This window comes from Spea bombifrons, chromosome 7 (assembly GCF_027358695.1).
Source record: "Spea bombifrons isolate aSpeBom1 chromosome 7, aSpeBom1.2.pri, whole genome shotgun sequence".
NCBI classification, from domain to species: Eukaryota; Metazoa; Chordata; class Amphibia; order Anura; family Pelobatidae; genus Spea; species Spea bombifrons.
Window position 1 is genome coordinate 37,842,836 of NC_071093.1, and position 268,287 is coordinate 38,111,122.

Genomic DNA, 268,287 nt, shown 5'->3' on the forward strand with positions numbered 1-268,287 from the left:
GCTGCATCACGTGTTCATTAAGAAGTCGAACTGTCGGCACAAAAAAAAAAGAAGGGAAAAAGGAAAAAAAAAAAAAAAAAAAAAGGTGAATTATGTTGTCATTGAAAAAAAAAACTTCAATTAAATTGCACATTGAAATGTCTGGTTGAAAGAAAAAAAAAAAAAAAAGGTTAATTTGAGGGCTGCTACTAACAATGAGGTAAACTGAAGACTTTTCACTAAACAGCCTTCAGGGAAATGGCTTTTTTTTTCTTCTACTGAGTTCCAGTTTGCACGCCACAGTGATTTCGCTAGCAAAGCATTTGCATTCTCGTCCGGCTTGTATATACACTGTATACTGCGTCAGCAAAAAAAATATATATATATGTATTTATATAAATATAAATGAACAGATCACCCCCGCCCCAGCATGTTAGCGTTGTGTGTTTTTTTTTTCAATCCCATCTACAGAAACCTCATTGAAGGAATAGACATTCTACGGTATTTTGTTTTGTTCATTTGCTTTAAGGATTGGAAGATTCCCTTTCAATTTAAAAAAGCACCTTTGTAACATTGCAGAGTAAGCGTTCCCCTTTGGTACCGACAGGAACCCCATGACCGGTAGAACACTTTGGGTTCCTTCTCTCCGTCTCTCAATGGATCAAGCCAAGGGGCGTTAAGATGACTTCGTCAGGAGCAGCCCTAAACGGTACGAAACCGGAATACTGTGCCGTCTGGCAATACCAAACTAGACAGGCTTTGATCTCTTGGCTCCTTTGTGCATTTGAATGGTTGCGGTGCCAAGAATCCCTCTCCCGTGTGTCGTTGGCATCTTCATTTCTCTAGTCAGCGAGGCCAGCCTCACTCTGCCTTGAAATGCTGCTGGGTCATAGGCAAAGTTCATAAATACTCAACGTTTTGGGTCATCGACTCCTGTTGCGAAGGATTAAAAACAGGCGCCGGGTACAGTAATAAAGGTCAATTTGCTTGTCAGTGTAAAGCGTTCTTCGCAAGTCCCCGTCACAGTGCAGACCTGACGGCATGTATATGCTCAGGAGCTCAGTCAATGATATTTGTATTTGGTTATGGAAAGAAAAAGGACTCTCCACTTGATCCAAAGTGCATAGTGAGAAGTCAATATCTTTTCTTCTTCTCGGTTCTCTTGTCCGTTTGAGACATTCTCCTGAGAAGGCAGTGTCCTCAGGGGTCTTCGGACAACCCCCAGTCCCGTTCCCCGCCCCCCCCCAAAAGAAATTACAATATTCATTCCGTTAAAAAGTCATCATATATAGATCTTCTTCACATCAGCCGGGTAAACATACTTTGCCTGCAAATAATAGTCCCACTATTGTAAAGAAAATTGATAAGACAAACAGTACATAGGATGACCCAACGACAGTATTGTTGGGCAGTTTGTAAGGTTGGCCCCCAACTTCATTGATGTAAAATCCTATTGGGAAGATTAATGCTGCCATACAGAAGAGGATCACTGCAGAAGAAAGGGGACACAAAGATTAGAATTTTCATCTATGCAAAGCTTTTATTTAAGAAAACATTTGCTAAAAGTCTAAGGTCTGACAAACGGCATGGATGACAATAAGGAGGTGGCATCTCACAGCGGCTCAGCATACTTACTGCCGGTAAAGGCTATCCAGCGGGCGTATTTAGTCGCTTCTCTCCTCCAGTGAGACGCCACTAATAAACCACAAGTAACAGTCAATGATATGATTCCCATGATGATGAAGAAGAGTGTGGTCACCCATTCCGGAGGGAGCCGCGGAGGGATACACGTTCTGTCACGTCCGTGTATGGTTTGACATTGTCTAACCAGGCCGACTGTCAGAGCACCTGGAAATTAGAGAGAGAGTGTTAGTATGACTGTGTGTGAGATGTCTAATATATTTATAAATAATTATACACACACACAAATATATATATATATCCCCCCAAAGAGGTCTCTATCCTTATTAAAAACAGTGCTAAGAAGAAGAAAAAAAAAACATTTTTTACATTGCTCCGACATCCTTTTTCTCTAGCACTACAAGAAAAAAAACACAAACACTATATGGTAATATGTAAGGTAAGCCTGTTAGTTCCATCGGCACGTTAATAAGAATGTTCTGGGGTCTGCTCTTTTAATCTCATTAGGGGCTACGCCGGGGACAACACAGCTCATCATTCACTCCTCCTGAGTAGTGGTAGCGTTACGCAGAACGCACAGCATCAAAGGGCTTTCAGAGGTTAAAGGTTAATGAATTAACATTACGATGTCATCAGGCGCGTCCTTAGTTCATGAGATAAGAGGGAAACAAGTCCGCACTTGCCCTTGCAATTGCCCGGGCCTCAATCCAGACGGTGAAGGCGATCTCATGAACCGTATCTAATGAATAGTTAAAACCTTGTTTTTAAACATGCTGAAAACGTGCAAAACCCCCACTCCTATATGGACTTGGAGATATATATATATATATATATATACCGTATTTGCTCGATTATAAGACGACCCTGATTATAAGACGACCCCCCAAAATCTGAATATTAACTTAGGAAAAAAAGAAAAAGCCTGAATATAAGACGACCCTAAAGGAAAAAAGTTTTACCAGTAAATGTTAATTCATGTAAACTATTTTTTTTAATAAAAGCTATGATTGAGAAAAATATTTTTTTTTTGTTTTTATTTCTTGTATTTTCCAACCTGTCCCCCAGTTACGCACATCTGCCCCCAGGCTTGCCACTCCAATATGGCACTGTGGCCCATGATATGCCTTTTAACCCTCTATATGCCACTGTGCCCCATGGTATGCCTTTTGACCCCCTATGTGCCACTCTGCCTCCAGAAATGCCTTATACCCCTATATCCCATTCTGGCATTTAGGGGGTTAAAATGCATATTATGGGGCAGAGTGGCATATAGGGAGGTATAAGGCATTCCAGGAGGCAGAGTGGCATTAAGGGAGTTAAAAGGCATTATATAGAGCACTCTGCCTCCAGAAATGCCTTATACCCCTATATGCCACTCTGGCATTTAGGGGGTTAAAAGGCATATTATGGGGCAGAGTGGCATATAGGGAGGTATAAGGCATTTCAGGAGGCAGAGTGCACTATTAAATGCCCCCTTAACGCCACTCTGCCTCCTGAAATGCCTTATACCTCCCTATATGCCACTCTGCCCCATAATATGCCTTTTAACCCCCTAAGTGCCAGAGTGGCATATAGGGGTGTAAGGCATTCCAGAAATGCCCTACACACACACACACACACACACACCGGTGCTTCCAATTTCCTGCTGTATTGCCGGGGCAGCGGGTTGACGTCTCATTCCACGGCAGCCGGAAGGAGGTGGAGTTGGCAGCGGGGGTTTGTATGCGTCCGTCGCAAATACCTTCCCCGGCTGCCAGAGATCAGGAACTCTTGAACTCTGATCTCTGACAGTCGGGGAAGGTATTTGCGACGGACGCATACAAACCCCCGCTGCCAACTTCACCTCCGGAAGCACCGGTAAGTGTGTGTGTGTGTGTGGGGGGGGGGCGACGACAGGAGGATCCAGGTCCCCTGCAGCGGTGCGGGGGATCTGGATCTTAGTCTCCTAATCAGACCTCTATTTGAGGTCTGATTAGAAGACGACCCCGATTATAAGACGAGGGGTATTTTTCAGAGCATTTGCTCTGAAAAAAACCTCGTCTTATAATCGAGCAAATACGGTATATATATATATATAGATTGCGCTCATCCTAACCAAAGAAAAGGTTCACTACGCGAGTGAGACATGCCATCGAGCGGGTATTCCCTGAAGGAATTAGGTTTTAAAGAATATTTAAGTTGATTAGGTCTACGCCGGGGTCAGGAGGCAGAAAGGTCGTTACAGGGCAGATCTTTGCCATCATTGTTAAATCGCTTTGCTCTGTGGCTTCAGGGCACGGTAATTATTAATATGCCGCCTCTGCCAAAAGTCATTGCTTTGTTGGCGTAGGCGAAGCGGAAACATGCGATCGTTTCATCGCTCCCAGCAGACTGGAAAGATATGACAAATATACCACTTCCAAGAACGCGGAATCCACAACCAGACGCTTACAGGGAACGTAGGGAATTCTGGCGTTAATGAAAGAGTAATGGTGGGTATTACCAATCTATAATTATATATATATATATATATATATAAAGGTTTTCTTCTTATTAAAAGTCATGTGTTTTCATGGGGTCCATTTTTTTTTTTTTGGACAATTTCATGTTTTATTCTAGAAGCAGAAAAAGCCTCCAAAACGTCATTTTATTGACTGAAAACAATGAAAGGCACAGTCGGTAACAGAGATGTTAAAACAGACCGTGGGTTCCAAAAGCAACTAACCTCATTACTCGGGCGTCCTAATGTCATAAGATCTCCTATAAGAGACTGGAAGGAGAGCCTCGGAGCCGCGCAGGTGCCCGGGACTATTCCCATGAACCTGCCCGAGCACCATGTGGCCCGCAGTCCCAAGCAACTATTCGCCGAGACGGACCATCTCTGCAAAGGAGGCGCTGCCGAGTAATGAGCATACCCGGGTTTCTGCCCCAATCTCAAGATGAAGGGGTAGACTCTAGTCTACACTCCTGCGATCATACAAAAGACTCCCGATTGGTGTTTTTTTGCTACCAGTATGTTATGGTTGATATCCCTGCTTGAATACAGGTGACTCAATTCAATGCATCTTTAAATAATGACAAGTCATTTGGGTAACAAATAGACTCTTCATGATGCATACAGGGGTTTAAATACAGCCCCCAGCCGGTCAGAATATCACATGCGCAGAGATGTGCTCGTCGTGCACATTGAATCGCATGGGGTGAGGAAAGGGGTAAACGTGTGTGGGGGGATTGTGCAGAATGCCCCCCATGCGTTTATGAGGGGGACACCGTGAGAACGTAAAAGGAACACTTTAAGAAGAGGCGCAGTCTCATACCCCATAGAAGAAGAGCAACGGCCCTGAGCGCAATCATCTCTTGCTCCAAGGCGGGCCGTCGCGGACTGCCCCGTTTAGCCCGGCTTGTGTACTGAAAGCCTGGACCGAGCGACGCTAAAAGAACAAAGCGGACACTGTCTGGAGCGTAAAATACCAGGAGGAGCCGAGTGCGCGCAGGAGAAGCCGGCTCTGTCATCTCCAAACACTAAGGAGAATGAAAGGTACAAAGAGACCCATTCTTCCCACCCGGCCCGCGAAATAAAGAGACAAAAACCGTTAACACTTTCACTGCCGGCAACGGCACGGAGATTAGTCGGTGGTCCATGTATGTGCAGCCTTGCGCATGTTCACGCAAACTATTCTTTACATCTGAACACACTCATACTCACAGCCGGTATACCAGCCAGCTGCCCCGCACCTCCAAGTAAAGGAACGTACGGCGATGGCAACAGCTGGACTGCCACCTTTACAAAACGGAGCATTCCTCCCCAGCCATAGATATATCGCTTTCTCTTGAATAGCGTTACATAGACTTAGTGTACAGAACCGTAAAGCCATAGGTCTTAAAACCTTAACCAGCCGTTGGTCTCGTCTTAGATTCACGAGTCATATGCATGTTTTAATACTAGACTTTAACACCTCTGCCGAGAGGCTGCCCAACTTTACCGAGATGGTAGTAGATATGTACTGCAGGGCAAACGAGGAACACGCATAGGAAAGTGATCGATCTGCTTTAAATATAGCCATTTAAGAACAGCCAATAGTGATCACTATGGAAGAGAAAAAAAAATTAAAACATTTAAAAAAGCCAAAGGTAGTTGACCTGATCTAGAGTGCATTTTAAAGGGACAGCATCACCTTATTCATTAAAAATAAATAAATATATATATATATCACTTTCGGGGGACGTTACTGGGGTGCTGTGTCATTTTCCTATACTATTTGTTTCTTATTATAAAAATGTTCAAAAGTAAAATAAATCAGATGATATCCCCCCCATTTGCTGTTAATCCGCTCTTATCTACTGCTCCGTGACTTTCATTTCTTTAGGAAAATGTCTCTTTAAAGCGAATCCCTCGGATCAGGTAGGTGACACGAAGCACGAACGCGACAGCCATAAAACCAGAAGCCCCGAACATGCGTTGTAAAGCGCCGCGCTCAGTGCCACAGAGACGTGCAGGGAAATAATTAGCAAGAGCCAGCCGCACGGCGGGGAAAAGGCTTCCGCGGAAAGCTCGCGCAGGACGCTCTTTTGGTCGTCACGTTCGAGGCCTGGAGGGATACAAATGCGATTTCTTTTCAATTAGGCTAAGCAGCGCATGCATAAATTAATCATACGAATCTAAAAGGAAGTCTATGCAAATCAGGCTCACACATTTGCTCTGGAAATAAACAAACCTCCTCGCCGTTTAGCCATCATCAAGGCAAATCTTTGGGGTGTACCGAAGTAAAAAGAGCTTGCCGGTGGCCGACCTCACGTCTAGACAAACCAGCGCGGCTCGATTTGGAACCGTGCGGCAGAAGGGGAGCATGAAGGAACCGAGCATGCGCAGTACACTAGTGGCACTACCCGCCAGGAGCGGGGCAGGTAAAGGTGGTAAGGAAAAAGAGTGCCTGGGGGGACACCATGCGATTCACTGGAAGATGGGCAACGGCAAGGCAAACACCATGCCTCCCAACTCTCCTGCTATGTAGTAGTGCATACCTTTCAAGCTCCGCCCCCCTGTGTTCGGATTCGCCGGGGGAGAAAGTTGGGAGGTATGAAACACTTAACTTCAGTTATATCCGGGGAATAGACAGTTAATAAAGAACACATCGAGTGTCCGCCATGTCAATAAATGATACGTTGAATGAAGAAGAGCCTCCACTACATAATAGTTCCCCCACCCCCCGCCTGAACGCCACATGCCCGTTAACACGAATGCTACATACATGCTACCGAGCTGGCCCAAGAGGATTTCTGTGCCGCGTCACACACATGTAGCGGTGCAGAAATGCTTCTCTTTCTCCACGGATCTATCTGCAATACTCTGGCTTCTTGGAATACTTCTACAAAAGGGCGGAGCCAAAGCGCTACCATGGGGACAGCCTCTCCCCGGCTCCTCCAATCAGGGGAAAGGGTGTTCATAGAGACTCCGCCCTTTTGCGCAACACCTGGCTAATGGAACGGATACCAGGGAGAAGAGGACGAAGAAAGAAGACAGGAGAAAAAGGAGACGGGAACATGGAAGCGATCAGCAGAGAACGTAGGCAGAAATTGAGAGCGGGTCAGACCGCGAGAGCAAAGAAAGCAAGAACAGCGGTTTTGGGTTTTTTTTCTCGCCAATAGGGTCGTCTTATAATTAGGCCTTTAGTTTTTTCTTTCATCAAGATCCAAAATTTGGGTGGGGGGTAGTCTTATAATCCAGTATATATATATAAAAAAATGTTGCCCTCGCACAAGTGGCACCTTGTGATCTGTGTGAACGATCGAAGCTTCTTCTTCAAACTGCAGATTGTGATGAATGTTTAATTTCTATTTATTAATAATTCACATTTCGTTCGATGTGGGACGGGACTTCAATATTTTGCTTCGCTGGAAACACATAGTCGGATGCCAAGTAAAGCTCCATGAAATTAAATAAACTGCCATTTAATGCGCCGATCCTAAATAAACATTCACGGGGGGGGGGGACGACAGCGCATTAGAAAGCAATCTAAGAAAAGAGAAGCGCGCACAGAGATTTGATTAGGTTTTAAACGAATCGGATTTAAGGGAAATTATCTTTGTGCCGGAAAGCATGTTCCTCGAGGACGTCTCGCCCGGTACGGGGAACCTTAAGGTAGCCGTTGTTTACAACAAGGCCGTGTTAAAAAATTACCCCTGAGGTTTTTCCCATTAAACGCGATTAGATTGTCATTGATAAATCTGGCAGACGTTCGGCTCGAACACGAAATTGTTTAAAGCCGGCGCACGTTATTCCCGAGGGGGGCTTTGCCTTCGCTGGCAGCTTTCGGAGAAGCTCTCTCATAAATGATATTCTAGGAAGCAGCCGGCGGCTCCTGAAGAAGAGCGCGATAGAAACAGGATAAGAGTAATTCAATCAGACCTATTAGCCAGCATCTATTCAGCTGGAAGAACACAATTATATATTATATATATAATATTATATTAGTTCTAATAATCCCAGTTCTACACATGACGGGCCCCTAAGCATGCGCTCTCAAGGGCTTCCGTTTAAGCTTTTAGCTCGAGTGGATGTCAGCTTCGCCTCTTGGGTAACCCGTTTATTCGGACAATCTTTTATTTCATGCGTATGTGATATATAATGTGACGTAAATGATAAATGTTAATACAGGGAGGAAAATCTCACAAGGTTTGTCAATAAGAACCTGAACTAAGAAAAAATATAATAAAAGATAAAATCACGGAGATACCCAGGGAAATTCTGGTAATGGGATTCCTCACAGAAAGAACATTTTTATCTGTATATATTGCAGAGGAAAATGTGCAAATAGTTTTATGTTCCAACATAGAATTGGCAGCAAATTATTTTGTCTAAGAGCAAAAAAATATATATATATATTTTTTAATAAAATCAGACTTAATCTAGGCCTTGGCAATAAAGGAAAAATAATTTAAAATGTCATAAAAAATGATATATATGTCATTCGACTACGATCAAGTCGAGCTGGGACAGAATTTTCTCTTGTTTTTATCCGTTTCCTTCATGTAAATGAGAATGTTCTCGGCCCATAACGTAGCGCGCTGACTAGTAAACATTTCTCTTGGCTAGCGATGTATGATTTTACGCTGCATGTGCACACATGCACACGTCTGATGCTGCAGTCCCACTACACAGCCGCTTGCACCATCAGCAATGTGTGAAGTCAGCTTCCCTGCGACGAGGCGAACGTGAAACCGTTTAGACGGCAAATCCTGACTTACTGCAGGATTTGCATTATTTTTAAGGCTAGAGACACGCGGCGGCTGTAAAGCGCCAGCTCTTCATTCTCAGACGGTTACAATGCGGCTGTCCGTTATTAGAACGGAAAGATAGAGATGTAGAACGCAGAGGAGACGGCTCAGTGTGACAGCGCGGCGACTTCAACGAAACCAAGAACGTTCATATTACCAGCGGAGGAACCCATGTCTGCCACACGCGCACGCGTCACCCACCGGATCACGCATGGCTGCCTATCCTGGCACGTTCGCGCAAAGTAACTGAACCATGCGGAAGAGCAAATACTTATTTACTATCTGATCTGTGCTTTTAACCATTTGAGCACCAGAGGCGAGTGTCCATATAACTTAACGGGCCATTCTACAGCCATCTAACTTTCCCTGCTGACTTCATAACGTTTAACCCCTTGTAATATTGGGGTATCTTGCTTTTCCTAGCTTACAACCCCCCCAACAAATATATTCTTAAAGGGGCTATTGATGTTTGCCTCGCTCACCCCGTCTCACAGTGAAACGCGAAGGGTCTTACTTTCTTTGCAGCTGCATCGACCGCCATAGAAACATCTAAATACATAAAGGGATTCAACAAAGTACAGGAGGGAAGTTTATTTCAAAGGAGGAGAAATGTTACAAGAGGCCAGAATCTAAAGTCACAGGCTTAGACGTAACGTAAGGAATGATGGTAGGTGAACTGCCACCCAGCAGAAGTGGTAGCAGCTAGTACAGTGAGCCAATTTAAACATGCATGGAATAGGCTCCTAAATCTAAGACGAGACCGAGGACTGATGAAGGTCTGAGTGTTTACAGCGTTTAAATGGGCAGACAGGACGGGCTTAATGGTAGCGATCTGCCGTCACGTTCTGTTTCCAAAAGGCGGCAGGGCTCAGGATTTAACCCCCTCTTGACCCGTCCTTGCCACGGGCATTTTTGTCAGCTGTGGCATCAACAGAAAGTTGCTGGAGCGGATAGCTCTGCAGAGCGTTGCACAGGGTGACACTCCGCGGATCAGAGGCTTGGGTTTAGGACTGAAACCTTCAACTCCTCCGTGCCACCGACGCGACGGCCGCCAGACAGAAAAACGCGCCATCTATTCAATCAGAATAGGAGAACGGAGCGGGTCTGCAGAGAGCTTCACGTGGGAAGGACGCCGATTATTATATATTTCAGTAAAAGGGACAGAAATGCCCAATGACGTTACTGTCCCCCCCGAAAACATTTCCGAAGCATCACCATGTTTCAGGCTAATCGAGCTCTCGTAGGAACTGACGCCATCGCACGATCCAGACCGCTACGATCACTAACACAATCTACGCCTGCTCGTACCAAGTTATCACGCTAAAAAAAAAGTGCGAATTCTGTACAAATTGTAAACCACAACAAACTGAATAAGCCAACAGCTCTAGCGTTTATTATATTCTTGCGTAACAATTGAGTGCTTCTAGGAATTACAATCCAAGCTACGTTTAATGTACGGTAACCGCTTAGACACGGATCAAGTACTAGACTAGATTGTAAGCTCACAAGGGCAGAGCCCTCACCTCCTTTGGAATCAGTTAATGTGCGTGACCCACTGATTGTAACAGAGCTATGGACACTGCAGGCGCTATATAAATAAATGTAATACTTGCTCACCGATTATTAGATCTGCAGGCAACGGAGGCTAGTAACTCAAGAACCAACTCACTTGGAAGGTAGCCACGCAAGGAGGACTTCTGTTTGCAAAGGAGCTTGCATTTTAATTCCTGAAAGTGTTCTATAAACACACATACAAGGTACCCGGAACGCCCAAATATTTTAAGGACAATTTAACAAAATACAGGTATTTTCTTATGAAACAAGGTTTTTGTAGAACGACCCGGTTCCAACGGATTTACAAAGGTTGGGTCCTCGCTTATTCGCTTACAAAATCAGCAACATCCTTAACGAAAAGATAAACGACGACCGAAGACGCAGAAAGGATAAAAGATGCCGCGATCTCCTACTTTGCTCGACATGGAGCGGAATCACCGTTAGTGAATAGATCTGTGGACGGGGCGGACAGATATACGAAGAGGCTCGGATTATTCACAAAGACACGATATGCGAAGATCAGCCAAGAAATGTGCAAAATTCTTCATCATTGTTAACCCTTTCAATCCTGCTCTGAGAGCCACAAATACATATAGGAAGCCCCCAATAAATAATAAAAGTTAAGGCAGTAACACGCCTGGCTAAAGGGGTATTTTAATCCTATAAATAAAAGCTCTATGTTAAAGTGATCACTGGTAAAGGGTTAATATGCAGTAACCCATGGCTTCAGCTCACATCTGTGCCAGAGGTGCAGGCTTTTAATTCTCCTCCTCTCACCCCACATCCCTGCCTGTCTGTGGCATCTCTGCCTATGCAGCAACCCCTATCACGGCCATCCATCCCGAGCCTGCTGAGGGTTAGACCTCAGAGCAGGTGGATTCATAGAGATTGGCTGGCTCTGTAGGATCCTTCTCCTCCATTCCTTCCTTGGATCGTGCCCTTCACTGACTCCTTCTCACCCCCCCTCTCCATTAGCTCCCCCATCACCGCCACGCTCTGCTGCCCCCCACCCTGCCCCCGTCTCCCCATTCTCACCTGCAGACTCCCCGGTGTTTATCCAGTCCGGGTTAGCGATACTGGCGATCGCAAAAATATCGGCGGCCAGAAACAGACATCCTGAAATGATGGTCAGTTTATCCATATCTTCCCCCCCGCCGCCGCCGGGGCTCCGGGTTCCCGCTCCCCTCTCAGACGGAGGGGGGGAGATCCCTCGGTGAATAACACGAACCCAGCGCTGAGACCGGGCCGTACACTGACCCGGAACTCAAACCTCTTCTCCCCACAGATCTCCGGAAGTCAACGAAACACCAGTCCGCCTCCAACACTCTATCGGGATTACTCCGCCCACTTCTTGTTGCTACGGAAGCTGTCACGGGCCGAATCTCCCTAGCAACTGCCTGTGCTGAGGGATTCTAAGTTGCGTGATGCTTCCTTATAAACTCTTCTGTCTCTTTTTCCTCCCCTGAGGGCCCTCAGAATGTTTGCTGCTTCTAGTATGTTTATTAATAAAGTTAATGAACTCATGTGATTGTGGCAGAGTCTATGATACGAATTACACCTTTGCTGTATAAGTATTATTATTTATTGTTTTATATAGCGGCATCAATTTCCATAGCACTGTATTAGTATGTACATTATTTGACAATATGATTGGTTATTCAGTTGCCGGATGGACCGTTAGGTTCCGTTTGGCAGCTGTCTTCACGTTCATTATTCTACGGTATTTGGGTCTAATGTGTGATATATTGTTGCTAACAAGCCTGGATTTGCCACGCCATTCCTGACAGCAGCATTATAATACCTGTCGTCATGGAAACTTTGACTTGTCATTATCTAAAGATATATGTAATTGTCGCCTTTATTCAAGCAGGGATATCAGCCATAACATATTGATAGCAAAAGCAACTGGGAGTCTTAAATATATATATATATATATATATATAATCACAGCAGCTCCAGGCTGAGAATCGGCCCCTTCACCCTGAGATTTGGGGAAAGACCCTGAGACTCTGGGCAAACCCTGGGTATGTTGGTAGCTTTGGGGGTCCTGATCGGACACCGTCCATCTATAAGAGACAGGGATGGGATGCTGAATTGCATCGGACCACTACCCTCCATAACGTGCAGAGGGAGGCATTGCGCGGGTGGCGTGCTGAACTATAATGGTAAGTAATAAAACACGCTTACTGCACACATGCTACCCAGCATTTTGATTCATCATAGCAAGAGTAGTACCCGCCAAATGCCAGATTCTCTGGACAAGTCCCGCCACCCTGCAGAATCTAAGACGTTTAGCGACATTCATTGAGCGAGTGACGCTGCTTGTAATAAAGCGAGTGAAGATGGCAGCTCTCACGTAATTCGCCCCCAGGCATCGGCAGCAAAAGATTAGAAATGTTTAGATGCAAAGGGTTTGTAGTAAAAATGTGAATCTGGTATTTTCATGGAGAAAGTGGGGGGCAAAGCTATATCTAATATCTGTAGAGCTAATTCATTTCTCATCTTGATTTTCACTCCCTTCTCCAGCTTCAAAATCTGCAGGGACTGAATTCGTTCTAAATCCAACATGCATGGCCAGCAACATGTGAAACATATATGTCATATGTAGCCAATAAACAGCTCATTCAAATGAACAAAACGAGTCGCTTGTTTTAGGGGGAGTGGTTGGAGGCATGGTTTGGGGGCGGGGCTTTACTATACCCCTCAAATTGCATGTTATCTCATTCACAGCTTTCATGAGGTGAAGCCGGGTACAGAAATAGAAGGACCTCAGAGGAGGGAGGCTTCTACTTCAAAGTTCTTTAACACCCATTTTCTTCAGTGGGACTGTCTGAGAATCAGGCCTGCTAGGCGGAGGAGCTCAAACGGCTCCCAGCAGGGGCTCACTGTATGGTGGGATAGATGGGGATGGATCAGGGTCACGGTACGTCACGTGACCCTGTGGTGAAACCGAGGCTGCCCACACATATGGAGAGAAAGCTGCAGGAGCGGTGAGCAGGTGGGATGTATGTATATGTGTTTTTATACATGTATGTATGTGAGCATGGATGTGTGTGCGCGTCGGCATGAGTGTGTGTAATTTGTGTTTCCATACATGTGCCAGAGTGCATGTTGGAAGGGGGGGGAGGCACAGACCAGCTGTTAAAGTTGGGGGGGGCTTGTGGTTTTTAGCTACACCCCTTCCAGGAACATTTAATGTGACGCTAACACAGTTACTGATAGGTTGTTACTATAGTAATCATGGTTGGATTAGCAGCGGAGCACTTGCTCCTGTGCCCCAGCATTCTGGGGGCCCCGGCCTTCCAATGGATCCACACATCTCAACTGCCCCACAAAGCAGCGATCTGATTGGGTCCTGAAATGCGCAAGCAACCATCCTCACTTACAGACACTGTGTGCCCCGAAACGACATTAATTTGCAGGACATGCAGCGGCAGTGATGGATGATGATTGCCCCACAGCAAGGGAGCTACAGGCCACAAGATGTACAGGAGCTTAGTGGAGGATGCAGTAACTCCTGTATGTGCGTGCATTTGTAGATGTGATATTTGAATACGCTGTAAAGAACGCTTTGAAAAATAGACATGTTCATGTTTTATCATAACGCAAAGTCAACAGAAGAAAAATCTAAAATCAAACCGCGTGTGTACAGAACAGAAAGGATGAAAAACGTAGAAGGCAGGAAAATGGATAGGATAAAATAAATTGGCAAAGAGGGAGGAAAGGGTAGAACAGAAGAAGGGGGGGGAATCCAGGGGGGGGGGGCTTCCTGCGTAATTGCTTCAGGCTCAAAGCTCCTTAATATGGCCGTGATCATTAAATCATCTTAAAAGTTTGCATTTTTTTGTGATTTAGGGGCAGCTTCGCGTCCCTGACACCGCAATGTATATTAACATACTCTGTGAGTAACCCTCTTTAATATGCATTCTTCTGACTTTGCAATACAATTGTTGAGTGAGCACAGAGGAAATTATTCCGTGAGTCTAGCAACATCAGTTTGAGGCGCCGTACTCAGAAGGCAGGAACAACTATTTACGTGGAGTTGCTATACTCCATGGTAGCAACATCTGCTTCTGTTTTTAATTATGGCATTTCGAATACTTACCTGACCACCATTAATAGCTGCAAAGTATTTGGCAGATTAAATAAGTAGCGATGTTACCATATAAGGAAATACGATCCTGAATAAAGCATAAAACATACTTTAACATGTCACAATAAACAGACAGAATTCAATACCAGTAGAAATATCAATCTTTATTTGTATGTTCCAGGCCTTCAAGGAACAGACAGCAGACACAAGCCAAGTTCTTCCCTGGTTTAGAATCACTTTCCCGCTTCAATGTTAGGCTATAACCCAGACAGTCTGACATGATAAATAACGCATTATGACATCACAGGCTTGGAACAACGTAAAGGCAATCAATTTGATTTTACAATGTACCAAGAAGATATAATGTTGAAGCAGTATTACAGATCTTCCACAAATGGAGTGTTCTCCAAATTTCCAGATGCTGCCAATGATTTCTTTCCAGAAGCAAACTTCTTTGCCGCCTAAAAACCCAAAGACAAAAAACAAAAACAAATCAAGATAGGCTATCAAAGCAACCAGAATTCTGACGCATGCAAAAATTTTAGTTTGACGCATCTTTTATAAAAACATGAGAAAAAGACAATTTTCTTTGGAAACATTAACATTCTAAATGTTTGAATTACTCACACTTATAACACTGGCACTGGTTACAGAGTCGATCTGTTGAATAGCATCAGCTGGCGATGTGTAGGTGCCAGTGGCCAGTGCTTGGGTACCAATTTCACTCAGTAGCCCATTTGAGTTTTCAACAGAGAATAGATAGTGAGTCTTCAGCTGGGCCCTGAAATATCAAACAATAGCTTTTGTTCAGTTTCACTGCCACAAGGACACAGGGTACAAGGATTTCAGGCAGTCTCTGTATATGTTATCATTCATTCATTGAGTGATCAACGCCTACCCTACTAACATGAACTCCAAGCCAAAACACTGGAACAAAAATCAAGGCAGCAGCAAGTAAATTAAATATTCTATTTATTCAAATTATTTCAGTTAATTGCAATTTTAGTATGATAATATTTTGTCAGCTTATACACAGACCCTCAAATGTATAATACTTTTTTTGGTAATTAAAGTTACGTTTTATCGCTAAATGTATTCACTTGTGACAAGTTTTTTGATTTTCACTACATATTCTATTAAAAGGTCTGAATATTTAAGCAGTGAAACATTCTTCAGATTGTTTTTCTAATTATCCAACATACTAAAATCTGCACACAGAAAAAAAGATGAAACATGCTGGAACCAGAGTATACCTAATTACTCCATCGGATTTGTTTTCATGGCATTTGACCATCTTTATAAAAAAAAATCATTTACTTGTCTATATTGGTTCCCCTCTACGGCTGGGGTACAAATTGATTTACAGAGCAGGGATATCAGGACTGAAATGTTTTTAGCCTTAACTGCTTAAGTGGTTTACATTTTTCAGACTTCTGTCTGTTTCTAAAAGAGCATTTAGGTCAATAGTAATTGGAAGCAGTACTCACTTTGCCCTTGTTACATCAGCTTCGGTCACATTGCCCTGAGCAATGGCCTTCACCTGGTTGACAGCAGCCTTAATAACCTAAGATAAATGTGCACATTAATAGCAGGCCTTACATGATTCCATATGAGCTCCCCAGGCACAGACAAACAAAACAAGATACAAAGCTCCTGCAAACACTTTAATGACTACTTATGCCATCACACCTGGGGATGACTGGGAATAAATGCTTGTATACACCCCCTCAGTGAAATTATTTTTTCAGGGGCACATTCACACCTATGTACATTGCATATCAGACAGAAATGCTACATGTTTATCACAGAAAGCGCTAAGATACAAGGGAGGGGTGGAATACTAAAAGCAACATGCCAACTCCTATGTGGAAAGGAACAGACAGAATCGCTGCAAAGAGATGCAGTGATGCGGATATATATACCAGAGGTTGTCATTCCCATTTCAGTAGCACAAACCCTCTCTCTGAGCCCCAATTTAGTTTAGGGGAGTAGGCTAAAATAACAGATAGAAAATATTCATGACTAAAGTGCAGATGTCTTTATATATTGTGTAAATTGAAACTTAAAATTCAAGGTGTTACTAGTATCAGATAACTTGTAGACAAAAATTACTAAAATGGACTTATAACTTGCACTGTGGCCTCTTATTGCTTCTGAAACACTATTCAATGCTAGCTATTAAAGAGTTGATTTGAACGTGCAACAATCAGTTACTAGAAGGCTTGGTTATTATAACATGAAAAAAATTAAATCTTACATCATCCACTGCAGTTGCTTGAGAGATTGTGTAGACTCCAAAAAGTCCAGAATCTGAATAATTGACATTGAATGCAGAAGCCTTAAAAGGAATAAATAAGTGTAAACGTTTGAAGTCTTAAAAAGATAACCTTGCGTTCTACATTAAGGTAAGCCCTGCACAAACATACAGCGAATGGTTGATTAGTTGCTCTGCCGGCAGCTTGCGACAGTTTGCTGCTGATGTTGCTTCCCCTCTTGATGTAGGGTCCTGCTCCCAGAATCTGCTGCAGGACACTGAATGCATTTGCCTCAGGGCTCCCGGCAGACGCTCCTTCAGCAACAACAGCGGCATGAACAAGGCTATCACTGTTCTGCACTCTGATCTCACCTGCAAGGAATGAACGAATACTGCTTAGAACAATGGGGGGGGGGTGCTAAAGCCAGCGCTGAATAAAACAAACCAGGATTTGAGGTACTGCCACGTAACAGCTATTCTTAACTGGCTGGCAATCTGCGGAGCGCAGCTGGCATCCCCTGATCTGCATTAAAGTGTATACGACAGCTAAACACTTACAGCGTTAAACATGAATCAAGCTGGTGATGAGCACTATTAAAATAGTGGGATAGTTTAAAGTAAAGAACATTCTAACCAATATACACTGGCCAACAAAAATATAAGCACTCTTAAAACAAAGACTGTAAAAATAATAATCCGGCACGTACCTCCACGATATTGGGCTTTCACACCAGCAGAGCCAGCGCCACTCCTGATGTTCAGAAATTGTTCTCCAACTTGTTTAAGTACAGAATGGCTCACTCCTAAATAAATAAAAAAAAGATACAATGGGGTTAATAAAAACTATGGATTACGTGTTCTATATATCTATATCTATCTATCTTTATATATATATATGCTATACACTTTTTTTTTAAAAAAACACACGTATCTGAAATTATAGCAATATTTTTAACAAACGTGAACTAAACTGCAAAAAGTGTGTAAATGCCAAAAATAAACTCGTTAATAAGCTGAAACAATGGTACTTGATTGTAAGCTCTTTTGAGCAGAGCCCTCCTAACTTGTTTCTGTAAAATATTTATGTTATATACTTCATGTTACAATGATAGTGCTATTAAAAAAAAAAAAAAATTTTTAAAAAATGTACAAACTGCTATTGGGCCCGGTATTTTGAGGAATCTCATCACAGAGTTCAAAGACATTAAGTTTGGGCAGTATATATATATATATATATATATATATATATATATATATATATATATATATATATATATATATATATATATATATATATATATATATATATATATATATATTTAAACTTCAGATAGAACATACCTAATCCAACCAGGGCCATTCTTGCACTTGTGAAATGGTTCTGTACAAACTGCTGCAACTGAGGGGAAAGTAAATTGTCACACCACTGAGTAATAAAACTGTGCCAATTTAGAGACAAGTTACTTTGTAAAAAATACACGAGAACACCAGATTCTCAGATGCGTTCACTTTAAAAAAGCATTTGACAACGCAATAGTTCTGGTAGGAGTTTAACTGACTGCCTTAGGAATCAACCTGAAAAGTTTGCCTGTACTGCTCACAGATATACAAAAACAATTTGAAATCATAAGAGCCAGTTAGGCAACAGTGATCCATTCTAAAAACAAGGTTGTGTCTTTCTTCCCAAAGATATTTAAAGTAATTGTCAGATATATATATATATCTATATCTATATACACACACACATATATTATATATATATATATATATATATATATATATATATATATATATATATATATATATATATATAGATATATCTATCTATATATAATTGTTAACAGCAATCCGACTCCTATCATGCCCAGGCACCCAGTACATGCTAGAACCTGGGCATGATAGGTGCTATTATTCTGGGATGCTTGGGCATGATAAAAGTGTGATTGCGGTTAACACACACATATATATATTATATGTTATTTAATTTTTAGGCCAATTTTGGTGTGTTACTTTTTTTTGTTTTTTCTTTATACGTAAAAGGTCATTTTTGGTTTTGGCCAAGTGAATCCTGAATTTTCAGTTTCGCGCATCCCTAGTTTAGACATTTCTAACAATTACTTTAAATATCTTAGTTGGGAAGAAAAGGACACACGTATATCTCCTTGAGAACATTTTACTGCAGTGTATATAAGAATATAATAGATACGAGCTTCAGAATTCAAAAGCAATCAAGGGATATCTGTTGTCTATCCACACTATACACATGCAGCACATTGTGAACCTTCATACACTTTACATTAAATATGCACTAGTATGTGTTTCTACCTCATCTGATGTCACTTTTCCAATTCTGTAGTCAGGACAGAACAATGAGTTAGCAAGTGTGTTTCTGTAAGATGCAGCATGAAGGTTTTCCAAAACACCTATTAAAAGGAAAAACACAAAATGAAGATTCATACATTAAATATTGAAAGAAAGGCATGTAAGCAACATCACTACATGCGGCTGAGAATCAGATTTATATGTTCAGTTCCTTTTGACTAAACATAAAACAAGGTCCAATTTTGCAAGTAAATGGGGACGACTCACCAACTTGTGGATTTTGACAGGCAAAAGCTTTATCAAGCTTCACACTTTGCTGTAGGTCAGATACCTCCCATCTTCTGAACTCTGGTGCTGTGGTCACATTGATGAGATACTCCATAACAGTGTCTCTAAAGAAAGGATGAATACCAGCTTTATATTGTCTAGATAACAAGCACTATTGCAAGTTAAACCCAAACTCAAAATGTTTTCCTTTAACTTAAATCATTAATATCCTAGGCAAAATGCAAAAATGAATATTGATGGAACAAACCTTCTACACAGGAGATGCCATGGTGTAAGTCACAGCTGAAGAAACAAGTCAATGATGTTTTAGGATATGGTGCTTATACTTACACATAGTCTCGCAGACATTCAACGGAATACAACATATTTTCTCTTGTAGAGGTCACACTAGAGAGGTTAAGCAAAGAAACAAATGTTATATTAGGTACAAATGATTTGTTTGCAGGGATATTTACAGATGCTAAACTATACATAAAGTGAAATGAACATTAAAAGATAAAAGCCATAACTGAATCCTGTAACAAGGTCAACTGTAATCAGTGGCATTATATTTAATGATTTTGTTAAATATTAATATACTTCCCTAATTTAAGTATAAAGTATGGCACTTCATGCAATTTGTCAATAAGATTATGAAGACTCCCAGGAAATCTCATGCACGCTAATGAGGGGAGTCAAGAACAGATGTATTTGGGAAATTCTTGTGAACCCCTCCATGCAAACAGAAGTTAAAGGCAAAGCTCAACAGTCCCGTGCATTAAAGTACATTTAAAAAAAAATCTGGATCGCCTTTATAACAGGTGATTGTTTAATACTCCGCAGTTATACTTAAAAGCCGTTATCTAAGGTGCTTAATCAGTCTAAAGTCATTAAAGAATTATGAAAAATACATTTGCATACCTCAATCCACCACCAACAGACTCAATCCCACGTGTTATTTTAAAAGTTGATGCTCCCTTGGTAGTCTAAAAGAAAAACAGTTCAATGACATAATTTAGAGGCCTGTCAAACACTTCAAGATTCACTCGATGTAACAGTGATGAAGGTGCATCTATTTTTTTTTACTGGAAATGTCCTTGACTCAGAGTACTTGGGCAGACAGGGTAGTAAGACACCAAAAATTACCCAAGACATTTTGATATAAACAATAAGGATCAACGAGTAGGAAAAGAAATATGGATATACAGAGGGATTAACCTGGTTCACCTCCCTCCGAGCGCCAGCGGAGGAGCACTGTAACTAGGGGAAGATGCACAGTTCGGGCACACATTGGATATGAACATTCACGAGCTCCCAAATTCATTTGCCCCTGATGACAGGGGTCAGGATTGGGCACTATGAAGCACAATGACATCCTAGCTAGGGCGAATATGCAATTAAGTTCTAATGGATTGAGCCTGCAAAATTCATTTAAATCTGTGGTATGAATCACAGCGGAAAGAAACATGTTTAAAATACCGCAGTCTGCAAGATTTAGAGAGGAGAAACAAAAGAAAACTTACCAAGTTGGCAGCAAGACGTAAGACGTGATTCACTCCCAAATTGTTGGCATTTTCATATCTACTCCCAGCCTTGACAAAGACTCCTATCTTGGATACAGGAGAATAGTTCTCCAAAGATGCCACCACTAAACCATTGGGCAATTTTGTGATCTAAAACATAAATGCAAAATAAGAGAGGAAGTTGAATACAAATCGATTTAATGTTCAACAAAATGCATAGGGTCTACAATTATGTTTGCTTCAATATACATTAATTATTGGCAATCTCAGCAGCCTAATACATGCTTTAGTCAACCCATGTTGGTGACTAAAACTTCAGGGAGATTAGGCATATTTAATATGTACACACTGATCAACGCTCTACCAAACCAATCCCCCAGATCCAAATGATCACCTCAATGTCCTCAGGGAGAAGGCGAGCGTGTCCTGCTGCTTCAGATGACACAGCTGCTTTTGCCGAATACAGCCTCCTCTGAAACAGAATAAAATGCGTCACTAAAGCATACAACTTTATGACTTTAATTGTCCCATTGAAATTAAGTCAACAAACTCATGCTGCAGATGATAGTAACGGTCAAAACTGGCCTGCCATTATTATTATTATTAGCATATATTTAGCACCAACAATGTACGCAGATCGTTTAGTTTGCAGGTTCTAGTAGGTTTGCGATATATCACATAATAAAGCAGACCGGCATCAAAATAATTTAAGAACAGCCTATGTGATACCTGCAATATAACTATGTTATTGCAAATTATGATAAATCGATAAAAAAAAAGAAATCATGTAAACGTGCAAAGCATATTCATTCGATATACAGTCAGAAAAATATCACCAGAAGTATGAAAATATATTAGAGAGATATATGTAATTATTATATTATATATTTCTACAACAGAGACAAAAAAAAAAGTTTTGTGCGTAAATTAATATCTATAAAAAAAATTCTTAAACCATGTTGACGTCCAGGAGCTGACATATAAAAATAATGGGTTTTACATAAAGTTTAAGTTTGATTCAAACATGTTTATTGTCATTACCCCCCATTTACAGCATAGAGATAAACTGATATTCATACAGCAATCCAGCATTGCCCATCCAGGCATCTGGGGTACGTTATTTCAATATGTTGCAGGGTCTTTTGGCGAAGAAATACTTAAAATAATAATGGGTTTGGGGCGCTGACTGACATCAAGTACATTCAACAACACACCACTTCCATGTATGCATTAAACATGTAGGAGGAACGATAGACCCGTCCACAGAATATAATCAAAACTAATTAAACATTTAATAAAACGTATGAACAGGGCGACCGCCTAAACATATTGACAAGCGATGCCTATGGAAAGGTAAGGTGTCAGAATTCTGACTGGATGCACCGAGGTCTCAGGCAGGGCAATGGGGTGACCTTCAAGGTATAGAGCGCATATAACTGCACCGGGAGATCAGACACCCCTAAACCCACCCTGACAGAGAGCCCCACACAGGTCTCTCAGCACGGGGTGGCAGTGAAGGTTACACGGGATAGGAAGAGAAATGCGAAGGGTAACCGAGGGGTTACCGGACTGCAGGCCTGGCAAGGTATTGGGAAGCCCTCCGTTACTGCATAAAAAAAAAATACAGCGCATAGTACCCCGTCTGGGGCAACAATAAAGGGTGAGAATAACAACGGCGACTTAAATTACGTCAAAACTGCCTTACAGAGAGGTACCGTGCGCTTGTGACGAGCTTCATGGCCGCGCTCTCTCCTTCAGCCGGTGACAGGAAGACAATATGGCGGCGTCCGCTTACCCAGCATGCACAGCGCCAGCCCTCTACAGGTTAACCCTTTCGCTGTCGGGAGAGGCACGTGACGTGAATTCCGTGTCGGCGGGGTGAAAAGTCACAAATGCGAATTCCGAAGTATCTACCTATTCCTTTTCATATAATGATATATAAATGAGCAAAACTTTACCATCTATGCAGCATATGCCCCCCCAATCATTCTTTAACCTCTTCATGACCAAGGCTACCTAGGCTATTTTGGGAAAAGCTTTTTTTTTGTATTTTTACTATATATTTCTAAAGTGATAATTTGCCTCATTCTAGTTTTTTGTACCAACACATAAACATTTCTTTTTTAAGGACAGTAAGACATAAACATAGATGGGAACTCTCAGTCTCAAGACCAATCTCAGGGTAAAGGGGCAGATTCTCAGGGTCACACAGTATGGCGCTTACTCCTTCCTATTCCACACAGCAAGGAATTATATATGACTCCCGATCGGTGTTTTTACTTCCAGTATGTTATGGTTGATATTCCTGCTTGAATGCAGGTGACTCAATTAAGTGTATCTTTGAATAATTACGAATCAAGGGATCGGTATTAGAACCGTTAGGATAATACATTGGGCGAGCCACTACATAGAATCTTCATGATTGGCTATTAAAGGGTTAATATTAAAGCGTCTCAGTCTCATTTAGAAAGTTCCCTGGTATGGGCATAAAGTATTTCTATCTTTTTACACTATATATAATATATAGTATAAGAATAATATATCTATACCGTATATAAGAATTATTTATTCTGAATAAAACATAAAAAGATGAAGAAAATGTCTAGTTATTACCCCAAAATATACCGTCTGTTTGTTTAACGATATCACAGGATTTCTATCTGTTTTTGGGGGCACATCATTTTCGTGAAGCTGTAAGGTTACATCAGATAAGGTACGCTGGCGCTGGAAATTAAAGAGTGTCCGCGGATAAATATATAGTATATAGAGCATGTGGGCCATACTGCGGAAGACCCGGGTCCTGATAGCGCTGGAGATTGTTTCGTACAGAAACCTTTTACGGCGAGCTGGGAGGGACATTCCAAGAAAATCATTTTAGCACGCCTGTGCCTTGTAACGTATGGCATCTGTACTAGTCTATAAGAAATAGAAAAATATTAATGCTAGTGCTAACAGGCCACAGATTCTATAGGTTTAGTTTTATCACTTAAAGGGACCGAGCCTCAAATAAATGGATATTAAAGCGCTTTGTATGTGAAATAATGCAATCACCACCCCAAACAATGACATGTTCTTACTGACTGCTTAAACCTCACCCCTTTACACCAGAAATGCCCTTTGCATCCATAACCCCTATATACCTTGCAGACATCACATGTACCATAGAAAGTATAGAATAGATAGAATTAAAGGTGCTGTTCCACTTCAGCTGTCCAGCTTTATGCAAACAAACCTTAATAGATATATTTGAATTTTTCATGTTAAAGGTTAATTATATAAAATTAAAACAGGAGCATTTAATATATTTTTCTGTTTCTATGGAAATAACCTATTGGCGCCTGCCCTTATGTCACATCACAATTAAGCATGCCTTGAAAAATAATACGCAAGGCATGATTTTCCATGATTAATTATTTCTGGGAAAGGTTTGTGCACCCACAAGCACTAGGAATGGTGCACAAGAGCTTACAACACTAAATGGAAAACAATGGCGCTTTGATTTATTATTCAATGACGGTTCGTGTTAAATGCGACCTTAGAAAAGCTACTTTATTTACTTGCGTCAGAGAGGCTAAAAACCGCAAAGAAAAAAAATGCATTATGTGACTATCATTGTCTGCAAAACACTTATATACTATTGATTATATGCTACTTCACCATATAAAAGGTACTCGAGACACCTAGGGAACAAAGTCTCTATTGAATGAAGTCATTATATATGAGATGTGTGTATCTAATGTAATATTATATGCGGACTTTGCTTTTTTTGTGACCATTAATAGTAAGAAGACGGTGGGTGTTCTAGTGTAGGTCGATGCCGAGTCAGAAACAATTAGTGCCATGGCCAGGAGAAGCGAGAGTCCTCTGCCGTTTACAGATGAATAGACTGAATATGAACAGCAGGCAGGCCGGCTTCCCACGCTAACGTGCCAAAATAACTCAATGATGCTACGTGCGGTCGGCCTTAATTAAGAAGGAATGGCTCCACAATAACGCTAAAAGGAATGCGTTAAGCTTTTAACAGTTCGCATTATTATGAAAAGGAGTAAGCGTGACCTGGTGGGTTCTCACCTGTCTTTCTCCGCTACCTAAAGCGCCTTTGAACCGTCTGTAAGATGCTCCGCAGTCTCATCGTCAAAGTGATCATGTTGTGTAGGACTTTGTAAGGATGCTAGAATGTGGATGTGCATTTATCTGGTAATCACAGCGTTTCTTAAAGTTTACCTATTATTGAACAATAGAATGTAGGTTCTATTGTTCAGAATAGAAACCAAAGAATAGAATAGAAACAATAAAATTCCTCTTGTATCTGTATGTTCATTGCTTGTCATTTTGTACTTGTCTGTAAAATTTTTACCTTGTACAGCGCTGCGGAATCTGTTGGCGCTTTATAAATAAAGTATAATAATAATCAATAATAACAATATCACCTGGAAAGGGGGATATGTTTCCATCACGCTCAAAATACTTTTGAATTTAACAACATTTGTATTGATTGATTATTCCAGCAGTGTTGTTTTTTTTTTCTTCAGCTTTTCTACCAGATCAGGTTGGATTGGCCCTTTATTTTTTTTTTCTGGCTACAGTTCCATCAGTTATAAAACTTTATTTTTATTTTATTAGGCTTGATATTTTTCTTTATTATAATACCTTTCCTTACGGAGCGAAGTTTTAACTCAAATCCACGCTCACCCGTAAGGTGACAAAGTCCCTTTGAATGAATAGAGAATGTTTTGGCCAAAGGAATTAGTGCTAGGCTAACAAAGGGGTTAAACTCCATCTGTGACGATCGAACCAGCCGACGGGGGGGAGTGTCTGTGAAAGGAGGCGACATGGAAACTTGGGTCACGTTTAACGGTTCATCAGAGAAAACCTCCAGCCGGCAGATTCCCGCAGCCTGCTGAGAAAAAGTGAAATCGTACGGTTAAATACCCGATATTCGGAAACCTCACCATGGGCGATCAGCCGGTGTTTATAGGAGAGCGTCAAGTTGAAAAGTATTTAGATTTTCCTACTTTGATCCCTCTTTTGGAGAGGGCGCTGATTAACTTCTCCAGCGGCAGCGACGGTGGTGTCGTTCAGCCAATCCGGACCATATTGCCGGTGTCTAAGTACCACGGGTAAGACCGCGCTCGCTGTGTTACATTCATTCTGATAGACACTAATACTTCGTAATAAAATGTGGAAATACTGATGACTATTAAACAGAGTTTGAAAGATAATTTGCCTTCTGAAATAACCTTAAAAACTCCCTTTAACGTATTTTCATAAGATTTCTAACATACCGTTACTGTAAATCAACATTTATTTAACAAAAGGAGAAATGTTAGAATGAAAGGTCATAAACTAAAACTAGAGTCAGAGGTTTAGATGCAATGTAAGGAAGTTTCATTTTTCTGAAAAGGTGGTAGATAAGTGGAACAGCCTTTCAGAAGAAGTGTCAAATGTTAATACAGTGTGGGAATTTAAACATTGGATAGGCATAAAGCTATCCTGAATCTAAGATGAGACCAAAGATTGATTAAGGTCAAGTTTTACATCAAAACTAGATAGGCTGAATGGTTGTTACCGGCCGTCAAGTTTCTATATGCTGATATACCTGTTTTCAATTACCCCCCCCCCAAGTGTTCCTGGGAAATCTCTGAGTTTGACCTGGAGTCTCTGGGTGAAGCAATGTTTCTCCAGGTCTCGGGGTCACTTGCAGCTTTCTCTAGGCAGGGAAGTGGTAATTGACCACGCCCACTCCCCACCCATGTTCTGAGTACTCCTGCCTCCCCCTGCTCCTCCCCCAGCTTCCCCCCCACTAAATGATGTCTGGGGCTAGCCATCCCTATGCACAGCTAGCCCTGCCTCTCACAAAGCCACTCCAGCAGAATAGGGAGAGCTCCTGGTAGTCTGCCCTGGGAAGTTCTCAGATTTAGTAAATGTGATAAGAGCGTTATAGGGGGTCTCCAGGGTTAATGTAGGAACATTCCAGGAATATGATAGAACTTCCCACTTGGACCCACAGTAGAGAGATCATGGGTGTTAGAGATCCGCGATAGATGGTTCTAAGTGCTTGAATTAAATCATATGTTCTTCTTATGAATGACACTTCCCTTTAATTAGTCCGATGTCACCCATTCCACACTGGTAGCCATATCAGCCTTCATCACGTTCCAGGGCAGTTCCATCCCCAGGAGGGGACAGAGACAATAGTTCTCCCAGGTGTAAGTATTTTCGGCATGTGTTTCATATTGAAATATGTTTTCTTGTTGCCTCCAGGTTTTTAGGCGTTATGCCTGCTTACAGTTCAGTGGACGATGCCTTAACCACCAAGTTGGTAACGTTCTACGAGAAGAAAACCTCAAGTGAATTACCCTCGCATCAAGCTACTGTCCTCTTATTTGAGCCAACAAATGGAACCCTAAAGGCTGTAAGTGATCTAACAATAATCTTTGTACATAACAAGCTGTAGTGGCAGATCGGAGGCGAATGCAGTGATGTTGGCCAGCAGCCCAGTGGTGTGCCAGAGAGCCTGGTATTTGCCCCAGAGTCCCTGCTCATGTAATATGATGGAGGTCTGTGCAGCCACCAGCACAAATGTCTACAATGTTGATTCCGCCTTCATGGTCTGTGTGCAAGCGATTGCTAGTGGGATTTGTGCCGGTGGCTGCACAGACCCCTATCGCTCCATGTGGACCTTTGTCGTTCCTTGTAGACTTCAACCTCCAGAATTCTGGATTGGGGAGAGTTTCTCCTTTCTTGATGAGTAATTCACATAATCTGTGTCACGCTCGTGGTGCTCTATTTCTATACATAACAATTCCATCTCTGTGGAATGACTGAAGATGTAGGTACAAAAGCACGTGGGATAACTGTTAAAAGGTCCATGTACACGTGCGCTGTAATTCCTGAAGCTTACTTTAGATGGCGCTCTAGTCATTCTGCTAATTGACAGGAGTGTATTGCGCTACTTCAAGACGGTGTAGAAATCCTTTTGGCTTTTAATTTAACATTCATATATTATTTTAGGGTTATACAGTAATTAAAATCATAAAGCACTGTGTATAATGAAGTACAAGTTGGTCACCGATATAGTATCAAGGATATGGTTTAGTCTAGTTCTGACATCACTTCTATTCTGCAATAAAGTTGTTACATCACTCTCTTTCTCTAATAAGGTTATTATAGTCCGGAGATTGCTAATAGTCTGCAATAGGGTTACCATAGATTGGTTCTGATATACCTAGACTGTACATTAAGGCTAATGCTGTCATATTATGATGTCATCATTGTTCCAAAATAAAACTTAGAGTCATATCACATATCATATAACATTGCTACTGTTCTGCTTGCCATTTCTCAGTGCATTTACTATTCTATAGTTAATACCACCTAGTCCTGACATCATCATTATTCCAAGAAAGTTTATGGTTTGTAATAAAGATTAGGGTTTTATATTAAGACAGGATACGTCCTAGAGGGTGGCATGCATTTATACCGAATATATAGTGGACATGTATTCGGGGGTTCTGGGGTTAAACAACTGCCCCAGTTTATGAATTAAGTGTAACAGGGCTTTAATTGCTTAAAGCCTGGTGTTAGCCAGTGGCCACCATTGATTTACGCTGCACTTATCTTACCGCTGCATGATGCAGCGAATACCAGCATATGACATCATAATCCGGTCCACTGCTTCAAAGTGTTGTCATGAGGCCACAGGGGGGATGCTGTCATCTCCCTAACAGGAATAAGTGGGGCAGTTTGGCAAAACAAAGCCCAAGAGCCACAATCCTCACAGCTAGACTCTGTCATTTGATGGGTGGCTGGCAAAAGACAGCTGAGCATGATGGGAGTTATTGGAGTCAGTACCACATTGACAGAAAATACTTTTTACTGGTTGTCTGCCACTAAGCAGCTTTACACGCCCCGCAGTTTGATGGTATTTTCCGCATTCAAATTCATAAAACCCCAGAGAGATGTAGAATGTGCTATTAATTATTGAGGTTTTTGGTGCAGCGCTGACATGATGGATGTTTCCTAAATCACGGCGGATTTGCAGAGAATACTCCAAGAATACTGACACCTCCGTTAACCAAGCCGACAGATAACGCGCTGTTTGTAGAGCAACAGAATGTGAAGGGCCGAAAGGGGCCAAAGAGAATCTCTCAGCTCAGCAGCATGACGAAATATAATACGAATTACCGTACTTACATTTCGCACAGCCGGCAGGTATTGGGCTTTCCTGAAAATATATATATATATTTTAATTACAATTTGTAAATAAAACTCACTACTTATACATACCTCCGAACTTGAGTGTCACTCACACTGAGAGTGCTAGTAGGCATGCACACAATTCTGAGCATGCGCGGTATGATTTTTCTGGTGTTCTGGACACCGGAGAATGAAATCGGGATCTCCTCCAGTTTGTTATATTTGTAACATAAAGTTAAATAAATGTATTTTTTAACCGGCTTCGGGCACTTTGAGCACTCTTCCGGATCTTTCCTCTGTCTTCGTTTTGACTCCAGTTGTAAAGGATCTGCCGGTAAGGAGGGGGAGGCCAATTTCATGGATTATGAGACGGCGCTGCTTTAAATTGGTGAATTGATTTATTCTCACTTGATAAGATCTGTAATTTTGTTATTTAGGTAATCGATGGCAAAGTGATAACAGATAAGAGGACGGCTGCAGTGTCAGTGATCGCAACAAAGGTATTTACAAAACCAAAAAAGTATAGCATCTATCTGTCCCTATTCAGGAGGGACAGTCACTCTATTAAAGTCCCAAATCCCTCCTTCCCTGTGGGCATGGTCGGACTTGAAATCCGGTGGCCGCCTATGATGCTCATGCATTGTGTAGCCATGTATATCCACTCCAGTGACAGATCCCGGAGCCGTGTCGGCCAACGGCCAGTCCGTTTTATATAGCACCATCATATTCCGTAACGCTGTACAATGGGTAGGCAGGACATAACAAGGCGAATATAACATAACAGGAAGACCCTGCTCAAACGAGCTTACAATCTAGGGATTGTAAAGATCTATTTAAAGATTCACTTAATTGAATCACCTACATTCAAGCAGGAATATCAACCATAACATACTGATAGCAAGCCTACAATCTAGAGGTAACATCAGCAAAAGATCCGAAAAGACTGAAACATATAAAGTAACGGCAGATAGGAGCCATTCGGGTCATCTAGTCCTGGCCAAGAAACCCAAGACAAATATCACCTTTCATTCATTAATGCTAATTTAATGTTTTTAATATGTATTTTGTGAATAATATACAATCATTTTTAATTTAAGAATTATTTTCAGAAAACCAGCGCAGAGCATACATTGTTTTAATTGACTACAAGTTTACGCTTTTGAAAGATGCAGTCTGAATGTAAATGACTTAATAAATCATTAGTACATTTGTGAGCATCCTAGCCAATAAATAAGTAAATGAATGAGCGTAATTGATGCTCTCGCTCTGATCTGCGTTCCTTCCAGCTGCTGAAGCCCGCGCATGTTGAAGTGCTGTGCATTCTGGGCACCGGAGCTCAAGCACGTAGCCATTTTGAGGCATTCACACAACAGTTTGCGTTCAAGGAGGTAAATAATTATTATTACGGGCTGAAGGGGTTGGATTGATGCCTCTCGTTTTCTGTAGGCTGAGTTGCTCATGTTGCTGTGCGCCGCTATAAAGAAATAATTAAAATGTTCCCTCCGGCGGGCAATGTTCCCGGTGATATTGCATCAATGTTGTAAATATATATTAAAGTGTTACAACCGTAATTTACTTTCCTTTTAAGGCTGTAAAAATTGCTGATGGTGTTATGTTCACCTTAGGGGGGTAATTAACCGCTGTGGGCAAATAGTTTTTTCCATGTAATACATGGACATGGGCAAAATACATGCAAGGCCTTTCATTTTTAAATCTCCTAACGTAGGCAGCCATTTTGTTCCAGTAAGCTCCGCCCTTACGCTTTCTCTCACTGCAGCTGTGAGCTTTGTGGGCAAAAGACAATCAACAGTCCTACTAAAAACCACTTTTCTATGGATTTCCGCCCCGTTTTTCCCTGTGTAGAGACTCGGCCCTTAATCAGTGCTTGGTCGTGTCTTGGATTTAGGAGCCGTATGCAAATCCCATGCAAGTTATCTTGATGTATTAAAAATGCTTCAGGGATTTAAGTGTCATTCTTGCGCAGGATCACCTGCAGCTGTCACCTTCCATCTGGTACAATGGCGGGCTTGCCTGCTGTGCTGTCATCAACCGCCAATTGCTTTTTATTTAAAATAGCTTTCCAGCATAATTTTAACGATTAGATCCATATTGGAGTCCGCTTTCCTGCGTGGAGCTGAACTCTCTTTAAAGTGAATGGGAGTAGCAGCAGCCGGGGGGGGTACTACTGAGCATGCGCCATATGATACGATCATAGACCAGCTCCATCCAATATTGAAATGTGCTATCGGGCATCAATTAGGTAATTAAGACTTACGAGACTTTATCTCATTACGGTTATTCAGCAGGGTATTCTTTGGGTCCCCCCGCCGTACAGTTTGCTCATGCATGTTCCCCTGGTGCATTGTCCTGCTATCATGCGGCAGTATGGATGTAATTATAATTTTAAAATGATTGAAATGTAATAATCCCTAACATTCAGTCAGTTTCACGCCCGATTAATACCAGATATTTTTAAGAAACACATCTATCTACCTCGGGGATGCGAGTATTACATGAAAATGCCTCGAACAGTGGGCCTTCTTCTAATCCTAATGTCGGATCGCCCCATCCTCGCAAAGTTATTTCATCTTCTTTTAGAAACCCTACGGGACATGGATTATTATGTTTCGCAAAACCATATGAGGCGGCGAGTACAATGCGGGCTTCCTAACACGCACATAACGCATGTTTATTACCTTCTGCTCTGATGCTTGTGCTCTCATCTCGCCGCGAAGGTTAGGATTTGGAGTCGCACCAGGGAAAATTCGGAGAGATTTGCTGTGGCTGTGGGGGGAAAGGTGTCGGTGTGTTCAACCCCACAGGAAGCAGTCACTGGTGCTGATGTCATTATAACAGCTACGATGTCAACAAGACCTGTGCTGTTTGGAGACTGGGTCAAGCCAGGCGCCCACGTAAACGGTAAAACCCAAAGAGAATATATATCCGCCGACAAAAAAAATAAGTAAAATGAAGCACTAAATCTGGAGTGTTGCATCTGTAATTGAAATATTTATTTACAAAGCGCCCCCCCAGTGCACCACTGTATTTGTGGAATTATTAAGATAAAGTTGTCTTTTAGCCATAGGAGCTTGCCGTCCTGATTGGAGGGAGCTGGACGATACGCTCATGAAGAATTGTGTGCTGTACGTGGACTCGAGGGAGGCAGCTGCAAAAGAATCCGGAGACATTGTTATATCACAGGTAAGACTGCTGTAGGGTACGCGCAAGGTCGTCGTACCCAGATATTGTGTTTCATTAAGGCTTCCTGGTGTGTTGTGTTTACCACGTGAGCCCTGACAGCCGAGGAAGACAAAGCGCATTGAAGAGACACACACAGGAGAGATTAGGACAAGGCAGGAAAATGTTTCAGGAAGAACTTGGCCAAACCAAAGAGACGACAGCGAAGGAAGTCAATGAAGGGTGTGGACATACTCTGTCTTACTCGTACGGTTGCCCAGGTTTCAGATGTCTTCAGGGTCCTGTCCACAGAAGAAGAGACTGCTGAGGTCCTAAACTCTTATGTTACACTTTTTTCTATGTTGGCCCAAAAAAGTATCACCTTTGACTAAAGATTCCAATCAACAAACCAACCTGACACTAAAGTGGATATAATGCACATAATGGTATCTAGTTTATGGGAAGAATGGATTAAAGTATTTATAGAAAGAGACAGAGTAGATGTGGAGCATAGAATGGATAATTCTTAGGCAGGTGCCAGAAAGATGGAGTAAGAAGTTTGATTCATGGTAAAATGTGAGTATTGGGGGTGCAGTATGGAGTCATTATCAAACATGCCTATGATGGAAGAAATAATATACATTTTCTAGAGATCTTTTGATCTTGCTATGTATGCTTCTCTCTGTTCTAGGCAGACATTTATGCTGAAATCGGGGAAGTGCTGAAGGGGACAAAGCATGCTTCTCCTGAGAAAACAACAGTTTTTAAGTCAGTAGGTGAGTGTGGAGCTGGCTCTCGGGTTTCTGTGTACAATGTGATTCTTCGCTGCACCATGCGCCATGGTAGGTCACTTGATACCCTTCACCAGCTCATGCTTGAGGTGGCCATTTATCTTGGACGGCTTGAGTCTGGGTAAGTGACCATGAGTGGCTGCCTTCATGTACCCAACCACTATAATGGCGTTGGGCATGGTTGCAAAATTGTGCCACGAGCTGGAGCCAACCTGCAGGTTGAATTTAACCATAAGCCTGGATTGCTATGACATTTGTAAATTCCACCTTATAGTCTTTGTTTGATAAAGTCTCTCAAGGATAACCTAAGAAGCAGGGAACTGTAAGGATCTCCTTGCTTGATCCGGTTTGTAGGCATGGAATTGCACCAAAGAAATGTTCATTCCTCGTACTTGAGGAACATCCTTCATGCCCCACCACCCATTTGGTTCCAGGACTTTATTTACCCAGTGAGTTGTACGTGAGTAGCCGTTAAATTAGTCATTTCGTCTCAATTTCCCCAAACAAGCAGTCCTTTGAAATAATTGGGTCCCAGGGTTCATGTTGGATAGTGACTGTAATGAGATGGGATTTTTCATCTTCCAGCAAATCACCTACAATTTACTGGGAAATTAGCCCCATAAAACTCTGTCCCTATCGCTATTATTGCCATCGTTCTCCTCGCTAAGAGCCTGCTAAAAAGCGTCCGTATCCCAGCTCCACTTACACCCAGGACACTGATGGCAGAGTAAACCGGCAATCCCATTAAAGGCTTATAATGTATAAAATAGTGATTCTTTTGGTAAATCCGCGGTTTATTAAAATAATAATGCTAGTGCCTTGAAATCAATATTCAGTCGTAAAATACACATGATCGCTTTATTTTCTAGAGGCTCTGGAATCTGAAATCATACTGAGAAATGTGCCCTGTCACTGGCAAGAATATTTGGGCTGTGCGCTTATTTAATTACACACATATTTTACCAGCCGCTCTCCTTAGTTTTTATTCCATGGAGGGATGTTTCATATGTTAGAGCTAAAGGTACAAAGTACATGTTTAAGCAATAATCTGTTGGACGCTGCATTTCAAACATATGTTTTCCAGAATATTACATTTTGCCGTTCAGTACACTAAATAAACCCATTTAATGGGTCTTCCAAATGAAAAAAATAAATAAATGTATGATTATTCCTCCCCTTTGAACGATCTCACGCGTGTTGTTAAAGCAGATCCTTCATTTTTCCCAAACTCTACCGTTTTTTACACTCGAGTCTAGACTGGCCATCTGGCAAACCGGGTAATGCCCGGCGGTCCGGGGTGAGATGGTGCGCCCAGATCTCAGAGGTTAATGTGTAAACGGAGTATCTCTAAAGCAATTGCACTGACTACTAAACAAAAGCGAGACAAGATATAGGTCGTTTAGTTAATGAATTCAGATGGTAATAGCTTTGATGGCAAAGGTCCATGTTTAAGGTACAATCGCTATAAGGTGGTTGCTGATTTATTTTCTCTCTCTCTCTCTCTCGTTCTCTCTTTCGTTTTCTCTCTCTCTTATTATCTCTCTCGTTCTCTCTCTCTCTCTCTTGCTCTCTCTCTCGTTCTCTTTCTCTCTCGTTCTATTTCTCGTTTTCTCACTCTCGTTCTCTTTCTCTTTCTCTCTCTCGTTCTCTCCCTGCTCTCTCTCATTGTCTCTCTCGTTCTCTCTCCCGTTCTCTTGTTGTTTCGTTCTCTCTCTCTCGTTCTTTCTCGTTCTCTCTCCCGTTCTCTCGCTCGTTCTCTCTCCCGTTCTCTTGTTATTTTGTTCTCTCTCGCTCCCCCTCTCTCGTGTTCTCTCTCATGTTCTCTCTCTCTTGTTCTCTCTCTCGTTCTCTCTCTTGTTCTCTCTCCCGTTCTCTTGTTCTCTCTCTCTCTCTCTCTCTCTGTCTCTCTCTCTCTCTTTCTCTATCGTTCTCTCTCTGTGGCTCTCTCGTTCTCTCTCTCTCTCTCTCTCTTGCTTTATAATTGTTATTTCTCCTTTTTTTGTTTTTAATATTTTAGGTATGGCAATTGAAGATACTGTTTCTGCAAAACTTGTATACGATTCTTGGACAATAAATAAGGAAACTGATTGAATGGAGGATCTCCAATCGTAGTTAAGAAATTTACAGTAAACATCGAACAAATGGCTTTCTTTAAAGTTGAATATTCTTTTCATTTTATTATTAGCGGAGAAGAATAATTTCATAGACTTTCTTTGTTACTTTGTTAGTCTGATATTAGAATGATTTTATTAGAATTCAGGTACACTGTGTGTTTTCTCTTTTATTAAGTAAATACTATTAAATACTTTTGTGGGTCAGCTATATGCGTCTATAAATATATGTATTAAGCGTCTGGTGGGAATGTCCCCGAACCCCGTTCCACTTCAAAAAGCGTCTGCACCATTATTTTTAAACGTTAACTCAAAACTTATGATCACACAGTTTTGACCTGACTCCTTCCTACACCGCTATCAAAGGATACCAGTTGGTGGTTTAACTACCAGTATGTTGTGGTTGATATCCCTTCTTGAAAGCAGGTGACTCAATTAAATGAATCTTTAAATAGGTCTTTACAACCCCTAGATTGTAATATTGTTTAAGCAGGGCCCTCCCCACCTGTAAGTTAAATTGTTATGTTATATACAACTTGTTATGTCCCGTCTACCCATTGTACAGCTCTACGGAATATGGTGGCGCTATATAAAACAATAAATAATAATAAACAATGAAAAGTCAAGGTTTCAAAGGAGACAGATATTAAAGCCATTTGGTTAACAGATTTGGCGAGTCACTTCATAGAATCCTAATGATGGACTATTAAAGTGTTTGTATGATTGGACTGGACTGTTATACGGCGTTGTCCAAGCCTCTAAGGTAAGAGGTCTGCCCTTTGGATTTTGGATCTGGGTGAAGTTCCATTGCCTAATTATTACACTGGAGCTGTTGCTATAGAGATGAGACCTATCTTCCAATGTTGCACCGGTATCACTTTATGTATGTAAATATGTATGTATGTGTATATATATATATATATACTATGTTTCCTTTCCCTCCGGACAGCAGATCTGTGTTCCTTCCTTTTATCCAAAGGCTCTGGAAATCAGAGCTGATTACGCGGCCTCCGGGTCAAAGTGTTTAATGTCTGGGCAGAGGAGTGACGTTTGTAGAAAGCATTGAAGGTTGATTTGATATTAACAGGATGGAATTGTAACAGCAACTTTCATTTCTAACTCCAGCGCCTTAATGCTCAGTGCCTGAAAGCCATTCTAAAACACATCATCTTCATACCGACGTTAGGGTTGCCTACTTTACAGCCGATAATGCAGACATAGAATTCTTTTAGTGTGATTTGCTCTAAATCACTCTGATATTAGTGATTTTCTTGTAGATTTCAGTATTGCCTTTTTCCGTCTCCCCTTATTTCCAACACAAAATGTTAAACTGGTCTGTCACTTTTCACAGCTCCTATATGTAGCTGTAGCTCTATGCATTATGCTATATGTTACCGTATATCCCTATGCATTATGCTATATGTTACATCCCTGTGCATTATGCTATATGTTACATCCCTGTGCATTATGCTATATGTTACATCCCTGTGCATTATGCTATATGTTACATCCCTGTGCATTATGCTATATGTTACATCCCTGTGCATTATGCTATATGTTACATCCCTATGCATTATGCTATATGTTACACCCCTGTGCATTATGCTATATGTTACATCCCTGTGCATTATGCTAGATGTTGCATCCCTATGCATTATGCTAGATGTTACATCCCTATGCATTATGCTATATGTTACTCATTATGTTGTGCTGATTGGTTTAGGGGGTCATTTTGCGAGTTTTGGGTGAGCATTTTGTCATTCAAAGTTTTCCCCTTTGACGCATATCAGAGTGTCCCTATAGTTTGTTATAATAAGTCAATGTGATTATGGTAAACATCGTTATGGTAAAAGTTAGCGGTTCACTTTGAAATGGATTTTGTTCATATTTATTTGATACATATAATCGATTTTATGAAAAGAGATATTTTAATAATCAGCAAAAAACAGTAATGATACATGCAGCAATAGACATAACGAACATTAGTCCTCTACGTGTTGATTCATAAGAAAACTTTCAAAGTAAACTAAAATAGAAATACAATTATTGTGCATAAACACCTTAATATGACTGCTTATAATTGACACACGCTAACGTACAATAAAGCTGTGCTTTTAAGTTAAATCTCCTGTATTTAGGTTACTCTATGTGAGTAGGAAAAATCTATTTTTTTCAGGGAGGTCGAATGGTATTCTACGTTCTCTAGAACAACCCAAGCAACTGCATTCTTTTGGCAGAATAGGGATGACAACTCTAATGGCCTTCAAAAACTAGATAGATAAAAGCATGAAGAAGAAGAGATATAATATGAGGATTATCTGTGTTAAATGTACATTATATCAACACTGCCGGCACCTATGATGTGACATAAGGGTTGGTGGACAACATACAATTAAAAATAGGATATATTGAGGCTGTGTTTTCTGATAGAGCAAAAGACTGAAAGTTTTAATGTATCAAGAAACTTAATGAGCTATATATCATACAAAACCTCAAATGCCAGCAATCAGCAGTTCCTTTAAACCAACCTGTCGAAGGTTACAGTAGAAAAACATAACTGTCTTTCCATCCAACCCAAAATGATGCATGTTCCTCAACCACTATCTGACCCTAGTCCCATTATCTATCTATCTATCTATCTATCTATCTATCTATCTATCTATCTATCTATCTATCTATCTATCTATCAATCTATTTTAGAAATGAATATAACTAATTACATGGTTATAATTTAGTATCAATGATCTTGCCTGGTTGTTCCAGAACTTGCTTTCTTTTATCTGTTGCATTGAGGAGCTTCTTTCTCGGTCCAAGCTGTATGTTAATGCTTTGCAAATCTTCATTGTTACATAGCATCAGTGACTCTAGGTCAATTTTGTCCCTTGTAAGTGTGCCAAACAGTTCAAGTAAACCATTGGATGCCAAGAAGACCTGGAGAGGAGAGCTTTCGCCTTCTTCATCTGACTCCACCTCATCTTCATTCCAAGGCACATTGTATTCATTATTGGCATCTGAATTATTAGCATCCTCTACCTCCTCTTTAAACAACTCATCTGAAATGTTGAACCCAACATCAAAATTGGAATTAACGGCTGCTGCGAGATTCTTTCGGAAAACTATATTCCCAAGCCCAGGGCGATTGAAAATGGATTCTCTTTTATCTGGAGAGCTGTCTTCATCTTTTTGGTTATCTTCGTCGTTTTCACTAAAGACATCCATGACTTTAGTTCGATGACCAATGTTACTTTCATCCTTTTCAAAGATCACATTGCTTGCTGTTCCTTTGTCGTTTGTATTTTTATCTTTCTTTTTCAATTTCAACTGCAATGTGTCTTTCAAACCCTTGGTCAAAGTGGATATTGTTGATGGAGTTGAAACACCAGCGCCTGTAGAACTTGAAAATGTTCCCGTGGAAGATTTAAAAGTATTGGAATTTTGTTTGTTGTAACTTTTGTTCATTTGATTTTGATGCCGGTCCTGCAGCTTCTCACATTCCTTAATCTTCTTCTCTGCGTCTTTAGTGGCTTGCTCCTTCAATCGGGCTACTTTCTTAGGATTTAAGGATATCTGTTTATTTGCTGCTCCATCTAGGATATGGACACAATCTGTACGTTCTTTAATGGCAGCCACGTCCAGTGGAGTACGGAATTGATTATCCACGGCAAATATATTGGCTCCAAAGTTAACCAGGAACGCCACACAATTAGCATGACCATTATTGGCCGCATGGTGAAGAGGGGTATTTCCCCAGATATCACTTTTATCCGGATCTCCGCTGAAAGACAAATACAAAGTGACTACGGTCATTGTCAATAACATAATATATGGATATACACAGCTATATATACAATTTTCAGATCTTAGTCTTTTAAACACTCTTTAGATATTATAAGAGGTCTTCTAATGAACCTTCTCTGATTTGAATGAGGATCTAACTCGAGTTGGACATTTCCACTCCCTGGTATCATTGTCAAGGGCAAACCCTAGGGAGCTTCTCTTGGTCCCAGGACTAAGCTGCCCCCCGTAGAACGCATAACTAAACCAGTGATGAGCGTTTTAAGAACTCCGCCATGCCACCTATACGTTGTGTGGAGCCAATTGAGCCCTGTTTCAAGAGAAGGGGTCAACCCCTTATAATATATATATTGAAATGTTCCACTTCTACAAATTCCATCTTTAGTGAATAGACCGCAACCTACCAGCAATAAAAAAAAAATGAATTAACAATAATCGTGTGCTGATTATAGGAGTATATGTAACACCTACTGTATATGCATACCCTGTATACTATGCTAAGCTTCTGTACACATGCATATATGGCGTTGGGTATACAGGTAATTTGAAATAATGATATATTACATTACGGAATGTGACATGGGAGTAATTTAAAGGTAATGTATGCAATCTCCTTCAAGCAAATTGTCCTTGTGCAATCTGTTGCTGTCATTCATTCCATAAAAGTTAGAGGCTGAAGTCATTTATTAATGCAAAGTGCAAAACAGATCACATTTATGGCAGTATATGCAGCCGCGGGCTGGGGAGGGCTGGCAAGGGGACAAGGGTTCAGCTGCCTGTTTACTTCTAACTCCACGTTTATCCACCAGGGCTTCTATAGAGTAACAAAGGGCTTTAGGCAGAATTTTCATCCAAGCGTCATCATTTCTGTGCTGTATATATAGATTTTATGTGCAGCCCGTACTGATTTTGTCAGTGAAACAAATCAAATATGTTTTACTCTGTTAGTCTGCGTGAGATCTGAGCAGCGTTGCTGTAAGAAATGTTGCCCAGTTACCACCAGAAGTAGGACAACTGTCTGTACAAAGACACCAGCGTCTGTCACAAGGCTTGTTGAAATCATTAGTAAATATGTCCACCAAAAAGCATCTCGCTGCCTACTCTTACTTTGGGACCCCAATCCCTCTGCCCCTCTTTCCTCCTCTTATGTCAATCTTTTCTATGTGCTCAGAATGTTTGCTGGTTATAAATGTGTCATAGGATAAGAAATGTTAGAACAAGAGGTCATAAACAAGAGGATCAGATGCTTATACTGCATGTAATTTAAAGAAGTAAACTGTCTATCCTGACATCTTGAAATATCTGACTGTCTTTGGCCGTACCACGTCTACTAAGCAACTGTTCCACGCTGTTTTATGTACATTTTCAATTAAGTTAAAGGGATAACATGGCAGGGGTTGTCCAGATACCTGAGGCGGGATTCTAAAGTGAGGTGCCAAGGGCTGATGTGTTGGGAAGGGGATAATAGATATTACATAACTACTGGCAGGAGACTTCTCAAATGCGCTATGGAACTACATAAAAAGTGACCCTGGAAATGTCCCAATGAGGTCTGTTCTCTAAAGGGAGAATTGGCAGCAGAGTTGTGGTGTCTGCTCTTTGACTTGAAGGTCCTAACCCAACGAATGTCTGCCGTAGGCAAAGCTTGGCTGGCTCTTTATGATGTATAGTTAATTAAGTGAGATTTCTTCATAGTCTCCTGCGCATTGAATTATCCATGAAATTGGGCCATCTCAGCTATTCCTGCTGGAGAAACCTGCCAGGATTGGCCCTTCACTACGAATGGTGAAACGAGAGAGTTCAAACTATAACTCTCTTGCCAACTCTACTTGTAGTAAAAAAAACCCAGTTTGTCAGCAGGTAAGATCCATTCAGCCCATCTAGTCAACCTATTTTTCCTGATGTAAAGACTCAAACCTTAATCTGTCCTTGCTCTTGTCTTACATTGAGGAGCCATATGCCCGCCCCATGCATGTTTAAATTCCCTTACCGTATTAAACACTATTACCTCTGCCCAGCCCGCTGTCCCCAGCCTAAGTTGAGGTTGGGGGATGGTATCATCGGTACCAAACTGTTATCTTTTGAGTGACAAGTTTGAAATCAACAACATGTAAATGATCCGCATTGTATTAAAATACTATCATTAGCGATACAATATGCGAGAAGAAATTCAATAGAATCCATTTTCTGTTCATATGGGGAAAACATATTATATATATCACATTCATTGCCATTCATCATTTTTTTTCCATCACAAAAGGATGCCAATATAATAGGACAAAGATGAATAACAATTTTAATCGTTTTTTGAAAATTGGTTGAAAGAGCCAATATTCTTCTACTTTCCAGGGAAATATGCTGGTGCTAAATTACATCAATAACATGCTTGGAATGATGGCCAGCAAAAGAGATCATTTAGTAGACTCTCTGAGCTCCATAAAACTGTTATCATAAGGTGTTCAGCCAGAGGATTAATAGCACATCTGGCTACATCGCATTCTATGGCACAAGTGATACAATCCCTGAGCGCTCAAGTGACCAAAGCAGTGTGGATTGTGGTGTGGCTCGATGTCTTGGCTTACCAAGACCTGCGATAGCGATTAATGTAACTGAGTAGGGCGATTACTCATATGAGTATGAGATTTGGGCATGCCTACCTAGATTCTGCCCCTTTTACATCTATTTGGGGCTAATGCCCCTTCCATCTATGTTCCTGCCTCCTAAAATTACATAGTAAATAAGGTTGAAGAAAGTCCATCAAGTTCAACCATTCTACCTAACCTTCATCCAGCCCTTCCTACTCTTCATCCAAAAGAATGCAAAAAACCCTAATTAAGCTACTCCGAATTCCGCCATCAGGGGGGAAAAAAAGTCTTCTTCACTCCAAAAGTCAATCGGATTTCTCCTTGGATCAAGAAGCTCTAAAATATTAATGTTATTCTATTTGTAGCCCTGTATGTCAGCCCTAGAAGGAGAGCTCTGAGGATCAGTCCTGAAAAGGTCTAGAGAAGGTATGGGTAGGGATAAGAATTAGTTACACTGTGCCCACGGCCTGATCGGGGTTAAAATTCAGATCTGGGATTAAGTTTTGTGGCCGATAAATGATGTACATTTGGACGCCTGCCAGATTTATGATATACTTGGCCACTTGTATCCACCTGGTTTCCACACACTGAAGGATGGACAGTTTACCAGATTGTTGTACAGCTACAAAAATCCAAAGGCATCTAACATACTCTTGATCTTTAAAACAAAAACTGTTACATAAAGTCCCTATAAACTTTAAATACCAGAAACTTTCAGGAAACGTATGCAGCAATTACTAAATTAAATGTTACAGGGAAATCTATATATTTTTCAGGCGGTCGGAGCTTGTGAGAAATCATGCCTCGGCTAAATTGGACTCTTCGGCATCCATCTACACAACCCTGTTACAAATCAAGGTCTTATCATGATTATTGGATGCAGCGTCAGTGAGCTTCATTTATGAGACTCAATTACGGCTGCAAAAGCTATGTGCGGCGTTATTCAGTGCCGGCGGCTAAAACAGTATTTTCCCTGTCACTTTTTTTTTTTTTTTAATATTCGTTCTGGAAACTTAGAGCTTTATGTCAGCTTGAAAAATATATGCATTTAATTTGCAATACGACCAACACAGATTCTATCATGCTGCGGCTGGATTTTGCATTACTGCAGATAGTTAAGAGCCTAATATCTATGTATTTCATTCAACAGCGGAATTCTGCATGGTATGGAAAGGGTGACGGAAATGGATAATCATCAGTTATTATGACTGTATATATATATATATATATATATATATATATATATATATATATATAATGTGATATGTTCTTCTAGCAGAAGTTATACATATTAAAAATGATTTTGTAGTAGAAGTCTAGCCAAAGCCCGACCCTGTTATTTCTGATAGGGGTTCGGTGTGGCCAATAAACCATCATTTTAGGCTGTAATTGGTGTTCAGGTTGTAGAAAAAGGAAAATGATTAGGTTTAGAGGGTATATTACTAATTGTTACATACGTTGTACGGTAAATGTACGGTAAAGTTCCATTTGTGCTGTATTTATAAATAGCAATTAGGATTTTTATGAGCCCTAAATGAAGTACAGAAGAAGACAGGTGGACCTCGAAACACCATGCGTGAAGAAGCCCGTCCGGAGCACTAAAAATAATTAGCCACTCTGTTAGTGTCATTATAGAATCTTCTAATCCAAATGAGATGTGGAATATATGCTGGGGAAATACAAAAGGTATCCTATTACTGCCACCACACCTTTGTTGCACTACCTACCCTCGGTTGCACACCAACTCAAGTACCTCCAGATGTCCGTGGTAAGCAGCCAGCAGAGTCGGGGTCATTCCATCTGCGTCTGAATTATTAATATCCTTTTTAGTAGCTTCTTTTAAGATGTCTTGATAACCATCAATGGCAGCTTGGTGGTACCTGGTAGACATTTTCTTTCTGGTCTTTTGCTCGGGTGTTATGGAATCGCTCCAAGGTTATAAGGAAATTCTTTACTTAACCATCATAAAACTGGTTAATTAATAATTACAAGCCCAAACGTCACATTTAGACACACAGGGTACAAAGTCCTTGTAAATTACTTTAACGCATGTGAGCGAGCCTTGGCAACTGCAGTGTCGCCATTAAACCATCACACTTCTGATAAAACACAAGACTGCGGCGTTCCACACGATCAGCTACCCCACGTTAAACATTTTAATAATATAACGGTTCATGTAAGCCGAATATGTAAATGTTATTATCAACTGGATACATTTTCTTTATCAATTCCAGTGTTATCAGTTTTCTCTAGAATTTGGGGAATATCACCATGTATATCATTCTTGTTATCTGCTGTGCAGCCAGGGGACGAAAGAGGGACAGGGCGATTTGGGACTAAAAGAGGGACTGCCCCCCCCGGTTAGCCCCCCCCATATTAAGAATTTTAACAAAAGATCACTCAATTTGTTAGATCAACTGTTTTTTTTCCGTTAGATCTACTCTAAAATATGCAATATTAACAATCTTTTTCAGGGGGGACTAACCCGTAGATGGACTGTTTTTTTCGTTAGATCTATCACGCAGGAGGCGGTATTCACAATCCTATTTTGTATGCGGCGGATGGGAATACATACGTGTAATGGTCAGGTGTCCCAATACTTTTGTCCGTATAGTGTGTATATATATATATATATATCTTCCTCTATCGTTTATAATTAATTAATATGCTTAATTAAACATGGAAATTGGAAATGCCTTTCTTGCTGCTTTGTTTTCTCCTTATTATTTACTTTTTCTTCGGATAGATTTATGGGATTAGTAAATTAGTAAATCCTTTGTCCGCATCTAAGGAGTTTTTTCCCCCCGTTAATGGTAATTACTAATGTGGCATTTTAAACAATTATGTGGGAAATGTACCAAGTTTGTTATTGTGTGCAATTAAAAGGCCAGTGCATCCCCCCTTGGGAATTCCCCCTAGCAAGTTCTTCTAATTAATAAGATTATCTGTAATTTACCAGTAAATAGACCTTTGGGTGAATCGTGATTGACGTAACTGGCATTGGTAAAGTATTTAGCAGGAAAAAAAAATAAGGGTTGATCGTGGCCAAAAACCTTCACGTGAGCTTTAACCGGCCCAGTGTAATGACCACACTTTCTTACATTAAGCCCGCTTTAGTTTCCCACCTCCTTCTACCTTTCCTCTACAATTCACCTTACACTCTACATTCACCTTACAAATGCCCTCCTTTCCTCTTTCACTCCCTCTCATTAAACCTTCTCTTACCTCATATCCCTTGCTTTACCCTCTAAACGCCTCTTTTTTTTTCGGTCTCTCTCAATTCCCCATTTTTAATCTTTTAGTCCCTTCCCATAATCCATTTACAGCATCTCTTCCTCCTTATGTATTACCCCAAACACTTACATTACCTTCAATGATTCTTTCCTGACATTTCTCATTTATAGACGTAGGGAAGTTGGCAGAACAAATCAAGGATTTGAACCTTTGATTCAAAGATTCTAGACTAATGCCACAAGCTTTCTTCTCTTTTGTTGCATATTTAATTACAGCAGGACACTTGGAGGGTATGGAACTATGTAAATATTCAGATATAAATGAATCTCTCGCCTGTTGTTTCTGTAAGTTAAATTATGTTATATACTACTTGTTATGTCCTTCTTTATCCATAGCACTGCACGGTGGAATATGATGGCGCTATATAAAAAATAAACAATAATAATGGTATAGATGTTGAGCAGCATGTGCTACAATAGATGGAATCCCATTTCTGGGTGGATTCAGGAGACTCCAGCACCATGTATAGTGATGTCAGCCATGGATGCATGGGGGGCTTACCAAAAACAACCAGTGCACCCAGTTGAACACCTCGCTGTACCTGCTCTGGAAAATGAGTTGGGGGCCCAGTCTGGGCCAACACTGCTCCGGGATCAAGGTGTGGGGCAACTGGTCATGGGAAATATCCACTCATGATGTAAATGCTACCAAAACTCCCTGGTACATTAAACACCCTAGAGGTTTCATATGGAATTACAACAAATAAAACCATGCTATATACCAGGGGCGTCCAACCTGCGCCCCTCCAGCTGCTGCAGGACTACATCTCCCATCCTCCTCAGCCAGCCCCTTAGCTGAAAGAGCATTATGGGAGATGTAGTCCTGCAGCAGCTGGAGGGCCGCAGGTTGGACACCCCTGCTATATACAGTATTTATATATATTTATATATAAATACTGTATATAGCAGGGGTGTATAGTATTTATATATATTTATATATATGTATATATACATATATATATATATACACACACATACATACTGTATATACATTTTATATATATAGTTTATACATCTTTCATAGTATGGGGTAAAAAATATAAAAACTAGGGCAGTCCAATGGAAACCAGTAGCGATAGAAGTGTTAAAAGCAGTGACAAAGCCAATAACTTACAAACATGAGAGTTATGGAGAAAAATATGATGGGTCAAATATACTGTATTTATATGGAATCTGAGCAGCCCTTTGCGTCCTGTAGAATATAATTTGAATGAGTGCATTAAACAATAAAGTTAAGATTCATTTTGAACAAACACAGAAAAATACCCATTATTTTTGGGAATAAATGTGTCCTGTTTTTATAAAAATCCATTTTTGCTTGGATGAGTCCCTTCCAGGGCACTGGAAATCCATGATATTAGGCATTAATTAGCAGAAGGAGCCAAACACAGGACACACCTGTGACCATGTGAGAAGAAACAGAAACAAACTCCTTAGAATTTTGGGGCAGATAAGAACAATTTGGCCAATGTGGTCTTCTTGGTTTCTCTGGTACTTGTTGGGAGGAAGGTGGTAGGAACTCCTAAACCGGAGTAAAGAAACTAAACACAAACTATATTTGTAAATAATGCTGTTTCTTTAACAGTCAAATGGTTAATCTGATTATCTGAAATCCAATTACTGGCTAATTGGCTCACTCATTACCGGCTGCCTCTATATATATGTAGACCCCCAGAGATGGTATTATTGTGTCACATTTGGTGTGCTGGTTGTGTATGTTGTGCTGCCTCGTGACCTGGTGTGCGGTCATAGGTTTGGGTTTTACAGATGGTTTGTGTCACCCCTGGCACTACGGTGCCTTTATTGCAATGTTTTCAATTTGCCAGGTACTGCTTTATGGTTATAATTTTTTTGTTCTCTCTACTTTGGTTTGATGGCTTCTAACTGCACTTTCTGTGACTCCTTTTTAAGGCTCTTCATTCTTGGCTGGTCTTTGATTATGGTTTCTGAAGCTGCAGGAACATTGGATTTTCCAGGTAATCTGATGTTGGAGTGTTATCATGCAGGGTGTAACATAGTGAGGGAGGTTAAACCTGCGTGGGATAGGCGTTTCACTATCCTGACTCTAATCAGAGACCAAGGACTGATTAAGGTCTTGGTCTCTACATCAGGAAAATGGGCAGATCAGGAGACCGTGGCTCTTATCTGATGTTAAATTCTATGTTTATTATCCTTGGATAAGAGAAATGTGGCTGTCCTATTACTCATACATGTGTAACCTGGAAGGATAAGGTGCATGCCTATTTGGAGGTGTTCTAATGTATTTGACATGGTCTCCTTGACCATAGTGCAGTAAGTGAGATGAAATCCCCCCCCCCTCCAAGATCTTTAGTACAATGAAGGGGGGTAACTGAGTGATATCTTCATGCCTTCCAAGGTAAAAGGGCCTGTGATGTTGGATCAATTTCTAGGGTGAACATGTTTGCTGTTTGCATGGCTACCACGTTGTATCTATGACTGGCTGATTACAAATAAAAGCTCTTCCAGTAGCAATACTATAGGCCATGTACCTCTAGGGCTGGTATTGAGCCGATGGCTGCATTACTTGGCTGCGCTTTTAGAATGCATTCTCTAGCATGAGGCTTACTCGGTGCATGTTTTGTGACTCCCTGTGCCAGAAATTGAAAGTATGCATATAAACTGGTTACCTGGCTTGTAGAGATCTGACTGGTGTAGTCTCCTAGTTCTTGGCAGTGCGCCCTTTACCAAACTAACCAGTGAATATGCTTCTTGATATGTCTCTAAACACAGCTCCAGGCTAATGTGGCCTTGCTATAAAGCGGCCTCTCCTCCTAACAAATACATTCTTCTAGGGACTGTTTCTTGCCTTGATGATGGTCTTCAAGTAAGAAAACCAAAGGGTCTTCGCTCGGCCTCCTGGAATACCCTGCAAGTTGTAGGTAGGCTACATTATCTACAATAGTCTCAGTAATGTAACCTGAAGCTGTCAGACTTCCTTCACGTTACATTGTGGTTCATGAACTGGACAGTTACTTCTGCGCATGTTATCTTTGCTGGTAATTGGTACTCCAATAATGAGCACTAACTACTCTGTATATTGCTGCCATATTGCTGATCCTTCAGCCTGGTGTCTTACTATAAAATGTGGTACAAGCTTCACCTGGTAATGAACACAAGACTTCACGGCATATAGAAGACAGGAGACCTTTCCTATGTGGGATAGCCGGATAACTTTATTTCATGGCTAGAATAACTTTTCAATGACTTCATTCCTCCTTATCCAATATGAATCATTCTGATTTGTATCAATTTTTTTTTTCTCCCAAGATTCAAATGGAATTCCAGTGAAAGGTTGTAGTGATCTAGTAGAGGGGAAAACTGCTAATATTCCTGCTCGCTGCATTAAAAATGAGGTATGTAGTATTTCTACCCCTTCTCATAGAAATAGGAGCCTACTATAAGACGGTTTGGGTTGTCTTCAGAGATAAGTCTACTCCCTAACCGAGCTGGATAGAATTTACAACGCTGAGACTGTGATGTGGAAAAGCTGACGCTAACATTAATTCAAAGTGTTGGACTGCTGAGTGATTTGATAAACTTTATATCTTCGTAGATGGGAACGCGCCTTGTGCTCATGAAACTTGATGGCCGTGCAGGACTGGAGAGTTCGATATACAGGGCAGTCTGCAATGACATGCAGGCAGATGACGCAGACGATGCTGCGAGAGGGACGGTGGTAAATTGCGCACAGAACTTCATGATGGTAGGTTATGTATATATTGTATTGCAGTAACTCTTATCAGCAAAGTATTCAACTTCTGCTATTTCTTCCTTAGATAAAATTCCCAAGAAGGCTTTCACCTATTGATGATGAGGTATGTAATGAGGGTATGGAAGATGCTTCGATGTATTCAAATCTGTCTGCATTAACTACAGTCTTGAGTAGGTTTGGCTGCGCTACCATTCCTGTTGAGGAACCTTGGAAACTCATCTTTAGGATTGTAACACAATGCCACTTCATCTCTAAGCCATTCAGTGGGCACGCATCATACGATTTATCTTGAAGTTGGCTTCTTCATAAAATTCCATCGCTACATGGAAAGTATGACCATCAATTACATACCGTTCATGATATATCTGATCTTTCACAGATTATGATTGCTGCTGTCCGGCCACCTTTCTGGAACGTACAGATACATGACGGACAGAGCTTTCAGACGGTCTCTGTGAGCCGGGCCAGAGCAATGGGCTATATACTGACTTCTGATCCAGAGTTCATGACGATCCAAGCTTCTTTTGATGCTGTTGGTGTTAAAAACTACACGGTAAGACATTTGTCTTCTACTGATTTTGCCTCTGCAGATAGTGTAGACAAGAGTAACACTAGTCTAACACTTGTTTCTTCTAGCTTGAAAACCAGAACTTGTATGTTGGTGCAGTTCGGCTGACTTCACAGGCTGGTGCTCCCAGAATTACTGTTGATATACCAATGATCTGTTCCGCAGGTAAATTATTAGTAATGGCTTCACCGCCTGCTAAGTAACTTTTTTTTTTTATTTTTTTTTTCATGGCTTCTATTTCTGTTTTTAAATTAGGTTATCGTATTTGCAATGGGACGCACATGTCCATCTACATTCCGTCATTTGGTGGGGACCTGCAGAGTATTACTGTAAATGAAGTAACCACTCCATTAAATAATGCTGCACTTCAACAAAGGGGAATTACACTTGACAGAAGGAATGGTCTCGCTTTACATTTTAGCGCAAGATATCTAGAGGTAAAAAAACTGTTAAACCTAAAACACACTGAGAAATGCATTTGCCTCCAGTGGGTGACTTGGTATAAAATTCCCTGTAAGGCTGCCATTTGTAATATCAGGGTCTGGTGCCAGATGGGCTAACGAAAGATGCAAAATGTACCCCTCTCCTGGTACAAACTTTAGAGCGTTAGAACCCATACTGGTGGCTCTTCACTGTGCATGGCTTATATGTTCTGCTTGGTAAATCCAATTCTCTTCTGATGAGTAATGCAAATGTCCAGAAATCGGAATGAATATAGCTCTTATTTTATTGGCCTTTCAGTAGTTTTGCAAGCTTGTTTCACAAATTCCTGATTGTATTGCCTTATGTTACACAGAAAACAACAAGCGGTTTCTACCTGCCATCTCTTATCTTAACCTTTATGATGAACGATATAACTGTACCAATGCTGCTATCTCCAAGCTGTGGTCCGGGTGACCCTACGAGTAAGTCTTGCTGTAATTATCATAAATGCGCACTGACTTTGATGGATATTAACTCTTATTTGTTTCCTTCTCTAGATGCAGTTTGTTCATCCTCAGGATTCATGATGTTTGAGATACTTGACACGCTCACCCTGCCAAAGCTGGACTTGAACACTGTTATTTTTGGAGATGGAACCTGTCTGCCCACCAATCGATTGACAAACAAGCTCTCGTACAATGTATCACTACTGAGCTGTGGCACTAGAACTAGGGTAAGCTTCTTATAGTGCAGCTGTAATGGCTAAATGACCTAACTGGCACTATTGATACCCCACTTCTGCAATGTAATGCTTCATTGCTCTAAACGGGCCATAACAGTAAGAAATCCCCCATGGTTACCGGCCTATATGTGCTTTGAGGTAGACTATTACCTGACACCAACTAATATTATTATGCTTCAGTTTGTAAATGGCAGGTTAACTTATGAAAATGAAGCTAGAGCACTGAGGAAGGATTTTGGACGAGGAAGAATATCTCGAGATAGCGAGCTAAGGTATGGCGATCTATAATCTGTGTGGGATCTACCTGCTACCAAATCTATCTTTCAGTGTGACGTATGCAATAAGGAAAATGGTGCCAGTGAAGTTTATGCAACTAAATGTGATCACTATCTATCTGGTGATATGATCAAATCACTTGGCATGGATGGGGAAAGGTATATAAAGCTTCTTTACCCCACTTACTGTGACTTGGGTCCAGGTGTGATCATGGGCATGTATTTGGCAGCGTGGCAATGATATCCCAAATCTGTATGTGGGTGTTCTTTACTGGTGCCAAGGCAAGCAGGCATCCTAAATCCAGCATGAGTCTCTCTATTTTAAGATGAATAATCTACACTCTGGCCACACCGAAATGGCACAATTCTTGTATAAGAACAACCTTTGTTTAATACTGCAGAATAACTGTCCGGTGCTACTACAGCGACAGCGGCTACTCCCCACTGAACTTGACCGTTGTAACTGTTCCACCTCCTGTATCTTCGAGAAGCGATGGTCCTCTCTCCCTTAAACTGGATCTATTCCCGGGTAGGTGTTTTTTCTTTTTGGTTTCATGCTGATTTGTTGGGAAAACTCTCAAACTAATGCAAAACTGCAATCTACAGATGATGCGTACAGAAGTGCCTATACAGACAGCCAGTACCCAGTTGTGAAGACCTTGCAAGAACCCATCTTTCTTGAAGTACGGGTCTTGAATCGTGATGACCCAAACATTGAACTAGTGCTGGATGACTGCTGGGCAACAATGTCCCGCGATCCTACAGCTGTGCCTCAATGGAATATTGTTGTAGATGGGTAAGTGTTGTGTTCTTGCTGAACCTGTGGTTGTGATATAGTTATCTGGGGCATAAAGAAACAAAGCATTGGCTTGGTATAAATCCAGCATATAAGTCTTCCTTGGGGAGGATCAAGTGGTATGGCTAGTGGCGTTTAGCACATAAAACACAGTGCAAGCTTTCTTGGTGTCTCTGGATACTCTATACCAAGGAAGCAAACGGCATCAAGAATGGCCTGTGCAGGGCATACAGTTACATGGGGTTAAATGACAAGCAGTTGGCCTAATAAAAGGCAGCAAAACTAGCAGGGAGGTTTATATAAACTTAATGTTATACACATACGTGCCATCAATAACTGCTTGAAGACCAAGTAAAATATATAGGGCTGTGTTCTGCAGACTGTCTATCTTAAAGCATGTGGGTATGGTTGGATATTGCATAAATTATATCATGGAATAGATAGATAACAGTGATATGAATGACATGTGAACTGTCTCTGAATCCCTTAGTTGTCAAGAAACGAGAGATGACAGGATGACAATATTTCATGCTGTGGGTCTTGATGTGCCATACCCTACTCACCATAAACGCTTTGAAGTAAAGGCCTTTGCTTTTATGTCTGGTGGTGAAGCCTCCACAAACCTGGTAAACCTCTACACTTTTAATGTCTTTTGAAAAGGTCACTTAAGCTCAGTGGCAAACAAATGCAGACTGGTTAAGTTAGTCTGGGTAAAGGCATGCTGGAATGAACTCAAAATGCCATGACCTGATTGGGGGGGGGGGGTGTATTGATTATGTGAGGCAGCTAGAAGCAATACTATGAGGGTGTTCTATAAACCAACCTTGGATAGAGTGTTGAATAGAAATGTGGTGTAATTTGCAGGTTCTAGAATGTCTCCTCTTTATCCTATAGATTTATATTCACTGCAGTGCAACAATATGCAATAAGATGACACCAGACTTTCCACTCTGTACAAAGACCTGTCTGGCATCCAGGCCAAGGAGAGGTATGAATGCAGGACTGTCTACACCTACTTAAAGGGACACATGCCCCAGGGAGCCCCTAAAACATGCACATGGAAGTATTTTAATAGTGTTTCTTTCTAGCTATGGATTGTCTGCTTTAAACAGCACTTGGGTTTTGGTTACTTTTCATATATAATCTTGATGACAGGACTGCCCTCTATTTGCACCAATAGACCTAAACGTTGGAGCCTTCACCCAACAACCACTTTATGCTTAACAGTTTCCATGACTATGCCTCACGTATTTATAAGAATGGGTATTATGGACTGACTCCTACGTCACTGGAGCGGGGTGTATAAGACATCCTAATGACGGTAACCTTTTCTCTCAGACTCGGATGGCCTGCAGATGCACAAAGGCTCTCTGGTTAGCTTGCCTGGCCCAGTCTTGATGATGGCAGCAGAATCCTCTGTGCGGTCTCAAGGTATATTTCCAGAACCTGGCTCTGAGGTTTGTGTGGCTATATGATTGTATATTTAACGCTGTCTCCTCTTCCTCAGATGAAACGAGTGTTCTTGGACAAGTGACCATTGGTCTCCTGCCTGCCTTTGCTCTGATTGCTGTGACTCTGTCTGGTGTTGGTTTAGTCTCTGTTTTTAAGGCAAAAAATGCCGCTAAATGAACATTTTTGTAATAAAGAACTGGTCTGAGAAATTGGATATTGTGTGGATTCTTGTGTGCCCTCCCCGGGCTATTAGGTATTCTACCACCTGCATATATCTGCTCCTAAAGGTCTAGCAGTAACTTCTGCCCCAACCCAATATTCATGGGTGTTAAAGATAGATCAGCAATGAGCCAGAGACATGGGTGTATTGCAGCTGAGTGAAGCTACATGAAATGATGAGCGATGGTGATATCCTAAAACATTAACGTGAAAATGTGCCATGCCAACTTATATTTAGTTTTATTAAACTTCCTGAATAACTTTTCATGGCTTTTGGGTCGCCAAATGAATATTTAAGGGAATTGGGATGTGCTTCAATAGACGGAATCCCCTTTCAGAGCGGTATACTGGTTGGCAAGTAATGATACTCACTTAGGACAGAGGTAACGACTAGCCATAAGAAGTCCGCAGACCAAGGAGAAGGTATTGTCAGGAGTACGGCCAATAGCGAGGCAGGATACTATCCAAAGTCAATACTAAAAAATTAGCCAAACAAGCCAAGGTCAAAACTGGAATCTCCAGAAGCTTCAAATCCAAAGGGGCATTTAGAAGCAAGGTCGCTGTGAGGCCAAGAGTCTCATTATGCGGCCATGGATTGAAATTGACCAATAGGAAAACTGTTACATTTAATAGACAGTGAGCTAGCAGAGTGTGGTCTTTTCTTCAGGAGACTCCAGCACCATGTATAGTGATGTCATGGATGCATATGGGGCTTAACAAAAACAACCAGTTCTCCCAGTTGAACACCTCGCTGTACCTGCTCTGGAAGATGAGTTGTGCTACTAGTCTGGGCCAGTGCTGCTCTGGGAAACTTTCTGTGTTCATTGATATTTATGACCAATCCCTTTTAATGAATATGCCCCAAATGTGTGTGCATTCAGCAGCTTACGGTTGATACCAATAGTGCTATCTGCCAGGAGGAAAATGCACACATTTACGTAGACTGCCCTAGACCTCAACCAGGGCAGCACCTCCAGTCTTACCATACTATGGGGCTCCCATTGGCTTCTTTTTTGAGCTGCGTCCCACCTTAGGTGGCACACAGAATGATGTAGGCCTCGACTGATCTGCACCACGGAGAGAGACCAATTGCCCAAAAGAGTAATCATCCCTAGTAAAGTAGACCATGGTCTGCTGCTCCCCCCAATCTGCCGCTCTAGGCAAATGCCTAATTGGCCTCCGACAGACTACATCAGTGCCTCTACATGAAAGAAAGATGTTAGTGGGACAAAGACTGCATGTTCCTTTAACTTTGTATCATGTGACGTACTCTTCATATGGCTCCATATAATACATAGCCAAGACCAGTGCTGATATTTACATTCATTGCAACTACCATGTGGTCACCTTGCAGTGCAGCAGAGCGCCACAAGGTGGCTCCTCAGGTAAGGCGGGCAGGTGGCCGTGCAACAAATGTACAGAAAGGGAATGTACACAAAATCCATAAAAATGGTCATGGAAAATATCCACTCATGATGTAAATGCTACCTAAACTCCCTGTTACATTAGACACCCTAGAAGTTTCATCTAGAATTACAAGAAATAAAACTATACTATATACAGTATATATATCTATATAGTTTATACATCGTTCATAGTGTGGGGGTAACACTTTATAAAACATGAAAACTAGGGCAGTCCCATGAAAACCAATAGAGACAGAAGCGTTTAAAACAGTATCAAAGCCAATAATTTATAAACATGAATTTTATGGAGAAAAATATGGGTCAAATAAACTGTATTTATACGGAATCTGAGCAGCCCTTTGCGTCCTGTAGAACATATAATTTGAATGAGTGCATTAAACAATAAAGTCAAGATTCATCTTGAACAAACACAGGAAAATGGTCATTGTTTTTGGGAATAAATGTGTCCTCTTTATAGAAAAAACATTTTTGCTTGGATGAGTCCCTTCCAGGGCACTGGAAATCCATGATATTACGCATTAATTAGCAGAAGGAGCCAAACACAGGACACACCTGGGACCATGTGAGAAGAAACAGAAACAAACTACTTAGAATTATAAAATTTTGCGGCAGATAAGAACAATTTGGCCAATGTGGTCTTCCTGGTTTCTCTGGTACTTGTTGGGAGGAAGGTGGGAGGAACTCCTAAACCGGAGTAAAGAAACTAAACACAAACTATATTTGTAAATGATGCTGTTTTTTTAACAACATGTTGCACATCATTGAGTCAAATGGTTAATCTAATTATCTGAAATCCAATTACTGGCTAATTGGCTCACTCATTACCGGCTGCCTCTATATACACGTAGACTCCCAGAGATGGTGTTATTGCTTCACATTTGGTGTGCTGGTTGTGTATGTTGTACTGCTGCGTGACCTGGTGTGCGGTCATAGGTTTGGGTTTTACAGATGGTTTGTGTCACCCCTGGCACTATGGTGCCTTTCTTGCAATGTTTTAAATTGGCCAGGTACTGCTTTATGGTTATAAATTTAATTTTTTTTTTCTACTTTGGTTTGATGGCTTCTAACTGCACTTTCTGGGATTCCTTTAAGGCTTTTCCTTCTCGGATGGTCTCTGATTGCAGTTTCTGAAACTGCAGGAACGTTGGATTTTCCAGGTAATCTGACTTTAGAGTGTTAACAAGCAGGGTGTAATATAGCAAGGGAAGTCAAACATACAAGGGATAGGCATTTCACTATCCTGACTCTAATTGGAGACCAAGGACTGATTAAGGTCTTAGTCTCTACATCAGGACAAATGGGCAAATTAGGAGACCGTGGCTCTTATCTGATGTTAAATTCTATGTTCATTATCCTTGGATAAGAGAAATGCGGCCGGCCTGTTACTCCATACGTGTGTAACCTGGAAGTGTAAGGTGTATGCCTATTTGGAGGCTTTCTAGTGTATTTGACGTGGTCAAATGGTTGTATTACCTGGCTGCGCTTTTAAAATGCATTCTGTAGCATGAAGTTTACTTAGCGCTGTACTGCATGTTTTGTGACACCCTGTGCCACAGGAACCATTAATTCTAGAAATTTAAAGTATGCATATAAATTGGATACCTGACTTGTAGAGATCTGACTGGTGTAGTCTCCTGGTTCCAGATTGGGTATCATCTTGGCAGTGCTCCCTTTACCAAACTAACCAGTGAATATGCTTCTTGATATGTCTCTAAACACGGATCCAGGCTAATGTGGTCTTAATATAAAGTGGCCTCTCCTGAATCTGTAAGAACCCTGACAAATACATTCTTCTAGGGGCTGTTTCCTGCCTTGATGATGGTCTTCAAGTAAGAAAACCAAAGGGTCTCCGCTTGGCCTCCTGGAATACCCTGCAAGTTATAGGTAGGCTACATTATCTACAATAGTCTCAGTGATGAAACCTGTAACTTCTTTAAACGGATGTTCCAAAGCCATGTAGCATGAAGCTGTCACGGACTTCATGAACCACAATGTAATGTGAAGGAACTGGACAGTTACTTCTGCGCATGTTATCTTTGCTGGTAATTGGTACTCCAGTAATGAGCATTAACTACTCTGTAAGCTGCCATATTGCTGATCCTTCAGCCTGGTGTCTTACTCTAAACTTTACGGTAACTGCAATAATGCAAACTGTCTAACGCAAGACGTCACGGCATCTAGAAGACAGGAGAGCTTTCCTATGTGGGGTACATACAAAATCCTAGCCGGATAATCTTGTATGGTGGCTAGAACAATTTATCGATTTAATTCCTTTTTATCCAATGTAACTTTTTTTTTTTTTTCTTCTCTCCCCAGATTCAGCTGGAATTCCAGTGAAAGGTTGTAGTGATCTAGTAGAGGGGAAAACTGCTAATATTCCTGCTCGCTGCATTAAAAATGAGGTATGTAGTATTTCTACCCCTTCTCATAAAATAGGATCCTACTATAAGAGCTGCTTATATGGGGGGGGCACTTTGTCTTCGGAGATAAGTCTACTGCCCAAACCTAGCTGGAGAGACTTGTCACAGACCAGACCGTGGCGGGGAAACCGCTGACTCTAACCTTCATCCAGAGCATTGGACTGCTGCGTAATTTGATAAACTTTATATCTTCGTAGATGGGAACGCGCCTTGTGCTCATGAAACTTGACGGACGTGCAGGACTGGAGAGTTCGATATACAGGGCAGTCTGCAGTGACATGCAGGCAGATGACGCAGACGATGCTGCGAGAGGGACGGTGGTAAATTGCGCGCAGGACTTCATGATGGTAGGTTATGTATAGATTGTATTGCAGTAACTCTTATCAGCAAAGTATTCAACTTCTGCTATTTCTTCCTTAGATAAAATTCCCAAGAAGGCTTTCACCTTTTGATGATGAGGTATGGAAGATGCTTCGACGTATTCAAATCTGTCTGCATTAACTACAGTCTTGAGTAGGTTTGGCTGCGCTACCATTCCTGTCAAGGAACCTTGTAAATTCATATTTAGAACTGTAATAAACGCCATGCTATATGCCACGTCATCTTTAAGCCATTCAGTGGGCATGCATCCTACTATTACGACCCATCAATTTACATACCATTCATGACATATCTGATCTATCGCAGATAGCAGCTGTCCGGCCACCTTTCTGGAGCGTACAGATACATGACGGACAGAGCTTTCAGACGGTCTCTGTGAGCCAGGCCAGAGCAATGGGCTATATACTGACTTCTGATCCCGACTTCATGACAATCCAAGCGTCTTTTGACGCTGTTGGATTTAAAGAATACACGGTAAGACATTTAGTTGTCTTCTACTGATTTTACTGCTGACTGCAGATAGACCAGGGTCCCTCTTGTATACACCAACACTTGTATCTTCTAGCTTGAAAACCAGAAGTTCTATGTTGGTGCAGTTCGGATGACTTCACAGGCTGGTGCTCCCAGAATTACTGTTGATATACCAATGATCTGTTCCAGAGGTAAATCATTAGTGAGCAATGGTTTCACCCCCCCCCTCCCAATTAATAACTTTTATTTTTTTCATGGGTTTTTCTTTTTATTAGGTCCTCATATTTGCAATGGGACGCACATGTCCATCTACATTCCGTCATTTGGTGGGGACCTGTGGAGTATTACTGTAAATGGAGTAACCACTCCATTAAATAATGCTGCACTTCAACAAAGGGGAATTACACTTGACAGAAGGAATGGTCTCGCTTTACATTTTAGCGCAAGATATCTAGAGGTAAAAAAAACTGTTAAACCTAAAACACACTGAGAAATGCATTTGCCTCCAGTGGGTGACTTGGTATAAAATTCCCTGTAAGGCTGCCATTTCTAATATCAGGGTCTGGTGCCAGATGGGCTAACGAAAGATGCAAAATGTACCCCACTCCTGGTAAAAACTATGAATTCTTGTACAGCTGCAGTAATATTGCAGTCTTCGCTGTGAGGAATAAATGCTATATGTAAAGGGGCATGTAGATGTATGGCTGTATTGGTGATTGTGTATGTGGGGGATATATATATAAATTAACATGCTGGCGGAGTAACAGATTCTATTTCAATGGAGCGTTAGAACCCATACTGGTGGCTCTTCTCTGTGCATGGCTTATATGTTCTGCTGGTAAATCCAATTCTCTTCTGATGAGTAATGCAAATGTCTTGAGACAGAAATCGGTATGGCTATAGCTTGTATTTTATTGGCCTTTTTAAGCAGGGGGGGCTGTCTGCAAACTTGTGTTCCACAAATCCCTGATTGTATTACCTTGTTATAGGGAACAACAAGCGGTTTCTACCTGCCATCTCTTATCTTAACCTTTCTGATGAACGATATAACTGTACCAATGCTGCTATCTCCAAGCTGTGGTCCGGGTGACCCTACAAGTAAGTCTTGCTGTAATTATCATAAATGCGCACTGACTTTGATGGATATTAACTCTTTATTTTATTCCTTCTCCTCTAGATGCAGTTTGTTCATCCTCAGGATTCATGACGTTTGAGATACTTGACACGCACACCCTGCCAAAGCTGAACTTGAACACTGTTATTTTTGGAGATGGAACCTGTCTGCCCACCAATCGATTGACAAACAAGCTCTCGTACAATGTATCACTACTGAGTTGTGGCACTAGAACTAGGGTAAGCTTCTTATAGTGCAGCTGTAATGGCTAAATGACCTAACTGGCACTATTGATGCCCCACTTCTGCAATGTAATGCTTCATTACTCTAAACTGGCCATAACAGTAAAGAATCCCTCCCCCCCGTTATGGGCCTATATGTGCTTTGAGGTAGACTATTACTTGCCACCAACTAATATTATTATATCTCAGTTTGTAAATGGCAGGTTAACTTATGAAAACGAAGCTAGAGCACTCAGGAAGGATTTTGGACGAGGAAGAATCTCTCGAGATAGTGAGTTAAGGTATGGCTGCGTCTAATCCCCTAACCCCCCCCCCCCAAAAAAAAAAAAAAAAATAAAACAAAAAAAAAATTGGACCTGCTAACAAATATCTAGTAATCGTTCAGCTTGTTGATATATGCAATAAGAATAATGGCGCTTGTGAAGTTTATGCAACTAAATACCCCATAGTAAGATGTATTCCATCAGATGTGAAATGTCAAATGTGGGTGGGAAAGGTGTATAAATACTAAATCCAGCATGCGTCTATCTTAAAATGAATAATCTACAGTTTGGCCACACCGAAATGGCACAATTCCTGTATAAGAACAACCTTTATGTTTTAATACTGCAGAATAACTGTCCGGTGCTACTACAGCGACAGCGGCTACTCCCCACTGAACTTGACCGTTGTAACTGTTCCACCTCCTGTATCTTCGAGAAGCGATGGTCCTCTCTCCCTTAAACTGGATCTATTCCCGGGTAGGTGTTCGTCGTTTTGGTTTCATGCTGATTTTGTTGGGAAAACTCTCAAACTAATGCAAAACTGCAATCTACAGATGATGCGTACAGAAGTGCCTATACAGACAGCCAGTACCCAGTTGTGAAGACCTTGCGAGAACCCATCTTTCTTGAAGTACGGGTCTTGAATCGTGATGACCCAAACATTGAACTAGTGCTGGATGACTGCTGGGCAACAATGTCCCGCGATCCTACAGCTGTGCCTCAATGGAATATTGTTGTAGATGGGTAAGTGTTGTGTTCTTGCTGAACCTGCGGTCGTGGTTATCTGGGGCATATAGAAACAACATTAACTTTGTATAAACTCAGCATACAAGTATTCATTGGGAAGGATCAAGTGGTATTCTTAAAGGGTCACTTAGCAGATAAAACACAGTGCAAGCTTTCTTGGTGTCTCTGGATCCTGCCTAGGACACGGATGTGATTTAAGTTGTCATAACGCTACACTTTCTACTGTAATTGGGTGATGTAATCTATACGAAGGAAGCAAACGGCACAAGTCGCTCATTAGAAATGTCCTGTGCAGTGCATAAATTTACATGGGATTAAATTATTCAGTTAGTCAAATAGAAGGCAGCAAACTTAATGTGTTGCATCCATACGTGCCATCAGTAACTGCTTGAGAACCAAGTAAAAATATAGGGCTGTGTTCTGCTGACTTTGTCTATTTTAAAGCATGTGGTTATGGCTGGCTATTACATACATTATATCATGGAGAATGTGTAGAGAAGAAACTGTGACTTTGGTGAAATACATGACAATGGTCTCTGAATCCCTTAGTTGTCAAGAAGCGAGAGATGACAGGATGACAATATTTCATGCTGTCGGTCTTGATGTGCCATACCCTACTCACCATAAACGCTTTGAAGTAAAGGCCTTTGCTTTTATGTCTGGTGGTGAAGCCTCCACAAACCTGGTAAACCTCTACACTTCTAATGTCTTTTGAAAAATTTCAAGATCAACGGCAAAACTTCTGAATGATTAACTCTTAAATGTTCAAAATGCCATGATTTGATTAGAAGGGTAATTGACCATGTGAGGTGGTTTGAAGAAGCAATACTATGATGGTATTTTATAAACCATCAACCTTGGATAGAGTGTTGAATAGAAATGTGGTGTAATTTGCAGATTCTAGAATGTCTCCTCTTTATCCTATAGATTTATATTCACTGCAGTGCAACAATATGCAATAAGATGACACCAGATTTTCCACTCTGTACAAAGACCTGTCCGGCATCCAGGCCAAGGAGAGGTATGAATGCAGGACTGTCTACACCTACTTAAAGGGACACATGCCCCAGGGAGCCCCTAAAACATGCACGTGGAAGTATTTAAATAGTGTGGTGGGAGAAGCTTCATGGTGAGGGGTCATCTTCCTAGAACCTTAAATAGCACTTTGGTTAATGAGTATATGTGATACACTCTAAACTATTTGATGCAATAGACCTAAACGTTGGAGCCTTCACCCCTAACAACTCCCTTTAAGCGGAACAGTTTCCATGACTATGCCTCACATATTTATAAGAATGGGTATTATGGACTGACTCCTACGTCACTGGAGCGGGGTGTATAAGACATCTTAATGATGGTAACCTCTTCTCTCAGACTTGGATGGCCTGCAGATGCACAAAGGCTCTCTGGTTAGCTTGCCTGGCCCAGTCTTGATGATGGCAGCGGAATCCTCTGTGCGGTCTCAAGGTATATTTCCGGAACCTGGCTCTGAGGTTTGTGTGGCTATATGATTGTATATTTAACGCTGTCTCCGCTTCCTCAGATGAAACGAGTGCTCTTGGACAAGTGACCATTGGACTCCTGCCTGCCTTTGCTCTGATTGCTGTGACTCTGTCTGGTGTTGGTTTAGTCTCTGTTTTTAAGGCAAAAAATGCTGCTAAATGAACATTTTTGTAATAAAGAACTGGTCTGAGAAACTGGATATTGTGTGAATTCTTATTAACCACCCCAGGGCTGTCTTCATGTTTTCTGCCACTTGCGTATTTCAAATGACTAGTGCAATATTTGGAAAGGGGCCTCCTTGCAATAACCCCCAACAGTATGGTCCTACTCATCGGGGCATTCCATTAGCAGCTATGGTGATAAGAAGAACAGTCTGTGCACCATATCTTTTTATAGATGACGCCCAATGAATCCAGCAGGTAAGGGAGTTTAAATCTTGGATTTCAAATAAGAAATTTGAACAAACTCATTTAGAAAAGCTGTGGGGTGGCACAAATCACAATGGTGTTAATATCCAACGTATATTTAGAACCATCTCTTAAAGAGAACTCTTTAAAACCTGCTTTCTCAACATTAATATTATTGTGCTCTGTTAACCTGGCTTTTACGTAGACATCGCATCTTTAATTTAAGATTGCTGCTTGTGTAGTCTCTCTTTGCTGGGAAATAAATAGAATACACAGAATTGTGGCTACCATTGTGTTTTTTTTTTTTTTTTTTTTTTTATACATTTGAGCCATGGGAGAGGAACGTGGTTTGCCCAAAAGCAAGCAGATTTGCATGTAGAATCATGAATGATGCATTGAGTCCCTTAACGATTTAAAAACAAACCAAACAAAAACCTGCTTCAGTACACGTGTTAAAAGTATGGTATAGACATACCTCCCCAATACCCCACTTTAGGAAAGACAGTCCCTCCTTGAGACTAATTTATCAATTTTTTTTTTTTTCCAACTCTGCTGTTCCTCTGTCTTTGTTGTAATATCATATTCTACAGCCCAAAAAGTCACAAGGAAGGGGTGTATAGACAGCAGAAAACATTTTTAAATAAAATACGTTTTACTCAATTAGTAAAACCCAGAAAATACAACTGTATCCATGCGCCCCTCCCATCCTCTACACTTGGGGGGCCATGGATATATTTTAGCCCAAAGCTAAGCTGGAAAGGAAAAAAGGTTGAGAGGACAATCCTGGGGACTGCACTCTGAAAACAGGGGTTTCCTACCCAAAACTCAATAGCCTATTCATAGTTTCTTGGTTCTGAATAATTTTTTTTTTTTTTTTTTTTTTTTTTTGGATTTATCAACATACAGTATATAAAATGGTCCAGTGTTTTGGGTTCAATAATGCTTGTTTTTTGATGAAACAGGACTATTGAGCCCATGGCAAGATGCTTTGCATGAAAGTTATAGAGGAATTGTTTATGGAGATGAGCTGTCTTGTTAAAGTGCTTTATTTCCCAAGGCACACATTGTTTAGCAAAATTTCTGACATCTCAACGCTCTTTGTGCCTTGAGCCAAACCAACCAAGTGATTTTACGCCTTTCCCACCTACACACCCAATACAAAACATCTCGCTCCGGTGGCCGTGACGGCCTACGTGGAATTGTTTATGCATATTGCATAATAAGGGATAACAATGTACACAGTACAATGGGAAATTCAGCTTGAGGGGTACGACCTACTGATTAGTGGAAAAAAAAGACCCTTTATAATAGACTATATAATATTTAGTATGTATGTTTTGTTAGCTACTTCAATGTGCCACCTGCCCAGTGTATTATAGTCTACACATTTTAGACTTTTCCCCATTTTATTGTTACAATCATGAAATAAAGGGGATTTTTTTTCACTAAATCTACAGTTTTTATTCCCGGTAGGAATGGAGTCTCATGAAGAAGCTCTAGTGCAACCAACATCTGAGATTTTAAATACCATATTTGCCCGCATATAGGCTGCACCCCCACCATTTTAAGTCTTTAAATTGGGGGTGCGGCCTATAATCGGGGTTTAGCACTGGAATGCACAATTCGTATCACCCGACGCCCGGGACATGCAGTTTCGGGCGCCGGGCAGGCAGCAGGGTTAGGATCCAGATCCCCCGCAGCGCTGCAGTGGAACTGGATCCTACTCTCTGGCCAGGCATATCCAACCTCTGGACACACGCTACAGCATCCAATCCGTCACTGGAGCAGAAGATCGCGTGAGCATGACGTGATGTCGGCCAGCGATCCAGTGGCTTGTCAAGGCCTGGCAGTGCGACTTTTATCACTTTGAGCATGCCTTCTTAAATGCCCACGCCAGCTCTCTTTTCATGTTAATCACATTTTGCATGTGCATGCAATGCATTTTATAGTAAATTAGAAAAAAATTGACTTCTGTCGCATTTAGCTCCTCCCTATCGGACTCTAAATAAATCTGTCAGTACACTTCTTGCGCATGCTCACTAGCACTCCCTTTAAGTCAATTGGAAATTCAGCTGTCAAGCTAGTTGAACGCTGATATTCTGGTAGCACACGTGCGATTGGCTCCCGATTTCAATGGGAGTGACACTGAGCATGCCCAGTATGCTTCCTGCTTACACTTGCTGGTTTCAGTGGAGGCAGCTGGAGGAGTAGTGGTTACGTTTTCTAAACACTTTCAATAACTGTGCATGCAGTAAAATGCTTTGGACTCGAAGGATGTTAATTTAAGAACAGAAAAATAAGTGTGAGGCTTTACAAAAGTACTAGCGGGGTTATGGAGGAGAGTCAGTAATTTAAAAAGGGAGAAGATATATTTGACGTATGTATGTGTAATGATGTAACAAACCCTATGATGTCACTTATTTCATCACGAATTCAATGCACTTTTGGTTCTAAATGGCTGATGTATAATTGCATATAGACTAATGGAAACAGCAGATTATATGCATCATACATGTACCCTATGACACCATCATTATTCAGTTCCTTTCCGAGATTTCCACTCATAAAGGTTGACTGTGATGTCATCGGAAGCATGGAGTGGTGACCTGTGAGCAATTCTGTTTGGACACCAAGGAGGGGCTCCTGGTAGCCGGAGCCTAAAAGTTCCCAGGTTTACATCTCAGGAATGACCAATGCGAAATCCGAGTAATACGATGACCCAAGAACACCACTCAAATGATACAGAGTATAGTGACAAAATTCCGGGCAGCATTCCGAGTTTGACTCAGCATCTCCTCTTTGACCCAGCAAGGAAGTGGCGTGTGACCAAGGCCACTCCCTTCCCACATTTGGATTACTCCCCCAAACGCTTTGCCCCGTACCCCACCCATAGCCCCGTGTGCAGCTAGACATGTCCAAAGTTCCTCATTCCAATCCACCATAAGATATATTTTGACGCTGGATTGTTGGACATTTTATTAGTGGCTATTTTTTCTATTATTGATTTCTGCCTTCAAGATCTGAAGCTTTTCTCATAGGACTTTCCAACCAAAAATTCTTTACAAAGGTATAACTGTTTAAAAAAGAATCAGTGAAAGACCGTATTCAGTTTTACCACCAAAATCACTTATTTTATATACAAAACCAAGTAGAAAAATAATACAAGGGGATTTATAGTAATTAAAATCTGACCGCTTTATTTATACATTCTATTTTTTATAGCATATTATTGTCTACCTAGTAATTTTCATTTTGCTTTTCAGCATCAATTGTTTTTGGTTTATTTTAACAAGAAAAGCCATTGTATCTCTTACATGCTTATATTTTTCAGAAACTATATCATTTAGTCACTCGGAAGTAAATGCTCTAAGGCATGGGAATTATGTCTGTAGCCTAGTAAAAATATAAAAATAAAATAACCCATTAATTCTGTACGAGCAGCTGGCTGTGATAATACAACTTCCATAGAAAAATGCAGATAGCATGTCGCATTCCGAGGGCAATACTAAACAGAGAATTTGAATAGATTATATATTATATATATATATTTTTTTTAACCCTGTAGTATGTACAATGCAAATGGGATATTGAATGTAACTGGAAACTTTAAATACATAAAGGACTGGAATAAAAACACAATGGGTCATAAAAATGCAAATAATCAATTAGCTTTTTCAAAAAACATAGCCTTTCATAGAAAGGATTGTGGTTCTATGGAACAACCAACCAGCACAGTTGGCTATAACTAATAAAATATGAGAATCTGTGGGATTATTCGTGTTTTTGTATTGCAGGGGCATGTTGAGTGTTAGAATGGTCAGTTTTAAAACCATTACTTGTTGGAAAGTACAGATATTATGAATTGTCATATATTTTCAAGTAAACAGTTCAATTATAATTGACCCAAGACCAGACCCAGGTCACACCAGTTCGCCACTAGGTGAAGAGTGCAATCTGAAGTAAAGCTGACAAAAATGTCTCCTGCACTTCCACCTTTGGATATGTGTGATGACTTTCCATATTTAGCGGGTGAGTCTTAAGGAGTTAAAGTGAATTTTGAGTTCAGACTCTGGTTTAACCCTAGGCCAGCTCGCAAAGAATGCCCAGCTGGCCAACCCACTTCTAAGTACAGCTGTGATGTACAAGTTAGAAAAGCACCGGTATACCTCCAAGGCTAACCCCGAGTCTCCGAGTGAAGCCCTATTTCTCCAGGGCTCTGGGTCTGTTTCTTTGTCAGGGGGTGGTGTTTGGCTGTGCTCAGTCTGACCTATTAAAGGCTGTATGAGCCTAGCCCCACCCCTAACAAAACCACACCCTCCATAAGAGGGAGAGCTCACCGCAGCCTGCTCTGGGACGGGACGTTCCCATGTACTCCAATTGGGATGCTCAGAAAATACAGCAGATTCGGCTTCAGGTTGTGTGACCCTAAGATCAGAGTGAAAAAAAATACTTTGCTCTAAAACAGGGCCGTCCAACCTGTGACCCTCCAACTGCTGCAGGACTACATCTCCCATAATGCTCTTTCAGCTAAGGGGCTGGCTGAGGAGTATGGGAGATGTAGTTCTACAGCAGCTGGAGGGCCGCAGGTTGGACGCCCCTGCTCTAAAAAATACATCATTCGCTAAAAGGTCTTACAACTTCCTAAGGACACCATCTTCTCTGGAAACAACGCGGCAATCATCAAGTTTCATATACAAAAAAAACAAACAGATGAAGCTGCCTGAATCGTTTTTACTTACTCCACGGATTATCGGCGATAAACTGGCAGGTGATTCATCAGCATCTCTACTGACCTTCGTGGTTTTAATAAGCATTTATTTGGATGTGTGTTCACACCGTGTTAACCTGTAATAGATCTTCGTTTACTGCTGTCACTGTGTAATAAACATACCTTTTATATAATAATACGGGCAGACTAGATGGGCTGAAAGATTCTTATCTGCCATCAAATTCACCGCGGGCTTCTGTGTTCACGTTATGTGTACTGCTAGCCTAATTCTACGGTCGCGCCTAAATTCAGAAATCCATAGAATAAAAGGCTTCTGTCCAGCAACACACAACGCTATCCGAGGACCCTAGCATGTTTGGCAACAACACTAATGCGGCAGTGCGATAATATTCTCGGACACAATCTCGCATGACATCGGGCTACATTTGTTGGTCATATTTCCGCAATCCTATAGTGGCATTTATATAGAAAAAGGCATTTCTGTTGCCAAAGGGTATGCCTACCGCAACATTTCAGAAAATGGGGCATTTGGGATTTATGGTTATGTCATGTAGTTCCCATAGCAACCAGTGCAATGTTCATGGTGATTTCTCCACCAATTTCCACCAAGAGCACCCTATAAACAAAAAAAACTGTTTCTAACACTATATTTTTAGTTACAAAAGTTCCAAACATGGCACCTTATGTATCACACTTTACCTTTCAGGAGGATTCTGGATATTTTAGTAAAATAACAGATTATTTATTACTAGTTTATATAAATCAAAAATATAGGCCTAATATGGGAAAAAGTTCTAATGAAGTCCATAATGGTGCAAGTTCAGGTAACTTATGGAGGAAACACCTGCTTGAAAACAGATAGAAAAACAAGGAAGTAGTGAAATCCTCTTATTGGTTTACAACTGGTCTGAGATCAATTAGTGAAATAAAATGTTGACATCGGGAGTGCGGGGTACAATAATGAGTATTCAAAAAAAAGAAGCATTTCTCGCGATTCCTATAATTTGCAGAATCGCAACATTCTGGGCAGTATCAAGGTCGTTTTACTCTTATAGATGTCTAGATGGATGGGGACATCGCCCTCTTTGCCCGACTACTAACTCCTCTGCCGTGATGTACATAACACTATTACTATAACAGGACAAATACTCAGTAATAACGTCACAGGTCGTTAAACTTCTAACAACCTTGCATTTTAATTAAAACTCTGTGCGACAGACATTTCATAACAAACAGAGGATGTTCAATGAATATCATAACATTATGCACATTTAACCTTTCAAATACCAGCACGACACATATCTCATTATTATCCGTTATTATTTATTGTTTTATATATCGCCATCATATTCTGTAGCGCTGTACAATGGCAATCTGTTACTGTACCAAGTCAATGGATCTATGGAGATTAAAGCCCAAGTACTTCTCTGCGTAATTTAGAAAGATCTGCATAGAGTAAGTGATTTATATACATTCAGTGCATGCGACGGAGTTATCTCTACAGGATACCCTATAGGTGCCAATTATTATCTGGCCAGTCCGGGCAGTTCGTTTTTTTACGTCAGTTTTCTGATAGAATAATAGCGTACGTTTTGTAAACGTAATTTCCATGAAATATTTAGAAGAAGAGAACATTAATCAGAAATATTTCTTCCTGGGGTGTTTTATCGGCACGTAATGGGATAATAAGAATTCAAGACATGCATTTCTCTAGCATGGATTAATCAGTGGAAGGGGGTAGGCGAAGGATTAAAGATTACAGATGTTTTGTTAAATTCGTGAACTTGTATTTGAGTTCATACCTCCTAAGTGTCCATCTTTATGAAAGAAAGTCCCTTTTCCGACCCAACTCCCCTGTGTCTCTTTCCTTTACCAACGTCCCCCTTTTCTAGGAACTCTGAATGTGTGTCGCTTAACTAAGATCTTAAAATCACCTAAAAAAAACCCCCTGGAATTATAAGACTGCATGCAATATTTTGCTAAAGCAAACAGAGTATATTATTAAATTTCATTAAAAAACATTAATAAACAGAAAGGTTTGATCTCAGCTCAACTGAGAATTGATAGCAAATTACGGTAAGAGGCTGCCCTATAGTTCATTCCTGCTGTGAAATGTCTCTCAAGTTTAACTAATTCCTGCCATTACAGAATAAAAAATCACCATCAGTATACCAGTCCAATCTTGCAAACAAGGGCAGTACAGAACCAACACACGGGGCTAATTCCCCCTGCACAACGGACCCAACAGCCCCAGACATAAGGTTTGGTCTCCATTGGCTTCAACGGTGGTGTGAAGTTGATATCTCTCTAGTCACAGATGAGCAAGGAGGTCCATGTCAACCCAACCCAACTGTGAGCCAAATGTCCTCTGTAAAAGGCTATCAAGTGGCTGTCTGTTCTAAGTTGAGCTGTTCTCAAAGATTTTCTGTTTGCAATTTCAACCCAAGGGGATCTCTTGGGGCTCATCACAAGTGTAATGGTGGCTCGAGATGTGGTCCTCCTTGCTTACTTGTGCCTAGAGGGATACCAACTGTATGTCTGGAGTTGTCTTTTCCCTTATGGAGGGGAAATTGGCCTTGAATTTTGGATCTGGGTTTGCTGTAGAATTCAGAATGTTATTGCAGATTGCACCTGAGATGCTCATACGTGGGGACGCAGCGTAAGACAGGCTGCTAAGTGTCTGTTTTGAGTTGAAACTTTTTTATTTGTTCTTTTTATGTAATGAAGAACTATGGTAACTGTAGTAATTTGCTTATCAGGCGTTTTGGATATGGTATATAAATTATAGATCTGTGTGCATATTTCAGGAGACAGAACAGAACATTAGGAAACAATGTGTAACCATAATCTATGCCAAACGCCTTATTACATTTTAATCATTTCACAGGAAAACTATTAACTATTGAGTGAGGCTTAAGACATCGTAAAAGAAACAGTCTTAATTTAATGATAGAATATAACACGATTTGGACAAAAATACTATATACACTGTCATTCAAAAGGGGTCTCTAAGAAAAGGCCGGTGGTAGGGCTGGACCTTCTGGAACTGTCATCTGAGAGAGGGGGCGACCTCTTAAAAAGGAAATTTCACATATGCCCAATGCATAAAAAGTGCAAAATCTACCATAAATAATGTTCATGGCTGTAGAACACGTCGATACAGTCATACAAAGCAAACATTCTGAGCTTCCCTTACATCAGCAGAGGTAGGAGGGTATCAGATGTTCTGTGATTTATATATTCTACCATAAACAGGGGCTTATAATAATATATAATATATACTAATACCAAAATACCTTATCCTTCCCATCCACACCACCTAACTCCAAATGAATGTAGTGCTATAGGTAGATTGTAACTAGTCCAATCTGTGTCGATCGGTTTGCTGGAGGAACATCCAGATAATGAGTAATGTGTTTTTCACAGAAGTATTTTATCTCTTGGTTCTGATTTCCATAGCTTTGTATCTTGGCGGTGGGAATTGGCAGCAGCTACTGAATCGGGGCTTTCTAGCGAGCGGTGATTTTCTGCCTGCCTGCCTTACGGTAGTATAATAAGTTTCTGTTTCTTTCATTCTCAGCCTTTTGCTAATCTGGGACTGGTCCCTTATGTGGTCTGTGTTCTGAAGTCACAGAAAATACTGTTCAAACCTAAACCATCAAACTAATTGCTGCGTATTTCGACAAGTAGGAATTGTTCAGAGTTTATCTCCTTGGGGATTAGTGTCAGTTTGTCAGCGTAATGCACTGCATGTTTGGCTATTCCTGCGTAAGCAAAAACTATAAAAAAAAAGCCGGAGGAAGCGGGTGAAAATAAGGTCTGACACAAAGCGAGCTTTTGGATGCCGCAACATACAATGCTGGAGGCAGCACATCCACAACCTTTAAATGTTCTGAATATAGCATACTGCAATCTATTCACAGTTAAAAGCAGAGGGAATTATTCTTGTTTTCTGTAAAAATACCATTGTTTCATAGCTTATTATACAGTTTGAATTATTATTTTTTCCCAAACAGTAAGGCATTGGAATGTTTCTGGTCCAAACCGATGGAGGTTTGTGCTGATGCAGCCCGGACCTCCACTGCAGCTCCCACGTGGCTAGCTTTATGTGACTCTGCAGCAGAGGCGGCTCTTCCTGTAAAGGAGGTGGATGGCCACTTCCTGACTCCACGCCTCTTTCTGGGGCTGCCACACCTTTCCCGTCTTATTATTATAATTATTAATATTTGTATTTCTTGTTACAATAATAGTAATACAGATTTGCCAAATGTGTGTAAATATATAAAACAGCAAATCAAATACCCAAGGCACCTACAACTCATCTATAGCCAGCAGGCCTAGACTGGCCATTTGGCATACGGGGTTAATGCCTGGTGGCCCACTGCCCAGCATTACTCCATACGCACCCAATCTATTGCTCCAGCTGTGTGGCCACCGGCTAGATATGCCCAACCGCATGCTGCGTTAACATGAAAACATAGCGTGTGACCTGTCATATCTAGACATCGCCTGGGTTCCTGTCAATAGGCAGCCCAGGTCCGGCCCTGGCCAATGAGGCTGCTGTCTCACACACAGCATATACAACCTCCCGGTACTCCTCTGTAGCGGTGGATGGAGGGACAACTGGAGATCTGTGATGTGCTCCCGCCATGAATGACACCAAGCTTTTCAGCCCAAGTTGCCCTTTTCTTAAACTTTTATTGAGAAAAGGAGGCACGCCATGGACTTTTGCTAAATAACGGGCTGAAGAGTTTCGCCAGAGAAAATTATGACTTACACTGTAGCTAAAATGTTTTACAAGATCAATAAGTAACGCTATACCGCATGGGGGCTTCCTTTTTAAACATACAGCAAATGTCTTCCCTGCTGTACAATTAAAGATTAAAAGCATGGTATAGAAAAGGCTGCATAACTCACGGAAGCTCACATCAAAGTTTATAGCACAACACGGAAATTCACCGCAGAACCTGAACACAAAAAGACATAAAACATATTCAACTCTGTGGCTGAACGAGGAGAGAAATCAGAGCAATTACGTGGCATATTCCTGAAATTTGTTTCACTGCGAGATAAAAGCATCATATAAAATAAAGGCGACGCTCTCCGGCGTGCAGTCACGCTCATCAGCATCATTTAAGAGTAGCCGTATAGGAAAATCTTTGTAATGATTAGTGAAGTCGCCATAAACCGCTGTCAATGCAATAGGGAACAAGCCTCCATTCGTGGGTTAGAAATGCAACTTTAATGCATATATTAGCTGAGCGGTCCCCATGCAAGTACATGGGGGGGGGTCTGTTGAATCTCCCCATATGCGCTTTGGATTTTCCCGATCTATTTGGGTGATATAGCTCTAGATCTTCAGCTTCTACAAGAAAAAATAAGTGATTTTTTCTTTTTTGGAAGTTGACAAGAATGCATATGAAAGTGTTCACAAAGTACTTTAACCCCTTAATGACCATCGAGGTGCCCGGCACGTCACAGTAAAACAAGCAGTTAAGGACTATTGATGTGCCTGGCACGTCATGGGGTTAAATAAGTTTAGGAAGCAATCAACAGTGCTGCTGCAATGCCTCAGTATCGAAAAAGGTAGCAAGATGGTCTGGCTAGATTACAGGCTGATCACAGGTACCACAACTTTTTTATTCTCTAGATAAGATCGACATGTGGTGTGATTTCCCTTGTGCATTGTGATATCCCTTATACTGTTCTTTTCCTTTCTGTATTTCCCCCTTTGAAAAGCTGAATACATTTTAGGTTACAAAAATACAATGAAATATTTAAAGAATAAAATAAAAAGGTAATAGAATGTAAAAAATTAAAGATTCCAATTCCAAGAAAATGTTCAAAAAATGTAAAATAAAAATTATAATTTTTAAAAAAAACTTAAAATAGATACCCAAACACCGTATGCTCCTCTTGCTAAAACAAATTTCCAATTTTGAGGGGTCGTCTTATAATCAAGCAGATATGATATACATTGTAATACATTAGATGTATTGAGAGCAAGTTAAATGATATTATGCAGCTAAACAAAATCCTTATTTATTAATGTGTGTAAGAAATGCCAGCAGAGGGGTTAGCAGCTGCATATAAGAGGAATTGTTTAACTACTTAGATTTTCAGGGGTTTAGGGACGCAGGATTGAGAACAGCGGAATCTAAAATTGTGTATTCCATTCTGTACCAGATACATGATTAAGAAACGCAGACAGATGTATGGGAGAGGAGGTTAGCTGGTGACAGTAACAGCCTTCGTTATACTGTCTGAAGCACGTAAGCTCATTCTGATGAGTACATAAGTGTCATGAGACCTTAGCCAACAAACCCAAGGGACATATTGGATTGTGAAATATAGAATTTAGGTCATTCACTCTAGGAAAACTGTACATTTATCACCTTCCTTTGGCCTCTACATTGACACGTTGGTAATTTTTTAAAATAAGGGTGCCAGTCTTCCTGTCAATGTCTTCTTTGGCTTATGTTTGCTTACTGGTACCCCATGTGTAGAGAGGCTTGAGGCTTGCTTATAAATAAAGAAATCTATATACACTAGCATTCAAACATTTGGGGTCACTTAGAAATGGCCTTGTTTTTGAGAGAAACTAAAGTTTTATCCATTAAAATAATATGAAATGGATCAGAAATATGGTGCAAATGTTGAAAATGACTATTGTAGCCAGAAACGGCTGATTTTTAATAGAATATCTTCATAGGCGTACAGAGATCCTTCTCCAAGTCTGACCCGGAGTCTTCAGATGAAGCCCTACTTCCCTGGGTCTCCTGGTCCCTTTTCGCTTTCTTCAGGCATTGAGAGAGGAGTTAAATCCCACCCACTCCCCGCCCACTTCCACTCCTACTCAAGACAACACAACCATCTAGCCCCTCCCCAGAAGAGGGATTGCTCTGGATACCCTGCCTTGGTGGCATTCCCAGGTCTGCATAAAATCTATGAGTGATTACAATACTGCAAACTGAATCATAATTAGAGACAAAAAACACATCCCGGCTTTAGAATGCATTAAAGTCACTGAGGATATTAAAACTGGCCCCCGTTTTCTCACTATTAAGGGGGCTGTATAGATAATGGACTGTATGAGTTTGCAAGAAATAGGCAGGGGAGTGTAATATTATTTCATGCCCTACTTCTTTTAAATAGAACTGCTTTCCTCCGTTAGCTATTATAATGCCTCTGTTTTCTGGCTGGAAATATTACCTGTCAAAGCAGACTGTCAAATCCAGTGTTGGGTTCTGCACAATTTCCTTTCGCATTTCATATTCTGTGTTTCTTTGATCTTTTTTCATGCATAACCCAAAGATTGTGAGCAACACATTTAAACATTAGAGAATGCAATTAAATCAACTTTCCCCAAACCCAGCTAAATATGGCGGTATACGTATGCGTCTTATAGGGGAACTGTAACGTTCCATATAGTACTTAATACCACTTCTTACCCAATACAACTAAGTAATGCAATTAATCCTTTTTCTTCTTTTATTAAGTTATTTTTATTGGGCTAAACATGATAGCTGCGGTCGTGTTCAGCGGTGTTTTTATGTTGGGGCTGCGCTCGTCTTCTATCCATTGTCCATTCCATCGAGTGCAGCATCCGGTACAGCACGCTATAGATGCCAGGCCAGTCCTCCATAGTCTACATGGACCGAAAGGGAAATGATCAGAGAACTACTGCGTAACCACTGATCAGGCGGAGCTGCTATGACATCATAAGGCATGAGCACAGATTACATCAAAAGAAATGAAATCAACTCCACCGAGCAACCAAAAACATTCCAAGGCAATCGCCTCTCGTAGATCATGGGAACCGAAATTTTCATTGAACTCTTTGTCTTTCTCTTTGGCGGATGAAATAAACGGAAAATACAAATACGAACATTAAATAAAAATAATAATAAAGTGATAGATGGCTTTCAGTCATGGATTTAATTATAGTTTTCTCTTAGATGTTGACAGTTCTTCTTCCTAAACTCTAATTAACTACCTTAGGACAGAGCAAGGTTGCTACCTACAATCAATTATAACTTGGTGAAAGCTATTAGCTCATGCTGTGTTAGTAATCACATAGCTCCTACAAAAAATAAAAAAGGGAAAACACTGACTGTTTATTTTAATTGTTCGATCTTTCTGAGCATTTATAGTGCAGAGTTTTAAGGTGCTGTCCCATCTACACAGCTGAATGTAGCACATTAGCTAGGAATGGGGAATGCATTATTAGAAGCATCGTTCATACTTCTGCCGAATGCCCCAAACCCATGCCTCACTCATAATTTTTCCCAGGAACACTTACTTTTCATGAGACTTTGGTTGGTTGTTGCCGTATGAACTGACATTTTAAATGTGAGAGTTCTGCTAGAAGGCAACATATTTTTTAAGTGGAACATCTCCTTTAAAGAGAAAAAGAGAATACCGTCCATTATGCAACAAGTTGGCCGGTCTTTACTCCTAGATGATAATACTTCGCTAACTCTGCGTAGTGCAGATAATGACATAGAGACGCCACTTGTGAGTTTTCTATTTCAGCTCTTTGAAAGCCATTAAGCAATTTGAATTCATTTTTATTAACAGACTGCTCTGGGGCTCATGACGGAAAGACACAGAAATGACACGCGTCTTTTATTTAATAAACGCAAAGTAACTATAGAAGTTATGGACGTGACAAATGTATATTGGGAAAAATATATACAAATATATAGGAGACACTTCCTAACCACTGCAGAAGGGCTTCATTAGACCTCTATCATATGATGTATCCCTCTCTATCCCTATGAGACATTTCTATGGTATGGAAGTCAAAGACTCTGGATTTAAAGAAACATTGTAAAGGCTGGATAGCATAGAGCTTATATTAGAATTAAATATATGGACATCATGATGAACACTTTCCCAGTATCCTCCAGCAGCCACTTTTACAGTATGTTATCTGACGGTCATACCTGGGACTTCTAGCCTCTGGCTACCTGGAGCCCTCCACCTTCAGGAGGGGTGGCTTTGAGCAGCGGGGATAGTCATGTGAGGGGTAGGGGCTAGCCAGAAGGGACTAGATTGTAAGCTCACAAGCCGAGCCCTCTTAAATCTGTCAGTTCTAGTTATATATGGACTATAAGTAGCATTGCACACATATACACATTCATTTTATTTAACCTTTCCTTGAGATGATAAGAAAATATAGAATTGCTGTCAAAAACATTTAATAACATTTAAAGTAGCAATAAATTTAACTCATGTTGAGCAGTAGAATGTATAATTTTAGTTAAATTATGCAGTGCCGTGAGGTCACTGATCCCGCCGATATACATATAAGTGCCATCGTACAGTACAGTAATTATCTTTAGTGCGAGAAAAGTATTTTTTAATACAGAAAACTCTATATGCATTCCACCACTAGATGACAAAGTAACTGGATTAAACGTGTGGAAACGGGGAGGAAGAACAGATAAAGAAACAGAACAAAGTAAACTACAGTCATGGAGACACAACCAGGCCTGGACTAGCCATCTGGTGCAATGGGCAAATGTCCGGTGGGCCACAGGCCAACATTACTCCATACACATCCAGCACATAAGTAGCATGTAGCCTCTCATATCCAGTGTGGCCCTGAACACAACACATAGGATTCCATTTAAAGAGGAATTAAAGCATTGAAAGTTTGGCTTCACCCTAGGAAAATCCTCTCTCTGTATCACAACAATACAACATTCACTACTTGGAGCAAACCGGTAATGTCACAGTGATCATGGAGACTTTTTTCTTCACAGTCCATGCGTTCATCGAAAAACAACGTATAGAGGGCTTCACGCATCTTCTACGAGAAACCAAGGTCTCTGGTGCCCCAATCAAAGAAACTTGGGAAAAAAAGGTCCTCAATGGAGGGGCAATACGCTAAAACGGGCAGGGCATTAGTGGACAATGGACAGAAGGTGGCGTTAGGTAGACACCGAAGGGTTGGCAGGACCACCATTAAGCCCCTCTTCCTTGGTCCCTTACAATGCGTCTAAATGGCGCTCAAGGTCCTAGTCTACCTAACCTAAAATCTGTAAACGTGCAGCGCTATTAGGATTCCGCATTAACCCTGTAAAATGCTGTTTGGTTGACTATGTTACAAACTTGTATAAGCCCTTTAAAAAGCACCATATCCTGTAAAACAAATGATAACAAAATGCGATTTGAATTGGTAATTGCTTAGTACAGCTGTGAAAAAAGCCCGTAAGCATCCTCATCACGCCGCGCTTGCTATTACAATCTAGATTTCTGTGAATTGGTTTGTAGCTTCATATGGCTGACGTGTTTACACGGTGTCACGCGGACCAATGTATATTATTACTCATTCTTCCAATCTGATCCTCTGCTGTGGATATCGCTGATCAGAGATCCCCCAATTTACGATTTGGCTGTCTATAATGTTTGTGTATTTTATTTTGCTGTTGATTTTTTGATATTGTTTCATTATTTATTTAATCGAACTGAATTTGATTGTGTTTTAGCTGTCCGTGAGGGCCGTTTGGAATATATTACATGCATATACAATAAATGTTGGAAATGGCTGGGAGAGGAGATGAGAGAGAACTTCAGGACAGGACATTGATGAGGTAATGCTGGATCTTGCAATGGATGCCAACGTTCTTAGCGTCTGTAAGGTGGCCTCATTGCGCAATATCCAAAAAAGCACAAATTGACTTAATAAAAGCTGTGATGGCTTTGTAGATGGGGGTGTAAAAAGTGGGCACAGCATAAGTAAAAAGGCGTGAATAATGGGAATAAATATTTAGCGTACGGTCAGGACAGGGAGAAAGACCATAAGCCACATCTTCTCACTTCCCACTGCGTCCCTCACTGAAACGATACGTCGCAGCCAAATCTCTTTTATAGAGATTGCGGATGGAATGCGCCAATGTCGATTGAAAACCTCCAATACATAAAAACCTTAAAGGGACGTTTCAGATTGTCTTCAAATAGACCTGTATAGAATGATTTGTTCTTCACTTTTATAGAGGAGCTGCATGTGCAGCCTGCTAACCCAACTGGCACTGAGTTCAAGAAGAACAGCGCAACATCCACCTTGGGCTGATAGCTGAATTCCAAAGCAATCTCCCCCAAGGGATTGTAGGAAATTAAGGGAAATGTGCAAGAAACGTGCTCGGTAGAGGCAGGTGGGGCACCAGAGTTGGCAAATCAACAACTTCAAAATCAGTGTTAAATAATAAAAATTCCATTACGGAATCGACTTTTGATAAAGAATAGAGCCCTGTTAAAATAGACGGTTGCCCACAATATCTCCTGTGTTTGAAAAATATACTCTCTATCCAGTGGACCATACTTTTCTTCAGTTTGTATTTAACATGGTATACAGTTACTCTTCTGTGATCGAAAATCTTTTTATCAATTTTTTCTGAAATTAACAGCTTTCTTCTCCTGTCTTCATATGAAATAAGATGATAGCCTTTTGGCCACCAATTGACGGTTATTACAACACGCCAGAAATACAACTTCACCTGTTCTCTTGTCTAATTGTTCTCTTGATAAACTGCCGGACTGTTTTCAGGCTTTGTTGTAGGCTTATTACAAACTCTCGTCGCTTCTGGCTTTGGAAAGCCGATAAACCATCATCATGCCGTGACCGAAAAATATAATCACTTCTAAATATTTTTTGACCAGCTGCAACAAAATCAATAGTAATTTGTCTTGCTTCTGATGGAGCTTTAGAATTCACAGAGCTGATGAATCGCAGGATGAAAACAGTTGCCAAAACCGGACTGGGTTCTTGTGGAGGTTAATTTAGATTTCCAACATGCAGAGAATAAAAAGTCACGGAGGGCTATGTACAAGTGCTTAGTAAAGTGCATTTACCTCATTTGGCCAGAGGAACATTACCTGTCGCCACGTAAAAGCAAGCATCTGAGACACTTTCTATAAACATCCGCCATTCATTATGAGTCAGAATGGTTTAAGCTTTGATTTAAAACAATGTAAAATCTTAATACATTCTGGTTGTAGTTTTGTGGTCCATAAGACTTATCCATGATGTAAGGAACAGTACGTCAACAAAGCTTGATGGGGCGTACTGGAGAAAAGCAGCTGAAGACCTGGCGTCATCCCAAAACACATGCTTTTATAGTATAATGCTTTTCTAAAATGTTACATTTACATTCTTAACAATGTTGAGCGGTTAGCTGCCGGTGGAGACAGGAACAAGCTGAAGTAGAGGCTGCCCGCTTCCGGAAGGTGGATCCGTGCGGAATTTCATCCTGATCCTACCCTGTGGATGGTCTTCTACAGGTCGTACGGAGACAATGAATCTACGCCTGAAGGTCTCGCACAGGATGATGTAGATGAAGGGGTTAATACAGCTGTTCGCATAACCCATGCTGATTGCTACGCAGTAAGCGTAATGAAAGGCTAACGTGGGCTGATTCATGACCAGCTGAATTATCTGGAGGACATAAAATGGAGCCCAACAAAAAAAGAATACCAAGCAGATAGCTATAGCTGTCCTGGTCACTTTCTTTGTTCTGATTCTTGAACTCCTCTGAGCTGTTAGAGCTTCGGATGTCGCCATTTTCAGCAGAATCCTTCTATATGCCAATGAGATCACAGCAAATGGAATGGCAAATGCCAAAAAAAACTGATACAAAGTATACCAATAGATATCACTTTCCGGATTAGGAAGAGTTATTCCGCACCCCAGCACTCCTCCAGGCAGAGAGATTAGTCTAGCATACATCCACACAGGTGTAATACTTAAAAGGGACAGTACCCAGAGAATGCAGATCACCATAATAGCTATCGGTGGCTTTCTGTACTTTGCCGATGTAAATGGATAGACTGTAGCAAGGTAGCGGTCTATAGACATGGCGGTGAGGATATAGGTGCTTGTAAATTGGCTATTGGTATCCAGAGCTGTGATGAGGGTACACATGGTCTCTCCAAAGTGCCAAACCCCATTGCCAAGAAGCTGATGGATTAAGAAAGGCATCCCAAGAAGAAAGAGCAGATCTACCACCGAGAGGTTGATGATGAAGATGTCGGGAACACTGCTGGTGCAACGGAATTTTGACTTCTTGAAAACAGTATATATGACAACGCTGTTGCCAATTATACCCAGCAGGCAGATGATTCCAAAAACTGTTGGCATTATGACATTAGCGTAGGTGACATTTCTGCTAGGATCTGTAAAAGTAAGAAGATATGTAATCAAATATTCATATTCCACTAGACGACAAGACATTTTACACTAAGCTCAAATTAAATACATTTTTAATGATAATGTTGATATAAAATGCACTTAATGTCCCACATACGGCACCTCTAAATGTCTGGTTGTAAATCCAGAACTCCTCTGGAATGCTTAATTTCCAATAATTAAACACTCAAGAGAGAAGCATGAGATGATGCACATTTCTTGTGTCCTCCATTACCATTTTATCTACTACTGCACCGCAGCTATCTCTTTGGTTTAAGTGCAAAGATAAAAAATATCATAAACCACCAAGGGTAATCATGGAGAGGTTTGCAAAGGTGACAGCTACACCTGCAACAGCAACAGCTACCTGAGCTGCTCTCATCGGAAGAACGTGTGCCACCAGAAGTGTCTCGTTCCTCACTTTTAATTCCAAATATGCAGGTTAAACGTTACTAAGGTACTAAGGTGGCTTGGGCTCAAATGTATCTACCTTCCTCAAGACAAAATAATAATAATAAATATAGCCTGGAAATCGGGCGTTACACCTGATAAGATACTTCTTTGGAAACTCAAAGCAAAGAGCCTTCTGTACAGCCTGCGGTGTATACATCTGATCTTCTGTTCATAGTATAGCTGATCTTTGCAGTACCGCAATGGTGATTTCACAAAACCCAGAAATGTGAACTGAGGGAGAATTATCTGAGAGGGCTAAAGGTTTTTAGGACCCTACTCAAAAATGTATAGGAGTATTGCTTACATAATGGCTTTAATCGCAAACAAACCACAGAAGGAAATACGTATAATTTGTTTAAGCAAATGTGTAACAACAGGATAACCATAGGATACGAAACTACCATTTCTGCACACCGAGGAGGACTATTAATCAATAGTTCTCTAAGCAGTCGCTTAGGGGGACGGTCATGCTAACCTGTTTTTGGGGTATTTCTGATTGCTCAAAACATTCTCTCCTAGTGATTTGTGTTAGATTAAAAACCAAAACTATTCCCTGCCCCCCTTTTGATGTCCTCTCCTCTGTTATATCCCTTTTCCAATCCTTCTCCCATCCAAGTTGTTTATTTTGGGATTTATTCCATTTGCTGCATAGGCACCATGCATTACTGCTGTTTTTTTAGGTTAACATTTCAATATTATACATAATCACTGCCTGGTCTTGCCTCTTGGTGTACAATCCATTTTTATTTACTTGTGTCTGCTATGCACAGTAGTCCTGGGATCTAACTGTATATTCTCGTACCTTAGCGGGACTCATATTGGATGATTTTAACTTGTCTAGTCATATCTGTAAAGAACTAAGAAAAGTATATTTCCCCTGGCGTAGCTGGTGTGCCAGAAACCGGCCAGGTCAGGCATCTTTGAAGACTGTTTCACATAAAACTCTGCAACTCTGCAAGCAACAGTATACAAGGCGCTTTCTTAATCTGATTCAATGGTAACGCAATACATAGAATTCCCTAAAAAAAACTTGTTTAGTTGACTTGGTAACCAGAGGCTTCAATCTTCAGCACTTGGTTCCATTATGAAAAGATTGTTCATTCTAGTCACTTTGACATGTGTTTCAGATTGAGAATGTCTGATGTTTAAAGAGCTGTGTATGCCATAGGGTTATATTATAAGCCAATGTATGACAGTCTGTTAAAAAAGGTTATGAAAAGCCAAGGGATATGTGTTTCTCCAAGATCAATGCAACCACTAGAGGCTTCAAGTGCCTGGTTTATATGAGCCATTACTCTTAAAAATTCTACAGTTAATTGCAAATCCTTTCATCAAGTAACTAATAGAAAGCACTTTCTTACAAATACCAAGAAACTTTACTCTTTAGGCAAATTATCACAGCTGCACACTAGCTTGCCATCCACATAGCAGGAAAGAAACCAGTCTAGCCATATATATATATATATATATATATATATATATATATATATATATATATATATATTTCTTTTTGTAATCTCATTGAGTTAATTCAAAAAAATATCAGTTTTGGCATAAACCCATAAAAGAGTGATCACAAAAGCCCAGTGTAAGATGTACAAATAAATGTATGTATTGGAAGCTTATGTCTGCAGGTGTGCATGCCCTATTCCATCAGACTATACATACAGAAAGCTCTCTATTGGATATCTCTATACATATATAGACATATAGAGTATGTAACCCCCAGAATGCAGTTATGCAATACATATGCAACTCCCCAAACTGTCTTTGATGGGTAATTGAATATATTATATATGCATGTGTGTGTGTGTCCATTCACATGAATACACGTGGGTATGTATATATGTATGACTATGTGTTGACACATTAAATGTGTCTATTTGCTGTGTGTATTATGTATCTATATTGTGTCTGTATGCTGCTGTCTATTATCAATCCAATCTGTTTTCCAAAGCCACTTGTGAATGGTACAAACCAGCAAACAAGAGGTTAATCGGGATTTTCATCATTTCAACTCACCAAAAGAAGAAAAGTTGTGGAATATCCGTGAAGTGTTGTCTTGGAGATGAATATCTTCCCCAGGTTGTGCCTGTAAATCCATGCTTTCTGGGAGAGCCCCTGGACTGGCTTTATTAGATGCCTTATCTTTGAGTCACCAAATGTCACTGCCTGATTCATCACCTTGAATGTACTGGGAGAGCAGAGGAAATCCTGGTGTCTCTTCTCTCCCCCTCCACAAAGCTTCTTTCCCTGGGAGAAGCTGCAATCACAGAATATAAAATAATATTCCTTGCACCGCCCCCTGGCTAAAGTGACACCATTCTCTTAATAGCTGCCAACTGTCTTTATAAGCATGCCCCTGTTTATATAGGAGTGCCAGTCAGGGTGCCATGCAGTGCAATCCAAATGTTTGCTGGAAAACACTGCAGTGCTCAGAAGATGAAAAAAAAAAGTATCAGTTCTTCCCATAGCATGAAACTGGTGCAGAATGAGCTTTCAGATTAATCACCCATTTTAATTAAGTTGGGCAGCATCTCTGCACCTATTAATTTTGGCAGCTGTCAATGAAAGGTACTGTGAACTTCCACAGGGAAGAAAAGGGTTAAATTAGCCCCGTGCCTGCTTTCTTCTGGAACCAGAGCTATTAGAAATGGCAGGCATTGCTACTGCTGAAAGATTAGGAATCACAGGAGGATCTCTACAGGGATGATGGTCACTAGGATGGCTGGTTTATTGTAGACAGTGTCTGGTTGTGAGATTGCATTCACTTCCTAAGGATATTTAGTAATTTAATCAAATTCTGTGTGTTTGGTTGGAAGGAAGGTTGGGACACATGGATCTGCTGATGGAGCTCTTCTGCTTCTAGGACATCTTCTCAGATTCCATCCAAATCTGATAATCAGCCAGTTCCAGGCTCCACTGGGATCATATTGCTCTAGGCTACAGTTCTTGTTATGCTCAATAAGCCACCGCCACTCGGTTTCACCTCAAGCTGACCACTTGGCTGCAGCTTTAACTATTTGAGTTCCACGGGTCAAAGAAACCTTTTTCCCTGTCCACTTTACAGGGATTTAGACGACAATCTTATACACAATTACGGGAAACATTTCCATCGTTTTTTTTTTCAGGACAAGTTAAACTATTCAAAGATATATTACGTGATCTATAGGTAAAAATAAGGAAAAGAAAAACCTCCAAAAAATGTAATTTCTCCATAAATTATAAACCAAACAGTAAAAGTAACTTAAGGTGAATAATTTTCTTAAAAGCCCCCACTCGCTCTAGTAAATGTATCGTATAGATGTAGTTATACACGGAGATTACATATGCAGCTCATGATGTACATGGTACACAATATAGTATTGGGTAGGCACAGGAATGGGTTGAATAATGTAATCATGCTAAATATACAAACAGAACAAAAGCTCATAACTCCATTTTTTTGCTTTAATACATAAAAAGGAATGTATTAATGAATTAGCATTTATGTTCTGTGTGTTGATTTCAATTTCTATTTTTATTCAGTTGGGGAGAACGGGTTTTGGGAGGCTTTCTATTATCTTTTCAATAGAAAGAGAAGCTGCTGGTGGGTCTTTCTGTTTATTTCAGAGGGGTTGCGGGGGGAAATTAGATGGTAAGGTGGTTGCCGGTTCGCCCAGGAGCTAATCAGCAGCCTCCGCTACTCTACAGAGGTTGGGGACTGCATACAAGGTACATAGCCAGCTGGCGTACTAAGAGTTAAAGCAACTTGCGTATCTAAAAATGCCGGAGTTGTGCTCTTTCCCAGTTTGTAGTAGACGTAAGTTACAATGACAGCATGCTTGATGATTTTTCTGCCTGCTGATATAACATTGTTTCCCGAAATGTCACTTGTATTGTGACATGCCATGCAGACACGTGACATAAATGTCACCATGCCTGTAGCGCAAAGGACGTGGGGAACATTTTCCACCCCGCTCTAATGGCAATGGTGTTTGGAAATGTGGATGCTTTGGACATGGGACTGGGAGAGACACTGGGTAGGGAAAGGTGGAAAAATAGTAATCTGGTGAGGCCCAGAGGCTTAAAAAAATGTGGAATATCTCTATTTACTGGCGTATAAAAAGGTGGACCTCCTGACACTTCAAATGACCAATGAGGAGTGCCTTTGTTTTAGGGGTGTGGCTAGAGGTGTGGCCATTGGGCAGGGCTTTATATAAGCTTTGTAGCTAGTTAGACATATCGTTGAGTGTCATCTTCTCATCCCAACCCTGAGATAAAGACACCATGCGTGGCAGGCCTTGGAACAAAGGGGCCACGGCGTGTATTGACAAGCAACAAAAAGTAACATAACATTAAATATGATAATATGCTACACATAATACATTACAAAAACTTCCTTCCGGGTTCCGAGTAAAACCTGCATGAAGCCCCAACCCACCCCAGAATCTAATGCTAAACTCCCAGACCATTAGACGCAACCACGCCAGCTCAGTGGCCCCACAGAACCCGTGTAACCAAAGGAGGTTATTAAAATAATACATAAGCAACCCATTTTTAACCAACACCTGAAATGAATACTCAAAACCCACCCCCACCAACCAGTACCCACTGAAGAGAGGGTGGGCAGTTTCTGCCAGCTGGCAATCTTGGAGGTAGGCGAAAAAAGTTGGGCATTGTATATTGTTGGGCTATATATATTACTAATGCGACATGTGCAACTTATTATGAGAAACATGACTTAAACAAATAAAAATATAATAAAATATGGTGCGAAAATATTAACAATAATAGTCACTGAAATATTAAATAATATATATTCATCTAAAATTAACGCCCGCAGACACTAACAATCCAAAGCATTTGTGATTCCATTCAATGAAATATTGAAAACAAAACCATAAGCAGGATATTGCACGAGTTTGTTATAAAAGTCAACTTTATGACATTACCCTGCATTTAAATGAGCATCACAAAATATATCAAATAATTCAGCCATAAAATCTCTTATAGGGTGCAAATAAAAATTACAGGGGCACTTTCCAGATGAGAACATTTCTATGGCTTTCATAGGAAACATAAAATGTAATTGCAGATAAAAACTTTAAGCCAATAAGAAAGAATGGTGAGCAAAACAGAAGCGATACATGAAAAAAAAATACAATTTGGCTTTTTTTTTAAACCTTTTGTTATACGGTTTTAAAACAGCTTTTTATATAAAAATAAAAAAAAAGGTTGGCGGCTTTTGGCTCTATCAAAGTACAGGAGGGGATTTCAAAGAAGGAGAAATGTTAGGCGAAGAGGCCATAGTCGAAAACTAGAGGATTCAATGTTTAGCTGTAAACAACATTTGACGTCAAATGCCACCAGAATAAACATATTAATCCAAACACACCAAATATACTGATCTATTTGATAATTACAAAACAGCGATCACAATGAATGAATGTAAACAGTAATCATGTCTGAAGTCAAATAACATTATAGTATGCCCTGACCACACTTCAAAATGTGATTTACAAGATCCCGTTGTGCATGTGTCAGGAATTGTACAAATATTGATGTTAGATTTGGGTTTGTATTGGGACCCAGGGAATCACTGCTTCTTACTATTCTCTGTCTCTCCCCAGCTCATGAAAAGGAAAAGGAGAGAACAGAGCCAAAGGCAGTTCTTTTGGCTGTAGCAGTGATCATGTCTGCTGTGGACTGACTGCTCCGGTCATGGAACAGTCAACATACCAGGTACGTCACTGGTCCTGTAGGGACATCTTTTAATGACGTCTTTGGTACGTCATTGGTCGCTAAGGGGTTTAAACAAAAAGAAATTGCTTTTGAAAAATAACTTATTTTTTTCCAGGGGACAACTCTGGGGACAAGTAGAAACTGCGGAAACTGGTGAAAGATCAATGACATTTCGAGTTATCACATTTTTGGTGTGGATGTTTCTTCATGTATTCCTTACTCATCTAGGATTTTAGTTATAATACACATTTTACTTGCCTCCCCACTGTACAGCGCCCGGTCTTTTAATTACCGGCTAGTGCACGGCTTCCTTTGATATTTTGAAGTGGTTCGGTTACATAAATTCCACAGACAGCCAATTAGTTGTTTTTTCAATCTTTCCCTCTAGAGAGGATATCTTGTTCTATCCAGTACAAATTCTTTATTTTTTGGAGCAATTATTCTGTTTGTTCAAGTTAAGCGTAGATAAAACCCATTGTAAGAATATTGGTAAAAAATATTTTCTAAAATGTCTAATGTGTAATTTGAGACCTTTTATTGCGCTAACACAGAAAAAGCTGTAAATCAGAGATCTTTTCTTCAGATGGAAATGTTTACTGCAGCATATTAAGCTATAGCTTTTATATTGCAGTTAAAACCCTACATTTAATCAGCACATTTCAGTTAAAATGAAACCAGTAACATTTTCTATTTAAACACAACATATTTCATTATTTTTATAATTAAAAGAAAAATATACATTGTTTTAAAAAAAAAATATTCTGGAACAAAAACTTTCCACACCCAGGATACACCCACACCATTGTCTAACTGGTGTAAGCCCCGCCTTAATGTGCAGCTAGCCCTGCCCCCTTTTCACTGCCATACACACCTCCAGCCTTCTATAAGGCGTGTCTCAGCTACAAATCAGCAGCGGAAATGAGGTTATGTCTAAAAAAAATAATAGAAATAGTAATGCATAACAATGCTGCAAACCCAAAATATAAGATCTTTTTAAGGGATTTTTAGCGTGTCATCAAAATGTTAGAAAGGTTAACCAGAGTGTGTGCATGCGTGTGCTTTCTACAGATCATGGAACAATCTGCTAGTTAAAGTGTTAAAGGGTCCCAGTGATGTATTCTCCCTGCATGTGGCAAAAGCGGCTTTCAATGCCAACCAGCGTTTTTCTGCCACACTCTGAGGGAGGGCAGCAGCAGCGGCATATTAACCACTTGACAACAATTGATGTGCCAAACATGTCACTGAAAATCATATAGTTTGTGCCAATTGACGTGCCTGGTACGTTACGGGGTTAACAGAGCTTAGAAAGCGATCAACAATTCCTTTCTTCGCTCAAACAGTGTTGCTGCAATGCTTCAACATCGAGACATACTGACTTTCAATATGGTGCTGCTGTTCCCTGGCAGAAGCTTCCTTCACTCAGGGGGTGTTGTTACAACGGCAACATCCAATCAGGAAAATCTAATAATGTTCCTTGGCATTTCATTGGCAAAGAAGAAAAAATAAAATTCTATATATATATAATTAGTTTAGGCATAGTAAATGAGAAGAAGAAAATGACAGCTAAACACCAACACACCAGCAATGTTAAAACAGTCTTGGTCACAAAGGGGTTAAAGTGCCCATAGAGTCTAGTGGGGGTGTCAGGGGCAGTAAACTTTTAACCCTGTCTGCTTAAATCAGTGATAGCACGGGCCAATCAGCACCTCTACAGTGAAAGTTCCACGGTGACATCATCTCATGGATTATAAATTACTATAGAACAGCTCTGACATCGTTACTAGGGAATTATAAATTATCACAACCTAGCTCTGACATCACGTCTGATCCATTAACGTATACGCTACTTCTCTCTAGTACTCGTCCCATTACCCTTCTGCAATACTAATAAGAAAATTCTGGAAAGCTAATTACATCTGACACACAGTTTACCGATCTTGATCGCGTTCTGCAGAAATTGATTGAAGATTAAGACGTGTTCCGGCAGTAAGAATTATAAAATTACTTCATTTTAAAAATAAAAAGCATTTTTATTTTTAATGCTGGGATATGTATGAGACAAAAGATTTAACTTGAACCAAGCTGTGTTAATTAAATGCCATTTAAGTTGATGAAATGATGATAAATTCCCCTTAAAGCGCATGTATATAATATAATTATCAACCCTCTTCCAGTAGGGGGATGCTATGAAGAACATTTTTCTTCTTCAGTACCTTGGACAGCGTAAGTTTTTTCTAATCCCCAGTCGCCGGTTGTTCTGCAGCTGGAGCGCAGCAGTCTAGTTAGCGCATGGTTGACGTCACTGGGTAACATATATCATTCAGTGGAAAATCTATTTTAATTATTCCATGGGATTCTATACCCGTGGCTCTGTCTGTGTATTAAAGGGGGAGTCTCTTTAATTAATCATAGATGGAGGCTGCCATGCGGGAATTTTTACACAGGCAAGTAGGAAATACGAGGAGCTACCACGGAGGTCTCTCATTTTTAGAGATACGTAATGGGAAGTTATCAATAGAATGGGTGAGACAAATAGGTGCGAGAATAAGAGCTTGGTAGAGGGATTGATTCACTAAACAGTGAGTTGCAGTAAGAGAAAACATCTTATCTGATAGCATTAACTGAATATTGTCAGAGCAGGTTTCGTGATGGGGCTCAAGTTGGTGTTTTCAATTAGTGGTGTTTATTCCCACCCATTCCCTGCCCAGATTCCACCCGCTCCCTGCCCAGATTCTACCCGCTCCCTGCCCAGATTCTACCCGCTCCCTGCCCAGATTCTACCCGCTCCCTGCCCAGATTCTACCCGCTCCCTGCCCAGATTCTACCCGCTCCCTGCCCAGATTCCACCCGCTCCCTGCCCAGATTCTACCCGCTCCCTGCCCAGATTCCACCCGCTCCCTGCCCAGATTCCACTCGCTACCTGCCCAGATTCAACCCGCTCCCTGCCCAGATTCCACCCGCTCCCTGCCCAGATTCAACCCGCTCCCTGCCCAGATTCCACCCGCTCCCTGCCCAGATTCCACCCGCTCCCTGCCCTGATTCCACCCGCTACCTGCCCAGATTGAACCCGCTCCCTGCCCAAATTCCACCCACTCCCTGTCTAGATTCAACCTGCTCCCTGCCCTGATTCCACCCGCTACCTGCCCAGATTGAACCCGCTCCCTGCCCAAATTCCACCCACTCGCCCACCTATTTCCCAGCCCCTGGGAAGACCTTTAACTCCTGAAGCGGAACTTGTCCCGGGGAGACCATTGGGGGATCGTGCGTCATCAACCAATAAAGTGCAACTGCACTAGAATACATTCATTAAAAAATGTTAATTAATGTTGATTATCTCTTTTCAAGGTTATTTGATGAATATTTTAGCACCATAAACTCTTCTTGGTCTTGATCTCTATTCTACAATGTTGTCTGGTTGAATTCACGCCTGCTACAATGTTCTCTACTTTATTGTTTTGTGGGAATGATCTCCAACACTGTGGTCTCATGAAAGGACTCCTTTTATCAGATCCCTCTTTGTAGCAGACACAGAACACGGTTGCAATTCTCCATAGCCATCTTAACATTTAATATTAATACTTTTTTTTTCTCATCAAAACAGAGATTGCAAGAATTCTTTGTAGCATAGGCCACATGTCATTAATATATTTTTACTTTAGTTCTGTAAGGAAGAGATATTATATTCACATTATGATGTATTCACGTTCTCCAGAATACAAAGAAATATACACTTGTCCAGCCCACAAACGGTTAATAAATATATCCAGCTTTTATATAGGTAATAAATCAAACTGACCTTAGAGAAATATAATTTCTGATGTTTTATGCAATTCTGGGTTTTTATTTCAGAGAACTTTTATAACCCATTCCCTATAAATAAAGCACTCAGTTTTAATACTACGATAATTCCAGAATCTTGAGAAATCTGGGAAGAAAATCTAAATAAATTATCTGTAGAAATATCATCTCGGAGGTTTTATGGGTAGACAGAAAGAAACGTACGTGTGAAAATGCAATGGTGAAGAAATAACAAGCGGTTTAATATCCAAAACCCTATTTTTCTGTAAAATGTTCTTGTTCTAGAGACATATGGATAATATTGGGTTGTTCCATACATATGTTGAGGTTATTGTACGTCTTTATAGCAGCGATTCATCTCTTATGGAAAATGATTGGGGAAGAATTCATTAAAATTGCTGTTTGAGAAGATTTTTTAAATCATTCCGATGTGATAAGTTGTCCAGATGCTACATTTTGTCTCTACGGAAATTATATATAAAGAGTGATTTTGGTGCAAAATGTTGAAAGAGTGATCATTCTATAGGTTGCTATGGAGACTGCACCACTTTTACCAGTGTGCAGCAGAATGAATCATTTTGTGTAATCAAAAACGAAACTGCCTTTTCTACGGCCCGCTGAGCTTTTCACTTGTAACGTCGCATACTTGTGCTCTAACATCTATAATACTTAACCTTCATTTTCATTAAAGTGTATCTAATATTTTCCTAAAAGCTACTTTTAATAATTCAGCACCCGTGTAATTGTGTATATCGGTTATTTGATGCTATATACGTGTATTAGACATCCACAATTTCCTAATAGCAAAGAAAACAGCTTCTTGCCCTCTAAATCTGCTTGGTTATTCCTCCCCATTTATGTATTCGTAAATCCTTCATAAATTTCTGACAGGTGTAGAAGGTTTAGCGAGAAGGAGGTAAGGGACTTTGAGTTATGTGGAACTCTCCATAAAATGGGATCACAGGGTCTTCAGCATGAAATCAGCGGGGTAAGCACCGAGATAGAGCTCATGTCTAGAAAAACAAAACGTGTATCTGCCCCCCACTTACAGCAGAGAACCGCTGTCCTGCCAGCTCCTTTACGCATAATGAAGAATTAGCGAACCCCTCTGAGGCAAGCAATGTATCTCAGGTTCCTTCTTATCACACACTGCCAGGGCTGGCCCAAGACTTAATGCCGCCTGGGGCGAAGTTTAAAATGCCGCCCCCCCGACGCCGGGGGGCGGCATTTTAAACTTCGCCGACGCCATTATCTACCCCCCCCCGTTTAAAGGTACTTACCTTTAAACAGTCCTGCGGCGAGTCTCCCTCCTCTGCCACGGTGCCGGCTTGTAATGCTGAGCGCCGGAAGTGACTTCCGGCGCTCTGCATTACAAGCCGGCACCGGGACCGAACAGGGAGACTCGCTGCAGAGGAGAGAGAGGGGGGCGCCGAGCGGGTAAGCGAAAACCACTCGGCGCCCCTCTATCTCTCTCCTCCGCTTTAAAAAAAAAAAAAGAGCGCTTGCCCCAGTCGGCTCCATTGTAGGGCCGGCCCTGCACACTGCTCCAACACCGTCTTGAAGGATGCTGGGTTTTCCGCCATCACGCCCACTGTTATTTTCCTTGCAAGCAACCCAGGACCTCCCGACCCGCTTACACTGGCCTTCCTCTACAGGTGCAACCACGTCAATGTACCCACCACCAGGTCGGCTGCTGGAGAGAAGCAGCTAAACTGGGGAAGCATCCCTCCCAACTTCTACCCTCTGTGCCGGGGTGCGGAGCGTGGGGGGTAGAGTGTCACTCAAACCGTAGTAGGCATACTGCACATGCGCATAGAGGATTGTGGTCCTGGATCCCATTGTCCAGGTAGAGCTTAGCGGGAAATCAGGATAGACGGGCAAAGCCCTGCGCAAATCAGCGTCTCTGTAGCTACACAGTTTAAAGGTTCTTTGGAGTTGATGTTACCTAATACATCTCACAGCTGATCACAAAGTGGCCCTGGGACTTTAAGACCAGTGGCCGCCTGATCTTGTAGGCACGGCCACACACACACACTACATTTTTATACTTACAGATGAGTATGAGGCGGCATTTGCCCAGTGTGCCTGATGGTCAGTCCGAGCCTGATTGTTTGAGTGCAAAATACTCTTCCCTGATAGCCTAGTTGAGGCTAGAGTGACCAGAGACCTGTCTAACATCCAAGACAATCCTACTCAGAGACGATGCAATGTCCAGAAATTAAAGTCCTTCTAACGCAAACTCCATGCCTGCGCAGCCCAGCCTGTGTGCAAGGGTTCCGTGCGGCTTTTTAAGGTGAATGTACAATGTACATTGAATGCACTCACTTAGAGCCAGGCTGACTCACTGTAACCGAGTAAACATGGCCTGATGACTGGCACTGAGTTGTCGGAGGTGTGGGGGATGTGGGATCTCATGTGAACGCTCACTGTGGCTTTTATATTGCAAGACTGTCTAATGGAGGCATTTGAGAGTCCATTGTATGCACACCTGTGTATGGATAAGGACAGGGTGCTCACATGTGTATTCATATCCCCATTTAAATGGAGGCCTGTTGTGTCGACGCATGGATAGTTATCTGAAGACACTCTGAGGATGATAGAGCTTTAAGAACAAGAGCTCCTTCAGGGATTCAACGACTGCGCACGGAAAGCACAAACCATGTAAACAATAGGAAGAAACGAATCCTGGCAACAGCTGGAAGCCTAAAATGTGCCAATCATTTGTTTTCAAAACTTCTAGAACTACATCACGGAAATGGCATTAGGTGACAAAAAAGGGGAAAGAAAAGTGGAAAATGGTTCATTACTAATTAACATGGTTTTCACTGGGACCACAGACGACGGTTTAGTCAGATTTTTAATTTATTCGGAGGCTCTTTTGTTTAATGCCCGACATCTGTTCGACTGCATATCTAAAGGCAACTTCGCATGAAAACAAGTGAACAATTTCTTATACGGGGCCAATTAGTACATTGTTTGATAATACATTGGTTGGCACAAAACAGCTTATTCTTTTTTGAGGAAAAGTTTCACGTTCTAGCTGACTAATTATTTCACTTATCAGGAAGGATTTTTAAGACATAAAAGGGTATTGTTTAAAATCAAAACCATTATTGTAATTTGCTACAAATAAAAAGACAGAATAAGAACCGTCAAAACCATCTAGCCTGCCATTTTCCCGCCGTAATAACCTCCGTTATTCGGTCCCTGGTGTTGTCTTATTTTCAGGGCGGCCATATGCCTATCCCATGCATGATTCCATTCCCTCTCTGTATTAATCCCTACCACCTCAGTTGGGAAGCTGTCCCATTTTGCTACCACCCTTTCAGTAAAGTAAAACATGCTTATATCTGAGACTATGACTGTCTGTCCTCCTTGGAAACATCCTTTTGCACTTTTCTGTATATACAGTAAGTGTCTCCATCACATCTTGCTTGCTTCTTCCAAAAATGTGTTACGTTGTCTGGTTACATTTCAATCTTCAGAAACAAATATTTACTTCCTCTCGACCATTTGGTTTATTAAAATAAGGATATATAGATCAAATGAAATTATTGTAATATTGAGATAATACAAACCAAGACACGTCTGGGGTCCTACAAAGCTTTCTCTGTTGGTCCAATAACTTTATATGTGAAGAAATTATCACGCTCATACTACACAAAAGTTAATATGGAGTCTTTCCATCCATGAAAAATTGTAAATCTGTTGAAAAATCATTCCGGTGCTATTATCAGTATGGCCAACACTGGAGGACATACCCCCAAAAGGACAACCACTTCATCTTCTTCCAAAAGCAGGAATTATTTGCCCAATTTTCTTTGAGAAGATGAAAGGCGTGAGGTGGAAAGGGTCCTCCAACCCAGAGGAACCTAGATTCCTTCTAGTGACCATAGAATCGATGATTGACCGCCACCAACTCCTGAGAAGATTCACCTTCCTACTGCTCTCCAGACTTTTTGTTCTGCTTGGGTTTTTAGGGAAGGAAAAACTGTCTGTTATATGTCTCACCCCAATCGCCATGAAAGGACCGCTCAACCAATCTAGTCTGCCTATTTTTCCTGGAGTAGCGACTCAGACCTTGGTCTTCAGGATTGAGGACAGCTTGACGGCCATCCCATGCATGTTTCAATTCCCCAACTATATTATCCTCTATCACTTTTGCCGGGGGGGCTGCTCTATTTATCTATCACCCACTCTGTAAACGTTTGTGAATTTCTACAGCAAGACTGCACAATGAAGATTGATGATTAGCAGGTGGATAATTCTCTGTATCGGTCAAGTACCGTTTCTTACATCAACACAGCTTGCGCTGAGGGGAATTTGCAGAGCTCAAAGCAGGTCTTAAATTGTTTTGACCTTGTGAGTCTTAACAGCAGACCGTTACTTTATTTCTACAGCATGACAAACTCTCCAATTTTGTTTTTACCGAGTCCTCGCGTTGCCTTTCATCTTTAAGACTCTGGCCGAGTGCAATTTTGGGGAATTTGGAAACGTTGTCGCAACAAGATGGATTTAACCCAATAAGTGCTAAAGAGGCTTGCGGGGCTATTTAAACACGATGAGGAAGAACGATGACATCAAGCACAGCACAAAACGGCAGAAAAGAGTCATTGAGCGGAAAGAAAAAGGAGACGCGCAATGTTATATATAGGTGTTAAAAGTGAGAATGGGGGTTATCTATGACAGTTCTCTTTCATGTCAAAGCTATAATATGCTTTTTTGTGACAGATCAAAGAAGATCAAAGTTTTATCCCAAGCGGAACAATGTTTTTCAACTAGTGGAAGCTGTCTGAGGCTGGAGAGTATAGCTTCAGGCGAAACAAACGGAGTCTGATGCTCTGTTTCTGTGCATTTTATAGTAAATTACCCCAAAAATGTCTAATCCTAGTTTGAATTATAAAATTTTATTGAATTATTGGATTTTATAAATGATTTTGGGATAGAGAGAATAAAATTTCAAACGCAATAACGTGTTTGCCTTACGTAGCAGCAGCAAATCCACTTCTCCATAACGCTTTTTCTTTTTTAATTTTACATACATTATCTCGATAGTTTCTGTTTAATGAAACCGGATGCGTCGTCTCTGTAGACGCGTCTAATAACATCTCTTTAGGGAGTAGTAGTAGTAATTGCCGTGAGATTGGCTTATATCATTGAACATGAGCATCTTTTAATAAGACAGACTAAATTAAAGTGCTATAGTAAATAATTTCCCCAATATACACATGTGGTGAGGAGAAAACATATACTCCAGCTGGACTTTACCTGTAAAATAGGGCTTTGGGGTGGAGAAATGCCCTAGGGTCACTCTGTGCTTATTTCAAATCACTTTGACCAATACAGCTGCACCGCTAGCATTAATATAATAATAATAGTGACCCGTCCCTTGTAATATAATAAATTGTTTGAATTATAGGATAAGTAGCCCATTGGGGCGATGGTAGCGTGAAGATATTTTCACAATTATTATTAGTATAGACTTTGGCTGATTGGATTACTTAATGGGACACTGGGATCGCACTCTCAAAAACCAATGCTCAACTTGCATACACTCAAATACAGAAGAATGGAGCTGACGAGTTCCAACTCTCATTTATTTCACCTGCGTCCTTGGGGGGGTCAACCATCTGAATCACTCAAATACACAGAATTTTATTGCAAAATATATTTCCTCTGGAGGTGACCGTTTTCATATATCTAGATGCATGTCTTGAAATGACATCTGGATTTTCTTTAAAAATACACAGGAACAAAATAAAATAAAAAATACAAATCGTAATAAGGGAAACAAATAGGTACGGTAAAAAAGTGAGATGCTCCAATATGTTTGTGAATTTATATTTTCATAATGTGGTATAAGAGACATACTTTGGCATTTTTTTTATGAAGCACATCAGTGTTTTTTTTAATGCTTTCCAAAAATATAGTTTCATACAGAAAACCAGAATTGTGAATAAACCCAAATTCTACAGACATTAACGGTGAAGATGTAACAGAAGAAGGAGTGTATTAAATAGCATAAATAGAATAAACACGTACAATGAGACTTTATATTTGTGTAACAGTCATTCATTAGGCAGTGAAACCCAAACTATCCATAAGGCCCTTTTGAGAGCATGTAAACGATCCACGTTGCTTAGTCCGATTGCGCTGATGAAGACACATTCGCGGGTTCCGAGCAGGTCGTGGCATTTGCTTGCAGCGGCATCCTAGACAATTTAGTTGGGGAAAAAAGGAAAACTTTTTTAATACATAGATTATAAATAAAATGATTGTAATAATTTAGATTAAAATTGTATTAATAAAGCCAAAGTAGACATCTGGAGCTTTATGGAATACCACTGACTGGCCACGACTGGAGACCAAGGATCTGCGAGCCTGGAGCATGGTGATTTGTGAGATTTATCCATAAAGGCAGAAGTTCATGTGTAACGTTATGTATCTAGAATCGCAGTATTAAGGTGAGATTTCTTTAAAGTCTCTTGGCTTATGAATTATGCATTATATAGGGCCAGCTCAAACCTTCTTTATGTAGCAACTTGCTAGAGCTGGCCCTTCATAATGAACAGTGAAGAAGGGACGTTGAAACCCCATATCCCCTGCCAACTCTCTCCTTAGTGAATAAATCCCTATGGCATTTTCAGTCTTTTTTTTTTTGTCTGGCTAAGCGCCATAGTTGGGCACAAAATTTGCGTTGGGTTAGCTATGAGCTTGCCTAGAGCCCTGATTTTTATGTATTGGCCGACATGCAGCTGCTTAAAAACATTAGATTATGTAACAAAACAAAAAAAACAACCCACTATATATTAGAAAATGTCTTTTTAATCTGATGCACACAATAAAGAAAGAAACAGTAAGGTTTAGAGATTATGACACCTAAAATCAGAAAGATTATTTGGTGTAGAGTATTCTTTAATTGTGAGATAGAACCACCCGTAGAGAAAAAGTAAATAGGGCTTTGTGGATTTAGCTCATTTTTATTTGGGAAAGCCATTTTTCGCAGACAGACACCCTATGGAGCACCGTGACCGGCACAATCACAGGCTGCCTCCTGCGCCGGAGACGATCCTGCTGCGTCCGCTTTCGACTCGCTACTATCGCATTACCTGTCAATTTCCGTATGTCATCAAGGAGACAATGAAGATGCACCGTCCCACCTGGGGGCATACGTGGGTGTAGCGAAAACAGTCAGTGTGTACAGAAGGGGGATTAGAGGCAATAACGGATTAGGCATGAATAATAGGAAAAATAATTCAAACAAGTCAAGAAAAAATCCTTTTACAGCTTCACCCACTCCAATGTCTTATGGGGATACGGTGTATCAACATTTATAAAGAACAATAATCCAATCTATTTGCTGGCAGACGAACTTGTCATGAATAAATCACTCTAAAAGAATGTAGGTCAATAGGGTGTCGGAGCTGAATACACACTGAATTACGAGGATGGCTTAGTGCTGCAGAGCTCCATTTACAAAGGACGAACCACGTTATTAGATTTAGGGAACATTTTATTTATTTTTAATGTTTTTTTTAGAATTTTTAAATGAAAAGATTCATTGTTATATGCAGAAGAAGATTAAGAAATGTAGCCGTGGTCAAATAGTTACAGTGTCGTATTACCCAACAAAAAGATACATTTGGTTTGTAGCAATATTATAATTTCATGGCAAATATCCAAGTATGTACACTAGTTATAAGGAAGCTACTCCCAAAAAGCTGTTTAACGGGACACTCCAGCCATCAGATGCACTTTAATGCATATAATAGCTTAAACTTTTGCAGATGCATGGGGGGGGGTAAATTCTGCATTTGCCCCTTTCCCAGCACCTTCCAGCTAAATGCTTGCCTCCAGTCAGCTCCAGCAATTTAAATCACTCCCATAGAGTTCAATGCAAGCGCTTTCCTGTCTCTGATTGGCTGCTTCAAACAGTGGCACAAAAAGCTAGACAACATAGGAGTAGGGCAACTGCAGCATCAGGGTGGCAGCTTCTGTGCCAGGCTAAGTGCTGTAATTGTATTCATTTTGTTCTAGTTTTGGAAGGACTCTCAATACACTTTAATACTCATTCTTTTATAATGTGGGCATCAGGGACACCGAACTGTCCTTTTTTTAATAGTGTGCTTGTAGATTGCATAATCAAGACATTCTTCTGAAAAATTGTCAGATAAAAATATATTTGAATCAAACAGATTGATATAATGAGTGACAATTAATTTACAGACTACATTCTGATCTTGTAAAACTGACCCATCTAAAATAATAAAATAAAAACATTTTCATATTTTAACCATCAACACTCTCTGTTTGCAATTGAGTTTTTTCAGATTTTTGGTATATTCATATCACTGCATATACCGTACGGAAACCCCTATATATATATATATATATATATATATATATATATATATATATATATATATATCTATATCTATATCTATATCTATATCTATATATATCTATATATATATAGATATATATATATATATATCTATATATAATTAAACTTTTTTCCCATCTCACGATTGACATTTTTACATGCACTGGGGAAATCAGTCTTACAAATCAAATCTCTGTTCTTATTAATATGCGTTTTGGCATTCCTAATATTACCGAGACAAGTCTAAGACCATGTTAATCTTAAGAAATAGGCTCCGAAGATTGCACATGCACACTTTACCTATAAACTAATAAATTCAGGTTTATAAGGAAGACACACTCGTTTTTTGTAGCAAGGAATGCTGATTATATCTGTTCACGCCTCACTTATTTTCCCATCATTTCTACACCGGGCTAATCCAGAAAAGAAAGAAAGGAAGATGCAGATTTATAAAGATCATGATGGTCGTATAATATAACAACATAGCATGGAAATGCGTTACTCCCCATTCTGAATTCATTAGAAGGTTGAAAAGTTTCAAATAGTTTACGAGACCTGGTATGGCCTTACCTAGTCTTACCTAGCATGATTACAAAAAATCCTGAAATATTCGAAAATCAAGAAAAAAATATCCTCGAGGAGTAGCTAAACTCGTCCTTGCTGAGCCAGCCCAAAATGCCACAAATTAATTTAGTCACAGGATGAGCCAGGTAGTAATAATACCATTAAAATTTGAAAAATAATACATTCATTGGGGGTTATATATATATATATATATATATATATATATATAAGATTCTTGTCTTCCATTTACCATAGCATCCGACGGAATGTTCATACATGCATAATTCCATGTGTTGCTATGGTAATATGATTTATTTCACTTTTAACCATCCTTCCCAATGTATTAACTTTGTATATTAAGACTATATGAATTTAGTTTGAGTATTAGTAGCAGAATTGTTGTTTTTTTAAATGCTTACCTGGATGTATGCATGTAGTTCAAAATGGCAGAGACGGCTATGTAGCAAACGCTTAAGATACCAGAAACTCCAAAAGACAGGATCACAAGGCCACAGAGCACACACAGTAATGCAATACCACCCACCGAGATGATAATACCTGTTAATAAAAAATCAGATGCCATTAAGTCATAAATAGAGAACTAGAAACCTTTACCAATTATCTGTGCCTTTCAAAAACACAAAAACGGCATAAATATGCTTTTGATAAAAGAAAAGGCAGGAGGACAAACTGCAGAATTATGATAAGGACTTCCTAAACAAAGGAGATCTGAAATCTATTTAATAAGATCTAAAAAAATCAAACCGAAAAGCTTTTATTTTTTAAATGACAATGGAGTTCTACTAAAAAAAGATCCAAATAATTGACTTTTGTAAGCATGTGCCCAGGATAAGTAATGATTAAAAACAAATGCAAGGTGAGTTTTGTGACTTCATATTTAAGGAAGAAAAAAAGAATGTATGCTTCGTGGACAATGAGGATCCAATATTACAAACCAACGAGTTAACTAAACCCAATCATGTTGTTTTTCCGCGGAGCTCAGTTACTCGTTCCAATCTCCCAAGATAATTTCGTCAACACAGGGTACCGAATCTAAATGAATCCCATTAATCTTGGTCGAGTTATAAAACAAGACTGAGTAACATACTTTTGTTGGATTTTACATCAAATAATTTTTGAACTGTTTTTCCTTCTTGTTTATACTTGGTTTTAGCCAATTGCATGTTGGTGATTATAATGCATTGGAGAACTAGCTCGGGGCTTACCTTGGGATATTTCTGCTATAAGAGATATAAGATATTTCTGCTTCATGGGTGTACATAAAGCATTTAAAAAAACCCATAATAAGCTGCCTTTCAATAAAATGGCACTGCCTTCTCTGGCACGCATAATGATAAAATATGTAACCAACTAGGTCTAGCTAGCACGTGTGTTTTTTTATATATAGATTATTTTGACACATTTTTGGCACCCCCCCACTTTGGGAAGTGCGGCCCCAGAAGATGAAGATTGGGGACCTGGCTTCCACTGTGGTTCTACCACTTGGAGCACCTGTTCACCATTCTTTACACTGGACAACCAAAAACACAAGTAACCCCAGGCATTAAAGAGAGAAAACAAAAGAAAACAATAAGGCTGGCCCTGAGAGGGTAGCTAAAGGGGTAAAAAGTGGGACCTGGGTGATAAGGAGGGCTCAGTTTGGTGATGGACGAGGAAGAAGAGAGAAAGAAAAGAGAAAAGAAAGGAGAGAGAAAAGGGAAAGAAAAAAAGAGAGAGAAAAGAAGAAATAATAATATCATGCCTGTCATATCAATAAAACGCACAAACTAGTCGCATATGTTAGCCTTAAGGGAGTAGCAAAAGGGGAAAAAAGTGGGACGTGAGTGATTAGGAGGGCTCAGTTTGGGGATGTCAGATAGTGTGATGTGGGAGGGAAAGAAATGAGAAGAGGAAGAAGAGAGAGAGAAAAAAAGAGAAAAAAAAGAGAAAAGAAAGGGGAGAGAAGAGAGGAGAAGAGGAAGAAGAAATAATACCGTGCCTGTCATATGAATAAAAAGCACAGACAAACTAGTTGCATATAATATGTTCAGGGAGTTCTAAAACTGTAGTTAACATTTCTGAGGAATCTAGACATATTGTTAAAAAAGAAATAAGATTCTAATTAATACCGTTTCAAACTCTGGCAAAAATGTTTTTATTTTAATTTGAAAGAGAATGTATTAGAATCCTGCAGTGTTTTGTGAGAGAAAGAAAGAAAAAAAATGTATCTGCAATTTCTGCTACTTATCCAAAAATGTAGATTCTGATCTTGTACATTCAGCAGGACAATACGGTCAGATGAAGGAAGTAATCACAAAGCCCAGAGAGTGGTTATGTAGATGGGCAGCCTTGCGTTTTAGGATATGATCAGACTCATCACAAGGAAAAATATATGCCGTTAAAAAGTACCTTATGGCCCACGAAGAACCAGTAACACCTTTTACACTAACTCTAAAAGGACAGTATAATGTCCCTGACAACCTCATCAAAAAGAACGCATATTCAAAGTACATTATGGAGTATTAATACTTTAAAAACTGATAGGGAAAAAAACAGCAGGAAAGTGGGAAAATGGGAAAATTCATTTGGTTGGATTTTGCAGAATCCACCCATGCATTTGCAAGAAATACAACACAAAAATGTAACAGGACTTTGCGGCTATCACAGGGATTAAAGTGGATATGATGGCCAGAGTGTCTATTTAAAGGGCCGTGCGGATGCATAAACTGGATGGTGGGGTCTTAGCAATAAGTGAGGAAGCAAATATGTAATTACTGTACTGCAGTTTAAAGCAAATTATTTTTTTTCGGTAATTAAATATGGTTTTGCTGAGAACTGGAAAAGCCATTTGAAAGCCTCTGTGTGGCATATGGACTGTATTTAATCAGCGTTATTACTGGATACATAATCGTGCTGCCTGCTACTAATTATTTCACTGGGCATCTGTCGCTAAAGAATATTTAAAACATAAATAAATAAAATACACACAGAGTATTGGGCCAACAGACAGAATGCCCCATATTTGTTTCAAATCACTCTTTTAAATACTGAATAGTAAGTGGCCCCATTGGCACTCGCCTCGGGAACTAAAATACGCACTGGCACACATACTCACACGAACACACTAAACTAAAACACCGCTAACACACACTTACACATTCATGCTTACACGCTCAGATTTACACATACACATACACACTCTCGCTAACACACACACAACCTCACTCCGTCCCTGATCCATTTTTTCAGCCGTTCGTACACACTGTCCTTTCCTTAAAGCAGCCAATGGCTATTTAACCATTGGATAGTGCTGTTTATGTCTTAAGTCCTTCTACCGGTCAATCTGTCACTGGTCTTGCCTTGTGTCTTCCACCTAGCCCCAGGGTGCTACAGTTATACACACTTTGCTACCTTGGGGGGGGCTTTGGGGTGCAGGGTCTTGACCAAATATAAGGATCTAATCCCTGACCCAAGACCAGGTAGGTCTGAAACATTCTTAGCGACAAACAGAGTGGTTATATAGATTAGGACATTATAATGGTTGCTAGGGTGATAAACCCATTTTAAAACACCAGAATTACTTTTTATATTTTACTTTAAATCTCTAAAATAAATCCTTTATCCCAACACATTTCTCTATAATGGTAATTCTCCAAAAAATCCCTTAACCAGAAGTAGCTCTCATTAAATGAAATACTGAAGACCCCTGCCAGCCATCGCAGCATCATTGTCCGTGAATATAATCCCCATGATGTATTCCAACGAAATATGTTTTTCAGTCTCTTAATGCACAATATTCTATTCAGCAAACTGATTTTCCTCTATCAATTGCCATCCAGGTCCTCTTTTCTCAGTAAATGACTCTACAGAGAAGCACACTCGTCTGGATTTCTCACTTGGAATGTTGTAATGACATTTGTAGAACCTGAGATACTATCCTCGCCGTCGTTAATAAATACATTGAGAAGAAGCACTCTCAGAGCCGGACCCTGGAGGTATACAACACAATTACAGAGTTAGTCTATGGTCCATCCAAGTGCAGATGCTCTCTTATTCATTTACATTTTAATTTGCCCAGTTCCATTCATCGGCAGCAATGAGCTAAAGCCAGAGTTTATGAACCCATGGCTAATTAATGCAAACGTTCTTTAAATACAGTAAGCCAGTAGGAGAGCAGAGGAACATTTCAATAAGACACTAAACCTATGTTCCAACATTTTAACATTCATTATGGATCTCGAATAAAAGGAGGACAGTTTGTTAGAAGTTAACTGCCAGTGAACTTTATCAGACTATTTCGGGATGCTCCCATTCAACTCTAACGTCCATATATTTTTATCGAGCCGTTAATACTCGAGCGGGTACAAGTAAGAACGAAATGAGAACTCCAAGCTTCTGTCCTGGGTCCACTTCTCCTTAATTGATTTATTTACGATTTGGCATTACCATTCTGTGAGCTGACAGAAAGTACTTTGACGATACCATAATACTAGAATATTTTCTGTTGACATATTTGCATGGATTAAGGAACTAGGTAGGCAAGCGGGTATTGAGACTCATTAAAGTTCCATCAAGAAGGATACATACGGCGATTCAAAATGAAGCTAGCTCATAGAGATTAACTTGGGTGCAATTGTAGACAACAATGTCATGAAGAGAAAGGGGGGGGGATATACAGATTCATTGTCTTAAAACTCATTGTACCATTATTCGTGTAGATAAGCAAAAACATAAAACAAATCAAAACTAATTACATAGTTTTTTAAGCCGGAAAATGCAAAAAATAGGAAATAATAGATTGTTCATTAAGGGAAATGAGGTTTTGTTAATGATATGAGAGTCCTTTGGGGACTTTGGAGATGTGCGTAGAAGATGTAAATAATTCTTATTCAATGCATAGAAGTCTCTGCAGATATGTACTTCAACAGGGAGCAAAGACGGATGATTTATCTCTGTATGGAATCAACCGAGAACGTAGCATGTAGAAAATGTCAGACGCCTTAGGGAGCCTAAAAACATATTAACATTAAAAAGATATAATATTAAAGTAAATATGGGTGTAGTTGGAGTGAATGGACCTTGCTAAGGGACATTTGGTCTGTATGAGATACATCATGCCCACTAGGAGGACAGGTGATGGCCGCCTAAACAGACACCATAAACCACTATCTACAACCCTATCGAGATCGGCCAAAGACGGTATCTAAGCTATTGCCCAAAATAGTCGGAAGTTTTAGGAAACAAGCATTCTGTTGAGCATTTATTAAAGTCTGAAAGCTTTTGTAGGAAATCATATGCTGGGGCTTCTAACTGTATGAAAACTTTGTACCAAAGTTGTTCTTTATATCCAATGGGCATAGCGTTCATGAAGCTCAGTTATTGTCACATTTAGTTTTATCACCTCCCCACTTTGCTTCTACCGGCCTTTGCAAGCAAGGGTGGCGGAAGGGGAGGCAGAGGTCTTCAAGTAGTGAGAATATGCTAACTCTGCCATCTTTTGCCGCAGACGCCATTGGGTAATATTCAATATGCTACATATTTGGGAGTTGTTGAATCACAATGCACTTAGCTTTTTCCAACATGTGAAGGACTGGTTACTGCCGTCTATAGATGCCATAGAAACATTGCACATCAAGTTGTATACTGTCAGAATAATATTTAGCATTACCTTCTATTATTATGACCCCGAGGCAGGTAACGACTGCTGTCCCAGCAATGACAGTCAGAAATAAACCAACAGGAACAGCTGACAAGGCAATAAATATCAACAGTGCAAGGGACATAAAGGGACGTTCATCCAGGTACTGTCCGATGGGGGAGTTCATGAAGGCAGCCACCTGTGGGCAACGGAATGACCCCTATTAGTACACATCACCGCTACGCATAAGATGACTTCATACACCATTTCATAATATTCACATAGAGGTTTGGACCATATAATGCCAATTGATTCTTGGATGTATTTCTATATTAACATACTGCTATATTGCTTTCCAAGGAGCCGAGTCACTGGGACGGCAGTGCATTGTAACCCAAGTGACTCTCAAGCAATTTAAAGCCTTCTCTGGAAACCATTAATGAGATCTCCATGTGGGACGAGGGACGGCTCAAACCTAAGGTTTGGTCAGAACCTACAAATATACCCAAAGAACATACAAACTAGGGGAACGCACAACCTACAAAACATACAGATGCCTGCTCTGGGAAGTTTCCAGGTATGGTGGTTATAATACTTAACAGGCCAGGCCAGGACCCGTGTATAAAGGACGCAGGAGACCTGCAGTGAAAGTCTAAGATAGCTACCTGCCCAAGCTAAAACTAGAACTGAGGTCTCTTTTTTATTTTGGTGATTTTATTTCAGGATGCCAGGGGGACATTTCTTTTGTACATTCCTCCTAAACTCCTAACACATCGATGTGATAGAATGACAAAGCAGCCGTACAAAACATTAGGTCATTTGCACTGAATTTTCCAACTCATCAAAAAACAAAAGACATTTTTCTTTATAATGAAGAAAGAGATGACCTTGTCAAAGAATATTCATGGTTTGGATTGAAAAGATGTGTTTCCTAGTATTTCAGTCTTCTAATTTAACACGAAGTTAATAATTTTATAAATAGTGTTTCATAGAAGAGGGAGAAAAAAAAAATCTATGTTATGCCGATAGCTGTGAGCAAACTTAATAGCTGCAAGATTGCAAATATTCCTTCCAAGGGGCTTCTCAACAAAAATTAATTAGCAAAATTACGTACTAGAAGCTATAAGAAGCAGATCCAAACCCTTCACCTGTGCCGATGACCTACATACTGATTACTGCAACAATGGGTAAGGCAGCTTTAAGATGCGGACCTTTAGTCTCCTAATCCAATCTTCAGAACATATTCATAAATCTCCAGGTGCTTCTTAATGTGCAAACATGACATGAGAGCGAGAGCTGGAGTACCATTGATGAAATGAGAAGCCGATGGGGAAGTTGATGATGATGATAGCCAACGTGGACTACTGGATTTCAATATCGTATTACTTTAAAGTCAGGGCTCGACAAACCCTGGGAGGCAGGTCGCAATGGAAACTAGAAACCACTTTCTGGTGCCCAGGGTTTGCAGGGCTGCCATCGTGAATCCAGTGTAGTTGGTACCATTAGACACCCAGCTGGGTCACATAACGCACCCCGATGGCTGCACCCGCAGGAAAGCATAGTGTGCTGCATTTATGATGGCAGAAGATAGGCAGAGGGTGGCGGGGGAGTAGTGTATGCGAGTGTGTGTATACTATAGAGTCAGTGTGTATATGTACAGTGCTGGAGTTATTGTGTCTACTGTATTGTAGTGCCACAGTCAGTGTGTATGTGTCCATAGTGTTAGAGTGTAATTACCCTCCCATTCATTAGGATGATGCCTTAAAGCTTGAAGATTCACAGGAGCGTCCGTTACACGTATCTATTGAGAGCAGCAGCTTGTAAGGGTTGTAACGCCGGACTGCGTACACTTAAGAGCTTCCTCGGCTATATAATCAGAACATCACAATCCAAGCAGTCAATAAACGCACCTTCGATGCCAGCTTCCCTTTAAACGAATGAAGACCGCAAGCCCCGTACCATTTTCATACAGCTCAGAGACAGCTGGCGAAACAATATTTTTAGACAGCGCCATTGTAGAGAACATGGGCTTAGAGGCTAACCTTGGAGTTGTTATTGATGGCCAGCATTACAGAGTTCATCTGTTTCTGTAATTCCTGCATTTTCTCTCGGTAGAAGCTTTCCGGGTTTGACATTCTTATTTGCTCTTGTCGATACATGAGCTGCTGAATAGAAAAAGAAGAAAAGAATATATATATTACTGCAAAACTAAACAGATGTTTTTACAAAGAAACCCTTAAGTTAAAACATACTCATAAAGGAAATTATCGTTAATTAGGAAATGTGTTCTTTTTTTCTTCCTACATAATTCATGATTTTTGTTAATTTCCAGTTATCCTCTCCAATAGTTTCTTTCAATGTAGAAAAAAAAGAAAAGATCTACACAAAAAATTTCTCAAAAGCATGAAAAGCATGAACCTCAACTAGAGGAAACGGTGTTGATTTTTCCCCACCAACAGAGGGCGCCACTCAGCAGCCAGTGTAACGTGAATACAACCTTTATTAAAGGGATAGAGCTATTAAACCCAGCAAGCTGATCGTTTAGGCCACGGGTGTCCAACCTGCGGCCCTCCAGCTGCTGCAGGCCTACATATCCCATACTCCTCTGCCAGCCCCATAGCTGAAAGAGCATTATGGGAGACGTAGTCCTGCAGCAGCTGGAGGGCCGCAGGTTGGACACCCCTGATTTAGGCTGTCAATGGTCCGTAATTCCCATTATACAGCACTGCGGATCTAAGTAACCCCAACAAATAATATCATCCTATAATAAGACCAGGTAGACGAAATGGACCAATATATTTATATATATTTTTCACCATATATATATATGTTTTTTTTACAACATGCACTTTATTATTAATTTTTTTTGCATGTTTCTATGTTTTCAGATAAAACTCCCATATGTTCAAGAAAAAAAAAGGATGTGTCATTTGTGTGGGCGCCTCAAACCCCGAAGAGGGGAATCTTAATGAAACCGACATATGGTAAAAATGGCAATTTAGCTCCAGGACCTGGACTGAAGGGGTTAACTTCATTTTACTGCGTTAAGTAGCCCTGCGGGTTTTCATAGTCTGATCATTCGGAGGGATATATCATTACCGTCAATAAATCAAGCGTCTTAACCTTCCCTTCTGCCGTATAACAGTAACGCCTGGTAATAATGTTCTTTGCGTTAATAAAAAGTACGCCGGTGCGTAAATCATTTCCACACAAGAGAGAAGGGGCATCACAGAACACCTCCCAACGGGGTCCCCTCTTTCAGGGGTGTCTGAGGTGTGGCGAGGGTATAGAAAGTAGAGCACGGTTATTGTGTTTATAAAATCATGCAAATAAATGTTCAACTGTTTCTATACTCATTTTTGTCACTTTCAATGGCTGTAGAAGCCCGTGATCCCCGCAAACATTCTGAGCGTCTAGAAAAGAGGGGCATCTGGGGAGGAAAGGGGGACATCCGGGGAGGAAAGGAGGACATCCGGGGAGGAAAAGAGGACACTTGTTTCTTGGCAAACATTCTGAGCGTCTAGAAAAGAGGGGCATCTGGGGAGGAAAGGGGGACATCCGGGGAGGAAAGGGGGACATCCGGGGAGGAAAGGGGGACATCCGGGGAGGAAAAGAGGACACTTGTTTCTTGGCGTATAATTAAAGGAATGGATTTTCTGGATTTTGGGAACTTTCTAAATGAGCTGACCTGCAGACTCTAGAAATATATTAACCCTTTAATAGCCATGCAGTGACTTGCCAAATGCAAGTAGCTCTAATTATGGTCGTTATAGAAACCTTGGCTTGTAATTATTCTAAGATACACGTAATTGAGTCACCTACATTCAAGCAGGGGTCTCAACTATAACATACTAGTGGCAAAAGTACCCACTAAGAGTCTTCTATTCACAGCAGTGCAGAATAGGAAGGCGTCATCTCAAGAGTGTGGGACCCTCAGAAGCTGCCCCTTTACCCTGAGACGGAGGCAAAAAATCCCGACAGTTCCCAGCTATACTGATAGCTATTAACGTTACGTATACATGTTCTCGTGACTTTTGGCCACCTTAATATTCATAGTTTAATATGCCTGGATTTACCACTCGGCGGTGCAGGTAATAGGCCTGGGTAAGGACAAGAAGAAGAGGGAGCAACATCCTTCCGTTTAGTGAATCGGCCAGGACTCTCTGCTTTAGAAGCGGGAATTTGAATGCAGCACCCATAGCCACCAACACCCCGTGCTCCATTATTATAGTTTTCAAAGCATGTTCCTAGGCTAGAGATAAGGGTGCGTTAATCTGCATTCCTCTTCCATACCTTCCAAGAATCCTGTTTTTTGTGGGGCAGTCGTGCTGTTGTGGGCAGTGGGGATCATGGGCTGGATGGGGAAATCCTCTGATCTCCCTTCACTGACCCAGGAAGCTGTAAAACAAATGGAGGTCTGTGCTGTAACAGCGTAGACCTCCATCACCTTGGGATTTTGACGACAGATAAGAGCGATTCATAGCCCACATACTCTGCTCATGTTTTCTATCTGCTGTAGGATCTGTAGACTTGGTCCTTTTGTTATTCTTGACCCATGCATCGAACCCCCCAAATCAATGAAAAGTACACGGAAGAGGAGAGTTTGCCCCCCTTTACATTAAAAAAAAACAAGTGAAGCCGCAGACAGCCGGCACATATAGTCCACAAGAAGATATTCAATCATCGGCCTACGGCACACATCTAAAAGTGAAAACGTGTTCTACTCGGCTAAGAAAAGAAGGTAAATTGGCAATCAACTCGACATAAAAAATAGTTTCAAGCATTCTTTAGGTAAAGGAACAAAGGGCTGCGGCTGACAGCTTCGATGAGGACCACTGTGACCTCTTTAGGAAGAGACAGGTCAACAGGAGCGTGGGTGATAATGGTGCGTATGTTTAAAATCGGCAAATGCTTCATTAGATCACATTTACTAAAAGCTACACTAAGTATTTGCCTAGGATGCAACGTTTTTAGACGTGACAGTCTTTATTCACTGCAATGCCTAGAACTCTTTACTGTCAACCACACTGCAAGTGGCATTCCAGTTACATCAGAGTAGAACATGAAGGCTCTGGTTTCTTCCTACACAATCCTTTATCATGAAGTTAGCTGCGTTACCAGGACACAGCGATACAATCGTGGTAGTAAATAGAATCGAAGGAAACTCTTATGCATTATATCCCAGACATTCTCAAACCACCAGTATTCTGCCACAAATTATATTCAGCGAGTTGTCTCATCTCAACAGCGCAAATCCCAAAACTACCGAGAAACGAAACATAGGCAGAAGGCATCGTTTTGTTTGCAGGCTGTTTTATAACGATATACCCCCAGCGGGATTCACTGCTCAGTAAAGAAATTTAAAAAAAAATACAAAAAAATAAATAAAAAAAACATGCCCAAAAAAGACAATCTAACATATAAAAAATAAAATGCTACAGTTAGCAAGAGGCACTTTAATACCGAATGATACAAAGAAACACAATCTTTCAGTACATTATATTCCACTCTCTTCATCTTCTTTGGACAAGGGGGGGGCGGTTGGGGGGGTCCTTCGTTAATTAAGCGTAGTCCTTGCATTCATTAGTTGTGAATTCATGAGTACAGCCTATTATTCAGCTCTCTACATCGATAGGATTAACCGTTTCCATACCAAGGTTTTTGTTAAGTACCGTACATTTTCTTTTTCACTTCAAACCATAAAAACATGCAAAAATAATAACTGCGAGTGCTAGTATGAAATTATTCTACTAAAATTAAAAATAAAAAATTCTACACAGTAGGTGCCACTGAAAAAAAAAAAAAAAAAAAATTACCCTTTTTAGGTTTGGTTGTATTTTTAATACTTCTGGCTTAAAGCATTTGGGGGTAGGGAATGGGGGGTTTATCATTTTTACATGTACTGCTAGGGCAATGGGATGTCAGGGCTGTTTTGTATTGTATTATTTGTTTGCACTGGTCTTATGTATGCCAGTGAAGTCACAATTACATCACTGAGTTTAGAGCATTGTTTATTATTTTATTTTTCATTTTATTTAAAAAAATTACACTTTTTTATTATTTTTTTTTGTACTCCCCTGGACTGATCACACTGTGATCAGCAAGCAGGGCTCCACAGCCCTGGCTTCTGCTAACATAGGGGAGTCCAGGCTGTGAAAATGCATTATGTACAGGTACGTACCTAAGGGTAACCTTGACACACCGTTTGTGGACGTACCTGTACATCTATAGGGTGATGAAGGGGTTAAAGGGACACTCAGTATCCGGTGCAATGCTTCAGTATACCCTAACTCCTTTACTTAAAAAAGGACACACTCAAGTGCCGCGGGGTGACCCCTGAACAATGAATGCATAGGACAGTACTTTGATAGTTGGTGATGTTTTGCGCTACTGATGAGCTCCTTGAAGCAGACGATTAATATATTCGTTATACATGTAAAAACACATACATAATGGGCAACAAAGTTAAAGTATGGAGTTCTAGTTGCCCACCCCCTGGTATAGAACTTACTTCTGGGGGAGCAGAGCAGCATGGAGACCCCCACAAGGGACCACGAGCAGCGCCGGGCACAATGTCATGGCCGTGGCACTGTACCGACAGCTGCTCCAAAAGCAAGACTGCCAAGGCAAACACCATTTGTCACGCGACAAATTACTGCATTATAACCTTTACAGGGCTAGGAGTCCATGGCAAAGAAGGCCATCAGAAACAGAATTCACGGTCAGATCAGAGCCATTCGGTCCGTTCAGTCTGCTCATTTTTTCCTGATGTAAAGACTCCGATCCTAATCAATCCTCGGTCTTCTCTTAGATTGAGGATAGCTTTATGCCTATCCCATGCGCTTTTCAATTCTCTCACTGTATTAGCCTCTACCACTTCTGCTGGAAGGCTGCTCCACCTAACACCCTCCCAGGAAACTAAAACTTCCTTAGGTTACATTTACAAAAGGACCACCGCTGAATCCTGGTCTTCTAAAGGCCACTAAGCTAACCAACCACACAAACATGTCACAAACATGTAAATCAGGCTAGATTTGATTTGTATAATTTAATCCCTTATTAAACTAGCCCATTACAATAATTAACCATTTCATCACACATGGCCTGCAGTCTTGCCCAGACTTTTTGTATAGTAACAGCATGGAGAGTTGTGACCTTCTGTCCACTTAATACTACATGATGTGTATTCCCAGCACACACAGGGCCTTTCCTTACATGTCACACCTTCTATGTTTATATAATCTGACTCTCACTACACTCAGCCATCAGGCCATCCAACACCATGCAGCCTCAGCCTGTGACAGTTTACCACAGGCAGGAAGAGGTTAATCGCAGGCAGCTGCTCCTGTCCGTCTCTTACCTCTCTGGTGTCTGCTAGAGCCTTCCCATAATCATTAAGACGGCAAAGAGGGCAGCATTTCCTCCATAATCCCCGCCCTATAGAGATCATCACAAACAAGGAAGTCTGCGCCTCACAGCGCATGCGCAAGGAATCTGCCCTGCTTCAGTGACTGGCACAGCAGGCAAGCAGACAGGTGGGGTGGCAGGCGGGCAAGGCAGCCCCAGTCTATGGGCGTCACTGTTTATATCTATTTATATACAGTATATATATATATATATATATATATATATATATATATATATATATATATATATATATATATACAGGTACAATACAGTGTTCTTCAACCTCAACATTCTGAAGAAATATGTTAAAAAATCTCCTTTACTTAGGAAAGAGCATTTATAGAAATTTGCCCATTCACAATATTGGAAATTGGAAATATATATATATATATATATATATATATATATATATATATATATATATATATATATATATATATATATATATATATATATATATATAACCAATAATATGCTATTGCACTCCAAACCAATTCTGTTGTAGGGAAAGTAATATACTTTTTCCAATAAATACAAATTCTTCCTGCAAAAGAGGAATTTGTATTTATTGGAAAAAGACCTAGAGTGCTGGTGATCATCCATAGACTGTAAATATATAAAATATATATATATATATAAACTCAGTACTTTAACCCCCTTCTTTACTGAGGGTCATTTTTAACATTCTAACATTATGTTTCCTCTTACGTGATTCTTTTTAATCGTTCATGTGCTCACACACATTGTATATTTATTTTGTTAAGCATTTTTAGATGTAATACCTGGTGATGTCGGTGGGGGGTCCTGCTGATGTCAGTGGGGTCACAAAGTTCCCAGGTATGATCTATACATCTAAAAATGGTATCAAAAGAAGGCTCTAGCTGTCCTTAAAAAAGCAAAATGTAATTCGTGTGGGCGCATGAAAAAGGAGAATCAGGAAAAAGCTGTTTTAGGGGGAGTGGGGTGCGCTTCATCGCCACTCCTGTGCCACTCCTGTGCGTCAGGCACCTGTGGGTCAGATTCCCCATAGAACGCACTAGACATGTGGGAACAGACTAAAAGCTACGCTGAGAGCCCCTCTCCATCTGTGTCCTGTTTGGGATCTAAGGGGGTCTTAAACGTGAAAAATTATAAATAGTCCAACATTTAGTATGAATAATCAAAATACCCCCCCCACACACACACACACACAAAAGTATATATTTTTGGGAGAAGACAACCCAGAGTATTTCACTAGTAGCATTTGGGCGCTTACCATGCAACCAGGTGTTCACCAATGCCAGGTAAAGGAATTCATAACATTAATTTTCATTGATTTTTTTCACCAAAAGTTCCAAAAATGTGGGTGTAGGGTGTTTTTTCTTATGTGTGCTTTATTGATTTTATTTGCAGGTGGCTGGCTGTGCCATAATGTGTGATCACCTACACCTTTTTTTTTTTTTCACTTTTCATTTGAACTTTTCTGAGGTTCCTGATTGGTCTCTGGCTGATCAGCAGCAATCACACCTGATGAATGAAGCATCGTGTTTACTTAAGAACGCTAGGCATCCACTTTTTAATCACGTGATCGCACAAGACTTCCAACATGGAGGAACCATCGTTCACAGAGATCCAGCCCTTTTAATGACGACATGGACCGTCATGAAGGTTTTAACCCCTTAAGGACAATGGGCGGTCCCTAAACCCATTGAAAACAATGGATTTTGAGCCCGTACATATACGGGCTTTGTCATTAAGGGGTTAAGGAGTACTGCAGCTGCCCTCATCCTTCTCTGTGGTGTGATGATCCTTGCCCCTGATTGGCTGGTTGGGGAAGCCAATCATTGGCAGGAAAGTGCTTTCGACAAGCAGGCTCCGGAGCTCACTAAGGATATCACACGCATGGATCTGTCTTAATGCATGGAAAATAGCTTCGAGGAGGGCAAAGAGGCAAATGCATATGGGGGATTCTACAGAACACCATAAAAATGTAATGGGTCTCTCAGCTATTATATGCATTGAAGTGCATGATGGCCGGAGCGTGCCTTTAAACGATTTTTGTAAAATATATGAATGTGATGTCACCAACACGTTTCCTGCTCATATCTATTATCCGTTCTGTAATAATCGACTCCCCAGACGGTTACTGTAAGCACAGAACTGCCATATTCATCAATGTCCGTTGGTTTAAAAATGCAGTAGAGATAATTACATTGAGCAGATGTTTCACTTTTATTCTTCCATTTATATGCAAATACTTCTTTTATTAGCAAAAACAGTTAGCGGACAGCAATGGGACTCATGGGAACCATCTTGTTTTTGTAGCAGACCCCTCAGATCACCTTTTTCCTGCCTATTTCAGTCCATGTTATCTGAGGTTTAGTTGGCACCGCCAGCCACGGCTGCAGCAGAGAGATTGCGCCCTACTTCGCTTCCCGTAGACTGCCCATTTTACTTGTAGGGACTCAGTCCTTGGTTTCGTCTCAGATATTTTATGCCTATACATGCATGTTTAAATTGCCTCGCTGTATTAGCCTCTACCACTTTTGCTGGGTGGCAGTTTCACTTATCTACCACCCTCTCAGTAAAGTAAAATGTGGAAAGCGGGAGCCTTTTCACGAAAAAAAGACTGCAGGCACAACAATCAAAATTCAAGTTAGAAAAGATCCAAACCACCTGATGAATTGAGAAAGGCTCCGTTCTCATTAAACGCAGAGCAAATGGGAATACACATTGCTGCTAACCTTAGTTTATACCCAATACTTGGTACCATTTGAAACTGTTCTAGAGCAGGTAAATCAGTCCCAACATTTCCCCCACCCTCAAACTATTTCGGCATCTCAGAAGTCTCTTCTTCAAATGGGAGATCGATTCCATCTGAAGAAAAGATGTCTGTAGCCACCTATTCATATGTTAGATTGAGACAAGCAAAAAACTACATGTCTAGAGCTATGTTTTATTTTATCTTTTTTAGCAATTCTTTTCAAAGTTATAGAACTCATATCCATAATTGGATTTTCATTTCAAAGTGATGAAGCAGGCAATATGCTAAGCCATTTTATTATAACAATAACGAGCATAACATTACCAAATCCTTTATTAAGTTAATTGACTGTATTGCTGGGTGGAAATTATATTTCGAAATGTACTGTATTGTGCTTTGATCACTTTATCGAAGTGAGATACGCTTGTGAACAACGGTCCTGTGTGCGGTAAGGTTAACAAGTGGGTTACGGGTGTGGAAAATCATTGAAACTCAAACCGAAAATACATCTTACTATTAACAACACTGATAGAAAAACACATTTTCTGATGTTTTCTTGTGAGCAACTGCCCTTCATTGGTTGATGGCAGAGGAGGCCCCTGCCGGCGACCAATAGAGCTGCTCGTACGGACCTTTAAAATCCTGGCGGCAAATTTGCTGCGTATCATTACCGCTTTAACCCCTTCTAAAAAAAAAAAAAAGTAAAAACACAAACACGAAGAATGTACACGAATATTCGCCCGAACACAGGAACGGGCGAATATTCATGGAATACGAAGATTTTTCCCCCCATGAAGATGAAGAAGAACACGAAGAGTTGCCCGGCGCTAAGAAATACAGCATGCCACTTTAGTTTTGAAGCTAAATTAGTTTTTTTTTTGTCACCTAAAGATTAAGATACTCCAGTACTTCCATGTGCACAATGTCAGTTTCCAATCACAGGGGCTCTTTAAATAGGCAACCATAATAAGATTGTATTCAGATAAAGCTTGAATTAGACAACGGTACTCCAGTCATATTCTATTGTTTGCCATCGTGCTGTTATATTAACACATTGAGTGACTGCCTCGGTAAAAGACTCTTAATAGTCGCTTGTCACATCAGCGATGTTTAATAAAAAATATCCTTCAATTACTAGAAGAGAGATCAGTTTATCCATGTTGTGTAAAAAAACATAAAGTAAATCTTCCCGGCTACAGTGGATTTGGAACGGTATTAACTGCCTGGATGTATTAATTAAGCTAAGGACTAATTACTATATTTAGCAACTCATAAAATATATCAGCAGTTTAAATTACACAACTCAATTTACTTAATACTGCAAATGTAAATACTGATTAGAAGACATGCGTCATTAAGCATTTGCTGTATAGTTGTTGCTCACTGCAGGATTTTTTTTTTCTAGGGGTACATGCACCTGTTTTAAAGCAGGTGGGTGATTTCCTAAATGCTCCATATCACAGTCCTGTGTGCTAAATAAACCCCTGGAATGGTAATTACTTAGTTAAAAACATTGAAACACAGAATTTGATGGCAGATAACCTTCTAATCTCAGGGTCACGCCGCATGGAGCTGACCCATTCATACTCTACATTGATCTGATAATATCTGACGCTACTAATTATTGCTTTTGCTACCAGCATGTCATGGCTGGTGCCCCCGCCTGAATGCAGGTGACTCCATTAAATAATGGCAAATCAGGTTTTTCATGATGACATGGATAACACATTTGATTGTCGCTACACAGGGGTTGTATGATGGGCCATTAAAGGGTTAACATTTAAAGGGTCTCAGAAAGCTGGCCGGTATGTGGCGCAGGGTTAGTAGAAAGTTTGCAGTCTGGTATAACTACACTAACACAAATACAGGCAGCGACTCAAAGGACCTGAAGCAGTCCCGGTTTACAGGACAATAGGGGCTTCTGTATTACAAAGTGATTCTGGTGCAAAGTGGTCTTATCACCATAGCAACCGCTGGTGTGTTCCTGATGCTAAAAAATTCCATTGGTTGTTACAGTGATAAACGGCGACCAAATTCTGTTCTGTACTTAAAACATACCCCTTGGACTTGAGCCCTCAGTGAGCCATGGGGCAATTCCTGGTAATTGAAGGGTTTTCAGAAGATGTACCCCAGTGTTTCAATGAAAAATTACCACCTTACACTAGTGTAAAATGCGGGCTAAGCCCTCCCTCTGCCAGAGGCTAAAACAGCCGCCTGGCTGAGCATGATATGAGTTGTAGTAACTAAAAAACTAATCTGGCAACATTGTGGGCCCTCTAAAGTTCATATATTCTTAGTAACTCGAATCTACCTCCATCCTCACAAATGTATACTGTATGTAGATCCCAAATACTGTGGAAAGAACTCAGCTGCTGTAGAACATCTTAGATAATGCAACTTTCCAAGTAACGCGCACATTACTAGCTGCAGCCTCCAAGAGGTGCTGCAGCAGCTGCTGCCTGTGCTAAAGCTTCCCTGTCTCAGGGTGAAGAAGGGCCCCCAAGGGCCACATCACTTCTCCCCCTCCCATCTCTTACCCCTGACCAGGGCGGTGTGCGTGCGTTATTTAACCATTCATGTGAAGAAAAGTTTCGAAGGGGAATTTGCAACCGGACATATTCAGTTGTAGAAACATGGACGCGTTGCCATGGTAACCGAGCGACCTCAGGGACACCGACACGTTTTTGTAGCCTCCGAAACGGACGTATATCAACTAGCCATACACTCACTAATTTAGGGGGTCTTGGGGTAAATGCACAGACCCCCACTGCTTTCCATTTTATATATTGGAACGACTGGGAGGATTAAACCCCATCCAGACTGCGACTGACACAGCAGATTGTAGACAAACAAAACACACGGAGCAGGTTACTTAGTTACCGAAGTTTTCCTTAAGACTTTGCAAATCAATAATTCAACAAGACTGTTCCTCTACTACCAGCCCAGACAGGGTCCACGGAAAAACACGCAGATTTCACGAGAATGTGGAACTTCTGATTCAAAGGGCAGAATTTCATTTTGGTTTTAGTTGTTTGAATTGTTTTTAATCGTTTGCCAGGGAAAGGTTAAAAAGTCACGATGAAATCTTCGCTGACCCCAAGGCTCCAAAAGGTAATCCAGTCTGTGGGGTTTTTTAACATTCAAATTTATCAACCTAATTTAACTTAATTTAGTAAAAGTGTCGGATGTTTTGGGAGAAATGTTGGATATTTGATGTTATGGACAGAATTTGTTTAAATTACTGTGTTGGGTTTTTTAACTTAAAATAATGTTATAAGAAAAAGTAGGGATTATTTTGTGCATAATGGGTGAACACAGTGTAGAGAATAATGTAAAAAAGTGTGCAATTGGGACATAATTAGTTTATATATATATATATATATATATATATATATATTTATATATTTATATAGATATAGATATATATATATATCTATATCTATATATATATCTATATATCTATATATAGATATATATATAGATATAGATATATATATATATTAGATTAATGCTTAAAACACAAATGAAGGCAAGTGAATGAGTGAGAGGGCAAGGGAGTATGTATGTATGAATGAATGTGTATGTATATGTGTGTGTGTTAGCATGAATGTGTATAAGCATGAATGTGTATGTGAAAGTGTGTGTTAAAATGTAACTGTGTGAGAGGGAATATGTAAATGTGTGTGTTAGCATGAGGATGTAAGTGTGTTACTGATAAGCGTGAATGTGTGAGTGTGAATGTTGTGTAAATGTGAAAGTGTGTGTAAATATGTTTGCTAGTGCCTATATGAGTTAATTGGGGGTGTCAACAGATGGGGCCACATGGCTTTACCTGCCCTCTGGCCAGAAGCTGCATTTTGAAGGTAGCAGTTACATTAAATAGCACATCCTCCTTCTCACCTGTATAGAACAGTGATATCCTAAAAAATAATTCTAGAGATTTAACAATTTAGCCTTCCATTTTCTAGCAATGACCTTTAAAATCTCTTTAAGAACCTTTGTACCTTTGAGACACTCCAGATACACACCTTGCTGAGAAGTCCTATTCATAGCAGCTGTGTTTGCCTGTTGAGAAAGTCAACACATTAATAAAGGTTTTTGGCAAATATCCAAATAATGACAGTTTCAGCTAAGCTTCAATTTATGTTATACATTCTGTACTATTATATTTATACAGCAATATATGTGCTCACTGGACCATTACTTTAGAATAAATTAGATGTGACGGTCACAGTCACAAATCCTAATAATTATTTTGAATTGCTCATATTAATTTTATTAACAGAAAAAATTAACATGGAAAGACAATTATTTAGGGTACCTTGAGTTAAGCTGGTCAACAAAGATAAGAAAAGTTTATAGTTTATAAAAAAAAATGTTTCTGTTTTAAGATGGAATTATCTAATTGTAAATCAGCAGAGAGGTTCCATGGTTGCTATGGCAATAACACATATTTTTCAGATATTATACCAGAATCACTTTTTACTACTTATGGACAAAATAAGAGAAAAAAAATTTGAAACCCTAATTCTATAACTGTGGATCTAGTGTTGGACCTTAAATGAAAAAAATTGGGGGGTCTTGACTACACAGATAGAGAATATAAAAATTTTGTATATTGAATTACCATTTTACCAAGATTCTGAAGTTTTGTATGATGGTTAAAAATTTTATTTGGACTTTAATAATTTTGTACATAGAATATAACCTTTCCCCGACCCCATTTGGTCTTTCCTTCCTCATTGGCTGCTCCTTTCCCATTTACGGTACATCTTGTAATGTATTTTATAAATGTTTCTGATTAACTTTTCTATATTGAAAATAAATAGAAAACATATAATAGAAGGTTATTTTGATTGCCTAGAATAAATCCAATAAGGTTTACAACAAGTAGAATTAAGTATATTATTTCAAATATCATACAAAAAAATACCACCACTTACGTATGATCTTGTTAATAAATGTAAGACATTTTGGTGGCAGATGTATGTTCTTTGGGAAAAATAAGGAAATAAGGAAAAATAATTAAATAACAGATGTATTACATCAATATATGAAAAAACACAGAATAAAAATTCGTATTTGAATTATTTATAATATCAACTCTTATTCATGAAAGGTGAGCAGCAGCTCCCATTGAAGTCATCCTGCAGTCTTCTGCATGGCTGCTACTTATCTGACAAGTATTCCAATTGAACCCCATTTACGCTATGTCGCATACATGGGCTGCATACTTAAGTATGCTTCCTTTGTCACAAGAAGTTGGGAAGGAGAGGAGAAAGTCTCCCATAACTCAGGAACATATCTGACAATTTGTATTAAAAATATAAAATGCACTCTAATATGCATAAACAATACATTTAAGGACTTAAGTGTGCCTTTAATTAGAGCCAGCATACCCCTTCTATATGAGAAGCTCACTGATGGTGACCCAGCCAAACGCTAAGTAAAGTCAGTGACAAGCCCTTGTGTTAGATAATACACATAATATTTTAATCTGATTCATAAGCAATATATATATTTTTTAATTTCCACTACGCAATATCATTACCAACAGATAATCATATACCATAATTTACTAAGATATTTCCATATCGGTGTTTGGATCAAATTAGATTTTCATGTTTTATTTCAAGTAAAGAATGAAAGGATTTAGTGAGAATAAAATATATTTATTGGCTGAGTTAAGTACCAAACCCAAAAAAAACAAAACAAAAACAGAAGTGGGTCCCATATCTGCTTCCCATAGACTTCATTAACATATAAATTACTTCATTTACAATCCATACAACAAAGCAATATGACCTAATATAAAGCAGGGTGTTTTAGAAATAAAAAAGGCTTGTTTTTCTGCCCCTCATACTGTGCTGGTTTTTTTGTAGTTCACAAATCCCCTGCAGACGTACAGAAAATATTATCTTTCTTAATTCTTCTCTTTGGATAGAGCACTTTTTATGTTCTGAGACACAATAGATTTTAGAACATTAATCGTACAGGAATGTCCCCGGAGCCTACTGAAATTAAACTTTAGTAATGAAATAGAAAAACCATCAACAATTTAATGCTTTACATGTGCAAAAGGGATTAAGAAGCCATAATTCCCAAATAACAGCATGATTACCTTAGGCTCGTGTACATAATGTTAAAGACTCCTTTTACCTGCATGGCCAACCCTTTCATTTCCATATTTTGGATGAACCACAGATTATGCAGAGCGTCCGAGATTTAACACATCTTTGACCAGTCTATGTTATTAGCATAATAGTCCATTTAACAGTCTAACATGTCATCAAACAGTAAGGGATGGGGACCAATGCCCCGACAGAGCATGAGTACGATCTGGATATTTCGACGAGGGTGCATGGAGAGTCACATCAAGGAAATTAGTTTTGGGCATCTTCCAGCATCATGGCAACCTGGAGGTCTTGCTGTAGACCTTGCTTTAATGTATTTCGTTGACAGAAACAATTACAGGGAAACCACAACTAGTCTGCGTATGGAAGAATGGAACTGTGGTTTTATTGGCTGTACTCGTCTATTAGTGTATTCTCTAATGAAATCATTTGGATATTCAAGTGTTTGAAGCGTCCTACTAACCATTCCCATGAATTGAAAATCTTCATTTAGTGAATAAACCACATAGAAATTTGAGTTCCAAAGAGGCACCGTTCAACCTAAACAGGAAAACGTGGGAGATATGCCCTTACTCGCTTGGGAATTTCTGCGAGTTCACCCTGGTTCTTTAGTTCTAATCATGGGAGTTGATAAATATCCCAATGGCGTTTAGTGTCAGGAATTAGAAGAGCGTTAAGATGACACAAGACCTCCAGCTCATCATGATACAGAAAAATGAAAAACAGAGGAAAAGTTATTTTATGTCTTAAACATCAGCAGCGACTACCATAAGAGTGCACATCAAATGATGGAGTAATTTATATATAAAAAAGAAATACATTAATCCAAGTTGAATGTAAGTGAGCCTGTCACTCACACGGCTTTTAGCATCATTACATTTAACTTTGTGGGTGTTTTCAATAAGAGTAATTGTTTTAGATTCTTTCCACCAAAAATGGGGAAAGCTTAATGTGGAGCAACAATTATGCAAATGATTTCACATGTAGTTAACACCATAGCTCCCAGTGGCATGAGTTCTGAAGGCATACAGATTGCTTATTTTGACCTATACAAACATGGACAGCTGGTGGAGTGAAAATTAACTTCAATACTTTTGACATTTTCACACAGTATGCATACCTGGGAACTTTCAGGTCTTGCATCTGTCAGGGTTTTTCCCCATTCTCAGGGTGAAGGGACAGATTACCAGCGTCTGGAGCTGACTCCTTCCTATTCTACACTACTGTGATCATGTACAAGCCTCCCAACTGATACATTTGCTACTAGTGTGTTACGGTTGTTATCCCTGCTTGAAAACAGGTAACTCAATTAAGTGTATCAATTTGGTTAACACATTTGGTGAGTCGACTCCATAGACTCTTCACAATGGGCTATTAAAAGGTTAATATTTCTGAGGCTCATTTAGAAGGTTCCCATGTATGATATAATGTTGTTCAACAGACATATAGAATTTTATACGTAAAATACATTATTACTAAAACCACAACAAGCGCAGAACAGCAAGTATTAAACTATCACACAATGATATACTGAAGTAGCCATGGTAACTGATATTCTACTATTCTCTAGTCATTATATAGGTTTAGAAATGTAATGTTTACCTAAAAACATACCAACAAATAGTATTTTATAAGGAATCACTATTTTATTTTCTGCTCAGGTTATAAGACTGATGTGATTATTGATCATGGAGCACTTGGTGTTATAATAATATTGGTTTTATAGTGTGAGTGTCGTTTTTTTAAACAAAATATATTTTTACGAAGGGTACTCTACTGCTGATCGTTAAGTCTCTGTCTTCGTGTTTCTTACACTTTTATTATTTATTGATAGATTAGATTGTATTATTTATTATATATTATTTTTAGATTATACAGTTATATTAATGTGATACAGCACTCTATAAGATTTTTTTATGTACCTCTGTGTTAAATTTGTATATTTTTAAATTTAATATTGTTCATTTTATATTCTCCCCTCATCGTAGCACTATGGAATGCTGGCATTGTATAAAATGTGTAATAATAATGATGAAAAATAATAATACAGCATGCAGACAAAGATTATAAAAAGGTACGATCAGTAGGTGAAGAGAAAACTTTTAATTTTGGATGTGGCTCTCGTGTGATATCACCATACCTGGGAAGCTTTCAGAGTTGGCTACCCAGAGTTCACCCTGTCCTGTGTGGCTATGATCTGAGGCATGGCTAATCAGACATAGAGGTGGGCTAACCGCAGTTAGACTTTAAATGGGCAGTAAGTACACACAGGGTAGGCTAGAATGGGTGATGAGTATGTGGGAATAGATATGAGCAAAATCTGCTCCCCTTCCCCTTTTAAGAGGATATATGAGAAGCCCAATGATTTCCTAGTTATGGATATCTTATGCATTTGGGTTTGTGAACAGTGGGTTATTTCATGCGTTTCAAGCGGGCCTCAAGAAACTGTCACTTCTCAAGAAAATTAATATATACCAGTAATAGTAAGGTCTTTCTAGAGTTTGTTAGAGGACATTCGGGTTGTGTTTTTGGGAAGAAAGCTTTACCTCTCAGGGTTTGACCAAGAGTCCTTGGTAAACCCTTGCTTCCCTGTGTCTCCAGGTCAGTTTCTTTTTACTCCAGGCAGGATTGCTGTGTTTGGTCATACCTATTTCCACCCTCCTTCTCCAACCCACTAAAGCCTGTCTGGGGCTAGCCATGAATCTATGTGTCGCTAGCCCTACCCCTACATGCAGCTAGTCCTACTTCTAAATGCGGCTAGCCTGGCCACTTCAGAAAGCCACAGAGCTCAAGATAGCCTATCCTGCGAAGTATGACTATAGACTGCTTTGTTGGAATAATACAATCATATTCTTTACATGAATCTGTTCTGAAGAGATTTTCTTTACTTCAAAAGATATGATTGTGTATTCATAAACGAGAATTTTCTGCGGGTCTTAATCCTAGCTTTTATTATTAAACAGTGAGGCGGTAAACCCAGTGTATCCATCATAATTACAGAAGGGCTATCATGCAGAGAAAGAAATGCCGGGTAGATTGAACAACAATTTGTTTTGAAGTACCTAAACTACAGAATTAAAAAAGATTTATAAAAAGTATTTTTCAACTTCTTGAATCTTTATGAAATAACCTATTCTTTATTAAACCATATATTTGATTTTACTGCTAAAAATATACTTGATTCCTACACCTATAAACAATATAACAACATAGCTTGCAACAAGCATAATAGTATGAAAATAGCTCTTCTGCCACATTTTAAACTGCTGCCTTGCATAACGATATTTGTGATAATAGCTTTAAGGGGAAATGCGCTGTTTTAGACATTTTTCACTCTAGTAAAACAACATGGATAGAGCTCAGGAAGTGTGTTACAACTTCCCGTTTGAAGTGTTTTCTGAGGGATCTAGGTAGGCCGAGCCAAGAACTTTAAGATGATCATACCTAGAAACCTTAAATGGGGTGATCCTGTGACATTTATTAAATTAATTTAGCCCACTATTTTAAAATAAAGGTAAATGGTCGGGATGTAGCGTGAGTAAAGAGTAGCAAATATGCGTGTGGGGGGTTATATCATAAGATAAAGCCTCTCAAAGATGTTTAGATTATATTGAGATTCATGCAGTTTTTATGTTGGAGATATTGAAAGGTCTCTGGTGGTTGTATATGAAGGACTATTTAACCACAGAGCATGTGGAACAATTGCTCCAGGATCCCCCCGCTATGGGCGACCTTTACCTAGCCGTACTTACAGGATGAAGTATGTACCGTGGCCTGTAGCTCCCGCCCTCACACTGTGCAACAGGAAGTGAATTAATTTCAGTCAGGCACCTGTAGCTCCCTCCCTCACACTGTGCAACAGGAAGTGAATTAATTTCAGTCAGGCACCTGTAGCTCCCTCCCTCACACTGTGCAACAGGAAGTGAATTAATTTCAGTCAGGCACCTGTAGCTCCCTCACTCACACTGTGCAACAGGAAGTGAATTAATTTCAGTCAGGCACCTGTAGCTCCCTCCCTCACACTGTGCAACAGGAAGTGGATTAATTTCAGGGACCTTTAGCTCCCTCACTGTGCTGTGCGCACGGAAATTACATCACTTCCAGGCGCGGAGCGTCAATAAGGGAGCATGAAGGACTGGCTATGAAGGACATCTGAGAGGCAAGCGGTGGGTGTGATAAATACCTCATGAGGGAATGCAAGATTGAGGAGAAGACTAATTGCCCCAGGGCCCCAAGTACCTTGATCTGGCCTTGTGTGTAGGAATATATCAGGTATAAACACATTGTTTTTAGTTTTAGTCAAGGGTGAGAAGTCCTAGTGATGGAGAACCTTTGGTGAAGAAACCAATTTTTATCTAGAGGGGTGATGCCTACTAGACAAATCCATTTAAAGTAGTTTTACAATTAGTATGTGAAATGCAGGATTGAAAAGGCTAGAAAAGAGGGTGTAAAAACTGATGGCTCTGTAAAAAATTAGGATGGAAAGCCGTGCCCTTAGTGTCACATCTGGGGGACTGAACAGCTTTTACGTTTTACATTGAACCCAGACAATGACAAGGTCTCCAGATACACTAGCAGGATCCTACTCAATATAATTTGTTTCATTTAAAGTATTATATGTTTTCCATTTTTAAGCAGAAAGTTCTCTCACCTTCATCTGCTTGAAGCAGTACTAAAGAGTCTAAGACCTAAATGAGAAGTTTGTAATTAAAGATTGTTTTGTATCGCCAAAATAATTGCATTTTTTATAATATTATTATACCGTTCTATATATAGTCTTACCGAATTCTTACCGTGACCTGTTTTAATCATGATGTTTCTAGATTAAGAACTACATTCATTCTTAGGATTCATGTCAAATGTTAATCTATCCTGTAATATATACAATGTATTTATGCGGAAAGGTTCCACTTCATAGGAATAATTAACCATGTTTAATATTTATTTATGATTTTTAGTCAAACATGGACTCCATGCACAACATGAGCCAGTCAAGAGGAATTCCAGTATTTCCTCCTTTACCTACAGCACCTTCAAAAGAGCCATCAGAGTTGTATCAGGTATGTCTAGAATGGCATGAAGCAGACCAATAATATACAGTTTCTATATTGCAAAAACTGTTTCCAAGGCAACCAGTATCAGAAGCTGGCAACAAATGAACAGATTTTTAAACACATAGAAAACTGAATAATTGTATTGACAAAGAGGGTGTTTCCTTTGCTTTATAATTATTCCTCTACACCTGATTGTATTTCCAATCCATGTGGCTCTCTGCTGGAACAGTTTTGAAGTACGATCATTATTCAGGCATTGACACGTGTATTTAAATGTACATTTAGTCTTATTAAAACAGCTTATGGCATACAGCAATTGTGTGCATATGCAAGCAGTTTGATTATTAAGATCTAATACACAAAGAAGTGTAAGATTTGACAACTGTGTTCTATTGAAACATTTAAGCTCATGAGAGGTGTCAAGAATATATATTTTTCTTCATACCCCCTTTCTCAATGTAACACTTTGATAATGTGGCTTCTCCCCATTTATATTAGTTTTCTAAATTTTAGAGGGATCTCTGTTAGGCTATTTCAGAAGTTACTTGACTGAGGTCACGTGACATGCTAACATTCGCAAAGCAACCTGTATATTCACTTATATATAAGTGGTTTGCGAGTGTATGTGACATTCAATTTTACAAGTTACAGGCAAGGGTATAAAATGTTGTGAAGTAAATGAACAAATATATTAAGAAACTAATAATGAATCCCTGCACTCAACCAAGGCAAGGTCAACAATCACCCACCCTTCCGTGTGTGTGGCACGGTAGTGAGAGGTAATAAAATCACCTTGAGGGTATAGGGTCCAGCTATATCCGCCTTACCCCATCCCCTTCTCTGGGGAGAACACATAAAAATATCCAATAATGCATATAATAGCTGCGTGACCTTTCCAAATGCATGGAGTGATCTAGTCATCTCCAGCATGCAGTAGTTTATTTAGACCTTTGTGCGCATAAGCAAAATGTCGAATCATGAAAGTCGAGGGCTTCTGCAGCTGCAGAGCTGAAACTTCTAGGTCAGGTAAGTTTTTTTTATTTTTTATTTTGAAGAATGCATATTAAGATACTCTTTGAGAATGGGGTGCCAGAGACATTAAACTGTGCCCTTAAGTATGTTAAGCAAATATACCTTAACACATTTGACATTTTACTCTTTCCTCTAAGGTTTAATCCCAGCACACCACCGAAAGTTCTAAGAAGCTTTTTTTGTTGTTTCTATGGCAACAATCTATCAGTGTCTTTTGTGTCAAACGTATGCATAAATGTTTGCATGTACATTTTTGTTTCTATGTCACTAGCAGATGTACATAGCATGACAGTTATGTGCTCCCCCAAAAATATGAATTAGTTAATTTTTTGGGTGTTTTTTATTACTTGCTGTATCAAAATGTTTTTATTGCAATATTATATGAAGCTAGTTCTCTCACCTGTGAACTGTAAATCTACCTTCAATCATCCCAAGAAATGCCAAATCATATGAAAACACAAAGGTAACATTTAGAAAAGTAACAGAATAAAGGTCTAGTTGACAAATTTTATTGATTTAGGAGAAAATAATGTCAGTTGGTTTGTGTGAGTCCTGCAATGTATAATGGAGTGTTTCATAGAGGTATAAGTAGCAATAACTTAAAGAATCAAAACAAACAAAAAATCAGAGATTATTTTCATTTGTATATAAATATATATATATATATATATATATATATATATATATATATATATATATGAAAATATACAGTAGAAATATAGGATTTATACTGCTGGACAATACAATACTATATACAATTTGCAAGTTTGGTTATTCAAGCTCTTGTAATTTTTGCCACCCTTTAGTAACCTGAAAGTTGTGGGTGATGTCTTCCAGAAAAAGCTGAAACCTCTTGTTCATTGTCTGCTTAGATATAATATTTACTGGGGATCTACGCCAAAAAGGTGGGAAAAAAGAAAGTGGGAGAGTAGAATAAAAAGTTAAGGAGCTCTAGATTACACCAGCAATTGTGTTCCAAGCGCTTATCAAAAGGTACAAAGAAGAAATGGTAATATGATGTTATGAGAGCTAAAGTAAGGGAGAGGACAGGGTAAGAAAGATAAAAAAATCTTAAAAATTTAATACATTTCAGTATAGACATAAAACCAAAATCATATAAAAGATACTGTTAATAAGGGAGCGAGTTAAATATCGTTGTTAGTTTATACAGCGATTAATATTGGAGGTATTTGAATGGCGAAATGCGTTAGGTGCACAGCTTCCAATGCCTCCAATCTTAATCGCTTAGCAGTTTTGTGGAGGGAGCTGCTGATATTGATACAGTATGAGTGAATAGCTGTATACAGGTAACCTCCGGAAACCACAGATGCACCTTATAAAAAACAGCACTGTTTAAAGGAGTCAGTAATTTAATAATAGATTAAAATACGCTTCTGCTCCGAACAGTATAAAAAGTGGTACGCTAAATTATTCATTGAGACTGTCTAGATAATTATTCACCCCATAAAGGAAAGTGGAAGCTATTGTTCACTAGATCGGCAGTGCTTAGGGTAGAGGTCTCAAGTGTATTTTCATTATTAATGTATGGCAGGCGTTTTTGGCAGTAGAAGGGCCTCATAACACTGCTGTCACAGATAATCCTGGATAGGCACTACTTTCCAGAAAACATTTCTTTGGGGAGAAGTATCAGCTGCAAAGTTAGAGATGCGTGAAGAGTGCGAGTGTGTAGAATAGCAGCAGATAGCCTCGTGGGGAGAAACTAGATAAACCACACCAAGTCTCTGAAAACAGCCGCTTTGTTAAATCTCATAGAATACAAGTGAACATTTTAGCGCTAAGGCCCTTGCTAATTAGCCGAGGCATGTGTGTTGGATGTCTTGGGGTTAAGAAGGATCTTAGCTATAGCTGCAATACCTAGAAGCTAAATTGAAATTATGTTTTTAGGAATACCTCATTTTCCTTGGAGCGTTATTTATATGGATCCAGACTATTTACTATGTAGTTCTTCTGTAAAAAAAAAAATAATAGCCAAAATTGTGTACTATCATGTGCCAAGCCTAGTGAATTTGTACAATTTGTAGGAATTGCTATATATGCATAATACTTACTAATCCCTTTTGCAGATGGAGCTCCCCATGTTTGGCACTGCATAATTTCAATACAGAACAATTAGTTTGTTTTACAATCTGTTACTTCAACTTCTTTCTTTTCTCTGAAATTAGACAGTTCTCCTTCGAACAATACATTGTTTAACTGGAATAAAAATATATTTGATACAATAAAATTACAACATATATGACATTAACATCCCGTATAGCTGCTATAACAGTCTGTTTGCCCCTTGGGCTGTACAAAATAATAATAAAAAAAACCCCAGAGTAAATAGATATAGCTGATAACGATGGGTTGGCGTCCCCTCCAATAAAAGCAGGTGCCAGTTCCACACAACACAGCCAGATACTGAATTCCTAGAGAAAACATCGAAGTGCACCAGTTGATTACAATCAATACGTGTTCATAAAAATAATTAAACTTCTACCGTGTAACCTCTAGCGAGAACTTCTAACTTAGACACAGCTTTGTTCGGTTGAATCAATAAATGTCACCTAAAGGTACTCAGGTTGAATAACGCAGGAATTACATAAAATGATTGTGTCAGCAGACCTAAAACCAATTAAAGCAACGATGTTCTAAGAACAGGTGTCCATTGGGGAGTAAAAACGAAAGATGGTCAAACTGCTCAGTCTAGATACTGACAAGCAAAGATGTGCTCCAAGATGGACACCATACCTTCAAAAACAAACCTCCAAGATATTTTATACATTGAAAATTTTACAGTTAACAGACAAGTTGCTTTATAGTTTAAAAAAGTAAAATATATAATTTTTAAAAAATGGAGGTCCTCTAGACCCCCTATTACTCTGCATTTGCTTCTGCCTATTTTAGATTTTATTTTTGGACTGATGCCATTCCTTGGTCTGAAGATGAGATAGGGATTTGTTATTACATTAACTTTTATTTTACTTCATTCATGGCAGGAATTGATGGAGGGTAAAAGTGATGGGATGGACTCTGTGCCACGTCACTTTATGCCCCTCAACCCCGTGGCCAGGGTAAAGATAGAGGATGTATGTATTATGTTTTAACCCCCATCCCACTGGGCAACGGATTCGCTCAGTGTGTTCTATAGGTTACTTCTCACATCTTAATCCTACCGGAAATTAAATGGGGAGTGGGGAGGCGTAAGTAGGCACTACACTCTTGACGGCTAATTATTATATTGCTCCCCGGCACACATGGCCATGGGAAGAGCAGAGACTGTTTTAAATAAAAATACATGACTTCTTAGTGAATTAACCCCACCATTGCCTTTATAAGAATATTTCTGGACACTAGTTGATTAATTGGGGATTTATGTTTTTAGGCTGTACCACATTGTTTCCAGCTAGTAGCCTCGTGCCCCACTCAAAACCAAATGTACCTGCACTAGAATACTAGTTAATCTCTCAGATTTGGTTTTCCCCTCTGTTAGCTACTAAATATTTTGTAGTGATGCTGAGTAATTGAAAATATAGAATTTGATGACAGATAAGACCCATTTGCTCATTTTTATGCTGTAAGCTCTTCAAACCTTAATCAGTCCTGGTCTCGTCTTAGATTCAGGGTATTTGTTTTGGCATCAAGGAAATGATTAAGCGGCGAGACTGCCTTCAATGGATTATGTAAAACTGCTTTGGCTGTCTTTTTGAACTAAAGCTTATATATGAGATTGTGTGTTAAAGGTAGCACAGTTTGGGAAGATTTGTAGTACATATTTTTCATAGTAAACAAACTTGTATGCCATTTTTTAAAACAATATATAAACAACTTTGTAAAACATTTAGGGAAAATCCAAAAAACCTTATTTTTGAGATTGTGACTAATATGCGGATTTCTGAATTAAGGGGCCTATTTCTCCCCTCCCAAAAGCGGAGAGATATTTTTTTTCAATTTCATTATTTTTGTACTGGCTGATAAATATACATTGACTTTCCATCATTTAGTGGCTAGTCATGGATATTTCCATAGTGCTAGTTGTCACAGGCCAGCTTGGTTTAAAAATATACCAGTGGGTCAAAGCATAAGATTGAAGTGGAGTAGTAGATTGGAAAAGACAGGTGACTGTCAGGAAAAAGATTGGTTTCAAGATTCCAGGAAAAAAAGATGTTGATTATGATCCCCTTGGAATAGTTTATGAGAAATTGAAAAGGTTATATAAAGCAAGTCAGAAGGCTCCACTGGAACATGTTATTAATTTATATCGTTCTCTATATCTGCAAGTGAAAAAATACATAACATATAAATACTGCAACAGCCCTGTATCTCCCAGCTGGATTAACAGAAGAAGATTAATACAAAGGTGTTTAAAATACATTGAGATAGCTTAAATGGTGATACTTATTGAAAACGACAGATAATAGACATATACACAGATACACTTATATGACCATCATTATGTGGACACCTGACCATGGCACCCATATTAGCTAGTTGGACAGTCCACTCCAAAACTATGGTTTTTCTCTCATTCCAAAACTGTGGAGTGCACCCAGGTTGGAGGTCCCCGGACGCTCAAGGAAGCACTTTGTGTAAGTCTGCCCAAAAATAATACCCCTGCTTCACAGTGCAAATTCTCATACGCACACCCAGACCCCAGTCATATCTGTGTGCAATAAAAGAGAACACCTGCACTTTTAGCATTAACCCCTTCCATACCGATGACGTACTTGGTACTTCCTGGTTGGGTGTCACCCACAGACCGGCATGTACCGGGTACGTCATCGATGATGTGCGATCCAGCGTCTCTATGGACGCTGGGATCGCGAGGGGCGGCTGCTACTGTCTGTTCCCCCTCAAGTCTGTGCACGTGATCGATTTGAAGTGAATCACGAGCACGGAATTAAAGTATTTAAATAATACTGCGGTATTCAAGGGAAGACGCAGTACGCAAACGCCGGGACGGAAGGGGTTAAGGCTAGAGATCCAAGCCTTTCCAAGTGTATTGCTTAGATGTATACAATTAAAAAAGCAGCTTGGTTCAATCTGATAGTAGCAATAAAAAAAGGGGGCTTTTCTTTTAAAACAGGTTGGTTTTTGAAAATTCATAGTTTCAAACCAATTCAGCTTTTGGCTTTCACTCATAATTTGCATTGTTTCTGTTCTAGTTCAGTGATGGCTCATGACTGCCAAGTCTGTTGCCTTGATTTGATCAACACAAATCTTTAGCTAGGTTATAGGAAAAGGTAGTGATGTCATTCAACTTCAATTCTTACCCCAAAAGCAACCAGGTTGTCAACATGGCTTCACTCTGCTGCAAGTCATGATCGATGAGGCGCTGGTATATCAGACTGAGATGTGGTGTGTGACCACCCTCAACTGCATTGCTAAATAGCGAGTCTTTAATCTTCACACTTGGGAGTCATACGAAAATCACCAAACCTGAAAACATCTAATTTCACTCAACAGATGCAACAATGTTAAAAGCGGGATGTAACCGCCGAGACTCGGATTATCTGATTCTTCTGGGAGGTGACAGGTGTTTTAGTTGCTGAGTTAATTAGAACAGCTGCCCTGTTAGAAACTCGTATATGTTCCGGATAAAATCAGAACACAAGCCAGGCTTGTCTTAGGAATTAGAAATCCCTTAATGGAATTAATGGATCAATTGGAAGTGATTTCACGGGGTCCCTAACTTGACATTGGAAAAAACTACCCAGAGTTTGATTTTTTTTTTTAAACTTAATTTGAATTAATATGTAGAAAATTAACAATATAAGAAATGAACATTAACACACACACAATACACACTGGTGGAGAAAGAGAAGAGGACCCTGCTTGTGTGCGCATATAATGTATGAGGAGGCCGAGAAGGAATGAGACAGAAGGCGAGGGGTAGTTTGGGTGAAATTGTTTTTTGATTTGATTGTATCAAAGGCCGCATGGAGAAGACAGTGGTGCGGGGATCTAAAAGGTAGAAGGGACAAATGGTTTTGATCCAGAATGTGGGTTGTGGGGTCAGGGCCGGCCCAAGACATAATGCCGCCTGGGACGAAGTTTAAAATGATGCCCCCCCCCCGACGCCAGGGGTCATTATCTACCCTTCCTCTCCCTCCCTCCCTATTATCTACCCTTCCTCTCCCTCCCTCCCTATTATCTACCCTACTCCCCCTTTGCACTTACCTTTCAGCAGTCCAGCGGCGAGTCTCCCTGCACTGCCACGGTGCGTGCTGCTTTACTGCTGAGCGCCAGAAATGACGTCATTTTCCGGGGCTCAGCATTACAAGCCGGCACCGAGACCGAGCTAGAGGGCTCACAGAGGAGAGAGAGCCCGCTTAAAAAAAGAGAGAAAGCCCGCCTCTTCAAAAGTGCCGCCTGGGGCAATTGCCCCACTCTGCTCCATGGTAGGGCCGGCCCTGTGTGGGGTACGAACAGGATAGACTGCTTTGCTGAACAGGTGGTCTTTAAAGTGAACAAGGTCCCAAGTAAGTAATTCAAGAAAATCAAATGCTAAAAGCACATGTATAACCACCACCTCCTAAGTATAAAAACCAACAAACTAAAAAGAAGCACCTTCCTTAAAACTGGCGCACGTTCACAGCCTCTACTTGTAGAAAACAAAGTAGGATACTAAAATGTCTACAAGATGAAAAGAAAGCCAGCTCTGTTCTGGTATAGCGGTAACCTTGTATCTATTGCACATCCATAATTTAGTTATTCAAATGAATATATCAAAGTGTTACATTGTTATACCTGAGGTGGTTCTTGTATCGTTTTGTGGAGTCGGATGCTCCATATTAATGAGCTATGCAGAAAACATCCGAGTTGCCAGAAGCATATTTAGACTGGCAGCGCAGGGCTTCCTCCCTCATCCATGAAGTTGATGGCCAAGGCAGGATTTTCTAATAGATACACAGGAGAGAACGCATCCCTGGTGGCTGTCACTAGAAGAGAATCAATGAGTCTTTAAAAGTCACTGCTTGAAATTATGAATATTTAGGAGACATTATCGCTTGACTGATGACAGTTCTGTTCTCTTAGTGATGGGAATAAAAGCTTAACAGCCTTTCCAGTTATCACAATTATAACATGAATCCCAAAACTTACATAAAAGGGTAACTCTGCAACATGTTACAAGCATGTCACTCCTAAACTGGGAAGGGAGGGGTGGAAAAAGAGTACAATAAAGCATTTTAACCAGCAGGCTATTTTAATGAATTAGTGCTCTCTAATGTAGCGTTAAAAACAAGACCCACTGACTATACATGTGATCTGTCTCACATCTGGATCTGTCTACTAGCAGTGGTGCAAGAACATGGGAGGGCAATATGCCGCTGGGCTCCTCTAATTGTCCTAAAGCCTTTTCTTGCTTGTTAATTGCAATTAAACCAGGATACAAGGACACAAGGACTGAAGGCAACATCCCCCTATACTGGATCCTTAATGTCTTCCAGTGCCTTTTTGTGAATGTGTGTAGAATAGTGCACATACTGCACATATAGTCGGCCAAATATTTTGGACCCTTTTAATAAGTATAATTCTTTCTTGAATCAAGGCTGGACTGGTGATGATAAAGCGGCCCTGGGATTTTAAGGCTGGCAGCTGCCTGATGATGTATGTAAGTACGGCGAGGGCTAGATATATGCAGCCCACAGGATGAGTATCCATTTAAAAAAGAAGCATAGCAATGGATGAGGCACAAGTTAAAACATCGAATCAAAAAACATATTGTCATTCAGGTAAAAACTGGAACTTAAAAAACATCTTGAGATTACCTCTTTGGAGGTGGTCTATCTACTCATCAAAGTACAGGGACCTACTGGCACAAAGAATACACCTATTCACTAAAGAAAGGTGTACTGGATACATATTTCAGTTCTAAAAGAAAATTGATATTAGGTGGTTTGTTGGTTTAAAATAAAATAGAGCAGAAATAAACGCTTTGGAATTCATCCTGAGCAATAAGTTGCCAAAAATGGTACAGTGAAAGCACGCTTCAACCCAAGGGGTATACCATCCTCCCTTATTCTTCAGATTTTGAGTTGAAAGAATAACGTAAGTTTCTTTAGACTTTCCATTATACATCGCTGACATAACATCCTACGCAAAGCTCTCAGCATTAAGCATATCACAGCAAGCAGAATATAGCGATTTCACAATTTGTTTCAAAGCTTCTGCCTAAAGGTTTCAGATCTGTATGATAATACATTTACTATTATCCCTTCCAAGCAGGAATTATGTTATTCATTAAATTACTTGGACCTTCTTTGCATATTTTTGTTGTAGATTAGTTTTCCATAAATTATATGTTGTAGATTACATTTTGTATATTATTATTTATTATTATTATTATTATTATTTTAAAAGACACCTTATTTTGCATTGTGTGTGCATCAGGTACGTAATGAGGGATGCATTCTAAATTAGGAAACTAGAAAATGCCTTTTTTCTGCAAATTGGTCACTGAAGAATAGGAGCCTGTTGGAAGAAAGAAGAAAATTTAAACAAATTAGATGAATCCAAGGAATAAAAAATTCCAATTGAAATTCAATCTTTGATACGTTGTTATTTTTTTTATTTTTTATTTTAACATTTTCCTCAAACATTTATAAGAATACAGACATTAGCGTGGTGGAGGTGGTTAGTGGAGCTGCCCTGGATTGGATTTTGGGCAGCACCAAACGTTAATAAAGCCTGATCCCCAATACTGTTAAGTGTCCCAAACTTTCCAATAAATAATTTTTTAATCATGTGAATCATTCTGCCTCATCTACAGGTGAGTGGTAGTTACGGGCAGCCCTCCTCTCATTACTCCGTCCAGTCAGTGCTCAGTGGTCTGATGCCCTTACCTCAACTTTGCTACAGTCCATGACTTAACTATTGTTCTGCCGAGGCTTTGCTGTGTGATTGCTGGACTTTAAACCCCTGTATTGTCTTTTGTTGCTGCTGATTGTCTCCTGCCTTGAGCTCTGCTACTTCTTAGTATGTTGACTACGCTTTTGCCTATTCCCTTCATTCCAATAAATGAAGGGAATTTGTTCCAGTATCTTTTACCTTGAATGGTTCTGTATATCCTGGGTCTTCTGGTGACCGCTCCAATGTCAGAACCCCTGCCCCTATGTTCCAAAAACCCAACTCCTCATAGCTACTACCGAGATGTAAGATATTTGTGAAAGCAACTATACAGAGGCGCTGCCAGATGTAACCAATCTCTGAGGCTAGAAGAACTGTACAGGTAGAGTCCAGGACGTTTGTTACAGCTTCATGCTCGAGGTGGAAGTAGGAGTCCAAAACGACGTTCACCGAGGAACGTGAAATACCTTTTCTGTGTCTCTGGTAGAGAAAAATGTAAATCTGAGTAACTTAATAGTGGAACATTAAATAAAATGTAAAGTAACATGAGAAAAATGGTGTTCAGTTAAGATTTTATGAGCTATGACAGGCCCCTTTTTTAATAAATACATGAATAGGCAGAAAATTGTAAAGTACATTGTCACTCCAAGTTCATAGCTGGGTATTATTATAGCGATCTAAAGCAGGTTTAGCAGCAGGTTTTTAAGGGCCCTTTGTGAAGAGATTTGAAGAGACCTATGTTTAACACAAACTACGGCATATACACATATTTAGGAACATGATGCAGAAATACATTTGTAGTCGTCTATCATTATGAAACATTTGAGAAACACTTGCATATATTTATATGTTAGTGATACTTTTTTTCTGAACAAATGTTAATTTAAAATAGTGTTGAAAGTGATGGCCTGGTGTGAAGTTTTGAAATCCTGACGTTCCTAAAAACCTTTTAAGGGGACAGTATAACGTCCCACTTACCAAAATATTTTATATTAAGGTATTTTAATGTGTATTCTTTAAAAATAAAAATGAGCGTAGGGAGAAGTTGCAGCCAAAGAGCTGAAGATCTCCTACTTTGTGCTCCAAAGATTCTCTTCACTGATTGGCTTTAAAACAATGGGAGTGCTCTCCGCACATGCATACAGAGGGTCTTATGAGACCCCGTGTGACTTTAACCGAGCTACACGATATATTACCTGACTGGGGGTAAATATATCACAAAGTAAAACCCATCTCCTCATCTCTCTTGGCAGATGATACTGAAGGCATCCCTTTATAAATATTTTCTGAGCTGGACTTCACATTGAGACGTCTGCTTTTTAGTTTAACAATTCACAAACCTTTAAGGACAATCTATAGCTGCTGCATGGGCCTCCAAAACACTTCTCCTTTTCTGTGATATTCACAAAAACAGATGAATAAAAATATAAGGTTACTTTTTATTTAAACAACCCTATGTTTAAATTATTTTCTTCTATTAAGCACACATACCTTGTTTCCTATGTTTGGCGCACACGTTCCGTCTCACAAACACATACATTCTTGTAGATTTTAAAACATTCTTTCAAATTTGTCAATTTGATGACCACTGGTGAATTACAGGCAATATGTTTTAGAATCATCTCTGGGAGGGTTTATGATTTACTTCCACCCTGATAGTAAATTACACATAATCTCACTGCCAGCTTTTCTTTGCATGTAAAAATGGGACAGGTAAAGGCAATACATTCAGCCTAAATATACCAGCTAGGGAAATGATGAAACATCTGCTTGTGCTGTACCGTCATAAGTCTTACTGATTACATTTTGCTTCACACTGGGGAATATATTTATAGACTGTATTTGCTACGTGTGTTACTTCTGAAATGAGATGAGAGATCTTTCAAAATATAATGTCACATTGTTGAGAAAAAAGATACACAATGGGATCGGTCTTCTTATTAGTCACTGATTGATAGCGTTTCCTTCTCTAGGTGTCATAGGAAAAAAATAATGGCATCTAGACTTTGGTGTCCTAAATTATGATAAAGCTTTAACCCATGTATGCATATACTGTAAATATACAAACATATACATCCATCATTTTATATATAATGGGAAGATAAAGTAAGGGAACCCCTTGGAATTACCAGCAATTAAGTATATACACACACATATACAGGTAATTTCCAACATTCGTGGAAACTCTACAGAAAGGAATGCATCTGGCTGCATATGTTTATATTTGCCAGATGTTCTGTTTGAACCTTTTTGCTTTCTCATGGAAGCCAATCACAAGCTCTAGCTTAGTATTAAATACTTTATACTATTCTAATCCTCCAGTGGGTAGAATGGCCACGTTCCACAGTATCCCTAATCCAAACTTTTACATAAATATACAACATATTAATCATTCTTTAATGTATAATATAAAAAGAAAATAATAAACATGAAAATGAGCTTTTCAAATAGCTGCTTCATTCTCAACTTTACAGTGAACTGCATGGTTATGACAATTATCCGGCTCTAGAGTCTTATGTGCAAGTCGATTAATTATCGTACATGGGGCACGGGAAGGACATTTAAGGCAGCAGGATTCTGGTGCAATCTTCACTGGGAGATCAAGGACATAAAGGCAAACGCTTAGGCAATATATGTGTTTACTGGCTGGAAATGTATACTTTAATTACGCAAGATTAAATGCAATTAACAATCCTCACTTAGTGGCCAATACCAAAAACACATTTAAGAAACAGTACATTCATTACACTTTATCGGCCTGTCCAACACATATTTCCTAGGAAGAACTTCATTAAAACCCATAAAAGAACCAGGATCTAGTATGACTGTAAATTCTGATTTAAACCCCTTGTTATACCAGAACTCCCAGTGGCTTTATAATGAATTACAAGTAAAAAACACACAACGGTACTACAAGCTATGACCCAAATCCTTGAGCAATTACTCTCCTACCCTTCTTGTCAGCCTCCCCTGGCAGATAATAATTCAAGCACCAAATGGTTTTCAGCACTGGGTTCAAATAAGGTTTTACCTAAGATTACACAAATATATTACCGGTAAATTAGTGTTCGTCTTTTAATGAGTGTCTATTGGTCAAGATACCCATTGCTTTTGAATGATTATATTACAGTGTTAATTTGTGAATCATGTCAATGTCTTTTCTTCTTTCCAGTTGGTTCTCAAGCACAGTTACTACCCTCCTCTTATGCAAAGCACATCGTGGACCTTGGCGGCACCGTTTAAAGAGCAGCGGTATCGCCGTAATCCTAGCAATTCCATAGCAAACAATTACTCGCCCTCTGCACGTAACCTGAAGCTTGGTGAACTGCCAATGAAGATTCCTTCTCCTAGGGCAGGTTCAGCCATGGAAGCACCTCATCAAGCTGGGCTATGTATCCTTTTTCTGCAATTATGCCACCATGATTACTTTCCTGTTATTTTATTGTCTACCAAGAAATCTAGACTGTTCATTTAGGTAAATGCCCCTATCACACTGGAAGTTATGTATAAAAAGTGATTCCAAAAGGGGTCTTATCACCAATGGAATGGAACGCCCCGACAAACGAATGGTTAACCAACGTAATGGTTCTGGTGAAAGGAAATTTCCATTTACTGTTATGGTCCTAAACCATTTTCATATTGTGCCATAATCAATATTTATGCATAATTGCCATCATCTCTGTTTTCTCCCCAAACTTTCATTTTTTTCAAGAGAGTGCTGGTTGTAAACATATCACAGTGTTCTGCACAGTATATCTACAGTACACACTAACGTTCAAAAGTTTGGGGTCACTTAGCTGTTTTCTTGGAAAACAAGGACATTTCTAGCTGTAACATAAGCTATATCAAAATCTTTGATCAACCCTGCACCCTAGCAATGCCTCTAGTCCCGCTCCAAGAAAGTATGCTTTTGACCATTTGAAATGATGGGACTCTTGAAACAGATCTATAGTTTACTTGAAAAGACTGTCAACATACATTTATTTACTAATAATGTAGGCTATGGAAAATACCGTATTCTATCATTGTAAAACAAAACAAATCTACATTCTAGATATGTCCTGTTTTGGCATGACACAAACTCCGGCATCCCTAGAGCTATTCAAGGAGCCATCTCATCTAAGTCCTTTTACTGTTAATGTGTAAACTGCTCTGCTAATGAAAGTGTCAAGGCTTAGAGTCAAATACTATTATCTAGCAGGAAAGCACTTTAACTTTATATACGTAATGTCTTTGTTTCGAATGATCTGCAGCTGGAGAAACAATTGGAAGAAAAAGTAAGCCCCAAGCCAAAATGTTTTTCACAGCCATCTATGTCTTGAGTAATATTGCTTGCAAAATGTGGTACCCTGAGAATGATAAATTTAGCTTTCTTCATAACACAGGTAAGAAAAAAAATGAACCCACGTCATTTTGTTATTTATATCACAAATCACCCAGCACGGCAAATGTAACATTCAGAAATGTCCCTGCTCATATTTATATTCTTTACTCAAAATAATTTGTACTTTGTGGTGAAAATAAGTAAAGAGAGTTGAAAGGAAACCAGCACCGTCATTGATTCTGACGTATCCAGATGTAGTTTGCATTTTTGTCTTTCAATAAATCAAGCCCTCTGGCGTACCGCTGCTCAATGGGCTGGTTACTAGGAATATCTTTAATCCCCCCATGCAGCCCATTTACATCTTGGTGGTTCTGCCGAGCTGCCACAGCCTACATTTACTGCTTTGTGCTTTAAGCCATGGAATGCTGCAATATGATGTCATATCCCAGAGCTCCGCAGCAAATACGATGGCCGTGGGTGAGTCCTTGGGCAGCGCCCCAGGTTAATAGGTCACTGGTGACCACATCAACCATGACGCCACAACACAGAATTTTCACAGATTGCTGACCAGCGGGTATAAGATGCTGCCCTTTGCAATATGTTGGATGTACAACTCACAGAATGGATCCAGTTACTCAATTATACATCACAGGACAGCACTTAACGTGTGATGGTCAACAACATGAGAAAATTACATGTGTCCTGGAAAACATGGCAGACGTACACACTGAATGCAGGGTGCCGTGAGATATAAACGCCAGGTTTTTGAAATAACTACGACATTTAGCAATCAGCACATGCTAAGCACTAACAGTAATTACCGTTAAGTGAACTACTTCCTTTGTGCCCATGAGGTCTGGCATTTAAATCCATCCGTGATGGTAGCTTCTGCTATGACACATAACCTCTGCCTGCTCTCAAATATCTCTTTGTAGTAACAAGCTGTCAGATGGTTTCCTTAACTAATGGATTCAGCTTCAAAAGACTCTTCATCTGTCCAGAAAAAGCCAAAACTGTCTCCCAGGAGCAAGTATATCTCTGATAGGTAATAACACTTGTCAGTCAGAGAGAGGAAAAGTCTGTAAAAATGTACTCAGAAGACCCATTATACACAAAAGAATTGTAGATTATGTCTACCTCCAAAACACATAAGGAGATCAAGCATCTGTACTGTCATCAATTGGGACGCGCTTTCAAGGGATGCCAGTGATAATGACCTTGTTATTCAATTTAATATTAAATTGTGCATTTTATTTTTAAACCCTAGATTAGGTTGAACAGATGTTCCTGTTTTCAGGACAAAGGCCTGTAGCTCAGACTTCTGTCCCTGGTTCCTGTTTGTCACATTGTCCCCGATCCATAAAAATATATTTTAAAAATAGAACATCGTTTTACTTTAAATGGCTTAAATTGAAAACACATATTTCTAGCAATGCTAGTGCAAAATTAACTAGCAAACTTTTTGAACATCATTAAACATATTCGTAATCGACCACATTTGTGGTATGCATAAAACATGTTAAGTATAGGTGCAAATGGTTATCTTTATCCATATTCTGTCCTTGCGTTATTTATACTTTTTATTATTTATACACTTAAATTATTGCCCAAATTGTGCAAAAAAATTTGGTGAGTTTACCCTTCATGTCGGTTTATCTAGAACCTCACCTGGTGCACAGGACCTTCTTTTTTGTAAGACAAAAGGATCAGCTGCCCTGGGCATAGGCTTACCTGAGGGACCCATGGCAGCTGTTCCTTGGGCCCTCATCAGCCATAACAGCCTAGAGGTGGAGGTCTTCAATATTGCTTCCTCCCTCATGGCCTGTGCACCCTGGTGCCAGCAGCAGTCGCATGCAGTCCATGAAGGAAGAAGCTACATAGACCTCAACCTTCACTCAACTTGGTAAATTTGGGTTTTGGAGTGTGGGGTCATGGGAGGAAAGCTTGCCTAGGCAATGATGTCTTGAGTTGAGTTTACCTATCATCACCTATATGTAGTTTTAGTAAAAGATCATTATTTTGTATTAATTTGTTTTGTTGTATATTAAAAAGTAGGACATTTTATGTCAAACCGTTACATCGGCTTTATCCTTTGTTAGTGAAGTTTCTGAATTTTTCTATGCTGATTAAACTCCATTACCTCGGGCTTCTATTTGGCTACTAAATGAAACATATTTTTGTAGGACATCCAGAAGCAGTACCCTAGAGACACCTGTGGATGATCACATGTCCCAGGCAGGTACCATGGCGTTCCCGGAGAGCAGACCCATGACCCCAGAGGAGCAAATTAAAGTTATGTTGCAGCACGAAGAGGAAATAAATAAACTGACGGAGAATCTGACTGAGAGAGACCTGGAGGTGTGTGGCACAAAACAAATCTATAAATTCTGTATCATACAGCAACATTGCTGAGAAGTAGCTGGTAATTAGACTTGTGCACATGGACCAGAAACGATTTGGACAAATTTTTTCGTTTCATTTTGGTCCATTCATTTTCTAGTGATTTTGATTCCTACCCTTTTTCAGTTCAGAAACAAAATTTGTTGTCACTCACACTCATTCGCATTCTCGCTCACACTCACTGTCTCCTTACCTTCTCCGGCAACTCCTTCCATGTCCCCATCTTCTTTTCTGCAGCTCAGCCTCTTGTCTTCCCCTTTCTTGTTCTTTGCTTCTGTCTTCTTTCTTGGTCTGCTTCTCTGGACTATTCGCTGTGTTATCCGGGCCTCGCAAAAAAAAGGCTGAGCCTTGGCGCACACGCTGTCCCCCATTTCTCCAGTCCATGGAGCATGACATGGTTGTGGTCTTTTGCAGAAGTATTCCGAGATGCCAGAATAATGCAGAGGGATTTAATGAGAAAGAGAGGCGCAGAAACGCTTCTCTTTCTCCGCGGATCTGTATGCATTATTCTGGCCTGATGTAGTACTTCCCCAATAATGGGTAGCCTCCCCCATTCCTCCAATCATGGGAGAGGGTGTGCACTGAGGCTCCGCCCTGGTTGTGGAAGTACTACACCAGATCCGCGGCAACAGAGAAGGCCCATTGTACGAATCTGAATGGACAAGTCTACTGGTTTGTTGTATGTTCAACTTTCATGACGGCGCAAGCTTCAATAATGTCTCTGTAGGGGGTCAGGTTTGAAAAAATAAATCTTTGCTGCAATTTATCAGGCATTTTGATTTCTTTTGTATCTAAGGGGGAATTTCTGCTTAAACCAAAGAGAAGATGTGTGATTTTAGAAATTACAATATAGTGCAGGAGAAACCACTCAATGAAATAGTTGGCTGTGTTCCACAACCTGGCCACATAGTATTAAAGTGCATTGGGAAGAGCAGTGGAATTATTCCAAACCTAAGGGAGATGAGGATTGTACCGCATGGTCACTAAGAATAAAGCAGGTGTAGCTGCTATTCATAAAAGGATTAAGTCTTTTATGGATAGAAAATTAATTTTTCCACACATGGCTTAAGCCTTAGTGAGTAAAGTGGGTCTTAAGAGAGGGTGATAAGGAAACTATTTTGCATATGCACAGAATTAACAGGGAAAGCATTTGTTGTTTAGAGATCATTCCTACATGAAGTTAATCCTGTTAGGGAAGCCCACACGGTGCTTTCTTAAGCCAATATGTTTACTTAAATTCTGTTATTGATTCAGAGATGACTACGTAGCACCATATGGATACACAAAACAAGAATATCAATGGGTAGAGGTGGTCAGGAAGACCAAATCAAGCAGCGGCCATCCATAGCAACATCATAAATCATGCCAAGAACATCAATTATCTGTCAAAGCTACCTTTTGAAAAAAGAATGGAGAACCATTCAAATGCGTTTCTCAATACACCAACGGGCCAGGGGCATTAGGGAAGTCAGTGAGGTTCAGATGTGTTCCAATTTGTCTTATACTATCTTATACTGCCTGCTTTAATAAGTTATCTGTTACATTATGAAAAATCGGCAGTTTTATTTTTTTAGCGATTACAAGCAAATCCAGGACTTTTTTCCCCCTTTAACTAAATTTACACATAGTTTCAGGTAATACGCACATCTTACAGGATTTAATGTTATGCTTCTATGATTAAAAATCAGCTCTTCATATGATGTCAATCTGTCGTTGTTCACATGATGAACAGCCGCACGATGAAACTAGCCCTTCACAAGACATAGCTTCATTAATGTGTCCCTTCACATAGAGTATCAATTAGGAAAGGCTCTGCAGTGCTGCCCTCAACTCTTCTTAAACAACATAAGAGTTTGAGCCTTTTCAGTTAATATGTTTCTCGACAAACAACATCTGCCAGACTGAGAATGAGTAAGACTGTCCTGATTGAAATGAGGGCATGGGTTAAGTGCTCTGGTTTGATGCCAAATAGTTCCTAGAATTCTGTCCCGCTTACATGGGAAGGAGGACAGGCCTCTTGAATTTTCTTGACCTTCATATAATGTAATTATCACAAAAGTACAGATGTCCATGAAAAAGAACCTTATATGAGTATAAACGTTCTTCCTCTGGAACGTTACGGTAGTAGGATTTTTCCATGGTATTTGTTGCTCGGCTGTTGATGAAAAGAGTGTATTACAAAGCTATACAGCTTAGCTCTGCTCTGGGACTTTACCACAACCAGTATACATTCAGGGCTAGACTGGGGATTGAAATTGACCCTGGTATTTTAAGGCCTTTGGTCATTAGGTTTAACAACCTAATCATTTTCTGCTTGGATTATGTCATTAGGCAAAAGTAGGTAATCTGGCTCAGTAAACCCCTGGTAATTGTAAAATTGGCAGACTTCCTGATTAAGGATATTAAGAGATAGTTAACATTAATCATCGCAAAGTACTTTCACGCTGCCGCAACACCTGCAGCGCTCAATGTAACATACACCTCGCGAGCTCTGCCCATAAGCAATTTTGAAGGATGTGTTTTGGGTCATGTTATTCCTAGACGATAGTTTTTACCCAAGCCAAGGGCACTGATAATTTGGAAAAGGTGTTATTGCCATAGCATGGGTTTCTATTTCTTGAGATTCTGCTGGGAAAAGTAAAAGATTTGTTACACTCCATTAGCGAGAACTAATGGATAGTCTAGCACTTTTAAACTATTTTTGCTTTCTGTTCAACAGTTCCAACAGTACATTTTCCAAAATCAAAAGGTATTGCCTGGTACTTTTATGTGACATAAACAATAATTTCTACCTGTAGAGACCGGTATATGCGGTCTTTTTTCATAAATATATTTATTAAATACATGAAGATTGTTCTCATTCTGTTCTCATTAATTCTGGCATAGCTGGGCACACACTGGGTTTCACCCTGAGCCTTCAAGTGAAACATAGGTTCCCGAGCCTCCAGGTTATTGCCTTCAATCTCCAGGTGGGATCTGGTGTTTGGTCCATGCCAAGGTGCTGGTCACTTCTGCCTACCCCAGCCTACTTAATGGGGAAGAAAGGGTTTTTTTCTCCTTGAGCACAACATACAGTGCTGTATAGAGTAATGCAGACCTGGAGTCCACCGTTGTTGGCAGTGAAGTGATGTTTTGGTTGACTTTCGCTCAGTTGACACATTGAGCTGATTCTTTATGGTAATGCTATGAAGTCTGTACCTCATTAGACATTATACTTTCATTGGTTAGAGTGTCTGGCTGTGTGATTAAGACCCAGTCATTCTATTGTTTCCACATGCTGTAAGGTAATGTGTCTCGTAGATACAGAGAGATAAAAGAGCTAGAACACATACAGAGGGTTCATATGCAGCTGCCTGAAAACATTATATTATGCACAAACTAGAACTGTTTTAAAATTCCTTCATCTGTTTTTTGTTGTACTTCATACAAAATAATATATTTCTGAAATGTTTTAGAGGTATTCTTACTACGTACACCATGGGATTCAGAAAGAAATGCTCGCACCTCAGGAGGCAGAACAGATGGAAAGAATTTTCGCAAATGTTCCCCACCAACTTTTGAGTAATCCAGCACTTGAGAAACTGCTCTCCGAATTGACAGAAGAGATTGAATATGATTATAACACAAGCCTCAGGAGAAGTATTGGTAAGAAAGAAAACTGCAAATAATTGTTTTTTTCATTAAAAAGAGAAAGAAATGTCCATTCAGTGAGCAAGTAGACAATTTCCAGTAAAAAACAGCTCAATTTTCTGATTTTTTTATTTATTGTCAAAGATTTTATTTAGCAGAATTAAGTAGAATTCAGCTTTTTTTTACAAGAATATTAATATTGTTTCCTACAATTCAAAATATGATCTGAAATTGTGTTACATGTGCTGTTCCACTTCTGTCATTTCATTCTTTCCTCTGAAGTTTTAATCGCACAAAAACAACATAGAAACGTCAAAGAAAATTAATGGCAACCATCTATCAGTGTCTATTTTGTGTCACATGATAATTAAATGTTTCCAGCAAATATTATTAACGAGGCAAACTTGTACGTGATCAGATAATTATTTATGGGAGCGTTTTGGATGTTCAACAGTACCGAAGGAATGATGTTTAGAATTCTGCATTTAGTTAGAAAAGAATTAAGGTTAGCAAGGTATGTGGAGCAGCACTTGTAAATTCCGCGGCATTTGGTTTTCTATGGAGACATGCCATTAGAAGTTGGCAAGCAGAACCAAGCCTGGCATTCAGAGCCCAATTATAAGGCCAGATGACTTGCCCTGTGGATACAATGTACAATGTGACTTGAACAAGGATCCAATTCGACTTTTGGTTACCCTTCTCCCCTCTTGGGCCAGAAATTAGGCAGGAGTCCACACACGACTTTTGGGGAATGGACATGCTGGACATGGTTTTCAGTAATGCAAATAATAATTGTCCCTTTAAAAGAATCAAGTCATTCCTAAGCAAATTCTGTGTCCAGTAACTTTCTAATATATCTGAGGAACAAAAAAGAAGCAAAAGCACAAAAGAAGCCGTATTGCAAGAAAACATTATAAGGATCACATACAAGGTTTCATTTACATTTCAATGGCCCCATGTGTATCATCACCATCAATCAGTGAAAAGACTTGATATTAAAAATGTAACATTGGAGAATGGAGTGGTATTTAGCATAATGCTGTAATCCCTGTATTCGGATGCAGCTAGCATATATTCCTGTCCACTTACTTCTCGCTGTGGCTGTCAAAACTCAAATGATGTTCCAGAGAAGCCTCACAGGAAAGCTGGACTGAGTATGTTCAGAATGTTAAATCCATATATATTTCATTCTGTTGGCCATAAATTTCATATTTCAGATATAGCCGGGAACTTCCCAGATCTGCCTTTAGGCTGGAAAGGGGGTGTATGTGTTAAAGAGTTGGGGTTCCGCACATATGGGCATAGCATCCAAAATCACTTTTCCCGCTAGATAATGACAAAATAATACTAATTAAACCTTATGTTAAAATGTACAAGGAATATTACGTCATATGTAACCAAGATTATTTGTGTAGTTAATTGTGTAATAATGTGTTCTTACAAGGATTACTATCAGGGCCGGACTGGTGATCACAGGACCCACCTGGCACTTTTCAGGGCTGGACTGGTGATCACAGGCCCGACCTGGCACTTTAAGGCCAGCGGCTCTCTGATGATGTAAGTGTGACTGATGGCGGGAAATGTTCAGCCGCACATTATGTTTTTATACTCTCGTAGCGTGCGGCCAGTCCGGGGCCAAATACAATGTGAGGAGAAATATGTTACCGAGATTATCTGTGCGATTAATTGTGAAATGATGTGTCTATTTCCATGTTCCTGCTCAATATGCAGCCACCGTCTCTTCTTTACGCCTAAAGTATCCTCCTGACTTATCAGGGCTGACAAGGCAAATTCTGATTGATGAATGAGGTGCAAAATAGGCCGATAAGTTATAAAATATGTAATTTCATGGCAGATGAAGGAATCCTCAGATCTCATCAGCTCGAATTCCGATACTAGGACTTGCAATGGGAGCATGTTAATAACGCAAGACCTTTTTAAAATTCATAAGATTTGAGTCAATAAAGTCGTTGACCTATTTACAGGCACTCAAGTTAAAACTGCAACTTTGCAAGAGCAGATTGACCAAATTAAAGAGCAATTTGTAACCTCAATTTCAATTCTTTGCAAAGGATAGTTAATAGCAGCGATATTCAAAATAACAATGAGCGCTGTGAAAATGCTCCAATGCGATCTTTAACATGGCACAACATACATTATTTTCTACCTCATTTATTGCAAATCACACATTTTGCATAATTTTCCCCACTCTGGCTAGATTTTCCAATTATTTTTATTGATGTGCATTTGGCTCCTGCTGGCAAATGATATTTCTAAAGTGATGCTTTGTACCTAACAGTGGAAAAAATATCCCACACTAACATAAATAAAACGTATATGGTATATCTGCGTGCACACAGTTATTAGGAACACCTATGTCCTCAATCCTAATGGTGGTGGTGGCTGCAACAACCTACTGTTAGACAACCAAGGTTTCGAACCCATTATATTGCATCAAGAATGTGCTCTAGAACCATGGAATCAGTGTAAACTACAACCACCTGGTCATGTAGAACCATAAGTCTAATGTAAAATAGGGTCTTGTATAACCATATAGAACCCTGGAACGAATGCAAAGTAGCCATGTTGCACCATGAAGCCACGTAGGACCACGTGAAATAATGAAATTATGTTAAACCATATAAAATGAATAGACATTAGAACCACGAAACCTTGTAAATCGATGTAATGATTATTAATCAATGCTTATTAGAAAGCACGTCACATTATATATTAGGAGATTGAATAAACTAAATACATGCATGACCATATGATGATACAATGTTGTAATAATAATTCCTGATCTACAGAAAATATTCCACAAGTAATCATTTTTGTTTTTAGTTGACTATATTCTCAGGGACCGAGATGAGCGAGAGAGACTGTTGATTGCCAACACCCCACCCGTTTACCCTCGTCGAGTAATTCGTGCTCCGGTCCCATGGCATGTTTCTTATGGCAATGCCCATCAATGGAATCGAGATCACCTCTTCACTGTGAATCCGATGATGCTCTCTTTGCAGGAGCTCTGGCTTAACGAGTAAGAGACATTATGCAAACACGACAAATACAATGATAGCAACGGAGACATCTTCATATAAATCACTGACAGTCTGTGTGGTGGGCTAAAGCAAAATATAGTCATGAAGTATGAAGGCATCCCCATTAACTATGCCTCAGGTGCTTTAACATAGTATTTGCTGGGCTTGCGCTGAATCTTTTCTTTGTTGTATGCACACATTGGGCTTTTCAGCAGCACTTTTTGTATTTTTTTTATGTAGAATGTAACAGACTTTCTTTAGTAAATAATAATTTTCAAAGCCTATGTTTAAAATAAAATGATTACTATACTAGAGGATTATGATGGATTACCACAATTTGTTTGAAGCGCTTAAACATGGTTAAGACAGAAAGAACACATTTGTTTTTTAGTTTGCCAAGCAGTATCAGAATTTGCATTTTTTTACCTATAATGAACAAAGCCCCGGGGTATTAAACACGTTGCTTACGTCAGAGTCTGCCTAATACTTTTGTTACTTTCAACTCAACAAAAGAGAACATTTTGGGGGTATAATAGTGTTTAGATAAAACACCCACCTTCCTGCTATTATTTTAGTTTCAGTTTTATAATAATGTTATTAATTATTCTTAACAACAGGGCAATGTTATGTCATCTCCCGAGTACTGGAACACTTTTGAACAGTTACCAGAATTTTTTTTTGCTTAAAATATTTTTTTATATTTAAAGCTTACCCATGACTTTCCCTACCATGACCGTTCACGCTGCTCTCTCAATCTGTGAGAAGAAATCATTTCACTGTGCCTCTATTCAATCTCTAGATTTGCTGACTTAAGGTTTGTGCGAACAAAAGATCTGCTCTCTGGTAATTTGCCTCTGCTTCCTGCTGAATTTGAAGAACTAGTCGACAAGCATTGCCTGGAAGCTCGTACCACACTACAAAACAAGTAGGTTCATTATACGCACTACTGTGCTGCCCTATACCTGTATATATATATATATATATATATATATATATATATACCTAATGAGACCGATAAGCCTTCAATTTTATAAAACACTAGTGTACTAAAGTGGATAAAACATGGCCTTCCATTATTTGCTCTTACTAATCCTCATGATGAATAGACATATGATACAATTCATTTTTTCTGGCTATTGAGGGATTAACACAGTGTTGGACACTTGAGATGCAAGAATGCTTTATTACACCCCTAGGTAACAACCTTCTTTAAACAATGAATGCTGTTTCCTAAACTGATCAGAAATAAACAGAGATTAGACCTTAATTGTGTCAATTGTGGTTATGGGTATTTATTTTTTATTTTTTTCACTATTTATTGTGAAATGCAGGTGGATACCAGCTTGTGCATCTCTCTTCGTATCACAAAAGGATAAGTGGATTCATTTAGTTCCCCAGAATGATGATGACTCGACCCAGGTGGAAGAATATTTTGAATGCGTTTCCTCTCTTATGTCGTTGCAACTGCGTGGGATGGTTATCGGTTCTCTTGAGGACTTACTTTCTTTTTTCAACATACACAAGGTAATTTAATTGCAGATCATGATGCAAAGTGATGTACATGTCCAAATTGTGGTACCCAGACAAAAAGGAAACAAAAAAACCTGTTGTACTTGATGAATATGTTTGTGATGAATGAATATAATTTTTATCCAACTGTCCCAATTAGTTTTTGTGCTCTGCTTATTTGTTTACACCTCCATAATCCGACTGAAATGTCACAGCAATTTGCAATGTTTTTCTCATTATCTGTTTTGTGTAGTTTTTTTAAACCGACAAAATGTAAGATTTGGAAAAAAGACACAAAGGTTTCTTGTTCTAAAGAGAAACATTTAGAATATCAGAACATTCCTTAAAGGGATACTCCAACATCGTAGGCAGATGAATGCATATTAAAGTACTTTAATGCTCATTCTCCTTTCAGAAAATTAATAAATATACCATGGTTCCTCTGTGGTCTGACATTTTGCACAAGTGATTGGTTGCTTGAAGCAGCCAATCAGTGACAGGATTGTGCTCCCATTGAAATCAATGGGAGTGATTTCTGCACATGTACGGAGCCTACTGGAGTTGAGTAAATCATGTGACAGGTGATGTGCTTGGACAAACCTGCTGCCAGCCAAAATCGGGGGCAAATTCATATGAGGTCATTTCCCAGAATCCCTTCATGCACCTGCAAGGGACACACCATGACAATTTAAAGGGACAACTCAGCGATTACATGCAGTGACATGCTTATGATGGCTGGAAGGTCTCTTTAATACATATCTGCACAATTCTCAGAATTCTACAGTTCACAAAAGTTGATTCATCTTTGTAATGTTGCTTACCCTTAAAAAAAGGCAATATACTTTATTAGAAACCCCAATAATAACAGTTAGTTAAGCTTTATTTTAGAATATTGGCCGTTATTAAACTCATTATTTTTGGTGTTATTTAATAACCAGGAGGGAAATGATTTTGGAGATACATATGATGAGAGAAAATTCTTCGCTCCTCAAGTTCTTATAATCAAGCTAAAAATCGAAGAACCCAAAATTGTGTTCGATCCCGTTTTGGAAGAATGTTGGAATTTAATAAAGCAATGTTTTTACAAGGTTATTCAGAGCGCTGAAGGAATTCCAAAGGTATGTGGCAAACTTGTGTATTAGGCTTAAAAATCAAATATATTATTTGGTAGAAAATGAGTAGAGATGTTTCATTAAGCTGAGTCGGTGCCTTTATCCTGTAACTGTTATTTTATTATCTTCCATAGACTTAATAAACAGTATGAATTATATATGCAGTTATCCGTCAACTAAACCAAAGGATTAACTCTCTATAAATCAGCTTATAAAACGTAATTTTAATTTATAAAGTAATTATGCATCTTTTCTGCCAATTAACATGCTCTATGAATGAAAAAGATAATGCAGACATATTCCATTAGCATTTCTGCTTGCTTAAGAAATTCAGAGGCTGGAAAAAAAATAGAGTTCATACATGTGACTCTTTTTATAACTGTTTTATATACTATATAAATATGGTGTTTATCAAGTAGACATAAGCAATATATATATACCTAATTAAAGCACACCTAATGTGGCCACCTTGTTCCTGGGTCAACACAATTTTTCCTCCACATTATTCTCATTATCCATGAGTTGAAATTGTAATTATATATTTTTAAAAACACTAAGTAGTTTCAATCAACTGATATCCGCAGGTAGAAGTTGAACTTTTCCCTGACCTTCAGTTGGATTGCTGGTCCCTCCGCTCTGTCAAGCCAGAAGAGTCACTGGTTTCGGAATATGTCAACAAAACAATGGGGATTTTTAACAAGAACATCATTGGTCCAAAGAAGTGAGATATTCGTTTTTGTATTCAACATTCTTCTCTAAATGATAATCCAAAGAAGCGTTAAAAGGTCATCAGTGTTCTAATATAAGAAGTGGATGTTAAATCGTTGACTCTGTCGAGCACTGTTATTCATAACATGGTGCCTTCCATTATAATGTAAGAGAAAGATGGATATTTAAGAAAAAAGTCAATATGAAATCAATATGGAAAGTGCCATCAGAAGGAAACCAATTTTTACGTAGTAGTCAAGGCTTCATATTAATTAAAGGGAAATAAATGTTGATAAATCAACATTACCATCAAAGGAATGAAATTAGGTCCCTTCATTGTTTTTTAGTAATATATTTGTAAGGACACTATTGTGCTTCTATCTTACTGCATTTATTGGTTGATATTAGCAAATGACATACAGTAGGGAGGATCTACTGCCTTGCGAAATTGCTCCTAAACGCAAATCCAAAGGGAACATGAAGGTGGCTAAACATTTCCTGTCCAGTTCTATGTTTTATCTATGATCAATACTAATGCCATTAATGCTATACCCCCATGCTGCCCTTAATAGCCTTTTTTTGTTATTCAGGAGATGGAATTTATTTACCTTATAACTTAATAACTGGCAAATTGATCATTTCAGTGTTTTGGCACCTTTAATGATACGCTGTGTCCTCCTCCACCAGATACTTAAATGTTTACAAGAAGTACAGTGACCTATTAAACCAGAAGGCTCTGCAGGACATTAATGCTTTCCTCACAGAAGAACATTCACTCCAGGCATTTACTAAGGTAATAGAAGAAATCTCAGTAAGGTTTATTGCTGTTGACAGAACAGACAGCAGTGTATCTCTGGAACATGGACTATAAAGAAACTGCTTTATATTAACAATGCCATAAACAATCATTTTTATCCCACAACCTTGCGCAATACAGCACTACCAGTTTAATGTGTCTTTTGAAATGGATTTGAAAATTATCAATGCTCATGCTGAAATAATGAGGCACACTGAGTGTGAACTATAAATATCTATCTTTTAATGATTATATGCCGCTTACTAGAGCTAAAAATAACAATAATGTTGCACAGGAGCCACCATTGATCATGGGAAGCAGTAAATAATGGTGCCTCTGTTGTGGTTAAAGGTGTCCGCGGAGTCAATCGCACTGTCTCCTATTAATTGTCCGGCATAGTTTCAATCAAGGTCTGTTGTGACATTTACAAATTCTAAGGCCGTTGGATGAATTCCAAAGAGTATCAGAAAACAAATACACCTTTGGAAGAATGTATGTACGATGTGAAGGTCCGGGTGTTACCGGGTACTTTTGTAATATTATATGATATCTGTGTTGGGACTGCATGATTAGTCATGAACGCCCAGGAACGAAACATAGAAACCAGTGATGATACATTTAAATTCAATGGGGGTTATTTATAAAGAGCAATTCTAGTGCAAAGTAGTCTTATCTCCCTGACAACAAATTGAAGGTTTATGTTCATAAGACAATCCAGTGGGTTGGCAGAGTACCAAACAGAACCTGAGGCAAGAAGGCGTTTTGATGACTCTGCCAGTGCTCTCCTTTTTTAATACTTTCAGAATACTAATATAGAGTTATTATCCTGTCAGATACCAGATCAATTTCTACACATCAGAGGCTTTTTCTGGGGTGACCTCCTAGTCTACTCACCCCAGGCAGCTGACTTGGCCTATTCTAGTTGGATGTTAGGGTGTGTTAGAGTGTTAGGTAGCTGCCGAGCAGAAGTGTTAGAGACTAAAACAGCGGAGGGGGTTTAAACGTGCATGGGATAGACATAAAGCTATCTTGAACGAAAGTAAAAATCAAGGACTTATTGAGTTCTTTACATCAGGAAAAATGGATAGACTTGATGGCCACACAATGAGGAAGACGAAGAAGGTTACTGGAATGTCCTTCACTACTAGTTTTCTGTAATGGTTGTATCATGGATAATGTGCTAACAATGACATTTGGTTTCTATAGAAAATTAATAACCTGTCGCAGCTGTGGGGAGAGATTGCATCCATGCATGTCACTGTGCCTTTGGCCATGTTTTGTTTGGATGCATTGAAACTCAATGAGGATCTTTGCACCAGAACCCAAAAACTGAAAGATCGTCTGATTCAGTTTGAAGTGGATGAAAACAGAGAGCTCAACAAGAGGTAACCCATGTATACAAAAGGGGAATGCGCAAGCGCTCCAATAAAAAAAAAAGGTTTTACACACTTTATCGCAAAGAAGACTACTTACCAAGTGCAGAAAATTTAACTTTAATGCTTTAAGGGGAAAGTGTTGCCACCCCAGTTTTTAAATTAATTAAATTGTACTTTTTGTTTTCCCGTCAGTTTAACGAGGTAACCCATGTATACAAAAGGGGAATCTTGTAAAATATTTGTATGAATTTGCCAGTTTGGTTAATTTGTTCGATTATCCGAAAAATGAGGAAAGGCCCCCAACGATACAAATGAAAAGAAAGCAAAGAGCTCAGAATTTTTGTTTTGCATTTCACTGCTCTCTCACATTCTCTCACACTTTTTCATTCTCACACTCTCTCTCAATGTCTCCCTACCTTCTCCATCGACTGATTCTGCTTCCTTGTCTTCTTTCTTCATACCTTTCTTCCCAGTATCAGTTCCGTTAACAAGTCCTCCTGAGGGCTTCCACAAAAGGGCAAAGTCTCCATGCACACTCTTTCCCCGATATTTCGGAAGGACTCTAAGAGTATTACAGACGGATTTGCAGAGAAAGAGAAGCGTTTTTGCACTTCTCTTTCTCTGAGAATCCATCTGCATTATTCTGACTTTTTAAAGACATGCCGGAGATGCCCTCAGGGGCATCATTTTACAGACATCATTCCCTTTTTGTTCCTAAACATAGAACCATGCCAGGTTCTGTTTAACAAGGTGGGCACTATAAACATCCAAGGGTCTAGGGCTGCAACTTTGTCTAAGTAGCCTAATTTCCACATCCGAGCTTGCTTTATGATGCATAAATGAACTAAGGTAAAGGGCGGATGATGTGATGTGAGGACTAGTGTTACTATTAATACTAGTAATTTGAATGTATTTGTCTGACACAGCTGTCTTGCACCAGAAATAATTTCCCTTCATGCTCTGCCAAGTAAATTTTAATTAACAACATTTTATTAAACCATCGCTAGCTATGCTGAATAGTTTGACACACTCATAATTATACAAGAGATGTTTGTATTGCTTTCCTATGAATTGTCATCTGTTTCATGTGTTATGTTAATGTACCTGTTGTATACCGCCAGCCTTATTAGTGCCCTGTCTGTTTAATAAATCCAACATGACAGGGACATGAATTACATTACATTTTAATTATGTATATTTTGAAGACCATGGGATTCATTCCTTTTTTAATTCTACAACTGAGTTGATGAGCATCTACTAGGACAACTGCAAATTAAAATCTGCATAAATTATACAAAATGCAAACTTTTGCATTGGATAGAATTTTTAAACAAAAGTCAAAAAATAATACACTTTTTCACAGTTTCTCTCTTTCTGCGCTGTCATCAAATTCCTGAAAAAGCAGCAACACAAGAAGAACTATCTTAAGATGTCTTTAAATGATCTCAAGCAAGAGTTGTTTTCTCTAAGAAAAAAAAACTAGATCAGCCAGAGCTAAAAAATATAATTGAGTAGTATATATATATATATATATATATATAAACTTGGAATATGTACTGTATTTTTAATATATTGCTGTAATACAATATTTCATTTTTTTCAGTATCTGTTATAAATACAGTAGTATTGCTGATAAGGTCAGTGAAACACCAACCACCACTGCGGATTTGGTGGCCCTCACAAATTTTCTAAGAACCTCCAGTGACGTCACCGTTTATAAACTAAAGGACGAGATTTCAGAAGCAGCAAGCAGATTGATGTTCCTTTTGGACTATGCCATACTCAGTTGTAAGTATATGTCTGCTTAAAAAAGAGGAATCTTAAATCCCAGCAGACCTGCTTTTGTAGGCAGTAGGAGTCATGAACCAGTCGTAGAGATCTTCTGATCTCCCCGACCACCCCATGGAGCTCTAAAGTCAGTGGAAGTCTGTGCTGCGGCAGCTGAAAGCCGCAACTTGGATCTTCATGTCAGGTGGGCCGAGTGACCACTCCTCTGACCCAGGCCACTTCTGGCACTAGTTATGTCCTCCCTAGTTTGGACTCCTGAAATATGGTGAATGTAAATATACCCCAATAAATCTGGTCCACCTTGTCTTCTCACATATTTTACTCTGATGTCATTGGAATGTGCCTTGGAAAGTGCAAATCTCCTTTGTAGTGCGGTGGGAAAAAATGAGACATAAGAGTATTGTGAAAAAAGGAAAAGTAATTCCATATTGGAACATTAACTTCCAGTCCTAAAGACTACATGTTTATTAGTGTAATCATAAATAGTTTACACGATTATGAAATAACTCCTGATAGAAAAGTGTAACATTAGAATTATAGAATATGTATTTGGACTCTATTCTTCCAAATATGTAATCTATTTGAAACATACTGCATATGTATAGGTATATGTACACACATTTATATACACATATCACTGCCTGCAGCCACTATCTGAACCCTGCGGACTAGACCTCCAGCAACCACTGAATATGTAGGTGGAGAAGGACCAAGTAAATTAGATTGTTCAGAAAAGAACCCAGACAACACACCGAATCTTCCAAATCTGATCAATCCTAGGAACTAAAATACCCATTTCTGTTTACAGATGATGATCTGAAGCTGAACAGTACAGTTTTTCATTGGCCGGAACAAATAGAGACAGTATTTCAGGTCAACAACAACCGCCTTATGACTAGAAGAGACCAGGCTGAGGATGACTTAAGGAAAAGGTAGGTTTACTGACATTGTGGGGTTCGGAAACATGATACTAAAGATGTTTTAATTAAAATGTTATACCAGGGTCACAGAGAAATTACGCTTTCTATGTTATCTAAGATTATCTAAGATTCTCAGACATCTTTTCTGATGAATTTTCCCTGGATGTGGTCTTTCATCCAACCTCAGGTCCATTAACCTATTTGACTACTCCCATTGATAGACCACAATATCGCCTAGCATTGGTTGCTTGAAAGTGATGAGAAGTTTAGTCCAAATCTGTTAAATAGCAGGCCCATGCCCAAGCCACTCCAAGAATTATCCTTAACTTAATTCTTGTTATTTCCATGGGCCTGATTCTGTTACACAAGATGGTATTATCACTATGTATTTCCAAAATTAAAGTTACAATTACCAGAGCCCCAAACACAGATTCCAAACTTTATATACCGCACGGAAAACGAAATTAAGAACAGTCAAACCAAGACTGATTCCTTTGTGCATGGTACCAAATGGTATTCACATTTCAGTTCTGGACTACCCTTGTAGGAAGGACTATAATAATAATCAACGGGGATTTGTCAGGAAACTGGGTCCATACGGAGGACTGTAATGACCCAGCACGCCCAGTTTCCTGACATATGGCCGCAGGCACTTACACATGTCGGGGGTTCGCGGAGTGGAGTCTGCATGCCGAACTCCTGAACTCCATCTTTGGGCGCGCTGGGTCATTACAGTCGTCCGTTTGGACCCAGTTTCCTGACAGTAATGGCACAAGTGAGGATACACTGTATGGCAGACTAATAAATTGCTATTGGAGATATTGCATTTGACATTTCGGTTTAATTTATTTTTTAAGAGTCAAAACTATTTAACAGTCCAAGTGCTGTTGGGGTTGCCTGCTTGAGATATACAGAAGCCATTGGAGCATGAAGGAAAACATTATTTCTCTAAAGAGCAGCTAAACCATTCATTAAGCAACTTGGTAGCTGACTTATAGAATTGCCCTCTGTCTCTGCTGTGGAGCCAGCTTTTGATGGCGAATAGCAAAATGATTGATGCGTTGTTGGCTTATTATTACCAATGAGCTTTGAAAATACTTTCTTCTAGAACCAAGAGGTCACATGGCATCTTTGTGTGAGCGTTCCTGTTCCCATAAGCATACGCACATGGTTGTAGAATTAAACCTAATTATAATGTTAACAAAGAGGAACAAAAAGATAAAGAAAATCAATTATTGCTAGCAATTGTGCATTGAAATAAAAAATGTATCCACTAATATGGTAATGCATCGTCTGTTGTAATGGCAGGCGTTCGGAATTTGACAAAGTCCTCAAAGGCTACAGCACAGAAGTTGAAGCATTTAAGAAACGTGAGACAGCCACCGTGGACGAGATGAAGAACAATGTTGAAAAACTTAATGAGTTGGACAAAAACTTAAATACAGCCCTGGCAGAATTTGAGGTTAGTAAACGGAACTAAATTGATTAGCGTAACATCAGATTGATACGCAGCTTATTTTATGCTGCATGGAAACGATGTTGTCCTGTATATCTTGAAAAAGCTGTGCCTAAATGCTCATTAGGACGTACCAGTACTTCCTGACTTGTTGCAGTGGAAGAGACATCTCCCTGCTGCTACTTGGGAGATCAGGCTGTCTTTTTACAGCCTAAACCCCCGTCTGTCAACAGAAGCCAGCATTGATGGCTTCCTGCTGACCAATTATCTTTAATGGCGCTAATGGCGCTCGGTGTGAGCGCTGGCATTCTGTTGGTGAGATCTGGTGTCCACCAGAAGGTCACTGGAGGACAGGAAAGACCAACAGGTCATTGACAGGTCATTGCTCATCAGTGACACCTTCAAGCAAAGTTGCAAAAAAATAGATTTTATAAAATTTTCATTTTTTACATACTACCTCTCGCAATTCTTTTTCCAAATTAAAGCCCTATTTTTCTGAAACAAAATATGTCACTTTGTATGGGTACATCAAACACGGAAAAAGGGAAATCTTAATTAAACTCACAAAAATAGCAAAAAAGGCATGGTGCGCAGGGTACTAAAAAACCTTTGATACCGAAGGGATTAAAATTCATATACAACTCATACACATTCGCCTGGAGGAGAGTTGAGTGAATGCAAGTAAAAAAAAAAAAAGCAATCAACCAGCAGATCCATTAACCCATGAATTGCAAATGTGAGTCGGAAGTTTCAACTTGCAAAATTTACCTTGCATCGCTAGGAGCTGGTGAGATAGATATAGAGGCGAGAATTCCTCCGCGCATTTGCAAGGGGGGCAAAATGTCAATCCAAAGAAGAACAACAAAAATTCCAACAGCATACATTTTAGACAAAGAAGGCACATTTAAGTAAACGCTTCATGACAAGGTTCCTACAACATCCCTGTTTTACTCTAACTAGTTGGGTGCTTTTGTGTGGAAATCATGTTTATATGTGTTTGACACTGATTTTTACTAAACATATTATGTATATCTAGTTTTCTTTTCATTACAAAGCTGAAAATAAATATATATCAAACATGGCTGTCACAGCATTTCACAACAGTGTCAGCTTCACTTTAAAACTGATATTATTCGTGTTTTGAAGAGTGAATTACTGTGCGGAGAAATTGTATTCATTTTGCATGTATAATATGATTTTTATATAATACGCCTACGATGAAAAGGGAATATTAGCTGGAGGGAAGCATCCTATTTGTCTTTATAATAAATGCATTATGGTTTTGTACAGGCCATCAATAAGGAAGAGGAGCTGCTCGAATGGGAGAAAAGTCAATTCCCTTTGTTGCAAGATACAATGATAAATAAGCTTCCCTTTGAGCAACTCTGGATAACTGCTTACAATTTCCATTGTAAATCCGAGGAATGGATGAACAGTAAGTATTGGTTTTCAATGCCCAGGCCGCTTTCACACAGAGCAGCCTAATAGGACTTAGTTCTGTGAATATACTTGATCACCGATCTAATCAACTTTTAGATGCATCTAACGTCACTGAATTCTAGAGTTAACAAAAGTATGTGTGCTACATAGGATGTCTGCATTATTTAATAGATGAAGCTTTAATATGACCATTGTCTTATGTAAAATTGTTAGTTAATGGCAGATAAGAACCATTTGGCTTGCCTACAATGACCCCAACCTTAACCCCAACCTTAAAACTTCTCATTCTACTAGACATAATTTGGTCTCTGAAATGGCAGATTTAAAATAAGAACCAAAAATATGTGTATGGGCTAGATGAGCCGTGTCCACCTCAAACAGAAGATGTCATGAAGATCTGCTGGGGGAGGTATTCGAAATCAGAGAGGTTTTAGTAATACCATACAAAAAAGGTTTAAGATTCACTCATCAACAAAGCATCTTAAATTTTAGCTCTCTTGTGCCAATAAAGAGGAAAAAATAAACCCCAAGGGCAATCCAGTTCTTCTGTACAAGGAAACAGGTGGAATGCAGGCGGTATCCCTCTATGTGCAGGAGAGCATGGAGGTCCATATCTGGCCTAGCCTTTCTACTTGTGGTGGGCCCCAAGAGATCCCCAATGGGTGACATACCAAATACTCAGAGACACAGAGAGACACTTAATAGCCGGTCCTAAGGTGCATCCTCATACAAAAAAGGCTTGACATGCACCATAGGACAAGCTATTAAGCGACTCCTTCCTTGGTGAGTTACGTTTGAACCTTTTTTTGTATGGTATGGTTTTGTGCTTTGGGGATCTCTCTTGTGCCTAGAGAGATAGTAACCAGAATGTGCTGATAAGACTTATGGAGGCCAAAGTGTATGTCTGGGCCTGTTGGCTCTCATGCAGAGGACATTTGCCTTGCATTTTATGTCTGGGCTGCCCTTGTATATATATATCTTTAGTGATATAAAAGAACTAACGTTTGAGATGCTTCCAAGGCTGGATGCTCTGTAGGCAAGTCTGTTAAGCAGCTATCTGTCCCGGGTGACATCGCTGCACACCCACTGATACGCAACAAAAAAAAAATTCAAGGGCAGAAGAGGATTAACCAAAACAGAAACAGGCATCTGCTTTCCATTAAATACTGGGCAAATAAACAATTAATGAGGAATTTACATAATAATTACTTGACAACATGTTTTTATGGCGCAAAAATGATAAATATGTGTAAATATTCACACTTGCCAAGGAAGAATTATTTGTGCAGCTACCCTTGTCCAGACAGTCGTACGGCATTACATCAAGTCACGCAGTGAGCTTCCTTGACAAAGATTAATTACTTCACTACACAGTACATGTTTAATAGCTTTTCACATAATGAAAACAAGAACCAAATGATGCTAATATTAGAATCTGCCGTTGCACTCTTTTGGGTAGCTTAATGGTAAATATGAAGGTTTCATACACCGACTGAACAAAGGATCAGATCTACAACAGAAATAAACAACGGCGCTTACTTTACAAGATTTCATGGTTTTCATGATAAGGAACCAGGATCCCTCATGGCACCTCAACCTCTCTAGAAGGGGCAGACCTCCATGGAAACCCAAAACCCTGTCTCCATCTTTAATGCCCCTCTATTCTAGGAGCTAGAATGTTTGCTGCATATGAGTGTACCACTGTAATATACAGCCCTAAAAGTCACGATAATATGCACGTGTATATATATATATATATATATATATATATTATACTAAAATACATTATTCTTCTAAACACCCAACTAAACTACATAAACAGTTCTCAATCGGTCAGAGAGTCCCATAAAAATCCAGACCCCCTGATCATGCCTCTAACAGAAGCCTCCAAAATAAAGTGGTCCTCTTTGGCCGTTTGAAATATTGTGATATATGTATGTACCATATAGATCAGAGCCAACCATGTTAATAAATGTCTCTATGCTTACAGTTATACGAAAATGTGCCCTTGCAGCAGCCACAAATGTGCGTGAAAGCATGGCGCTTTTATAAACCTGAATAAATAAAAATAGAACATTAAATAAAAATAACATTAATGTAAATTATAGATGTTATTGCTGGATTATGGCTTCCCTGATACATATCAATGTTAGAATTTGCTGCAAACTGGAAATTTCTAATCTTGTGGAAAGCTTAATAGCGACATCAGATAGGTTTAGGGTATTTAGTGCTAAAAATGTATAATGTTCTGGTGTGTTAAAAAGTAAATTTGTATTTTTCTGAAAAGCACAGGAAATAATGTAAAAGCATTATTGAAAGCTGTATGAAAAAAAGACACTTGCAAGGTCAGCTTTCCGAAGTTTGCCATGATCTTTGTAAATGAGCACTTTATATTCAGATTTGAAGAATTTGCTGCGCCGGCATTTATATAAAACAGTCTTGTAAAATTGTACATGCTCTTTAAAGAATAGACAATACCTGGAATAAGGCATAAAAAACATGCAGTTTTGAAAAACAGCAATTTTCTCATGCGCCCTCTTACTGCTCCTGTCACTAAAACAGGTGCGTTCCAGGATTTAAATGCAGAAGACATCACAGAGGAAACTGGGAACATGTGGAGGACAATGTACAAGCTGTCCAAGAGCCTTGGCGATTTACCAGGACCAAAAAGGGTAGCAGAGAACGTGAAATTCAAAATTGATAAGTTTAAAGTGCACCTTCCAATCATTTCTGTGATCTGCAACCGTGGAATGAAGAGCCGACACTGGGAACAGGTGATGCGATGACTCCAAATTATCAGTCAGAAAGGGAGAACATACCTGCCTCTAGTGAATCTACCCCTAGTACAGGATCAGCCGTGTTACCTAAACCCTTTCCCAAAACACTGCTTTATGGGTGTTGGCAGCCCCTTTGCTGGTGAACTGGTAAATCATATTCAGTTTTACAATCTTTATCATAATGCCATTGAAAGGTTGACCCTCCAATTGTTTAGGACTAAATTTCCCATCACCCCCTTGCCTCAAATACTGACTTAGTAGGATTGGGAGCTGCTTCAACATACTTTTTATTTTGATGTTATTTTACTTTTAAGTGTTTTAGTGAGCATTTTTTTACCTAGCTTATTATATTAAAAAAATCATGTTTCAGAGAATTATTTAAGGAATACATTCTTTACACTATTTAATATTAGTTTACTGTGTAACTAATGTGATATCTATCTATTATTAAAGTAATAACACTTGTCTTTTTTATTTTTTTGGTAGATCAGCGCAGTTGTTGGTTTTGATATCACTCCGCAGCCAGACACTTCTCTGATTAGCATGTTGGAGTACGGCTTGACAAAATTTATTGATAAGTAAGTTATTATTTTCTCCTACGTGTTTCTTTTAGTATTTAGTATCGTATTCTTCTGTATTATACAGTACTGTGCAAATATTTTAAGCAGGTGTAAAAAAATGTGTGTAAACTGGTAAACTTGCTGGAAAAAAATGCTCAAACTTGTTCTGTTTGGTACACAAATGTAGTAGCTTAATCTTTCAGGGACTATGGATGCCGTAGAACTCCAGCACCTCGTACGTTTAGTTCGCCGAGTTCTATTATACTGAGATGATGATATATCCATTAAAACATTCCAGGCACCAAATCAAATAAAATAGCTCTGCTAAACCTTGTTTGTTTTCTCATATTTCCAAATAAATCGGTTGCTAACATCAGATATGTAGATTTTCTTAGGAACAAATACATCAGTTCCTACCTGTAATCAGAAAAACCACGGAGATATGATTAACCAAACATCTCTAAACACATTCAATTTCCTCAAACAATTTCTTTTTTCTTATAGCACGCATTTTCCTATCACAGGTTTGTGCTGAGCAATATGTTATCAGAACTATTCACAGTATGAAATGCAACAAGTTATTTTGAATCAAGGAGTGTTTGTAAAATACATCTTTGATTGGGTTGGAAGAAGGTGCACTGGAATTTGTTTCCCATGCCAATGCAATCTAAACTTTTAGTAAGGTTTCTGACAGACACAGCAGTGGATTCCAGCCCAAGAGGGCCTTAATAGAGGCAAATCATTCCTTGTTTGTTGATCCGTACGCCTCTGCCCAGTGGGATGGTTGGATCTTCTAAATGACTCCTTTACACTTCAGAGGCTCTTGACCTCCTTAGTATAGTTCCCTTCAACTACGTCTCTCTTCCCTACACAAAGAGTTGTATTCACTAAATGGAGAGTTGACAAGAGAGTTATGTTTCAGCTCCTTCACTTCATTATTAATTATGAAGGTCCAACCCCAGCAAGCTTCTGCTGAGCCTGACTTGCCCGGTGTAATGTTGAGGGAGTTATAACCACACATCTGCGGCAAACTCTCCCGTCAACTCTACCTTTAGTGAATATACCTCTAGCAGCACAAGGCAGCGACAGGTGTTGGCGCCCCAGGTCAGGCTTAGGGCAGCGTCCATATTAAATGTCCTTTCTGTTCACAACTGGTTATGAGACCATGCAACCTCATTTGACAATAAATTCCACTGTATTATATTTCCTTGATGTGATCCTTTGTTATATTAGTACGTCGAAGGGAAAAAAATATTATACCAATGTTAAAGAACAACACTATTGATGCGATTTAGCAAATTCTAAAATAAGCTGAAACAATGTGTTTATTGTAGACTGGAGCAAATTGGTGCCTCAGCAAGTAAAGAGTATTCTCTGGAGAAGGCCTTAGAGAAGATGAAAGCTGAATGGGCCAACATGATTTTCACCTTCGTCAAATACCGAGATTCCGTATGTATCCAGCAGAAATTAACTTTTTTCCACTAATGTGGAGCCTTGCGAAGCACTACTGAGAAAATGTAACAAATGATACCACCATACCAGTGTTTGTAACAGAAGCTTATAAAATGTTACTTCTTTATCATTTACAACATGTTGGGAGCGAAAAATAATCGCGCAGGAAGGATCAATGCATTCAAAATGCAATTAGCTTGAAAGGTCTTACAGAAAATTCGTTAGTAGATTCAGAATAATGGCTCTGTGTGTAATAACACAATAAGAGCCTCATTTAGCATGGAAAGGTTAATGTTATCAACAGTCACTTAGCAAGACAAATAACAAACTATTTCTTTAAAAAGACCATCAACTTCTTCACAAAGATAGCCAAGCCATGATACACAGCAAGTCGTGACGCAGCCGTAATTCATAGCTGATTTCATAATTCCTACTTTAACCTTAATTTAATCTTTATACACCGAAATGCCGTTCAACAAACTAACTCCCTACAAATAAAATCTATTGATCAGTGAACATATTATGGCTTTTATTTTTCCTTCAGTTCACAGAGAAACAGTAATTTCTCAAATAGTAGTCTTGTCGGAAAGAGATAAGCAGAGCCGTGCCAAGTCCTTCTTTTGACAGTTCTCTGAATGTCAATGAGAGAGGGTTTAGCTCTATTTTGATTAGTGAAAGGGTCAAGGAGATGTGCCGGTGATCATCTACATGATAATGGTTATATTAATATTGATGGTTTTAAAAAGATGCGGAAACATCAATTTATCTCTCTAATATATTAAGCAAATGAGCTTTGGCAGGCTTGTCTTAGTATTTTTTACATAAAAAAAACAACAGAAAGTTTTTGGGAGTTTTTTTTTCCAGTTTCTATGGCAATAACCTATCGGCACCTGCTTTTGAGCCACATGAAACGTATGTGTTAAGTGGTGAAAATAATGCATGGTAAAAAGGCTTGGGGATTCAGCTGCATTTAATAATAATAATGCTGCTGCATTTAGTTTTAGTGTTCATTCTGGTAAAGGATTTGCTAGAAAAAAAAACCTTCAATTGTAGGCAACTTAAAAGTTAGTTATTATTTAAGGTATTGGAGAATTGTGTTTTGGCTGTAGTATCTGTACTGAATCTTTTTTATTGTGGTGCAACCACTTCTTTTTAGTCTCTTTTGTGTATCTTTTTTTTACTTATTTTTTTTTTTAAATTGCAGCAAAGAAAAAATGTTTTCATTATGGTTTTACGATGTGTTAATGGATACAGCGGATTTATTTTAACCATCTATACTTCTACATGTCAACACGAAAATATTTATTGATTGTTGCGCATTTTTGAATTTATAACTAATGGGCGATTATCTGCTAATCTGCAACCAAGAGCTATTGAACCGTGGCTTTCAGACGTTGATTATTGTCTTACATTGCGATTCTGTGTTGGCTTAATAATACGGCTAATGGAGAAAGGTCATTACGGTAGCACAATTTTGTTGGTTTATACGCTCTCGCTAATGGATAATACTCTTGATCCATGTTCTTTGATTGGGAATTTTTATTAGCTGGACTGAAAGTACAAACCAACAAAAAAGGAGAGGGAGTGGACATAAATTATTTTTATATCACACAATGCCTTAGGGTTTAAAGAACATAGAAGGTGACCCATAATTTCTGCATTTAGTAATGTTTACAATCAGGGGAAACATCTTCCTTTTTTCTCATTTTTTTTTCCTTCGAAGTTCCAGCCCAGCAGAAAACAAGACTTTTAATGATGAAGTGTTAGCCAGTTCAGTAGGCTAGCATGCCATTATAATTGGCGGGCACTGACAAGGTTAAATCTTGAACCTTGGCGCTAGGGGAGTCTGCTGGGACAGTGAGCAAAGGACACAACCTGTAGAAAAAAAGGGTCTTATCTCACCTTTATACTGATACTCTTTATAATCTTCACCTTCACCCAATGGAAAACAAAATAAATAAAAAAAGAAAAACAGGTCAAATATTTAAAAATAAAAAAAACAATGGAAAAAAATCCCAGGGTGATGCAAGGTGAACTTTCCTATTAAAAGAACTTTCTCTATTTCCTTGAAGTAAAATAGAACGTTCATGTAAACAAAATATCTCAAACACAATTACGCTGATGGAAAAAACAAACACAAGGCACAGGTAGCTTTGATAAATTAATTTAATCGCTAACATATTGCTAGATAACAAAACCATTTATGGATCATATTCCCCGGAAACTGCCAATGTATCTCTCTACCTTTAATGTTTCTTTTATTTCTCTGCAGAACACGAATATCTTGTCATCTATCGATGATATCCAGTTGCTTCTTGATGACCATATTATTAAAACACAAACAATGTGTGGTTCTCCTTTTATTAAGCCGATAGAAGCTGAAGCTAGGGTAAGTAGCAATTGCATCAGTAATGGTCTCATCAATTACAACCTGCAGCGGAATTGATTTAATTAGGCAGGAGATCTTAATTCCTTCATTTATATCTTGACAATATACAAATATACTGTTAATCTGTTTAGCTGAAAGAAACCTGCAGATAATTGTATAGTTATATAACTAAGACAAATTGGAATGGTGATTGTCTTTTGGTGTTTGCATAGGAAATGTGTGTATCTTGTTTTTTTGTCATTTTGTAAAAAAATCTAATATTCTACATTAGGGACGGCAAAGAAGGATGGCCTGTACAAGTCCATGCATGACAAATGTTTTTTTAAAGCTATAAAATGTGTTCTCTACTACTCTTGTAGGAATGGGAGCAGACACTGGTTCTGATACAGGACATTTTGGACTCGTGGTTAAAATGTCAAGCCACCTGGCTTTACCTAGAGCCCATATTTAGTTCTGAAGATATTATCGCACAAATGCCAGAGGAGGGGAGGAAATTTGGCATTGTGGACAGTTACTGGAAGGACATAATGGCAGAAGCAGTAAGTAATAAGAATGGTAATTGCTTTATCGATATGTGATAATCATTTAAGGTTTTATCCCACATTGTGATGGTAGTTCACAGGTGGTAAACCAGGTCTAATTGTCACGCTTAGCATACCAGAACAATAGTGCAGGGTAGGACACTGTGTCCCAAGAGAGAGAGCCCGTCCATCCCAGAAGAGTTCTTCACCCTCCAACCAGTCCACCCTCACGTTGAGCTTTTTGGGACTGTAGGACTTGTGATAATCTTTCAAGGAAAGGGGACAAACTCCTAGGGAACAGAGGCAGGATAACCAGGATAATCTGTAGTCAGGAAACCAGAGGTTAGAAGAGTCGGGAAGCCAGAGAATAGAGTAGTTGAGGTCAAGCCGGGATCGCAACGAGAATAATCCAACACAGGAAAGCTTCTAGAACTGGAATACACTATGATTGGCACAGGTATGACCATCTAATGATGGCTCTGTGGCTTGTTATAGGACTTGCTATCAGTAGAGTGTGCTTGCCCATGGCCATTTTTAGTATGGCACAGATAACTCACAGAAGGCTGTCCCCGACGATGTACCAGAGGAGGCCGGCTATGGTGGCGGACTGGCGGGTGAGTGACACTAATAACATGCAAGAATTGCGTGGGACAGATGGGGCATAGTGCCTTCACCATTGGTTTCTTTTCAAGGGATTGTATATATAAACACATTAATTTGTTTTCTAAATAGTAATTTACTATTAATTGTCACTGTGAACCATGCACGCCTTAAATTGTAATAAAGGAATTGATTATTTTTCAGAGCAGATGTATTCCCCAGCAGCGAGTCCATAAAACCAAAGATAATTTGGCAAATCTTAAAAGTAATTTAGGAATAATAACATTTGTTGCAAGGAGCGCTAATTTCAATGAGTGAACGTTGGAGCTGAAATGCTGATTGTTTAGCTCATTAGAGGAATAAATAATCTTAGTCACTAGTGTACAGTCTGAAAGCCAAATGCTATCACAGACATAACTGCAGGTAGCACAGAGAGTTTCAGCATTTCAGCTGGAGCTTCCTTTTGGGTAGTCTGCTACAGTGTCTTGAAAACTGGGAAGAAGCGGCAGCTGCCCTAGTACTACCTTAGGAGCCTCTCAACATCTACCATAGCCAGCAGCTGCAATGAACTCTTCTAATGCTTCCTCCCTTGAATAACGTGCACCCCCTGCTGAATAGGACATCATACTTATGGATATCCTCATGGAGTGTTCATAGGCTAGTTTAACCCAGTGTTGGTGCCACTCTAACACTCCTCACCTGTTGTGAATAGCCGGTGACAACTCCTACATGAAAGCCCCTTTTTCATATACAAATGTATGTGTCAAATCTAGCAGAAACAGCCATAAGATCATCATGCTGTTTTTCACAAAAGACTGGGGGAAGCTATTTTCTTGTGCACTCCTAATTTCCTGCTGTTCCTTGCTGCAGCCTCCTGCTTTCAGCATTATTTCATTCAGCTTTGTAAATATCACCAAAATAAATTATTTTTTTTCTTTCATTTTAACAAGGCATCAGGTATGTGGAGAATAGCAAAATAATATTCCATGCTAGAGCAAATTACTTTTTGTAGCTTTTAGTTCCAGTTCATGGAAATTTGGAATATTGGTTCCACATCTATACCACCATGACTACAGTATTAACACTGATTTCGTTGTCACAAATTAATGTAGCTCCTAAGTCTGATGGAACATATTTTTAAAATATTTGGCATTAATCAATCATGCAGCATTAAATGGTATGTTTATTATATTTTTTAATATAATGTGGATTCCCATATTAACCCCTTCGTTACTATGGAAGACTTAAGATAGGGTAGAGGCAGTGACCTGTATGGGGGAGATATTTAGGGATTTTGTCTTAACTAATAGCCTAGCTAGCCAAGTACATAGAAACAGAGATTATTCTTGTTGTGCATCTTCGTGTCCGTTTATCCGCCACCATATTCGTTTATTTGGTATTCCGTTTGAACAACGAAAATGCAGTTCTAATAATACATGCTAAAAATAATGTCATAAAAATAAGTCATGACATACCTGGGGTGATTGTGAGACAAAGTGCTACATCTGGATGAACTGCCATAGAAAAAGACTCTTTTGACTGATTGTCCAAATGTTCCTCAGAAGTGCTCCAGCCCTTTGCGGCTGTTAAATTGCTGCACATTATCTTTCTCAAAAGGGCTTTGAGTTTAGCTGTCCTTGAAAGCCAATTTGCCAAACTAATTACTAAGTCATTTATCTCCTGATGGCCAAGGTAGCAGGACATCAGTTCACAAACGCAAAGAATTGTGCTTAGGACAGAATGTGTAATTACTAGTATATAATGGATTTTGCACCTACCAACAAATATTCATTTCATTAGGTAAAGGATAACAGAGTGCTTGTTGCAACAAAGCAGGACAACATGTTAGAGAGACTTCAGGAATCCAATATCCTCTTGGAAGAAATTCAGAAAGGTCTGAATTCATACTTAGAGAAGAAAAGATTATTCTTTCCAAGGTACGTTCTGTTAAAAAATAAATCCTCATGTGCTAGTTCACTGTGCCCCCTTCCTTAACCTGCAGTAAATAAATAAATATACCCTTTGTCTAAATCCTGCTTGTATCATTACTTAATTGTTTAAGTGTTTATGCATTTTCATCAGAATAAATTACTAAAATAGAGAAAGGATATAGAACTTTCTATTAATGAGGTTCATTTCAGAGTACACATTGATTTGGGAATAACATTTCTAAAAACTATACTTTGTAAATTATTCTTTTATCACAGCTATTTTATGCCAGCCACAATGGTATGGCTAAGATCACTGGGATCCACAGATACTTATCAAGGTATTATTGATAACTGTGACTTATTATTGACACAAAGTCAGGGATTTTGTAGCCTTTTATACTAAAAAGGTGCTAATGATTAGACTTGTGCATTCATCTTCGGGCAACATGAAAACGAACATGAAGAGTGCGTTTTCGTGTTCGTTCCGAAGACACGAAGAAGAGAAGAGAGCCGCGGTAAAACGTAGGCGAAGACGAAGACTCACACACGAAGAATCTTTGTGATCGTCTACTAATCTCCCCGGTCCCTTCCCCATCTAGCCTACCTTATCTTCACAGCATCGCAGGAGTTGACGGAAACGGAAATCCGCAGGCTCGCCGTCAGGGGTTACAAGGCAGTGCGAGTGAGCCTATTGGTCGTCTGCAGGGACCTCTTCTGGCATCAACCAATTGGTTGATGCCAGAGGAAGGCCCTGCAGGTGACCAATAGGCTCACTCGCACGGCCTTTTTAAATCCTGACAGCGAACCTACGGATTTCCGCTCCTGTTAACCCCTGCGATGCTGCATTAGATAACAGGAGCAGAAATCCTTAGGTTAAAGGGCCGTGCAAGCAACCAATAGGCTCACTCGCACGACCCCTTACCACTGGTTGCAGAAATAAATAAATAAAACAACCTGATTTAAAAAATACTACTGAAATATATACACTGAGACTTCAATATCCAATATCACAATCCACTCTTTAGGGCAAATTTAAATTCAGTCTGATTCCTAAAATATGTAAAGCTGTCTCATAGTAACCTGGAAGGGTTATAACATTTGAACATCTTGAGCTCGCCATACGTTATATACTGCTTAGTGAAGTGAGGAAGACGAGAGATTTAACATTCTTAAACTCCCACAAACTACTGGACTCACAAATATATCCCAGATGCATCTCCCTCTTCTCCTATCATTCTTTTTAATAAAAATATGAGACTCACTAGTATAATACAAGCAATAAAGATTTCCCACGTGTAACACAAACCCATTATTGCTCTCATGCAGCAGACTAAATTCTATTCTTGAGCCAAAATACATTCAGATATACCCTCGCTGTGCTGTTGCGTAATATGTTTACTGCATTGCAAATGACTAAAGCCCTTTGCAAGCACATCACGTCCGCCACATACCTCCATCGCTACACCGGATAGTTAATATGCATCTTGTGTTAATAGGTAAATGCTTTTATACCAGGCCTGCTTCAGGGTATTTAAATTAGCTGTCTAAGATTGTATAACAAGGAAACAAAGTAAGAAACTGTTTTCATTTACTATTAAATGGAACGCATACACAAGGCTCATCTACAGACACCAGACAAGCCAGAAGGCTTGTTGTTCCCTCAGAAATCTCATGGTGCTGCCACAACCACAATGGATTCTGGGTAGGCACATGCAAATAAGGTGAACAATTATCACCTTTTTCCAAAACTTGGGAAGAGGGAACTGGCTTGTCTGATGTCTGTAGATGAGTGTTTAATAATGCTTCTGCATACCCCTAAATTTTAGTGGAAGGGTTTTCCATCACCTTTACCCACCATAACATACATATATATATATATATATATATATATATATATATATATATATATATATATATATATATATATATATATATATTGTAAACTATAAGACAAATGGAAAAATGAATAAGTGTTGACAGTGGCGTATAGCTCTGTGATTGGTAGCTTTTCAGCTGGTGACAAAATACAACTCCCATGATTAAAAAGTGTTGGCAGATGGTCATGAGAGTCACAGCTCAGCCCTGTACCTCAGATCTATTTGGAATATTAAATGATCATGCCAATTGTCCCACCTGAGTCTTCTCGGTGAAACACACATAGCCTTCACCCTATAGTCCTGACGAAAATGTTAGAAAAGTAGGCTGGCGTGCATATTGGCACAGACAGAATTAAACTCTGTTGATAAGGGAGAAAGAATTGTGGGAGAGTGACCTGCGCTAAATAATCAAAACAATCACTAAAGTAAAGGGTGCTTTCCCCAAACTGCTCTAAATGTAACACTTAGCACAAGAGGTGCTTCAGTTTTGCCTTGGTCAATATGGCCAATAGCCAGAAGGTAGTAGTATTTGACATGGATGGCAGTTTGATAAACTGTGGAGTGAAAACCAAATTGACGCTTTCTATGTAATTGTGTTAAGAAAAGATTTGAAGCTGATGAAGGCATCCCTTAGAATAACGTGTACGCTTTCACTCTCATGACTTTAAATTTTCAAAATGTATCTAAGTGTTGATATTAGTCCCACTAATCATCATTAACGCAGATCAATTTCTTTCCTTGAAAAGGTTTTTTTTCCTTTCAAATGACGAACTCCTAGAAATCTTATCAGAAACCAAGGATCCATTGAGGGTGCAGCCACACTTAAAAAAATGCTTTGAAGGAATAGCCAAACTGGAGTTCACCGAAGATATGGAAATTACCGGAATGGTCAGCTCAGAAATGGAGACTGTCCCTTTAACACAGAAAATCTTCCCAGCCAAAGCAAAAGTAATTATATATGTTTATGTAAAGTTTATGCTGATGTAGGTGAAAATTACATGTATGTTGTGTTAATGAAGACACCAGATGTCATCCAAAACAATCACATTGTAACTCATTGACCTCAGGATAGTTGGAAGAGTATGGAAAGAAAAGAGATATACGGTATGTGACTTTGATGGCCTGGATTCTGAAGGCCAACATACTGTAGCTTGGAACTTCATGAAAGACTTGGAGACCATCCTGTAGATGTAGATGGTAGATGAAGTCATAGTTTTTAATGAAACTCAGACCTAGCGACTAATGTACCCTGGCCAGAATGCAATCATGATAGTGGGCTTCAAAGGAGGAGAACCTTCTTAGCTAAGATACAATCTGTGGATCCATGGAAATTTAGATGGATCAGCAGCTTCACCTCTGTGGGATCTCAGCAGAACAGAGGTCATATCACTTTTGTGTAATGTGACATAAGCTCTCAAGCCTTAAACATTGAAGAGATTTCTGACATATCTATGGGCTATGAAAAAACTTCAAAACATGCCTTGGGCATCCTCTGTAATAGAATTTAGGCACATTCAGTAATTTTAATTGAATTTCATTTTTAGGAAAGTGGCCATAAAAGCCAGTACAAGCTTCTATTTACACATTTCTAAAACTGGATACAGCCTCTTAATGTGTCTGTAAACATGAATGCTGACTGGCGCTCCTTATATCTTTCAAAATGAAGTTTTCTTTCAGGGCTCCATTGATTTAAGTTAACACTAAATCATCCCCACTTGTTTTAACGGTAAAAGCTAAATATTTTTTTGTTTCTTTAACTAAAGGGCATGGTTGAAAAGTGGCTTTTGCAAGTAGAAGAAAATATGTTATCTAGCATGAGACAAGTCATTTACGATGGGATACAAGGATATGTGGAGGTAAGGCACGTTTTCTAAATAGTATGGCGACCCTACCGTCTCAAAAATAAGTTGTGTGTTCTCAAACAATAATTCTTCTGCAAAATGATGTGATATATTTTATTCAACATGAAACCTGAATTTTAGTCGCCAGTATTTATTCACAGAACTGTAGTTACTTGTGGATGCATGTTCATGTTTGGGGTTGCTTTTTTCATGTCAAGGTCTTCCTTAAGAACATAGTGTGTTTTCTCTGCTTGTTTTTCAGGTCCCTCGTAAGCAGTGGGTCTTGCAGTGGCCGGGCCAAGTGGCCATCTGTGTCTCTTCTATTTACTGGACCCAAGAAGTATCTGAAGCAATAGTGCAAGGGACGTTACCTGTAAGTCAAATGTCTCTCAGTGTAAAATTCATACATCAGAATCACTTTATCACCTAAACACTAAAATTATTATATACGTTCTGAAAAAATCATTTTAACAAAGGCTTTCTTCAATATAAACCGGTGCTTAGTTCATACCATGCATTGTTTAGTGCTAATTTTAACAGTTTCCATTCTGGAGTGCCCATCAAAGTGGAATCACTGTTTATTGCAATGGTTGTATATTTCTCAGTTTTTAGGAACCTCGAGGGAATAAAAATGTTGAAAGATTATACTAAACTGCTGAATTATTGATTTAGTGGGATAATAATCCTATTTATTTTCCAATATTTCCAATCTACTAAATGTAACATACAGTACTTAACCATATTTTTCTTTATTTCCTTCAGTCTTTCTTGACTAAAAGTAATAAGCAAATCGGCGAAATAGTTGAACTGGTTAGAGGGAAATTGTCAGGTGGTGCAAGAGCCACACTGGGAGCACTCACGGTCATCGATGTTCACGGTAAGAACTATCAGAAAAAACCTCTTTCTGGAATTCATGATTTTGCTGGGTTTTTTTTTTAAATTCCATAAAGTAGTAGAATTACTTTGAGCCAAAGTGCTCTCCGTCCAGTACTAGAAATCTGCAGAGATGTGTATGGGATATGAGTTACAAAGTAGAAATTCAAATAATAATAAAACACAGAACAGACTTGTAACTTGTTATCTTTGGACAGGTCAGTTAGGTTGGTGGTAGGTACCCTTAGCTCTGTCCGAGCCCCCAGTCTTTGCTGATTTGTGTAACTGAATTCATACCATTAGTGTGGCATTTTCTGTTATCTTGTGGAAATGTGTGCTAATAACAGTTTGTCATGAAAAGGACCTGTGAAGCCCCATGTTTGGGTAAAAAAAGCAATTACACCAGGCTTCTGCATCCATAAAAATGCACTCTGTGGTTAAGAATTGTGATGGTAACTGTATTACCAGAGTCATGCACAAAACCTCTAAACATTTTAGAGATCATAAATGGGCCTATACTTTATAAAATTAGTTGCTTCTCATCTCCTTTCCAAGGACGCGCCGCCTCAAAAAAACACACAACCAATGGGACCTGGTCCACTTGCATGCCACGCTGCTGGACTAATACCATACCTTCCTTCCATCTACAGCAGGCTGGAAAAAGGCAAATATTTTAACGGCTCCAAGAATTGTGCCTATGAGCTGAGTTTCAACTTAGGATACCAAGTAGAGGACAGATGTTTGTCAAACGAATTATCTTAGCATCCCCCTCGCAAGTTACTGTGATGTGAGCTATGAAAACATATGCCAAATTCAGACAGTAATTTCTACTTATCCTTAAATTAGTTTCTTTACACCATGGATTTGGATCTTCGCTAGCTCAAATCTCTCATGTCCCATTTGGCTCACCAGTACACAGCCACAGGCATGTCACAATTCATCACCTCTTACGTCCCTGGGAATGTGAGAAAGCCCAGGAGGAGAGACCTCTTTGCGAGTGCATTTGAGTTGGTCTCCAAAGTATTAATGATGGTTCTTCATAGGTTAAAATTTTTTTTAAAACTTAAGTAACTCAAGAGTGCCTTTTATCTACACATCCTACGCTGTTATGCAGAAAAGATAAGCAACCTGGTATTATTAGACTGTTTGCTTTCATGGCATCTCATTCCAAGCGTCAATGTGTAAGCAGGCACAATGGATTTGATCTTTGCTGTGCCCTGTAATGATGCACAGTACTTTTACCTGACAAGGAAGCCCTAATTTATTACTCATGAAGTGCTACTAAATCATGCGTGACATTTACCAACGTAAACCTATAATTATGCTACCAAGACTGCGAGGAAAGGAGAACGGAAAATTATATTTGTATTATTTAAGGTATAATGCAGTGTCTGAACTGTAGAATTACAGACATTAGATTTCCAGAAGCTTTGTGACATTTTAATAGACATAGCATATACATTTATAAAACAATATGTCTGTGTCTAGCATGACAGAAAGATAATTAAATCTATTAAATAAAATGATTCTCACCTGCAAACATCACTTTTTAGCATCAGTTTCCCCGTTATAGAGCACCTTCCATGTTGAAATGTCTAATCTCAAAATGGCATTCTTTATGTCTATGTTTAAATAAAGCCCGACTACATATATATCATTGACATGATAACATGAGCAGGGTGTGTTTTAACGTGCAGGAAAAGTGAGTTATATATTGAGCTAAATAATGCCAATAATATAGACAAACAGGTGATTTATTTAACCCCTTAATGACAAAGCCAGTACATGTACAAAATGCATTGTTTTCAATGGGTTTAGGGACCAGCCATTGTCCTTAAGGGGTTACGGCTCCTTGTTTACAGTTAATACATAATTGAGATTTATAAATATAAACACAAGTGTGTTTTTTGCCATTAAACTTTTTCCCCAGAATGGAATAACATGTTACATATGGATATTGAACTGTACATCTGAAAGGCATGTGGCTTACATGATGTACTGGTCAATTTACATTCTTTAAACTAACAATATAATCTATCCATGTTGAGGTAATATTAATGAAACACAATATAGATGCCATGTTATGTAAAATATCATGCGTTCTAATATTCAAGTAACCCGTTTCGACTAACAGGAGCGTGTAGGAAGCATTAAGCATGTCGTATTCTAGTGTTACCGATATAAATTGTTAATTACAATCAAAGAATAGTATCATCAAACAGCGCAATGTTATTTATTTGGGAGGATAAAATAAATAGCACATTTTTGTGACACTCTTAATGGGGCTTAAGTAATAAAATAAGATGAAAGGGACCTGGGGGTTATAAGATCACATTTAATTGTGAAAAAACAGTGTAGCAAAGCAGCTGGAAAACCATTAGTATCAGAGCCATTAGCAGCACAATGAAAAATGTCATGATTAGAGTTGGGCGAAATATTATTAATCAGTGGAGGATCACTAACATGTTACCTGCTCACACTAACAACATACCAGTAGAAAATCATACATGAAAAACATATTAAAACCTCCGGGTGCATTGTATCCTTTAGCCAGGTTTAACGTTCCTAGTAGAGCCAAGGCTGGTCCTAGGGTTCTTGGTGCCCTCTCCCGGTGGTGGCAACCAGCTCAGTGTCTTAGGCAGCTGCCTAGGCCACCTATGTGGTAGGGCTGTCCTGAAAGTAGGCGGCCGTTTATGAGCTCGTACTGTGCCTCCGCTCTACCCTAGAACCAATACCATTAATCAGGAGCTATATAAAGGTATAATCTTATGGGAGTTCGACATACATTTCCTTTAAGGCAGTTGCCCATAAACACTTTGACTACAAAGCAAGCTTGTTGTGTTTCTCCTTTTTCTACTCAAACAGATTACGTGTCCCATTTACATTGCATGAAAATAAATTAGTTACAAGCCAGGACATATTATCCTGTTTAAAAACTGAATGCAATAAAATCCTTGTTAGAAGAAGTTGCATTTAGTTTTTGTGTTAATCCGTGTCACGTAAATCAGTGACCTTTCTCTAGTCATTCCTATTAGTCAGGGGAGCAGACAGCATTTTGTTAACCTAAGCAGGAATCACAATTTAAATTGCTATAGAAGCAAGTTAATTAGTTACAGAGGCAATAATCTAGAAGCTCACACCTTAAATTATAAACACACAGAACTGTGGTTTCCATATTGTGTGTGTCACTGCTTACTGTTAATGTTTTGGGCTTCTGATGATTATCTTAAAGGTGCAAAGAAGAATTTGTTTTGAGTTGTATATCATGAATAACTTTTTTTTGGCACTCATTAATAGAAGGGTTTAAATTATTATATATTTTTATATTAGTATTAAATTTAAAATTATTATTAGTTAATTTAAGGTACTAGGAGCCAGTATATATATGTATATATATATATATATATATATATATATATACTGGCTCCTAGTATATATATGTGTATATATATGTATATGTATATATGTATCCAGCAACCTTCCATACCAATTCCAAATAAAGTTTATAGTACCCATGTGTATATTTTATTCAGCACATACAATAAAAAAGAAAAGAAAGTATGCTGTGAAAAATGAATACATGGAAAACAAAGACTCCCTAAGAAGCTCTTTTATCAAGACATGAAAGTCTCTAGCTGGGATTGAAACGTCAAGCTTTTTTATTTACTGTGAATTTATAAATATATGTTCTGTATGCAGAGTTCATTTTAACTGAATTCCAAATGGCAAGATTCCATGCAGATTTGTGAAATATTCTTCATTGAATTCATATTCCGTTAGCGATGATTTGTTCCTTTGAATTCTAAGCAAGCATATGGCGATGACTATTATACAAAAGGAATAGAATGAACTCATATTCCGTTCTTCCACAGCGCGTGATGTTGTTGCAAAATTAGCAAAGGACAAGGTCTCAAATTTGAGTGACTTCCAGTGGATCTCTCAGCTGAGATATTACTGGGAAAAACAAGATGTCATGGTCAGAATGATCACCACAGAGGTCAAGTATGGATATGAATATTTGGGGAACTCTCCACGTCTGGTTATAACACCGCTAACTGATAGGTGCTACAGGTATGAGACACCCAAGTGCTTGCGTTATGATGTAACTAACATGGAAACTTAGTATCCCGATATTCCTTTCTTTATACAAAACCCTTCAACTAGGATAACAAAAATGATACACTCCAGATAATGCTGGTTCTTGTCTCCTGTGCAGAACCTTGATGGGAGCATTAAAGCTCAATCTCGGCGGCGCTCCTGAGGGCCCCGCGGGAACTGGAAAAACAGAAACAACTAAAGACCTTGCAAAAGCATTGGCCAAACAGGTAAACCTATATGTACCAACTGCTGTCTTTCTCTCACTACTAATAGCATTGTGATCACTTGGGACCCAAAAGTTCTAATTGTGGGGCGATCTGGAGGAACATTCTATTGGTTTTCCCAGTGAATATGCCAGATTTTGTACTTTAACACAGAATTACAATTTATAAGTATGGCCAAAAGTGTTATAAATATGTAAGGGGAGGGGTGCTAGTATTTCCAGATTAACCTTAATAAGAAAAAAAAATACCTGTACTCAATGCAGTAGAGTCAAGGAAGGATTTTACAAAATTCTTCTTGGACTGATCGTAGGATTCAAGTACAGTATTCACATAGAGATCATGGAAAATTAAAGAAAATTGGCATTAAATGCCCTGGCTGTGTCTTTAGTGGACGTTAGAGCTGGAAAATGTAAATCTGATTAAATCAGAGACAAAAAAATTTAATAATAACAATGAAAAATGATAGACGTTGATCAGTTGTGGAATAAATTATGGTTTCATCTCAGATCTGACATTCTTTAAACTTAATATTATTGCTTCCGTTACCTTTAAAGGTGCTGTTCCGCCTAGACATCAACTGAGTTTGAAGGCAAATTTAACCGTAAACTAAGCAGATCTGTCATTTTATTATTTCTATAAAATAAGAAAACCCTGAAGACAAGGTTCCTCAGCATGAGCTCTTTGTAATGTTTTAACAAACAGCAAACTGCTTTAACCACCTGGTGTCATATGAGTGTAGCCTATAATTAAAAACATTAAATGAAAAAAAATTAGACAAAGAAAATAGAAAAAAGTCCATGGGGGACTTGTACATTCTAAAGTAATAGCGATGGTGTCCGTAATGGTACAATGTGTTCCTTGTTTCTTAGCGCTTACAATGATTAATGTATTAAACTGTGTTACCTTGTCCTTCTCTTGTGCAGTGTGTTGTCTTTAATTGCTCTGATGGACTTGATTATAAGGCCATGGGAAAGTTCTTCAAAGGCCTTGCACAGTCTGGAGCCTGGGCTTGTTTCGATGAATTCAACAGAATTGAGGTAATCTTCATGTTCCTGATTTGTGCGTTCATTAGAATATAGATAATAGCTTTTATTTGATGAATAACAGTTTAAAAGCCTTATGGGATACACTATTCACTGTTCTACGTACACTGTTCTTGATCAGTTCTTTCAATTATACACAACACAAGATGCTTGTATTGGCTGAATAGCCTTTGCAGTTTTTGTTTACGGGGTGCAATGCAAGATTATTGAAACCTTGTAGCACCATCACATACCACAACCACATGGTCTTGAAGACCAAAATACATTGGGTGATGTTTAAACTAGCTTTGCCCCTGCTCAAACTCGTCCTATCGCGACATGTCAAATTACGACTTCCCAGCATGGTTGGAGGAAGCAAGGAATAAGCTGACTTGGTTTTCAATGGGGACTGTCTCATTTGCAGGTTAGATGACTTGTACAGGCAAATGCAGTTAGAGTCTTTAGCCAATGGTGATACCTTTTATCAGACCAGAGCTGAAAAAGATAAGGAGCCATATAAAGCTTATTTAACGCTACATCTTCTTCCAAGTTGGCACAATAAAATATATCAACTTCACCTAAAGAATCCATCGCAATGTGGACCAGTATGGCTATATCAGTTTTCCTATTCAAACTCAATCTATTTTATAGCACTTGATTGCAATTTCCAATGTATATAGAGTCTGCCTAGAGATACTGTTGTTCATTTCAGCATGCTAAATTACCAAAAATTCCGAGTTGGCACATATAGCAGGTTATTATACGGTTGTAAATGTTCCATCCAGGTTGAAGTGTTGTCAGTGGTGGCTCAGCAGATACTGAGCATACAGCAGGCAATCATCCGCAACCTGAAAACGTTCATCTTTGAGGGCACGGAGCTCACCCTAAATCCCACCTGTTCTGTCTTCATTACGATGAATCCTGGGTATGCTGGACGTGCAGAACTTCCCGACAATCTGAAGGCAAGTGCTGAGTGCTGATGTTGTCAAAGGCTGCCTGCATTACCAGTTGGTGTTATATCGGCTGTCATCGTTATCACCTCTGCCACCATTACTACATCCCTTTATCTCCTTAACTACAACTTACAGGCTTTCCTACTACCTGTTCGGCTTACTCTATGCTACCAATGCTCACTTTCTTATGCACTTTACATTAAATTGCATTCCTATGCTCACCTATTTCCTAAACATTACTTGGTCCCTCCATTTTTATTTTCCAGGCATTATTCAGGACAGTGGCTATGATGGTCCCGGACTATGCGTTGATTGGAGAAATTTCCCTTTACTCAATGGGATTCCTGGATTCCAGAAGGTGCAACTTAATTACAATTTCATATCGTCACAGTGCTTTGCTAATTCATTGTTGGGATAACTGGATGCCCAAGCTCTAGATGGTTATAATAAATTAAATTTGTTATGCTAACAGCTGTGACTTAAACTTTAATGTAGAAATATCCTATATACTCTCTGATAGTAAGCATAAATATTGCCTAGTGTAATCAGTGGCTCTTTTCTTCCATAGAGGAAGTAATCGCTCGTGTTAATTCATCCATTAACGCAATCCTTTATCCAGAGAGAATTAACATATTTCCCCATGGTTTTAATGCGTTTTAAAAGAAATCTTGATACAGCAACAGGGCTCTTTTGTAGCATAAGTGTTCTGTGCTAATCAGTCTTCTCAACTTTTTAAACTTTTATTGAAAAGTTATTTTAAATGACTACACCAAATACTTTTACTCGGATACATCTGCATTAGCATTTCTTTTAGAAAGGTCTTATGTGCATAAATGTTGACATACTGCATATGGCTGTGTCTGTAGAATGTCCTTAAGTATATTTAGGGCTCAATTTTGGTAGATGAAGGAATCGCTTGCCCTTTAAAGAAGTATAATAGGTATTTAAATATTCCCTTTTTTAAAGTGCATCCCATTTTCTGAAGTATTATATTTCGTAAGTCAGTGCACTAAATTAACTAATTTAGTAATGGCAAAAGAATAAAATATATCATCTTATGTTGTAAGCCATCCTACCTCACTGGTTTCAGGATATGGCGTGTTATTTCTGCTTCAAAAGCTATTTTTTTCATTTTGGTCAAATTATACTCTAGGTTTGGATGAAAAAAATTAAATAGACCAGATACTTTAGCTTTTACTAACTACATGCAAATGTTACAGTCTTATATAGAAGGGAAATAAATCCCTTATCGATAAATTAAAAATATATATATAATATAATAGTTTGGTAGAGCTGCTATTATGATACACTATAATAGACTGATTATGTTTGAAACTTCCATGTACTTTTCGTCGGTTTGCCTAGTGTGGGTCCCTTTAGGAGAGTTTGTTTGCATATGGTAACCTTACGGCGTACGGCAGATCAGGTTGGTCGGTGGAGGGAAATCTAATCTCGCAGCCCAACATCAGGCAGCGCGTTGAATGTGTGTGAATAATTCCAAAAGCTGCTATGACAATGTAATGAAAAAAGTCACATTTTAATGCCCAGGGATATATTTTTTCTGTTTTCATCTATTTATTTTTTTCGGATTGTGCTGAAATAGTTACATACACTACCCCCTCTCCCAGACATGAAGCCTGTTGGACATTGAGAGTTATTAGTTTGTAGACAGATAATTACCTGTTAGATATCCCTGGTGCTGACATTTACATTGCCGATGGAGCCCTTCAAATTACCCAAAACTCTCTAAAACATACTTAATTCTAGATCTTTGTATACTCGTGTATCTAGTAAGTTGGAGAAAGCAATAGGTTATGAGTTCATGTAATTTAGAGCAAGTAGCTGGTCGATATCAATTTAGCTGTCTGTCTGTTTAATTCTGCCGGTAGCCAGTTCATTTTGTACAATTGTCTCTGCATTAAAATGCCAAGCGTACAGTAATTTTTCTTGGTAGGGCACTCGGAGCTCTCCCTTTTCTGGGGCAGCGGCTTCATGAAGGGGTGGGCCTAGTTGATTGTTGGAGCAAGGCTATGCCCAAACAGCCTTCCATGACGTGGGGGTGAAAGAGAAATGGGTGGGGAATGGGCATGGAGGAAAAAGAAACCGAGTTCCCAAATATGTGAATATGGTTCCAGTCCATTAACAGAAACCATGTGTACTGTGCCTGAAACCCCACTAAAGAAAACACATCTCTGGAGAGATCCCAGGTTTCATGAGAAAGGGCAGAATTTAAAGGGACCACACGGTTATCATACGCTTTAAAGTGCATGTGATGGCAGGGATGTCCCTTAAATGATGCAACAGAGTACAGGGTGCTTATTTTTGTAGTAAGCGAAGAGGATGATAGAATTGGAAGCCATGGTGTTCATCAGAACAGCTGCAGCAGTCTTACTAGGGCAAGGATTTGTCATGAGCTGTCACATTTTCTATTTCCTCTCGCACAATAAAACATATGCATATTTGGAATAGCTAAAATCCTTGGAAAAATCATGAAACAATTAATGGGCAGAACTCATCAAAGAATGTAATAACATATGTCAATGTATTTATTAACGTAATAAAGCGATCACAATAGAAAACCACATCAGTACCAAACGTGTCATGAAGAAATACTGAGATGTAAATGAGGTTGATGAAAGTGATAATATTTGGACCATGTGATAGATTATCAGAAATGCAAACAGCGATACCATTCAGTTTTTGGTAAAAAAAAGTAAAGGTGCTTAAAGCCATAGCACGCTTTAGTAGTACTTAATCACTTTTGGCACATGTGCTTAAACACGTTTCTGCTTTTTTTTACATTTATGTATTGCAATGGTTCCCTCAGCAGAAGGCACTACGGATTTTACAGTTTTTAATATGATTATGTTATATTTTCTTTGTGTCTACCAAGCCTATTTGGGGCACTAATTGGCAAATTTGACTGGTGAATTATGTAACATCTTAGTGTCTGCCGTCTCTACTCTCGCAAATGAATTCTAGTTATTTTAATAAATGTTTAAATGTGAAATATATGTCATTATTTCGTTTCTCAGCTTGGCCCAGAAAATCGTTGCCACTTACAGACTGTGCTCCGAGCAGCTATCATCCCAGCATCACTACGACTATGGAATGCGGGCAGTGAAATCCGTTCTCACTGCCGCAGGAAACCTCAAACTGAAATATCCAGAGGAAAATGAGAGCGTCTTATTGTTACGCGCTCTTCTGGACGTGAACCTGGCAAAATTCCTAGCACAAGATGTTCCTCTTTTCCAGGTAACATTAATTAAAAGAATATTGGGTTCTGGTAAGTGAGCAAGGGGTAACTGGCTAGATTCTGGCAGCCTACAAAAGTATATATATATATATATATATATATATGATACACGAAATGAAATTAAGCTCACCATTTTTGTTGTGTACAAGCATCTCCCAAAAATAAGCCTCATCATTATGTTTATTTATAGTATATCACTAGAACTGTGATTTTGAAATTTAGTTTACTGAAATTTTTCTATGTAATGACTGAATTACTAATTTTTCTCTGAACAATAATGAAAGGCTTTATGGGAGAAATTAGGCAGGATAAGGGCAAATTACTTCAGGAATGATGCAGAGAATGGCCCAAATAGACCAATTCAAAGATGGAACTAGGAGGGGCTGACCGTAAACTTATCTTCCTTAGGTATGGTTATATAGACAGGTGCCTGATCTATTTTATCGAGAATCACGTACATTTTATAGAAAGAATATTTAATCTGATGCTCGCAGGTATTACTGAAACCGAACTATCTGATGAAATAATATGTGCTCCTGTTTAAAGCACAATTTTTGCTACAAATTGGGTAAAGCAATGTTTAGCTCGCCACCTGTCATTACATAAGTTAAGATCGGCACTTCTGTGAGGACAAAATAATTACCAGCTGTTAGGGAAAACAGCGAAGCTCACATTTACATAAATAACAGCTCAGAAGTGGATATTGTGTGATTGTGGGGCCTGTATGCCATCGGCGCAGCCCTAAGACTCGCTATATATATATATATATATATATATATATATATATATATATATATACATATTATGTTTTTGGATGAAACCTAAATGATGCAATAACAATACTATTTTCTTTTGAGGATATATAATTATTTGTCACCCCTTTTAACATATCAGTACATAAAAAAATTGTAATTACTGCAAACAACACTTTAACAACATCTCAACTGTGTTTCTATGCAACAAACTCTAATTTGGCTCAGAAAGCAATGGTAATATTATTCTAATTTCTAAGCCGTAAGGCTTGTAACTTTCACTTATAGTTAAGTGACTGGGTCAGCACAAACGCCTTGGAACACTTTACCTGGCACATGCCGGAACATTAGTAAATTGCTTGCTAGGCTCTCATTACCATGCTTCTGGGTCTCCTCGTGTCAGGAGGTGCTTAATGGATGGTTAATTGGGCTTAATCAGAGAAGCTTCCAATAAACTTTTAAGTGTTCTGTTTTCAAAGAAGTACGACAGAGATGAACGAAACAGACGCTAATCAGTGCTCTTAAAGACTTTGGAGAGACTGAAAAGTTTGAAAAGGAATCACAAAATCAGTTGAACAGTCATTAGCATAACCTACATACATTTTCCTGTTCAAAGTAAAAAGGCGGAAATCAACTTCTGCATAAAAATAGCAATCCCATATAAACACTAACTAAATAACTAACATCACGTGTTTTCATTTGTTTTCATTTTTTTTATATATAAAGTAATTTTACATGTAAAATATCTTCATCTAATAGCTTCACGTCATTAGAAGTATTGATTTATACTGCCTATTTTACTGGTAGATCTAAACAGGCCAACCAACAAATGCTATTGTTCAATCCTGGCCCTGGCAATACATTGACAGTAATGTAGGTTAGCATTCATAAAAGCCTGGTTTTATCGCTTTTTGGTCTGTAAGCTTCCTTTATCTGCAGATCTGGTGGCTGGCATTGTTATCAGTCATGTAATGACGTTGGGTGGCTTTTCTTGATCAAACACCACACTGAGCTAATTCTTTATGGCAATGCTAATGAAGTCAGTCCCTCCATAGACTTTCATTAGTTAGAAGGTCCAGATGGGGATTAACTATGAGCCATTGTAATGTTTGCCACAAGCCAAAGTGCCAAAGTATACTGTATGTCTAGTAGATTGGGCTAAGATAATAGAGATAGAACACATACAGATGGTTAATATGTAGGCAAAATATGCATTTATATCATGATTTTTAAACAAACTTATCTTGATTCTGGTATCAGTGATAAAAAGTTAGGTCTTTCAATATAGGCCCATTAAAAAAATGAATGGAATGCCCCATGCTGGAGCATTGGCTTAAACTTCACATTTTCCCACATTTCCACGTTTCAGTCACAACACTGTAAGTCTGTGACATGGTGGTAATGTTTCATTAAGTATTCTTGACAAATAAAACAAATCCATAACTCATGCATCTGTCTATAATTTGGTTTACTGGTGCTAACGACCTGGAAAATAAGAGTCAGTGATCTGAGAAATCTCACATCAAGAAACTGTGGAACAGATTTTATTTACATATTTATAACATTATATTCCACTTCAACCAAATGGATATATGCCGTAATACTAAACAGTCAAAGGACGTGGGTCTGCTTTCCAATGCCATTTATGGAGCGCCATCTTTTGGTTGTGCAGAATAGGATAATGTTACCCGAAATAAACCGCTGATGTCCACATCTTTAAGAGCATAGTCTGGGCCAACAGGACACACGTGACCCATAGGGTAAACGTGATCTACTACAGCAGGGATGTCAGACTTCAGGTGATTGAGCTGCCAGCACTCATGATGGGATATCGAGAAAATCCTGCCTGGTTCTGGTCCTTGAGGTCAGGAGTTTGGCACTCTTTTTAACTGGGTTAATAAGCTGCCATTATTTAGTGTTCACTATTTTGATTTTCTTCTACAGGGCATCATTTCTGATCTTTTCCCTGGAGTGGTCCTTCCCAAGCCAGATTATGACCTGTTTGTCAATGCTGTTAAAGAAAACATTGCAAAACTGAAGTTGCAGCCCGTTCCTTGGTTTATTGGAAAAATAATACAGGTGATGTTATAGATAGACATTTTATTATTGAGATGATGACATTCTTAATTTCTCCCTTTGCTACTGAAGGATTTTAGCGGGCAAACTCTGAAGATCTTATCTGTTCTGCCTCGATAGTTCTTTCACGCTATCGGTGGAATATATAACTGTATTTCATTTATTGAATTTAGTTGCATTTAGAAGTTTTTGTAAAACAATCATGCTATTTCACAAGAGTTAAATAAATGAGTATTTGCTGCGGCTAAGCAAACTCTGTTTAGGCCTAAGGAAGAACTAAATCTGTGCTCTCACTGGGAGATCGAGGAATTGTTTTCATGGGAAATTAAATTAATGATACATCACTTCCTAAACAAAAATCACTCCTTTACAACCTTAGAGAAATAATGTAGCTAAACCTCTTTACTTTAATTTGATTTTATTTTTGCTGTAGATCTATGAAATGATGCTGGTGCGCCATGGATTCATGATCGTTGGAGACCCCATGGGTGGAAAAACATGTGCTTATAAAGTGCTAGCAGGAGCGCTTTCTGATTTGTATGCAGGTAAAAGGGACAATTGTTTTAAAAGGGTGCCATAAGTACGGGGGAGTAATGAACTGTTCTAAAAGGTCCCTTAGGCTCAAGGCACAGGCATGGGCAGAGCCCTATAACCACGGCCCCACGAATAAAGTGTCCCTCTGACCATTAGAAAATGTACGTGTACCTAAATGTTTAGACATACTGTATGGGTTTAAATATTTGTATATGTATAGACATATGTTACACTTTCTTTGTTCAGCTAAATCAATGGATGAATATGCAGTGGATCTTAAAATCATTAACCCAAAAGCCGTTACCATGGGCCAGTTATACGGGTGTTTTGACCCAGTAAGCCATGAGTGGACAGATGGAGTGTTGGCTACTACATTCAGAGACCAGGCATCTTCGACTACAGATGACAGAAAATGGATTATATTTGATGGTCCCGTGGATGCTGTTTGGATTGAAAACATGAACACAGTCCTTGACGACAATAAAAAGGTAACTTTAGAACATGTTCTTTATACTGTGAATATCAAGACATGCAGCTAGATTCAATACAGATATAAATCTAAAAGAGTGAAAAGGAAAACAATGAGTTAAAACATACATTTTCATGATTTGTGGGTTGGTCTTTCTGGGTACATTTTTGGGCAATATTCCTTTGTTGGTCATTAAACATTACATTATATATATATATATAGTTTTCAAGATTAATGGCATTAATATATTTTGACCAAATTACCTTGGTGCAGTAGTAATGTTGAAATGATACCATAAGCACCCCTCCTGTTTCCAAAAAACATCTCCTCTACATAAATCAGAAAGAATGTAACTCTAGAGAAGGTTAAAATGAAACCTAACTGAATAATGGTACATTGCAGAAAAGAAAATGTTTACATAATATAGACAACTTTCTGTGTTCTGTTACAATTGAGATAAGAATAGGTTGAGATGTCATGCTCGCTCTAACAATAAATTACTGTATTTAACGTGATGTAATTTAAATATCAATACAATGGCATATTGGTTAAGTAACCCTATGTACTTCCTTACACTTTCGATGACATCAGTAATCTGAATATGATTGATGCTGGCATTTGAATCAGTTAGATCACTGAATCTTCTTAGTAATGTATCATATAAAATCTATTAAGCATTTTAATCCCTGGCGAAAGTCAAATTATGAAAAAATCAAAAGTAGCACGACTGGTACACCTGATGCAATCGACACTTTACTGTTGGACATTTTTGTCACGATGTGTCCCTTTAGCTTTGCCTCATGAGTGGCGAAATCATACAGATGAATTCAAAAATGAGTTTAATCTTTGAGCCTGCTGACTTGGAGCAAGCTTCTCCGGCGACTGTGAGTAGGTAAGTGGCTTTCTCTTCATATTGTGATGTTAGATAATAATATATTAACAGTCTGCCAGCTTCAATTTGTGTCATCTGGTGTTTCATCCTTGTCCTCTGTTTTCATTCACCCAGGTGTGGCATGATCTATATGGAACCCCACCAGCTTGGATGGAAACCTTTGAAAGATTCCTACATGAACACGCTGCCTGCAAACCTCACAGATGACCACAGGGAACTGGTAAGTACGCGAACTGCTTATGATTAATTCAAGCTTGAGCTGACCAAGCGGCGCAAGTGATAATTCATTCCCACCGTAGAGTGCAATTTACTTATTAGGAGAGTAGATATCCGAAGTTCCATTAACTAATAATAACAGGTTTGGATGTACGTGCTACATTTCTAACTGCTGGAAGCTATTTAGCTCTATAAGCCCAAGAGATATTGGGGTCTTTAGTTGAAGTGGATGTGGATATCATTTATTGGGCCAACATGGAAAAAGATGTAATGTAACATAAATTCTCAGGACCTCAGAGGTCCCTGCAGATGGAATGGCAGAAAAAGGAGTAGGGAGTCTTAAATACACACAAAACAAATAGAAATTGGTGCATAAAGAGAATGAGTCACTCGCTGATCTCTACAGTGAATTATGGCTGCCCTGCGGATACATAGAAGGCTGCATATTTTGTTGTCCTACTTTAATATGAACGTGTGTGTATATATATATATATAAAATGCAGTATGTATATATACATATATATATATAATGCAGTAAGGGACAGTGATAATATCGTTCTGTCTCATTCCCCCACATCTCCCTAATATATTGCAAGCTCGTAGAAGCAGGGTCCTCGTCTCCTTATCGACTTACATCTGTTCAAGTTATTGTTAATTTCTAAATTGTCAATTTTGATGTTTTTGTATATTTTGTATTCTCTGATTGTAATAGTGCTATGAATCTGCTGATTTACATAGATACAATGTAATAATAAAAAAAACAGAACAAAATGCATCTATAATTGGTATAAAGTCGTTTTCTGGGAAATAGAAATTCAGGATCACACAGCAGTTCAACAGTTTTGCGGAAAGGGCCAGAAGGAAATGCGTACTTCTCTTCATAGGGTTTAACCTATATGACACTTAAATGTAGCATCAGTCAGTCCATGAGTCATAAGAATAAAAATAGCTAAATTTCAATGGTGCCCACAAACGGCATACAAAAAACATAAAAAATTATTAAAAAAGAAGCAGCAATATTTATAAACATATTTTTGCTTTAATTAAATGATTTGCAGTGGTTATGTGAAACCTCACATCTACCCTGAATTAGATCTGTGGTTTAATAGAAAGTTAGAATGACGGGTAAGGGCTGTAAAATTACATATACAGTGAGGGGGTGGTGCGAGAGGCAAGGAGCAAGTGAGTAGATAAGTATATAAGTATGATAAGTATGTGTGAATGTATGCATGTATATTAGAAAATAAAATATAGGTATAGATGTATATGTGTGTTACCATGAGTGCATGTGAGCATGAATGTGTATGTGTAAGTGTTTGTGTGTTGGCATTGATGTGTTAGTGTGCTAGCATAGATGTGTATGTGTAAGTGTTTGTGTGCTAGCTTGGATGTGTATGCATAAGTGTTTGTGTGTTTTCATGGTTGTGTAAGTTTTTGTGTGGATGTGTATATGTACATGTTTATAGATTAGCATGAATGTGTATGTGTTTGTGTGTTAGCATGAATGTGTATGTGTGAACATGATTTTGTATGTAAGTGCTGTGAGAGGGAGTGTGTGTTAGTATGAGTGTGTAAATATAGTGTATCTTAGCGAGTATGAGTAAGAATATGTTAAAGTATGTGTGTTAGCATGAGTATGTAAGTGTATGTACATATGTGTACCAGTGCTTATGTTGGGGAGGGGGGCAAGTTTGTACTTGTCCCCCAGGCCAGAAGGTGAATGCCTTTTCCTAGATGGTAGACGTAGAACACATGAATATATATATTTGACAGTACTAGAAAGCCACCTTGCATATCAAGCCTGACAACCCTCTACCCAAATAATCTAGTACATTCCTCGATTATATATGCACTTTATTAAACTTTACGTGCAGACTTTTGGTTTACCCTTACCTTTTCTGACAGAATGTTATTATTTGTACCCATATAACCTACTATGTTGACATAGCTGCATTTTCTGACTTTTAACTTTAAACAACAAATATTTGCTCTTTGCATTACCTTAGTGTTTTATCGTCGTAAAAAAACCAAACATCTGTACCGTATGGTTTGGTTCTGTTCATTAGGAGTAGTGGCATTAATTAAACTCGTGTCTTCATAATTCCCCAATGTCTGCCTAACGTTTTCCAGAAACACCCACAACTTGTATAAGGATCCTGTGTTTGTGGCCAACCTTTGACCATGAATACTATTTATTAATGAAGATGATTGTGGAACTGGTTTCCCTTGTAGCCTTACACTTAGAGCACCTAATTCAATTTTCTTCAACAGTGGAAAGATCGACTATGCTTCAATGCAAAAAAAAACAAAACAAAACCCAAAACAATTTATTGATGACAACTAAGCATGCCTCCCAACCTCTCAGGTGTCCAAATTGGAACACCTGTCTTGGGAATGGGGGTAGAGGTAGGACTAGTAATGGAAGTAGGAAATGCAAGACAGTGGAGCAGCTCGTAAAAACAATAACATTGGAAAAAATAGTTTAGTTACTCCAACAGTGACTCAGACTTTTCAAGAACTATTATGCAGAAGGTTATTCATCTTCTGCAATCAGATGCATGAAACTGAAAGCTGTTATGCACTAAGAGCTTGAGGATTTAATCCTGTTATTGGTCTAGAATCATGTTCTTACCTTAATCAATAACAAAAAAGCATCAATTCTCATTTTGAAAATTTAGAGGAAAAGCTGGTTTGCGTCTTTTTAACATTTTATTTTATAGCCCAATTTAATGTCTGCATCATGCTTTCTTATAATTTGCCCCTGATTCCACCATTTCCCTAAGTTTTACAGAAAGCAAAGTGAATCTTGCCTGACTGATCGGTTTAAAGAACTCCAGCTTTGTCTATTACCACGTAATGACTCACAGCACAGACTGCTTTCACTTGGTATTATTGTCTGTTTTGCTTCTCGAGTTCATGTATCAAGCTTTTAGATGATAACATTTCATAACTTTTTATTCTACTTTCAGATTAATGACATGTTTAACTGGCTCGTTCAGCCTTGTTTAGATTTTATTCGCCTTGAATGCAAATTTTTGGTGAAAACATCTCCAATCCACTTGACATATAGCATGATGAGGCTCTACTCTTGTCTGCTTGGTAAGTATCATTGCTCCACTTTTTCTCATCTTCTAGACTGTATTTTTCTCAATACTTAATATGATTTCTTTATAATGCTGCTACGCTTGGATCAGTAAGATATATTTTAATGATTTCAGTATTCTTGAAAGACTCTAAATATACTTGAATATATGTTATACATACATTGTCATTAAAGCTACTTGGGTGGCAAATTAAGATGTGTGCCTTTTGTCTTCTCCGTATTTACCATACACATTTAGACACTTTAATTATTACAGAAATTAGGCACAAACTATTTTGATGGGCTTAAAATTGGTAGATTTAAGAAGGGAAACCATTTTACCATTGGCTTTGGGAGGTCCCCTTCTGTGAAACTGCTAAAGACCTGTTGAGTAGCGGAGGCAGCAGGTGAGATGCACCTACTGGATTACCAAGTTAAGTTGGAAATATACATTGAAAGTTCAGCTTTTAGAAGCTGAGGGTACCACACGTTTTATGCCATATATCCTGTTAAGATTGTGAAACCCACACTTTGTTACATTGAGTGATTATTATAAGCGTTTGACTATGTGGACAGGTACATAACCAGTCGATTTGGCACCCTTGATCACTGCGTCTAAACTTAGAACTCATCCACCAAAAGTGTGCCTGGTGATAAATATCATTACATCTTTTTCTTTCATTTAGATGAAATAAGGAGTTCTGGTGAAGATGATAAAGAGCCCATGTCCAGCCAGCAGATCACACTGTGGCTGCAGGGCCTCTTCTTGTTTGCCTTGTTGTGGACAATCGGCGGAACCATAAATGCGGACAGCAGAAAAAAATTTGATGCTTTCTACCGCAACCTTTTAATGGGAATGGATGATCGCCACCCTCGACCCAAGAGTGTAAAACTAACAAAAAACAACTTGTTTCCTGAAAGAGGTATATATATATATATGTAGCTACAGGAAACTTTCCATCTGGGAATATTTTCTCCTGAGCTAAACAGTAAACTAGCTTAATCATAGAGCTGGTCTGTCTAGGGCTGAACATACAGTTTCCAGTTTTCCATATGATCTTTTGTCTCTAGCACACTTCGCCTGCATGTATTGGCATCGTAATATCGTAGCATCGTACCTATATAGGGGTCTATTTCAGATGTCTAGAAAAAAGGCAGCCTAAGGGACCGGTCACAGAAAATATAGGCTATTTTAAGTCTTGAGACCTTTTAGGACCCATTATTTCTTATGTAGTTAAATACATCACACCTGAAGGGTTACCTGTTTATGGAAAAACACATTTCCATTTAAAAATAAAATACTAATGCCCTTCTCTATCATCTAGGAAGTGTGTACGACTTTTATTTCCACAAACAAGCTAGTGGACAATGGAACACGTGGACAGATTACATAACTGCAGAAGAAATGACAATCTCTCCATCAGCCAAAGTAAGAGATTATTATGAATTGCTTGCGTAAGCTTTTTTTCCCATAGAGCTTTGCAGTTACTGTTGTGTACTTGCAACAAGTTAATTTATATTAATTTACCTTTAGGTATCAGATCTCATTATCCCTACAATGGAAACGGCAAGGCAGACATTTTTTCTGAAAACATACTTAGATCATTCAATTCCTACATTGTTCGTTGGGCCAACTGGAACCGGCAAATCTGCAATAACCAACAGCTTCTTAATAAAACTCCCGAAACAAAAGTACGTTGCAAACTGCATCAACTTCTCAGCAAGAACAACGGCCAACCAGACCCAAGATATTATCTTTTCTAAGTTAGATCGGAGAAGAAAGGGTCTCTATGGACCTCCCATGGGAAAGAAGGCTGTGGTATTTGTGGGTAAGAGATTCTGTATCTTTTTTCCAAATGTATTTTCATTTATTATTGCAAAAGTAGCATTATTCTATGTTAGAAAGATCCATTGGTGTTATGTATAAATAGCGATTTGGGTGCAATATTTGAAAAGTGGTCTACAAAAACTTTCAAAAATGTTTCATCGGTTGAAATGTACGTTTTCATTATTTTGCATTTGTTTGGTTTACAATTTGGGGAAGATGATGTGTTTCAAAACATTAGAACAGCTTCTTCCAAAGGGGAACATTAGCTTAAAGGGGAGAATAAGTTCCATGGGATGGAAACATCACCCAGATCCCAAGAGCATGGCGTTATGGTGGCTACTTTCATGGTAAACACATAATACAGGTTTCTAATACATATATATTTCTTATTTAAATCTGTAAAAAAATGATTAAGTTAGTGTGCTGAACTATAAAACCTAGGATTCGAGAAAGTGACAGTTTTAATGGAAATATATAAGAAATAAATTGCCTTTGTGTTATTCACCTGATGGTTTCATGATTGTGTCATGTAGCCAGAGAGTATGATGAATGTTTTTTTCTCTGCTATAATCTAGAAACTAGAATTTCCTATTGCCCAGCAGTAAGCATTAATCCAAATCCCTTTAGAATGGGAGGAACATTACAATTCCTAGCTAAATCATGTGAATAACTTGATTTTAAGGATATGACATTGGGAATGTTTCATTACTTTACTTTAAAAAGTCCTGTCACAAAAAAATATTTTGCAGGGCTCGGTGATGTCACGCAGTTATGGTTTGGTAAAATTACAGCTGAGATTACTAATGTAGCTCTGGCCTTTGATTTTGTCTTCAGATGATCTAAACATGCCAGCAAAAGAGGTATATGGAGCCCAACCCCCCATTGAACTACTGCGGCAGTGGATAGACCATGGACACTGGTATGACAGAAAGGACACATCGCGACTAGACATAGTGGATGTACTGCTACTGTCAGCAATGGGTCCCCCTGGTGGTGGGAGGAATGATATTACAGGTAAGAGGGTTACGTGTTATAAACAGGTTTATTTGGACACCACCACCAAAAGGTGGTATGTCCATGTGTGTGTTTTAAAAAAAAACAAAAACATGATGTGTTTCTGCCCCAAGCAGAGAGCAAAGACTTTATAAACTTACTAAAGAAAGAAAGAGAGTATTTTTCAGAGGTAACCATGTGTGGACATACTACAGAGGTCTCAAAGAGACCAAAACCTGAGACCTCAAGCAGCCCGATTAGAAAAAAAGGATATTTAGCGCGTCTTACAAAATATCCTTCTTTTCCCATTGAGTATTCTTATGGTGTTTCCGTAGGACAAGTGGGCAGTCTGCTTCTGCTCTTAACCATTTTTATGTAGCACAAGTATGTTAAATCACTTCTTCCTGGCAACCTTTTCAGCAGCTCATTTTGTGATATTGATAAATAGACAATTGGCTGTCTCGGCCTTGCTTACGGGTGGTAATAACTCAAAGAACCCAAACGTTTGGAAAGCCTTTATAGTTCTTGTTCCTTCTCATAATATTTAACAAAGGGAAGTATCGAGCCATTTTCTTAACTTTCCTTCTCCTATCTCTTCCACAGGCCGCTTCACACGCCACTTAAACATTGTTTCCGTAAATGCTTTTGACGACGAAACCTTAACTAAAATATTTGGCTCTATAGCTGACTGGCACTTCAGCAAAGGATTTGATATATCATTCTTAAGGTAATGCAATGTTCCCATGTGTCAAAAAAGAAGAGATTTGGATGCCAGTGACTCTGTGGGTACCAATCATTGGTTCAATTCCAATACTTTTTGGTTATTCATCACAAATTGTAACTTAAAAATGCTGCGCTTTACTGATTCTTAATTAAGACCTATGACATAAAGAATACAATACACTAAACTCTAAATCATGAAAGGCTGATTATATGCTGTGCTTTTAAGACAAAGACGTGTATTTATATGACTAGTCATTCCTACTTTTAGAATTCAGTTTTAGGAATCACTGCACTCAGAACATTAAAGGAGCAATGGGGAATATGTATAAAATGTTTTAAAAACAGCTATATGTAGAATAGAATACTCCATTTGTTGCTTTCCTTATAAGGCAAATTTAAACCAAGCGACTTTTTATACTTAATTCCTATGCTATGCATTTGTTAGTCTGTATTTGCCACAACACAACACGAGGCATGTTTATACTGAACGTTACTGACTCTTTATGACGGCACGAACAATCAGGTACTGATGGGAGCTACTCTCCAGAGCCTGGCTTACTCAATATCTAAAGAAGGGGGTTTTGTACGAACTCTTCAGTTTTGCCTGGAGCCACCAGGAATCAAAAGCTATGATCAACCTTTCTTCTCCTGCCTCCTATAAAGAATGTGAGAGCTCTAGGGAACCAACCTTTATAAGCTCCCATGTATGGTGTATGGATTGGTTCCAGTGTAATTTATAATAAAAAAGAAATGTCAAACATGGATAAAATGTTTAAAATATGTTATTTCCCTAACATTCCCCAAAAAGGAATTTACCAATACTTTGGTAGCTCTCAAAATCATCCATAAATCGTAAGAAGGCATTACAGGTTGACTGTAATTAAAAGGTTTGAGACCCATGTTTTATAATATTTTATAACTGATCTTAGTCTACGCACTACAAAACAATGCTTAAATGAAATTGAATTTGTTTAATTGCAGGACAGGCAAACTCATGATTCAGGCTACCATGGCAATTTACAAATCCGCTGTTGAAAAATTTCTTCCGACACCATCCAAATCCCACTATGTCTTCAACCTGCGTGACTTTTCCCGTGTCGTGCGAGGAGTACTACTCTGTCCCCACACCCACTTGCAGGTAAATATGGTTACATTCACATATATAGTAGTAGAAGTATTTTTAAACACTCATCTACAGACACCAGACAAGCCAAAAGGATTGTTGTTCCCCAGAAATCTGATGGTGTTGCCACAACCACAGGGGATTCTGGGTAGGCGCATGCAAATAAGGTGAACAATTATCACCTTTTGCCTCTATATCCACTTTATACATGGATCCTTTAGACAAAACTCAGGAAGAGGTGCAGTAGTCAGACCACCACTCAAACACAGCTGGGTTTTTTTTTTTGTAATCTCTTTTTACACACATGCAATGGGCCCCTTCAAGCCCTGCTAGCCTTTTATCAGCCCAGCCAGGAAAATGCAGCCTGGCTGAAGCATTACTAGGCCCAGCTTTACCACAGAGCACCAGCCAGAAGGCATGGCTGAAGAGCTGAACATAGCAATCCCTTAAAGGGCCCTGCTGGTAGCAATCAGCTCATTCCAGGCTCCAGCAGCAAGAAGCAGCCATAAACACAGAACTCATCAGCATGCAGTTGGGGTACTGGCTTGATACTTGAGGCTTGATACTTGAGGCTTGGGGTAACCAAGAAATACCATTACATAAGTTATTGTGAGTAAAGGTGATGGAAAACCCTTCCACTTAGATTTAAGGGGTAGTAGAAGCATTATTAAACACTCCACCAGACAAGTCAGAAAGCTTGTTTTTCCCTTAGAAATTTAATGGTTCTGCCACAACCAAAAGGGATTCTGGGTAGGCACATGCGAATAAGGTTAGCAATTATCACCTTTTGCCTCTATATCCACTTTATACATGGGTCCCTTGAAAGTAATTGCCCGCTGTGCAGGACAGCCTTTAGACAAAACTCGGGAAGAGGTGCAATAGCCAGATCACCGCTCATGGACAGCTGTTTCGTCCTTTATGGGACTCATCAGCATGAGGTAATGCTCCTGTCGAGTGGTGAGCGTTAAGGACATTTCCTCAGAAATGCTCTTTATGGGTAAATCCTACTTCTTTGTTTTCTGTTTGTCGAAAATAAATGACTCAATAACTCAGCAGGTAGTCAGTTATAGAAAATATTACATGTGCATTGAGTCACAAACTAGAATAATTTAGTAATTCTAATAGCATAGAACCCCTGACTTTAATTGATCAGAATTCATACTTTAGGTCACAATTTACAAGTTGAGACACAAACAAGAAGTCTATCGAAAAATGTCATATCGCTGAGCGTTCTAAATTATATCTATATTTTATTGATTTCAGGACAGTGACAAACTTATTAGACTTTGGATCCATGAAGTGTACCGTGTGTTTTACGACCGCTTGACTGACCCCGGGGATCGGCAATTATTTTTCAACATGGTGAAAGAGACAACATCCAATTGTTTCAAGCAGAATGTTGACAAAGTATGTACATGTTTGAATGTGTATAAATAAATAAGTCGTTCCCTGATAGATTAATATAATATGTTAACAACACAGAGCAGAAACTATATGATGAGATGTCTCTAAATGTGTTTTCATATAATGCAAGGCTATTGATACATATCACTTGTTAGTCTCTTAAATAACTAATTAACTAAGTGTTTTCCCCTTATTTTAACAAGACCTCAAGGACAGGCGTAGAATAGAAACGTTATTGTCTTTTGCATAGTTTGTTATTGTCGTTATTGTCTTGTGCATGCATCACAGTGATCTAATTACAAAGGCTGCCATTATATTATCCAATTTCTGCACAATTCTCCAGTCGCTGTTCAATTACCGTATATCTCCGTGTCTGAATGACCATGTCAGTCCCATTACCGAGGACTAAACGAGAGCCTCAACCTGAAGCATGTGTCCCATCATATGTGTGGCTTCTTCCAGGGTGAGATAATGACAGACTTGGACCATGAAGATTAACTCACCTTCCGGTGGTCACAGTTTCTCTATTTATTGGGTGGAGATACAACCTTCACTAATTACCTAGATGAAGGGTGTACAGGGCTAGGAGCCATGGCTACCTGAGTCCTTGAATTTGTCTAGTCCTGACTTATTATTCCATGAGTACTAGATTTCTGGGGGTCATTTATAAAAAATAAAAAAAACATCCACCAATGAACTTGGTAATAAATATATAGTCCGAATAGAGAGAGTATCCCGAGATTCTATCCACGTAATTTCCATTTTCTCTGTTGGTGTGTTCTTTTTGGAACTGGTTCCTCCGTGCTCTGTATATGTCTGCACTGAAAACTTTAATAATTCTAACAGTAACTGCAAAAACCCATCCATCAGCTTGATATTTTGGGGTTATTTTTTTAACTATGGAGAGCTATAGGTAAATTCAACTTACTGCAAAGTATACTAGATCAACGCTCTTCTATAGTCTGGAGCTTCTTTCCATAAGATTAATAGCATGGCATCTTGGTAATGATGTTCACAAATCATGTTCATCGCTTGCTCAGGGAGTATTTATCAAGCATACATGTCCATTTAACAAAATGTGTCTTCTTTTGGCAATGGCCCACCTAAAGTTGGGTGCATTCTGTATTGATGAATTGCCTTTTACTTTTTGTTCATGATGCTGAATATTGTTCCTGTAATAATGTCCTAAATTGGTATTGAGTACCAGTTTTATTTAAAAAAAAAACTACACATCATAAACATTTCACATTTCAGGTTTTCACTATTGAATGAGCAAGCATGGGGAAAGAGACACGGCTCTCTTGCACCATCATGCCGCTCACTAACAGCAAGGGAGGCGTGGGATAAAGGGCCATTGTACCCCCATTGGTTTTATGGTCCAAATCACAACAAATTCCTCTTTTAAACCACTTTTGCTTCACCATCTTTACAACCCCAAGGGCAATTATTTGCCCAAAATCAATCCAGCAATGGCTTCTATAGTTACACCATTGCCCTGAGATCAGGTGGTACTGTACTCTATTTACTTTTTTTGCTGGAGTATGGTTTTTTCTGTAACTGGTCCAATCAGAGATGTGTTATGGGTGTTATGAAACCCATTCTTGGGTTAGAATTGGGGAAATCATGGACCCAGTTGTTGGGTGTTTAGCTCAATCATAGCTACGTTTTAAAAGTTAGCACAAAGTGAAACAAAAGGGAGAAGGTCCCATGTGATAAACCAGAAAATGTTTGCTATAATATCAGATAACAAAATTAGAGTAATTGTGCATTTATTTCCTGGACAAACCATAATGTCTTATTATTTATGCCTGTGTTGTACTACCAGAAATAACAGTATATTTATGATCATGAAAAGTGTCATTATTCCTGTTTGTGGTGCAGACGCTTCTGAAACTACTAGTGTTTTATTCTCAGATGTCACAACAAAATACCTTTTAAACCTGACATAAAGTCTTTTTTATCCAATTGGATATATATATATATATATATATATATATATATATATATATATATTAGGAGCTTTAGGTAGAAGTTACAAATGTTATTTCTTGTCTTTATCAGGTTCTTAGCCATTTGGCACCTACCGGAAAAGTGGTTGATGATAATATTCGAAGCCTTTTCTTTGGAGATTATTTCAAGCCTGATAGTGACATTAAAGTATATGATGAAATCACTGACTTAAAACAACTAACGTCAGTCATGGAATACTATCTGGATGAATTTAATAATATCAGCAAAGCTCCAATGTCTTTGGTAATGTTTAAATTTGCCATCGAACATATCTCGAGGATCTGTCGAGTGTTGAAACAAGACAACGGGCACCTGCTGCTGGTTGGAATCGGTGGAAGTGGCCGGCAGAGCGCTACTAAACTGGCCACGTTTATGAACTCCTTCGAGCTCTTTCAAATTGAGATTACGAAGAACTATACTGTTACAGAGTGGCGTGACGATGTCAAGAAAATGATGCTGCAAGCTGGAGTGGCTGGCAAAAACACAGTTTTCCTTTTTTGTGATAACCAAATCAAGGATGAGATATTTGTAGAGGATATAAACATGCTTTTAAACACAGGAGATGTCCCTAATATATTTCCAGCCGATGAGAAGGCAGACATCGTTGATAAAATGCAATCCATAGCAAGGACCGAAGGCCGAAAAATCGAAGCCACTCCAATGGCCATGTACAATTTCTTCATTGAAAGAGTGAGAGCCAATTTACATATAGTACTGGGTAAGAATTCATGAAATGCTGACTCGTAGATATGCCGAATGAGTATTATGTATGTGCAAAATAGCATTTCTGTTTTCTTCTAGCAATGAGTCCCATTGGAGACGCATTTCGCAATCGACTACGCATGTTCCCTTCACTAATAAACTGCTGCACCATCGACTGGTTTCAAACCTGGCCAACAGATGCCCTGGAAATGGTGGCAAATAAGTTTCTGGAAGATGTACCCCTGGATGATGAAATTAGGAAAGAGTACGTTTTTCATACCACGTTAATTTTTGTAATCTTACAATGGAGATTGGTGTCAGCTACTAACACGGGTATGAAGCTTGAGTCAGCAAAGTACTTAATTGCCAACGAAAGCGATCAGTAGAAGATAATTACAAGGAGGCATGTCAGCAACAGAGTAATCATTTTAAACACTGGGAATACATTTCTACTTCATTAGCAAAATCTATTATGGTAATTCTGTTTCATAGAAAACTGGGAATGTAAAATCAGAGAGTTGATATTGTTTGACCCAGTTAGTCTCGGTTGGGTAAGGTTTAATGTATTCAATTTACCTTTTGGATCGGAGTGTTTCTCTGTTACAGGGGGTTAATGCATGAAGATACTTATATACATATGCCAAAAAAGTAACTCTGTGCTTTCCCCAAACATATTTTGGTACTATCATACTATGTGAGGGTTATGTATAAATAAAAATGATGTTATTTTTTTATTTTTACATCAAGTCACCATAGATTACATTTGTTGTAATGCTAAATTCACTTGTAATTTTGTAGAGTGGTCTCCATGTGCAAGTATTTCCAAGAAAGTGTGAAAGATCTGTCAGACAGCTATTACAACACTTTAAGAAGACATAATTATGTCACCCCAACCTCCTACTTGGAATTGATCCTGACTTTCAAGACACTGCTAAACAGCAAAAGGCATGAGGTGGACACAATGAGAAACCGTTACCTTGTTGGTTTGGAGAAACTTGAGTTTGCATCATCACAAGTAAGTTTCTAAAGACTATTAGTATGATGATGAGACACAGAGAAAATATAAGGAGATGCATGTATTACACTGACTAGAATTTCTCCCACTCTCATATCATGTGTACATGTGCCAATATATGCAATTGTTTTAGGTATAGTTGTGTACAACAGGATTACAACGCTTGTGTTAATGGTGGTGCGGATTGTAAGCTCCCCAGGGGTCCTACTTGGCTCTGGTTGTGAGATCCCACCTACCTTTGCTCGAATTGCACCAGCTGCAGACCCCCGACCATGATGCAGATGTTTGGGGCAACAGTCATGTATCTGAAGCTCCGATGTCACCATGGGCTCTGTTAATGTTAAGGAAATATACCTTAGAAGACTATGGACTGTGGTGTTCTGGGTACCGCTTCAGATCTCCAGGAACATACCTTTGTATTGTTTGTTACTATGTAGGAAGACTGTGCTTACGCTCTTTCAACTTACGTTACTTTTTCCTGGAGTATAACTTCATATAAGCATGAAGATTGCCTCCACAAAACTTTACTCATGCTGATTTCAGCACCATTCATCTATTTCATATGAATTATTTATTTGAAACTCAGCAGGCCTGTTCCCTAGTCAACAAATAAATAACATTAGTAAAAATATAGATTTTATCATGCCGAGTATAAAGATTTGGGCCGTCAGAATAAGATAATCAATTAAGGGAGAAGTACAAACAAAAGTACATGTAGTCTTCTGCCAATATGTATCAAAATAGTTTTTATTCCATTAAATTGTCTTTTTTCAACCTTATTTTAGCTGATGTAGCTTCCCTTCTTTATATATATGTATGTAAGGGTATGTATGTAAGGTAAAATAGCGGCTCCATCTGACACCGGCCCATAGGGCATTAGCCATTTTGCCAAATGACCAGTACAGGCCTTTCTGCACACCATTATGGAAATGACATGGCTGATGAAGGATTCTGGGCACCTGGCCTTACAAGGGGAGGGACTGGTAATTCAGCATCGTGCAAATAGTCAACGTGCATTGAAGGATCCAACTGCACATGCCCACTAATATACTTAGCAGCTAGACTTAGTTCATTCACGCAGTAGGTCGGTCATTCCTCCTCAGTCCATCATAGGAGGTATAACAAATGTTATATCAGTATATCCATACCCGGGAACTTCAGACCATAGTCTACACAGAGATCCCTCTTCTGAGAGTATGGCTTCATGGGGGTACTGGACAGGTTTAGCCATAGGAGGGCTAGGGATAGCTACAGAAAAAGACAGCACTATCCCCAGTTAACACTACATGGGCTGTGAGTGGGAGAAGAATTTGATGAAAAGTGGACATGGCTAAGCATTGCTCCTCTGCCGCTGTGAAAGGGGACACTGACCTGGAGACCTCGGGGAAGCTGCACTGTCTCCGGAGACTCCATGTCCATTATCTGCATGTGAGCTCATGACTGCCAAAGATTACAACACAAAGAGGGCAGGTAGTGGCGGCTGCTGACCTCCCTCATCCAGAGAACAAAAAGCTTACGCTCAGAGGGTCTGGGCAAACCCCAAGAGTTCACTGGTATGATCAACAGGATTCTGATAATGCCATATCCCGGAATTTCATGATTATTTCATTAAGTGAATAGTGTAAAGTGATTCTCACAAAGCATTACCCCTGAGTTCTGCCGCTGTCTTTTCTTTACTCTGAACATGACATGTATATAACACTTGCCTAGGTTTTATGAGTAATCTCAGTACTGTAGAACATCTTTTGTTTTAATAATTAAAGTGTGAAATCTGAGTATGTGGATTCACTTTGTTGTGTTTCGCTCTTCTACCTAATGAGATTTAATGATTCTCGTTGTAGACTTCACTATGAACTCTTCACACACAATGCTGCTGCTAATCATTGCTCTTTCTCGTCTAATTTACCTTAGGTGTCGGTTATGCAAAAAGACCTTACGGCACTTCAGCCCGAATTGATTAAAACATCAGCAGAAACAGAGAAAATGATGCTCAAGATCGAGAAAGAGACTGTGGATGTCGACGCTAAAAGGGAACTTGTATCAGCAGATGAAAAGGTGGCTAATGAAGCCGCTGCAGCTTCTCAAGCAATCAAGGTAACGCTGCTTTAGAACACCGTCACAGTTCTCTTTCTCGTCACCCTTACTGCTTCAAAGCGGTGGGTCCTACGCAGCGGCGCAGCTCAAAATAAGCCTGCCGGCTCTACACTGATGTTTTCACTGCACTTAACAGTATCTCTATAGCCCGATAATAAAGGATCCATGATGGCTTAAAGATGCTATTCCATTTAGCCAAAACATCAGTTTCTCTGTAACATGTTAAGGAAATAAAACTTAGCAATTCAGTCTTTTTATTGTGTGTTCTGAAAGCGTAATCACATATAAATATTGCAGAAGCCTTCAGAAGCTTCTATGGCAACAGCCTATTAGTGCCTGCTTTTGTTTCACATGACAAATGTGGCCAGCAATAATGAAAAAAAAATATCTTAGCCTACATCTGATCAGGTGAACATAAAAACACGGTCATTTATTTGGGATGCAATATTCCTCCGAACCAAGACTAGTGAATGTAAGGAGTCTTTTAAACAATAATGTAACGTTTAATAGGCTGTGTTATGGTCTGCATTATTTTAAATGTAAAATATTAGATATTCTATCGCAGCTGTTCTTTGGAGATTCTCTTCTGATCAAAGTGCTAAATGTAAAGCTGTAACAGTCAATTGCTTTCCACAGCTTTGACACCTTTAGTACTTTGCCCTAGAATTCCTCCTTATAAATATGGCCAAGGTCTTATAGGCAACAGCCAGTCTATTCTTAGCTTTATATATATTTAAAAACATCACAGAAGTCCTTTCATCAACCAGCAGCCCTGTCAGCTTTGGGTTACTGCGCATGCATACAACCACACGGAGGCTCAAGTCGTGCATGTCAATTGAACTACGTTTGATAAAAGGGGATTGTGTTGCTTACTTAGTTAAAAGGAGGGTAATGAAAGAGAAGGCCCATTGCAACTGCTGTTAAGAATAAATGCATACCGTATATATCTTTAGATACATTAAAGTTCTAATCTAGAGAGCGGAATGTCCCTTTAAGCCCATTACTTCATGGCATCAGTATTAATGTTATTATTATCATGTGTTAGATCACGCATGTCCGTAGAACTTCTAGTTAAGTCCAATATTCGTTTAGTTTTCAGCGTTGCCTTTATGCCGCAGATGTCTCTTTCTGCTTCTATCACATACATTAATAATGTTCGGTGTCAATCCTTATCCACCCTCATTGGACTGAATGAACAGCATGACATTGTAAAGAGAAGAACTATATATTTTTGACAGATTCTTGGTCTTCTGTTTTTTCTTGTAAAAGAGCATCACCTCCGGGACTCTTTAAGTCACCGTCGGATAAAAATGGCTTCATTTTCTGTAATTATTATTTAACAGACAAGATTTATCAGCTAAAGTTTATCTGAAATAAAGTTCATGTCAGGTGTTCTTGTCAATTTGTCCTCTCATCTTACCATCATTTCGGTTAAGTTGCAAGTTGTAAAATTTAACACATGAACTTATTAAATATACATTAGCTGAACACGGTAAAAAAAAAGTAGTAAAGGACGTTTTCTTATCAGCATTAATTAGATAGGGAACAGTCATGCCAAAATCTATTTAATATTATTATTTTAATGGTGAATATAAAAGTCCCCCCAGGGCCGGACTGGTTAGGAGAAGGGCTCCTTGTTGGATCTGCACGGCTTCACGCTTCTATATTACTGCATTTCTGCCGGGAAATGGACAGGATCACGATCTACTAGTAAAGGGAATCGGGGGCATTCGTAGATCAAATGCTGCTTCTTTCACCAAAATAAGGACATCAGCAGACACCGAGAATTAAAATATAGACATCACCGCCCCTCAAATACACTGCTACGTCATGTAACAAAAAGACCTCCATTGTTGGTCAGATGTCTGCCCTTCTGGCACATTTTCCATCTTGAGCCTACATATTTCACAAAAGAATGTCTTGCTAAATGCTTGTAAGGACTAGAGAACGTTTGATTCGATGCTACCTTTTTACTGCCTTTATGAGGTTTCAAGTGTCTTTATCTGAATCTTATATTTCAATGCGTCGGGTTTTTTTCTTGCTGTGTATTTTTCAAAATCATTGAACATGAAACGAAGTATTCAGGAATATGTCACCAGCTCCTGACTGCTTACAGCTAAAATACGACTCTTCCAGTTTTTGTTTTCCATTCTTAGTAAGCTGGAATCATTGTATCAGTGCAATGTGTAACTCGATTCTTACCGTGTCCCTTTTCCAGGATGAATGCGAAGGTGATCTCGCCGAGGCCATGCCGGCTTTAGAAGCAGCGATATCTGCTCTTGACACGCTCAGTCCTACAGACATAACACTCGTGAAATCGATGCAGAATCCCCCACCTTTGGTAAAACTTGTGATGGAAAGTATTTGCGTGATGAAAGGCATAAAGCCTGAGAGGAAGCCTGACCCCAGCGGATCAGGTAAGAAGCTCCAAAAGCATGCAGTGGGTGACCGGGTACATGACATAAAAGCTTCCCATTATAAATAATCACTTTGACTTGTTACCGTAGTTCATTCAACTCCAAAGTGATGTTTTCTGATTTCCAGATATGTATTTAAACGCCTCAAGGTTCCTGCAACCAAAACCTACTTTATTTTCACTTTTCTTTTCTATCGTCTTATTATTTTGCTCCCTTTCCTTCTATTCTATCTTCCTTCTTTCCTCTCTTGGTTTGTCTGTCATTTTCCCTGTCTATACTTCTTTCCTGTCTGCCTTTCTTTTCCTTATTTCCTTTTCTTAATATTTCTGAAACAATGACCCGTTTATTCAAGAAAGCAAATTCATATTTGTCATTTGCATTCTAGTGGCATGGTCATACATTGTTCTTAGGTAGCCTTCTGAAATAGAGGATATCACTCTATGCATTCAGTTCTCGTGGAGAGTTCTCAGTTTTCATGGAGTTAACATGACTAATATGGTAAAAACTTTAAACAATAGTTTGTATTTAATGCTTTCTTTTCTTCATATCAGGTAAAATGGTGGAAGACTACTGGGGACCATCCCGAAAACTTCTAAGTGATCTGAAGTTCCTTGAGAGCCTAAAGTCCTTTGACAAGGATAACATCCCCCCTGCAATCATGAAAAAAATCAGAGAAAAGTTTATAGATAATCCTGAATTCCAGCCGTCGATGATTAGGCTCGTGTCTTCAGCCTGTGAAGGACTCTGCAAGTGGGTAAGGGCCTTGGAGGTGTATGATCGTGTGGCCAAAGTGGTTGCTCCAAAACGAGAGCGTCTTAAAGAAGCCGAAGCAAAGCTTTTTATACAAATGCAGCAGCTTAACACCAAACGGGCAGAGCTTAAGGCTGTTGAGGACCGTCTGCAAGCTTTGAATGACGAATTCAGTGCCATGAACAGCAGAAAAGAAGAGTTGGAAAACAACATTGAAATCTGCTCTCAGAAACTGGTACGTGCTGAAAAACTGATCAGTGGCCTTGGAGGAGAAAAAGATAGATGGACTGAGGCTGCACGATTGCTAGGAATAAAATACACCAATCTTACTGGGGATGTGCTTCTGTCTTCAGGAACAGTAGCCTATCTGGGAGCCTTTACTGTGGAGTATCGCCAGAAATGCCAAAGCCAGTGGCACATATTATGTAAGGAAAGAAAAATCCCCTGCTCAGATGACTTCACGTTAAGTACCACACTGGGCGATCCGGTTAAAATACGGGCCTGGCAGATCGCTGGCCTGCCCGTGGATTCGTTCTCTATAGACAATGGTATAATTGTCTCTAATTCCAGAAGGTGGCCTTTGATGATTGACCCTCAAGGACAAGCCAACAAGTGGGTGAAAAATATGGAGAAAGCCAACAAGCTCTTTGTTATTAAACTGTCTGATTCCTCCTATACCCGCACGTTAGAAAATGCCATTCAGTTCGGAAACCCGGTTTTACTTGAAAACATTGGAGAGGAAATTGATGCTGTTCTGGAGCCTCTTCTACTAAAACAGACATTTAAACAGCAAGGAGTGGAATATATTAGACTAGGTGAAAACATTGTGGAATACTCAAAAGACTTCAGACTTTATATGACCACTCGTTTAAGAAATCCACACTATCTACCAGAAGTGGCTGTGAAAGTTTGCCTCCTGAACTTTATGATAACACCACTGGGTCTTCAAGACCAGCTCCTTGGCATTGTGGCGGCAAAAGAAAAGCCGGAACTAGAGGAAAAAAAGAACCAGCTTATAATAGAAAGTGCAACCAACAAGAAGCAGCTAAAGGAAATTGAAGACAAAATCCTAGAAGTTCTGTCCTCCTCCCAAGGAAACATATTAGAAGACGAAACTGCCATCAAAGTGTTGTCATCATCAAAGCTCCTCTCTGAAGAAATATCTGAAAAGCAACAAATTGCATCAGCCACCGAAAAGGAAATTGATGCCACCAGAATGGGATACAAGCCAGTGGCGGTTCATTCGTCAATTGCCTTCTTCTGCATTTCCGACCTAGCCAACATTGAGCCGATGTACCAGTATTCATTGACGTGGTTCATTAACCTATACGTTCATTCAGTTGCCCATAGTAAAAAGAGCGAGGACCTTCAGGAGAGAATCGCAAATATAATTGAACATTTTACAATAAGTATTTACAACAACGTCTGTCGATCTTTGTTTGAAAAAGATAAACTTCTTTTTTCACTTCTCTTGACAATTGGCATTATGAAAGGAAAAGACCAAATAAATGATGAGGTTTGGCGTTTCCTTCTGACTGGAGGAGTAGCTCTGGACAATCCGTATCCAAACCCTGCCGCTCTCTGGCTGTCAGATAAATCTTGGGCTGAAATTGTGCGTGCTTCTAACCTCAAACCACTTCAAGGCTTCATGGACCATGTGAAAAACAATGTTTCAAAATGGAAGAAGATTTACGACTCCTTGAAGCCGCAAGATGAGCCATTTCCAGACGAATGGCAGTCTTTAACAGGTCTAAACAGAATGGTTGTACTCAGATGTCTCAGACCTGACAAAATGGTCCCAGCGATTCAAGAGTTCATTTCAGAAAATATGGGCAAAATGTTTATTGAACCACCAACTTTTGACCTCGCAGGGAGTTACAATGATTCCAATTGTTGTGCGCCACTCATTTTTGTGCTGTCCCCTGGTGCTGACCCAATGGCAGGTAAGAATCCATCTTTATCCACAAAAGAATTTGAGCAAATAAAGTGTAAAATATGTTTTGAGGCTTTTAGCATGTTCTAAGCAAGGGGAAATAATGGGGAAATGGGGAAATAATGCCCCGCATTGTTATATGGAAATCCGCTTTTTTTTAGTTTTAGTTTTTTCGTTCAGCACCATGAAGGAGAAGTTCCTCCTCTTATTAAAGCTGATTGCTATCCAATGGCAAAATTACATCTGATCTCTGTTTTGTGTATTTATTGATCATTATTATTCTAGCAGGAACCCGGAGATCTGAATGTGTACGCCTTTATGCTCTTTACAGTGTGCTCCCCGTTCTGTATATTGTTAATGTTAAGAATATGTTAAGAATAAGAATATGGCAAATGTTAATGTTCACCTTGGTGATTAAAACATAATCATTCTTTTGCTTCCAACAAGGCATTATCACAAGGACTGCAAGTGTTAATCTCTATACACACACTAAGATAGCAGAGACAGAACACATTCATGCAGTTGTCAAGGACGTAGTATTATGTTAAAAATCTTATTGTTTTGATACCAGAATTGACACAATAGTACAATTGTGAGTACTTTAAAATACATTCTTAAAATAACACTTACCTGAGATAGAAGCTGGAGCTTTGCAGCTGCTGCTGCCCTGCTCTTCCGTGGCCCAAGGATTCTTGCTTAAAGCAGTTTGTTATTCTTTGTGATTTTAATTTCTTTTATAGCGCTACAAAATCTGCCGGCGCTGTATAAATGAACGTGATGTGAAGCAGTCAATCAGTGGCAGTTAATAAGTTAATAGTGGGGGCATTATCTGCGTATGTGCACCGGGGTCTGAACTGGAGCTGAATCCCCCAATGCATTTGCAAAAGGGATCCGATATAAATGTAAAGGCACTTCTTTAGTGTAATATGCATTAAAGAGCATGTGATGGCTCTTGGCTCATACATGATACAGTAGTCCAGCGTCGTGTACCGCACAGTTATGAGCATTTACATTTCATACATTTTTGCGTCTCTGTGTGTTTTACATAAATGTGTGATTTACTAACCTGCAGGATTACTGAAGTTTGCTGATGACCTCGGCATGGGGGGAGATAATATTCAGACCATTTCACTGGGACAGGGGCAAGGGCCCATAGCTGCAAAGATGATCCATCAGGCAATTAAAGATGGAACCTGGGTCGTTTTACAAAACTGTCACCTAGCAAGCAGCTGGATGCCATCCCTAGAGAAAATCTGCGAGGAAGTCATGGTCCCCGAGAATACCAACGAGAGATTCAGGTACGTGATAGCGGTCCAAGATATGGGCTAATCTTCTGTGGTCTTCCATGCCAACTCAATCCTGTCTCCTCTCTAATAGATTGTTGATGATTTGTGGCTTTGTCTTAAAATTTTTCCTTTATATTAAGAAATGCAATAAGGCACGTGCCAACCAAATAAAACATATGATAAACAGATTGGGGCATAGTAAACCAAAAAAGTTAACCAAATGAAAACGTTCAAATATTTTCAGTCTATATAACCCTTTTTGGTCCTGAGATTCTGTTCTAAATAACGTTACACAACATTCTTTTCGGAATAACATAAGAATAAAGATCTCTGACAAGACCTTGAGTTGTATTTAGTTTACATTAAAAAACATGCAAACTATATAAAGTTTAACCGTTGCTCTATTTTCAGATTATGGCTAACGAGCTACCCTTCAGACCAGTTCCCTGTCAGTATTCTGCAGAATGGAGTAAAAATGACCAACGAGCCCCCAAAAGGCCTGAGAGCGAACCTGCTCCGCTCCTATCTAAATGACCCAATATCGGACCCCCATTTCTTCAGCAGCTGCCAGAAACCGGAGATGTGGCAGAAGCTGCTGTTTGGCCTTTGCTTTTTTCACGCACTTGTTCAAGAACGAAGAAATTTCGGCCCATTAGGTAAGATTTACATTACCTGAAAACCAAATGGTCATGGAATTATTACTGTTATCTGAAGCAGAAAGACACCAACAAAGTATTTTTATTTACATTATTCAACCTTAAAAATATAAACGTAGTAGCTCTGTGGCTCGTAATGTTATTCCACGCTATTCCAGGTATTTGGTGGGCTGATGAGTATACAGATTTTCCCAGGTTCACGGTTGTCAGATGTTCTTATCAGATGTCAGTGGAGATGTCAAATTAGAGGGCTTTTTTCCCTATAAAACTGCTTTTTATTGCATCGAAATACTAAAACTGATTTGAAGGTTTGGATTTTACAGCAGAAATAACCGGCAGACTAAATGTGGCCTGTGATGAGAATGGATCGTATCTTTTTAATATTCACGTTGGAGTTGAATAACTGATTTATCCACTGTTACTAATCTGTTCACACGTGTGTCTACAGGGTGGAATATTCCATACGAATTCAACGAGTCTGACTTAAGAATCAGTATGCGGCAGATCCAGATGTTCTTGAATGAGTATGAAACGGTACCGTTTGAAGCTCTAACATACTTAACAGGTAAAAACAGCCTAATAGGTTAACTTCTCAATATATATAATAATGTAACAGTACAATCAGAATTGATTCATATTCCATGCGCCTAAAGACCCAAGCCTTAAAAAATAACATGAATACAGGCAATCTGGCACGTCGGACAAATCCCTGGTAAACCTGTGGCTGATCAGGTGTTATACTTCCAAACATGTGCTTACACACGCAATCCTAAACATGTAACACGTGTATCCAACCCCTGACCTTAAAGTGCAAGGGGCTGTGTAGTCACAATCTGGCCATATATAATATACAGTATATTATATACCCTTTCATATTTATGGCTGGTATATCCACTTTATACATGGATCCCTTGAAAGTAATTGCCCGCTGTACAAGACAGCCTTTACACAAAAGTCTAAAGAATAAAGTGGATATAGAGGCAAAGGGTGATCATTGTTAATTGTTAATGCATGTGCCTACCCAGAATCCCTTGTGGTTGTGGCAGCACCATGAGATTTCTGAGGGAAAAACAAGCCTTTTGGCTTATCTGGTGTAGATGAGTGTATAATATATATAAATATATAGAGAGATAATGTTTTATATAGCAAATCTCTTTTATTACGCCTTCAAAGCACCAGCTGTAGTTAAATACAGCCTCCGAATGGTTATCTGGGCAACATACACGTCAAAGAATAATTAGAGGACAGAAGCTAATTTCCTATTGGTCAATAGGTTAGTAATTTGCACATTGACATCATTGCTAATTAACTGTAGTTTCGTAATCATTTCTGGGAAGTGGAGTATAGAAGTCAAAACGGAAAGTTTACTGCTGCGACTCTTCAAATAATAATAGTTAAAGGATTATGGTAAAAATCTTATATTATTCATTGCTATTCATTGAGCTTTGTCACAGTGTATATAATGTAAACTTTTTCATGTATTTGCTATTTACTAAAATGCCTACCTGCTGCAGTTTTGGGGTTCCTAAATTCATTAACCATTCCATTTCCATTTCACTCGCGTCTCTGGGTAGCTGGGACTGATTTACAGAGCCCAACAAGTCACTTTTTAAAGCTCCAAACACACACTGGGCTCAATATGTGAGTCAAGTAACTATTTCCTGAAAATATTTATATACTGTATTTCTTTACTCTGAAAAAACTCAACAAAGTGGAAAATTATTCGGCATTTTACTGAAACACCCAACGGTATACATTGTGCCTTCATTTTATTTATAGATATAGATTTATAAAGAATCGAGCTTTTCTGTGCAGCCCAATATTTCATTAAATGCAATAGCATTTCCACAAATCTGACATTTCTTTTCCAAAATGAATGGCACTTTTCAATACATTTATGTTGTTATCATAAGAAATAAGTCATCACAATGGGAACCCCACTCATTTTTTCAAAATAATACACTAATGGATAAAATATTCCATCTGAAACGCATTTCTTTTGTTCCATCATCCTGACAATCTGATTCATGCTCATAGGAAGCTAGGATTTCTGTAACAATAACCTTTCATTATAACATTTTTCAAAAAGCAGAGAGATTTATGTATTGGCGGACGTGTATTACCTGTTTGATCTTAAAAAAAAAATGTAAAATTAGTTAGTAAAGAAAATATGCTTTTCTTTCCCGTGTATTTATTTTCTAAGTAATACGATTTTTCCAGAAGTACACATGACAGAGAGAAATTACAAAAAGTTTAATAAAAATACCATCGATAAATCGCTTGGAGAAACAAATTGATTTTAAGGAGCATTTCTGATGATTATAGATGATGCTATGCTGGCTATTAATAATAGCTTTTTAACTCTCTCGGATATAGGAAATATACAGAATGTAGCTGTTGGGTTTCCTTCAAGGTTAAGAAATGCAGATTGTTGACAGTTTGGATCCCGCAGGCATTCTGTAAAACTGAGGAACGACCGACAAATCTTTGCCCATATGGTGTAAAGCGGCCGGCTCCTACCCTCCGTTTAGCCGATGGGTCTTAAGCTTACCCATTAAGGAGAGTTACTTCTTTTAAGTGAATATTCGAGAGCTCGTATAAAATGTATTATAAAAATGTTTAACCATTTGTTGCATTTGTTATTTATTTTTTCCTCCTGGGGGTAAATCACATTCGGATAGATACCCCTGAGGTGTATGATCTCATGCCGGTAACTTTGCGTTCTGTGGCGTATAGGTGAATGTAACTATGGCGGGAGAGTGACAGATGACAAAGACAGACGGCTGCTATTGTCCCTTCTTTCAATATTCTATAACGAAGATATTCAGCAAGAGAAGTACAGACTCGCCTCCGGAGACGACTACTTTATTCCTCCCTATGGCACCTATCAGGTAAGGAAAGTATCGCATGACTTTGAGTAGAATTATTACCCGGTGCGGACGTGGGTGCACAACAATGCATTTACAGTGCAGCAAGCCCTGTATGTATGTATATATATATATACCGTGTTTCCCCGAAAGTAAGACAGTGTCTTACTTTCTTTTTATCCCTAAAAGCCCCACTATGTCTTACTTTCGGGGTATGTCTTATATTGGGAAAAAATTGAGAGTGATGGGAGTTATGATGTACTTTTAGAGCATAATTAGATCATGAAAAAGACATTGGAAATGGTACAGCATAACACCCATCACTCTCACACACTTACCAATCAACACACCTACCAATCCACACGTATACCAATCCACACACATATACACAAATCCACACGTATACACTAATCCACACACATATACCAATCCACACACATATACCAATCCACACACATATACCAATCCACACACATATACACCAATCCACACGTATACACAAATCCACACACATATACACTAATCCACACACATATACCAATCCACACACATATACCAATCCACACACATATACACAAATCCACACACGTATACACAAATCCACACACATATACACTAATCCACACACATATACCAATCCACACACATATACACCAATCCACACACATATACCAATCCACACACATATACACCAATCCACACACATATACACCAATCCACACACATATACACCAATCCACACACACATACACCAATCCACACACATATACACCAATCCACTCTCACTTAATTCTTTCCTACCTTTCCTTTCTTCTTTCAGCTTCTTTTCCTCCTCTTCGCTCCTCTTCTTCAGTTCTGTCTTCTTCCTGGTTCAGAGGGCACGGACAGCGGTGGGCGCGGCTTCAGTGTTGTGCGCCGGGATCTGACAAGAAACCCCGGCGCACAACAGCTGTTGCCGCGGGGATCACAAGGGAGCGGTATCGGAGGTCATTAACAGACCTCCGGCTCCCTTGAGTGATCTTAAGCCGGGTTGAACCCGGCTTAAAATCACTCAAGGGAGCCGGAGGTCTGTTAAAGACCTCCGATACCGCTCCCTTGCGAGCCTGCTCCTCCAGCGGCGGACATTACTGTCCGTCTCTGGAGGGGTGCCGGGTGCCGCAGGTTGGCACCCCCTGGAGTGTGGCGCCCTGTGCGGTCGCACACCCCAAAGGTCGGCCCTGCTCTAAGGGGCCGGCCTTAGGGGTCTGCGGCCGCATAGGGTTTAAATAAAAACATCGGGGGTTTTTTTTCAACTTTATTTAACATCCTCCATGTTAAATAAAGTTAAAAAAACTTTATTTAACATGGAGGATGTTAAATAAAGTTAAAAAAAAACCCCGATGTTTTAATTTAAATCCTGTGCGGCCGCAGACACGTAAGGCCGGCCTTGGTGGGGACTTCCCGGCCCCTTAGAGTGGCGGACCCGGCAAATCCCCCGTGTTTCCCCGAAAGTAAGACATATGTCTTACTTTCGGGGTACGGCTTATATTAGCCGACCCCTCTGAAACCCCCGATACGTCTTACTATCGGGGGTGTCTTACTATCGGGGAAACACGGTATATATATATATATATATATATATATATATAAATATATAGCATGTCGCCATGGGAACAGGGTACTGTGGGTGGGGTTTAAAGGTTAGGTCCAATCATACTGCACTTGCGTCATTGTGATTGGATGCCCTTCTCAGCTTGTCAATTCCCGCAGGGCAACGTTGGTGTGTCTACAAAAGAAAGGTTGGTGGGAACACATTAGGAGTTAATACTTGTGACAAAACGCTAGTGAAGTTCTGTTTGTGAAATATGAGTCCGTGTCGCGGAAAGCGTAGTGGCGGATCAAGGCCTTGTGATTATGTAGAAGAAGCGCTGGGGTTGGAAATAAAACTGTAAGGAAGAAACAAAGCGAAGTGCTGAGAAAATCGAGAGCCGCAGGTTGGCCGATTGTTAGATCGACGTGGAACAATATGGCGTTTACTAAAGGGGGCATGAAGATGAAAAGAAAGAGGGTGATATTCAGTGCTTGAAATGCCAGATACCCGGTATAATGACGTGACTTAAACAGGTATAATGCCGGGATGCCACCGACCCAACACACAGAGTGAGGAAGTGAGGAGATGGAGGCTCCGGTTGTAGAATGGTGGATATGAGGTGGGGAAGAGGAGAATTAGACGCTCCAGGGAATGAGAATGACTTTTGTTTTAATGATGAGCACAAAAGTCAATTACTAATGATAATGATTGTGAATTTAGCAAAGATTCAAAGTAAAATGCCAAATGCCAAGAGATAAAGCCTCGACAAAAAATCTGCTTCTTATTATAACAAATGGAAAAGTATGAATATATATGAAAATAGAAATTAAAATCCAAACCTGTCTCAAACTCACCCTGCAATCTGGTGAGATTTAGAGAGATTACCGTGTGAGGATGTATGAGAATTTCATATTCTGCAATTCCGTGAAATCGAGAAGTATCAGTAATTCGGTTATTATTGCCATACTGGCATTTCACTTATTTACATAATAATATTAATAATGAAACGCGATTGAGTCACATACTTACTGATAAAAAAAAATGATATTAAGGAATCTCAGATGAAAATATTTGTTACCTAATGGAGTTTATTCACTAAACCTTTAGCATATGCAGTCTGTAAATGGTCTCATCACCATGGAGAGCAAATAGATTGATTGCTACAGTAATAACATTATTTTTATACGTGACATCATTATAGTAATATATACTGTAAGGAATCACCATAGAAGTGCAGGGATATTGGAGACAGCGATAAAAAGAGATAAGATATAAATAAAAATGGAAATACTGCTTAACAAAATATACACCTGTAGATTATGCAAGGGTTAATAATAACATATATACATAAATATATATATATATATATAACATATATATATATAATGTATAATATATATATATACACATATTCAAGTGTTTATATTGTGGGTTGGAATCTTGATCTTTGAATAATCATATTTCTTTATCGTAGTCTTTTGTGGATTATATAAGAAACTTGCCACTTATAACCATCCCGAATGTGTTCGGACTCCACGAGAACGCTGACATCACCAAAGATAACCAGGAGACCAACCAGCTATTCAGCGGAGTTCTTCTAACTTTACCGCGACAAAGTTCTGGAAGCGGCAAATCATCCCAGGTGAAGAAAACACCCCATTGTTATGTTTTGTGCTGTGTTCTGGTGGCTGGGGTTGGTGGGCACTCTGTAGGCATACACGGGAACGTCCCGGGGTAGGCTGCCCGGAACTCTGCGTCTCCCGGAGAGGAGGCTTTGTACGGGGAAGCTGTAGCTACTGGTGGAGTGAAAATCGCCAAATGCCTCTCCCCTGCGAAGAGGGGACCTGGAGACCCAGAGAAGCATGACTTCCCCGGGAGACTCCAGGTCAAACCCTGGGAAGTTATTAGGTCTATAGGGAGAAACATATAGATACAGTTATATATGGAGCAGAAGTTTGATGCCCCTATCTCTGCGCATGCGCCCAGCAGCACAGAACACTGGAATATTTATAGCTTATGTGTGAATGTGACAGCAGCCATAAAGCACTCAGCTCCGTTACCTGATGTGAGGATTGCTTGGTGGCCGTAGTAGTGGAGTCTGTGTCCCTGTGGCATACAGATAGGAAAAAGCCCATGAACTAAGAAATGTTCCATCTATACATTTTTTTGGCATATTGGCTTCCCCGGTGCTTCGATCCAATTTTCTGCTGTACAAAGTAAAAGCTTATCGGTTTTTCCTGACGGCTTCACTGGAATAAACTTCCAGGAACGTAGCAGCCATTCGGAGATTAGCTGCAGCTGGAAAGAAAATGACGAGAATTGTCACGTTTTGCTTGGCCGATTACTTTTAAATGTAAAACGCAAACTGCATTCTTAAGCGATAGCCCGGAGATTATTCATGATTATTCTAATCTGTGCTAACGTAGGAAATTGTGGAGGATTTGGCCAGAGATATCCTGAACAAACTACCAAATGATTTTCACTTGGAGGCGGTAATGGAGAAATATCCGGTGGTCTATGAAGAATCGATGAATACCGTGCTCAGGCAGGAATTAATTCGGTTTAACAGGTATGACTAATAGAAAGCTTCTCCGGAACCGGTATAATTTATATCTAATATTGCATTAACAAGGGGATAGATCGCGGGGGCATGTGTACTCCGCATTTCAGTGAAATCTTTGATTCATTTATGGGAATTCTATCATTTGTTCTGCGTAAAAAGTAAAGCTTATTCTACGAAGTGTAGATTTCTAGTAACCCTTCCTGTATGTTTTATAAAGCAGCGGGTTTTATGAATGAACACCATGCGGCTGTCATTCTACATTTCCGTGCGTCCTTCTTTCCTCCCATGATGTCCCTCTTTTCTAGGAGCTCAGTATGTTTGCCAGATATGACTGTATCACAATAATGTGTATAGAAACAACCAAAAATTTACTACAATAATTTCAATAATGTTTTTTTCTGAATACTTTACTAATTTCCATAAAAACCTACCAGTAGGTGACAAAGTTACATAAAAAGTCTCTGTAGAGCATCGCCCCAGGCCACACCTGTAACCACACTCTTTTATACAACCATGTCCCACTGTGGCCATTTGAAGTGTTATATGGTAGAGGACGCCAGTGAGTTGGCCCCATAGGACGCACTCATTCAGTGACGGTAGGGGATGCACTATGGGCACTATGGGCCTGCACATACACGTCCTAAACCAGTTCATCAGCCTTCCTATGTATGCATTTACTAGTGATTTCTCCAGCACTATATATTGAAAGCTGCTTTTCCGCACACAGTCACGTGTTTGTAGATGAAAGGATGGTTTTATTGTGGCGTTTTCGTATTGTGGCTTTATCACAGATAACAGCCAGGCTCGCTTCTGTGTCTTTCTCATGGACGCTGCCAACCACCCTTCTGTTTCTTGGCTGCAGGCTTACAGAAGTTGTGCGGAGCAGCCTGATAAACTTAGGGAAGGCGATCAAGGGCCAAGTATTGATGTCCTCCGAGCTTGAAGATGTCTTTAACAGCATGCTGGTAGGGAAGGTGCCTGCAATGTGGGCATCTAAGTCATACCCATCCCTGAAACCTCTGGGCAGCTATGTGTCGGACCTGCTCACCCGACTGCAGTTCTTTGAGGTACGTTCCCGTGTCGCGTGTATTGTGAGTTATTTACAGCGTTTGGTACCTTATGCTTCCAGGTTAATTGTCAGTCACACTTTTTGGCTGGAAAACTGATTACACTTGCTAGTGATCTAGGCAAGGTGTATCCGGACCCTGGATGTATCTTATTATGTACTAGTGCTAGTAAGGGCCCCAGAGAAAGAAGCATCATACCTTCCAAGTGTCCCTGTTTTCTGTGGGACTATCCCATGAATCAGCCCCACTGTCTGTCTTTTAATGGCAGTAGGGAACATGGAGCAGAAGGGAGAGCTTCTGATTTCTCCTGCCCCATCCAGAGAGCCTTGGTATTGATCGAAATCCTTGTTGTTGCAGCACCAGCATCCATCACGTTCCCACATAGCCTCCTCGCAACTGTGAAGCTGTGTGCTGGGGTATGATGTCATATCACAGCTTTTGGCCCTTAGCTCCACCTAAAGTCCTGCCCCTACCTGCATATGGCCACATCACCCAATGAAGGTGTCCCGTTTGGACATCTGAAGTATGACAAATGCCATAATTTATTAAAAGTGAATATGGATTCAAATGCAGTATCGGTGTCAGTGTGTGTCGTGAAAAATGAAACAGGCAAAGTACACAAAGGGTCCAAGAGCCTCTGTATTGAAAGTAGAATGATCCCACGTCCCGGTGTATTCTGAGATCGTATTCTCCCTGTAATACAGCATCAGGTCTGGTATAAAATCATACGCACGCGCTGCCTCCTTGTGGGGCCATGGAGCTATGTAAAATGGCATGACTGCTTCCTGGAAACCGTGTACTTAGATAAAACTCAGAGCTATCCCATTAGGAAATATGTTTGGAACACATATGTGAAAGCACATGTAAGTAACATGTTCACTGAGAGGCCGAGTACCATGCAGTAAATGAGGGTAACCAAATGGCAACAGTGATTTTATGGAGCCCTGAACTATTCAACCATTCCTTGGTTAAAGAAGCCACTTGGACACCCACAATAAATACGCTTGGACCTCATCAGCGGTGTAATTAGAAGCAACTGTACCCTAAATGGTTTGGGGCTACCTACCAATACTAACTCCTAAAAGCCACTAACTCCCACCAGCTGCATTTAATATTCTGGGGTGGGTTATCTTGAGGGCAAAACCCCAGGACTTCAGGGCCATTCTCATCTGCACTCCTTCCCACCGCCTATAGAGATGGAACTGCAGTTGCTTGTGTGCATAGACCTACAGTGCGTGCTGAGAACCTGATACATGATACGGAGCGTTCCATGTGATTTAAATCTTATAACAAGAATAGTTAAATATCCCGAGGCTCGATAAATGTGTTTATGATTCTCAGTGGATTATGGGAGTTTCAGAACAATAAAAGTTCCTATACTTCTCCACCATTGGCTTATAGTCTTGGAATATGCTGTATTCATTTTGTATTCCCCTTTTCATTTTGTTCTTTGTTCACACAATGCTAGACTACGGAAGAAGTATTTTAAAATGTGAAATGTCAAAGCTTTAAAACTATAAAACTTTTAAGCTATAAAAGCCCATGACCTTGTTTTCAAAAGCGCTGGTGATGACAAAATGTATTTTATAAAATAAGCTAATAAAATATTTTTTTTTTCAACCTTGCAGGACTGGATAAACAATGGGCCGCCCAAAGTATTTTGGATTTCCGGGTTTTATTTTACGCAGTCATTCTTAACTGGCGTGTCACAGAATTATGCCAGAAAGTACACCATTCCCATTGATTGCATCGGGTTCCAGTTTGAGGTAAGGATTATGACTCTTTTCAGTGGTCACCAAATCCATCGTTGGTTCTTCTCACCTTGTGTGTGATTTACTCGTGGATAAGGTACCTTAACACATGGGTGGTCTCTGGCTACAGCTCTTCCAGTCTACACACAAGCATTATGGATAAAAACAATTGAAATTATCATCCATCATCTGGTGGTTGAGATAGCTGGCTAGTTAACGAACACTCCAGTCCTACTTTAACGCATATTGAATTGTATTTTCCATGGACTCCAAAAGTGTTCCATGGAACTTTTATGCTTTGGTCTAATGTCCTCACACGAGCAGCGACCCCACTGAAATCAACAACAGTTCAACACTCAATTACATGCATGTTATCTGACTTCTAATCCAAATGCATGCGTGGCAAGGAGTTATTACACTGTTTTTATCATCACATCTCTACTAATTCGCCTTTTCTGTTACTTAACATACTACAGTTGATATCTTCAGAGCATTTAATGAACTGTATCCAAAACAAATCTTCAATTGATGTAACATTGATTTTCAACTGCAATTAGCCTCCGGCTCCAAACCTGACATAACTTCTGATTGCAGGTGACGACGCATGAAAACAAAATTGATGAGGCTCCAGAAGATGGTGCTTATATTAAAGGTCTCTTCTTGGAAGGCGCTCGGTGGGACAGACAGGCAATGCAGATTGGGGAATCTCTTCCTAAAATTCTGTACGATGCATTGCCTATAATTTGGCTGAAACCGGGTGAAAGCTCTAAATTTCTGCATGAGAACTCATACCTATGTCCTGTTTATAAAACCAGCGCAAGACGCGGCACGTTGTCAACAACCGGGCACTCGACTAACTACGTCCTGTCCATAGAGCTCCCTTCAGACAAGCCACAAAAACACTGGATAAACCGAGGAGTCGCAGCATTGTGCCAGCTCGACGATTAGTCCGCATTTAACACTTTGATTCCCCAGCTTTAGCATACGGCAGCATTTAACTAATAAACTGTTCATTTAAAATACAAATGTTATATTAATATATGTAATATTTTTAGGAACAACGCAAGTAACATCAATCCACTGCGTGCCTTCATTTCTCTCCCTTCTATGCACAATTTGTTAATAAATAATATGTTCCGGAAACTCAAAAAAATGAGTAGTATTTTGTATGAAGCAAAAGTTAAATGTCTGAATACTTAAGGACAGCAAAAAAGGAAATAACATCGCCACCTCGCCACTCCACACATGCGGCTAACACAGAGGTGCTTTACGAGGGACTGGCGGTCTTTGGTCGGGTCTGGGCTGTCACCTTCACTAAATACTCTACTGATGGCTAACCTGTGGCCCTCCAGCTGCTGCAGGACTACATCTCCCATCCTCCTCAGCCAGCCCCTTAGCTGAAAGAGCATTATGGGAGATGTAGTCCTGCAGCAGCCGGAGGGCTGCAAGTTGGACATCCCTGTTTTAAGAGTTACCGCGAAGGGGAATTCCGAGAGCTCTGTTTATGACGTGAATGCACAGAACTCTACTTTCATTCTTATCTCTTTTTAAAATGTCCGTGAAACTTTTTCCTCAGTCTAAGGAATCGCTAGCATAACGTTTGGCCTCTAATCACAACTTTAGGAAATGTACCGTGAATTAGATTTTTTTTTATTAAATGCATTCCTGTTGTTGCTTTTCCTTGTGGGGAACCCTATTTTTTGGCCTAAAATGACAACAGATTTGGTTTACATAAGGAAAGTCTGATATCAGAAATAATGCTGAAAAGCTATTTAGCTGACAGATTCTGGTCTTTTATTCTAAGAATTCATCAGTTTATTAAAGTGCATCCAGTGGGTTTTTTTGAAAGTGTTACTCGGGAGACGTGAAGGAAGTCTGTAGGTTGTGAAAAGAATTCGGACGGCGATGGTTTATTCCCAAAAATAACTTTTTATTTATAACATTGATGCCGTACACAATCATCCAGAGATGAATACATAGAGTCGCATCACAAACGTGTCATCTTATCACCGAACTCTTTCCCCAAGTCCTTCTCCGACATGCAGTTTGTGTGAGAGGTTTGGGGCTTAGCTAACGTATAAAGAAGTGTACATATCATCCAAAACAGTAACTCCATGGCTCCAGTTATAGCGGATTTCCAGCACACGGGGCATTTATCCCGTCCATCCAACCTACCTCTAGCACGTGACTGCATGCTGTGAACACGGAGCGGGCTGTTTGCCTGCAAGTACCGGGGGCCATCTTAACAGATCCCCACTGTGCTGTAGGGCTGTGACATCGATTGGAGAAGCAAGTTGTACGATGTACTCCAAAGCTGTGGGAATGCCTAAGCCACCAATTCTTTTCTTAGACATGCAACATTTTTCCACCCCATAAACAGCCCATGGTGGAAACATATAAAAGAAAATGGCTTGTGCTAAATATTATGTGGTTAGCTTAAATTTTCAACGAATGCTTGACAAATTAAGCTAGACTTATCCCCAATAGGATCATCCCAGCACCCAGAAGCTAGCCGGCCAAGACAATGAAACACAACATGTAGTCACCAGGCAGTGATGAAGCAGATCTCGTGACACTTCATCATATGATCACACTAGGACACTTCATCGTATGATTTTAAGTAGACTGGTTTGGCTTGTTTCCTTAATTTTTCTTGGGTTCGCAGAACCTTACTGTGTGGTATTGCAAGTCCCATAGGAGGAAGGTGGGTCTGAAAACACAATAAAAGAAAATAATAATTGCTACAAGTTCACTTCCAACTTTGCAACAGATACATTTCAATAGCAAAGGGTAAAAGAGGCTATGAAAGAAATGGAGCTTGAAAATAGGAGAGATCAGAACCGCAGTGAGAAAGGACAGCTCATTGGTGCTCACTCTCTCAGCTGATTGGCTGACGCATGCTCCAATGCAACTCATCGGCTTCAGAAAGCAAGGAGCATCAATGAAACTAACGTTACATTATATTTATCTATTTAGCGCCAGCAGATTCAGTAGTGCTGTATCACAACAGGGGGCAGTGAAGATATTTAATGACATTAAACCGACAAGAAGATAAACGCACATTGAGACATATTGGCACAGAAGGAGAAGAGGACACTGCTCTTAAACTCTTAAGGCTAGGAATGATCATGAGCCCTGTTGGCTATAAAATGGTTTAATTTAATGAAATGCCGGTCTTCAGAAGAAACTATAGATGTATTATTTGTATTCATGGCACTTACAGGTCTGGGGTACGGAATTCTGTAATGTAATCCAATTTCCACTCGGGCTCTGCATTCCTCAATGCACTGATTAATAGTTTCTACATTGGTTACCTGCCAACGGAACAGAGAGTGATTAAAGGAAATGAAAAGAACCACAAAAACACTACTAGCAAGGGGATCAGAAGCTATTAAGATGCTGAAGTTGCTGGAAAATGAAGAGCTAAAACTTTTTGCATTCTCATTCAATTTCTAGAGCTAAAATACTTTTTTAATGTTTTATGAATACATATTGCTAGGGTGCAGTGAAAAGATTCTATTTAACAATGGGATTCTGGAATAAATCATGCATGCTGTAGAGCATTGTGTATCCAAAAAGCAAAATAGCTGTTAGTCTCCGATACGGACTTCATCTCCCAAAAGCAGCCTTCTGTGCAACAGGAGTAAACCCTCGGGACCCGGCCTCTGCCTAGGATCAAATGTTTTGGTGGTTTAGACCAGGATAGAAAGGGCTACAGAAAATGTAATAAACATGTTTAATATACAGCACCAGAGGTACAAGAATCAAAAGCTTGAAATCGCAACCAAGATGTTATAAATATAAGGAAATCCAAAAAATGGTTTTGAAAATGGTGTAACTAGCTGGGGATGGTGCACGTATTTTATGCAGATCTAGTTGTTCCGTTCCAGATTCACTCTGAAACATAGAATTTGAAGGCAGATAAGACCGATTCGGCCCGTCTGGTCTGCCCGTTTTTCCTGATGAAGAGGCTCAGACCTAAATCAGTCCTTGGTCTTGTCGTATCTATGTGTGTGTGCGGGTGTGCAGGGAGATATGACTGCCAGATCAAGAATTAACCCATGAATGCCATGCTCTAGAAAGCATTAAAATCTATAGAACCTTTAACTGGACAAGTTGTAAAGGCTCATTAATTTTTTTAGGCGGAGGATTATCTCCCCGGAATCAGGGGGCTGGACGAACACCGGTGCATTAACTGAGGGACCGTATAACCTCAATATAACACCGCTGTCTGTACACTCAGGTTCTGTTCATCAAGTAAACGGCGACAGCTAAGGTGGAGATCAACAGGACATCGATCTGGGAAACATGGTTGATAAATAGCGAGTGTTTGGCGCCACCCTATGGCCCAGTAAGAAACCAAAGCATCTCAACTCAGCTTATGCCCTTTAAACAAGCGAATGAAATCACACCATGAAAATCGTATTTTATGGACTATAGCATAAGGAACTTTATTCACATCTGGAACGGGTTCCTCAAGACAACAAATCCTGCCTGATCTCACGCGAACAGATTGGTTTTAGGCAATAATTTCTATTTAAGCTGCTCGGCTAATAACTATGGTTTGTTCACCCACGCAAGACACTGTGTAAATGTCACACATATTAAATTCACTATATTTGTTCAGCGCACTCTGTTATTCGAGTGATTTACAACAAAATAGATTTTCATCCGCTTAGGTTTCGGTCTTCTAGATAAAGCATTGGTATTATACAGCTGATTATCACAATGTGGGGAATTACCACAAGGGAAAATGGTGTTTTGCGTGAGCAGAAATGGTATATTAATATTATTTGTATAGTTCGATGTGCATAATTACAAATATTGACATATAACATATTATTATTATGCATATAAGTGTCAAAAATGGATTGCTATTATAGTTATGTTCTCAAAAAAAACACAGAACTACTGCAGTAGTCTATACAGAATCCAAGAAGACCTGCTAATATTTTGAAATCCAGATCCCTGCTGTGCAGTATTTCTCCGTAGCAATTATCATTACAAAAACACACGCAATCACTTAAACACCATACAGTTACACATACATGCAGACTAACTCATTGCCACCACTAACCCTAGACTCTGACACTCTCCATAAGCCAACAGCCACAAACATCGCTGACACCAAATACTAACACTCACTCAGACTAACACCATACACACATACAGTAACACATGCATACACATGCTAACACCATACACATGCTAACACCATACACATGCTAACATCATACACTAACACACACATGCGAACACCAGACACTAACACATGCAGACTCTTCAGCCATACAGCACACACTCCCTCTCCCATCACTGCAGATGACCAGCTTTCCCTTCCACTCCCTTTTAGCTCTCACAGAGCCGTCTTCATTGCAGCTTGCGCAGTATGCGCCCCGCAGCACGCCTCTGTTACCCAGCGCCTGGGTGCGCTGCACCCGTGGCATCTACCTCAGCGCTCCTCTGTGACGTGTCTACGCACATTAAAAAAATGGGCACAACTGCTTAATGCTCAAGAAAAGAAAAGAGAAAAAAATCTGAGCAGACCCCAAAAATAACCGCTTTAAACACTTCTTCTCCGTACAACCAATATACGCACATTTTTATTTTTATTGAACAGCGTTCTGGCTTCACCAATAATGTATTGTTTTTCCTTCGTAGTATCTTCCTTTAGCCCAGAAGCCGACTGCCATTTTTTAGCTATCTTGAAAATGTTGCGATAAAGGTTTAGAACTTCTTTCCGTGTTGCTGCCGTCATCTGAAACAATAAAATGCACATGCGCTGTAAGACACACAAACGACACAGAACTCGCTCTCATGATGTTACAGTCCTTGAAGGCGACGCCACAAAGAACAAACATTCTTCTTGAGCATAAACCCCGGCGCTGTATACAGTAATGTCGGCCGGCGCTGGCAAGAACCTGGTTTTATGTCACTTTGTTCCAGATCAGCCGATAAATGGGCGCTGCCATTTTTGACAGTCTTGATATTTTACAATCACTACACGGAGCAGATTCTTTATGGCAACGCTAAGAAAGTCTGCTCCTCTTTTGTAGGTCAGAGCATCTGGTTAAAGGAGCGGATCCACACAGGGGCTCCTGAAATCCCCCCTGATAGGATTACAGAGAAGTAAAAGGAAGCTGTCATTTCGGTTTTCTCTGTAAAGATCCCTGGTTCTTAAAAACTGAGCTTAAAAGTTAATTTAAATGCTACAGCTGCCTAGAAACAGAGCCCTGTCATTCCTCCCCTACGTATTACATCACAGCCGCCAGACTGCACACAGCCACGCCCACCTGCATGTGAAACGGCTATGCTTTACAGCCCCGCATTTACACAGTGACGGCCAGTGAGTGCGATTGTGTGATGAGAGTTATTATGTCAGAGGTGGGCCGGCTTAGGATTCAGAGAAAATACAGAAAAAGGTTAAAAAAAAAAAAAAAGGAATAAGCTTAAGACGCCTTTTATCAAACCAAACGTGACTCTATCCGCATGCTGCCAACATAAGGAACAACAGGTTTTAATCATGTGAAGAAGAGACCTCTGAGGTGCTTAAAGCTTATGTAAGTTTACATATTTTTCTATGTCGGCCCCAATAAAACGTGTCATTAGCCAATGGAGGAAACGTTCCTGTACCATCGTTCCCCGGACCAAAGCGTTGTCCTTACCCCCCACGCCTGCCCTCCTTCCCAGTACTCACTTCTTCAGCTGATTGCACCACATGAGGCAAGGGTATCCGGCACGCACGACCGTACGGAGGGTGACGTCACATCGATACCAGGCGTCAACCATGGGAACAGAAGTCAGCTGGTCTCACAGAAGTTCCACACGCAAGAGGAATAATTCCTTTTTTGCTCCCTATCGCCAACAGCGGGCGCCATTTTTTTAAACGTTGTATGTAACGTCAGTAAACTGAGGACAAAGCTGAGCAAGAAACAACCTAATGACATAAAGGAGCTGCTAAAGCAGAAGATGCCATCTCTGAATGGAGAAGAAAGTATGGCTGTCCAGTTAGCGGTTCTACAATATAAGCACCGTTTTCCTGAAGCGATTATCTCGAATTCAATAGCTCCATCAATATACCTTGTTAAGTGGGACATGTCGGTTATTTGTATTATGTCTCTTGTGTTTATAATTCGGAACGTTTTCTCGGGAAGGTCCTGGCGTCATCGGGAGCGCGCTTGTCGCGCAGGTGACGTCACGTCGGGCGGCGGAGAGGAGGGAGAGGTGCGGACGTCGCAGGCGCACAGCTGACTGGGAGCCCTGGCCCCTCCGTCTCTGACAGAATGTGGCAGAGTAGGAAGTGATGCTGGGGCTTTATTCACTGCAGATATGGTGAGCGCGGGTGCGGGGGCTCCCTTCACGGACCCCTCGGTGTGTGATTGTCTGGTGGGCCCTCATCAGGCATGGCCCAGGCCCCCTATGTAGAGCGTGGGGGTCTTCGCATGTTGGCTGCCGGCAATCTTTGTCTTTCATTGGGTGGGCTGCCCCGGTCAATGCATTGTAAATACCCCTTTGTTTCCATGTTATTGGTTCTTACTCCCATTGATAAGTTGCTGGGGGGTAGACTCACAGGGGTATTTATGGGGGTAATATCTGGGGCTCTGTAGAGGACAATAGAATATCAGAATATTTTGTTTATAAATATGCTTATATTAGTGTGTAAAGATGGCCAGAAATTCTAGATCATACAGGTCCGTGAAGGTATATGTATAGATTAATGTGTGGCTTGTGGGGTATACACGCAGATTCATATGTCACATGTAGGGTATACACGCAGGTTAAATGTCACATGTAGGATATACACACAGGTTAAAGATGTTGCATGTAGGGTATACACACAGATTGATGTGTCGCGTGTAGGGTATACACGCAGATTAGATGTGTCGCGTGTGGGGTATACACGCAGATTAGATGTGTAGCATGTGGGGTATACACGCAGATTGTGTCGTATGTTGTGCGCGTGTATATTGGGCCGTCTGTCTTAGTGTTGTGAGTATAATGGGCCGTCTGTCTTCGTGTTGTGTGTATGTTGCACCATGTGTCTTCGTGTTGTGCGCGTGTATATTGCCCCATCTGTCTTTGTGTTGTGTGTGCGTGTATATTGCGCCGTGTGTCTTTGTGTTGTGCGTCCGTGTATATTGTGCCGTGATTGATGTCGCGTGTGGGGTATACACGCAGATTAGATGTGGGGTATACACGCAGGCTAGATGTTTGGCACGTGGGGTATACACGCAAGCTAGATGTGTGGCATGTGGGGTATACACGCAAGCTAGATGTGTGGCATGTGGGGTATACACGCAAGCTAGATGTGTGGCATGTGGGGTATATACGCAGGCTAGAAGTCGCATGTGGGGTATATACGCAGATTATGTCGTATGTTGTGCACGTGTATATTGGGCCGCCTGTCTTCTTGTTGTGTGTATATTGCGCCGTGTGTCTTCGTGTTGTGTGCGTGTATATTGTGCCGTGTGTCTTCGTGTTGTGTGTGCGTGTATTTTGTGCCGTGTGTCTTTTTGTTGTGTATGCGTGTATATTGCACTGTATGTTGTTTGCAGGTACTGGCTGCGCATGTAGAACTCGTGTGTGATTGAGGTTGGATTGCGTGTCGGGACGCGTCGCCCGGTGGTTACCTCCTTCCTGATGAATGAATCTTTAGGAGCCGTGAAGTCGGAAGCTCTTCCGTTCTCTGTGTTTAGCGGCGGGTCGGCCGTCTGGTCTGCGCTTTCCCCTGATATAAAGGCGCTGATCAGTCGCTGGTCTCGTCTCAGATTTAGGAGCCGTATGTCGATCCTGCGCATGTTTACATTCCTTCAGTGTACTAACTTTCCTTACACCACATCTATTCCACCGACCCTTTCGTTTTGGATCGTGGCCTCCTGCTTGTTAATGTCCGTGATATACCTGCAATAGAACGGTGTATGCTGCAGTAAGAAAATACACGTAATGTTACCCGCGAGAAGAAAACGACTGCGTGTACAGAACACGAATACTACTTAATACCCCCGCCCCTTCTCCCTGATACATTATATACATTATCGGGACACTTCCTAGATCAAAACATATTTCTGCGAGTCTTGGGCTGCATGCGCCGGGACTTCTTTAAGTATAACTGCCAGCCTGTAACTGTTACGTTTTATCTCACCATAGTGTATTTTTCTCACCATAGTAATAACTGCCCCCCTAACAGCGAAGTAAGAGTTAATTACATCAGTCCTGATTCTCTCGGGTTAGACTGACCTCTCGTCCTTGCATTTAAACCCCGCGTATAAGCTGTAATCTGTCTATAAATATCTGAATAGTTACAGCTTTCATTTTTTTTAATGAATTTTAAGGATGTTTAAGGAAAATATATCGAATTTCTTTGAAATGTAGGTTTTTGCGGATGTATAGGAAACCGATCAGCTTCAGTTCAGTCTTTTTGGAGGCTGTGAGAGTGCACGTGAAGCGTCTCGTGTGCGTAAGATCGCTTTTCCACGAACGGTTTAATATGATTTTGTCGGAATGCAGCTGCCGAGCGAGCTCCGTGCTGTAAAAGGTTTCATTGTTTGACTTAATATGATAACGCAGACTCGCTGACGGGCTCGCTGCGCATTTTAGATGTTTCAATAAAGGCGATTAAACGATTAGCTCTTTTGTCCTGCTTGCATTCACCAACGGGGGCCGCTGCTCTGAATTGTTTGCGTCGGTGCACAGCGTGGATTGTTACGCCCGCTCCTCCCGCCGCTCGCTAATCACAGCATGCGCTCCTTTGGGCAATGCTGTCACTTTTTGTTACGTTCGCTTTCAACTTAATTGCACCTCTGTTTATGCTGGTTGCTATGGTTACCAAAGCCTACTGTCTTACTAGTAGATGTGACACTTCGTCTCCACGGCCCGGCTCATACCTCCCATACTCAATCATGACATAGTTTGTTGAAGGGCCACCAAGGCCGGCTGAATCTTTTACACAGTCCTTATAGATCTGGGCGCTGGACGTGTCATCCCAGGTAATTACTTGTTTCACGTCTGCAACTCGAATGCAATAAAATCCCACGAGCGCTTGTAATCGATCACGACCTGTGAATATCCGTAGGATTGTGAGACGGTAGGAGTGCGGCGTGGCTTTGGAGATGGAAGTCCGTGTAAGCGGTGGCTTTCAGCAGGTTCTTGGCTTGGCATGTAATGAGTGTGCGTAAAAACCTGATATATTCCATATTCCCGGAGTGTATTTTCGGGACGGCTGCTGTGGTTTCGGCATTTCTTACACCTGGCTGGTAGGACGGCGGCGGCGGCTGCTAGTATGGGTTATACTCATTACAAATCCGTATTGACGGAATTTATAAAACACTTCTGTAAATCCAGAGTTAGGGCCCCCATTCCTGCTACCGATGGATCTTTAATGATAATTGTCACTAAGCTTTTGAAAGGTAAACGGATCATAGAGGTGTGAAAGTGCTTTTCCTCTGTTCGTTAGTTAATGTTTGTAGCAGAGACGTTTGAGATGTATGTTTATTTCATTGTAAAAGGGACCCTCTATGGCACCAGCTTCCTCATTTAATTCAGATGTGTGGCTGGGAGCATCTTTCGATACATGGCGTATACAGCGTGTTCTCTGCCTGCCGACTCCACAGCCGATCGTGTGTAGACCCGTGTGGTTGTGAGCGTGTCCTGGCGCTGGAAGCTTTCTCAACCAACTAGAGAGGGTATAGTTATCTCTATCAGGACTCTAAGGTAAAGTTAAGGCCCTTGCGGCAATGTTGGCTTCTTGCAGCATCTGGATCGTGGCAAAAGCAACTTATAAAGTCCTAAGAAAAGGGGCAAGAGTCGTGAGGCTTTGGTGAGTAGAATGTATGTGATAATACTTCCGGCTCTCCTGCTTTTCTCCTGAAAGTGTAAAAACAGAGATTTCTGCAGCAGGGGTACATAGAGCCATTTTATTATACAAATACCTAAAATGTTCTTTAGAAAGGGCCCTGGGAACATAAAAAACATGCCCCTGCCGGCTGTCACCGCACCTTCTACGCCGCGCAGTGTGCACGTCATTTGGCTTTCCTGTTTTTCACAACAAGCGTTTCTTGGTCATTAGTCCTCCCCTGGGATTGTTTGAAGCCACAAAGAGTCGCAGTGAAAGTAGAATTTCTATTTGTAACTGAGCTCATCTGTCATTGTAAAGCACGCGCTTCTATTCAGCGTTTATGCCGAACAGTCTGCGCTTGTTCTTACGATGACATCCATCAACGTTGACAGAAGCCATCACCTGGGGAGTACGCCGAGGCTGCCGCTCTACATCCTTATGAATTGATGGTGGCGTTTGGTACGTAGAAGGTTACAAGCGCTCCTTGTGCCTGCCGCGCCGTCTGTGCTGATTTAAAGGTTTGATGAGGCTTTTATGGTAAATTAAGACCAATAATAAAAACGACTTGGTTTGGCTTCAGAAAGTCAGTAAAAGAGAGGTTTGTTCGCCTCAACAAGGAACGCCCCAAAAAGTTTTGTTACTAATATCAGGTTTGAATAAATACAGGACACCCTGGGGTTTATTCACTAAAGCTCAGGAGAGTTGTGGTTTCAGCTGCCCCTCTTCACTATTTATAGTGAAAGCAAGGAGCTGAAATACAACTTTCCTGTTAATCCCGCTCCTTATCAAACTGCCTGGGGTAAGCAGTAGAACGCCTCAGTTCGAATCACCCAGTCTGACACTGATAAAACTAAAGTCAATGAAGGGAAGGATGACGTTGGCCAAAAGGCCAGGAGTCACATGACTGCCTAAATGGCTACCTCCATGTTTGCAGATAGAGGTTTCTTGGAGGCCTCAGCTGGAAACAGTATTTCGGTGGGACTTCTCCTTTAAGGGTTTGTGATGCAGTGAATGTAATGTGACAGGCACAGCCTAATCGTTACCCCTCCAGGTCCTTCAGGACTACAGTTCCAGCAGCCTCTGGCAGAGCATTGTGGGAGATGGAGTGGTGAACAGCTGGCTGTGTGCGCGATGCGTGTAGGAGTTGTGGAGGCTGTGGTTACTAACGCTGTCAGATAGAATTGTATTATTCAGACACCTGGTGTGAGCAGCTTGTCTCTCCTCTATGCTCCGGGCAGGCAATGTCACTTGGGGCTCATTATAAGCCACCTTGATATTTTGTATCGCAGCTGATTGGTATGTAGCCGCTTCTTCTTAATGACGTGTTTGTTTAAATGGCTGCTATTTAAGCTTCTGTTAAAGGGACAGAGCGAGGCGTTGTATTCGGTCTCACGCATAGAAACTCTTCAGAGCTCATTGGCTTCTAGGCCTGCTTAGCAGGGAACTGATTGTACAGCGCTGTGGAATATGGTGGCCCTATATAAACAATAAATGGTAATAACCGATGGCGTTCAATCCTAAACTATGTGCAGAGAATGCATCTGGAAAGTGTGAAGCTGCCGATAAAACACATGTGATGTATGTTTGAGTGCCGCACCGTGCATTTAGGTGAATCAAGACAAATACTGATGCCTGGGGCAACTGAATGGCCATTAATGCCCCTTCAATAGGCATTCCTGTATCAATGGGGCTAATGAGAACTGAAGCTGCTGGCGCGGTACCACTTGCCTTTATTTGATCCTAAGTCTTAATCGTAATACAGCAATTGGTAGTTATGTCTGTGTCCCTGTTTTGTTTCCACTAGTGAGTTAATTCGACAACTGTTTAACCTTTTATACACCAAGTGCATGTCAGTGACGTGTCTATTTTTCAATAACATCATAAAGTGCTTTAAGAGACGCATGATCCTTTTCTCACCCCTGCTAATGTTTGGATGGGTTTTCGGCAGATACATCTCTTGGTTGCCACTGCCCGCCAGCAGCCACCTCCAGCATATTTTAATATGCATTCTTCATTCTATTCTGGACAGAACAGACCAAATTAGCAATATCAAGGTTGGACACTTTTTCATATCATCATTTTTTCTGGTCATCCTGCTTCATTTCAGCAGTAGATCTCTTATTCCAACCTGTGGCCCTCCAGCTGCTGCAGGACTACATCTCCCATAATGCTTTCAGCTAAGGGGCTGGCTGAGGAGGATGGGAGATGTAGTCCTGCAGCAGCTGGAGGGCCGCAGGTTGGACACCCCTGTCTTATTCCAGGTGTTTTGTCTTCTGCGCTGAACCGCGTACATCATTTCAGCCGGTGTTTGTTGCCTCAACTGTCTCTGGCCATTATGAGCCGTAGAAGGCCCCGGTATATGAAGCTGTGCCTACCTTGTCAACAGTTTATTGAAATTACTCTGAGACCTGGTTGCTGAAGGTATAAGAAAATGTATTTATGGCAACAGTGTGCCCTCGTGTGGACATGGGGGGAACACACGTCACATGCTAACTATAAATGGTTTCTTTTAGGCACCTGAAAAATCTGTTAGTCTACATGCAACATTTCTATAATTTTGTTGATTGTAGTTAAAGATTTATTTAAAGATTTTTATTTTCTCCTTTAGGTTAGTCAACCTCTCTGGATGGTATGTTGACGTGTATCAAACATCGGCTGAGACGGTGTCGGGTACAAGGGGGAATACTCTAAAACCGGGCACGCTCAACATGGGCCAGTGTGTCACCAAGTGTAAGAATCCTTCATCCACACTGGGCAGTAAAAATGGCGAGAGGGAGTCCGGCAAGCAACACAAGAGAAGCTCAGGTCATAAGGAAGAGCACGCGGCCGTCTGCGGGAAGGCATCTGGGGACATTCTGGCTAATGGAACAAAGAAAGCAGACGCCGCGGTAGAAGCGGGTCAACAACAACCTACTGGTGACACAAAGAAAAAAGACACCGGCATAGGGGTAGAGATGTCATCGGCACAGCGAATCGAGGAATTATTTAGGAGATACAAGGATGAACGGGAGGATGCTATATTAGAAGAAGGCATGGAGCGGTTTTGCAACGATCTGTGTGTGGATCCTACAGAATTTAGAGTGTTAGTGTTGGCTTGGAAATTCCAGGCTGCCACAATGTGCAAATTCACTAGGTCAGTTTTACCTCTTGACATTCAAGAAACTAAACGTAGCTGAAATATTTTGGATAATGTATATTTCATCACTATAATTACATAAAGCCAAGGAATAGAACTGGGCTTCCACGAGATTTGAATGGATTGACTGTGGTTCCAGAAAATGTTAACCTATTTCTGTAATGTTTCAAAGGGAAAGATGTAACATTTTGAAACAAATATCTAGTTATTACCTTGTACTGATGTAGTTAGTAATGCCTTTGATAGCTTAGCTTAGTAGGTAGGCCCTGCTTTCGATGTTTGCATTCGGTGGAATTGTTCTGTTTCTGGTGCATGACCGGAAATGCCATAGAAATGTGATTTTATGGTAATGAAGCTTAAGCTTCTCTATTGGGATGCAGTACATCAGACGTAAAAAGCCTGGCATAGTTTTTATATCTTGACTGCCATAAGATACCTGGAGAAATACTATATAACTCCCCCTTTAAGGCATGGCATGAAACAGTCTGTCTGTTTGTGATGAACAGATCATCGGACACTATGTGGCGTATCTTACTGCTCTCAAAACGTGTTACTCCCCAATAATCCTTCTGCCATTTCACATTCGCTTGGTTTGCAAACAGTAGTAGTAGTTTTGTAAATTGTTATTCCTTACAAGAAACCGCAAAGCCTCAGACTTATGGCACGGATGCATTGTAGGTCACAACTTAAATATATACATCATACGGTTTTTTTTGTTCGGTGTGTGTGAACACGCAATATACGTACATCGATTCTCCTGGTATTTCTTCATATTTTTTAGTGCCTTGTGAAGCATTTTCACAGAACCTTGTGCTTTGGTGTGTTGTATTTTTTTTAAGGAATTTTTAATTAAAATGTCACCTTTGCCTCCCTGTGTTTAAAAGTGGGGTTCACTGCTTACCCTGCTGCTTGAGAGCGGAGGGTATCTACCCAAAAATAATTGAACAGTAATGTGTAATAAGGGGAACAGTAAAACATTCCTAGTTTGCATCCCTGCCCCCGTTTATTCATTATTTCTTTATCGGATACAATGCTCTGCCAAAAAGTGTATTTTAACAAGATTGTTGTATGCAGTGTTAAATATATTTTGATCAATATAATTTACTATTGTTTTTGTTTCCGTAACAGAAAGGAATTCTTTGAAGGCTGCAAGGCTATAAATGCAGACAGCATCGAGGGCATTTGTAACCGGTTCCCCAGCCTTTTAAATGACGCCAAGCAGGAAGATAAGTTTAAGGATCTGTATCGCTTCACCTTTCAGTTCGGCCTGGACTCTGAAGAAGGGCAGCGGTCGCTTCACAGGGAAATTGCCATCGCCCTGTGGAGGCTTGTGTTCACTCAAAACAAACCCTTCATTTTGGACCAGTGGTTAGACTTCCTAATCGAGAACCCCTCAGGAATCAAGGGAATCTCCCGGGACACGTGGAACATGTTCCTAAACTTTACTCAGGTGATTGGACCAGATCTCAGTAACTACAGCGAAGATGAGGCCTGGCCTAGTCTCTTCGACACCTTTGTGGAATGGGTCATGGAGCAAAGGAAAAAGGAAGAAGAAACCAAATGTATTACTTTTTCAGGAACAGATGATTGGAGTATAGATGAACAGACTTAGCTGTGCGTAAACCCATCCCAGTGATCTTCATTAAATGGAAACTCTGGACCTTTTCTGGAAATTTAATGGAGAACCCAACTTTTGATTTCGTAATAACACCTTTTTCTGCCTTGTCTTTAAAAGGGCTCTAAATGCTGGCAATGTGATTCAGGCACTTTCTTACCATTTGGTTATTTCTAACAGTTATTATTTTTTTAAGTAAAGATTTCCTCGTAAAGTGCCAGAAAGCATTTTCGTCTTGATATTTCAGGTTTGCCTGATGCTAATTATAAATTAACGGGGCGCTTGAAAAAGGGGCAGGAGAATTTATTTAACTAAAACCCTCTTATATTATTGAAATTTGCAAAGCAATGCATTGCAGGACCTCTGGTTTAAAAAATTGGTGCCGACCTTTGACTCTTAACATGTCTTGCAGCATTTTTTTTTTTTTTAATATATAATTTAATTTTACTTTTTATATGAAGTCATTCTTGGCTGGAAACTTCCACTAATGCACTAGTCTGTGACAAGTCAAGATGAGAAAAAAAATCCAGCATAAAATCTTGAAAAAATTCTGTGTGTCTAAAATTCAGTGGACTGGTGCAGTTTCTTGCCCCCATTCCATGAATAGTTAATCTGGGGGTTGTTTTAACCCTTAGTGGTGAAGATTTGTGTGATCCCCCCCCCCACATCCATGAACCCTTTGGTGCCATTCACGCCTATAGTAAAGCTGCAAGGCACACAAGGGTTTAAGATAAAGCAGCTCTTATAGAGAGCCGGGGTCACGTTCCTGATCCTGTGATCATCAGGGTAGTTCCTTACTGTGTGTAGTGGCGTTTACGTTGTTGGATTTCCAAGAGCTGTAACCATTCGATATGGGAATGAGAAGGGAACTAATTATTTTCTTTTTCTCTGAAGCTATAATAGCATTAAAATATTTATATAAACATATATGTGCATTAAATCATGTGAAGACTGCAACAAGGCTGCCACTTTTTTATTAAATCTGTTATATTCCATTAATATAACTAACATTGTAAACTGAAAGTGAAGGGCAATCCTGCCCCCCCCCCATAATTTTATGAATAATGATCATGAAGGACTGGAAGAACATTGGCACGTGTTTTTATACAGGACCAGCTAATTGGTGACAGGTTGAACCGATGCAATGTATTTTATGTGGATTTTTTAAAAACATTTCTACGTAAGCTGACACTATACACTAATTCCATCTATAACAAAATGTGAACACACTAAAAGAAATGACAACCTGATATTGCTATTGGAAGCCACTGGTTACTTTATACTCCATAGGACCATAAGAAAAGCAAACAATATTTTGTATTTAATTCTTACAGTACAGTAATTATTTTTTTATGGTGCTTTACTGAAGCATGCGTTCAGTTGTACCAATGTCCTTATTGCAAAGTTCGGCAACTATGCCTTTCCAGTTGTTATTGAACTACAAATACTATGGGTGCAAATTGTGAATATACATGTAATGGGTTATCCCGTGCGTTGGTTTATTTGCTATAATTCAGACTAAAGGCTGAAATGTCCTGAAGTATGGAAAAACAAAATGATTATCCTCCTCCTCTTCTTATTTTGTTTAGCTGTCTGTGTTTAACCAGACCACAACATCACATTCAAGTCATTATTAAGTGCTTTGATTTCAGAGGACCATATGATGTACACTTGCAATTGATAGTAACCAATAAAACTTTCCCATGATCCCATTTGTTCTTGGAACTTATTCTTGGGGTGTTTTCGTCAATAAAGAATATATTGAAGAAATATATAATTTCCAAAATGGAAGAAAAACAATCATTTAAATGTAAATAAACTACATTTAAATGCTTTTAAATCATTTATGCAGCCTAAATTTCAACTCCCATCATGAGCCAGCCCTGGTGGTGGATGGTAATATGTAGTTCAATGACTGCTGTTGGAAATCACTTGCTAGTCTTTGCATTATTAGGAATATTATGACTTTTTTTTTTTTTTAAATACTTTAAACCATTTTCATCAGCAATGAAAGCAGCACTACCTCAGTATCTTGGGTTTATTTTTCTTATTCCCATCGGTCAGGAGACGCCAAATAACATCTCAGGGCTGGAGAAAATCGAGAAGAACTGCTTAGGATTGGCAAAACTTTGCATCAAATCTACTTGAAGGAAAACTTTGGTATTCACACTGCTTTTATGTCTGGCTTATATCCTGTGAAATAAAGCAAAATGTGTTTATATCAATTTATTAACTCCCCAAGGTTTGTAGAAATTCATATTTTTTCCTATTGCTATTACAGTTTTTAAAAATATATAAATGTTTCTGAAAAGTAATTTTAAATTTAAGTTAATATTCCCTTATTGCACAGGTAAGATCCTTTTCCTCGTTACTGTCCTTGCATCATGTTTGGTCAGCAATCAAGGTCTGCAGTGACATTATTATTATTACTATAGATTACTGTCCCTGACACCCCCACTGTGTACAAGAATGCATGGGTGTAAGAAAAGTGTGTACGTTAATATCTGCAGTGTCCCTCCTTCTCTACGATTCAATGTTTTTTGCTGCTGATTGGTTGCTTGAAGCACCCAACCAGCACCAAGAATGACCTCCCACTGAGACCAATGTGAGCACTTATCCACGCATGCACAGAGATGTCTGAGCCGGTGCTGGAGCTGACCGCGTTCCGCCATACGTTCCTCCTCCAAGGCCTCAAGATTGTAAGCTTGCGAGCCGAGTCTCTCCACCTAATGTATCGGTTTGTCTTAGTCTGTCAATTCTCGTCTTGTCAGACCCCTTGAATTAAGCGCTGTGTAAATTGTTGGCGCTATATAAATAAAAGATAACAATAATAATATAGCTGGGGTGAGGAAAGGGGTAAACTTGTTATTTGGCAGAAAATCCCATGCATTAATGTGCTCATGGTAGCTGAAGCGTCCCTTTGATATTGCAGTTATAAAGTAATATTTTAATGACGTGCCATCAAATATTTAAGAAATTAAATTAGATCTCCCTGCGCTTGTAGAAATGGTGACCCCCCCATTAATGCACTGATCTTTTGGATTAATGTATTGTGATGGAGAAAAGGGTATATGAAGATGCCAGTGATTGCTACTAAATATTAATACAGTCACAAGGAAGCAGGGTTTTGTAACAAAGAAACCTTTGTCCCTTAAAGTTTTGAATTAGGAATATCCTGGTAATTTTTATAGATTTTAGCTGGATCAAATGAGCGTATGGAATCGTACCTTTGCATTTTTAATGCTGGTCTAGAGGCAGGTCGGACTAACATTGTGTGCAAATATCATCAGTTAAATCGAATTATCAAACAGGGAACATTGCATGACCTTACCCTAACCTTGTAAAATAAAAATATATTCAAATTTTGCTTTGGGGGGGGGGTCTATGTATTTGTAGCAGTGTGGAAAGCACAATTTACAGGTTTAACCTTTTTCATTTAACACTAAGTACATGGTGTGATGTACGTGCATGTTTTATTAACATTTGTGAAGCAGTTCTATAGTTCTTTATTTTTATTTTTGTGCTGTTATCATAAAGTCAAATCAACTACAGTGACCTGAAAAATAGGTTATGCAATACAATGCCTAATGTCATCACATACAGCCAATTTTGGCACTTAAGACCATAAACATTTTTCTAGAATTTGTTACATTATTGTTCTATAAATTGTTGGCGTACATGCAAGTTAACAGAGGGGAATAGACTATTAGCAGCCCCCGTATTCTGTACAACATAGACCTGGAACAATAGATACAAAAGATATAAAAATACATCAAGCTTCTTCTAATGACTGTATATGAACATATTAATTACGTTTTGCTAGGTTAGGTACACTGTTTAAATGGTCATAGTTGAAGTGTAACACAAGCATTTTTCTAACATTTCCCTCCTGTTTATCAAAATATTATTCAAATATCATTAGACTCTTCATCTCAGTATCGGTCATTAACACTGATGATTCATCTTTCATGTCAATAACTTCATTAATATGCAGAGTCTCAGATACTCTTAGTAATTGATCATATTCTTCTTTGTCTATCAGGGAGTACATAGTCTGATTTATAGCTTTATCAATTGTCTTATTCAAGTCCTCGGCAACATGGAATACAACAGCATCCTCCAAATATTAATACTGCAGTTACCGTAGTGATAGTAATCATTCCGGACATTATCATTCCTGACCATCGCCCAAACCATCCTTCTAACCAAGAGATGAACACATTATGTATTCATATATATTTGGGATTCCTCGTGGTACTCCAATTTCATAAATATATATTCGATTATCAAACGATCCTTGTGGTTGTATTGGTCGCCTTTTCCTTGGCTCCTTCTGTGAAGTTAATAGGTTTATAGGTACAATGAGCACACTTTCCTTTTCCTCCTGGATCGATGAAAGGTCTTATATTTCGGTCTCCGCACAACCACCAAATATCTGCTCTCATCTGGGTTGGCTGCCGCAGTCCTGTGGAAAAAGTCTCGACACATAGTGAATGAGATAATTCCTTGTAATTTAATTAGCTTTCATTACCCTGAAGTTCCATACAGGTGTAATTTCCCTCATATATTTGCACTGCTGGAGGTAATTGAGCCTTTTTACACTAGGAAACAACAGGTCTAATGTATGACAAGTTCTATTTCCAGGTGGGGTATAAGTGTTATTAAACAATTTTATCATACAATCAAATCCTCTCTTTTGTTAATGGAAATGGCACCGTAGCAACTGCAGACGGGCTTCTTCACATCCTATACAATTCTTTGTTAAGCCCTATATTTTCGCAATGAATCAACTTACACAGATCAATGACAATGGAACTATCTCCTGTTAATGAAAAAGCCAGATTTTTTGCTCTGGTATCTTCCCATCTAGTCACCTTCTTGTTCCCATCCCACTTAGCATTAGAATTAGAATAAGGAATTATTGTAAAGGCATCAGTCACTACCCAACAAACTATAAGCAGGCACCACCCCTTCATCCTACCTGGCCGTCAACTCAGGGTTTGGGGAATGGATTTCTTCACTGGCTTGAGACGAGTCCAACCTATCGTCTGGACCCCCCTTTGTACCCAGACTTAATGAGTGACTACCAGCAAGGGGTGTTACCTTCTTACAGTGTGCCTGATCCAACAACTCCTTTCAGCTATTTTACATGCCGTGGGGGTGGTGAGTAGACCTTGGTAGGTCCTTCCCACCTTGGTGATGACCAATTTTTCCGTTTCATTGTCCTTACTAGTACCCAATCTCCAATGCCCAATTTCTCAGGAATTGGGTCTTGTGTTTCTGGAAGAGAATTAACAGTTTGTATTGATCTGGTATTCAATTCCGTTTCATCATTTGCCTCTTTTATCTTATCTGTGGCAAACTTTATGGTCTCCAGTACATTACCTCAAATGGGGTGAGCCCTTGTTTATTAGGTGTAATACGCATATTCAATTTTACCATAGGTAGGCAAGAAACCCAATTCTTCCCAGTTTCTGCCATGGTCTTTTTCAATTTATTCTTTATTGTTCCATTATTTCTTTTCACTAACCCTGCTGACTGAGGATGATTCTTTAATTGTGTACCAAATACTGGGGATTAGTTGAATGACAAAGTGAGGTCCATTGTCACGATTGCCTGATACAGTTAAATAATTACACAAATAATCAAAACTATTTAGATCATGCCAGTGGTTCTAATAAATACAGTGCCAATTGGAGGGGCAGAGATCCCAACTATGCCCCCACAGGACATAAATGGTGCTGTTATATTTAGTTTAATGTAATTTATTTTAATAAATGAATCAAAATAAAATGATTCCTCTTCCATCATGACATGAGCCCCATTCAGGCATCTTCTGAGTGCCATCAGGTTGGCGCCCAAATGTCATCTACCTTAAAAGGATCTTCTCATTGATGATTAACAAAGGTTTTGGCTCTTGGAAAGGGGTTACCCAAAACAACAAAGTGGATCGCACGGAAAACCTTTGAAAACGGCTGCTGGTTGCGTGGCTGTGGACTTGCATACTAATGCACAACAGCCCCGGTGTGAGCCTTTACCGCAGCACAAAATGATCAAGACGAGACTCCTACTGTCCTGTGAAGAATATCATGCATCTGAAATCATAAGTTTCATGATCAGAAATGATTTCATGTATATCAGTGTTTAATTCTGTCATAATATATACATATAGTACAAGAAATTGCAACTCGATACATACAGGCTCATCTATAAATGTTACAGCAACTTCAAACTGGCAACTTATTAATTCTGTCAATGTGATCTCTATATATGTTCAATTGTAAAGAAAAGCTAACAAATAACACAAATACCCATTTGCCATGCCTAAAAGATACATACATTGCCTTAAACACTCAGTGGCATGTGCCAGGCTGCTCAGCCAATCAGTGGCCAGCTTGAGGAATTCAAACAGATACCCAAGGTTTCTGGCCATTTTCTTTCACCTCTCAGTGCGCTAAGAAGTGTATTCCTTTGCTGTAATTTTCTTTGGACTTTAAAAGACGACTGCCATGGAAAAAGGGAAGACGCAGAGAGATACTGATGGAGAACCTGCAGGTGTGATGGACCGACACCAGGGACAGGAGGATGGACCACCTGCCAAGAAGATCAACTTTGGGGTTTTACATCTTCCAAAACAGCCCCTTGACAACACCGTGGGGACACCTGCAGTGGATCCATCAGCAAGTGAAAGAAAGAAAAAGAAAAGGAGAAGACAGAAGAAGAAGAAGCACCACTGAGCCTCAGGAGGAGCTATTTAGTTGAAGAGGCTTTCTTTCCAGAGAGTGCTCGGCGAGGGCGGCTTCGGAAAGGTGCAGAAGGACTATTTATTTCTTTTACATGTAGATTCGCAAACTGCTTTATTTATTTTATACAGATGATGGTTCTGTCAGTCATCAAAGTGCCGCACCAGTGCGGGGAACTCTGATCTCTGACAGCCGGGGAAGATCTGCGCGATGGACGCAGACAATCCCCGCTACTAGCCACACCTCCTTCCGGCTGCAGCGTAAGTTGTCTATGCGAATCGCGTAGATATATACACGCTGCCCCGGCTACTCACCGGGGACTCAGAAGCACCGATAAGTGGGGCGGGGGGGGGGGTTGAGACAGGAGGATCCAGGTCCCCTGCAGCTGCGGGGGATCTGGATCTTAGTCGTCTCATAGTCAGACCTATTTGATGTCTGATTATAAGACGAGGGGTATTTTTCAGAGCATTTGCTCTGAAAAAACCTCGTCTTATAATCGAGCAAATACGGTAATTAGAATTGAGAATTGGATTTCAGGAAGTGTTTTGCAGGTCGCTCTGTGCTAATAAAAAATCCAAAATGATCCATATAGAATCGTTATGTGAAGAATGCAGGAGGAATATTCTTGTAAAATCCCATTATATTTGGTATAAGGGGCCCAATAAATGAATGTCCTATTCAAGAGGGACACAGTTTGCTCATTAAGTTTGGACGACGCGTTTATTCTTCTCCCTTTAAAGAACAAATCGATTAGTTCGCCGATTATTTTTTTTCCGATTCATTGGATAAAAAAATGCTAAGTATTCGTTTATTTAAAATTAATGAACTAGGTGTTGAAAACAAACAGCAGAATTAAAAAAACCTTAAAATTTACATTAACATGTCATTGTACTCTGCACACGATACTTTCATCTCTTTATCACAAGGCATTTCTCTAATCGCCTTTTTATTTTACTATGACATAATAATAAAAGCTATATTAAAAGGTACAAAAACCCAAACATCCAGACACTCTAAAAAGCAGAGGAGCTTTAGGACTGTGAGGACTTACCCTCAAACAGAGCCCTCTCCTCTCTGCCCCCAGGCTGCAGAGTTGCATATTTCTGTTTTTCCCTGCCTTGCCTCAGTGGTGGGCTAAGCATACTATGGCAATATGATGTGACGGAATCTCCAATTGTTATCTTGTAGTCCTAGGCTAGTCCTGTTTGGTCCTGTGGTTTCTGTGTATTCTTGTCATGTGTTGCCTGGTCAGTCTTGTCAGCTCTGTGCTTTGTTGTCCTGTCCTGTATCCCCGGTAGAGGGGTATCCTGTCTTGAATCCCCGGTAGAGGGATGTCCTGTCTTGAATCCCCGGTAGAGGGGTATCCTGTCTTGTAATCCCCGGTAGAGGGGTGTCCTGTCTTGTAATCCCCGGTAGAGGGGTGTCCTGTCTTGTAATCCCCGGTAGAGGGGTGTCCTGTTTTGTAATCCCCGGTCTCGCATGACCTGAAATTGCCTAGTTTTAAGACTACGCAGCCTAAATTAGCTCAGAACCTTCAGTATCTCATTACCCTTGCTAACATTCCTGCATTGTTCCTGCTTGATTTTGGTGAGAGATGATATTTTTAAATCAGCTTGTTTTGACCCTGCTGCCCTTTTTTGGGGGGGCTTGTTGAAAGTGTTCTCTGGGTTCTGACCTGATCACGGCTATTCCAAGATTTTGGCCTTGGCTTCCCACGTCGCTGCAGTCTCCTATTCAAGAGTGACACAGACTGCTCATAAGTTTTAATGAATTGTTTATTCTCCTGCCTTTGAAGAACAGATCTCTCTTGTCATCCTGAAATACTGCTGTACAAATGGGAACAAAAGTTTGTGCCATTTGGTTCCTAAATATCTCTGCCATATCATTCAGCACCAACAATGACTGCCTAATCTACCTCTGCACCTTCACAGTATGTAACATCATTACGATGGAATGTTCTTTGGTCCACCAGCATTATCATCAAAATGCAAAATTCACATTCTCTCCAAATGTTGTTTGCAATTATAAAGGATTGACCTAGTAACCTACAGACTCCTTTATATGCATACTTTGTCTCTTCCAGGTCTTTTTGGCATCAGACCTGAAGACCAACAAACAGCTGGCAGTAAAAGTCGTGAGAAAGAGAGCCATGCTGCAACGCCTTGAGGGCATTTTTGTTGAACGGAGGGTCCTTGAGGTTGCCACCGGAAGCGCCTTTCTAACACAGGCATATGGGACCTTCCAGACCAAGGTACCAACAGGATTGTCTCTCATCCGTCTCCCTGTCTTCCTTTACAATATGATCTGCTTGATCTCAGCTCCTAATGCTTTCCTTGGCCTCCACTCGCTCTGGTCTCTTTTCTACATTCATCTGATACATCTACATTGTTTCTTTGCGTTACCTTTCACATGGCATTTAACTCAGTATAACTGGAATAATATATTACTGGAATATATAATAACACTATATATAACACTAAATGCTTTACTATATTTTTTCTTAGTTTTGTTTGGAAACATTGACAATCTTATAGACAAAAAATACATCAATCAATCAATTTTGGATAATGAGGTTTTTGGAAAAGACGGCATTTTAGACGGCTATCTAACTATAACTGACTTGTTACGCAGGACCATCTGTATTTTGTTATGGAGTACGTGAGCGGAGGAGACTTGTTTTCTTATCTGGAGAAGAACGGAAGGCTAGATCTCTGCACCACAACGTAAGAAAACATGATTTTTACAGCAGAGGACTGCCATAGAATTAGCACATGAAAAGTAGACTAATGAAGATGTTACTGTACTACTGAACCATTATAAATTAAAATGTTAACTCTTTAACGCTGCATTTTTTCAATATTTGTATCTGATAAATGTTCTAATAATTGTCAGATTCTTTGCTGCGGAGATGGTGTGCGGGATGCAATACCTCCACGAGAGAGGAATTATACATCGGTAAGCATAACTTTCTGTGGTATTTGGTTAGTTGTGATTTTCTTCCCTCCCGTTTAGTTTACCCACACAAATTATATGATTTAGTAGAAAAAGTTGCTAAATAGATTCTAATATTTGTTCTGAGCTTAGAGATAATCATTTTTTATTTATTTATTGCAATTTATAGGGCAATAAGTAAATAAGTACAAGTATTAAAATTTCATTTCCTGTCCCCATGCCCTATTTGGGCCGATGCAATGTTCCCCCATCAAACCATATATTTTAGAAATCTGCTGGTATTTAACACTTTCCATGCACTGGTATAGTGGCCCGGTATATGTTTCTACCAAAAAACACCCCAATATGTATTCGGCAGCCTCTACTGGGTACAATGATACCACCCATGCATAGGTCTGTCTGGTGGTTTGGGGGCTAAGGCTAAATTTGGGACATTTGCAATTCAGTTTTTTTTTTTTTTTTTTTAAACTTGGTCTTCCAGCCTCTATTTAGGACACCTTTGAAGCTGGTCATTTCAATTTTCCCCATCAAACTATACATTTTTTTCAAAACTAGACACCCCGGGGTATTTTAAATGCTGGTATTTTAACACTTTCCCTTTTAGGAGTTTTGTGAAAACACAGTGCCATCTTTAGGATTTGCTCATAAAAATAAATGTTTTATTATTATTTATGCTTCTGTTTTTGGGACACTTTTCCCATTTTCTTGCAGCTGGAGACTTCTCCTTTTTATTTTTAAATTTGATTGGATTTTCATTTTTTAAAGTATTTTTTAGAAAGAAAATATATTTTTTATTTTACTGATCGCATAGTGATAAATAAGCTGGGCTTCACTGATGGTTGACTGCACTACCAGTATTCAAGACTATCATTGATCACCTATTCGCCGTTTCATTTTATATGGCAAACGTGATGCTCCTGAGAGCGACTGCACGGGGTCCCTGCAACACTTTTTGGTGTTGTTGAATACCTTGAAATCAAGGCATTGCAGCCACACCATTTAAGCGAACAAAGAGATCACTGATCACTTTCCACGCTCGCTTAACCCTGTAACGTGTCAGACATGTTATTGCCCCGTAACGCTAGGTTTCTTTCAGTGATGTGCCCGGCCAGTTAGGGGCCAGCAGCAAAAACTTAGGATCTCCAGTATCCTGTCTTCCTGGCTTCAAATATATCCCTTCCAATGGGCCATCTTATTGAACCGATGTTTAGTTATGGGTTTCTGATTAAAATAAACTAAACTCAAACTTTCACTCTTTGCAGAGACCTCAAGCCTGAAAACATCCTGTAAACTAGCGAGGGTCATCTGAAGATCGCTGATTTCGGGCTGGCGCTGGAGGGCATCATCAAAGGACAGCGAGAGGATATGCCGGAACAGTTGGCTTTATCGCACCGGAGGTGAGAAACAGATAATGGATGAAATCTAATAATGTCACCAACTTTCAGGGATGTCACAGGCCTTGTTACAGTAACTACATTTTTAATTAATGTCCTCCAGTATCCTATAGTTTTATGGGTGAAGCCTAGTAAGTGGATAGCTTGGATTATGGTGATATATTTATCAACATTGTTAAAACAATTCACATTTTCTAGAGACTTTATATTGAACCTTTTTTTAAAATGAATTTGAAAACCCTTAGATATTCATAATTAGTATTTTGTTTTGGTGATTCTTTTGGTGACTTTCTGGTATTTGGCAGATCTACCAAGGAGACAACTACAACGCCGCAGTGGACTGGTGGTCATTCGGAGTCATCTTGTACGAAATGTCCACTGGAGAAGAACCCTTCTACTGCGGGGACACGCGGGCGCTCGTGGTCACATCAACGCTGGAAGATACACCATTCTATCCCGAGTGTCTGAGTCCAGCCACCAAAGACGTACTGATAAAGGTGGGTATAATCAGACTCTGTACAATGATGTCATATAATGCGTTGAATGAATGATTTTACAAAACTACACAGAATTACACAGTTAAGAATGTTTAGTAAGAGTTACTGTCGTATAGCAGCCTTAAAAAGCTCGAACATTTTATCTTATTACAAAGTACCCTGTTCTTATTTCCTTTACATTTGAAAATGGACCCTTCGGCACGTATTCTCTTGTATTTTTGGGCCCTGACCCTGACATCTGCTCATCGGTAGCATCACCATATAGCAGCTACATTAAGCTCAATGTAGGATGGAGGGGAAAGACTAATGCAAGAAAAGACAAATTGTAGTAATTCAATTATTGGTATATTTGTTTCACTTAATAATTTGTTTCACTTTTTCACTGCTTTGAATATGATTATTTTAGTTTTGGAACTGTTTAAATGTATGTGCCCATATAATAGCATTTCCTTGTGTTCTGATGTTGCACATATGCATGCAGTGACTCTGTTATTGACTCTCCTTCATTCTCTTTACAGCTGCTGTGTAAGAACCCATCCAGGCGGTTGGGGGCCACCGGACACATCAGATCTCATCTCTTTTTCCAGTCTATTGACTGGGAAGAGCTGGAGGCTGGGACATTGGATGCTCCTGTGTCGCTCACAGTAAGAAACCAAACAGAAACATACAACAGATAATAGGGAGTGTGTTAGAAAGATATCATATTAGTCCAATTCACATAATGCCTAGGGGGATACACACTAAGGCCTAGGAGGACAATTTGGGTTTTATTAGTTGTTGCGGTGTCATTAAATTGCCTCAGGGACTGGCTGTGAAACCAGGACAGACAGGACAGAAATGTAACGAGGCAGAGCAGTGAAAGGACGTATGTCTATAACCTGGTGTTTTTCTCTCTGCTTACATGTTTAGGGACGTAATAATGATCTGGATGCTCTGCACGCTTCATTATTTCCTGTATAAAACTTACATCACGTTTTATTTTTTCACAGTCATCACTGGACAGTCCAACGCAGCAAGTGGTAGAAGAAGGAAGAGCCATATCGTCATCAGAGGCCATGAAGACACCTCTTGGCTCTAATGAGCAACAACTCTTCAATGGATTTTCTTTTACCAGCACAAAGTGGGCCATCTAATCAGCTCAAGCTGCAGCCCTTTGAGATGTGACAACACTCAGCCAGATCACCAACCTGCCGCCACCACCCACCCTGTCCGCCGATCTCCAGCCCGGAACGCCCAGAATGCTACGCAGAGAATCTACAGCCGCTCTCTCTCTCTCCTCCTCTCTCCTCACGATACTCCTATGTTGAAATGTTGTTGTTTTTAAATGATTAGTTTGTTACATTTACTTAATGGTTAATAGTTCAGTTTTGTCTTTTTTTTAGGTTAGGATGTCCCGCATCCTGAGTTGAAGTTGAAGGACAACGTGGGACATCACAAAGTACATAGAAGAAGGGGCATAGAACTTTTAGAATGTTTATTTAAATTTTATTCATGCACAAGGTCTTGCTTATAGTAGGGGATAGTAGGGGATTAGCTAAATATGTATTAAGAGGTAAGTAGCCTTAGGTTTATTTAAGTATCTACATAAATTAAGATAATTTAAAGACATATTGATGATAGTAGGGGATTAGATATGTATTAAGAGGTAAGTACCCTGAGGTTTATTTAAGTATTTACATACGTTAAGATAATTTAAAGACATGTTGATGATAGTAGGGGATTGTAGGGGATTAGATAAATATGTATTAAGAGGTAAGTACCATGAGGTTTATTTAAATACACATATAATACATAGTTTAATACCTTTTCACCCTCACTATGCCAAAGTACCCAATTCGGACAGCCCTAACCTAGCTGTATTGCTTACCATGACATCCTTTCTGTTCTCCCAAAAAGCGAAGCCTCCCAGTTCCTTACCTGGCAGAGTTTGTCTATGTGAAAAACTCTGCAGGGCAGCTAAGACCGTACAGCTTCCAGAAATAACGTATCGGCGGATGACAACTCGGTAAGTGCGGAACCCAGTGGGGTAGAAGACGTTTGGAAGCAGCTGCTGGGAATGTAATCGAGCCGCGGTTCTAAGTGAAATGCTGCTTGTTTTACTCAATGGCAAGAAATTAGGAAATTTTAAAAATGCGGGCATTTCTGCCCCATCTCCCTAAGCTGTCCTGCAACTTTTACCTCCCTCAGGCACCAATATTGAGGCACCTGTGTTGGGGAGTGGGTGCTTTGGCATAGTGATGGACTAATACATTCAAAAAAAAAAAAAAATTATAAAAAAATGTTTATAGATATATTATAGATATAGAGATATATATTATATTAAGAGAAAAAAAGATAATATTAAGATAATATGTTTCATTCACAGAATAATTAATAGATGGCCATACATTGTGACTAAATCCTCAAATTTTACATGTTAGATGTATATTTTTTCCATCTTTTTTAACGTGACACGTGTATATCTTACATGATGCTCATCCCCCTCTGATGTAAAATACCATAAAGCTGTATGTAGACCCCAGAGGTGAATTTTTTAATCAGATATTTTAATGGAACCACCTTGATTAATTCACTGATTGTCAGCAAACGGAAGCTACTTATTGCTGACCAGAATATTACGTGCGTTGGTGAGCAGTATGTAAAATGTACGTGTTAAGTTAAAATAGCTCCATGGTAAGCAATAACACTAGGTTAGGACCCACCAAATTGAGGTACTTTGACGTAGTGGTGGGCTAAGCAATCTATGGCCATTCACTAAAGTGTTCATTAGAATTATTTCCATTATATTAAAAAAAAGTAAAAATGCTGCAACAAGGAAAAGGTACGAGGATTTGATACAGCTTTGGGCAACGATATTTCAGCAAATAAAAATCTTTCCATAGTAATCCGCCCATGTCTGTGCAGTCAGTAACTGTCTCTCTATGTAAACTGATTACATTGATCAGGAACAGAAGTAGGGCTGCAACAACTAATCGATAAAATCGATAATAATCGATAATGAAATTCGTTGGCAACGAATTTCATTATCGATTAGTTGAATCGATTATTATCGATTATAAAATGAGGGTTTTTTCAGCGCAAACGCTCTGAAAAATCCCCCTCATTATATAAACCGTTTAGTCTGACTCACCGTCTCACAGCAGCAGCTCCTACTTACTCCCCCTCCCTGTAATCACTGTGACAACTGGCCCCGCCCCTTCCTTCTCCAGGCCAGAACCACATGGCTGTGACACTCATCTAACTGTAAGTATATGTGTATGTGTATATATATATATATATATATATATATATATATATATATATATATATATATAATGTGTGTGTGTGTATATATATATATATATATATATATATATATTTGGGCTACTGAAAGTTAGGGGAGGTGGGGGTTAATTTAGGGGCAGTTATGGTTAGTGGGGTGTTTAGGGTTAATTTAGGGGCAGTTATGGTTAATTGGGTGTTTAGGGTTAATTTAGGGGCAGTTATGTTAATAGGGTGTTTAGGGTTAATTTAGGAGCAGCTGTGGTTAATGGGGTGTTTGGGGTTAATTTGAGGCAGTTGTGGTTAATGGTGTGTTTAGGGTTAATTTAGGGGATGCTGTGGTTGATGGGGTCTTTAGGGTTAATTTAGGGGATGCTGTGGTTAAGGGGGTGTTAAGGGTTAATTTAGGGGCAGTTATGGTTAATGGGGAGTTTAGGGTTAATTTAGGGGAATCTAAATCCTGGGGGCAGTGAAGTGACATATCTGGGGGTATAAGGCATATACAGTATATAAGGCATATGTGGGGAGGGCAGTGTGGCATGTCTGGGGAGGACGGAGTGGTGTATCAGGGTGTATAAGGCATATCTGGGGGTAGAGTGGCATATCTGGGGGTAGAGAAGTGGCATGTCTGGGAGGCAGGGTGGCATGTCTGGGGAGGATGGAGTGGGGTATCAGGGGATATAAGGCGTATCAGGCACAGTGGCAGATGTGGGAGGCAGCGTGGAGTGGCAGATGTGGGAGGCAGCGTGGCATATGTGGGAGGCATTGTGGAGTGGCAGATGTGGGAGGCAGCATGGCGTGGCATATGTGGGGAGGGCAGGGTGGCATGTCTGGGGAGGATGGAGTGGTGTTTCAGGGGGTATAAGGCGTATCAGGCACAGTGGCATGTGGGGGGTAGAGTGGAGTGGCAGATGTGGGAGGCAGCGTGGAGTGGCAGATGTGGGAGGCAGCGTGGCATATGTGGGGGGGCAGCATGGCATGTCTGGGAGGCAGCGTAGCAAGCCTGGGCTCAAATGTGCATATATTGGGGGGCTGGTTGTATTTAACATCATTTGTTTAGTAAATTATTTTAATAAATTAAAAATTTACATTCATTTTTTTTATCCGATTAATCGAAAAAATAATCGGCCAACTAATCGATTATTAAAATAATCGTTAGTTGCAGCCCTAAACAGAAGTGTCACAAATCCCCGTCCAGCAGCGCAATATTTCATTCCGTTACATGAAACTCTTGGTAATTTCAGCAGCAGTTTCAGTTGAGGCTGGAAAAACGCTGCAAACAATTGGTGCAACTATGACATATCAAGAGCTGCCTCAAACTAATTCTTTATGTCTTTCAGAACCTGAACATTCAATGTATGGAACGTATCAGGGGCTTTTGAAGGCCTGCAAGCAAGAGTTTTCAGAAGCTTCAAGGCTACACAAAAGCATTACCACAAAACGAAAACAGAGCCTTGTGAGCGTATTTTGCTATTTAGAAGAGTTTCTCTTCTAAAATATAGCATTGGGGAAATCCAGAGCCTGAATGTCCTTGAATCTGCAGCATTTTTGCCTAGCTCTTCCATCCAACAAGACCGAGGATATCTACCTTCCAAGTAGGTATTGTTTGGCGCTATCCTTTGTAGCTGTCCCACTCTCATGATTTTTGTTGGCAGTGGAGATCAAGGGCCAGCTAGGGAGATCATCTGATCTGTCGCTGCAGAGACCTACATTACAGCTCCCATGTAGCATCCTCCCAATTCTAAGCACCCAAGGTAGTAATCAGGACAAGGCAGGTGATCCCGCTTCTAACCACGCTCACTTCTGCACCAATCCCCGTCCTTAATATCTCTGACCACACCCCCCAACAAAACGCTCCCAAATTTGCACACCTGTAACATAGGGGGTTAAGCTCTAGAAAACCTAAGAAACAGCATGAATAAACAGAGCTTCCAATCTTATAGAGTGAGGACTGCCTTGGGGGGCAGGTATAAACATAAGGAGTCATGTTGCTGGCAATCACATAAACCCTACTATTACAGATCCCAAACACAATGACCCTCTGAGTGCCTTCAAGTGTTTACACCACATATAGACTTTGAATCCATTTGTAAATGGTAATTGCATTCCCTTACAGGCTCCTCATTTCCAGAGTAGGAAAATTATCTGGATGGACAACAAGACACATTCCTATGAATCCCAATAACCATTACATCACCTGGGAATGGCTCTGCCAGCATTGGAGAGGTTATGGAACCACACTCTGTGCTTTGGAGTGGAGTAGTGCCATCACCTGAAAGGGAAAAAATAAAACGTAATCAGCAGGACCCAGCAGATCCATAAAGGAGCAGCAATTCCTCTAAACCCTTCCTTATGCTTACACAGCAAAGATTGAAACAGCCAGAAGGACACTTGTTTTTGTGGGCGTGGCTAAAGGTGTGGCCAGGGTAGGGGATTTACGGAAACTTTCAATGTCACTCTAGGATCTATTTATATAGGTTATATAGAGGAAAGTATTTGTTCTTTCAGTAAATTATTTCTCAAAACCATTGGAAGCTTTGTGTTGTGTTTATTTTAGAATTTAAAAATTTTGGTTTATTTAGTTTGCATTTCGTGTTTTCTTTTTGTTCCACAACATTTGCATACAGAAAATATAAAGTGTAATACAAAAGAGTTACAAATAGAGATACACAATAAGGATACTTATGTGGTCCCTTCGTACTCAGCAAACATTCTAAGGACAAGGACTTTCTGAAGAAAGCTATTGGATGGTACGAGCTTTGTGTGGTATATGCCTCCCAAGTGCTACAAATGTTGTCCTGGGTATGATTGAATCTCTTTGGCTTACTGGTGTGATAAGAAAAGTGCACACACAGTAACATATTATATAGACAGATGCACACAATAACGTACTAACATACTAACACACACACAACCCAACATATAGACATACACATACAGTACAATATATAGGTACACACTTTTAACATACCAGTTTAGTGGAATACATGGCCCTAGGCAAGCAGAGGTTTGAACAGGGTCTGTCTGCAGGGGTCTCCAATACACCGCTGCTTTAAAAGGACAGATTAATGTCCCAGGGAGCTTCTCCAAAGAAAGAAGCTATTACAGTAATTTGTGTCTTCCTAAATATCATATGGCAGGAGATATATTCAGCCTAACCCACTGCCGGCACAGTAACTTGCACGGGGAAATGGGGGTAAAAAGCCATATACAGATTATACTGAACATCATGAAAGTGTAAAGGGGCCACTCAGATATGCGTTAAAAAACTGCCCCTTTAAAATTTGTTTGGAAATAGTCTAATAAATGCATCAATAGGGTATGAATAACATAACCATAATCTTATGGGAGAATAGCTGTGTTGCTGTTAGGAGCTGCCCTGTTTAAAAAATATTTCCTTAACCCTTTTTGCTATGGTCTGTTGACACGATTTACATGGGCATGAAAACATCTGCTGGTGAAAAGTTGTTCAGATTCTTGGGGAAAAGAGGTGCCCACTTCTCCTGCTTGTGGACATCCTGGACCTGATAGCAGCATACATACTGTCACTGATTATACCGTCCCCATACCTAGGAACACTCCAGATTTACCCTGGTCTCTCTCCTGCTTGCCATGGTATCCAAACCAGTTTCGTCATTATCCAGACAGTGGAATGTTGTTTGATCGCACCCATTTCTCGTCTGCTCCTTGCCCACTCCACACCCACTAAAGGCTGCCTGGGGCTAGTCTTCCCCAAATGATAACCAGCCCCGCCGGGTCCAGACTGCTCATGCACCATGATGAGGAAATGCGCCTGGGGCTGGTCGGGTGATGCAGCGTCTAGATATGTCCGGCTGTACGCTGCATGGGGATTAGGGCTGCAACAACTAATCGATAATAAATCTTTGCCAACAAATGTCATTATCGATTAGTTGAATCGGTTTTTATTGATTATAAAATGAGGGTTATTTCAGAGCAAATGATCCCTGAAATACCCCTCGTTTTATAATCCGTTTCATTCAGTGTCACTCACAGCAGCAGTTACTACTTGCAGTTCCTCCCTGCAGTCAGTCACTGAGGATTGTCCCGCCCATTTCCTTCTTCTAGTCCCTCCCTGCAGTAAGGGGCAGATTGGCCCCGCCCCTTTCCTTTTAGCATCCACATGGCTGTGACACTCATCTAACTGTGAGTATAAAATTAATATTTGGGCTGCTGAAAGTTAGGTGAGGTGGGGGTTAATTAAGGGGCAGTTATGGCTAATGGGTTGTTTAGGGTTAATTTAGAGGCAGCTATGGTTAATGGGGTGTTTATGGCTAATTTAGGGGCAGCTATGGTTAATGGGGTGTTTAGGGTTCATTTAGTGGCAGCTGTGGTTGATGGGGTGTTTAGGGGAAGTTGTGGTTAATGGGGTGTTTAGGGTTAATTTAGGGGCAGTTGTGGTTGATGGGGTTTTTAGGGTTAATTTAGGGGCAGTTGTGGTCGATGGGGTGTTTAGGATTAATTTAGGGGCAGTTGTGGTTGATGGGGTCTTTAGGGTTAATTTAGGGGCAGTCGTGGTTAATGGGGTCTTTAGGGTTAATTTAATGCTGAGGACTGAGGGTTAATTTAATTAAAGGGTTAAATTAATTAGTTAACTTAAGGTGCAGTTAGAGGTAAACGGGAGCAAACTAAGGGGAATCTAAATCCTGGGGGGCAGTGAAGATTAATCCTGTATTTATTTATAAAAGTATTGTGTCAGTGTGATGTGAACGGGTCTGTGAATCCATGAGGGCACTATGGCATATCTAGGGGGTATAAGGCATACTGGGGTATAAGGCATATCTGGGTGTGTGTGGCATATCAGGGGGTATAAGGCATATAGCGGATATAAGACATATGTGTGGAGGGCAGTGTGGCATGTCTGGGAGGCAGTGTGGTATGTCTGGGAGGCAGTGTGGCATATCAGGGGGCACAGTGGCATATGAGGGGGTATAAGGCACATGTGGGAGGCAGTGTGGCAAGCCTGGGTTCAAATGTGCATAACTGGGGGGGCAGGTTGAGAAATAAAAACAAGAAATCCATTTTATAAAAAAAAAAATGCATTCTGCTGTTTGTTTTTAACATCCTGTTTGTTTATTAAATTATTTTAAATAAATGAAAAATTTACATTCATTTTTTTATCCGATTAATCGAAAAAAATAATCGGCCAACTAAAGATGTAGTGTATAACTGCACATACACCTGTCTGCCGGATCTACATCATCATGAGGTCACTCAGCGGTGTAACAAACAGTGACATAGTTACACAAACACATTTACAAACACAGTGAAATACTTACACACTCACAAACACGCTATTCCAAATATATAAACATACTTACGCATGCTAACATATAAACACACACACTTATATACAGTGTAACAAACACACCTCTATCTTTGTTGGCTGAGAAGGGGGGGATCCAGCAACATATTTGCACACACATAATAATACATAAAGTAGCGTATTTACACATACTCATACACAAACACAGTAACATACTTACACACACATACTCGCGCAAACAGTAACACACTTACACAAATGCACACAGCAACATACCTACACATATACGCACACACATGCACAAACACAAACTGTAACATACACACAGCAACCTAGGGTTTAGGTCTGGAGACATTCTTTAGCAAGACATTGGTCACCTTGGAGGTGTGTTTGGGGTCGTTATGTTGGAATGCTGCCCTGCGGCCCAGTCTCCGTACGGAGGGGATCAGGCTCTGCTTCAGTATGTCACAGTACATGTTGGCATTCATGGTTCCCGCAATGAACTGTAGCTCCCCGGTGCCGGCAGCACTCCTGCAGGCCCAGACCATGACATTCCCGCCACCATGCTTAACTGTAGGCAACACACACTTGTCTTTGTACTCCTCACCTGGTTGCCTTCACACACGCTTGTCATCATCTGAGCCAAATAAGTTTATCTTGGTCTCATCAGACCACAGGACATGGTTCCAGTAATCCATGTCCTTAGTCTTCATGTCTTCAGCAAACTGTTTGCAAGCTTTCTTGTGCATCATTTTTAGAAAAGTCTTCCTTCTGGGACGACAGACACGCAGACCAATTTCATGCAGTGTGCGGCGTATGGTCTGAGCACTGACAGGCTGATCTCCCAACCGCTCAATCTCTGCGGCAACGCTGGCAGCACTCGTACGTCTATTTCCCAAAGACAACCTCTGGATATGACGCTGAGCACGTGCACTCAACTTCTTTGGTTGACCATGGCGAGGCATGTTCGGAGTGGAACCCGTCCTGTGAAACCGTTGCATGGTCTTGCCCACCGTTCTGCAGCTCAGTTTCAGGGTCTTGGGAAACTTCTTATATCCTAGGCCACCTTTATGTGGAGCAACAATGCTTTTTTTCACATCCTCAGGGACTTCCTTGCCATGAGGTGCCATGTTGAACTTCCAGTGACCAGTATGAGAGTGTGAGAGCGATAACACCAAATTTAACACATCTGCTCGCCATTCACACCTGAGACCTTGTAACACCAAAGAGTCACATGTCACCGGGGAGGTAAAATGGCTAATTGGGCCTAATTTGGACATTTCCACTTAGGGGTGTACTCACTTTCGTTGCCAAGGTTTATACATTAACGGCTGCGTGTTGAGTTATTTTGAGGGGACAGCAAATTTACACTGTTAAACAGGCTGCACACTCACTAGTTTACATTGTTGCAGAATGTCACTTGTTCAGTGTTGTCACATGAAAATATATAATACAATATTTACAAAAATGTAAGGGGTGTACTCGCTTGTGTGAGATACTGTATATATGTATATATATATATATATATATATATATATATATATACATATACCGTATTGGCTCGAATATAGGCCGCACTTTTTTCCCCCACTTTAAGTTTTTAAAGTGGGGGTGCGGCCTATATTCGGGCTCTAGCGCCCGACGCCCGGGACATGCAGTCCCGGGCGCCGGGCAGGCAGCGGGGTTAAGATACAGATCCCCCGCAGCGGTGCAGGGGACCTGCATCCTTCTCCCCGATACGCTCAGACAGCCTCCCCTGCCAGCACTTCCCACGGGGGGGGGGCGCCGGCACGGGAGGTTATCTAAGCGTTTTACCTCTGCCCACCCCCGACTTACCGGAGCAGACTCCCGGGTGTCTTGCGGGGCCGGCGGGAGACATTTACGCAATACGCGCATGCAACTTCCGGTACCGGAAGTTGCATACGCGTATTGCGTAGATGTCCCTCGCCGGCCCCGCAAGACACCCGGGAGTCTGCTCCGGTAAGTCGAGGAGGGGGGGGCAGAGGAGGACAGCGGCAGCGTATCGCGGGGAGGGAGGACAGCGGCAGCGTATCGCGGCGAGGGAGGACAGCGGCAGCGTATCGCGGGGAGGGAGGACAGCGGCAGCGTATCGCGGGGAGGGAGGACAGCGGCAGCGTATCGCGGGGAGGGAGGACAGCGGCAGCGTATCGCGGGGAGGGAGGACAGTGGCAGCGGATCTCGGGGAGGGAGGACAGCGGCAGCGGATCTCGGGGAGGGAGGACAGCGGCAGCGGATCTCGGGGAGGGAGGACAGGGGCAGCGTATCGCGGGGAGGGAGGACAGCGGCAGCGTATCGCGGGGAGGGAGGACAGCGGCAGCGGATCTCGGGGAGGGAGGACAGCGGCAGCGTATCTCGGGGAGGGAGGACAGTGGTAGCATATCTCGGGGAGGGAGGACAGTGGCAGCATGTTTTTTTTGGTGCTTTTTTAAAGAAAAAAAACTTTTTCTTTAAAAAAGCACCAAACTTTTAGGGTGCGGCCTATATACGGGGGCGGCCTATATCCGAGCCAATACGGTATATATATATATATATGTAAATTGGATCGGGCGGTCTCCAACATGTCCAAAATAGTACATGGGAGCAGAATGACCGGATTTGAACTTATCATTTTTACTTATTGCCCTATAACTTGCAAAAAAGCAACAAAAAAAAAAAAACATAAAAAGTGGGTATTTTGAAACTCAGGACAAATAGAATGTATTTAGCATTTTTTGTTTTTCATTAGCTTTTGTAGAGGAGTAAATGATTTTTCAAATGAAAGTGAGAAAAAGGTGCTCTTTTCAATTTATCATCATATTTTATTACTTTTTATGAGAACTTACATGATATGATCCAAATGACATCTGAAGAAAGCCCTTCTTGTCCTGTAAAACAACAAGAAATAACTTGTGTGAGTAAACTAAATGAGGGAGGAAAAAATAACAGCTAAACATGAGCACCGCAAAACTGTTAAAATAGCCTGGTTTTTAAGGGTTTAATAAAGAAATTGTGATATTCCATTATCAGATTTCCCATTAGATTTAGATTTTGATCTGATCTGATCTTTTCCATATGGTCATTTTTCTACTTTTTAACAAATGAAGTACTTTGAATTAATAATTTACAATTATTTCAATAAATAGCAGATATAAACTGTGTTTGAGCTCCTAGAGAAGTAGACTGCTCATCATGGAGTACCTGTACTTTTAAATGTGAGGTTTGGGGACCACAAGCTGCTTGGTAAATCCATGCATTTTATAGCTGGGGTGTCAAGGGGCCAGTTGCCTACTATATATAGGGTATTTTATTTTGAAAATGACATCACCCAAAAGAGGAAACGTAACTTATTTGGATACAGAACACTCCCTGAGAATCTACACAAATTCTAAAGCTGTTGAATTTATTGTTTTCTTTTATGTAGGATTTGTTGCCGTATACAAGTGCGTACCATGACAGTCTACTCTCAAAAATTAGACATCAGCTTTCATGTTACATAAATGAAATAATCATTTAAATTTACACATAAAACTGTATCAATGGTTATTTATCATCGCTGTTGGATATCTACAAAAACAGCACGGCAGCACCTTCATTGTTCTATAACCTGGCCAGTGCATTGTGACATCATCACCCCTATAAAGCTGAGCGCCACGCCTCTTTCTCTTCAGTGCAGTTGGGCACCCGGCACTTGCAAGGTACTATCACATAGTGAACTTGAAGTGTTGCTACCAACTACCAAACCAAATATGGACAAGAAAAACGATCCAAGCGCTGTGGAGGATTGCTGCCTCCCTTGTGGACTGAGGTGGTGTGTGAAGAGATGCTGCCCCAAAAGACTGAGAACATTCTGTAAAAGATTCAGAGTAGCTTTCATAAATCTTGTAAGACGGAGAACAAGAGATGAAAGCAACCAGCGTTTGGCCAGTGGAGTCTTAGTACTCAAAAGCAAGAACGAGAGCGCTGCTAATGAGAGAGAGGATAACAGCCAGGATCTGGGGCAGCAGGAGGAAAAACAGGCAAATGAACACCTGGAGCAGCACGTGCAGCGGGGGAGAATGGTTGCCACTAAAAGACGCAGGAGTCAGGAGGAAAGTGGCATTCCTGCTAAACGATTTAGGAGCATTCTCCCAATGTCAGTGCTCTCCTTTACTTTTCATTCAGTGCTGGGAGAAGGCACCTTTGGAAAGGTCATGTTGGCTTCTGTTCCTGGCAGGGATTCCCAGATAGCGGTTAAGATCATCCACAAGAAAGCTATGCAGCCAACACACATACTGAAAGAGAGGAGGATCATGGAGGTGGCTCGAAACAGCCCATTCCTGTGCCATGGATACGCGGCCTTCCAAACAGAGACCTGCGCTTTACTTCTCATGGAGTATTTGGCTGGAAGGAGCCTACGGTCATATCTGAAGAGGATGGGCTGTCTCACTGAGACCTCGGCTGCATTTTATGCAGCTGAAACAGTGTGTGGCATCCAGTTCCTCCACTCTCAGGGAATCGTACACCGTGACCTAAAGCCCGACAATGTCTTGCTTGATGCAGAGGGCCATGTAAAGATCTGCGATTTTGGTCTTGCTGCAGAAGGAATTTTTGGAGACGCACAGACAGCAGAATGCTGCGGCACATTTCCGTACATGGCCCCAGAAGTACATCTGAAGAAAGCATACGGTGTTGCTGTGGACTGGTGGTCCTTCGGGGTGATGCTTTTCCAGATGCTTAATGGTGTTTTCCCATTCCGTGTTGGCAGAGATGGGAAGATAAGCGTCTTTTCCATTCTGTTCGACAAACCTAAGTACACCAAAGAGCTCACCGAAGAAACTGTGGATATCTTGAGGCATCTCCTACAGAAGGATCCTCAGCAACGCCTTGGGGTCATAGGAAAAATCAGAGAACATCCGTTCTTTCAGACCATCAAGTGGGATGATATAGAGAGTCGGCGTTCAGCTCCGCCTTACCAGCCGACATTAAGATCAAATCGCCACCTAACGAAATGCCAGCCGATTCCTTCAGTTCTAAAGATGACAGATGACATTTCCTCTTCATCCAGTAGCCAAAGTCTCCTTGGCTTTTCCTTTGTAACACCAGACTGGATGAATTGAAGGATGGAATGCGTCCTGGCAAAGAGACTCTAGATCTTCTTACCAACATAAAATGACAATAAATCAAGAAAAAAACGAGGGTTAGACCTCACAATACAGTTTCTTCCTTTGTGACATCATATACCATGGTACAGTTGATATACTCTGAAATATCTAGACTAGTATGTCCCAAAAGGACAAAAAAATAATAATTCTGCTTTATGTAGCCCGGGATTAACGTAACCATGCGATACCGTACACAATAAGGTGCACCGTTATCAACGACTTTTCCCATCACAGTAATATCTTATTTCATTATTAGTAACTAGATCATTTAGGGTTTTTAAATGACAAGTGTTTATATATATAAAAAGATCATTTTAGGGATCGAAACTGTTCTTTTTCTTACTTTGGTGTCCCTGTACTCTAGGATCTAAGGAGTATATTTCACTGAGCTTTAAATGCGTATTAGACGTAAATGAAATGTTTTCTAGATGTATTTGCATATATGAAATATGCTATACAACAAAGTTTCTTAGTTATTAAAATAAGCAGAGCAGCTCTTGAAGCCAAGTAGGAATGGTTATTAAGGCAGAGCCCCCAGCAGTATAATCTTAAAAATAATATTTGTATATTGGTTGAAGAGGATAATAACGAGGGTGTGCAAATAACAAAGTGTCATCAGTTATTAAAGAGGAATCATCATCTTTTTAACAATCATTCCAATTTTAATAACCTTAAAAACCTTTAATAATTGATTATCAGACGGGTTTAACCACAGAACTCTATACCTATCAAGCACTTCAATAAAACAAAGCAAGAAATCTGAGGCATAGATAATGTGGATTTTGTCACATTATATGGTCGTATATTTTGGTTATCCAGCCACTACGTCGAAGTACAGCAAATTTGGCAAGTCCTTTCTAGGGCTGCAACAACTTATCGATAAAATCGATAATAATCGATCATGAAAATAGTTGTCAACAATTTTCATTATCGAAAAATTGTTACTTGAATTGATTTGTTCAAACATAAGATGAGGTTTTTTTTCACAGCAAATGATATTTACAAAAAAATACCCCTCGTTTTATAATAGAGGCCGGGCTACAAGACTAAGATCCAGGGGGGACCTGGATCCTCCTCTCTGGCAGCCGGTGGAGGTGGCATTTCTAGGGGCAGAGTGGGATATCTGGGGCAAATGTGCCAAACTGGGGGTTGGCAAATAAAAGGAAATAAAAATAAGAAATTCATTTTACTCAATCATACATTTGAATTGACATTTACTGGTAAAACTTTTATAGGTTTTAAAACCTAGTTTGAGAAATATTGTTCTTGTACCTAAAATTAAAATATAGCTTTTATTATTATGTCATATTAAAAAAAGGAGCCCTTTGTTATTTGCAGCCCTGGTGCTTTCTATTTGCTCGGGTCATATTGCTTTCCAAGGAGCCGCGTCACTGGGACGGCAGTGCATTGTAACCCAAGTGACTCTCAAGCAATTTAAAGCCTTCTCTGGAAACCATTAATGAGATCTCCATGTGGGACGAGGGGCGGCTCAAACCTAAGGTTTGGTCAGAACCTACAAATATACCCAAAAAACATACAAACTAGGGGAACGCACAACCTACAAAAGCACAAAAGACTGCTAGAATAATAATGACCAATAAATCATCAAAACAAAGCAAGAATTCAGTGCAAACCCAGCAAAAACCATTCAAAAAAACACGTCAAATTGTTAATGCCGATACCCTTTTCAGTCTCTGATTTGAGGCAGCTTTTAAGGATAGTGGGGTTTTTCTAATGGCTATAAGAAAACTTTAATTTTTGCTTGTTGTGCTAAATATGTGCAACAACATTTTATATTTCCTCATTGTCATAGCTACCAACAGTCCTGTTTTCACTGGACAGTCTGAATTTTGGGGCACTGTGCATTGGTGGAAAGTGGAGAGCACGGCCCATTTGCTCAGACCCTGTGATTCCCCTAACCAGACCAGGGAGGTGAGAAATCAGATGAGACCGGGTCCCACTCCTTCACGCCTCATGCCACACCTGAGAAGTTGGTGGGTACGCATTATTGTGCTCAAAGGGATGCACAACACTCTTTGGTCTGTAGACTCAAATAGGTAGTCCCCAAAAAGATGACACAGGCAGTCTGTTTGGGGGCTAAGATGAAAGAAACATAGAATGTGACATCAGACAAGAACCCATCGGCCCATCTAGCCTGCTCATGTCTCCTGATGTAAAGAATCAGACCATAATTAGTTATTGGACTTCTCTTAGATTCAGGATAGCTTTCTGTCCATCACATGCATGTTTAAATTCCTTTACTGTATTAGCCTCTACTCAGTAAAATATCACGCCCTTACACTACATCAACACCTTGTTTTGTTGTGTTTTCTTTATTTTTATAGTTTCAGGAAATACACAAAAATATTAAAAAACTGAGCTGGTTCACCAAACGTTAACCCCAGATAGACAACAAAACCTGCCCTGTGCAAAGAGGGAACAGACAGTCCTTTTAACTCAACAAAGAGACCTAAGCGAGAGGGAAATCACTGGTGGGAGAGTGAACATTTATAAAATAACTTTACAAAGTCTACAGGGTGGCCCAGACAAGCTGTTTGGGGCACTTAAAAAAGTTGCTTGTGAACAATGGTGACACAGAAAGGCTGTTTACAGACACTGATAAGCTTTTGTAGTTCCCTACAAATACTATGAAATCTGAAAAGACTTCTGCGTGCGCATTGAGCTGATGAATACCGCAAAAGGGCTGTATCATAAATATTACGGCAAAGATAAAAATTGCAAGAGCCCCTTAGTCTTAATGGCTACCATAAAGGCTACATATTGCTTGTATTACAGCACAAGCTAGTGCAACCTGGGCCTGATACAGTTAAATAATTACACAAATAATCAAAACCATTGCGATCATGCCGGTGGTTCTAATAAATACAGTGCCAATTGTATAAATGGTGCTGTTACATTTAGTTTGATGCAATTTATTTTAATAAATTAATCAAAATAAAATGATTCCTCTTCCATCATGACATGAGCCCCATTCAGGCATCTTCTGAGTGCCATCAGGTTGGCGCCAAAATGTCATCTACCTTAAAAGGATCTTTCCATTGATGATTAACAAAGCCCTGGATCCTAAGGTTTCGGCTCTTGGAAAGGGGTTACCCAAAAAAACAAAGTGGATCGCAAGGAAAATGTCACAGAAGAAGCTACCTTTGCCCAATGCCGCTACCTTCGAAAACGGCTGCTGGTTGCGTGGCTGTGGACTTGCATACTAATGCACAACAGCCCCAGTGTGAGCCTTTACCGCAGCACAAAATGATCAAGACGAGGCTCCTACTGTCCTGTGAAGAATATCATGCATCTGAAATCATAAGTTTCATGATCAGAAATGATTTCATGTATATCAGTGTTTAATTCTGTCATAATATATACATCTAGTACAAGCGATTGCAACTCGATACATACAGGCTCATCTATAAATGTTACAGCAACTTCAAACTGTCAACTTATTAATTCTGTCAATGTGATCTCTATATATGTTCAATTGTAAAGAAAAGCTACATAATAACACAAATACCTATTTGCCAGGCCTAACCGATACATACATTGCCTTAAACACTCAGTGGCATGTGCCAGGCTGCTCAGCCAATCAGAGACCAGCATGCGGTATTCAAACGGTCATTTTCTTTCACCTCTCAGCGCACTGAGAAGTGTATTCCTTTGATGTGATTTTCTTTGGGCTTTAAAAGACTACGGCCATGGAAAAACGGAAGAGAGAAGTTGATGGAGAACCTGCAGGTGTGATGGACCGACACCAGGGACAGGAGATTGGACCACCTGCCAAGAAGAACCACCTTGGGGCTGTACATCTTCCAGAACAGCCCCTTGACAACACCGTGGGGACACCTGCAGTGGATCCATCAGCAAGTGGAAGAAAGAAAAAGAAAAGGAGAAGACAGAAGAAGAAGAAGCACCACCGAGCCTCAGGAGGAGCTATTTTGTTGAAGAGGCTTTCTTTCCAGAGAGTGCTCGGCGAAGGCGGCTTCGGAAAGGTGCAGAAGGACTATTTATTTCTTTTACATGTAGATTCTCAGACAAACTGCTTTATTTAGTTCATACAGAGGATGGTTCTGTCATAGTCATCTTGTTACATGATACATTTCTGTACTCCTTGTATTTACATTGTGAAGGTCTTTGCAGATTGGAAGTTAGAGCCATTGGTTACTGTTAATATTTGTACTATTCTTATTATAGGATTGTTTTATAAGTTAATATGTATTAACATCACCTTTATTTGAGGTTAAACTGTCTGTTTCTTGGTCACATGGCTGTAATATATGGGAATATATGTTTTTTTAACATTTTTAAGCCATATGCTGTCTTCTGCACGTATAACTTGTTTGTTGTGAATTTTGCTAATAAAATATCAGTCGTTTATAGCCATGTAGATGGATGCATATTTATGTACTGTATGTATCTCTATCTATCTATATGTTTCTTGCTTCTTACGTGTAATTTGAAATTAATTTAATGAGACAGGTTAATTAGGTTACTTATAGCTATGTCTTTAATGGAATTAGGCAGTTGCTGCATGTTTATTATACCTTAACCGAGTGCAGTTTTTTGGAACAAGAAAAAAGGGAAAGTTTGGTAATTATTGTACTGTATTATATGGCTAATATTAAAAATTATTAGTAAACTATTTTCCCAGAGGCTTTATTCTCATATTCTCCTATATAAAGCAATGGGTCTAGCTTGATGGTCATCTAATGCATTTAAAAGGATGTTAAATATTATTACGTGAGCGGGGGCACTTGGCAGTCGTCGTTACCCTGGGCTTTTATTAATATTGGGCAACTTTGCTGCTTTGGGGTTTATTCACAAAACAGTGAGTTTGACGGTGAGGTCTGGTCAGGTAAAATATTTCAAATCACTTGCATTTTGGATTGTAAAGGCCAACCCTGGGGAGTTCCTCCTGCAATAAATTGCTTTAACACAATATGTCTGAATAGATTCCATGGGCAGATCGGGTCACAATGAAAGAAGTCATTGGCGTTTCGTAACGTTACTTCATGATCTCAGTGACACTGGTTGTTTCTTGCTGTATATTAACATGTTCATTTAATTGGGATAAATAGCATGTTGACATCAACATTCAATGCCTAATGGCACATATCACATTTACTGATACAACACGCTCCGTTACATAACTATATGTTAACCTTGGCAGTATGACAGCCCGGTAATATATTCTCACATAAACCTTGTTTGGACCTGCTTGGCTTTTCAAATAATGTAGATTGAATGTCATTTTTGACAATTCCCTATCTGCCACTCTGCCCCATAATATGCCTTGTAACCCCTTAAATGCTAGTGTGGCATATGGGGGTATTAGGCATTTCTGGAGAAAGAGTGGCACATAGGGGGGGTCAAAAGGCATATCATGGGGCACAGTGGCATATAGGGGGTATAATGCATTTCTGGGGCAGAGTGGCAAGCCTGGGTACAGATATGCATAACTGGGGGGCAGGTTGGAAAATAAAAACCAAAAAAATATTTTTTATTAGCACAGAGCAACCTGCAAAACACTTCATGAAATCCAATTCTAATTAATAGACTAGGATCACGACCACCAAACTAATGAACCCTATTCTTATGGAAGATGCAAGTAGTCAATCGTGATGTAGTTCCTTGAGGAAGATTTCAATACGGACCCTAAAACATATGAATAGGAGCCCCATTGCTTCATGTTCATCACTTTGGTAGATGCCCTCCAACAATGTTGATACATGGCACATATGCTGCAGCATCATTATTACATATGACACAGTTCTATTAAATATGAATTGTTTAACGTTAGTTTTTCTTTGGACCATAAAATACCCGGACTCTCATATTGTGAACTAATAGTCTAGTCCGGTTCGGTAGAGGATTTTTCTACAAATACAAAATAGAGCTTTGTTAAAATATTTAAACGCAGCGATCCGCCCAAAACTCCCAGGTAGGAATACTTAATACTAATCCTGTAAATTGTAAATCTATTCACTTACAGGCATTGGCGAGGCAGAGAAGATTGGAAAGGGCATTAATATAAGGGACAGAACTTAAG

General features: G+C 39.7%; 11 protein-coding genes across 13 annotated transcripts; 5 read left to right on the forward strand and 6 right to left on the reverse strand.

Annotated features, from left to right (window-relative positions):
* Positions 1-483: 483 nt before the first annotated feature.
* MOSMO (modulator of smoothened) lies at positions 484-11,692 on the reverse strand. Its single transcript, XM_053470763.1, has 3 exons — positions 11,464-11,692; positions 1,615-1,827; positions 484-1,468 (listed from the first exon to the last, which is right to left on the reverse strand). Exons 1-3 carry the CDS (start codon positions 11,567-11,569, stop codon positions 1,284-1,286), a joined length of 504 nt encoding a protein of 167 aa, XP_053326738.1. The 5' UTR covers positions 11,570-11,692; the 3' UTR covers positions 484-1,283.
* Positions 11,693-14,664: 2,972 nt separating this feature from the next.
* Positions 14,665-22,710, reverse strand: LOC128501328 (cytochrome b-c1 complex subunit 2, mitochondrial). The gene is made up of 14 exons (XM_053470762.1): positions 22,593-22,710; positions 21,282-21,359; positions 20,888-21,037; positions 20,286-20,350; positions 19,716-19,772; positions 19,365-19,489; positions 19,101-19,198; positions 18,117-18,174; positions 17,483-17,578; positions 16,948-17,147; positions 16,779-16,859; positions 16,009-16,085; positions 15,149-15,302; positions 14,665-14,982 (listed from the first exon to the last, which is right to left on the reverse strand). Exons 1-14 carry the CDS (start codon positions 22,623-22,625, stop codon positions 14,899-14,901), a joined length of 1,356 nt encoding a protein of 451 aa, XP_053326737.1. The 5' UTR covers positions 22,626-22,710; the 3' UTR covers positions 14,665-14,898.
* A 3,010-nt stretch (positions 22,711-25,720) lies between these two features.
* CRYM (crystallin mu) lies at positions 25,721-35,481 on the forward strand. Its single transcript, XM_053471378.1, has 8 exons — positions 25,721-26,007; positions 27,152-27,302; positions 29,524-29,586; positions 30,373-30,474; positions 31,822-32,005; positions 32,166-32,287; positions 32,955-33,039; positions 35,072-35,481. The coding sequence occupies exons 1-8, from the start codon at positions 25,841-25,843 to the stop codon at positions 35,143-35,145; spliced, it is 948 nt and encodes a 315-aa protein (XP_053327353.1). The 5' UTR covers positions 25,721-25,840; the 3' UTR covers positions 35,146-35,481.
* Positions 35,482-37,838: 2,357 nt separating this feature from the next.
* ANKS4B (ankyrin repeat and sterile alpha motif domain containing 4B) lies at positions 37,839-43,472 on the reverse strand. Its single transcript, XM_053471114.1, has 2 exons — positions 43,273-43,472; positions 37,839-38,940 (listed from the first exon to the last, which is right to left on the reverse strand). Exons 1-2 carry the CDS (start codon positions 43,434-43,436, stop codon positions 37,890-37,892), a joined length of 1,215 nt encoding a protein of 404 aa, XP_053327089.1. The 5' UTR covers positions 43,437-43,472; the 3' UTR covers positions 37,839-37,889.
* A 3,239-nt stretch (positions 43,473-46,711) lies between these two features.
* Positions 46,712-53,036, forward strand: LOC128502243 (zona pellucida sperm-binding protein 2-like). The gene is made up of 16 exons (XM_053472000.1): positions 46,712-46,814; positions 47,652-47,738; positions 48,127-48,212; positions 48,413-48,562; positions 48,951-49,124; positions 49,208-49,304; positions 49,395-49,477; positions 49,936-50,044; positions 50,120-50,295; positions 50,485-50,576; positions 50,981-51,108; positions 51,186-51,375; positions 51,866-52,001; positions 52,270-52,363; positions 52,714-52,806; positions 52,883-53,036. The coding sequence occupies exons 1-16, from the start codon at positions 46,712-46,714 to the stop codon at positions 53,002-53,004; spliced, it is 1,920 nt and encodes a 639-aa protein (XP_053327975.1). The 3' UTR covers positions 53,005-53,036.
* A 1,347-nt stretch (positions 53,037-54,383) lies between these two features.
* LOC128502244 (zona pellucida sperm-binding protein 2-like) lies at positions 54,384-61,808 on the forward strand. Its single transcript, XM_053472001.1, has 16 exons — positions 54,384-54,431; positions 55,407-55,480; positions 55,566-55,630; positions 56,271-56,357; positions 56,790-56,875; positions 57,091-57,240; positions 57,581-57,748; positions 57,840-57,936; positions 58,923-59,098; positions 59,291-59,382; positions 59,714-59,841; positions 59,919-60,108; positions 60,661-60,796; positions 61,039-61,132; positions 61,486-61,578; positions 61,655-61,808. The coding sequence occupies exons 1-16, from the start codon at positions 54,384-54,386 to the stop codon at positions 61,774-61,776; spliced, it is 1,806 nt and encodes a 601-aa protein (XP_053327976.1). The 3' UTR covers positions 61,777-61,808.
* Positions 61,809-78,894: 17,086 nt separating this feature from the next.
* On the reverse strand, positions 78,895-82,499 carry MCHR1 (melanin concentrating hormone receptor 1). The gene is made up of 2 exons (XM_053471906.1): positions 82,418-82,499; positions 78,895-79,929 (listed from the first exon to the last, which is right to left on the reverse strand). Exons 1-2 carry the CDS (start codon positions 82,497-82,499, stop codon positions 78,929-78,931), a joined length of 1,083 nt encoding a protein of 360 aa, XP_053327881.1. The 3' UTR covers positions 78,895-78,928.
* A 13,296-nt stretch (positions 82,500-95,795) lies between these two features.
* On the reverse strand, positions 95,796-112,022 carry LDAF1 (lipid droplet assembly factor 1). Of its 2 annotated transcripts, none has more exons than XM_053471663.1 (5): positions 111,863-112,022; positions 106,545-106,667; positions 104,533-104,701; positions 99,284-99,422; positions 95,796-96,129 (listed from the first exon to the last, which is right to left on the reverse strand). In XM_053471663.1, the coding sequence occupies exons 1-5, from the start codon at positions 111,983-111,985 to the stop codon at positions 96,057-96,059; spliced, it is 627 nt and encodes a 208-aa protein (XP_053327638.1). In that variant the 5' UTR covers positions 111,986-112,022; the 3' UTR covers positions 95,796-96,056. The 2 variants fall into 2 exon arrangements, with proteins under 2 accessions (XP_053327638.1, XP_053327639.1); XM_053471664.1 differs by lacking the exon at positions 111,863-112,022 and adding an exon at positions 111,812-111,843.
* Positions 112,023-117,674: 5,652 nt separating this feature from the next.
* Positions 117,675-222,512, forward strand: DNAH3 (dynein axonemal heavy chain 3). Its single transcript, XM_053471658.1, has 62 exons — positions 117,675-117,763; positions 125,745-125,846; positions 138,895-139,114; positions 141,022-141,091; positions 141,147-141,177; positions 142,255-142,404; positions 145,902-146,091; positions 148,921-149,116; positions 149,917-150,042; positions 150,449-150,641; positions 151,565-151,744; positions 152,323-152,459; positions 153,134-153,239; positions 154,449-154,627; positions 156,222-156,406; positions 157,215-157,338; positions 158,635-158,788; positions 160,073-160,217; positions 162,785-162,996; positions 163,486-163,577; positions 164,894-165,008; positions 167,284-167,400; positions 167,760-167,939; positions 170,322-170,458; positions 173,076-173,277; positions 174,093-174,185; positions 174,433-174,543; positions 174,933-175,047; positions 178,916-179,114; positions 179,260-179,368; positions 180,289-180,402; positions 181,173-181,349; positions 181,607-181,698; positions 184,376-184,595; positions 187,293-187,427; positions 187,858-187,969; positions 188,205-188,446; positions 189,219-189,319; positions 189,434-189,539; positions 192,505-192,634; positions 193,304-193,540; positions 193,943-194,046; positions 194,152-194,446; positions 195,280-195,459; positions 196,042-196,165; positions 197,143-197,299; positions 198,548-198,691; positions 200,750-201,416; positions 201,500-201,665; positions 202,199-202,415; positions 204,327-204,509; positions 206,728-206,926; positions 207,478-209,619; positions 210,682-210,907; positions 211,307-211,551; positions 212,000-212,116; positions 214,288-214,442; positions 217,463-217,630; positions 218,415-218,557; positions 219,414-219,618; positions 221,247-221,384; positions 221,964-222,512. Exons 1-62 carry the CDS (start codon positions 117,731-117,733, stop codon positions 222,315-222,317), a joined length of 12,198 nt encoding a protein of 4,065 aa, XP_053327633.1. The 5' UTR covers positions 117,675-117,730; the 3' UTR covers positions 222,318-222,512.
* Positions 222,513-223,962: 1,450 nt separating this feature from the next.
* On the reverse strand, positions 223,963-228,396 carry LYRM1 (LYR motif containing 1). Of its 2 annotated transcripts, none has more exons than XM_053471490.1 (4): positions 228,067-228,396; positions 226,969-227,127; positions 224,591-224,683; positions 223,963-224,079 (listed from the first exon to the last, which is right to left on the reverse strand). In XM_053471490.1, exons 2-4 carry the CDS (start codon positions 227,125-227,127, stop codon positions 223,963-223,965), a joined length of 369 nt encoding a protein of 122 aa, XP_053327465.1. In that variant the 5' UTR covers positions 228,067-228,396. The 2 variants fall into 2 exon arrangements, with proteins under 2 accessions (XP_053327465.1, XP_053327464.1); XM_053471489.1 differs by lacking the exon at positions 228,067-228,396 and adding an exon at positions 227,840-228,042.
* A 185-nt stretch (positions 228,397-228,581) lies between these two features.
* Positions 228,582-238,510, forward strand: DCUN1D3 (defective in cullin neddylation 1 domain containing 3). The gene is made up of 3 exons (XM_053471488.1): positions 228,582-228,701; positions 234,812-235,336; positions 236,468-238,510. Exons 1-3 carry the CDS (start codon positions 228,673-228,675, stop codon positions 236,949-236,951), a joined length of 1,038 nt encoding a protein of 345 aa, XP_053327463.1. The 5' UTR covers positions 228,582-228,672; the 3' UTR covers positions 236,952-238,510.
* The last annotated feature ends 29,777 nt before the right edge of the window (positions 238,511-268,287 follow it).

Coding starts and splice junctions, on each gene's coding strand:
- MOSMO (XM_053470763.1), bottom strand. CDS start 11,569: ATGGATAAACTGACCATCATTTCAGGATGTCTGTTTCTGGCCGCCGAT. Junction 1,828..11,463: donor AAACACCGGGGAGTCTGCAG/GTGAGAATGGGG, acceptor TCTAATTTCCAG/GTGCTCTGACAGTCGGCCTG. Junction 1,469..1,614: donor CTGGATAGCCTTTACCGGCA/GTAAGTATGCTG, acceptor TTTCTTCTGCAG/TGATCCTCTTCTGTATGGCA.
- LOC128501328 (XM_053470762.1), bottom strand. CDS start 22,625: ATGAAGCTCGTCACAAGCGCACGGTACCTCTCT. Junction 16,860..16,947: donor CAACTAATCAACCATTCGCT/GTATGTTTGTGC, acceptor ATTCCTTTTAAG/GCTTCTGCATTCAATGTCAA. Junction 16,086..16,778: donor AAGCAACTGCAGTGGATGAT/GTAAGATTTAAT, acceptor CATTTATCTTAG/GTTATTAAGGCTGCTGTCAA.
- CRYM (XM_053471378.1), top strand. CDS start 25,841: ATGGGCGATCAGCCGGTGTTTATAGGAGAGCGTCAAGTTGAAAAGTAT. Junction 30,475..31,821: donor AACAGTTTGCGTTCAAGGAG/GTAAATAATTAT, acceptor CTCGCCGCGAAG/GTTAGGATTTGGAGTCGCAC. Junction 33,040..35,071: donor AACAGTTTTTAAGTCAGTAG/GTGAGTGTGGAG, acceptor TTAATATTTTAG/GTATGGCAATTGAAGATACT.
- ANKS4B (XM_053471114.1), bottom strand. CDS start 43,436: ATGTCTACCAGGTACCACCAAGCTGCCATTGATGGTTATCAAGACATC. Junction 38,941..43,272: donor GAGTTGGTGTGCAACCGAGG/GTAGGTAGTGCA, acceptor TTTGTCTTTCAG/CGGAGATCCGGATAAAAGTG.
- LOC128502243 (XM_053472000.1), top strand. CDS start 46,712: ATGGCTTCTAACTGCACTTTCTGTGACTCCTTTTTAAGGCTCTTCATT. Junction 50,296..50,484: donor GCTGTGGCACTAGAACTAGG/GTAAGCTTCTTA, acceptor ATTATGCTTCAG/TTTGTAAATGGCAGGTTAAC. Junction 50,577..50,980: donor TCTCGAGATAGCGAGCTAAG/GTATGGCGATCT, acceptor TTAATACTGCAG/AATAACTGTCCGGTGCTACT.
- LOC128502244 (XM_053472001.1), top strand. CDS start 54,384: ATGTGGTCACCTTGCAGTGCAGCAGAGCGCCACAAGGTGGCTCCTCAG. Junction 55,631..56,270: donor AGGAACGTTGGATTTTCCAG/GTAATCTGACTT, acceptor ACATTCTTCTAG/GGGCTGTTTCCTGCCTTGAT. Junction 59,099..59,290: donor GTTGTGGCACTAGAACTAGG/GTAAGCTTCTTA, acceptor ATTATATCTCAG/TTTGTAAATGGCAGGTTAAC.
- MCHR1 (XM_053471906.1), bottom strand. CDS start 82,499: ATGGATTTACAGGCACAACCTGGGGAAGATATTCATCTCCAAGACAAC. Junction 79,930..82,417: donor CCACAACTTTTCTTCTTTTG/GTGAGTTGAAAT, acceptor TTACTTTTACAG/ATCCTAGCAGAAATGTCACC.
- LDAF1 (XM_053471663.1), bottom strand. CDS start 111,985: ATGCGCTGTGAGGCGCAGACTTCCTTGTTTGTGATGATCTCTATAGGG. Junction 106,668..111,862: donor CTCTAGCAGACACCAGAGAG/GTAAGAGACGGA, acceptor TTTTCTATTCAG/CAGCTCATGTATCGACAAGA. Junction 104,702..106,544: donor CCATCAATAACAACTCCAAG/GTTAGCCTCTAA, acceptor CGTTGCCCACAG/GTGGCTGCCTTCATGAACTC.
- DNAH3 (XM_053471658.1), top strand. CDS start 117,731: ATGAAATCTTCGCTGACCCCAAGGCTCCAAAAG. Junction 125,847..138,894: donor AGCCATCAGAGTTGTATCAG/GTATGTCTAGAA, acceptor TCTTCTTTCCAG/TTGGTTCTCAAGCACAGTTA. Junction 218,558..219,413: donor GAATTAATTCGGTTTAACAG/GTATGACTAATA, acceptor TCTTGGCTGCAG/GCTTACAGAAGTTGTGCGGA.
- LYRM1 (XM_053471489.1), bottom strand. CDS start 227,860: ATGCGGATAGAGTCACGTTTG. Junction 227,128..227,839: donor TGCGGATAGAGTCACGTTTG/GTTTGATAAAAG, acceptor TTATTGTTTCAG/ATGACGGCAGCAACACGGAA. Junction 224,080..224,590: donor GAATTCCGTACCCCAGACCT/GTAAGTGCCATG, acceptor TTGTGTTTTCAG/ACCCACCTTCCTCCTATGGG.
- DCUN1D3 (XM_053471488.1), top strand. CDS start 228,673: ATGCTGGGGCTTTATTCACTGCAGATATG. Junction 228,702..234,811: donor CTTTATTCACTGCAGATATG/GTGAGCGCGGGT, acceptor TTTCTCCTTTAG/GTTAGTCAACCTCTCTGGAT. Junction 235,337..236,467: donor ACAATGTGCAAATTCACTAG/GTCAGTTTTACC, acceptor TTTCCGTAACAG/AAAGGAATTCTTTGAAGGCT.